Source organism: Mobula birostris, chromosome 7 (assembly GCF_030028105.1).
Source record: "Mobula birostris isolate sMobBir1 chromosome 7, sMobBir1.hap1, whole genome shotgun sequence".
NCBI lineage: Eukaryota > Metazoa > Chordata > Chondrichthyes > Myliobatiformes > Myliobatidae > Mobula > Mobula birostris.
Window position 1 is genome coordinate 111715910 of NC_092376.1, and position 236953 is coordinate 111952862.

A 236953-nucleotide genomic window follows, 5' to 3' on the forward strand; every position below is an offset into this window, starting at 1 on the left:
AGTATTTGGAGTAGGGAGGGTGAGATGTCAGGGGTAAATTTTTTTACACAGAGAATGGTGGATGTATGAAATGCCCTGTCAGGGGTGGTGATAGAGGCAGATATATTAAGGACATTTAAGAAACTTTTAGATAGGCACATGGATGATACAAAAATGGAGGGCTATGTAGGAGGGAAGAACTTGACTGACTTTAGGGTAGGTCATACCCTATGATGATTAGGGTAGGTCAGCACAGCATTGTGGGCCAAAGGGCCTGTACTGAGCTGTATGTTCGATGTTCTATGTGTGGTTCCAGTTTTAGTGTAGTGTTTCTCCACACATCAAATTGCAAGTTCTCCCAGCTGCTGCCATTTAGCCTAACAGACATTAGGGACAATAAGAGCAACATTCTTCCAATTTCTGTGGAGTGTTGCCACTTAATCAATAGATGTTGCTGCTGGATGTAAGAAATTGAGGAGTGACCAGAGGGAGGTATACATATCATGAGGGGCATAGACTGGTTGAAAGCACATGGTCTTTTTTCCCCAAGGAGGGTGTGCTGAAACAGGAGGGCATATGTTTAAGATTGTTGTTGCGTGAATGAAATCACCAGAGAGTTACTGGTAGATACAAAGCAGCTTCTTTATTCGACAAAACAAGGTACAGCAGGCATCATACGGAGTCGCTTTCGGTGGAAAGGTCGGCTGGCCCAACGTGGGACTCGATATTTATTTGCTAAACACAGAGGACAATTCCATATTTACAAAGTATAGACAATGCTTTCTTTTGAAGCTACAAGCAAACTTCATACCTTCTGGTTCACGTCCATCCCATCGACGTCGGCATCATCTGTGGACTGGGATTCACAGCTTTTAGGAAATGCATTGTTCCAAATTAAATCCACAATATATTATCAAGGAACAGAAGACTAGTAGCCAAAGCCATTTGCTAACTGAAAATGACCTAAACTCAAAAATCACTCTAACAAAGATCAGAGGTGCGGGATTTATATGTGACATCAAGATTCAAGTACATGTATTATGAAAGAATGTATAAATTATACAACCCTGAGATTTGCTTGCTCACAGGTAGCTACAAAACAAGGAACATGAAAGAACCCAATTAAAGACAAAAAAAAATAAAAATAAAGGTAAAAATGAAAGACCAATGCCTTATATGCAAGAGAATACAAATCAGGCAGTCAATTGAAGCGAACATCAGGAGCAGCTTCTTCTCACAAAGGATGGTGTGTGTTTGGAATGAGCTGCCAGAAATAATGGTTGAGGTGGGCGCATCTAGATAAGAACATGGATAGGGGACGGCTGTGGGCCAAGTATGAGCAGATAGGACAAGCTCACTAGCCAACACAGTTAGCATGGCTGAGTTGGGCCAAAGGGTCAGTTTCTATGCTGTATGGTTCTACGTAAGTAAAGGGGAGAGTCCTCTGACACCTGGACCGGCTGATGAGGGACGTACCTTACAGGAAGCCTGTTCTTGAGCGCCACAGGCAGAGTAGTTCAGGCACACATGTGAGGCTGTATTTGAGGTCACAGAGATTAAAGGATGCAGTTTGAGTATTGGTCTTTTAAATGGTTTGGTTGTTTCAGAGGGAAAATGGCACTTCAGTGCGTAAATAATAGCTACCATTTTTCAGACCAGTTGAGTTTCAAGATCATGCTAGAGATGCATTTTTGGTGTTGATCTGCTGTCAAAGTCATTCAAAGGAGTTAGCATCAGAACAAAAGAGCAATAACAAAAGAAATTCTTAACAAAATGTCAGGAGTCGAAGATTACGAAAACATCCAGAGCTAAGTACAATATTGCCCTGCCTAGGGTTAAGTCAATTAGCAACTGCACAGCCTTTTTATTTTCAGAGATGTTTAAAGGAATCTGAAGACCTCCACGTTTTACCGAAACAAATGGCTCATCAGGAATTATCAGCCACTGCCACTATATCCTGCAGCAACTATCACTGTAACTAACGATCGAAGTGGGAATGACCATCACTGTGCATTTCCATGATTAGGACTGGATGAAGCATTTCATTGGAATGGTGTCAAACATTCTTTTACACCAGTAGTTTCATTGTTAACCTGGAAGTGACTTACTCCTTATGATGTCATTTCCTTGCACTACTAACCTCTTCAAGGTTCTTCTTTTTCTTCTTGTAAAGTTTAATGGCGGTTGGCAGACCAACATAAGCTGCATTACCGCCACCTACTAAGATGATGTGGAGCAAAGAGAGAATAAGTATACCTACTAAATTCACCCCCCACCAAAAATTCAAATAATATCAAAAAGTCTAATGCTTTTCAGAAAATCAAATATGTACATTATGATGGCAATGGTATCTGTTGTTTCATAACTTCAAAACATTGAACTAATTCAAAGGAGGACACAAGAGCCTAAAATGTGTCTAACTTCATGTTTACTTTAAGCAAGGCACACATGTATCACATGGAACTGTGATAATGTATGCAATTTATGTATTTTTACATATAACCCATAATGAATTATACACCACGGTATATGATGCAAGTGACATCTAGTTTGCTAGGAAAGACTGGATGGCAACCAAGAATGGTCGGTGATGCTGGAAAGACAGCTGACCTCCACAAAAGAGTGACATGGGCACACAAGGCTAGCAATCTTGTGTGCAGCATGCACAAGAGGACACCATACAAGCTACAGATGTACTAAATATGCAATACCTCCAGAGTTTCCCGAGAGGGGGGAGGATGAAAGACGGACATAACATCAATGACCAGGACTGGAGATACGATAACGAGAAGGCACAAGCAAACAACACTGACTGGCAAACACGCGGAAGTCTGCGGATGCTGGAAATTCAAGCAACACACACAAAAAATGCTGGTGAACACAGCAGGCCAGGCAGTATCTATAGGAAGAGGTACAGTCGACGTTTCGGGCCAAGACCCTTCGTCAGGACAACATTGACTGGGGAGGCATTCATTGCAAAGTGCCATTGCGGCAAAATCTGCAAAATATCAGAGGCCTCAAGAGTCACCAAAGCAGATCCAGCTGAGGAACGAGGGCGACTCAAATGCAAGGGACAGACTCCACATCCAGTGAGACGATGGAGAACTCCAGCCAGGAAACACCCCACAGACCTGAAGATCTCTCCGACCTGAGCCACCCTGGTGCCAAAGAAGAGACCAAGTGAGTGCCCCCTCGGACACCATAATCCATTCATCAAGAAAAGAGAGGGGAGAATCAGATGGCCTAGATCATCAGACAATGTATCTTGGAAGCAATTCAATGACGACCTGGATTGCATCTTGGAAGCTGCATTGACAGGAACGACTCCCTCACAACCATTGTGTTCAACTTTGCTAAAGAGCGATTTGGCCCAATGGAGAAGAAAGGGGATTTTAAACCATCACGGCAACCAAACGGGAGGGAAAGAGAGATTCGCCATCTGAGAAGTGAGATACAGACCCTGAGCAAACAGTTCAAAAACAGTTCACCTGGTGAAAAAGAAGGAGTCAAAGATCTAACCAGCAAACTGTGGGAACAGCTGCACAAGCTCAGGAGGGTAGAGCACCTGCGAAAGCAAAGAATGGAAGAAGAGAGAGGGAGAGTGCAGTTTGTTAAAAACCCATTCAGGTTCATGAGGGCTCTTCCCAGCCAGCAAAAATCAAAACAGGAAGTGGGAGAATTTCTGTGGCAATCACACTGCGATCCCTGTAGGAATCAGGGACTAGGATTCAATTCCAAACTTGCCCAATCAAGAATCCCAGCAACTGAGCTGAATATGGCAGGAAGTCCAGAATATCATCAAGAGAGCAAAGTCATCTGCCATCCAGGACCAAGTAGTACAGTATACCCTACAAGGTTTATAAGAAATGTCCAAAGCTCCTCCAGAGGTTGTGGAAGATAATGAGAAAGATTTGGACCAAAGGCTCTATCCCACCAAGCTGGAAAATGGCTGAAGGATACTTTGTTCCCAAGGAAGAGACTCCTCTACAACCACCCAGTTTAGGACAATCTCCCTCCTTAGTGGGAGTACAAGATATTCTTCTCAGTGCTTGCAAGAAGGCTGACCGCTTACTTAATGGAGAACCACTATATCAGCACATCCACCCAGAAAGGTGGCACCCCGGGTTTCCCTGGGTGCCTTGAACACACCTCAATAATCAGCCAGTTGATCCACGAGGCCGGGCAGAAGAAAGGTGACCAAACAGTGGTCTGGTTAGGCCTAGCCCAACCCTACGGATCAACTCCACATCTCCTCATCTAGGCTGGCCATATCATACCATATCCCGTCAGTAACATGAGACATGATCACCAGCTGTCTAGGGGGAATTCAAGCTACGCTTCACTTCAGCCCACTTTACAACCGGGTGGCAAGACCTCCAAAAAGGGATTCCAACCATCTCCCCCATCTTGTTTGTCATGGGTATGAACGCCTCATATCAGCAGCAGCAGACATAACCCGAGGCCCCATGTTGGTGTCTGGCATCTGACAACCTGCAGTACGCGGGTTCATGGATGACATCACAGTAACCACTGTAACCCATGCCCAAGCAAGATGGGTATTGCAAACTGGACAATGTTGCTACCTGGGCTAGGATGACCTTCAAGGCCAGGAAGTCCAGATGCATGGAGATCAAAAAGGACAAGGTTACTAGCAAGTTCAGTCTTCAAGTATGTGGTTCTGTCAGAGTTAGTCTTTGGTTTGTCCTGTTTTTCTGTGTTATCACTCTGGAGGAACATTGTATCATTTCTTAATGCATGCGAGGACTGAGAAAACGGGACTCCCTGGTAAATTTAAGACATGGCACACAAGTTCCCCATAACCACTGTAGAAGACATTGTGAGGAAAATCAACAAGCACCTGTGGAGGTGCCTGGGAAACCCCCAAGCTTTTCTTCACTGGGACTCTACATAAGATCAGACCAACTACAACACCCATTGTCATCGGTAGTGGAGTTCAAGGTGGCAAAGTGTAGATTTGTGTTAACACTGAGAGGCTCAGAATCAAAATCAGGTTTATTTTCACCGGCATGTGATGTGAAATTACGTATATTGAATAGATTTTTAAAGTGCAAAAACAGAAATACTGTATATTAAAAAAAAGTGAGGTAGTTCCCAAAGATTCAATGTCCATTTAGGAATCGGATGGCAGAGGGGAAGAAGCTGTTCCTGAATCGCTGAGTGTGCGCCTTCAGGCTTCTGTATCTCCTACCTAATGGTAACAGTGAGAAAAGGGGCATCTCCTGGGTGCTGGAGGTCCTTAACAATGGCCGCTGCCTTTCTGAGACACTGCTCCCTAAAGATGTCCTGGGTACTTTGTAGGCTAGTGCCCAAGATGGAGCTGACTAGATTTACAACCTTCTGCAGTTTCCTGTGCAGTAGCCCCTCCATACCAGACAGTGATGCAGCCTGTCAGAATGCTCTCCACGGTACAACTATAGAAGTTTTTGAGTGTATTTGTTGACATGCCAAATCTCTTCAATCTCCTAATAAAGTATAGCCACTGTCTTGCCTTCTTTATAACTATATCATTATGTTGGGACCAGGTTAGGTCCTCAGAGATCTTGACACCCAGGAACTTGAAGCTGCTCACTCTCTCCACTTCTGATCCCTCTATGAGGATTGGTATGTGTTCCTTCATCTTACCCTTCCTGAAGCCCACAATCAGCTCTTTTGTCTTACTGACATTGAGTGCCAGGTTGTTGCTGCAGCACCACTCCACTAGTCGGCATATCTCACTACTGTACACCCTCTCGTCACCACCTGAGATTCTACCAACAATGGTTCTATTGTCAGCAAATTTATAGATGGTATTTGATGTCATGTGTATATAGAGAGTAGAGCAGTGGGTTCAGCACACACCCCTGGGGTGCGCTAGTGTTAATTGTCAGCGAAGAGGATATGTTCTCACCAATCCGCACAGACTGTGATCTTCTGGTTAGGAAGTCAAGGATCCAATTGCAGAGGGAGGTACAGAGGCCCAGGGTCTGCAACTTCTGAATCAGAATTGTGGGAATAATGGTATTAAATGCTGAGCTATAGTCGATGAACAGCATCCTGATGTAGGTGTTTGTGTCATCCAGGTGGTCTAAAGCCATGTGGAGAGCCATTCAGATTGGATCTACCGTTGACCTACTATGGTGATGGGCAAATTGCAATGGGTCCAGGTCCTTGCTGAGGCAGAAGTTCAGTCTAGTCATGACCAACCTCTCAAAGCATTTCATCACTGTTGATGTGAGTGCTACTGGGTGATAGTCATTAAGGCAGACCACATTATTCTTCTTAGGCACTGGTATAACTATTGCCTTTTTGAAGGAAGTAGGATCTTCTGCCCATTGTGGTGAGAGGTTGAAAATGTCCTTGAATACTCCCACTGGTTGGTTGGCACAGGTTTTCAGAGCCTTACCGGGTATTCTATTGGGACCTTCCATCCTGTGAGGATTCACTGTCCTTAAAGACAGCCTAACATCGGCCTCTGAGACAGAGATCACAGGGTCATCCGGTGCAGCAGGGATCTTCACAGCTGTAGTTGTCTTCTCCCTTTCAAAGCGGGGATAGAAGGTGTTGAGTTCATGTGGTAGCTAATAAACCAAGCAGGAGCCACAACAAGATTGGACTGAAAGTGAGCTGCCAACTCGGACAGAGACCAGGCAGTGAGCTCCCTGCAATTGAGAAACGTGCCTGGGACCGCAAGGCCTCAGCTTTGCACACTTCCAGCAATGGGGGAGCGCAAATGCAAGAGATAGGCATAACATGGTCCAGGCAGAGGTACAGAACCGTGAGGATGAAAGGTGGTTATCAAAGGCAGTGGAGTTGGGGTCACAGGATGCCTCAACAAAATGGGATCTTCCCAAGTGCAAGATCACTTGGACAGAGCTTTGGAGATGGGAACCCTTCCACATTTCCTTCCTTCTGCAGTCTGTGCATGACACTCTCCCTACACCATCACAGCTGCACGCATGGGGGATGAAAGAGCATCCTAACTGCAAGCTTTGTGGCCAGCAGGGCTCACTGGCACACATACTGTCTGGATGCAAAACAGCTTTAACGCAAGGACAGTATATGTGACACCACAACAAGGTCCTGCTGTCCCTTGCTGACACACTGGAGTGGGGGAGGTGTAAAAAAGGACCAGCTGGCAGAAAGGCAAACAGGGCAGTCATTTTTATCAAGGAGAGGGCCACACCAGTCAGATCAAAGAGGCCTAAATCCAATCTGCTGCAAACTGCCAAATCATGGGAGATGAGGGTCGATGTGGGGAGGAAGCTGCAGTTCCCAGAGGTGGTGCAAACCACACTTCAACCAGATATTGTACTGTGCTCCACCAATAACCACAAATTCATCCTGGTGGAGCTCACAGTACCACAGGAGGAAGGATGTGAGGAGGCTCCCGAGAGGACGGCCCTGAAGTACCAGTCCTTAGTCCAGGAGTGCAGGGACAAAGGATGGCAGACATGGCTATTCCCTGTAGAGATTGGCTGCAGAGGGTTCCTGGCAAGGTCAGCATAGAGGTTGCTGTCTGTGTTGGGCCTCGATGAAAAGAGCAAGAACCAAGCAGCTCGCAGGGTGGGGAGAAAGCAGAAAGAGCCTCTTGCTGGATAAGGAGCAGGTGAGGGGAGATGAGCTGGAAGACAGGAGCAGATGGACAGTGACTTGGCCACGACTGCTGACCCGCCAACTGGAGAGTGTAGTGGTTAAGGGTTGAAACAGTCTATGAAGGTTGAGTATGACCTGATGACACCTGCTCCTGGACAAAGGCTACGGTTCCATCATCAGGTAACTGAAGGAGCACCCCAGTGTATGATGCAAGTTAAGCAAGACACACGTGTATCACGTGGAAGCACCTTTCTTCTCCCTTACTCAGCTTTTCTCTCTGGATCTACTTTGATTGTTGCTTCTCTCCTGATCCTAGTTTCTCTCACTGTTGTTCTCACTCCTTTTCCTCTTTCTAGTTTGTGCATCTTGATCTTGGGAAGTTGTACAGTAGTTCATTCACTGAAATATTCTCTTATTAACCCTTCTATTGCTCCCTTTATGATCTGATCTCCCCTCTTGGTTTCTGCATCCACATTTTCTGATGAATCCTCTGTTTTCGTATCTCCATTGACTTCATTCTTTTTGGCCTTCCAGCTGGGCTTTAGTCTTTGCATCTACTTTTACAAGCAGCTTTTTGTCTTCCCCTTGAAGTTCATGCAATAACTTTAATGCACGCAGAGTAGATTCTGGTTCTTTATACTCACAAAAACTAAATGCTTGCAATTTTCCAGAAGCTCCTTGAACTCTCTTCCAGCTTAAATCATGGCCACATTTTGCAAGTAACAGCCTGATTAACATATCAGAAGCCTTCTCAGATATGTTGTCGACTAAAACTGTTGTAGTTGGACCACTGCTTTCGTCATATTCACACTTCCTCTGAGTAGCGTGGTCCTTCCTTGGTCCAATATGATTTCCAAACCAGAGGCACAGAGGTTGGCACAAACACCTGTTTGCCTTCTATTGGGCCACATTCATGGTGTACAGCATGAAGATAGTTTTGGCATCATCCAGTATCTTTTTAAAATCACTTTCAGTTGGTTTCATTGCAGGGGATGTGGCATGCAAATTGTGGACGGATCTACAATCAAGTTGTAGTTTTCTCAGCCAATCACACCCCCACAATGCTGGTCCACCCGTGTTTACCACATACAAGCTCAATGTGGCTTGTTGGGTGTTGTATTTCACTGTTACCAATGTCATTTCCACAGGGGTTATCTTTTCTCCAGCAGAAGTTCTTAGTTTGATACCTACAAGCTTCAAGTCACTATCCTTGAAATGCTGTTTAAACTCATTTTCTGGAATAACTGTGTCACAAGGGGGTGCTGGGAACAGACCCAAATGCAAGACACAGACACTGAAGTACAAGGAACAGGACTTGACTAGAGTAGGGATGTGACAGGATACAGGCAAGGAGCAGGGACAAGAGCTCAGAGATGGGCTAGGGAAAGCGGGACCAGGACTAGGAACCATGGACTAGGAGACAAGGCTTGAACTCTGAGCCCAAGACTGGACAAGGACCCAGAACCTGGGTCTTGCCTCGGGCTTGGACCCCCGAACCAGGCAAGGACATGACATGGCTTCAAGACAGGATGTGGCTGGGGTCCAGAGGCCTGAGCTTGGAGACAAGACAAGGCTCAGACTCTGAGCCCGAGACTGGTCAAGGACCTAGAACCTGGGTCTTGCCTCGGGTTCGGACCCCCGAACCAGGCAAGGAGATCACATGGCTTGAGGCTCGAGTCTTGGGTCTTGAGCCTGGCTTGGAATCCTCGAGGCTTGGGTTCTTGGGTCTTGAGCTTGGCTGCGGGATCGTCGAGGCTTGGGTTCTTGGACCTTAGCTGCGGGATGTCGAGGCTTGGGATCTTGGCTGCAGGATTGTCGAGGCTTGGGCTCTTGGAACTTGGCTATGGGATCGTCGAGGCTTGGGTTCTTGGAGCTTGAGCTTGGCTGCGAGATCGTCGAGGCTTGGGGTCTTGGGTGTTGAGCTTGGCTGTGGGATCCTCGAGGCTTGGGTTTTTGGGTCTTGGCTGCGGGATCGTCGAGGCTAGGGTTCTTGGAGCTCAGAGACAGACTGGGAACTAAACATCAACATAGAGCCGGGACTCATCTTTAACATGACACTAACATGAGACAGGACAGAACATAGACATAGAGCCGGAACTTATCCAAAGACAAGCCAGGACTCAACTTCTCCACACCAAGGTGGGACAGGTCCATCTGTTGGGTAATGGCAGGACGGCCAGACTTACCCAACAGAGGCAAAGACAAGACAAGACATGTCCTCCCACAGGGCAACAGCAAGACAGCCTGACTTATCCCATGGAGGCGAGGACAAGACAAGACAAGACATGACCCCCCCCGCAGGGCAACGGCAAAACGGCCTGACTTACCCCACGGAGGCAAGGACAAGACAAGACATGCTCCCCCACGGGGAAACAGCAAAATGGCCTGACTTACCCCACGGAGGCAAGAACAAGAAGAGACAAACACCAAAGAACAACAGACAGTTCCATCTCTGCTCCAGGGTAGCTCCAAGTCTCAGTTCAGCCAGCAACCTCAGCTGGCTACAGAAACAGCCGGATCCCTACCTAGCTCAGAGTGGCTGGCAGCCACTCAGCTGGCCCGGGAAACAGCTGAATCCATACCGCAAAGACCACTCCAACAAGTGGCAACAAGGCTCCATGAAGCAGTCATCCTCCAACTAGGCCTAGAAATCAGAAATGGTTTCACTAGCCTTCCATCAGCAGGTTGCTCCAAGGGGGACTGACGAGACAAACCAGCAGCCCATACTCAGTCCCAAGGCTACTTATATTGCAAGCCCAAAGATGGGAATCAGGTGCCTTTGATTTAGTCAAACAAGGGACAGCTGGAGGACCCGGAGTCCTGGGTCCATGGACCGGACCGTGAACCGGAATGCGGACTTCACGGACTGGACCATGACAGACTGAAATAGCTGAGCCAGTGTCCAATACCATTTTAATTAATTTGTAATTCACTTCCGGCGTAAGTCATATTGCTTGTCTATTGTTAATTTTCACACTGTAAATCTCAAGGCTACACAATCCCATTTTACTCTTATCAGATTTTTCACCAACAGAATGCAGATTAGTGCTCATTTTGAAACTGCAACTTGACCTTCTATCTTTTTCTCCTCCCTGTACTGTATTTTTCTTCTTTTCTGCCTGACATGCTCTTTGTATGTGTCCCACTTAGTTGCATTTTCTGCAAGTTTCACCTTTAAACCTGATTAGTCTGGTATATTTGAGCCCTGCTACAACGGTAACACAATTTGTCCAGACAAACAGGTTTCTGTTTAGATTTTGCAGTTTTGATTACACTCACTTTCATTCGTGACTGAAACTTACTTATGTCTCTGTTTGCTGTTTCCAATAAAACAACAATTTCAACTACTCTTTTAAATAAAAGATGTGCTTTAGTTAGGGGTAGCTTTGGTGCATCATTAATTCCTTTACTGAACTGACAATGCTCAGACAATCCCTTCAATTCAGCCACATACGCTGAAGTGGACTCCTCTTCCTTTTGATTCCATTCATGAAACCTAAAGTAATCTGCAATTAACAATGGCTTTTGTTCTAAATGTTTCTGCATTAATTTGACAATATTAACAAAGCTTTTTTTCTGCTGGTTTAGTTGGAGCAGTCAAACTTTGAAGCAATCTGTATGCCTTTAAACCCAATGCACTCAGCAAAATTGGTACTTGTTTCTCATTAGCTATTTCACTTGCTCAAAATACTGTTTAATTTGCTCAGTATATAAAATCCAGTTATCTGTAGTGTAATCAAACATGTCTATTTTTTCCGACGTAGCCTGCCATTTCTGCCTTTTTTATGATTATTATCACCTGGTACTCGCTCTTTATGAACCTGTGAATTCTTCCATTTATTGCCCTTTTTAAAACTCAAATGTCTGCACATGCTGTGCTGTTTTTTTTTACTCACTATTCCCCACTGCACTGTTTTCTTAGTTGGTAGCTGGCTGTCTCAGGTTCATTTTTAAAATATCTCATCGTCAATGTTATGTTTTGTAACTTCAAAACATTAAATTAATTCAAAGGAAGTCATAGTAGTGTACGAATGTGGATCTAACTTTGTGTTTGCTTTAAATGAGGTGCACACGTATCATGTGGTAGGGCGATGATGTATGCAAATCATGTATTTATAACCCGTAATGAAATATTTAAATGATGAAGAATGTTTAATCAATCAATATTTATACAAGTTTACTCAAATATTACTGAAATATTAAATACACAATAATATCCTAACTAACATTAAACTGTCTGTCCTAAAGATCTTAATTTAGTAATTAGCTGTTTTTTTTGTACCTCATAGCAACAATATGTGCTGCACAGTTTATTGACAAGTGCTCTACCTGCAAATGCCCGTATCATGCATATTAATTCTGAACAAGGAATTATGCAACCTAATATGACCAATATGTAAATTTTTAATTTGGACTTTTCCATTTTATACCCAACTCCCAGCTGAGATCCCCCATCGGCTGAATTTTATATAAATGCCATCTCTTCTTTTCCTTATCCCAACTTTGTTGCCATAGTGATCAAATAGTCTTTTAATTATGGCTTTCACCTCCCCTCTATGCAAAGGCACCACTACATTTATATCTTTAATTGTAAGTGACAGTTCGGCCAGAATGTCTGCCGCCTCATTTCCTTCAACCCAACATGGGCAGGGACTCGGACGAATTGGACACACAAGTCTAGATCCTGCAGCCTCAACAGATGTTATCCAGTCTCAGGAAGAGTGTTTAGCACACAATTTGAAATACCTGTTTTAATAGATGTGAAAACCGAGAATGAATCAGAGCACAGAAGTACATAATCAGAATCAGAATCAGGTTTATTATCACCAGCACGTGACGTGAAATTTGTTAACTTAGCAGCAGTAGTTCAATGCAGTACATAATCCAGCAGAGAGAAATAATAATGATAAATAAAATAAAACATAATAATAAACAAATAAATCAATTTCATATATTAAATAGATTTTTTTAAAGTGCAAAGACAGAAATACTGTATATTAAAAAGAAAAGTGAGGTAGTGTCCAACGCTTCAATGTCCATTTAGGAATTGGATGGCAGAGGGGAAGAAGCTGTTCCTGAATCACTGAGTGTGTGGCTTCAGGCTTCTATGTCTCCTACCTGATGGTAACAGTGGGAAAAGGACATGCCCTGGGTGCTGGAGGTCCTTAATAATGGACGCTGCCTTTCTGAAACACTGCTCCCTAAAGATGTCCTGGGTACTTTGTAGCCTAGTGCCCACGATGGAGCTGACTAGGTTTAGAACCTTCTGCAGTTTCTTTCGGTCCTGTGCAGTAGCCCCTCCATTCCAGACAGTGATGCAGCCTGTCAGAATGCTCTCCATGGTACAACTGTAGAAGTTTTTGAGTTTATTTGTGTACACTTCTTCAATCCACTCCAGGGCTAAAATTATAGCAACCATCTAAGATGTGAATACGGATACTTTGTCTGATAATATTTTCTTAATAGTCACCTGAAACTTTGGAACATAAAAGAAACAGTATCACTGGATCTTTTGAGTGATCTGTGTAGATATGTAAGAAGCCAGGTATTGCTGAACTACCTGGGCCTCCGATGTACAATCATTCATCTTGATCTTTTCTTGAAGTTTAAATCAACCACAGGCAAAGGGAAAAACCAGCAATGAGCAACAGAAAGGGGAACACTGGGCCCATATTCAACATTAAATAACACAAGATGTTATGCCAATTCATTTCCCATCCATCCAAGTCTGAAGAGCTCATGAGTGCAGTGTTCCCAACACTCTTCTACTGTTGCCAGTATTGGATGACCTATATTCTTTTTTTCTCAGCAATCTGAGGATTGATTGCCAAAATAGTTACTCTGTAAAACCTCTTTTTTTTTGCTCAAATTGGCTGAACTATATACACTGACATATGTTTTTTGCTAATAATTCTGCTTTTTCAGAGTCAATAAAGCAACCTTCTCTCCACCATACAAGACCGGTAATGCATCAAGTTTTCCAACTCCCCCATTTTCTGTATCATTCCCCAAACTTCCCCCACCTGGATCTCTTTCCCAGTGCCATCACAATACATTCTCCAATACATTTTCTTTGCTCTTCTCATGATATTTCTAACTATAGCTTGAGCTCTCTTATATTGTATGAGAGATGAATAGGAGTAACACTGCCTAACTTTCCTAAAAGCTTTATTCCACTGCTTCACAGCTCTTTTACATTCATCTTTCTAACCTCTCAGTGAATAACCACAGGTGGCTTATGTTGGTGGAGATTCTGGTGGCATGAGAAGGTCAAGGAATGACTTGTAAAAAACTTTATCTTTAATCCATTAATGCGAGAACATTAGGTCAGGGTAGGAGATTCTTGGTGATTATGCTATACTGTTTGACATGGACTGTCATTCTGACAGATCCACACTTGAATGAAATGTCGTATGTCAATGTAATAACCATACAACTTCAGAATAAGGGGAAGTTGAGCAGAATACCTTGGCTATAAATTTGATTATTCTTTGTTCTCTGTAAAATAGTTTATTTTGTCAATTGTTATTTTTGCTCCTTTTCCAGGAAAGAATTGATTGGTAGAAACATTAGTCCTTCTTTCCACTGCAAAAAATCTTACGCTGTTTTTCTTAAAAATGCTGATAGATTAATTAATTACTCAAATTAAAAATAAACTGGAAGAGAATGAAATATATAATATTGCCACCAGCCCCAGAAAGGATAAATTAATGTTTCATTTGTGAGAATAGGAAGCTGGAAATAAATAAACCCTATTAATTGAACCCAGCAGAGTTAGGTACATAGCTAGAAAGGAGTATTGTCCATTTTCATTCTTATAAATATTTTATATCTAATATATTTACCAGATATTTTTCCACTAAATATATAGACAGACTTGCTCTGTACTTCATTTTTCTCTTGATGTCTTTTGGATTTCTAGCCCTTGCAAATTTTCTTCCTCCAGACTATTTTTGTTAATTGGGGATTTGCTTTGTAATGATTGTAATATCTTGAATCAGTTTAAAATTAGACCAAACAAGATGTATTTCTTTTAAATTGTGCTAGCCACTAGCCACTAGCTACGGAGAAATGGAGTCAGCTTTTTCATCAGCCTCAGTAAATCTGTAGTAAGGCCTCTGCCGGGTGCAGAACATGAAGTGATTAAGTTCCCATAAATCTGTGGCTTTTCAACCAGTTTTTAAAAATTAAATATTAAAGCCGCATTGCTTTGCTTTACTGGGCACTGTTAATGTTTAAGACCAGGATTTATCTGCAGATTGTGAATGGAGCTGACATCAAAGTTGGCACTCTTAAAAGTATTAAAACTTCTTGGAGCTGAAGCTATTAAAGTAAAGCCTGGCATCAATATGCAAACTGAAATGTATAAGCTACTATACAATAGTTTTAAAGTAACCAGATTTTCCTTTAACGTCTTTACAATATAATTCAGATCATGAAATGCAATAAAAGATTAACAACTCAGTCCTCAGTCTACCGAATCTGTGCATTGGACAAAATATTCGAAGCTCAGTTGAAGAAATTTGTCAGCAAAGTTACTATGATAGAAGACAAACTTATTTTTAAAATGACAAAAATTCCCACAAGTATAAAATGAAAGTCTAGAAATGCATTTGTTTCTTCTTCTTCTGACTTTTAATGGCGGTTGACAGTTCAACTTAAAGATGCTTCACCGCCACCAACTGGACTGGAGTGTGGTGTAAAGAGTTGGGAAATAAAACCTCTATATCAAACGAAAACTAAATTACCACAAGAAGCCCCATAGATTGTAAGTAATTAAAGACAACATTGTGAATTAAATTAAAGTCACTTCCATAACTTAGTAAAGTTTTTAAATGAAAACTGTCAACCCTCAAAGCTAGTACTGCAGCCTACATTTACTTCCTTTCAGCCTTGTACGCTTCGCATCGTAAAATAATGTGTTCAACTGTTTCATAATGATGACAAAACCTACACACCCCAAAGTGATGTCTCCAATAGGATACAAGGAGTAATTAAGCATAGAATGCCCAGTTCAAAGCCAAGTCAATATAATTTCTTCCCTTCTTATTACCCCCTTCTCCCATCAACCCAACAGTTTTATGTATTCTGTAAAGATGTTTCCCTTTATGCCTTTTATCCCAAAAGTTTGCCGATTTCTTTTGTGGGATCTGATTAATAACCTTTATTAAACCTGATTGAATTGTGATCATGATAATTTTGGCATTGTTTCACAAAACTTGGAAAGGTTGACCAGGCACATCAGGATGTAATTTATACTTCAGCTGCAAGGAAATTTCAGTTTGAGGTTCCTGTGATGATATAATTGTCCAGGCAGTACATTTTGCAGTTTATTGTAGGAGAATTACACATCATTATTCCAGTTCCCAGCAGAAACCTGGATAGGACACTTAATAGATAAATTCAAAATTTATGAACTTGCAAATTAGGAGTAATAGGCAATATGTTCCTTCAAGCCAACTTCATCATTTAATGAGATCATGCCTGATCTAACAGTAACCTTATTTACGTATTTCAGTCTTCCAGTGGTAACCTTGCACTTTTTTTAATGAAGAACCACTGCCTTCCAAATGCTTTTCCCTGTTTTAAGAAAGAGCAATTAACCTGTTGCATAATTAACATGTCTCAGATCGCTTAACAGAGATAAAAATAAGTTGAAACAGAGAGCAGAGGGTGAAGCTTTATTGAAGGTGAGAGGACGTGAGTCTCTTGGGGCAGCCTTAAAGGAGGGGTAAAGGCAGCTAAGTCTAAGGTGTTGTCATAGGCATTTCAGAAAACTATTGAACGTTCTTGCTGCCAAAAGCAAAACAGAGAGAAGACGAATTCAGTTTCACTTGAGTCAATAGAGTAATGTGCATAATAATAATAATAATAAAAAATATTGCTTTATTGATCCCCAGTGGGAAATTCTTTTGTTACAGCAGTAACATTTAAAAACACATTTAGCAGCGTGCAGACTTAACTAATAATAAAGTAAAGAATAATAATATATACAATAATAATGTACCTATGTGCAATAATAATAATAATGTACAAAATAATAAAACAGAGACCATTGTACTACGATGTGTCTTCTCCTGTTGCACAGAGATGAACAGTTGTATATGCCTATTGCATTTGGAAGGAAGGATTTTCTGTAACGATCCTTGTGACAGTGAAGCTGAATGAGTCTGTTCATGAGGCTGCTCCGCTGCTTATTCAGTAGGTCATGGAGAGGATGTGCCAGATTGTCCATAATATAATAGTTTGTTTAGTGACCTCTTCACCACCACTAACTCTAAAGAGTCCGAATTGTGGCCAAGGACAGATCCAGCCTGTTTGATGAGTTTATTTAGTCTTTTTGCATCACTGGCACCGATGCTGCTCCCCCCGCCCAACAACATAAAGCAGCAAAGAAGACGGCACTCACTACAACAGACTGGTTAAAGATCTCCAGCATCCTGCTGCGCACATTGAAGGACTTCCTCAGCTTCCTGAGAAAATAGAGTCTGCTCATCCCCTTCTTGTAAACAGCCTTGGTGTTAATTTTCCAGTCAAGTCTGTTGTCAAGGTGATCACCCAAGTATCTGTACTCCTCCACCACTGCAACCTCTTCTTCCAGAATGTATACAGGACTCATCTCAGTCCTCTTCCTCCTAAAATGAATCACCATCTCCCTGACTTTGGCCACATTCAGGAGCAGGTGATTCCTTCCACACCACTCCACAAACTTGTTCACCAGTCGTCTGTACTCCGACCCCTGCCGATCTCTGATACACCCAGCCACCGCAGAGTCATCAGAGAACTTCTGCAAGTGACAAGGCTCAGAGTTGTACTGAAAGTCTGAGGTGTGCAGTGTGAACAGAAACGGAGGCAGGACAGTCCCTTGTGGCATTCCAGTGTCACTCACCACCATCTCAGACTGAGAACTACCCACCCGTACAAACTGGGGTCTATCTGTCAGGTAGTCAGTAATCCGGGAGATGGTGGATTTGTCTAAGCCCATCCTTTGTAGCTTCTCACTCAGAAGAAGTTGCTGGATTGTATTGAAGACACTAGAGAAATCAAAAAATGCCACCAGCATCATCAAGGTGGGAGTGAGGACTCTGCAACAGGTAGATGATGGCATCATTCACTCCCACATGAGGTTGGTCAGCAAACTGCAGAGGGTCCAATGAAGATCTCACCCGCAGTCCAAGGTAAGTCAGGACCAGCCTCTCCTGCACCTTCATCACATGAGATGTGAGGGCAATTGGTCTGTCGTCATGAAGCCCGGATGGAGTGCACGAGCTGCCACAGAGAGTTGATAGATGAGTTCTAATGGCTTTGAAACTGTTCTATAGGCAGATAGGAAGCCATTATACATTTTCACAATGATTATCTGGATATGCATTTGGAATGAAGATGGAGCTGCACTTTGTTAGAGCAGTACTCCTAAAATTAACTTCTATCAGTGAAATAAGAAAAATACTACAATCGACCTCAACGTTGCCATGTCAGTGGGAAAAGTTTGACCGGAGTTTTGAATCTGGATCTTTTTTTTCAGCAAGTCATAAGACCATAAGATATAGGAGCATAATTAGGACATTTGGCCCATGACATCTGCTCTGCCACTTCATCATGGTTGATCCATTTTCCTCTTGGCCCCATTCACCTGTCTTCTCCCCATAACTCTTCACGCCCTGACTAACCAACCTCTGCCTTAAATATATCCAATGACTTGGCCTCCACAGCTGCCTGTGGCAAAGAATTCCACAGATTCACCACTCTCTGGCTAAAGAAATTTCACCTCATCTCCTTTCTAAATGGACATCCCTCTATTCCAAGGCTGTGTCCTCTGGTCGGAGATTCTCCCACCATAAGAAACATCCCCTCCGCATCCAGTTTATCAAGGCTTTTGAACATTCAATAGGTTTGAATGAAGTACCCCCTCATTCTTCTGAATTCCAGTGAGTTCAGACCCAGAGCCATCAAATGCTCCTCATATGATAAGCCTTTCAATCCCAGAATCATTTTGTGAACCTTCCCTGAACCCTCTCCAACATCATCTCTTCCTTTCTGAGATAAGGGGCCCAAAACTGCTCACAATACTCCAAGTGAGGCCTCACTAGTGCCTTATAAAGCCTCAACATCCTTGCTTTTACTGTATATTCTAGTCCTCTCAAAACGAATGCTAATGTCACATTTGCCTTTCTCACCACTGACTCAACCTGCAAATTAACCTTTAGTGAATCCTATACGAGGACTCCTAAGTCTCTTTTGCACCTCAGATTTTTGAACTATCTCTGCATCTAGAAAATAGTCAACCCTTTCATTTCTTTTTCCAAAATACATGACCATACACTTCCTGACACTCTATTCCATCTGCACCTTTGCAGATTCTCCTAATCTGTCTAAGGCCTTTTGCAGCATCTCTGTTTCCTTAACACTACCTGCCCCTCCACCTACCTTTATGTCATACACAAAACTTGGCCACAAAGCCATCAATTCCATCATCCAGATCATGACGTATAACGTAAAAAGAATGGGTCCCAATATAGACATCACCAGACACCGGCAACCAACTAAAAAAGTCTTTCTTTATTCCCACACTTTGCCTCCTCCAATCAGCCAATGTTCTATCCATGCTGGTATATCTCCTGTAATACCATGGGCTCTTACCTTGTTAAGCAGCCTCATGAGTGGCATTTTGTCAAAGGCCTTCTGAAAATCCAAGTACACAACATCCACCGATTCTCCTTTGTCTATCCTGCTTATTATTTCTTCAAAGAATTCCAACAGATTTGTCAGGCAAGGATTTCCCTTAAGGAAACCTTGCTGACTATGGCCTATTTTATCATGTGCTTCCCAAAACCACATCCTTAACACTCAACTCCAAAATCTTTCCAACCACTGAGGTCAGACTAACTGGCCTATAATTTCCTTTCTTCTGCCTCTCTCTTCTCGGAGGTGGAGTGACATTTGCGATTTTCTAGTCCTCTAGAAAGGAATCCTGCCAGAATCTTGAATGATCATTAGTAATGCCTCTGTCATAAGGGGGCGTAGGGAGCGGACCCAAATGTAAGACACAGACACTGAAGTACTAGGAACAGGACAAGGTTTATCAAGAAAGCAAGGGGAGTCAGGAAGAAACGACGCTGGACATGGACACAGGCCCTGGACGAGACAAGGACACTGGGCCTGGGCTAGGACTAAGACTAGGAAAGTGGGACCAGGACAAGGAACTTGGAACTAGGAGCCAGGGCTAGGACTCCAAGCCAGAGACTGGACAAGGACCCGGAACCTGGGTCTAGACTCGGGCTTGGACCTCGGATCTAGGCGAAGACAAGACGTGGCTACAGGACTGGATGTGGCTAGGCTACAGGACTGGATGTGGCTAGGCTACAGGACTGGATGTGGAACTCCTGCACAGGTCGAGACACATGGACAAGATGAGAACACAAATCCTTGACTTGGACAGGACGAGGTTCTTAAACAAGGCTTAAATAAGATGAGGTTCTAGGACTTGGCCTGGACTAGACGAGGTTCTTGGACGTGGCTTGGACTAGACAAGTTTCTTGGACGTGGCATGGACTAGGGACTCCTGGACTGGACAACAGATCTCCAGCACAGGACAAGGGAGCTCAAGCACTGGGCTGGGCGAGGTATTCCAGGGCTGGGCGAGGGAACTCCAGCACAGGACGAGGGAACTCCAGGGCAGGACGTAGCTCTTGGACTAGGTTTGGCTCAGCTCTTGGACTTGGCTTAGTTAGGCTCTTGGGTATGGAGTTGGGACTCCTTCTTGAGCTCGGAGCCGCTGGGACCCTTCTAGGACGCAGGGCCGGAACCCTTCTAGGAAGCAGGGCCGGGACCCTTTCTAGGATGCAGGGGCCGGGACCCTTCTAGGAAGCAGGGCTGGGACCCTCTCTAGGATGTAGAGCCCGGACCCTTCTAGAACATAGGGCCGGGACCCTTTCTAGGACGCAGGGCTGGGATGACTGCTGAGGATACTTGCCGAGGAAATTGTCGGAGATTCACATGGGGAGGGGAAGGGAACAGTCCACCAGAGAATCCTTGGTTTGCAGAGGTATTTATGTGCCAGCCCAAAACAAGAAACTGGTGCCTCAATTAAGGCACCCAATGGAACAAGGGAAACAGGAAAACCCGAAATAAGGATTGATGAACCGGACCATGAACCGGAATGTGGGTTTCATGGACCGGACCATGACAGCCTCCACAATCTCTTCAGCCACCTTTTTCAGAACCCTGGGGTGTAGATCATCTGGTCTAGGTGATTTATCTACCTTCAGACCTTTCAGTTTCCCAAGCATCTTCTCCCTAGTAATCTCAACTTCACTCATTTCTGCCCCCTAATATTTTTGAATTTCCGGCATACTGCTACTGTCTTCCACAGACTAATGTACAGTACTTGTTCAGTTTGTCTGCCATTTCATTGTCCTCCATTATTACCTCTCCAGCATCATTTTCCAGTGGTCCAATATCTACTGTCTCCTCTCTTTTACTGTTTGTGTATCTGAAGAAACTTTTGATATCCTCTTTAATAATATTGGCTAGCTTACCTTCATATTCCATCTTTTCCTTCTTTAGGACTTTTCAGTTGTTGTTTGTTGGTTTTTAAAAGCTCTAACTTCCCACTAACTTTTGCTCTATTATATGCCCGTTGTTTGGCTTTCATGTTGGCTTTGACTTCTGTTGTCATCCATGGTTGTGTCAACCTGCTGCCTTCTTTGGGATGTATCTATCCTGTGGCTTCTGAATTTCTTCCAGAAACTCCAGCCATTGCTGCTCTGCCGTAATCCCTTCTAGTGCCCCCTTCCAATCAATTTTGGTCAGCTCCTCTATCATGTCTCTGTAATTCCCTTTATTCCACTGTAATACTGATATATTTGACTTTAGCTTCACTTTCTCAAATTACAGAGTGAAGTCTATCATATTATGATCACTGGTCCCTAGGGGTTCCTTTACCTTAAGCTCTCTAATCAATTCCAGTTACTGTACAACACTTAATCCAGAATAGCTGGTCCCCTAGTGGGCTCCACCATGAGCTGTTCTGAAGAGCCATCTCAAAAGCATTCTACAAATTTCCCCTCTTGAGATCCTGCACCAACCTGATTTTTGCAATCTACCTGCATATTGAATCCCCATGACTATATCACCTCTTTGTAAGGATTTGATTTCATTTTTTTGGTTGGTGAGAAATAAGCATAAGATAATTCAGAACTGTTTTGCTCACTGCAGTTTTAAGCATTCAGGTTTGGAGATGCCAGAAGTGGCCAGGAGTGAAAGTGAAATGATTTCGCTCCAAGTTAGGAACTACAGAGAATTTGAAGGTATCGGCAATCATCTTGAATGTTATAAGGAAAATGAAGATTTGAAGGATGCATTTATTGATAGCGTTGTATGGAGGCAATCTGCACTAGGTGTCTGAGCTGATTTTGTTCATTTACAATCAAAAGTGAGTGGCAGTGTACAAGTACACTGGATGAATTCCTCCATCGATAACAATTAGGAACTAATGCACAGTTTTATAGTACCTTAATAGTATTGATGTTATAATTTGTTTGGTATTTCATTTAAGTACATAATTTGTTACTCAGTTAGACTGTAGTTTGTTTTTCTTAAACCCTTTTAACTATTTCCATGAAGCACTGGCTAATTGGGGCAGCTGTTTAATTGGGCCAAAATGTACCAGTACAGATGTGTCCCAATTAACCAACATTGACTGCAATAAAATCTACAAATAGGGATTAATAGTGAAAACTTGCAAAGGTTGTGAAAATCAACATGAAATATTTATTATTGTGAATTAGGGATGGTTAGCAATGTAGCCTTTTAAAAATTGATGATATTTTAATTGGAACTAAAAATGGTAGACATGTTGATTTATTACATTGCTTCAATATTACAGCAAAGGAAGAGGGGAATATGTTGAACTCTCAGAGGAAACAGCTGTTGAATCAAAGATAGAGGCACAGCAAAACAATAGCAATGAAGAAAATAACACTAATAGTGACTAATCCACTTCTCCCAATGACCTCCATCGAAGTGTTTTAACGAGAACATTGCAGTTGCCCAAACTACAATCTTTTGAAATTCTCTAGATTGAGGCATCATTTCCCTGGAATGGAAAGCATATTTTCCCACTCAAAATGAGATATAAACCACAAAACTATAGATCAGTGAGACTGGCTTCTGCTGATGTGACGTACTAGACCCTATAAGAACAGGGTGAGTGAAATATTGAGCAGTTTCAGCTGACCAAAGGGAGCCAGCACACATTTATAAAGAGTTGGTCATGCTTCATATGGTTTTTTTTTGCAGAAGTGACTGATGTAGAGAACTGGAACATACCAATGCTGTGATATCCAAGAATTGATTTCACTTAGTTTACTTTCCTCTTAGCTCACAAAATGCTTGCAAAATAATTTGTGCAACAGAAAATGTTTATTCCACAACTTTCTAACTTGCTCACAGATTGCAGATTGAACCCTTAGAACAACTGAACTAATCACTGTATAGATTGTGCAGTCTGCATTTTAATTATACTGTATGACGTAGTTTCCCAGCAATTAGGTTTGCTGGTGTTCCAGTTGTTTGATTCACACTGATCCCATTGTTGGGTGTCTGTATCTTTTGCTGTTTTTTACACAGCTGTTGCTGTTTCCGACGCACTCTCTAATGAACAGATGGATATGAATGACCTCAGCCCAGATGCATATGCATGTAAAACTGTATTTTATTTTTTATGCATCTCCATGTATAATAGCAGAGTTGAGGTGCAGGGGTCCAGGCCCGAGTGCATGGAACAAGCAGGCCAAATTGAAAAGGTTGGGTATGGGTCGAATCGAAGAGGTGGGGCCCGGACTAGAGTGCGTATCAAAGCTGCAGGGTCTGGGTCCAAGAGGGACAAACGCGCCAATGTTTGGTCAATTTAAGCACTGGGTCAGATTGAAAAGGCCAGGGTGTCAGGGCTGGAGATAAGCCACAGCCCTGTGTTCGAATAGCCTCATCTTGGCGCTGAACTGACTCTGTGGCCTGCACCTGACGGGCTCCTGCACTGGCTGCAGTGGTGACCGGCTTTGTGGCTGGGAACTCACTTTCATGAATTTTAGTCCTCAATGTTACTTGCTTTTTTAATGTTCGCATGATTTGTTCTTTTTTTTCTGCACATTTGGTGTTTGACGGTCTTTTTAAATCAATTTTATTGGGTTTCTTCGTCTTGTGGCCATCTGTATGGAGACAAATCTCAAGGTTATACAGCATATAGTTTTTTATAGGCATCCGTTAGTCTCGTGAGACCATGGATTTGCACCTTGGAAGGTTTCCAGGGCGCAGGCCTGGGCAAGGTTGTATGGAAGACTGGCAGTTGCCCGTGCTGCAAATCTCCCCTCTCCATGCCACCAATGTTGTCCAAGGGAAGGGTATTAGGACCCATACAGCTTGGCACCTGTGTCGTCACAGAGCAATGTGTGGTTAAGTGCCTTGCTCAAGGACAGAACATGCTGCCTTGAACTAGCAACCTTCAGATCATTAGACGAACGTCTTAACCACTTGGCCATGTGCCAACACAGTATATAGTTTACATTGAAAATAAATGTACTTTGAATTTTGTAACTGTGCAGGGCATGTCACAGAAGTAGCTAGTGAAAGATATGGGACCCCAGGATTCATAAATAAGGAATGAGAAAAAAAAATCCTGTAGATGCAGTAAATCAGAAATAAAAACAGACACTACACCTGTTATCTCTTCCTCTTCCCTTTCAGCATTTCAAAGAAATTGTGTCCTTTCAACCTGAAACATTAACCCTGCTCCTCTTTCTACAGATGCTGCCTGGTCTGCAGAGTATTTGCAGAATGTTCTGTTTTCATTTCATATAAATGTTACAAGGTACAAAACAGGGAAGTTATGTTGAGCCTGTAGTAATCACTAGCTAAGCTGCAATTGGTTACCGCACTTTAGGAAGGAAGTAACAATCGATCTTCCATCCATGCCCGACACCATGAGCCTTTACGCTCAGTGGCTGCTTCATTGGTGACAGTACCTCCTGTACCTAATAAAGTGGCCACTGAGGGCATGCTTGCGATCTTCTGCTGCTGTAGAAGATCCACCTCAAGGTTTCACGTGTTGTACATTCAGAGATGCTCTTCTGCACACCACTGTTATAATATCTAGTTATTTGAGTTACTGTCTCCATCCTGTCAGCTTGAACCAGTCTGGCCATTCTCCGCTGACTTCTCTCATTAACAAGCCACCTTTGTCCACAGGACTGCTGCTCACTGGATTTTTATTTTGCTTTTCACACCATTCTCTGTGAACTCTGTGAGTGAAAATCCCGGGAGATCAGTAGTTTCTGAGGTACCCAAACCACTCCATATGGCACCAACAATTTTTCCACGGTCAAAGTCACTTAGGTCTCAATTTGTCCCCTTTCTGATGTTTGGTTTCAACAACAACTGAACCTCTTGACCACGTTTGAATGCTTTTATGCATTGTGTTGCTGCTGCATGATCGGCTGATGTACAGATGTACCTAATAAAGTGGCCACTAAGTGTATCTTCACAATACATTTAGGTGGACCACCTTGTCAAATGGATTCTAGAAATCTAAGGATGGTATATTCCATGGTTCCTGTTGAATGGTTGCCTCTGATAACAATAGGAAATTAAATCTGTACATTAACCAGTTGTAAACAATACCTTATAGCATAGTCATCTCTGAGGAGCATTTGAACAAAGAGAGTCAAAGGTTTATACATTGCACATATCTGAACGTCCTTTACAGTCCAAGATACCATGTCAAAGGGACAGTAACACGATCCCGTGTCTTACATCAACATGTATCTTTACATGCATAAATCCAATGTAGCCTCGAAGAGGACCACAATGTTGTCATGGAGTTTGGAGGCTTGCGTCCCTCAACGACCCGGAGAGCTATGCTGGCTGGAGTCAGGGCCTTGTTCTCTGGCTCTTGCTAGGGTCACCCATACCAAACAGGTCAAAGGGAAGAGGCCAGACTAAGAATGAACATAAGAACATAAGAAATAGGAGCAGGAGTAGGCATCCAGCCCATCGAGCCTGCCCTCCATTCAATAAGATCATGGCTGATCTGTCCGTAAACTCAGCTCCATCTACCTGCCTTTTCCCCATAACCCTTAATTCCTATCTAACTGTATCTTAAATATATTTAATGAAGAAGCTTCAACTGCTTCCCTGGGCAGAGAATTCCACAGATTCACCAGTCTCTGGGAAAAACAGTTTCTCCTCATCTCCATCCTAAATCTTCTGCCCTGAATCTTGAGGCAATGTCCCCTAGTTCTAGTCTCACCTACCAATGGAAACAACTTTCCTACTTCTTTCTTATCTATCCCTTTCAAAATTTTGTATGTTTCTATAAGATCCCCTCTCATTCTTCTGAACTTCAGAGAGTATAGTCCCAGGCAACTCAATCTCTCCTCATAGGTTAACCCCTTCATCTCTGGAATCAACCTGGTGAACTTCCTCTGCACTGCCTCCAAAGCCAGTATATCCTATCTCAAGTATGGAGACCAGAACAACACACAGTACTCCAGGTGCGGTCTCACCAGTACCCTGTATAGTTGCAGCACGACCTCCCTGCTCTTGAATTCAATCCCTCTAGCAATGAAGGCCAACATTCTATTTGCCTTCTTAATAATCTGTTGTACCTGCAAGCCAACTTCTTGTGATTCATGAACAAGTACTCCCAAGTCCCTCTTCTGCATGCTGCAATCTTTCACCATTTCAATAATAATCTTCTCTTCTATTATTCCTTCCAAAGTGGATGATCTCGCATTTACTAACATTGTATTCCATCTGCCAGACCTTGGCCCACTCACTTAACCTATCTATATCCCTCTGCAGACTCTCTACATCCTCTGTACATTTTGCTTTTCCACAAAGTTTAGTGTTATCGGCAAATTTTGCTACACTACACTCAGTCCCCTCTTCCAAATCATCAATGTAAATGGTAAACAGCTGCGGGCCCAGCACCGACCCCTGCTGCACCCCACTCACCACTGACTGCCAACTGGAGAAACACCCATTTATACCAACTCTCTGCCTTCTATTGGTTAACCAATCCACTATCCATGCCAGTACACTTTGTCCAACTCCATGCATCCGTATCTTATTTATAAGTCTCTTGTGCGGCACCTTATCAAATGCCTTCTGGAAATCCAAGTATACGACATTCACCTGTTCCCCTCTATCCACTGCACTCATTATGTCCTCAAAGAACTCCAGTAAGTTTGTCAAACAGGACCTGCCCTTTCTGAATCCATGCTGTGTCTGTCTAATGGAACCACTCCTTTCTAAACGTTTTGCTATTTCTTCCTTAATGACAGCTTCAAGCATTTTCCCGATTACAGATGTTAAGCTAGCTGGCCTATAGTTGCCCGTCTTTTGCCTACATCCTTTTTTAAAGAATGGTGTGACATTTGCTGTCTACCAATCTGCTGGGACCTGCCCAGAGTCTAGAGAATTTTGATAAATGATTACTAATGCATCTACTATAACCTCCGTCAATTCCCTCAGGACCCTGGGATGGATCCCATCAGGACCAGGGGACTTATCTACCTTCAGGCCCCCTAGTTTGCTCATCACTATCTCTTCAGCGACAGTGATTTTATTGAGGTCCTCACCTCCCATTTCATCCATAACATCCTTCTTTGGCATATTAGATGAGTCCTCCACCATGAAGTCCAACACAAAATAGTCGTTCAATGCCTCAGCCATTTCCTATCACCCAATATCAATTTCCCCTTCTCATCTTCCAAGGGACCTATGTTGACTTTAGCCACCCTCTTCTGCTTTATATATCTATAAAAACTTTTGCTATCTGTTTTTATATTTTGTGCTAATTTACTTTCATACTCTATCTTCCCTTTCCTTATTTCTTGTTTTGTTGTTCACTGTTGCTTTTTAAAGTTTTCCCAATCCTCCAGTCTCACACTACTCTTTGTGACTTTGTACACATGAGCTTTTAATTTGATACTATCTTTTATTTCCTTAGTTATCCAAGGCTGGCTCTCCCCACACTTACTTTTGACTGGAATATACTTCTGTTGAGCTCTGTGAAAAATCTCTTTGAAAGTATTCCACTGTTCCTCAACTGTCCTACCAAATAGCCTGTGCTCCCAATCCACATTAGCCAACTCCTCCCTCACCCCGTTGTAGTCTCCCTTGTTCAACCACAATACACTAGTTTTAGATCTATTTCATCCTCCATCTGAATGCAAAATTCAGTCATACTATGATCACTCTTTCCAAGAGGATCCCTGATTACAAGATTGTTAATCTTACCTGTCTCATTGCACAGGACTAGATCTAAGATAGCATTTTCCCTTGTAGGTTCACTAACATGCTGCTCAAGAAAGCCATCACGGATGCATTCTATGAAGTTCTCCTCAAGACTTCCTTGACCAACCTGATTCACCCAATCTATGTGGAAGGTAAAATCCCCCATGACAACTGCCGTTCCGTTCTTACAAGCCTCAGTTATTTCTTGGTTAATCACCTCTGCCTCTGCAATATTTTTATTAGGTGGTCTATAGACAACACCCACCAGTGAATTTTTCCCTTTACTATTCTTTATCTCTACCAGATGGACTCAACATTTTGCTCTGTAGATCTTGTATCGTCTCTCACAATCGCCCTGATCTTATCCCTAATCAAGAGCGCCACCCCACCTCCTTTGCCTTTCTGCCTAACTTTCTGTATTACCTGATACCCTTGGATATTTAATTCCCAGTCATCTCCATCTTGCAACCAGGTTTCTGTAATGGCCACTAAATCATATGCCTTGGTACTGATCTGTGCCACAAGTTCACTAACCTTGTTTCTAATACTACGGGCATTTAGATAAAGTTTAGATACTCATTGTCCTTCTAGAATCTAGTGACCTATGCGATTTTTGCTTTTTACTTTTATGCACTCTACTCTTACTTTTTTCTTCACTAACTCTAGCTTTGGTCTTTGCATCACTTCCCTCTTCTTTTCTGTATGGGTTCTCTTCCCCCTGCTATATTAGTTTAAAATCTCCCCAAAAGCACTAGCAAACAATCTCCCTAGGACATTAATCCCAGCCCAGCCCAGATGTAAACCATCCGGTACTGGTCCCACTTCCCCCAGAAGTGTTCCAATGCCCCAGGAACCTGAAGCCCTCCCTCCTGCACCACCGCTCAAGCCATATATTCATTCTAGCTATCCTGCTATTCCAACTTTGGATAGCACATGGCACCAGTAATAATCCTGAGATGATTACCTTTGAGGTCCTACTCTTTAATTTATCTCCTAGCTCCCTAAATTCAGCTTGTAGGACCTCATCCTGCTCTCTTCGTATATCGTTAGTCCCTACATGCACCACAACATCTGGCTGCTCACCCTCCCCTTTCAGAATGCCCTGCAGCCTCTCTGAGACATCTCTGACCCTTGCACCCGGGAGGCAACACACCACACGGGAGTCCCGTTTGCAGCCACAGAAGCTCCTCTCTATTCCCCTTACCATGGAATCCCCTACCACAACAGCTCCACCACTCTTTTCCTTGCCCTCATGCGCAGCAGAGCCACCCACGGTGCCATGATCCTGGCTACTGCTGCCTTCACCTGATGAGCCATCTCCCCCAACAATCTCCAGAGCGGTATATCTGTTTTGGAGGGGGATGACCGCAGGAGACTCCTGTACTACCTTCCTGCTACTACTCTTCCTGTTGGTCACCCATTCCCTATCTTTCCTTAGATCCTTTAACTGTGGTGTGACCAACTCACTGAACGTGCTATCCACAACACTCTCAGCATCTCGGATGCTCCAAAGAGAGTCCATGTGCAGTTCCAGTGCTGCCATGCGGTCTATCAGGAACTGCAGCAGGACACACTTCCTGCACACATAGTCTTCAGGGACACTGTCAGCCTTCCTGAGTTCCCACGTGTCACAGGAGGAGCACGGCACGGGTCTGAGCTCACCTGCTGTGACAAAGCAACCGATGTTAGTGGGAGAGGACCACGGGAGAAAGAGAAGAGCCGGCTGGGGAAGTCGAAGAGTGGTCCACCGGTCCTCCAGTTTTGGGGGTTCAGCTCAGGCTAACACCCTGACTGGTCAAAAAACAATTGTTATGGAAACAGCAATGAAGAATCCTTCTCTACAGAGATGGAGGACCCTCATTGCTGCTCTAAACACCAGCAATATATTGGACAGAAAGTGAACAAGTCATCCGATGTAAGGTGGTTTTAATTTTGTGGGCATTATTAGCCAGGTCAGCATTTATCGTCCAGCCCTAACTGATGTTGAGAAGGAGGTGATGCTTCACTTTCTTGATCTATTGCAGTCCTCTCACAACACTGCTACATAATTTAGACCCAACAACAATGAACAATCAGCAACATATTTTCAAGTGAATTTGAAGGCAAGGTTCAGATATTCGTGATCCTACACACTTGAAGCCCTCAATCTCCTTGGCAGTAGATGTTGAGGGTTGGAGAGCTGCTGTCTGGAGTAGCCTGGGTTAGTAACAGTTGTACACCTGTAGATTGTAAACACTGTAGTCATAATGGACCTAATTAATAATTAGGATTGTGGGTGGGGGTATCAAGGAAACTTGTTGATTGTTAGCTGGAGTTGCACTCATCCAGATAAGCCTGAATTTTGCCTTGTAGATGCCGGAAGACTTTGTCAGATGATGAGCTGCTCTCCTCAGGATACCTGAATGCTGATCTGCACTCATAGCCATTTATGTGGTGGGTGAAATGAAACTTCTGGTCAGTATGTTCTTCAGAATATTGATAATAAGATGCCTGGTGATAGTAACATCAGTGAGTGAGGTGAACAGATTCTGTCTGCTGGAGGTGGTCATTTCCACACATTTGTCTAACATGAATGTTATTTGCCATTTATCAGCCCGCAGCTGAATATTGTCAGATTCTTACTACATGCAGGCGTAGGCTTCTTCGTTTGCTGAGGAGGCGTAATTGGAATTGAACTTTGTGCAATTACCAACAAATATCTCCACTTCTGAAGGCTGCAGTCTGCAATAAATTTCAATGCGTAGACATGGACATTTTTGGCATATTTAGAGAGTGACGCATATGCTGTTAATACCAAATTGGAAGTCATTGAGCAAAGTGCAAAATGTCAGGGTCATACTTAATATGACATGCTGTAACCTTCCACTTTCATGCACGTCCACAGGTGGGTCTATCATACCTTTGTAGCCTTTAGAACTGCATTGATTAACTTTATTCTTTCTGCCACTGGCTCCATGAGCTGGCAAGGATTGTGGAGGAGTCTATGCTCACATTGGCTAGTGAATTAGTGTAAAGGCAGGAAAACCTAATTTCCTCAGATGTCAGCAAAACACAAACTGCTGGAGGAACTTAGCAGGTTATGAGGCATCTGTGGAGGCAAACGAATAGTCAGTACTTTGGATTGACGCTGTGGAGAGTAAGTCCTATTGTGTTCATCCTTTCCCTGTAACTCAGGTCCTTAATTCCTGGCAACATCCTTGTAAATTTTGTCTGCACTCTTTCAATCTTATTGACATCTTTCCTGTAGGCTGATCCGCCTGAACATGTCCATATCCCGTATTCCCAGCCCATTCACACGTCTGTCTAAGTGCTTCGGATTTTACCACCATACCTATTCCATCACTTGCTCTGACAGCATGTCCCAGATTCCTACCACTCTCTGCATAAAACAAAAACCTACTTCTCACCTGTCTTAAATATTCCCTTTCTCAGCTAAATCCTCTGCCCACTGTATCTCAGGGTGACACTTCTCAGTCAGTCAGTGGGTGCCGTCCCGAATTCGGGGTTGGGGGCTATGCACCTCCATCTTCTTCAATCTTGTGACAGCACCGAAGTTGGTTCTCGCTGGCTGCCTTGGCACTGCCTGCTGCCGCCCCCGCCAAACTCGAGCCCAAGGCCGTGTCAGCCTCCAGCCGCGGCCGCTTCTTCAAGCTCAGCCCTTCCTTAGGCGGAGGCCTTGGGCAGGTCCAGGCACAGGGTGCAGCGCCCAGGTTCATCATGTCTCTTCTAACTAGGTGCATAGCATACGATTCGTAGATACGCGGTGAGGCTTTAATCTCTTCCACGGAAGATGGCCATTGGTTCACAACGCCTTTTGTCAGGTCTTGTTTTTTAGTCCTGCTGGGTGTCCTCACACCTTCCTCACCAGACTAAGTCTGGTGGGGAAGCCGGCCCAAGTCGCCGACCATGGCCCCTGGCCTCCTGCCTCCTGCTGAATCTCTCCGAGCTTCTGGCACCTGACCGAAAACCATGGTCGAGCGGCCAGCGACCAAACCTATAAAACATTTCTACCATAGGATAAAAGGCTGTCTATCTACCCTATCTTTCCCTCTTATAATTTCATATACTAAAATTAGGGGACCCCTTGACCTCCAATGCTCAAGAAAAAACAAGCCTGGTTTGTCCAACCTGACCTCTCTCCAATCCAGGCAAAATCCTGGTGACACTCACAAAATGATAGAACTCAGCAGGTCAGGCAGCATCCATGGAAAAGAGTAAACAGTCGACCTTTCAGGCTGAGGCCCTTTTTCAGGATTGAGAATGAGGGGGGAAGATGCCAGAATGAAACGGTGGGGGAAGGGAAAGAGGCTAGCTGGAAGGTGATGGATGAAGCTGGATGTGTGGGAAAGGTCAAGGGCTGGAGAAGAAAGAATCTGATAGGAGAGGAGAGCGGACAATTGGAGAAAGGGAAGGAGGAGGTGACCCAGGGGAAGTGATAGGCCGGTGAGAAGAAGTGAAAGGTCAGAGTGAGGAATAGACCCGGGAGGAAGAGGGGGGAATTTGTTCACCGGAAGGAGAAATCAATATTCATGCCATCAGATTGGAGATTACCCAGAAGGAATATAAGATGTTGCTGTTCCACCCTGGGAGTGGTCTCATCTGCTCATCTTGGCACAAGAGGAGGCCATGGACTAGCATGTCGGAATGGGAATAGGAATCAGGATTGAAGAGTATGGCCACTGGGAAGTCCTGTTTGAGGTGGATGACGCAGATGTGCTCGACAAAGCAGTCCCCCAATCCTGATGATTCTCTTCTGCAACTTCTTCAAAGCCTCCATATCCTCCCTGTAGTGTTACGATCAGAATTGCACAATTCTCCAACTCAAGTTTTGCTGACTTGTATGATTAGTGAACAAAGACTAATTTCTGTGCGATTGAAAATCTTGGTGTAGATGAATGTAGCCATCACACTACAGTTGGCATCATTTGGTGGAATTTCACACCAGGGGGACAAAGGTGCTAATCCCAGGGAAATCTCACCAAATGCTGAGGTGACAAAGTTATCGATGGGCGTGAAGTCACCCAGAAACCTATGCATTAATTTAATTAAAGGAGACCAGGCGCAGCAATCCAGATAGTCTACTTCAAACGCTATTTTTTTTACAAATTTTACAATTATTACATTGTCACAATTTTACATTATTACAATTTTCAACAGAGCACTTTCTTTTGGAATGTGTGAATGCATTTCTAGTGCATACATCATGTCTAAAAAGCAGAGCCAAACTGTATAGCACTGAAACACAGCCAAACAGAAAGGTTGATAGATTCTTGGAGCTACTTCCACAAATTAATGCTAACTTCATTGTTAACTCTAAATATGATATTGCTAGACTTTAACTCAGATGTTGTGTTTCTGACATTTGGTCAGAGCTCATCTGTATTCTCACTGAATGGCAGAATAGATTTGAAGAGCTAAATGGTACTTCCCTGCTCCTAAATTGCTAATCTGGTGCAGTGAGAGTTAAACAAGACTGTAGTGTGATGCGAAAATTGCTTTCCACCCACAATGTTTAGATCAGAAACAACGTTATCCACTGATCAACCCTTTCTTCTGCTGTGTTGAATTGACTGAAAATAAAATTTCCTGATCTATTGTATCCTACTGTTTGCTAAACACGCCACAGAGCACAACTCTGAATAGAGTTGCATTTGCACTCATACAGCCCTCCTGGGTAAAAAGAAAGTTCTTTTTCTCTCTCTGGTTTGCATGTGAATATTGGAGTTCAGTAATATAACTCACTGCCATACAGTTTAAAAATGTGTGTGGGTCACATTCAGGGCAGAGCTCTAAGCAGAAGTTTTCTTAGTGCATTTGATAGCCTTTGTTAGTGACTTGACACTTGCCACATGGTTGCCTTAGGATATCTTCATCCTGAAATTTGCATAATTTCATGCTGAAACCCTCTCAGGTTTGTACTGATCTCTAAAAATTCATCCTGTCTTATTCATTTTGTAGGGAATTATAATATTCTCATCCGAGACTGGAGGGAAGGGATTGTCATTAATTCACAGAGACAGGATTAGAACTCAGAAACTCTGTAGCCCTGATTCAATTTACTACCTCTCCATACTGCAGCTCTGTTTTGCTCATGTCAATGGCTTGTGCTGAAATGTGGTTCCAGTGAAGGGCACTTATTCCAGGTCAGTTTTAATCTCTAAATTATCCTGACGCAGGCTTGTTTTACTCATGGATTTTAAAGGGGTTGAGGGCAGGGTGGGGGGAGAGGTGAGTGGTTTTGATGAAAGGGTTTGGTGCAATGGAATATAATAATTGGAGGAGAAGATGGCAGAGCGATGGCAGCGCGCGCGGCCACTTCGGTGGTGATGTCAGTAATCTGTCAAGTAGGGGACCGTGCACAATCCTGATTTGATGGAGACAGATGTGAGAGTACAGAGGAACATCTGGAAAACTTCTGAAATGCCCGCTTCGCTGCCACTGCTACTGTGTGGTAACCAGAATCTCCAGAGCAGAAGGCCCCGAAATCCTCAGCTTTGCGTGTTTCAGTGGCCGGAGCGAGGTCGAAGGCACTCGGCAGAGGATGGCGCTCGGGGGACTGGTTGGAAGCTCGAAGTTTTCGGATGGATGGACTCAGTGTCGGCTGTGGTCGGCTGCTTCCAAGGCATCGGCAAGTTGACGGTGCCTGGAGGTTTATGGCAGGGAGTTTCTCCCTTTTGCCGCCTGCTATCGGGGACTCGGGAGTCGATCGACTCGGGGACTTTTGAGACTTTATTTACCGTGCCCATGGTTTGTTCTTCATCAAATTATGGTATTGATTTGCACTGTTGTAACTATATGTTATAATTATGTGGTTCTGTCAGTGTTAATCTTTGCTTTGTCCTGTTTTCTGTGATATCACTCAGGAGAAACATTGTATCATTTCTTAATGTATGTATGCATTTTTAAATGACAATAAAAGAGGACTGAGTGTTCTCATAATCTAATTCAATCTAATCCTGAGTCAATCAAAGGTAAATACCTTGGAACATATTGTCTGAGCAACCGGGAGAAATGTGTATTCCAGGACTGTGATGTCTAACATAGCAAACAATATATAGGGTCATAAATCATTACCAATAATGATTTACAAAGATGTTGCCTGGATTGGGGAGCATGCCTTATGAGTAAACTCAGCCTTTTCTCCTTGGAGCGACAGAGGATGAGAGGTGACCTGATAGAGGTGTATAAGATAACGAGAGACTTTTCCGCAGGGCTGAAATGGCTAGTACGAGAGGACATAGTTTTAAGGTGCTTGGAAGTAGGTATAGAGGAGATGTCAGGGGTAAGTTTTTTATGCAGAGAGTGGCGAGTGTGTGAAATGGGCTGCCAGCGGCAGTGGTGGAGGCGGATACAACAGGGTCCTTTAAGAGACTCCTGGATAGGTACATGGAGCTTAAAAAATAGAGAGCTATGGGTAAAGTCTAGGTAGTTCTAAGGTAAGGACATGTGGGCTGAAGGGCCTGTATTGTGCTGTAGGTTTTCTATGTTTCTAATAAATTTCATACGTTTGGGCATTCAGATTACGTATGTATGGAATGAACATGTCTGGCACTATGCATATAATTGAAGAGTTTACAGGACAGAATTATTCCAACAGCATTGAAGAATTTTTCTGTGCAATGGCGGAGTGCTGAGAAGCCCCTAACCTTGGCTGGCTTTCCAATTGCCTTTGTCACCTTGTGCTACCTATCTCAGCACTTACGTTTATGTTTCAGTGACCTGCGTTCCTGGTTGTGCCCAGCCTGACTGTGCTATACAGCACTAGTTCTTGTAGCATCTCCTCCTTGTCATTTCATCATCTGCTGCAACAGTTTTGCACAGGGGCCATAACTTCTAGCAACTACATTGTATATAGTTTAAACATGGAAGTATTCAGCCCTGTGATCAAAGTTATGCTGGCCATCTAACAGGAAAAAAATGTAATTGTGTTGGCGAAGAGTGTGTGATGTCCTTCTTTGAGGTCCTTATTTCATCACTGTACACATGCAGAAGGCAAACTGTCTTGTGAAAGCCAAACCTTTGAACTTGTAAACTGCCGAATAACTATAGATAGGTTGTTAAAATCATAATGCTGGGATGCAAAACAAGAACATCAATGCAATTTTCAACTTTTTTCTTCTCATGGGATGAGAAATACGCTGGTAATTGTGGCCTATCAGCCATATTCCATCCAAAGAAGACATTTACCTTCATGGTGCGGTAGAGCTGGAGAAACCAGTTATGTGATCTCGTCTGTTTCATTTCCACCCTAGAGGTACTGAGGCTAATTGCTACATCTCAATTGTTACTCCCACTCAGATCACTGTTCAAATAAACATGATCCAACTGAGACCTCGCTGATCTCTATGGCTGCGTTTTCTCTTATAAGGGACTTTCCTGTTTTTGAAGCTTTACAAAAGCTTTTTTTCAAATGAATATCCTGTTATCATTCGAGTGAGTAATTAAGTTCTTTATCAAGAGCAATGAGCACTGATAATTATGGAGAACGTGATGACAACCAAGGGAAGAGACTGGGCTTGGTTCCTTTCCTTGATTATGTTTCCTTCAACAGTTCTTTAACATTTAAATTCTATTCATTTAACTCAATTTTCCTTTTCACTTTCAAGTCTCTGTGACTCATACCTGACTGTATATTCATATTTTACTGAAGGAGGAAAGTTAGCTCTTTTCAATATCCTTCCTATATAAAAGTTCCTTGGGTAGCTCAGGACATAATTATGTGAATTGCCATACCTAGTGTTAGCCCAATTCCTACTGCTTCTTGACATATGTAACCTGTGCTATGTTAAATACAGGTCAATTGGTTGGTGAGGAGCCTAAAAAAAGGGCACTGTCTGATCCAAGTTGCCACATTTATCCACTGGCAACTGAAGCAGACAAAGCTTTAAGTTATTATTTGGACATAGTCTGGGTCTTATTTTGTTTCAGAAATGATAAACTGATCTATCCTTATTGATAGAATATGTCAAAGCACTTTAACAATCAAAGAGCTACTCTTCATGTCTAAAAACAATCAAGAAAAAATCTGCAGATGCAGGAAATCCAAGTAACAAACACAAACTGTAGATGAATATAAGGTGTTTTAGTGTTGTTCCTCCAACCTGAGTGAGGCATCATCACGACAGTAGAGGAGGCTTCTACTTCCACTCATGCCCCCCTTCACCATTCCCCATCCCCTTTTCCCTCTCTCACCTCATGTCCTTGCCTGCCATCACCTCCCTTTTCTTTCTTCCATGCCCTTCTGTCCCCTCTTACGAGACACCCCCTTCTCCAGCCCTGTACCTCTTTCATCAATCAACTTCCCAGCTCTTTACTTCATCCCTGCCCCTCCCAGTTTCACCTATCACCTTGTGTGTCTCTCTCCCCTCCCCCCACCTCTTAAATCTACTGAAAGAAGACATGAAAGAAAAGAAGGTGGGGTGGCATTGCTGGTTAGAGAGGAGATTAACGCAATAGAAAGGAAGGACATTAGCCAGGAGGATGTGGAATCGATATGGGTAGAGCTGCATAACACTAAAGATCAGAAAACGCTGGTGGGAGTTGTGTACAGGCCACCTAACAGTAGTAGTGAGGTTGGAGATGGCATTAAATGGGAAATTAGAAATGTGTGCAATAAAGGAACAGCAGTTATAATGGGCGACTTCAATCTACATATAGATTGGGTGAACCAAATTGGTAAGGGTGCTGAGGAAGAGGATTTCTTGGAATATATGAGGGATAGTTTTCTGAACCAACATGTCGAGGAACCAACTAGAGAGCAGGCCATTCTGGACTGGGTATTGAGCAATGAGGAAGGGTTAGTTAGCAATCTTGTCGTGCGAGGCCCTTTGGGTAAGAGTGACCATAATATGGTGGAATTCTTCATTAAGATGGAGAGTAACATAGTTAATTCAGTAACAAAGGTTCTGAACTTAAAGAAGGGTAACTTTGAAGGTATGAGACGTGAATTAGCTAAGATAGACTGCAAATGATACTTAAAGGGTTGACGGTGGATATGCAATGGCAAGCATTTAAAGATCGCATGGATGAACTACAACAATTGTTCATCCCAGTTTGGCAAAAGAATAAACCAGGGAAGGTAGTGCACCCGTGGCTGACAAGGGAAATTAGGGATAGTATCAATTCCAAAGAAGAAACATACAAATTAGCCAGAAAAAGCGGCACACCTGAGGACTGGGAGAAATTCAGAGTCCAGCGGAGGAGGACAAAGGGCTTAATTAGGAAAGGGAAAAAAGATTATGAGAGAAAGCTGGCAGGGAACATAAAAACTGACTGTAAAAGCTTTTATAGATATGTGAAAATAAAAAGATTGGTTAAGACAAATGTGGGTCCCTTACAGTCAGAAACAGGTGAATTGATCATGGGGAACAAGGACATGGCAGACCAATTGAATATCTGCTTTGGTTTTGTCTTCACTAAGGAGAACATAAATAATCTTCCGGAAATAGTAGGGGACCGAGGGTATAGTGAGATGGAGGAACTGAGGGAAATACATGTTAGTAGGGAGGTGATGGTAGGTAAATTGAAGGGATTGAAGGCAGATAAATCCCCAGGGCCAGATGGTCTGCATCCCAGAGTGCTTAAGGAAGTAGCACAAGAAATAGTGGATGCATTAGTGATAATTTTTCAAAACTCTTTAGATTCTGGATTAGTTCCTGAGGATTGGAGGGTGGCTAATGTAACCCCGCTTTTTAAAAAAGGAGGGAGAGAGAAACGGGGGAACTGCAGACCGGTAAGCCTGACATTGGTGGTGGGGAAAATGCTAGAGTCAGTTATCAAAGATGTGATAACAGCACATTTGGAAAGCAGTGAAATCATCGGACAAAGTCAGCATGGATTTGTGAAAGGAAAATCATGTCTGACGAATCTCAGAGAATTTTTTGAGGATATAACTAGTAGTGTGGATAGGGGAGAACCAGTGGATGTGGTATATTTGGATTTTCAAAAGGCTTTTGACAAGGTCCTACACAGGAGATTAGTGTGCAAACTTAAAGCACACGGTATTGGGGGTAAGGTATTGATGTGGATAGAGAATTGGTTGGCAGACAGGAAGCAAAGAGTGGGAATAAACAGGACCTTTTCAGAATGGCAGGCAGTGACTAGTGGGGTACCACAAGGCTCAGTGCTGGGACCCCAGTTGTTTACAATGACTTAGACGAGGGAATTAAATGCAGCATCTCCAAGTTTGCGGATGACACAAAGCTGGGCGGCAGTGTTAGCTGTGAGGAGGATGCTAAGAGGATGCAGGCTGACTTGGATAGGTTAGGTGAGTGGGCAAATTCATGGCAGATGCAATTTAATGTGGATGTGAGGTTATCCACTTTGGTGGCAAGAACAGGAAAACAGATTATTATCTGAATGGTGGCCGATTAGGAAAAGGGGAGGTGCAACGAGATCTGGGTGTCATTGTACACCAGTCATTGAAAGTGGGCGTGCAGGTACAGCAGGCGATGAAAAAGGCGAATGGCATGCTGGCATTCATAGCAAGAGGATTCGAGTACAGGAACAGGGAGGTACTACTGCAGTTGCACAAGGCCTTGGTGAAACCACACCTGGAGTATTGTGTGCAGTTTTGATCCCCTAATCTGAGGAAAGACATTCTTGCCATAGAGGGAGTACAAAGAAGGTTCACCAGATTGATTCCTGGGATGGCAGGACTTTCATATGACAAAAGACTGGATCGTCTAGGCTTATACTGTCTGGAATTTAGAAGATTGAGGGGAGATCTTATTGAAACGTATAAAATTCTAAAGGGATTGGACAGGCTAGAGGCAGGAAGATTGTTCCCGATGTTGGGGAAGTCCAGAACGAGGGGTCACAGTTTGAGGATAAAGGGGAAGCCTTTTAGGACCGAGATGAGGAAAAACTACTTCACACAGAGAGTGGTGAATCTGTGGAATTCTCTGCCACAGGAAACAGTTGAGGCCAGTTCATTGGCTATATTTAAGAGGGAGTTAGATATGGCCCTTGTGGCAAAAGGGATCGGTGGGTATGGAGAGAAGGTAGGTACAGGGTTCTGAGTTGGATGGTCAGCCATGATCGTACTGAATGGCGGTGCAGGCTCGAAGAGCCGAATGGCCTACTCCTGCACCTATTTTCTATGTTTCTATGTTTCTACTCCTCATCTTTTTTTTCTCCAGTCCTGACGAAGGGTCTCAGGCCGAAGCGTCGACTGTACCTCTTCCTATAGATGCTGCCCGGCCTGCTGCGTTCCACCAGCATTTTGCGTGTGTTGCTTGAATTTCCAGCATCTGCAGATTTCCTCACGTCTGCAACTCAGAGATTAGGCTGTACTATGCTGATATGGGTCCTATAGGTATTGCCCTGGTGTACCCTACCGAAAACCATGACTGAATTATACTACGGCCACTGAAAGTGAGGCTAAGGAACCCAGGGAGAACACACCATAGATGTTTCCTTCAGATGTAAGAAAGCACAGAATAAGTAAAGGCCATTCAGCTCAACAACCACATTCCTTCCAAATCCCTGAAGAATCTTCCCTGCTTCCACCAGTACTCAATACCTGACAGTTCTGAGACAGTGAACAAGTTCAGACAGGCAGTGCTGATGTACTGTTGGGTGTCACCAGCAGATATGTGGAAACTGATTCTGCTTTTGGATTCAAAGCTCAAAGTACATTTATCATTAAAGTGTGTATACATTATACAACCTTGAGATCTGACACCTTACAGGCAGCCACGAAACAAGTAACCCAAAAGAACCCAAAGGCCACCGTGTAGGTGAGAAAGAAGGAAAGGCCATTGCTGGTGATTCTCTGGTTAGGATCAGGTTATTTTAATGTCATATACAGCCGGGTGCAATGGAATTCCTTGCTCACGTGAAACTCACCGAGTAAACAGTATACATCATAATGAGAAATGAAACAACCAAAGAAAAGATAAATGCAGAACATCAGAGTGGTGCAAACATCACAGTGTAACAAGGAAAGCCAAAGTGACATTAATGGAATGGTTGAGAGAGGGAGAAATAAGGATTTGAGAATGCGGCAGCACCACTGGGAAGGGTACTCAAAAGAGTTGAGTGGTTCAGAGGTCTGAAAGCAGTGGGGAAGAAGCTGTTCTTCAGTCTGGATGTCCAGGCTTTCTAGCTCCTGTATCTTCTACCAGATGGTAGAAGAAAGAAAAGATACTGGTGTAGCGATGTGCCACACACAGAGCTAGAAATAACGACACGTAGTCTGTAAGTTGCACTCAAGACTAGTTTATTCAGACTTCACGGCACTGGCTTTTACGTAGTTCTGTTTCCGCCCTCTCCGGGTGGAAATGACATCAGAGGTGCATTACAAATGTCTCTTCCCGCGTGCGGGCTTTCTCCCCTTGCTGGTGAAGAAGAAGGGCCCAGCGCCATTTTCGGGCTGGGCTCTCCGACGACACATGCACCATTTTGTGAGCCAGTTCACCTGCGTAGAAAGTGGGTCACCACATAACCCCCCCCCACCCCCAGAACCGGCGATACACCCCCCAATGTCCACAGTCTGGATCAGTCTCTGTTTGGGTGGTCTGCCTCTGCGCCGTGGTGCCTGAACCTCGACCGGCTGCGCCAAGTCCACATGGGCCGGTTTGAGTCGGTCCACCATGAAAACCTCCTCTTTCCCTCCAATATCCAGGACGTACATGGACCCATTGATCCCGATCACCTTGAACGGCCCCTCGTATGGCCACTGTAGCGGTGCCCGGTGTGCGCCCCTTCGTACCAATACAAACTTACAGTTCTTCAGGTCTTTGGGTACACAGGTCGGGATCTGTCCGTGCTGTGAAGTCGGTACGGGGGCCAGGTTGCCGAGCCTTTCGCATAGTCTGTCCAGGACTGCTGCGGGTTCTTCCTCTTGCCCCTTTGGGGCTGGTATGAACTCTCCTGGGATGACCAGGGGTGTGCCGTACACCAGCTCAGCGGACGAGGTGTGCAGATCCTCTTTGGGTGCTGTGCGGATTCCAAGCAGGACCCAGGGAAGCTCGTCCACCCAGTTAGGCCCTTCCAGGTGGGCCATGAGAGCCGACTTTAAGTGACGGTGGAAGTGTTCCACTAGTCCATTCGACTGTGGGTGGTAGGCAGTTGTGTGGTGTAGCTGTGTTCCCAACAGGCTGGCCACAGCCGACCACAGGCTGGAGGTGAACTGGGTGCCTCTGTTGGGGGTAATGTGGGCCGGTACCCCGAAGTGTGCTACCCAGTTTGCAATCAGCGCTTGGGCGCAGGAATCGGTGGTGGTGTCGTTGAGCAGGACCACCTCTGGCCATCTTGTGAACCTATTTACCATAATTAGGAGGTACCCCACTCCTCGTGACACTGGCAGGGGCCCCACGATATCCACATGAATGTGGTCGAACCTCCGGCGGGTGGGTTCGAACTGCTGAGGCGGAGCCTTGGTGTGCCGCTGCACCTTGCCTGTTTGGCACTGCGTGCACGTTTTGACCCATTCGCTGACCTGTTCGCGAAGGCCGTGCCACACGAACTTGCTGGTGACCATCCGGACGGTTGTCCTGATAGATGGGTGCACCAAGCCGTGTATGGAGTTGAAAACTCGCTGCCGCCAGGCTGCCGGGATGATGGGGCAAGGTTGGCCGGTAGCCACGTCACACAGGAGGGTCCTCTCACCTGGGCCTACGAGGAAGTCTTGCAGGTGCAAACCCGAGACTGCGGTCCTGTAGCTGGGCATCTCATCGTCTGCCTGCTGTGCTTCTGCCAGAGCTGCATAGTCCACCCCCTGGGACAGGGCCTGGATAGCTGGTCTGTACAGTGCTCCTGCCACAACGTTGTCCTTTCCCGAGACATGCTGGATGTCCGTTGTGTACTCGGAGATGTAGGACAGATGTCGCTGCTGGCGGGCTGACCAGAGATTGGGCACCTTCGTGAACGCGAAGGTCAACAGTTTGTGGTCCATGAACACGGTGAACGGCCTGCCTTCTAAGAAGTACCTGAAATGCCGGATTGCCAGATATAGTGCCAACAGCTCCCGGTCGAAGGCACTGTACTTGAGTTCGGGTGGCCGTAGGTGCCTGCTGAAGAACGCCAGGGGTTGCCAGCGCCACTCAATGAGTTGCTCCAGCACCCCACCGACTGCTGTGTTGGATGCGTCCACTGTGAGGGTGGTTGGAACGTCCGTTCTGGGGTGCACTAGCATCGCGGCGTCTGCCAAGGCTTTCTTGGCTTTAATGAAAGCGGCCACGGCTTCTTCGTCCCAAGTAATGTCCTTGCCTTTACCTGACATCAGGGTGAACAAAGGGTGCATGATATGGTCTGCTGAGGGGAGGAAGCGGTGGTAGAAGTTCACCATACCAACGAACTCCTGCAGCCCTTTGACTGTGTTGGGTCGGGCAAAGTGGCGGATCGTGTCTACCTTGGTGGGCAGAGGGGTTGCCCCATCTTTGGTAATCCTGTGGCCCAGGAAGTCGATGGTGTCAAGTCCGAATTGGCATTTGGCCAGGTTGATTGTGAGGCCGAAATCACTCAGGCGGGAGTAGAGCTGGCGGAGGTGGGACAGATGCTCCTGACGACTACTACTGGCTATGAGGATGTTGTCCAAATAGATGAACGCAAAGTCCAGGTCGCGTCCCACCGCATCCATTAGCTGCTGGAACATCTGTGTGGCATTCTTCAGGCCAACGGCATTCGGAGGAATTCGAACAGGCTGAACGGGGTGATGAGTGCTGTATTGGGGATGTCTTCAGGGTGTACTGGGATTTGATTTTATCCCCGGACAAAATCTACTTTGGAAAAGATGCTTGCCCCATGCAGGTTTGCTGCAAAGTCCTGTATGTGCGGCACGGGGTAGTGGTCTGGTGTTGTAGCCTTGTTCAGTCTGCGGTAGTCGTCGCATGGTCTCCAGCCCCTGGCTGCTTTGGGCACCATGTGCAAGGGGGAGGCCCACGGGCTGTCAAACTGCCGTACGATCCCCAATTCCTCCATCTTCTTGAACTCCTCCTTCACTAGGTGGAGCTTGTCTGAGGGAAACCTTCGTGCACGGGCGTGGAGGGGTGGTCCCTGGGTCGGGATGTGGTGTTGTACTCCGTGTCTGGGCATGGCTGCCGTGAACTGCGGTGCCAGAACCGATGGAAATTCCACCAGGATTCTGGTGAATTCGTTGTCAGACAGCGTGATGGAGTCCAGGTGTGGGGCCGGCAGCTTGGCTTCACCCAGGGAGAATGTCTGGAAAGTCTTGGCATGGACCAGTCTTTTCCTTTGCAAGTCGACCAGCAGGCTGTGAGCTCGCAAGAAGTCTGCCCCCAGGAGTGGTTGGGCCACGGCGGCCAGTGTGAAGTCCCACGTGAACCGGCTGGCGCTGAACTGTAGCTGCACTGTGCGGGTGCTGTAGGTCAGTATCGTGCTGCCGTTTGCGGCCCTCAGGGTGGTTCCTGGCTCCCTGTTGTAGGTGTCGTAGCCGGTCGGGGGTAAGACGTTGATCCCCGCTCTGGTGTTGACCAAGAAGCGGCGTCCCCACTGTTTGTCCCAGACGTACAAGTTGTCCTGGTGGCCAGCCGCCATAACCATTGGCGGCGGCTGGCCCTGGTGTTTTCGGGGAACTTGCAGGCTTCTGTGTCCCACCGCTGGTGGTAGAAACACCACTGTTCATTGGCCTCCTCACTCCTGCCACTGGGTTGTGTGCGCTCCGTTGCCGGGCTTGGTCTGGCCTGCTGTTGGGTACGTGGCTTGGTAATCTGTCCAATGGATGCCCGGTTCTCTCTCTTGGCTTTCCACAGCATGTCTGCCTGGGCCGCTACCTTCCGGGGGTCACTGAAATCTGCGTCGGCCAGCAGCAGATGTATGTCCTCAGGCAGTTGTTGTAGGAACGCCTGCTCAAGCATGAGGCAGGGCTTGTGTCCTTCAGCCAGGGCCAGAATCTCGTTCATTAATGCTGACAGCGGCCTGTCTCCCAAACCGTCCAGGTGCAGCAAGCGGGTACCTCGCTCACGCCGTGAGAGGCCAAAGGTCCCTATGAGCAGCGCTTTGAATGCTGCATATTTGCCTTCTTCAGGGGGTGACTGTATGAAATCCCCAACCCATGCAGCTGTCTCCTGGTCAAGGGAGCTCACCACGTAATAGTAACGTGTGGAATCCGAAGATATCTGCCGAATCTGGAACTGGGCTTCTGCTTGGTCAAACCACACGCGTGGTCGCAGCCTCCAGAAAGTTGGCAGTTTTAGCAAAACTGTGCGAACAGATGAAGAGTTGGTCATCTTTGGTCCAAATCCCGTTTGGACCATCGGGGTCACTAATGTAGCGATGTGCCACACACAGAGCTAGAAATAACGACACGCAGTCTGTAAGTTGCACTCAAGACTAGTTTATTCAAACTTTGCGGCACTGGCTTTTACACAGTTCTGTTCCCACCCTCTCCGGGTGGAAACGACGTCAGAGGTGCATTACAAAAGTCTCTTCCCACGCGTGGGCTTCCTCTCCTTCCTGGTGAGGAAGAAGGCTCAGCGTCATTTTGGGGCTGGCCTCTCCGCCGACGTGCACGCCATTTTGTGAGCCGGTTCGCCTGCGTAGAAAGTGGGTCGCCACACTGGATAGGGTGGCAGGCATCCTTGATGCTTATAATAGCCTTCCAAAGATAACACACTGTGAAGGTGTATAAGATCATAAAAAAGGGCTTTGGACAAGGATGGTGTGTGTGATCTATCTTGTCCAAAACTGGACAGACTGATTCAACGATTGTTTATCAGTCCTATTTTTTAGAATTAATGATATTTTGAAGGCCAATGCCAAGAGTGAAAATGTACTCTTTTCATGCTAAGTACTAATAAATGTACAAGTCCTGAAACTGGTGATTATGACTTTCTAGATGTGACCTTCAATGAATGTTTCAGTTTCTTAGGTCCATGATATTGCTTTAATCCACAAAAAGTGGGTCTCAGATATTTGGTAGAGACGGTTCAGATTTGGTTAACCCTTGAAAGGGGACCATTTATCTAAGTAGCTGTTAGCCAGGGAGAAAGAAACCTCTACCAACCTCTGATCCTTGTTGATATTCAGTAACTGTGCATCTATGTCAGGTTAAAATATGCTGAGTACAAGTCTGGCTTCGTTAAGAACGTTCGCATAGTCAAACGTTTCAATGACACACACCATCTAGTTTCAAATCTGAAGAACTGCTTTTGGACTAAAGCTGCACAGGCATCTATGAAATCAATAGTGTCTCCCAGACATTGGTGCTGGGACCTTTACTGCTTGTGATAGATTAACATGATGATGAAGGTGATGACGGCTGGACCTTCACTTGCGAAGATCAGGAGGGGAGAAGAGTCCTTGGAGCGATGGCACATTCACTGGTGACTAAAGAGGCCAATCCTGGATCTACAGGCTCTGGAGCAGTGGGGACACGGGAACGGCTGGGGTGTCGGTGCTTGGGTGGTAGGATCCTTCCTGCATCTCCTCTCCTCCTCAGCAGTTGTTCTTCTGGATTCCTCAGAATTCTTGTCTGCGACTTGGCTCAGTGTCACAAGCCAGCTGCTGCCACTCGTTGACCTCGATATTTGCCTGAGGAAGCCATTGCATAAGTTGGTCTTTGTACCTCACGTGCGGAGCACCACCATCTCCCTTGCCCTGAGAGAGTTCGCCGCAGAGTACTGCTTCCGGTAACCTAAGTTGTCCAGGCGAGACGCATGGTCTGACCAGTGGAGCTGCCTGAGCAGCAAGGTGGCTTCATGCTTGGAAGTTGAGCCTTCTCCAGGACCTTGTTGTTGGAGACTCAATCCAACTTAAACGTGAATAACATACGGTAGAACATAGAACATCGAACAGGGACAGGCCCGTCGGCCCACAACGTTGTGCCAAGCCAACTAAAAAGTAAATCAAAAAAACCCTGAAAACTAATCACTCCAACCTACACAATGTCCATATCCTGCCATCTTCCTCATCTTCATGAGCCTATCTAAATATCCCTGAAAAGCCTCTAACGTATTTGACTCTACCACCATACCAGGCAGCACGTTCCAGGCATCCGCCATGCTTGCAGTTAGAAAGCTTATCCATCACATCCCCATCTCACCTTCAATGCATGCCAACTGGTATTAGACATTTCTACCCTGGGAAAAAGATACTTTCCGTCTACTCTATCTATGACTCTCATAATCTTATAAACCTCTCCCCTCAGCCTCCACCAATCTAAAGAAAACAACCCAAGCTTGTCCAGCCTCTCAAGATAACACAAGCCCTCTAAACCAGTCAACATCCTGGTAAACCTCTTCTGCACCCTCTCCAAAGTCTCAACATTCTTCCTATAGTGGGGCGACCAGAACTGTATACTATACTCCAGTTGTGGCCTAACCAGTTTTATAAAGTTGCCACATAACCTCTTGACTTTTGAACTCAATGACTTGATTAATAAAAGCAAGCATTCCATAAGCTTTCTTAACCCCCATCAACTGTGTAGCCACTTTCAAGGAGCTATGAAGTTGGACCCCAAGATCTCTCTGTACAGCAACATTGTTAAGGGTCTTGCCCTTACAGTGTACTGTCTCCTTGCATTTTCCCTACCAAGGTGCAATACCTCCATTTATCTGGGTTATACTCCAGCTGCCATTTCTCTGCCCATATATGTAATTGATCATGCTCTATTCTTTGCCAGTTTTCTACACCAACAACAACTCCACCAGTCTTGGTATCATCTGCAAACCTACAAACCCACCCATCTACATTTTCATCCAGGTCATTACAAACAGCAGAGGTCCCAGCACAGATGCCTGTGGAACACCACTAACTACAGACCTCCAGCTCCAGTAAGTCTCTTCCACTACCACCCGCTGTCTTCTTTATGCAAGCCAATTCTGAATCCAAAAATGGGATCCAATTTGCCGTGGATCCCATACATCTTAATCTTCTGAATTATCCTCCCATGAGAGACTTTGTCAAATCCATCCATTCACAGCTCTACCTTCATCAATCTCTCTCATCACCTTGTCAAAACACTCAATCAAGTTGGTAAGACATGACCTGCCCTGCACAAAGCCATGCTGCCTCTCCCTAATTAGGCCATGGGATTCCAAATGCTCATATGTCCTATTCCTAAGAATTTTCTCCAGCAATTTCCCTACAACTGACGTGAGACTTGCCGGTCTATAGTTTCCAGGATTTTCCCTTGTTCCCTTCTTACACTAGCCACTTGCCAGTACTTGGAGAGCTTGCCTATGCCTAGAGAGCACACGCACGCAGTCAAGGCCCCAGCAATCTCGTCTCTTGCTTCCCTCCAAAACCCTGTGGTAAATCCCATCAGGCCGTGCAGACTTATCCACCTTGACACTCAATAGGAGGCCCAGTACTTCCTCCTCCTTGGCCTCTAAATGCCCTAACATATTTATACGCTCAGCACTGATCTCCTGGTCTTCCATATCCTTTTCATTGGTAATTACTGAAACAAAGTACTCATTAAGTACCTCACTCACATTCTCCACATCGAAGTGAATCTTCACCTCTTTATCCTAGAGTGGGCTTCCATCTCCCTAGTTATTCTCTTGCTCCTGATGTCTGTATGGAATGCCTTGGGATTCACCTTAGTCCTACTTGGCAAGGACTTTTCATGCCCCTCCTGGCTTTCCTAATTCCCTTCTACAGTTCTTTACAGGCTTCTTTATACTCCTCACGTGCTTTCTTTGATCCTAACTTCTGAAGCTTTACATACTTTTCCTTTTTCTTCTTGACTAAATTCAACACCTCTATGGACATCCGATGTTGTCTTAGCTTTTCATCCCTGCCCTTCCTTCTAATAGGAACATATCTTTCCTGTACAGTGTACAATTGGTCTTTAAACACACTCCACATGTCTGATATGTATTTGCCAGAAAAAGGGTGTTCCCAATTAACATTCATCAATTTCCTGCCTAATGTCCTCATAACTTATTCTACTCTAATTTAAAATCCTCCTGCAAGGATTATACCTATCCTTATTTATAGCTATCCTGAAAGTTAAGGTGGTGTGGCCATTGTTCCCTAACTTCATCCACTGAAAGGTCAGTCACCTGGTCAGGCTCATTACCCAACACCAGGTCCAGTACAGCCCCTTGTCTCATTGGATCCTCTACATATTGATTTAAGAAACCCTCTGGATACATTTAACAAACTCTGCCCCATCTAATCCCCTTGTACTAAGAAAGGTTAGTTTATATTAGGGATGTTGAAATCCCCCATGTCAACAACCCTATTATTTTTACGCACATGATGTAGGAGAAATGATCATAAAGTTTGTGGATGACACCAGAATTGGCTTTGTGGTGAATAGCAAGGCAAGTTGTCAAAGGCTTTGTACAGCAAGATCTATACTCGTCATCTTCATCATCATCATCAGTGCCATGCCCAGTTTGAGCTTTGACTGCCATGGCCCACACATTCGTGTTTCAGGTCAAGTGGATCAACTCATTGGTATTCATTTCCAGTTCTCTGGCTGCTGTCTCCATTATCATTTGTCTTTGTCTTCCTCTTGCTTTCTTCCCTTCAATCTTTCCCATAATAACCGTGCATTCTAACTCCTCTTTCCTAATCACATGTCCAATGAAGTTACGTTGTCTTTTCATGATCTCATACATTATTTCTCTTTTTCTGTTTGCTCTGTTCATGACATCCTCGTTAGATATTCGTTTCATCCATGATATTCTTTGCATCCTCCTCAAAAACCACATTTCTGCTGCTACAATTCGTTTCCTCATGTTACTAGACATTGTCCAACATTCTGAGCCATATAACATAACTGTATAAACATAACATTTCAGTGCTCTGAGGCGGGTTGTCATGCCTAGTTTAGTATCAGTCAGTATACTCTTCATTCTCGTAAAGGTGTCTTTTGCCATCCCTATTCTTTTGATGTCCAAGTAGCACCTGCCATCTGATGTCACCCAGCTTCCTAAGTAGCAAAAGTTCTGTACTTGTTTTTATGTCTTCCCCTGTGAGAGTCCGTAGGCACATAGTAGACATCAGTAGATAAGCTGTATCCAGAGATAGAGAAAGAAAGATCAAGAAAGGGGAGGGAGGTGTCGGAAATGGACCAGGTAAACTTTCATTAACTTTGCCTCAAACTTTCACCCTGCCCTCAAGTACCTGGGTGGCGCAGGCTCTTTGGACCGGAACAGCCAGTGCTATATCTCTAAATAAATAAATAAAACCTACATAACATCATTATCAGATCATTGGCTCAGTCTATAGAAGGATCTGCTGCTCCAATATTTAGCCAACTGGAGTAGAAGCAAGTCTTCTCTCTCCAGAGGGGCTGTCTAAGAAGAGAGAAGATCTGAAGACTGCTGAATGAATCTCAGCATCCCATCATCTTCATCATCAGCATCATCAGCAGCAGTATCATCATCATCATCATCATCAGATGCCGTGCCCAGTTTGAGCTTTGAGCCACACACTCCTGTTTCAGGTCAAGTGGATAAATTCATTGGTATTCATTTCCAGTTCTCTGGCTGCTATCTCCATCATCATGTCTTTGTCTTCCTCTTGCTTTCTTCCCTTCAATCTTTCCCATAATTACCGTGCATTCTAACTCCTCTTTCCTAATCATGAGTAACATTAGTAATTCCTAATCATTAGTAACATGAGGAAACAAATTGTAGCAGCAGAGATATGGTTTTTGAGGAGGATGCAAAGAATATCATGGATGAAGCGAATATCTAACGAGGATGTCATGAACGGAGCAAACACAAAAAGAGAAATAATGTATGAGATCTACACTCACTGGACACATTATTAGGCACACTTGCTCATTAATGCAAATATCTAATCAGCCAATCACATGGCAGCAACTTAATACATAAAATCATGCAGACATGGTCAAGAGGTTCAGTTGCTGTTCAGAGAAAATATTAGAATGGGGAAAAACTGTGATCTAAGTATCAGAGGATCTGGAGGATCAGAGGGATCTTGGGGTCCGAGTCCATAGGACACTAAAAGCTGCTACGCAGGTTGACTCTGTGGTTAAGAAGGCATACAGTGCATTGGCCTTCATCAATTGTGGGATTGAGTTTAAGAGCCGAGAGGTAATGCTACAGCTATATAGGACCTTGGTCAGATCCCACTAGGAGTACTTTGCTCAGTTCTGGCTGCCTCACTACAGGAAGGACATGGAAACCACAGGAAGGGTGCAGAGGAGATTAACAAGGGTGTTGCCTGGATTAGAGGGCATGCCTTATGAGAATAGGTTGAGTGAACTTGGCCTTTTCTCCTTGGAGCGACGGAGGATGAGAGATGACCTGATAGATGTGTACAACAGAATGAGAGGCATTGATTGTATGGATAGTCAGAAGCTTTTTCCCAGGGCTGAAATGGCTAGCACAAGAGGGATAGTTTTAAGGTGCTTGGAGATAGGTACAGAGGAGATGTCAGGGGTAAGATTTTTACCCAGAGAGTGGTGAGTGCGTGGAATGGGCTGCCAGCGGCAGTGGTGGAGGTGGAAATGATAGGGTCTTTTAAGAGACTCCTGGATGGGTACATGGAGCTTAGAAAAATAGAGGGCTATGAGTAAGACTTGGTAGTTCTAAGGTAAGGACATGTTCGGCACAGCTTTGTGGGCCAAAGGGCCTGTACTGTGCTGTAGGTTTTCTACGTTTCTATGTTTCGAAGTAACTTTGACCATGGAAAGCTTGTTGGAGCCAGACAGGGTGGTTTGGTTATCTCAGAAAATGCTGAAGTCCTGGGATTTTCACGCACAGCATTCTCTAGAGTTTACAGAGAATGGTGTGAAAACAAAAAGAAACATCCAGTGAGTGGCAGTTCAGTGGGTGAAAATGCCTCGTTAATGAGAGAGGTCAGAGGAGAATTGCCAGACTGGTTCAAACTGACAGGGAGATGATAATGACTCAACTAACCACACATTACAATAGTGGTGTGCAGAAGACTATCTCTGAACAGAAGATAGTTTAGTAGTTCAAATTAATATCAGAGAATGTATACAGTGTACAACCTGAGATTCTTTCTCTCCACAGACATCCTTGAAACAGGGAAAAAACTGCAAAGAATGGATAACAGAAAAAGATGAAGAACCCCAAAGCCCCTGACCCCTCCCATGCACAAGCTGCAGCGAGCAGCGTCAACCCTCCCTCCCCTCCCGCCATTTATTCTAGCAGAAAATGTCAGCATTCCCACCACCCACCATGCAAGCAACAGCAAAGCCCCCTGAGAGAGACCATGGTCTACAGTCCATCATAAGCTAACTGTTCATTCCAACATTTCGACATCCCACAAGCTCTCTCTCTCTCTCTCACTAACAAGGGAGAGACAGAAGAGACAACAGTTGTTATTTTGATGTTACAGTCAATCTGAAGCATCGCTTTTTTTATTTCAAGTTCTCCGACTTGAAAGTCAGCAAGTCGATTACCGAGTGCAGAGTTCTCCCACAGCCACTCTCACTGTCTTCGATGTTCCAGCTGCCGCTATGCTTCAGTATGTGACACCGGCAAGAATTCAGGCACTGAAGTCCTGCACATACCAAAATGCATCAATCCGTTGGCTACATCAGCAGAAGATAATAACCTTACACTCAGTGGCCACTTCAGTAAGTACAAAAGGTAAAAGGTGGCTACTGAGTGTGGATCAGATGGAAAGTGGAATGGAGCGTTGGCACCTGGAATTTAATGCAGACAAGTGTGATTTTGTACATTTTGAGAAATAAAGCAGGAATAGGACATATTCAGTAAACAATCGAGTGCTAAGGAATGTTGTTGAACATAGGGACCTCGGGGTCCAAACTCATAGTTCCCTAAACCTGAAAGGATGATGAAGAAGGCACATGGCATGCTTGCCTCATAGCTAAGGGCACAGAATAAAGAAGATAGAACATTATGATATAAGCTTGAGTGAGACCACACTTGGAGTATTGTGTGCAATTCTGGTCGCCACACTGTAGAAAGGATATAATGATATTGGAGAGACTTTAGAGAGGTTCACCAGGATGTTGCCTGGATGGGAGGACTTTAGCTGTGGGGAAAAGCTGCACAGGTTGGGCTTGCTTTTCCTGGAGCAATGGGGCTAAGAGATGACCATGAGAGAAGTAAATAAAATTTTTAGGAGGCATAAATAGTGTAGATAATCAGAATCTTTTTTTTGTCTCCATCAAAAACAATTGCCACAGGTTTAAGATCAATAAAAGATGCTTTAAAGAAGATGTGAGGGCTAAGTGTTTTACACTGAGAGTGGTTGATATCTGGAACTTGCAGCCAGAGGATGTGGTGGAATCAGATGCAATTTTAAGAAACATTTAGACAGGCTCTTGAATAGGCAAAGAATAGAAAGGTGCAGACCTAAAGCAGGCAAATGTCATTTGTAGAGGTGGGCAAAAGAGTTGTCATTAGGGTTGCCAACTTTCTCACTCCCAAATAAGGGACAAGAGTAGCAGTCAACTACGGGACACTTGTGTTTACCCCGAGAAAGACTACCATGACCATGAAGCCTTGTGCGGACGTGCGTGACGTGCGCATACATGACGTGCGTATGCGTGTATATGTGCCGATTTTTTTTTCTACAAATTGGTTTTGGCTTAATCTTCCTGATTCTGTTCTTGGTTCTTGATCCTCCAAACTATTCCGCATAGAATTTAAACTGGAGTTAAGTGAAACTACACTCTACATAACGTTATTTCTACTTTATTGTCTTTATCATATCATTCCAGCTTTTACTATATGTTAGTGTTATTTTAGGTTTTGTGTGTTATTTGGTATGATTTGGTAGGTTATTTTTTGGGTCTGGGAACACTCAAAAATTTTTCCCATATAAATTAATGGTAATTGCTTCTTCGCTTTACACCATTTCGGCACGAAAGGTTTCATAGGAACGCTCTACCTTAGCGGGGAAAATATGGGCCAAGGGCGGTCCTGTATGGGACAAACCAATTTAGCCCAATATACGGGATGTCCCGGCTAATACAGGACAGTTGGCAACCATAGTTGTCATGGTTGTAGTAGGCCTAGGGGCCTGTTTCTGGGCTGACTACTCCATGATCATTCTGTAGAAGGAGTGCTCTCTTTAGCAGAGAAGGGGAAAATCTGTCAAGATATAGTCCAAATTCTATGCTTACATAAATCATGCTGAAATGACAGGCACCAATAGCATTGGCCTGACCCACATCTACTTTCAGGAGTTCAGGCCTCTATAACAGTCACTTCCAGGATCTCCAGCTCCGGTCTTGGTGTTCCGGGAGAAATTAGCCATTCTCAGCCCTTATCACTGCCCAACCAATACCAGACCTCAGATGGATCTGTTTCACCCTGCGAACTACCCAATCACAAACCTGGGCTGAAGTAAACACCTGCAGGACACTGCAGTACTGAAAGAAAATTGCTGAAGTAGACCACTTCACAGACATGAGTTAATGGCATGACTTAAATATTTATGTATTTGAAGCTGCCTTTCCTTACTGAAACAAATATGCCAATGGAATTTTGTAAATTTTACAATTTATGGAAGTATATATTATCTACTTGCAATTTTTCTGCCTTACCCGCTGCTCAGCTTTATAGTTCACAGGGCCTTATGAATTGCCTAGTGAAGAATGCTGCAGATGTTAAAGTGTTCATATCTGCTGCAGTGAAACTAATTTATCTCATACCGAATGGTTGACCATTTAGAGACTGTGAAGATGTTGAGAAAGCTGGCGTTGAGGTATATAAAAATGGAAAATGATGGAGATATTCCACAGGTCAGGCAGCATCTGTGGAAAGAGAAGCAGCTCACATTTCAGGCATTTAAATAAACATTTACAATACAGGTTTCCCCCGCCATCCGAAGGTACAGCGTTCCTGTGAAACGGTTTGTAAGCTGGAATGTCATAAAGTGAAGAAGCAATTACCATTTATTTATATGGGAAAAATTTGTGAATGTTCGCGGACCCAAAAAATAACCTACCAAATCATGCCAAATAATACATAAAACCTTAAAATAACAGTAACATATAGTAAAAGCAGGAACGATATGATAAATACACAGCCTATATAAAGTAGAAATACTTTTCTACAATCATTGCCGCACTATTCTCCGTAGCGAAAATCTCACGCAAGCGCTCTCAGCAGAAACACTCTCTCCAGTAACCTTTAAGCTATGAAGCTGCCAAATCATACCAAATAACACATAAAAATACACAGCCTACATAAAGTAGAAATAATATGTATAGTGTAGTATCACTTACTGGAATCGGGAAGACAGCGCCGAGCACACTGATGATGGTGTATTAGGCTGAGTTGTCAAAAGTTGGGGTGGTGCAGTGGTCCCCACCCTCCGGGCAGCGAACCGATACCGATCCGCAAAGCATGCAGCGGTGCAGCGGTAGCCAGGATGCACCCAGCACATCTTTAAGAAAAAAGCCGAATAAATAAGCTAATTAATTAGGTGCCGCCTGGCACGTAAATGTCAGCCCAGATCAGAGGCGACGCAATCGGCAATCGCCTCTGACCTGGGCTGACATTTACATGCCGGGCGGCACCTAATTAATTCGCTTGTTTATTTTGGCTTTTTTCTTAAAGATGTGTTGGGTGCATCCCAGTTACCACTGTATTCTCTGCGACAATGTATCAGTCCGCAGCCCAGAGGTTGGGGTGGTGGGACACTGGGGTGTCATCTCATTGTCGTCTGTTTCCATCAGGGCAAGCAGGTCATCTTCTTCTATGTCTGCCTGCCCCAATGTCGAAGGTCAAGGTTTGTCATCTGCTGTGGCTGGTGTGGAAGGCTTGAAAAACAACAGTATGCTTGACTGCTTAGCCTCATGCATTTTTCTATCATACAGTTCTTTGTAAGCACTCAAACCATCCTGCAAATATGCCTTAAACCTACGTACCCTTTCAAGATTAAAGTTGTACTTTTCTGCAATAATTGCAGCCAAAATCTCATGCAGTTGCTTTGCGTTCAGTTCCTGGATGACTTCACTTTCGGTTCGTTCGCTATTGCATTTGGTTTCGATTGTTATCCTTTCCTCTTCCAATTGCATCAGCTCTTCATCTATCAGTTCTTGGTCATGGGATGCCAAAACCTCTTCAACATCATCTTCGTCAACTTCCACAAGCCAAACTCATTTTGTCCTTGCTTCGTTCACCACGATAGAAACGCTTAATTATGTCTAGTTTTACACTAAGCGTAACACCCTTATGAGCTCTTTTAGGCTTTTCCAATACCTTAGGACTCACCTTGCTAACAGCTGCTCACAGGCACATGTTTAAGCAATGCCGGCTAGAACGCAGTTCCGGGGGAGGAGCTTGGCTATTCGGGGCGCGTGCTGCCTTTTTTTGCGCGCTGTTTTTTATCGCGCACTGCCTTTTTTCGTGACAGTGAAAACACCTTCCGTTAGCGAAAACAGGTAACTGATGTAGATCTTTCATAACAGCGAGGTTTCGTAAAGCGAACGTTCGATAAGCGGGGGACACCTGTATAATGCTGTGTGATTAAAGATACATCATTGTACCAGCCACTGCAAGTTAAGTGTTAATTTGATTCACACCCTGCCATACAGAACAACAACACAAAAGAGCTCACGGACACTCCACTAGTGATGATGTTATGAGGGTTACTGTTTCAAGGTGTGACAATACTGTGATCAACATAAATAGAGGAAGAGGGTTTGCTAGGCAGGGCAGTGATAACAGCAGTCAGTAGTTTGCATATGGTGGATATGTTGGCAAGCTCAAAAGGTATGAACAAATTAATCCATCTTCCCCGTAAATGAAATGAGTGTGTGTGGAGGATCCATGGAATATGACTTTTGATACAATATTTTACCAAAAGCTGTTGCTGGTTGAATGCTGACAGCATTCAGTAATGGATGTTGATAGTTTTATCCTTGTTACTTCAAGTTAAAAGTCCAAGTTCAAGTTTATTATCATTCAACCATCCACATGTGTACAGCTAAATGAAACATCGTCCCTCTGGCGCCCGGGTGAAGAACATAGTCACACACAACACATAGAGTTACCACACACAGAATACTGGAGGAATTCAGCAGGACAGGTAGCATCTATGGAAATGAACAAATGGTTGATGCTTCGGACCGAAGCACTGCTTCAGGTCTGAGAAGGAAGTTGGAAAACGCCAGAATAAAAAGTTGGGGATCGGGGAAAGAGGCAAGCTGAAGGCAATAGGTGAAGCCAAGTAGGGGTGGGGGGAGGAGGTCAAGGGCTGGAGAAGAAAGAGTGGACCGTCGGAGAAAGAGGAGGAGGAGGGGACCCAGGCGCAAGTGAGAAGATCAGAGTGGGGTATAGAGGAAAGTGGGGTGGGGTGGGGGAATTTGTTTACCAGAAGGAGAAATTGATATGCATGCTATCGGGCTGGAGGCTACCCAGATGGAATATAAGGTGATGCTCCTCCACTGTGAGGAGGTCATATTGGCACAAAAGGAGGCCACGGACCTACACATCGGAACAGAAAGGGAGCATAGTTACTATGCAGCACATACAGCCACAAAATAATATCAACACACGTCCCTGAGTAGCACAGCATGAAGATTGACAAGTTGACGTGAAGTGCGAGGTGCATGTTTATGTAAAACTATTATACCGAAACAAGCTGCCTGGCCTGCTGCGTTCACCAGCAACTTTGATGTGTGTTGCTTGAAATTCCAGCATCTGCAGATTTCCTCGTGTTTGTGTTTTTAAATTCACTACTGCAAAGCCTTTTCTGGTGATGCCTACACTGAAGAAGTTTAGATCCTCTCTTCGACGGGAGTTCAGTGAAACCATCTCTCACTGCTCCCCATCTATAATTTCTTCAGCTCTTCAACTTTTCGACCACACTTTAACTCAGACCTGCTATTACAGCCATATATATATACATTCTTTTTCTCTCTCTCCTTTTTCTCCCTCTGTCCCTCTCACTACACCCCTTGCCCATCCTCTGGGCTCCCCGCCTCACCCTTTCTTTCTCCCTGGGCCTCTTGTCTCATGATCCTCTCATATCCCTTTTGCCTATCACCTGTCCAGCGCTTGGCTCCATCCCTCCCCCTCCTGTCTTCTCCTATCATTTTGGATCTCGCCCTCCCCCTCCTACTTTCAAATCTCTTACTAACTCTTCCTTCAGTTAGTCCTGACGAAGGGTCTCGGCCTGGAACATCGACTGTACCTCTTCCTAGAGATGCTGCCTGGCCTGCTCCGTTCACCAGCAACTTTTATGTGTGATACTGAAACAAGCGGTGGTATAAAGATGTGAAACAGCAGAAATAAAAGAAGAGAAGTGACCAGTACAGGATGAGAGTGTGCCTGTGAGTTGGGGGCGGGGCCAAAACATTCAGAAAGGGTGTGCATGTGCGCTGAGTGGCAACAGAAGTGTAACAGCCTGGGGTAAGAAGCTGTTCCCCAGCCTGACCATTCTGGTTCTCAGGCTGGGGTACAGCAGACGGTCAAGGAGATTGTGGGAAGGAGGAGAGGGGTCCTTAAGAATGCTGGAGGCACTGTGCATGCAGTACTTCTTACGTTCACTATCTATTGCTGGGTCTTGCAATTGCAATTTCCATACCAGAGAGTGATGTATTTGCCTGTGGAAAAAGTAACACAATAGAATCTATGGACACTACATTAATCAAACACAAAACATACACTATACTTCATATACCTTATACTTTATTATCGCCAAGCAACTGGCACTAGAATGTACAATCATCACAGTGATATTTGATTCTGTGCTTCACACTCCCTGGATTACAAATATTAAATATTAAAAATGTTAAAAATAGTTAAAATATTAAAAATTAAATTATAAATCATAAATAGAGAATAGAAAAATGGGAAGTAAGGTAGTGCAAAAAAACTGAGAGACAGGTCTGGATATTTGTAGGGTACGGCCCAGATCCGGGTCAGGATCCGTTCAGCAGTCATATCACAGTTGGAAAGAAGCTGTTCCCAAATCTGGCCGTACGAGTCTTCTAGCTCCTGAGCCTTCTCCCAGAGGGAAGAGGGATGAAAAGTGTGTTGGCTGGGTGGGTCGTGTCCTTGATTATCCTGGCAGCACTGCTCCGACAGCGTGCGGTGTAAAGTGAGTCCACGGACAGAAGATTGGTTTGTGTGATGTGCTGCGCTGTGTTCACGATCTTCTTCAGCTTCTTTCGGTCTTGGACAGGCCAACTTCCATACCAGGTTGTGATGCACCCTAGAAGAATGCTTTCTACAATGCATCTATAAAAATTAGTGAGGTTTTAGGGGACAGGCCAAATTTCTTTATTTTTCTCAGGAAGTAAAGGCGCTGGTGGGCCTTGTTGGCAGTGAACTCTGCTTGGTTGGACCAAGTCAGGTCATTTGTGATATTGACCCCGAGGAACTTAAAGCTTTTGACCTGTTCCACATGTGCACCACCGATGTAAATTGGGTCGTGCAGTCCATTACTTCTTCTGAAGTCAACAACCAATTCCTTCATCTTGCTGACGTTGAGGGATAGGTTATTGTCTTCGCACCATGCGACCAGGCTCTTAATTTCCTCTCTGTACGCAAACTCATCATTACCCGAGATATGGCCTACAATTGTTGTGTCATCAGCAAACTTATATATTGAGCTTGATGGAAACTTGGCTACACAATCGTGGGTGTACAGTGAGTATTAATTAAGGTACAAATTTTTGCCTCATCACCATCCACTTAGGATTAGTAGGAATAGGCAATAACTACATGTGTTTTGGCATAATTCACATCCCAAAGATGTTTTAAATAAAACTTACTTACACATCAGAGCTAAGTGTATACGTCAAAAGACAGTTAACTTTTTAACATTCATCATCATCATCAAGTGCTGTGCCCAGTTTGAGCTTTGACTGCCATGGCCCACACACTCCTGTTTTGGGTCAAGTGGATCAGTTCATTGGTATTCATTTCCAATTCTCTGGCTACTGTCTCCATCATCATTTGTCTTTGTCTTCCTCTTGCTTTCTTCCCTTCAATCTTTCCCATAATTCCCGTGCATTCTAACTCCTCTTTCCTAATCACATGTCCAATGAAGTTACATTGCCTTTTCATGATCTCATACATTATTTCTCTTTTTCTGTTTGCTCTGTTCATGTCATCCTCGTTAGATTTTCGTTTCGTCCATGATATTCTTTGCATCCTCCTCAAAAACTACATTTCTGCTGCTACAATTCATTTCCTCATGTTACTAGATATTGTCTAACGTTCTGAGCCATATAACATAACTGGATAAACATAACATTTCAGTACTCTGAGGTGGGTTGTCATGCCTAGTTTAGTGTTGGTCAGTATACTCTTCATTCTCGTAAAGGTGTCTTTTGCCATCCCTATTCTTCTTTTGATGTCCAAGTCGCACCTGCCATCTGATGTCACCCAGCTTCCTAAGTAGCAAAAGTTCTGTACTTGTTTTATGTCTTCCCCATTTATTCTCAGCCTGCAGATAGGATTCTCCTTCTTTTTGGATATCACCATACATTCTGTCTTTTTGCAATTGATAGATAGACCCATTTTTGCACTTCCTTCAACAATTATATCAATTAAGTTTTGTAGTTCTTCCTCCGTATTTGCAATTAACAGTGTCATCTGCATATCTGAAATTATTGATGTTTTCACTAACAACTTTGATTCCCAAGATGTCTCTTATTTCTTTGTAATATTGTTTCACTGTACACATTAAATAAATCAGGGGAGAAAACACACCCTTGTCTAACGCCTCTTCTGATTTTCGTAAACTGATTCATTTCTCCATCTATTCTTATAGCGGCAGTTTGTTCCTAGTACAGATTTCTGATTAGGCAGAGGTCTTTCGAATCTAGATCTAGAGTTTTCTGTAATATTTCAAATAACTTATTGTGCTTCACTTTATCAAATGCTTTTGTGTAGTCAATAAAACAAAAAAACAAATCTTTTTGCACTTGAATAGCTTGTTCTGATAGTATCCTTAACATCAATATTGTGTTTCTTGTACCTTTGTCTTTTACAAAACCCCATTGTTCTTTACCTGTTTCAGCTCGTACCTTACTTCTAAGAATCTTAATGACAAGAGCTAAAAGTATCTTGGTGATGTGACTCATTAACCTTATGGTTGAACTTACTAAACTTATATTTTGAAGCAAATGAAATAGCCATTGAAAAGCGAGGGCCAGTTTTGCTGAGTGCATTGGGTGGAAAAGCATATGGTTTGCATAGAAGTTCAACTGCTCCAAACTAAACCAGCCAAAGTTAGTTTTGCTGATTTAGTAAAAGTAAAGCAGGAACATTTGGAACCAAAACCATTGTTGATTGCAGGCAACTTTGGGTTTCATAAGTGGAATCAAAAGGAATATGTGGCTGAACTGAAGAGTTTGCCTGAGTTGTCAGTTCACTGATGGGTTTAATGATGCTCTGAGAGATTGTTTGGCTTGTGGAATCTTACAAGAAAGCATTCAAAAATGGCTCCTAACTGAAGCACAGTTCACATTAAAAAGAGCAGATGAAATCGCTATTGTTATGTTACTTCTGTTTAAATGTACCATGGATTAACAGTAAAGAATCATATTCTGGAAGAATTAGAGAACTTTTACTTACAGCAATAAACAAACACGTCTTAACCCAGCCACGTGCTGGAACATTCTGGCAATCCTGCGCGTACTCAGTGCTCTGTCCAATCATGTACTGGCACATCATTGCACGTGATATCACCACAGCTATATCAATGGAAACAGCAGTTAGAGACAGAAGTGAGTTGCAGTCAGGAATGAAAGTGAGCGTGAACAAAATTGCAACGTCTAAACAGACACCAGCCTGGCCAAATATATTGTGTTACTGTTATAGCAGGGGTTCACCTACACCAGACCAATGCAGGATTAAAGGTGAAACTTGCGGAAAATGGAACAAAAATAAGACACATACAAAGAGCATGTCTGGCAGACAAAAATAAATGGACTGCACAGAGAAGAGAAAAATACAGTGATGCTCGAAAGTTTGTGAACCCTGTAGAATTTTCTCTATTTCTGCATGAATATGACCTAAAATATGATCAGATCTTCACATAAGTTCTAAAACAAAAAATAAGTAACACAAAAAAAATACTTGTTCATTTATTTATTGAGAAAAATAATCCAATATTACATGTATTTGTTGGAAAATGTATGTAAACCTCTGGTGTAATGCCATCTACAAATGCTTTTTGTGGTTAGGTGATCCAATCAATAAGATGAGATTGCAGGTGTGGGTTGTAGAGATGCCCTGCCTTATATAAAAAAGACACACAGAGTCAGGTTACTGACAGAGCCTGGTCTTCTCGAGAAAGATCTGTTTATGTGCACCATGCCTCAATCAAAGCAACTTTCAGAGGACCTTACAAGAAGAATTGTAGAGAAGCATAAAGGTGGAAAAGGTGACAAAAGCATTTCTAAAAACCTGAGTGTTTATCAGGTAAGAGAAATAGTCTCCAAATGGAGGAAACTCAGTACTGTTGCTACTCTCCCTAGCAGTGGGCGTCCTGCAAAGATCACACCAAAAGCACAATGTGCAATGCTGAAGGAGATGAAAAAGAACCCAAGGGGAACAGCAAAAGACCTGAAATTGTCTAGAAATTGCTATAGTCTCTGTTCGTGTATCCACTATAAGGAAAGTACTGAACAAAAATGGTGTTCATGGAAGGAAACCACAGGCGAAACCATTGTACTCCAAAAATACATTGCTGCACGTCTCAAGTTTGCAAAAGACCACTTGGATGTTCTACAACACCTTATACTTTATTGTTGCCAAACAATTGATACTGGAGTGTACAATCATCACAGCAATATTTGATTCTGCGCTTCCCACTCCCTGGATTACAAATCGATAATAAATATTAAAAACTTAAATTATAAATCATAAATAGAAACTAGAAAAATGGAAAGTAAGGTAGTGCAAAAAAACCGAGAGGCAGGTCTAGATATTTGGAGGGTATGGCCCAGATTCGGGTCAGTATCCATTCAGCAGTCATATCACAGTTGGAAAGAAACTGTCCCAAATCTGGCTGTACGAGTCTTCAAGCTCCTGAGCCTTCTCCCGGAGGAAAGAGGGATGAAAAGTGTGTTGGCTGTGTGGGTCGTGTCCTTGATTATCCTGGCAGCACTGCTCCGACAGTGTGCGGTGTAAAGTGAGTCCAAGGATGGAATATTGGTTTGTGTGATGTGCTGGGCTGTGTTCACAATCTTCTGCAGCTTCTTTCGGTCTTGGACAGGACAACTTCCATACCAGGTTGTGATGCACCCTAGAACACTTTCTATGGTGCATCTATAAAAATTAGTGAGGGTTTTAGGGGACAGGCCAAATTTCCTTAGTTTTCTCAGGAAGTAAAGGTGCTGGTGGGCCTTCTTGGCAGTGAACTCTGCTTGGTTGGACCAAGTCAGGTCCTTTGTGATATTGACCCCGAGGAACTTAAAGCTTTTGACCTGTTCCACTTGCGCACCACCGATGTAAATTGGGTCGTGGGGTCCGCTACTCCTTCTGAAGTCAACAACCAATTCCTTCATCTTGCTGACGTTGAGGGATAGGTTATTGTCTTCACACCATGCCACCAGGTTCTTAATTTCTATGGACAGATGAGACAAAAGTTGAACACCTTGGCAGAAGTGCACATTACTATGTTCGGAGGGAAAAGGGCACTGCACACCAACACCAAAACCTCATGCCAACTGTGAAGCATGGTGGAAGGAGCATCATGGTTTGGGGCTGCTTCACTGCCTCAAGGCTTGGACAGCTTGTAATCATTGGCAGAACAATGAATTCAAAATTGCACCAAGACATTTTACAGGAGAATATCAGGGTACCAGTCCATCACCTGAAGCTTATTAGAAGTTGGATAGTGCAAGAAGACAATGATCCAAAAGACAAGAGTAAATCAACAACAGAATGGTTTAAAAAGAGGAAAATTCATGTTTTGGAATCCGAGTCAAAGTCCTGACCTTAATCCTATAGAAATGTTGTCAAAGGACCTGAAGCAAGCAAGTCCACCAACATCCCAGAGTTGAAGCAAGTTTGTAAGGAGGAATGGCCTGAAATTTCTCCAAGCCGATGTGCAGGACTGATCAACAATTACTGGAAATGTTTGGTTGAAGTTACAACTGTACAAGGGGTCATACCAATTACTGAAAGTAAATGTTCATGTACTTTTTCCAAGAGATACATATAATATTGGGTCATTTTCCTCAAAAAATAAATGAACAAGTACAGTGTTTTTTGTGTTATTTGTTTAATTGGGTTCTTCTGTCAGGTTCACTTGCCCTATCATTGAACTGTTCCCACAACATATGGACTCACTTTCGAGGATGATTCATCTCATATTCTTGATATTTATTGCTTATTTATTTATTACCATTGCTTCTTTCTCTTTGTATTTACACAGTTTATTGTCTTTTACACAGTGGTTGAACGCCCAAGTTGTTGTGGTCTTTCATTGATTCTGTTATGGTTGTTATTTGATTATGGATTTATTGTGTATGCCTGCGACAAAATGAATCACAGCATTCTGTATGGTGACATATATGTACTTTGATAATAAATTTACTTTGAACTTTAAAAACTAACAATAAACAAGCAATATGACTTACACCAGAAGTGAATGGCAAATTAATTAAAATGTGATTGGACACTGGCTCGCTGTTTCACCCATTCCACAAAATGAGTTTGAATGATTCTAAGCTAAAGCCTGAAGATATCCAGTGAAGAACATATACTGGAGAAAATATAACTCCTGTGGGAATGGCATTTGTAACAGCAAAATTTAAAAACCAACAAGTCACATTGTATGTGGTAAAAACAGGAGGGCCAGCACTGAGGGATCATGATTGGCTGAGACAACTACAACTTGATTGAAGATCCATCCAGCATTTGCATGCTACATCCCTGGCAATAAAGGCAACTGAAAGCAAATGAAGAAAGGTACTGGATGATGCCACAGCAGTGTTCAGGGATGACACTGGAAAATTCAAACGTATCAAGGATAAAATAGCGCTAAATGAAAATGCCACACTCAAATTTTACAAATCCTGTCCAGTTCCTTATACCATTCATGATAAATTAGCCAGTGACCTAGATTGTATGGAGGCTGAAGGAATTCTTTCCAATGTTGAATGGAGCCCATGGACAATGCCAATGTTCCCAGTAGACAAGAAGAATGAGTCTGTCAGGATCTATGGAGATTTTAAGGTCATCATCAACCCAGCATTGAAAGTAGATCAACAGCCTCTGCCCAGGATAGAAGATACCTTAGCAAACCTTTCTGAGAGAAAATACTTCAGCAAAGTGGACTTAGCTGTACATATAATGTGTGTGTGTGTGTGTGTGTGTGTGTGTGTGTGTATATGTATGTATATATAAATATATAGTACATAAGTTGATATACAATCTATATTGAGTTAGAGTATATAGCTAAGCAGGGAGGAGTATTGTGTAATTAATATTTCATTAATATTTGATAATATAGTAAATATATTGTTTGAAAAAGCATTATTTGTTTAAATAATTCATATGGGTTATATGTAAAAGTACATAAATGGCATATGTTATCACAACACCTCATGATATGTGTGTGCCTTGTTTAAAATAAAAAAAGCACAGAACCTATCTCTTGGCTCCCTTGTTTTCTTTTTGATTAGTTTCTATGTTTTGGAGTTACAAAACATAACACTATCAACCTCTGTTTTAAATATACTCAATGACTCAGCCTTCAACCCTATGTATTCAGCAAAACTGGCACTTGCATCTTATCAGATATTCCATTTGCTTTAAAGTACTGCTCAATTTGCTCAGTATACAATATCCAGTCATCTGTTATGTAATCAAATGCCTCAATTTTCCAGATGTAACTAGCCACTTCTACATTTTTTAAATGATTATCACCCTGTACTCACTATTTATAGATAGATAGATAGATAGATATACTTTATTAATCCCGAGGGAAATTTGGTTTTGTTACAGCCGCACCAACCAAGAATAGAGCGTAAATATAGCAATACAAAAAACCACAACAATCAAACAACAAAATACAAGTTATGCCAGATGGAAAATAAGTCCAGGACCAGTCTGTTGGCTCAGGGTGTCTGACCCTCCAAGGGAGGAGCTGCACGTTTGATGGCCACAGGCAGGAACGACCTCCCGTGCCGCCAAGTGTTGTATCACGGTGGAATGTGGCCGAAGTCCAACAGTAAAAGGTTCAATATCCAGTCTGCAAACACGTTCCTCGATCGTAATATACCCCGGATTGTACCATCTGTTGTTAGTCAGACCAGTAAGCACCTAACTCCTTTACGCTTACCAATCTCAGTTCACTTCCGGTCAGCCAGAACGGTATTACCCACCGAACTTCACTTCTCCAAAAGTCTCTGCTGTCTCCACCTGGTCCTCTTTCCTCGGCTTTGTGATCCCCCTCTGTGTGTTTTCCTCCGGATTTCAGCAGGGGTGTCCACCACTCTGTTCGCTAAGCCGGCTGGTCTTTGCTGGTCCGTGGAATACACAATGCGACCTTGCTTCTGTCCCACATGTCGGGATGTAACCATTTCCAGCACTAAAGAAAACCCAAATAAAACTTTCTCTACCAGCATGTTAGAGATGGTGCAGCTTCGACGTGTTACTGTGAGAAAAAAATACAAAAAGTAACGTAAGTTAAAAATGAACCTGTGAATTCTTCTGCTTTCTGCCTTTTTTTAAGTTCAAACATCTTCCCCTTTGTGAAGAAAACATGTTGCTCTGAAGGAAAGAAAATGTGCTGCACTTTTTTTTTAAAACTCAATCTTTTCTTACTACACTTTTTTTGAACTGCAACATCTTGCTTTACTTCAACGGGTAGGTAGTCGTCTCAGGTTTGTTTTAAACTTCCTCATCAACACTGTTCTGTTTTGTAACTCCAAAACATAAAAACCAGTTGAAAAGAAAACAAGGGAGCCAGGAGATAAGCCGTGTACTTAATCTTTAGTTTAAACGAGTCACATACATAAGACGTGGTGGCATGATGACGAATGCCATTTATGTAGTCTTACATAAAATCTGTAATTAACTATTTAAAGAATTAAAAGATGCTTGCTCAAACACTATATTTACAATATTACTGAAATATTAAATACACAACAGATAGGTTCTTGATTAATCAGGCGTCAAAGGTTATGGGGAGAAAGCAGGAGAATGGGGTTGAAAGAGATAAAAAAAAATCAGTCATAATGGAATGGTGGAGCAGACTCGATGGGCTGAATGGCCTAATTCTGCTCCTATGGCTTATGGTCTTATGAGCAATGATTATACTAGTAGTTCAACTAAGACATCGTTGTGAATGGTCACGTATTAAGGACGCAATTTGAAATTTTGTGTGCTGAATGCACAGGCTCCTTCACAACTAAAGTTCAGGTACATCTAATTGATGTCACTTTCAAATTTCAGGTGGCAAATCATAAAAGCTCAGCATGAAATGCCGGAGATTCCTTTTTTCGGATTGCTTTACATCTGTAATAAAGGATGGCATTGAAGTACCATGTCTGGAATGTGATGGGTGTGAATTAGATGCAAGACTTTTGTATATTTAACAATAGTCAAATACAAATGCACTATATCTACTACTTAACAACTACTAGAATGAATGGGAAAAAAAATTTAAAGCAAACTTCTAACCGGCTATTACTGCAGCATCGTAATCACCATACACGATATGAGGTAGCCTAAAGTTTTGTGATTTTTCAGTCAGTTTGTTCAATGGAAGTCAAATATTTCCTTTTAAAGTTGTCAAAACTAGGTGCTTACAACTGTCCTGATCAAACTTCTTGTATCTCCTATTGCTGGAGATGATTTATTGCTAGTTGGCATTAGAAAATAGCAAGCACATTCCTGGGAGCTGGCAATGGTTCGGCTTCAAAGAATTCTAATCTCATGCAAAGCAATGATTTCTGAGCAGTGCGTGCTTCAGATACCTAAGGGCACCAATGACCAATACTACAGTGTTCAAAAGCCTTGCTGTGACAGACTGGGCGAATCTGTTCAAGTGCTGTTCCACCGTTCTGAACATACTGAAAGCCACCAGCATAAACTGAAAGCATTGGGTGGATCAAAGACAGAACAATCCATTCCAGCCACTCAGCAATGAGATACATTACAATACTTACAACCAAGCACAAGGAACAAATGTGTCTCGAATACCAGAATATTAGCACATAAAATATATGGTTGATATAAACACGCCGGATTAAGTGGTAGCATGTCCGGCAAACTCAGGTCTGAGAGCCACAGACAGCTTGGCTGGGGTTGGCTGCCGATCTGTTCGTGCCTGTGTGTGTCTCCTGGCTCGTGTTACCACAGAACTTCCTGATGGGTTAAAGATCAGTCACAGTTCAGGATTTTGAAGCCAGTTCCCTTTTAGTTATTCTGCTAAATTGTTCACAGGCAGGGAACAGTTTTCTGTGGTCACAAGTTTAATGTTGCGCAGTCTACAGTTTATAGTGACCTTTCTTTACACTGGAATTTACATGCAATTCCCAGATATCCTATCAGTTCAAACATCGAAATACCATTAACAAGCCCAGGCTGATGTTTCTCAGAACATTTTCTTTCTTTAACTGTTTTCTTTGAATTTTATTCTTTTCATTTTTTCTTCCTTTCTATTTATCCTATTTACCTGTTTTCTACCCATAAACACTTTTTTTGTAGGTATGGTCTGTTCTCAGCTGCCGGTGGGCAGATGCAACTTTCAGGCTTTACTTTCCTGAAATCCCCAGCAGAGGCGGCTGGATAATGGTGAACAGCACTGATACTCCGCTGGAAAAGCTGAGACAAATGGACAACAGTATCATCCAGCACAGAAAGTGGACCATGCACATTTTGCCTTTGCTGATCTTTTGACAAACCTTCCCAACCAATCTCACCCCTTGCCTTTTTTTTCCCCATAGCCCACAACATACTTTTTATCTTATCAAATCCTTTTTAATCATCTTTTGAGAGCCTTTGTCAATCTAGATTCAGTGGCCACTTTATTAGGTAGAGGACATCTGCTCATTGATGCAAATAGCTAATCAGCCAATTACATGGCAGCAACTCATCAATGTATAAAAGCATGCAGACATGGTCAAGAGATCAGTTGTTGTTCAGACCAAACATCAGAATGAGGAAGAAATATGATCTAAGTGAATTTGACCATTGAATGATTGTTGGTGCCAGATGGGGTGGTTTGAGTATCTCAGAAACTGCTGATCTCCTGCGATTTTCACGCACGACAGTCTCTAGGCTAGAACTTACAGAGAATGGTGCGAAAAACAAAAATAAAATCAAAAGAGTAGCGGTTCTGTGAGTGAAAATGTCTTGTTAATGAGGGGTCAGGGGAAAATGGCCAGACTGGTTCGAGCTGATGGGAAGGTGTCAGTAACTCAAATAACCACGCTTTACAACAGTCGTGCAGGAGAGCATCTCTGAATGCACAACATGTCGAACCTTGAAGTGGATGGGCTACAGCAACAGAAGACCACATACATGCACTGTGGCCACTTTATTAGGTACAGGAGGTAACTAATAAAGTGGCCACTGACTGTATACTCATCAGAGTTGTGTGCCGCAGTCACAAGGAGGAAGCACCTGCATACTCCCCACCTTCAATTTTATCTACTTTGGCTTCCTCAAAGGAGATGAGGAAACATGAAAATTGTTTGGGAAATGCCTGGTGTGTGTCTCCTTTTCACAGTGAGGCTGGGGAAAGGGGTCTGGCCCCCAACACAAATGGACACCAACTTAAAAACAAGGAGACAATGCTGAAGCTTTATAAGACACTAGTCAGGCTGCACTTGGAGTAACATCAACAGTTTTGGGCCCCTAATCTCAGAAAGTATGTGTTGTCATTGGAGAGAGTTCGGAGGAGGATCACGGGGCTGAATCTGGGAATGAAGGGATTAACATATGAGGAGTGTTTGGCTGCTTTGGGCCTATACTCACTGGAATTTAGAAGAATGCGGAGGGCATCTCATTGAAGCCTACCAAATGTTGAAAGGACTAGATAAGGTGGATGTGGGGAGGATGCTTCCTTGGGTGGGGGTATCCAGAACTAGAGGGCACAGCCTCAAAATTGAGGGACAACCTTTTAGAACAGAAGTAAGGAGGATCTTTTTTAGCCAAAGAGTGGATTTTTTCAGCCAAAGAAGGAGGAGGAGAAGATGGCAGCGCGACACAGCGCGCGCAGCCACTTCGGTGGTGACGTCTGTTATTTGTCAAGTAGGGGACCGTGCACAATTCTGATTTGATGGAGACGGACGTGAGAGTATGGAGGAACATCTGCAGAAACTTCTGAAATGCCCGCTTCGCTGTTGCTGTTACTGTGTGGTAACCGGAATCTCCGGAGCAGAAGGCCCCGAATCCTTGGCTTTGCTTGTTTCAGCGGACGGGACGAGGTTGAAGGCGCTCGGCAGGCTGTATCAGAGGGGATGGTCGGAGGCTCGAAGTTTTCAGATGGACGGACTCAGTGTTGGCTGTGGTCAGGTGCTTCCAATGCCTCGGCAGTTGTCAGTGCCTGGAGGTTTATGGCAGGGAGTTTCTCCCTTTTGCCGCCTGCTATCGGGGACTCAGGAGTCGATCGACTCGGGATTTTGAGACTTTTTTTACTGTGCCCATGATCTGTTCTTTATCAAATTATGGTATTGCTTTGCACTGCTGTAACTATATGTTATAATAACGTGGTTCTGTCAGTGTTAGTCTTTGGTTTGTCCTGTTTTTCTGTGATATCACTCTGGAGGAACATTATATCATTTCTTAATGCATTTCTAAATGACAATAAACGAGGACTGAGTGTTCTCATAATCTAAATCTGTGGAATGCTCTGCCACAGACTGTGGTGGAGGCCGAGTCCATGGGTATATTTAAAGGGAAGTTGATAGATTCCTGATTGGTCTGGGCATCAAAGGATACAGTGAGAGGGCAGGTGTATGGGGTTGAATGGGTTCCGGGATCAGCCATGATGGAATGGCGGAGTGGACTCGATGGGCTGAATGGCCTAATTCTGTTCCTATGTCTTATGGTCTAACACAAGAAATAGCTTTAGAAAGATAGTTCACATTTTCTCCTCTCTGTAAATTCTTCCCCGACCAGTGATGTACTAAAAAACAAGGCCAACACTTGTTGAAATTTGTTCAAAGAGAAAACAAATTCAAGAAATTAAATCTGGAAATAAATTCAGTGCATTGCATGGGCTTGATAGGAAATTACATCAATTGCTAGGATACTCTAGCATCAATGTCTCTGTGCACAATCAATGAGGAACCTCATCACTGCCCATTCATTAGACTACACTCCACTGTTAATTATTGTGAAGTTCTAGGACAGCTTACCTTGGGGATAAAAGCAGCCGTTTTACCTTGCAGCATTCTGACAATCAGTTTCAAAGTGGATATCTGTTATAAGGAATTTCTGGATTTGATCATCTGCATCCCAGGTTTTGAAAATAGTTCATTACCAAGACAGTGGATGCATTATTTGTGAATGTGCAAAGTTCTCCAACAGCTCCAGTGGACCGGAGGGTGGCAGATGTAACCTACAGAAGTACAGATCTCTTTGCCTGATATCCGTGGATGGCAAAATTCGGGAATCCACTGTTAAGGATTTACTAACAGGACATTTAGGAAAACACAACCTGCCTAGGTTAAATCAATGTAGTTGCATGGGAGAAAAACTGGTCTTTTCAAACTTATTAGAGTTTCTTGCAGAATGTAAGATAAGAGGAACCAATGGATAGCACACATTTAGATTTTCAAAGGGCATTTGATTAGGTGCTGCATAAAAATATTATTCAAAATAGGGTTCATGGGATTGGGTATTAAAATGATGAAAAAACTGTCAATGGACAAGAAGTATACATATAATGGAAATAATGTGATCATTTCCTCTATTCCCCACTCTGGTCTTTTACCTCTTCTCACTCGCCTATTACTTTCTCCTGGGTCTCCTGCTCCTTCTATTTCTACTGTGGTCTCCTCTCCTATCAGATTCCTTCTTCTCCAGCCCTTTACCTCTCCAGCACACCTGGCTTCACCTCTCACCTTCCCACCAGCCTCCTTACCGTGCCCCCGCCACCTTTTTATTCTGGTGTTTTCCCCCTTCCTTTTCAGTCCCGAAGAAGGGTCTTGGCCTGAAACACCGACTGTTTATTCATTGCCTGATCTGCTGAGTTTCTCCAGCTCTTGTGTTGCTTTGGATTTCCAGCATCTGAAGACTTGGTCATTTTCAGTTTGGCAGACTAGTATGATGTATCAAGGATTAGTGTCTGGATATAGCTGCATTAATGGGACCCGAAGGAACTATTGCAACTGCTGAAACAACAGTGGAAAAATAAACTGCACAAAGGATGCAATGTGGTTGCAAAGGCAGGGAGTGAGCAAGCAGATGGCAAACGAAAGGAAGCTTTCCTTATTGGGGGCAATGATTATATGTTGGTGTTCAAAGGGATTTGGTTTTGTTATACATTAATCCTAGAAAGGTACAATAAAAATACATGAACCAATCAGGAAGGCAAATACATTTTGGCATTTTTTTGCAAAGGCAGTTGAGTGCATGAGTAGGATTTGCATTCAATGTTCTTCCACTGATATAAGGTATTTCACATCCTAGGTAGGCACTGGAAATATTGCAGACATTTTGAGTAAGGTTCTCAGTAACTGCAATGCAATAATAACTAGATAATCTGTCATAGTGATATAGACGAAGCAATAAATATTAGTCAAATCACCTGTCATCTCCCCTTCCCTTCTTCAAATAGGGCTGTGGGTCTTTATGTTTACCTTTAGATGGCTGACCCTGGGTTTACAGTTGTACCCAAAACCTGCCACCCCCGAAGTGCAGCAACGTGCTGTGTATCTCCTCAGCACCACAATAGGCTATCAACAAGGTTTTTGCGATGGTCTCTGTTGTGGGCCCTGAACCCACGCACTTCTAGCTAAATGCAACAGTGATGCCCAGTGAGCTGAGCTGACATACAGGTAGCGGCATATTAGCCAGAACGTTACTGTTCTTAGGTATGCCAAGAGTATTTTTAACAATCATATAGTAGATTGATTTAAACTTTATAATGGAATTCCTCGGTACAGAAGTTAGCTTTGATAGTGTCAATGAGATGGAGTGCAACCTAGGACTTCTTGAGTACAATCAATTGAACCACAGCCAATATGACATTGCTCTTCAATGAGTCACTGGTGAACTTAGTGAGATAGAGTTATTATCAAGAGTGAGAAAGTAAACAATGAACTCATTCAAAGGTAGATAAAGAAAACTGAACACTCCAAACACTAAACCTTTGTTCTAGGGAAGTCATTACTGTAAAAAAATGGAAAGGGAAGGGCAAAAAAGATATAAATATCTCTTTCCTGTGGTGTTGTTCCAGAGTATTACATAAGCATGTGACAGTCAAAGGAGAATGCTACTCCATAGCCAGCTGTAATAATATTAGTTATAATTCTAGCTTCAGTGCAATGGGAACAAGTAGCTAGAATATTAGCAATGCAAGGGGGCTGGACAGAAGCAGCTGAGAAACTCCTAGTTTCAGGAAGAGTTCATCGCATTGTGGAAGTCAATGTATCGTAGGACAAACAGACAATGTATACTCAATCATAACATGGAAATATCTTCTAAAAAATTCCTCGCAGCTGAAATACAGATAATACCGAAGAAGAGGCTGTCGGAAATGTTAATCCTTTATTATTGAATCACTTGCTGGAAATGAACAATGAGATTAATGCTCTCATCTGAGCACATTGTCTGGGGCCACAATAAAATGGATGATTTACCATTTTGAGAACATCAGCTGTATCATGAATTCCAGTGTTATATGCTCTCGACAGTGGGGCATGGGTTGGAGGAGGAATTCTGCTGCAGTCCAATTTCCTGGCACAGCAGTGGGATGTATTTTGGGGAGCAATCAAGAATTTCTGATTCTACACCTTGCGTAAGCAGGCCAATCGCATTGTGCTGCCTTTGGAGATGGTATTACATTGCACATGTTAAGAGCTTATCAGTACTCAAACACACCAAGACCTACATGAACACTGCAGCAGTGTTGATGTAAGTTAATTCGAAAACAGCTACAAATGAAAAGTAGAAGTAATCCATGCAAGGACAAATTGACTCCATTTCTATTTTTTTTTTAAACTTAAGAGATCCAGCCCAATGATCCATGCCACCCATTAACGCCCATATTTAACCATAGCTTAGTCACAAGACAATCTACAATGACCAAGTAACTTACCAACCGGTACATCTTTGGACTGTGGGAGGAAACCAGAGCACCTGGAGGAAACCCACATGGTCACAGGGAGAATGTACAAACTCCTTACAGACAGATGGTGCTGGAATTGATTTCCAAACTCTGATGCCCCAAGCTGTAGTAGTGTCATGCTAACCGCTACGGTACTGTGGCATCGCATTCTTCAGACCAGTCTCAACTTCTGGCTCCATCTCAACTCAACACAACTAAGGAACCAGGCGGAAGCTCCAGTTAGCTCAACAGTCAAGAGCTGGGGAGAGAGACAAACTGGTGCCCGTGCATCTAATCATTATTCAGCACCGACTGGTGTGCACGATGTGCCAGTATCTGTGTTGATGTGTTTAAGGAGCAGAAACTATCGGAAACGATTGCTGAACAAATACCCTGGACTAACTTACAGGGTGAAATTTACTTAGGATGTTCACTAATGCATGGAATTGCAAATGTTTGATAAATTTACAAAATGGAATCTAATCTCAGGGATTCTACATTGTGAAGGTGACTACAGTTCTAAAAGTGGAGGCACCCTTCTACAGTACAACCCCTGAGATTAGATTCCATTTTATGAGATTTCCTATCAAAAACTAAAACATTTTGCTCAATCCTAGTACTTACAATGCTTCTAGTAAAAGATAATCCTGCAGATGTCGGGAGTGAGTTCCAAAACTTAGATCCAGCAATGATGAATGAAAAGCATCCTCTTTCTAAGTCACTTGGAAAGAATCTGCCCCATAGTAAGGTTGCAAATTCACCTGATCTTGTTAAAGAAATGTTAACAAGTAACTAATTTGTTGATGGTGCTTACTCCAGTGAAGATAAGCCAGAGTGAGGATGGACTCGTCATTAGCTAATAGGGTAGGGGGGAATGTGATGCAAGGAGGCCTCAACATAATGTAAGTTCTATAAATGGGCAAACGCATGGTAGATGTAGTTTAAATGTGAATCTATCCACCTCAGCTCTAAAAACTGGAAGACAATCGTCTAAATTGTGGTAGTCTGGGAAAAGGGAAGGAGCAATTAGAATGTGGAATCCACTAATATGAGGGCAACACATATATTTTCCACTCATGTCCACTGTAACTTCCTTCAGTCCTCTAAGCTCAGGCTCCTGCATCCCTCCTGTTCTGGATTTTTGTGCATTCACATTTTTCTGTGCCTTGCTATTGGTCTGACCACTGTCTATGAGTCAGGTTACCTTAATTCATGAGATTATGGAATTTGGATGAAACACTCCAAGGAGCGAAGGGCCTGTAGGAAGGAGTGAGTAACCAGGTGAGTGAGATCACAACTACTCTGTGTTTGACATTTGTTTGCTCAATGTAGATGACTACACCTGAACGATATGAACTGGGCTGTTCCAGAAAGAGAGGGAGGGCAATAGAAATTTCCATCATTCAGTTGCCGTGACCTTCTGTCTCTCTCCCTCCCCACCGATTGCATATCAATATGTTAGAGAAAAGCATCACATATGCAGTCGATGCAGCTTGAAGAGCAGCTGGGCTTTCAGGGAGGATTTGTGCTGTCTGAAGTCTGACATGGTGGTCATTGTGTTGGTTTTGGTTTGAACTGGCTCGGTAATCTGCACTTTGAAATCATGATGGACTAGTGGAGGGATTAGAGGACCAAGACAAACAGCTACCTCTGGTCCCGTGTGCGTGACAGGCATGTTCACTCACACAACAGTTTTTGACCAAAGCGAACTCTGTCCTTTTGCTCCTACTGTGCACAAGTAACATGCTAAACAAAAATGGACTAATTTTCAATTGTAGGAAATGCAGCCACTATTTAAGGAGGCAAAAGAAAATTGAAATACAGACTACTCAGGTCTGACGACGATTGTCAGGAAAATGTATGAATCAGCAGCATTGTGGGTGGGAGTCTCCATCTGAGCAGCTCCTCTACAGCAGCTTGTCTCCACCTTCCAATGGGTATAACTTGTTGTCCTTGCCAATAACCATTTCATGAATAAAGTCAGCTTTGTGTTAGCACTTCATAATCACAAGCACATAAAAACACCCCAATCACTTTTAGATACATTAACATGTACACATGCTCAAATATTCCATTGCCCTCTACCCATCAGGACAACCAGGGATATAATCTTATACATAAATGGCTAACCTCAGCTCTCAGAAAGAGTGGCCATTTTATTAGATATATCTGCACTCATTAATGCAAATACCTAATTAGCCAATTATGTTGTAGCAACTCAATGCACAAAGCATGCAGACATGGTCAAGAGATTCAGTTATTATTAAGACTAAACGTCAGAATGGGCAAAGAAATGTGATCTAAGTGACTTTGATTGTGGAATGATCATTGGTGCTAGATGTGGGGGGTGGGGTGGGGTTGAGTATCTCAGAAACTGCTGATCTCCGGGAATTTTCATGCACAACCATCTTTAGATTTTACGGAGAATGATGTAAGAAACAAAAGCTATGGCATGAGCGGCAGTTTTGTGAGTGAAGATGCCTTGTTAATGAGAGAAGTCAGAGAATGGCCAGATCGGTTCAACGACAGGAAGGTAGCAGTAACTCAAATAACCATGTTACAACAGTGGTGTGCAGAAGAAAATCTCTGAATGCAGAACACGTCAAACCTTGAAAGCAGAAGACCACAAATGTACACTCGGTGGCTACCTTATTAGGTAAAGGAAGTAGATGTCCCTGCACTGGAACAATTATAACTAATCCTAGAAGCATACTCCACTGCAAAAGAATGCACTCTCATAAACATTAATATGTAACTAGTTAAAATTAATAAAACTTTGTAGTTAACATGCACAAAATGCTGGAAGAACTCAATAAGTCTACAGAGGGGAATAAATTAGTCGATTTTTCAGGTTGACCCTTCAACTCTGTCCAAAATGTTGACTGTTTATTCCCCTCCAAAGATGTTGCCTAACTTGCAGATTTCCTCCGGCATTTTAGACCATAAGACATAATCCATCAAGTCTACACTGCCATTTCATCATGCTGATTTATTATCCCCCTCAACCTCTTTCTCCTGCCTTTTCCCCTCAACCTTTGACCCTTACTGATGACAAACCGATCCACCTTCGCTTTAAATATACCCTATGCCTTGTCCTCCACACAGTCTGTGGCAAAGAATTTCACACATTCACCACCCTCTGCCTAAAGAAATTCTTCATCTCTGTTCTAAAGGGACATTCTCCTATCCTGAGGCTGTGCCCTCTGGTCCTAGACTCCCACACTATAGGAAAGATCCTATCCACGTCCTTCAATATTTGGTAGGTTTCAATGTGATTCCCCCCCTCATTCTTCTAAACTCCAGTGAATACATTCCAGAGCCATCAAATGGTCCTCAAATATTAACCCTTTCATTCCCAAGATTATTCTTGTGAACCTTCTCTGGACCCTTTCTTGGATAAGGGGCCCAAAACTGCTCACAGCACTTGAAAGTGCAGTGTAAAGCATTACCTCGTACCTTTCTGTTCCAGTCCTCTCAAAATGAATGCTAACATTGCATTTCCCTTCCTTACCACTGACAGAACCTGCAAGTTAACCTTTAGGGGATCTTACACGAGGACTCCCATTTTCATCTTTAGTGCGTGTTGCTCAAGATTTCCAGCATATGCAGAATCCCTTGTGTTTAGTGTTAACACTGGTATTTTTAAAAAAAATATTTCATCATGGGAAAGTCAGGACAGCATAGCAAAACATTTTTTTTTGAATGAGACTAAAGATTTTGAACAGAAAGTTAGTCATTGTGATTGATGTTCAGCTGCTGATAAAGAATAGAAGGCAGAATGCATCTTTTGGCAGAAGTTTTCATTAACAAAACAAGGTCCTGAACTGGTTTCTATGTTGGAGAAACAAAAGTGGAAGACAGATTGGGTAACAAGCACATTAGCCTGTGGCAAGTCATATAGCTCAGGAAAGGGAGAGAAAAGAGAGGAATAACCCTACTGCCTCAAAAGTATACATTCAGGGAGGTTCATACTACTGTGCAGCAACTCTTAAAATAACAACTATCTCTTGAAATAGGTAAGCAATGTTTACTCAAGGTTGGCTTAGGTGTCCACAGGAGTCAAACTGTCCAGCCACACTTGGGTCACAGCATGTTGAACAAGATTCCTCAATACCTCAGCAAGGCAAATGCAGACATATTATTGGGAGAGGGAAGGTGCTGTGAGGATCTCGTACATTACCTAGCTGTGTAGCTTACATCAAATACAAGTGGAACTATGGTATCCAAAGTCAATTTTTAGGCTGTTCTAGGTTTTAGTAAATAAACCAATTATTGAAAAGAGATTTCACCTGGGAAGCTATTTTCAAATTAAAAGGCTTTTTTTTGGTGTTTTCTCTTTGATACAAGGTTACATTCAACCTGGTGACCTTTTTATTACATTCTCATAAAATAGTTTGTTGAGATCTTTAAGTGGAATGATTATAGGTAGCCAATGTAAATTGGGTAAATATCAGACAAATCCTCAAGTTTTAATGTTTAGATCCTGTAGTTTAGTGTCCTCATTAATACCTGTCAATTACTGTACCTGGGGAGTACTTAAGGAATGCTAAAATGTGGTCTAACGCTGCAAAATTTATCTCCCCAGTAGGCTGGAAGTGAATGGCAAGTGGTTTGGTGCTTGCTTTTCTTCCTCTCTGCTGACAGCCTTGCTGGGGGGTATTCTGAAGTTATGTCACTATAGCAGTTATTAATTTAAGCAAGGACCAGTCTTCAATTCTTATTGTAAATGTAAATACATTCGGGACACTTGCAATTAGCCTTCAGTTCTTATTGTAAATTTCAAGCAGCAAATTGAAGTTAAACTGGCCCACAGATCAAGAGATTGCAAATGCAACAGGCTAAGTTACTCGCACCATTGTGTAAGTGCAGGGAACTGCCCCAGCCAGGGTATTTGAACATTCAGGTTTCTCCCAATGTAGATATGCAATTCAAAGGAAGCATTCTCAACCCAAAATATTGAAGTGAACTATGACCTTGTAACTATTGAAACTGTATTGAACCTCCCACTGTTACCATTGATCTTAAGGTTATAAAATCTGTGAGCCTCTACTGAGAGCACCTGCTTGTTGGAACAAATAAAGATTTCTACATCACCAGTCTCAGTGTCTCTCCGATGAATTCCATCACAGTCACAACATCTCTTTTCTTCTTAAAGGATAGGTAGAGGTGTGGCCCTCTCTAATATGTATGTGCAAGTCTCAGAAAGGAATGTCTGCAAGTTACAATCTCTAAGGCTGAAGATATCCTTACCCAAATCATTCAATCAGGTCAGTGAAGTTCCACCCTCTCCTTACGTGCGTGATGACTGCCACTGACGCAATTTGTATTTGTATCATTTCCACCACTGCCTGGCTGACTAACATTCAGAAACGAAGACGGCCCGGTTTCTTTACTGGTTTACCACAAGGCTGCTTAAAAGATTCAAATTTAAAACACACACTCAAACTATTCAAAAAAAGTTTCTTTTTTATTTAAGGTCATGAATAAAGAGCAGTGGTCGTTATATTATCACAATTTTTGATTAAATTTATTAGAAATGCTAGGCGTTTTCCCCATAAAGGACACAGAAAATCGGCAGGAAATTGTGAATCTTTGATTGTATTTCATAAATTTGGTGCAAGGGCTAAAGTACAACAAAATATATAGAGTCTCTTCAAATACAGTCTACACAAAGTAACAAAAACAGACATGTTACAGTCACTACCCACCTTGCAAACCACCAGTAAACTAAATTGGCCTCACTTCTCTCATCACCACCAGCCAGCACAATCCTTTGGCTAGTTGTTAAAATCTAGGCTGTATTACACAGCAACTTCAAGCCTGAATTTTACCTCAGCCAAGAAGAATGAAGAAAATTACATATCTCACCAGTGTAGCTTCCCTCAGAAACAGGGTACACTTAGCCTCAAGTCCAGAAATACCTAACCTTTTTAAATACAGTGCACAGGTTTACATTTTGCTTTATCTCCAAGCCTGTGGGGTAGGGGTAGAATAGAGACAATGGGAAAAAAGATAGAATCTAAGCCATTAATCATAGCTTTATTGAAATAGTGTGAAGCTGAAAACAGGAGTCAATTTCAGGGCCCTTTAAAACTGCAATATTGTTTATAAACTTCAAGGGCCCTTTGCTTCTGATCAATTCCTATTCCGACTCATTTGCTTCTGAAGGCACCATTTGGTTATCGGCCCAACTGTCCCACAGGTTTATTGCAGATGCACTGGAGGCATGCAGGCTTTAGCATGTGGAGTGGAGTGAAGCCTACACAGTTCATCATCTGAACAGGCTCAGGAAGTGGCAGGTGAGGAAGAGGAATGGCACAACTTCTCCAGCAAGACCTAAACCTTGCTGATCTGGGAAAGGGAATTTACAGGTCCCAGCTCACATGTCACCTCCCCTCCCCACAAAAGAACTGTCCAATCAAGTAGTGTAATGATAAAATCCGCAGGGGAGAGCAATCTATGTCAATTTTGTATTTTGTACTCATGGATTTGCATTTTAAGGCATAATTCGTGTGGTTCAAAGGTCCTGATATTACTTTAACTAATTTGTTCAGTTTTCCTCAATCATGTCTAAATCTAAATCCTCACATGTGCGATGGAATGGGAAGGCCTCTGTGCTACCACAATTCTTAGCATCCTCCTCTTCCTCACTTTCACTGAGTGTTTCAATCCGGCAGCTTCTCGTTGGACAACTATGCGACAAGTCCGGCCTGAAGCCTGCAGTGTCCAAGGTAGAGTCAGGTGACTGGCCCTCTGGGGATTTCTTTTTCTCCATTTCTAGGCAAGCAGGACTGCTCAGGTTTCTCCTCTGCAACAACAAGAACAAAAAAAAAGGGTATGTTTACAGGGCAATGTACCATCAACCTCCGCAAATTATGCACCAATGCAGTAGACCGTATAAACAGCAGTTGAAATTTTATCTGCTTTACAAGACTGGGAAAGAGTCCACAATGATAATTAATACCATGGTAGAAACAGAGTATATACCAGTGTTCACTTGGGACTTCTCTCTGTGACCACTTCTACCTTCTGCTTCATGATCTATACTGGCCACTGCCAAAGATGGAGAAATTTCTACTGGACATTTCACAGATACAATAGTCAGCTCAGATAAGCCAACTGCACTTTGATTCAATATAAACACATGCAGTTTGAAGATGATTTAATTATCAGAAGGAATGCTGACTGATTCTCATTCCTGAGTGAGTACTTGAAATGAGGAAACTCACCATTGACTGAAGACTGAATTTATGACCTTTCTGGCCTGTGTGTCTAATGACACCTCTACAAACTGTTAGAGATCGACTTATCAATAAACTGATTTGTAGTTATACAAAGAATAAAGAACCCTGGTTATACATCAGCTCTGCTGGGATTCTGTACAATGCCATTCTAACAGAATAATAATCAGCACTGCAAGAGGGGTTTATTTTTATAGCAGGTGCAGTGCTATACAGGGGTAAGTGGGGAAATGGAACACATGTACATTAAGCCAAGTGAGCCACTTCTGTGCTACGTTAAAGAGATCCTCCCCTCTGTTCCATCTCCCCTACATCACTCACAAAACCAGCTTTCCTATTTAAAAATAAAGACAAGCTGAAATTATTGTTATTTAAACCTTTAAAAGATGGTATCATGCTGGTTCTTTTCTTATCTGATTAGAACAGAGCTGTCTTCCGAGGTGGAAATCTTTGGTGACTGGCAAGAGTATACTTAGTGTAATGTTCAATCGCTACCAATTGGTGGCAGTAGAGAACAACCAGTGCACACAGCGTTAGGCTCTGCAGTGAGGAAGGCTGACAATCATTAACCACCTCAACAACCAGTGTTGTCAAGCTCCTTGACCAGGGTAGAAAACACAGCAGACTAATATCTTCCATTTATACAGTTCCTTATTGAATGTCTCAGTAGCTCAGACTATATGAAATGCAGCGATTCACACGGACGATGGTCCAGTTGTTGGCCTTCACCCATCCTACAACCATCTTGGGAATGATGGTAGAACAGCAAATATTTAAAAACTTAATAGCTAGTTTTATAAACAAAGAATTGGACCAGTAACCATATTTTCAAATTATTTAATTAGTTGTAGAGTGCTTTGAGCCAAAGTTCAGAGAAAGGGAGCACGAGTGCAAACTATTCCTTCAGTGACTTTCCCAGTCTGTGTGGTACAGCTTCTCACTGATGGAATCTGGACAGCATTTGGAGTGGGCAAGGATTTCCTCTCCAGAGAAAACAGCAATGGACCAGGCATTCCAATCTCCTGGCAAGTGATCGAACAGAAGTGGAACGACCTTCAGTCTTCCTGACTGAGTAACCACACATGGACAAACCACCTACAGGAAAATACAGCTTCTGTGCATTTCATGAATGTTCATAATTTTATGTTGGCCTCATCCAACATACAGTGGTGCTAGAAAGTTTGTGAATCCTGTGGAATTTTCTCTATTTCTGCATAAATATGACCTAAAAGTGATCAGATCTTCATGTGAGTCCTAAAACGAGATAAAGAGAACCCAACTTGTTCATTTATTTACTGAGGAAAATGGTCCAATTTTACATGTATTGCTTGGAAAAAGCATGTGAACTTTTGCTTTCAGCAACTGGTGTGACCCCCTTGTACATCAATAACTTCCAACCTAACGTTTCCAGTAACTGTTGATCAGTCTTGCACATCGGCTTGGAGAAATTTTAGGCCGCTCCCCCTCACAAAACTGCTACAACTCTGGGATGTTGGTGGGCTTCCCTGCATGAACTGCTTGCTTTAGGTCCTTCCATAACATTTCTATAGGATTAAGGTCAGGACTCTGACTTTGCCATTTCAAAACACAAGTTCTCTTCTTTTTTAAGCATTCTGTTATTGATCTACTCTCATCTTTCAGATCATTGTCTTGTTGTTTTATCCAATTTCTATTAAGTTTCATGGAGTAGACTGCTACTTTAACATTCTCCTGTAAAATGTCTTGGTACAATTGCAAGCTGTCCAGGCCCTGAGGCAGCAAAGCAGCCCCAAACCATGATGCTCCTTCCACCATGCTTCACAGTTGGCATGAGGTTTTGGTGTTGGTGTGCAGTGCCCTTTTCCCTCCGAACATAGTAATGTGCACTTCTGCCAAAAAGTTCAATTTTTGTCTCATCTGTCCACAGAACATTGTCCCAGAAGCATTGTGGAACATCCATGTAGTCTTTTGCAAACTTGAGATGTGCAGCAATGTTTTTTTTTAGAGCAGTGGTTTCCTTCCATAAATATCATTTTTGTTCAGTGTTTTTCTTATAGTGGACACATGAACAGTGACTTTAGCAAGTTCTAGAGATTTCTGCAGGTCTTTTGCTGTTACCCTTGGACTCTTTTTCCACCTCCTTCAGCATTGCACATTGTGCTCTTGGTGTGATCTTTGCAGGATGCCCAGGGAGAGTAGCAACAGTACTGAGTTTCCTCTATTTGTAGAGAATGTCTCTTATTATGGACAGATGAACACTCTGGTCTTTAAAAATGCTTTTGTAGCCTTTTCCAGCTTTATGCATCTCTACAATTCTTCTTCTAAGGTCCTCTAAAAGTTGTTTTGATCAAAGCATGGTGCACATAAACAGATCTTTCTTGAGAAGAGCAGGCTCTGTCAGTAACCTGACTGTCTCTTTTAAGAAAAAAATAGGGCAGGGCACCTCTACAACCCACACTTTCAACCTCATCTCATTGACTGGAACACCTGACTCCAAATAGCTTTTTTTTTTAAAAGAAGGCATTACCCCAGAAGTTCACATACTTTTTCCAACAAATACATGTAATATTGGATCATTTTCCTCAATAAGTAAATGAACAAGTATGTTTTTTGTGTTTTTTATTTAATTGGGGTTTCTTCATCTAGTTTTAGGAATTATGTGAAGATCTGATCACATTTTAGGTCATATTTATGCAGAAATAGAGAAAATTTTACAGGGTTCACAAAATTTCAAGCACCACTGTACAATGAGGATGACTGACAGCTCCAAACTTGCATTTTACGAGAGGGAAGAGGATGCCACATGTTACCATAATTAGTGAGGAAATTTAGGAAGTGATGAGAAAGCAGAGTTTTTCAGAATCCACAGATGATTGCCAAAGACAACAAACACTGTGGCACCATTTATCTCCAGGTCTCTAACCCTTTGTTAGGCCAAAATGTATTAATGATCACAGACCCACTCAAGGCTATCAGTGGAAATACACAATGATACTTTGCCTTAACTTTCCTCTCCAGGGTGATTCGTTGAGTTCTTTAAACCAGGAATCATCAAAATGGGAGTAACTGAACTTTACTACAAATGAAACAAACACATCTGGGACTGGATACAGAGATGAGTGGGGTAAACTCATCAACTTTCCAGGAAGATAAAAAGCAAGGAAATGACATATCTGCATTCATTAGTAACAACACTGTCACAGTGCCAGTGGCATTTTCAATAAATTATACAACCAGCTTCTTCACATCCCTCAATAAAAAGCAGCCCCTGTATCCTTTTCTTTAAAAGAACACCAATCATTCAATTGTTTGGGGCTGCCCTTTCCCTGCTGCTAAGAAACCATTTATCAGCTCACTCCAATTAACTACCAACAGGGAGAGCGGTGAACAGCTTTGAAACCTGGAGTCATTGCAGGACTAAGTGTGGGAACATCTCAGAGTTTCAGTGCTGATGGACAAAAGGATTCAAAGAATTTCCAACATTTTTGCAGTGGGAGGCTGATCCTGGTCCACTAGCTTAGGGAAACAAAGCCAGCTGTTTAAAGGCTGCTGTACACTTTAGTTCTTGGGCTTGTACCTTTGGTTTAAAATGTGCTGGACATGAGGATCTGGCAGAACAAGCAGCTCTATTTAAATATCATTACACGGGTGAGCAAAATTCAGTTGCCCTCACTTCACTCCCAGTAACTCAAGCTGTTTCTTTTTTGCAACTTTAGTTCAAGGAAGTTTAAATTTTAGCTCAATTTTTTTTTTTCCAAACTGCAGACAGTACAACAGGTTACAAAAATTGCAAATACTCCAGTGTTTCATGAATTGAAACTAAAACTTTACCATGGGATTGCAACTAAAATACATTTTGAGTAACACCAATCTTGAAGTGCTATTATAAGATGACTGCCTGCAAATTTTAAAAGTCTTCACAACTCCTTTTGATAAATAAGTAGCCTTTTTCATACAGGCTGTATATATCGGCTGAGCCATACTGGTTCAGCTGAGCTTTCTACCCTTATCAAACGTTTTCCAACATCCCTCTCTACAGGTTTCCCTCGCTATCCGAAAGTACAGTATTCCTACGAAACCTTTCATAAGCCGAAATGGCGCAAGGCGAAGAAGTAATTACCACTTTATATGGGATAATTTTTTGAGCGTTCCCAGACCCAAAAAAAACCTACCAAATCATAACAAATAGCACAAAAAACCTAAAAAAAAGGGCACATACACACATGTGGACACATCTGCCTGCACAAGGCTTCACGGTCATGGTAGCCTTTCCGGGGAAAACACAAGTTTAAAGCGGGCGCCTTTTTTCTATATAAAGTAGAAATAATGTACATACAGTGTAGTTTCACTTATCAGAATCGGGAAGATTTAGCCAAAAAATGATTTGCGGAAAAAAAAGTATCGGCATGTACACGCATGCGCTCACACCTGCCCGCGCAAGACTTCACAGTCATGGTAGTTTTTCTCGGGGAAAACACAAGTTTAAAGCGGGCGTCTTTTTTCATAAAAGTGAAAATCCTCTTTCGGTTAGCAAAAACAGGTACTAATGTAGGTCTTTCGTAAAAGTTAAGTGGCGTAAAGCGAACTTTCATAAAGCGGGGGACACCTGTATTTACATTAGCTTTTTAAACACAGAGAAACATTTCAGATTTACCCAGTTCACCTAAAACATGAAAGCACCCCAGGAAGGTGGTGTAAGTACAAGAAACTTAGAATACCATAAAACATGTTTCGGTAAAGAAGGGAAAATACCTGAGTAGCATGGTTGTAATGTTGCTAAAAGTAGTTCCCAGATGGCTGGCATACAGATCTTAAAACAGGGCAGTACTAGAATTCTGTAAGGAAGGGGATATCAAGGCCCCATTTTTGAATGTCACTGTGCTATTTGAGAGCAGGAAGCAGCAAATGCATGCACCCAATTCTAGGACAGACCAGGGACCACAGCTGGGGGCTGACACATTATAGACCATGGCACATTCTCGATTGTCAATTCCTGACAACATGACCCAGTGTCAAGTACTACATTTCACGGATAGGGCCTTGTAAAGGTGGAATTGTTTTAACCTGACTGAGGTATTATGGCTCAACACAACATGTTTCTTAAGGTATGTACAAGACAACATTTTAACTGTTTGAGAGAATCTGAAGTCCTTGACAAGGAAATAAATGTTCAAAGAGCCTGCTTTTAAATTTGGTCTCATAACCAACCATTATATACATATTTTAATTTGACCCAACTTTAGACCACAGAAATTATGTTAATCTACTGTGTACATAGATCTATTGATGCTTCTGGACACATCTTCAGTGATATTCCCGGAATCATCGGGTGTTTCGGGTCTTTCAACATCATACAACCTCCTCCAGGTGACCCAGCCGGGGCTGATCAGACCCCAGCTTGTGTCCAGATGGCTAGCTACTTATGACTCCATGGCTCCCCTCTTTTGAGCCACAGCCATCTTGAGGCCCTCTCTGCCGCATCGGTGGTATTGCGGATGGCTCTCCTCTTCTTCTCTCCCTCGATGCCCAAAATGCTGAAGGCTCTAACTAAAGAATGGGCTACAAATCCCCTACAACCAACCTCCACTGGGAGACACCTCGCTCTCCATCCAGCCTGCTGACAGTTGCTGACCAGTCCTGCATACTTGGAGAGCTTCCTTTCAAAGGCCTTTCCAAGCAATGTTCCTATGGGACTGTCAGCTCCAGCAGCACCACTTGCTTCGTAGACTCAGACACTAGGACAATGTCTGGTCGCAGGGTGGTGGCTGCAATATGGTTGGGGAACTTCAGCTGCCCTTCGAGGTCCACCAACAGCTGCCAGTCCCTTGCAGAGGTCAGAATGCCTGCAGATGTTCTTTTGGCAGGTATTGGCTGCTCCCCAGCTCTGACAAAGGCAATGGTCTGCTTGGAGGGTCGGGACTGCTTCGCCCACTCAACTCCTGCGCTGACGGCTTCAGCGATGGTCTTCAGGACCTGATCATGCCTCCACCTGTACCGTCCCTCACCAAGTGCCCTTGCACAGCCACTGAGGATGTGCTCCAGGGTTCCTCTCTTGGAGCACAGTGGGCACGCAGATGACTCTGCCTTGCCCCATGTGTGCAGGTTTGATGGGCTTGGAAGCACATCGTACACTGCCTGGATGAGAAATTGGATGTGGTGTGGTTCGGCTTTCCAAAGATCAGCCCAGGTCACTTTCCTCTCAACCGCATTCTCCCATCTTGTCCAAGCTCCCTGTTGCTTCATTCCCACCGCCTTGCAGGCTCTCATCTCCTCCACTACTGCTCTCACCTCCTCCTGAACTAGACAACACCTTTCCTTCCCTCTGGTGTCCATTCGGGGAGTTGGAAAGGATCCTAGCCCAGCGTGTGACCGCTCCTACTAGCCTCCTGTGACGCAGCCTCACCTCTGCCTCCTGAACAGCTTCCTCTGCCCTCCACTTCCTGCCAGTATTTACTTGGATCCCTGCTCTAGCCACCTTTGGGTCACTTGAGTCCCTATACTGTAGTACTTCTCTGGCTCTTGTTACCTTGAATTCTTCCTCCAAGGATTTGAAGGGCAGTTGCAGTTTGTTGTGGTGTCCATACAGTGCGATGCTGCTCAGGCTCTTTGGCAGCCCCAGCCATCTCCTGGGGTGGTTGCTAGTATGCCATCCTTGATCCTGCACTCCACTATTCCTACTGGATTACTGGGGAACACAACAAATAAATCTCAACCTTCACTACCTCTGCTGACAAACATAAAATCATAAAGACCTTTTGGCCTGTATTAGTGGATCAATACATGCTGTTTGGGTTCTCTAATGAATTCTGTTATGGGACGGATGGACTCATACATAGTCACAGAGTGATAGAGCATGGTCACAGAGTGATAGAGCATGGACACAGGTGCTTTAACCTAACAAGTCCATGCCAACCGCACTGCTCACCCAGCTAGTTCCTGCATAAAGCCCATAGCTCTGTAAGCCCCGCTTCTGTAAGTACCTAAGAAATTCCTCAACCGCTTCCTCCAGCAGCTCATTCCATATAATCACCACCCACTGGGGAAAACGTTGCCCCAAGTCCCTTTTAAATCATTCATCTCTCAACCGATATCTCGTTTTGGATTCCCCTACAATGGGGGAAAATCTGTTACCATCCACCTAACATACACCACCCTTCAGTTTAAACACTTCCATAACGTTGCCCACATTCTCCTTACACTCCCAAGAACTTAGAATGGACAACTTCTCCCTCGTTTGCAACATGCCTGCAAACATTTCCATAATGTTGCCCACATTCTCCTCACTCCCGAGAACCTAGAATGGACAACCTCTCCCTTGAACTCTGGCCCTCTAACTTTGGCAACTTGCCTGCAAATATTTTCTGCACCTTTTTCAGTTTTACCATACCTTTCCTATAAGAGTGACCAAAACTGTACTCAGTAGTCCTAGTGTGGCCTCACTAATGATTTATACAAATGCAACATGGTGTCCCAAGCCAGTGTCCGGACTGATGGTCAGCTTGTTAAATGGCTTTTTCACCACCCTGCCTATCGTCAATGCTTCTTTCAATGAACTATGCACATACTCCAAGTTCTCTCTGTTCCATTGCAATCCCTAATGCCCTACCATTCATGGAACAAGTTCCATGCCAGTTTGTCTTTCCAAAATGCATCACCTCACACTTAACGGCATTGAGATCCATTTGCCACTTCCCAGCCAACTTCCTTAACTGATCAAGATTCTCCTGTAATCTACAATTACCTTCTTCACTATGAACATCTCTTAATTTTGTCTCATCTGCAAACTTACTGATCAAGCCTTGTGCATCAGCATCATTTATATAAATAACAAACAGCAAGAGGCTCAACAATATAGCACTGATACAGGTTCTTTGTACCAACCTCTCCACGATGTCATCCAGCTATTCCCACTTCCTGGAAATGCCCATTTACCTCAAAGCCCCGACTCCTCAATGTACCTATTCAAATCTTCTGCTTGGCCTGAAACATTAAATCTGTTTCTCTCCCCACACGTAGGCCTGGCCTACAGAGAATTTCCAGTATTTTCTGGTTTTATGCAAGGTACCTGATAGAACCACCCTCAGACTAGTCTGCTATTATTAGCTCCCCCTGCTAATCAGCAGGCTTGACTTCTTATTCTCATTCAAGTTTGTCTTCCCTTTGCAACTACCTGACATTCTGCACTAGTTACTCATAAAAAGTGGTCTGATCTTCATTTAAGTCACAATAGTATTCAAATAAAATCTGCCAAAACTAATAACAATAACACACAAATAATAAGACAATAGACAAAACGTGTAGTAGGCCATTCGGCCCTTCGAGCCAGCACTGCCATTCACTGTGATCATGGCTGATCATCCACCAGTATCCAGTTCCTGCCTTATCCCCATAACCTTTGATTCCGTTATCTTTAAGAGCTCTATCCGTCTCTTTCTTGAAAGCATCCAGAGACTTGGCTTCCACTGCCTTCTGGGGCAGAGCATTCCACATATCCACCAGTCTCTGGGTGAAAAAGTTCTTTCTCAACTCTGTTCTAAATAGCCTACCCCTTATTCTTAAACTGTGGCCTCTGGTTCTGGACTCACCCACCAGCGGGAACATGCTTCCTGCCTCCAGCGTGTCCAATCCCTTAATAATCTTATATGTTTCAATCAGATCCCTTCTCATCCTTCTAAATTCCAGTGTATACAAGCCCAGTCGCTCCAATCTTTCAACATGTGACAGTCCCGTCATCCCGGGAATTAATCTTGTGAACCTATGCTGCACTCCCTCGATAGCAAGAATGTCCTTCCTCAAATTTGGAGACCAAAACTGCACACAATACTCCAGGTAAGGTCTCACCAAGGCCCTGTACAGCTGCAGAAGGACCTCTTTGCTCCTATACTCAATTCCCCTTGTTATGAAGGCCAGCATGCCATTAGCTTTCTTCACAGCCTGCTGTATCTGCATGCTTGCTTTCAGTGACTGATGTACAAGAACACCTAGATCTCATTGTACTTCCCCTTTTCCTAACTTGACTCAATTTAGATAGTAATCTGCCTTCCTGTTCTTACCACCAAAGTGGATAACCTCACATTTATCCACATTAAACTGCATTTGCCATGCATCCGCCCACTCACCCAACCTGTCCAAGTCACCCTGTATTCTCATAACATCCTCCTCACATTTCACACTGCTACCGAGCTTTGTGTCATCTGCAAATTTGCTAATGTTACTTTTAACCCTTCATCTAAATCATTAATGTATATTGTAAACAGCTGCGGTCCCAACACTGAACCCTGCGGTACCCCACTGGTCACCGCCTGCCATTCCGAAAGGAACACCTTAATTGCTACTCTTCGCTTCCTGTCAGCCAGCCAATTTTCAATCCATGTCAGTACTCTGCCCCCAATACCATGTGCCCTAATTTTGCCCACTAGCCTCCTATGTGGAACTTTATCAAAGGCTTTCTGAAAGTCCAGGTACACTATATCCACTGGTTCTCCCTTGTCCATTTTCATAGTTACATCCTCAAAAAATACCAGAAGATTAGTCAAGTACAATTTCCCCTTCATAAATCCATGCTGACTCGAACTTATCCTGTTACTGCTATCCAAATGTGTCATAATTTCATCTTTTATAATTGACTCCAGCATCTTTCCAACCACTGATGTCAGGTTAACCGGTCTATAATTCCCTGTTTTCCCTCTCCCTCCTTTCTTGAAAAGTGGGACAACATTAACCACCCTCCAATCCACAGAAACTGATCCTGAATCTATAGAACATTGGAAAATGATTAACCATGCGGCCACGATTTCTAAAGCCACCTCCTTAAGTACTCTGGGATGCAGACCATCAGGTCCCGGGGACTTATCAGACTTCAGACCCAACAGTCTATCCAACACCATTTCCTGTCTAATATGAATTTCCTTCAGTTCATCCATTACCCTAGGTCCTTTGGCCACTATTATATCTGGAAGATTGTTTGTGTCTTCCCTAGTGAAGACAGATCCAAAGTACCTGTTCAACTTGTCTGCCATTTCCTTCTTCCCCATAATAAATTCACCCTTTTCTGTCTTCAAGGGCCCAATTTTGGTCTTAACTATTTTTTTCCTTTTCACATACCTAAAGCAGCTTTTACTATCCTCCTTTATATTCTTGGCTAATTTACCTTCATACCTCATTTTTTCTCTGCGTATTGCCTTTTTAGTTATCTTCTGTTGCTCTTTTTTTTTATTTGGATAAGGAATTCACAAGTATCATGAACTTTTTTCACATGTATAACCTTTTCCATTTTTTTTATATACGTATAAAACTATAAATATTTATACATTCCTAAGTACACATTAAGATGATATAAAAAGAAATTAGACACTTAAATAGATAATTATGTGCAGTTGAAATTCTACTCTATTAGGCTAAGAAATGATATTAGTTAAGAAAAATAGTAATAATAGTGGATTAATAATAATTTCCATATATCTCTTCTGGACTATTTCCTTCTGGTCCAAAATGTTGTATGTAAGCCTATGTAACAACCATTTTAAGTGTTTATATCCTAACTTGTTCTTCTGTTGCTCTTTAAGTTTCCCAATCTTCTGTACTTTTCATGTCTTTATTGTACACATTATTTAATATCTTGCCACTGGATCCAGATGGGAATTGGGAAGAGAGAGTGAGGCTGACGCTGCGCAACTCTCCCTCACTTAAATCCAAATCACACACTAGTCTTGACACCATCATAATGGTGTCGAGGTCCTCATCGATGTCAACGATGGACGAACAACCAACCATTTAATCTCTCACGGTCCAGGCTAGAAAAAGTATGTGAACCCTTATATTTAATAACTGGTAGACCCTCATTTAGTAGCAATAACCCCCACCAAACGTTTCCTGTAGCTGCTGATCAGACTTGCTCAATCGCAAGGAGGAATTTTAGACCATTCCTCCACACAAAACTGTTTTAGTTTGTCAATACCGATCGACAGATGACGCAATAGCCACAGCTCTACACACCATCCTTACACATCTGGAGAAGAGGGATGCTTATGTGAGAATGCTGTTCTTGGACTACAGTTCAGCATTCAACACCATAATTCCCTACAGGCTCGACAAGAAGCTCAGAGATCTCTGCCTTCACCCTGACTTGTGCAGCTGGATCCTGGACTTCTTGTCAGATCACCAGCAGGTGGTAAGAGTGGGCTCCCTCACCTCTGCCCCTTAACATAGGTGCCCTTCAGAGCTGTGTACTAAGCCTTCTCCTTCACTCTCTGTATACCCATGACTGTGTCACCACCCACAGCTCCAATCTGCCAGTTAAATTTGCTGATGACACTATGCCCATTAGCCCAATCTCAAATAATGAGGCAGCCTACAGAGAAGAAGTCATCATCCTGACGGTGGTGTTAAGAAAACAACCTCTCCCTCAATGTCGCAAAAACAAAGGAGCTGACTGTGGATTACAGGAGGAATGGAGATGGGCTAACCCCTATTGATATCAATGGATCTGGGGTTGAGAGGGTGAACGGCTTCAAGTTTCTTGGCATAAACATCACCGAGGATCTCATGTGGTCTACACGTATCAGCTGTGTGGTGAAAATAGAAGGCATGAGGAGAGAGAGCAGCGCGCTGTGTGTGCGCAGCCCTCTGGTGAATAATGATATCGTATCCGTTAAATAGGGGCCGTGGACAATTCTGATTTGATGGAGACAGACGTGAAAGCACAGAGGAACATCTGGAAAAATTTCTGAAATGCCAGTACGCTGCTGTTGTTACTGCGTGATCAGGAATCTTTCGGAGGGAAGGCCTCAAAATCCCCGGCTTTGCCTGCTGTTGGCGACCGAGATGGAGGTCGAATCATTCGGATAGAGATGGCACTCAGTACTCGGTGTCGGAGAGCTGATCAGAGCTCGAAGTTTTCTGATGACTCAGAGTCGGACCGTTGTCGGGTATGGCAGGGAGAGTTTTTCTTCCTTCTCCCGTCTGCGTGAGATGTGGGACATTTGAGAGACTTTGAACTTTTTACTGTGCTCATGGACTTCATCAAGTTATGGTATTGTTGCACTGTTGTAACTACATGTTATAATTATGTGGTTTCGTTAGTTTTTTCAGTCTTGGTCTGTCCTGTGTTTTGTGATAGCACACCAGAGGAAATATTGTATCATTTCTTAATGCATTCCTAAATGACAATAAAAGAGGACTGCGTGTCTAAAAAAAAAAAAGGCACAACAGCACCTCTTTCACCTCAGACAGTTGAAGAAGTTTGGCGTGGACCCCCAAATCCGAAGAACTTTCTACAGGGGCACAATTGAGAGCATCTTGACCGGCTGCATCACTGTCTGGTATGGGAACTGTACTTCTCTCAATTGCAGGATTCTGCAGAGAGTGGTGCAGACAGCCCAGCACATCTGTAGATGTGAACTTCCCACTACTCAGGACATTTACAAAGACAGGGCCTGAAGGATCATTGGGGACCAGAGTCACCCCAACCACAAATTGTTCCAGCTGCTACCATCCAGGAAACGTTACCGTTACCGCAGCATAAAAGCCAGGACCGACAGGCTCTGGGACAGCTTCTTCCACCAGGCCATCAGACTGCTTAATTCATGCTGACACAACTGTATTTCTATGTTATATTGAGGGTCCTGTTGTACATACTATTTATTATAAATTACTATAAATTGTACATTGCACATTTAGACAGAGACGTAACATAAAGATGTTTACTCATCATATATATGAAGGATGCAAGTTATAAAGTCAATTCAATATTTCTGAGATACCTTGCACGAATAGCCCTCTTCAGGTCATGCCATGGCATCTCAATTGGGTTAAGGTCTGGACTCTGACTTGGCCATTCCAAAACACAAACTTTTCTTTCTTTTTAAATCATTTAAAAAAAATTTATTCTTGTATTTCAGATTGTTGTCTTGTTGCATCATCCAACTTCTACTAAGCTTCAGATGACGGACCACTACCTTGACATACCTGATACAATTTTGAAATCATTGTTTCCTCATGATTGCAAGCTATCCAGGCCTTGAGGCAGCAAAGAAGCCCCAAACCATGATACTCCTTCTGCCATGCTTCACAGCTGGCATGAGGTTTTTGTGTTGGTGCGCAGTGCCCTTTTCCCTCCAAACAGCAATGTGCACATTTCTGCCAGAAAATTCAACTTTTGTCTCACCTGTCCACAGAACATTGCCCCAGAAGCATTGTGGAACATCCAGGTGGTCTTTTGCAAACTTGAGACATGCAGCAATTTTATTTTGGAGAATAGTGGTTTTCTCCATTCTTGTTCAGTGTTTTTCTTATAGTGGACACATGAACAAAGACTACAGCAAGTTCTAGAGATTTCTGCAGGTCTTTTGCTGCTCCCTTGGGTACTTTTCAGCTCTTTCAGCATTGCACGTTGTGCTCTTAGTGTGATCTTTGCAGGATGCCCACTCCTAGGGAGGGTAGCAACAGTTCTGAGTTTCCTCCATTTGTAGACAATTTCATTCACTGTGGACTGATGAACACCCAGGTCTTTAGAAATGCTTTTGAAGCCTTTTCCAGCTTCATGTATCTCTACAATTCTTCTTCTAAGGTCCTCTGAAAGTTGTTTTGATCAAGGCATGGTGCACAAAACAGATCCTTCTTAAGAGCAGGCTCCGTCAGTAACTTGACTGTGTGTGTCTTTTTTTTAATATATATATAGGTACCTCTACAACCCACACCTCTAATCTCACCTCACTGATTGGAACACCTGACTGCAAATAGCTTTTGTAGAAGGCATTACCCCAGAGGTTCACATACCTTTTTGAACCTAGAATGTGATTGTTTAAATGGTGTACTGAGTGTTGACAAGTAGTACAATTGTTAGTGTCATTAGTTTAGGCAGATTATGTTTGTCTATTATTGTGACTTAGATGAAGATCTGACCATAATTTATGAGTAATTAATGGAGAAAACCATGCAGTTGCAAAGGGTTCACAAACTTTTTCTTGTAAATGTACTTTCACCACCACCCACCCCCACAAATCTCCAAAACTTGTACAAAACATTGTTAAGGCCCAGAGAATAAAAATGGCAGATTGTAATGGTGACAGCCTTTAAACAAAGGTTTCCGTACATGACCAACAATATATACCTCAAATACTTCGCGGTATAGTATTTCATTTTCATTAGTTTAAGAGAAGTGCTAAATAATAATTGAAATATGTCCATGCAGTAACAGACTGGGAATTATGAAAATCAACACTAGTACTTTAAATCATCAAATCCTGAAGAGCCACCAAGTTAATTCAGTGCCTCAGCAAATTTATTAAATGAGGTAGAGGGCTGAGCTCCATTCTGTCTCATTCCTCTCTGCCTAATGGGTAGAAGGATGCAACCATTTACTCTTGGCTGGTGATGGGACTGCTTCAGCAGACACAGAGACATCCCAGCAGTGAGGAAGGATCACTGCTCCCGAATGTCACCCGGTGGTCATTGGTGGTAATGGATGTGCCAAATGCAGACATAGGGCTCAGATATGGTCCAATAAATTTATGCTCACTATCCAAAGCATGGAACATGAGCACAGAGTTAGGACTGGAGATAAGGAGCTCCACTGACTCTGCACCAGCAGGCACTAGCCTCTGTAGTACCCAGGACAGCTTCAAGGAGCGGCACCTCAGAAAGGCAGCGTCCATCATTAAGGATCCTCACCACCCAGGACATGTCCTCTTCTCACTGTTACCGTCAGGAAGTACAGAGCCTGAAGGCATACACTCAACGCCCTCCGCCATCTGATTTCTAAATGGACATTGAAACCACAAACACTACCTCACTACTTTTTTGTTATTTTTTGTACTACTTAACTATATATATTACACACACACACACCCCATAATAGTTTTTTGTCTCTAGATTATCATGTATCGCATTGTACTGTTGCTGCAGTTAACAAATTTCATGACATATGCAGGTGATATTAAACCTGATTCTGATTTCGAATTCCAAAGGACAAAAGAGGGCAGGACAGAGAGACAGAGAAAAACAAGACAGCAAGTGTGAGCAAGATAGTGTTAGGAAATTGTGCATATGTTGACCAGCTGATGGCAGCACCAGCCTCAAGTTCTGAAGCACCACAAGATTTAGGTGTTTAGACAACTCTCAGCACATAAACTAACCCAGCAAAAAGTGGGTAACATTGAAAAAAAAATTAGTCCACAATTAAAGATCCGTACTTCAACATGAGTATGTACCTTTTCCAGAGGAAACAGTAAAAAAAATTAGTAGTGTCCCTGAAACCTTGATTAGAATTGTTCTGGGTGTAGGCTACAGCTACAGCAACACCAGAGGTTTCCATAATGAATAACCAAGAGACAGCAACAAGATACTATGCTCTAGAGCTGTGCTGCAGTACAAAACCTGAGCAAGACAATAAGAGTGAAACCTAGCAGCACCAAACAACCTGCTGTTGAGGAGCTAACCAGAACTGTGTAAAACCCTGCACTTTTGCTGAGCACTCACCGTCTGTCTGGAGAGCAAGGCTGGGAAGAGGAAGTGGTTGGTAGTAGAGGATAACGTTAATGCTTGTAACAAGAGGCCTTACTAACCACAGTGAGCTCAGATGTCAAATTCACTAATGTGCAACAGTGAAACATGGCAATCCCATACACCACCTGTCTCTCTTTTACACCACAGTAAAACTGTGTAAATGAAAGACAAAGAGGGTGGATTCCAATTCTACAGCAGTAATATTCTGTTTCAGCCCTCTATTTTCTGTTGGTACTGACAAGGTCAATGACTTTTTAAGTCAATCTGCCTGTATCATCACCCCACATAGCCCTGAACTCCAGCTTACTTCAATCAACCTGACAATGTTGTTGACATCCTTTATCTGTTTTAAAACAGTCACTGTCTCAAGATTTTCAACAAAAGGAAACAGAATACAGGTCACACTTGTCCAAAATTCTCTTCTGATACCTGTCAAGGCCAGTGAGTACTACCATTACATAAAATCTTTTTTACAAATTGAACAGCAAGCAATAGCAGGAAAATTTCGGTACCAAAGGAACTGCAATATTTCAATGGAACACATCTCAAGCACAAACACCTTTGTAGATTATTAAGACCTTGACTAATGAGTTTTTTTTTTAAATCCTCTCTTCCTTGACAAGACAAAAATGACATGAAGGTGCACTGTGACTTGCAGTGTGTCTGGCTTATCTCCAGGTTTATTCCCAATTTGGGAAGTCTTGTTTTAATAAGTTAAACATACCTACTACAATCTGGTTTTAAAATGATTACACTATGTTCTGCATTCTGTTTTTCTTCTACTACCTCAATGTACTGATGTATGGCAAGATCTGTACACACAAAAAAGCTTTTCAATGCACCTCGGTACAAATGGCAATAATAAACCAACACATTACGTAGTATGGTGTCATCAAACACAATGACATCTAACAACCAAAACGCACTGGGAATCCCAAAATCAGTTCTGCGTTAGTGCAGATTGAGACAAAAAGGAAAACTACTTTTTGTCAAAATCCATTATTAAGAGTACATGACTTGGCACATGGTTTGTCACCCATCTGTTCACATTAACGATATCCTTCCTCCCTCCATGACCACTCCTATTAAACAACAAAACATTGTGGGGTCCTGACTCAGTTGAGAATTGCCATGCATTATAACCACACACCCAGTAGCATTACCAAAGGACTATCCAACACATACATAAACAGTCTAACTTAGATACTATATAACTTGCCCTGCTAGGCTTGCAGCAATGAACAACACCCATGTGCTAAATGGCACAGATCCCTCTGCCACAGGATGAGGGTCAGGAATGGATTTTACAGTCCACTTTACTACTCAGAATAAATGGCACATTAAATCAACTCAGGACTAGAGAGAATCACTGCACAACAATTCTGGGAGTAGAGGTGCTTTTATTGGTCAGCAAGCCTGCACTGCATCCGATCTGTGACTGTTTAATGGAACAACTAAATCAGCATCATGTATCTGGCCGATGTGATTTGGGATGAACACACTGTGTGTTAAAAGCACAAATAGGTTAACGATAGCTGGCACAAAACAAAAAAAAAAGTCCCTCTTTAAATAAAATGCTGTGGGTTCAGAATTTTAGGAGTTAACCTGAAACAAGACTAAATTATAACTGAAAAACACCCACTCATTCAGAATACATATAGTCAGAATACAGTACTTGGCAGTCTGCCAAACAACTATGTGCAGTGTTTGGAGTTATTGGTCCTATATTTACATCCCTTAACAGGAAGGGTGGGACTTTATAGCCATCATGTACTTGGAAAAGGACAAGAACTGGAAAATAGCATTTCAGTGGGAAACGGCAAATGACATCAATAAGTACTGATTAAAATTAGGGCAACCTCTAAATATACAGGGCAGCACACAGTTGGTTTTCCAGCTTATGGATTAGAATTTAGTATTTCACTACTTAATATTGCTGTTTAATGTGTTCAGGTGACCCAAGATTAAATTGTTGATCTCTATGTACTAACGTTTGTAATATAACACACACAAATTGTTGGAGGAGCTCAGCAAGTCAGGCAGCTTCTATGGAGATGAATAAACAGTTGACGTTTCAGGCCGAGATCCTTCATCAAGACCAGATCAGGACATGAGATCTGATGTAGGATCTCGATTCAAAATGTCAGCTGTTTATTCCTCTCGATAGATTTTGCCTGACCTGCTGAGTTCTGCCAACGTTTTATGTATGCTGCCCCAGATAGCCAGCATCTGCAGGAAGTGAATGTGATGGCTCATATTGAATCCTGGGGTTTGTTCAAGGTTAAACTGAAAGCACAATTAGGCCCAGCACCATGAAACCAAGAGGATAAAACAAAATCTGTGTTTCCCAATTATTGCCCACCACACTGCCCCCCCTTCACCCAACCCCGTGAGCAGGTACCTCATCTGTGGTCTGGAATCAGGCTTAACTGCCAATCTGTACCAGCTAACCAGCATAATTACCAGCTAACACAGATGGCTCAATAGGAAAGAACAAACAGCTTCTTTATCTCATTGTGCCCTTCCTACCAAATAAATATTGAAAAAAAAAGAGAACTTTTTTGGCCAATAAGAAACTTTAATCCCAGCCTACTACAGATTGATAATGAACATGGTACTTTAGTGAAAGGATTTTTACCTGTATTTACTCTACACACCCATATAATAGGAACTAAATAGATAACAGGTATACTGGTAACCAGGAGATCAGTGCACACAGCACTCACATTTATTTTATAAAGGTGAAGAGTATATTGCATTATTAGCAGCTGGATCTAAGCCATTCCAGGTTCTACACTAGGGCTCTGCCAAGTTAATGGATCTCAGTCAAGACAATAGTTTGACTGCTACATTTTACCTTAAATCCCTACGGTCAGAGGAAGAATGAGGTTTCCTAATGTATGAATCTCTGCAGTTCCTACCTGCTGGGAAATGCAAGTGAAGAAGCCAGTCAGGACCTGAATTAGACCCACTGTCCTCTTTCCCCAATTCTCTGATTTTGTAAATTATAAACATACTGCCAGGCTGTTACACCACAATCTATAATTGCCAAATTAGGGCATGTGTCTCTAGGATAAACAGCTGAGCAGTCACATCTTCACCCAGTTGCTTTTAATCCAGTAAAAATATCTGTAACATCAGGCAGCATTGTTAATTTTTATTTGTAAGATGATTCACAGAGAATGTTGGTATGGCAGTGATATAAACAGAGTTACCATTAGTGGAGAGGGTAGATAGCCAATGTCATCATAGATAGGACAGAGTGGTAGACAGACAATATCTGCCTTCCATGGTAAGTGTGTCTAAAACAGGTGGGCACAGGTTTAAGAGGGAGGCAATTTAAAGGAGATCCAAGTGGTAATTTTCCAGAAGATGAGTAGTTGGTATCTGGTATGAGCTGCTAGAGCTAGAGATGGAAGCAGGAACAATTACAGCATTTAAGAGGCATGTTGACAAGTATTTGGATGAACAGGACATAGAGTAATATGGAATTAAACCAAATGGAATTAGTATAGATTGTTACGACGTAGTGGGTCAAAAAGCCCGTTTCCATGACTCTACCTTTGTATTTCAGAGTCAAGATCAGACATAATGTTAAAAAAAATGCACAAAACAGGAGATAATCAATGGCCCTATGAAAAGCTTCATAATGCTGACAGATTATACACTAAGGGACCAGATATATAAGTATCTGGACAACATGAACTGATTAAGGATAGTCAGCATGGCTTCGTGAGTGGTAGGTCATGTCTAACCAATTTTTGAGGAAGTTACCAGGAAAGTAGATGAAGGCAATGCATTGGATACTGCCTACATGGACGTCAGTAAGACATTTGACAGGGTTCCGCATGGGAGACTGGTGAAGAAGGCTCAATCGCTTGGCATTCAGGATGAGGTAGCAAAATGGATTAGACATTGGCTTTGTGGGAGAAGCCAGAGTGGTTGGTAGTAGAGGGTTGCCTACCTGACTGGTGCCCTGTGACTTGTGGTGTGCCACAGGAACCGGTGCTGGGTCCTTTACTGTTTGTCATCTATATCAATGATCTGGATGATAATGCAGTTAACTGGATCAGCAAGTTTGCGGATGACACCAAGATTGGGGGTGTGGTGGACAGTGAGGAAGGCTATCATGGCTTGCAGAGGGATCCGGACCAGCAGGAGAAATGGACTGAAAAATGGCATATGGAACTTAGTACAGAAAAGTGTGGGGTTTTGCACTTACACAGTAAACGGTAGGGCACTGAAGAGTGTGGTAGAACAAAGGGATCTAGGAATACAGGTACATAATTCGTTGAAAGTGGCGTCACATGTATAAAGGGTTGTAAAGAAACCTTTGGCACATTGGTCTTCATAAATCAATGTACTGAGTACAGAAGATGAGATATTGAAGTTGTATAAGATGTTGATGAGGCCTAATTTGGAGTACTGCGTGTGGTTTTGGTCACCAACCTACAGGAAAGATGTAAACAAGTTTGAGAGAGTGCAGAGAAAATTTACAAGGATCTTGCTGGGTCTGGAGGAAGGTTGAATAGGTTAGGACTGTATTCTTTAGAATGTAAAAGATTGAGAGATTTGTTAGAGGTATACAAAATTATGAGGTGTATAGATAGGTAAGTGCAAGCAGGCTTTTTCCACTGAGGTTGAGTGGGACTACAACCAGAGGTCATATGTTAAGGCTGAAAGGTGAGAAGTTTAAGGGAACATGAGGGGCAATGTCCTTACTCAGAGGGTCTTGAGAATGTGGAATGAGCATGCGAGCTCAACTTTAACATTTAAGTTTAGATAGGTACATGGATAGTAGGGATATGGAGGGCTATGGCCTCAGTGCAGATCGATGAGAGCAGGCAGTTTAAATGGTTTTGGCATGTACTAGATGGGCTGAAGGGCCTGTTTCTAAGTTGTACTTCTCTATGACTCTGTGTGGTTGGCTTGGCATCAGCAATCCAAGAGCATCATTAATTGAAAAAAAGTTCCTTTGTGCTAGCTTTCTTTATGCTGTGGAGGCAATCAGATAATCTGCAGAGATCCCTGATGTCCAGAATTAACTTTTCACCGAAGTCCCGAAACTAAAGGAGAAAGGAAGAGGAAACAAAACCTCTCCAGCACCTGTTGAAAAATCTACCTTTATCCCTGGATCCTAAGCTGCAAGGTTCCAGTTACAAAGGCACAACTGTTAGGTTAACTGCCAAATGGAAGTCAGGTACTTCCTTACAGGAAAGGGGGAGAAAAAAAAGTTACAGGGCCAACAATTTTATTTTATAAAGCCTTTCACTGGATGGAAAGAAGCTGGGATTTCTCTGCCTTTAAGAACACTGTCATACCTCACTTTATGGGAGAGGCAACAAAAATACAAGCAGAACTCAAGTAAAAGCTCAGAGACATGCAGTTGGCAAATGGAGATTCAGAACAAAATTGCCAAGAGCTGTAGGTGAAAGCTGGGTGGGCTAAAAGTGCCCCTAAGACACATTAGAGACTCAGGAAAATGGTAACTGCTAATCTAGAGAACACCTTTCTCTATAAAAAGGGCCACTTTTCAACATAATTGTATAAGGGCTAAGAGAGTTGTAAAAGAGCGCCTGAAGGCTTTGTGTGTCAATGCAAGGAGCATTCGTAATAAGGTGGATGAATTGAAAGTACAGATTGTTATTAATGATTATGATATAGTTGGGATCACAGAGACATGGCTCCAGGGTGACCAAGGATGGGAGCTCAACGTTCAGGAATATTCAATATTCAGGAGGGATAGACATGAAGGAAGGGGAGGTGGGGTGGCGTTGCTGGTTAAAGAAGAGATTAACGCAATAGGAAGGAAGGACATAAGCCGGGAAGATGTGGAATCGATATGGGTAGAGCTGCGTAACACTAAGGGGCAGAAGACGCTGGTGGGAGCTGTGTACAGGCCACCTGACAGTAGTAGTGAGGTCGGAGATGGTATTAAACAGGAAATTAGAAATGTGTGCAATAAAGGAACAGCAGTTATAATGGGTGACTTCAATCCACACGTAGATTGGGTGAACCAAATTGGTAAAGGTGCTGAGGAAGAGGATTTCTTGGACTGTATGCGGGATGGTTTTTTGAACCAACATGTTGAGGAACCAACTAGAGAGCAGGCTATTCTGGACTGGGTTTTGAGCAATGAGGAAGGGTTAATTAGCAATCTTGTCGTGAGAGGCCCCTTGGGTAAGAGTGACCATAATATGGTGGAATTCTTCATTAAGATGGAGAGTGACATAGTTAATTCAGAAACAAGGGTTCTGAACTTAAAGAGGGGTAACTTTGAAGGTATGAGACGTGAATTAGCTAAGATAGACTGGCAAATGACACTTAAAGGATTGACGGTGGATATGCAATGGCAAGCATTTAAAGGTTGCATGGATGAACTACAATAATTGTTCATCCCAGTTTGGCAAAAGAATAAATCAAGGAAGGTAGTGCACCCGTGGCTGACAAGAGAAATTAGGGATAGTACCAATTCCAAAGAAGAAGCATACAAATTAGCCAGAGAAAGTGGCTCACCTGAGGACTGGGAGAAATTCAGAGTTCAGCAGAGGAGGCTTAATTAGGAAGGGGAAAAAAGATTATGAGAGAAAACTGGCAGGGAACATAAAAACTGACTGTAAAAGCTTTTATAGATATGTAAAAAGGAAAAGACCGGTAAAGACAAATGTAGGTCCCCTACAGACAGAAACAGGTGAATTGATTATGGGGAGCCAAGAACATGGCAGACCAATTGAATAATTACTTTGGTTCTGTCTTCACTAAGGAGGACATAAATAATCTTCCAGAAATAGTAGGGGACAGAGGGTCCAGTGAGATGGAGGAACTGAGCGAAATACATGTTAGTAGGGAAGTGGTGTTAGGTAAATTGAAGGGATTGAAGGCAGATAAATCCCCAGGGCCAGATGGTCTGCATCCTAGAGTGCTTAAGGAAGTAGCCCAAGAAATAGTGGATGCATTAGTGATAATTTTTCAAAACTCGTTAGATTCTGGACTAGTTCCTGAGGATTGGAGGGTGGCTAATGTAACCCTACTTTTTAAAAAAGGAGGGAGAGAGAAACCGGGGAATTATAGACCGGTTAGCCTAACGTCAGTGGTGGGGAAACTGTTGGAGTCAGTTATCAAAGATGTGATAACAGCACATTTGGAAAGCGGTGAAATCATCGGACAAAGTCAGCATGGATTTGTGAAAGGAAAATCATGTCTGACGAATCTCATAGAATTTTTTGAGGATGTAACTAGTAGAGTGGATAGGGGAGAACCAGTGGATGTGATATATTTGGATTTTCAAAAGGCTTTTGACAAGGTCCCACACAGATTAGTGCGCAAACTTAAAGCACACGGTATTGGGGGTAAGGTATTGATGTGGATGGAGAATTGGTTAGCAGACAGGAAGCAAAGAGTGGGAATAAACGGGACCTTTTCAGAATGGCAGGCGGTGACTAGTGGGGTACCACAAGGCTCAGTGCTGGGACCCCAGTTGTTTACAATATATATTAATGACTTGGATGAGGGAATTAAATGCAGCATCTCCAAGTTTGTGGATGACACGAAGCTGGGTGGCAGTGTTAGCTGTGAGGAGGATGCTAAGAGGATGCAGGGTGACTTGGATAGGTTAGGTGAGTGGGCAAATTCATGGCAGATGCAATTTAATGTGGATAAATGTGAAGTTATCCACTTTGGTGGCAAAAATAGGAAAACAGATTATTATCTGAATGGTGGCCGATTAGGAAAAGGGGAGGTGCAACGAGACCTGGGTGTCATTATACACCAGTCATTGAAAGTGGGCATGCAGGTACCGCAAGCGGTGAAAAAGGCGAATGGTATGCTGGCATTTATAGCGAGAGGATTCGAGTACAGGAGCAGGGAGGTACTACTGCAGTTGTACAAGGCCTTGGTGAGACCACACCTGGAGTACTGTGTGCAGTTTTGGTCCCCTAATCTGAGGAAAGACATCCTTGCCATAGAGGGAGTACAAAGAAGGTTCACCAGATTGATTCCTGGGATGGCAGGACTTTCATATGAAGAAAGACTGGATGAACTGGGCTTGTACTCGTTGGAATTTAGAAGATTGAGGGGGGATCTGATTGAAACGTATAAAATCCTAAAGGGATTGGACAGGCTAGATACAGGAAGATCGTTCCCGATGTTGGGGAAGTCCAGAACAAGGGGTCACAGTTTGAGGATAAAGGGGAAGCTTTTTAGGACCGAGATTTGGAAAAACTTCTTCACACAGAGTGTGGTGAATCTGTGGAATTCTCTGCCACAGGAAACAGTTGAGGCCAGTTCATTGGCTATATTTAAGAGGGAGTTAGATATGGCCCTTGTGGCTACGGGGATCAGTGGGTATGAAGGGAAGGCTGGGGCAGGGTTCTGAGTTGGATGATCAGCCATGATCATAATAAATGGTGGTGCAGGCTCGAAGGGCCAAATGGCCTACTCCTGCACCTATTTTCTATGTTTCTATAATTGTGCTTTGAGCCTAGAGAGATATGCAAGAAGTTTTCCAGCTGGCAGTGAGTAATCAAATTCAATATTAAATTTTGCTGTGTGCCATGCTGTTTAAGGGGGGATGTGGCCCAGAACAATACTTACAAGTGACAAGATTACACAACATCAAAGGACATGATCCCCATAAAAGGACTGATCGGAAGGGATGTTTGATTTCATTATTGATTCCATCATAGAGCACACTTATAAGGAGTGCTGCACAAGAAAGCAGCATCCATCATCAAGGACCCCTATCATCCAAGTCATTCTCTCTTCTCACTATGACCACTGGACAAGAAGTACAGGAGCCTTATGTCTCACACCACCAGTTTCAGGAACACAACCATCTGGCTCCTGAACCAACATGGATAACTTCACTCAACTCAACGATGAACTGATTCCACAACCTATACTTGCTGCAACTTATGTTCTCAGTATTATTTACGTTTTTTATTTGCATGATTTGTCTTCTTTTGCACACTGGCTATTTGTAAGTCTTTGTTATGTATAGTTTTTCATAAGTTACACTGTATTTTATTATCTTCCTGTAAACACAAGAAAATGAATCTCTAGGTAGCATATGGTGACTTACGTATTTTGATAATAAATCTGCTTTGAACTGTAATGTTGTGTCTGCAGAATTATAATACTCATCTTAGATGGAAACCAAAGAGTAGAATAGAAGATTCTAAAATCTGAATTCTCTCACGTCTGAGACATATACAGCCACAATCTCAATGAGTATTAGAAACATAAAAAATGAACTACCAAAATATTTTTAAAAATCTAACTTTTCTCAACACTATTCACCCAAGGACAATGCCCAGACCATCTTAGATCAGGTCTACCAAGAAATGCTCAGCTGCATTGATTTTCTTGGATTTTGTGTTTATGTTCATGGAATACATGACCCCAGCTTGATGTGTCTCCTGTGGGGAGGATGTCTAAGCTGAATGCATCTGTAATACTGTGTACTGAACCTTCGCCAACTCACCTGCTATTGAAACCTTCAATTTATTTTGTCCCTCTCAAGTTCAGCGATTTCCAAAAATAGCCAGAATCTCTTTCAATCCTTTCCTTTCCCACCTTCTGCATTCTATAATTCAGTTCATCCAAACTTCTGCTGTTTATGTATCATATCTTACACCAAGGCCAGCTCACACGGTATAGTATTTAAATTTCATTTTGACCTGCAACTCCTTTCATGCTTAAATCCTCCCCGTACATAAACCCTTTGTTTTTCTCTGTGTGGGTTTTTGAACATTCCCACTTCTTTTGGCTCCTGTGTTTTCAGTATCTAGACCTCATAAGTTAGGCATCTCTCCATGAAGCCGGCTGCTTCCCCTGTAAACTTAACTTTGCCAGACCAATAACCACACCACAAACAGTTCTTTACTTTATCCTTTTCACCAGTTTATTTGTTCAAACTCAGCCAGCGAGAGGCGCAGAGCCAAACATCAGAGGGACAGAGTTCCTCTCCCCCGGGGGCTCATATCAGACCTCTGTCTAACATGCAGACACGTTACAATTTATAGAACTCGAAAGACAAAGAGCACTTAGTTCAACTGTTATTCCCACCAAGTCTGTTGGAGCAAAACTTAATTACTTAGATAAGAGAGTCCACTAAATCAAGGTTTTAATTACAGATGGATGTACTGTCCAGTCCTTATCAGTTATTCCCTTTGCTGGGCCCTGACTTAATTACAGACAGATGTTCATTCCTGTCCCTGTCAGTGAGTCCTCCCTTTCCCTAAACGAACGAGGGTACTTAGCTCAATTCTTGCAAAACCATAAGACAGGATGTGTGCGACTGATAGGAGACATCTGCAAGGTCATTAGCCTGAAACCTGCCTCAGGCAGATTACTCAGAGCAGAATAAGCAGAATTTTGTACGCAATTTTAACCCCATTAATACAAGAGTCCAAGAATTATTTCTTACCTCCCCAATACCCTTAAAACTTCATCAACTCTAAACCTGCTGCCATAACCAGCATTTAGTGATCTCTTCTTTGTCTCAGGTTGTCTTTTAGAGAAAAATATACTTCAAATTCCTTCAACTACTTCACATAGAGAGCTGTAACTTGTTCTTAACTTGCTAACACAAATTGTTATAGGATTACTTACAATGATTAAAAGTTTGTTGAGTTTATTTAGACCTCCTCTTGATATTTCACTCTGTTTTGACAAAGGGTCCCCTCTAAGCACAGGTTAGAAGCATTGTCTCAACAAGATCAATATTTATGGGGGTGGGGGTGCAGTTAAAAATAGGTTGGAAAGAATTTCTGAAAACCTAACATATTGGTTTTGAACATGTATTCTGTAGCGTTTTTTTTTGCAGAATAGCAGATGCCACTGGTAAAAATCATTTACTGTATGTGTTCTAAATCACAGGTATCACAGTGTAAAACACTTTGGATTTATAATGTTACCTTCACAAACCATACTTGTACAAAGCTTTCTATCCATTAAATCATCATTGTCATAATAAAGCTGTGTTCTTAATACTACGATGTTCATTGAATGTACTCAGCAAGTCCTGACATGCATTATACTCTACAATGAGAAATATTGTTTCACTAAAATAATTCTTACCTTGATTTCGCAAATTCATTTTCCCACGATAGTTTGCTACTAGGCACCAAGTCCTGTAAGTCAGGAGAAATCTTTCTCTTTCCACCAAAATCACTTATGTCTGTTAAACAACTGGCACAATTTACAACAAATTCCAGTGCAATTCTTCTTGGAGTTAAGACTATTATTGAACAATCAACTTTCTATTTAGATCAGTGGTTCCCAAAGTAGGTGATATTGCTCCCCCCTCCCCTGGCCCACTCTCCCAGGCAGTGGCAGTTTCTAAGAGGCCAATAAAGATAAAGGAGGCCATTGGAGGGAGGGGGGGGTGCTTGGTAGCAAAGGGGCAGCTGAGGGATTACAGACTTAATTTAAGAACTGATTATAAGCATTTGATCCTCAGTACCTCATCATTGATTACAGTGATCACGTAATCACCTTATCTCTTGCTAACCCACCATTCTCTTAGACTTGGCTCAAAGCATGTTAAAGTTGTTGAAAAGCAATGTGACACTTCTGTATTTGGCAAATCATGAGAAATCTGGACTGAATAAATAATCTCAGTTCAGGGTGCAGCCCGAGCGGGCATTTTTGCTGTTCACTGTGTAGTGTTAGCTAGTATGATTCCCATACTCTAATCACACAGTGATGCAATTCCTGTGAATTAGAGTATGGCTTTCAATGGGATAAAGTTCAGAAGTTGCCCTTTTGAATGGCCTTGACCACATTTCTCTAGCCCACGGACGAACTGGGGTACCGGGAGTCGGGTTTTGCCTGAGCTATGATGACATCATAACTTTCCCCTTAATTGACCACAAATCTTGGGGTTGGACTTAAACAATAGGTGATTGACTGGGGTCATTAAGCTATAACAAAAATGGCAGAAGCAGACCAAACAAAAATGGATTTATACCAACACCAAGCAACCAACAAAGCCAATGTATCTGCTGTATAAAAACGTTTTTTTTTCCAATGGGGGGGAGGGGGGAGGGGGGAGGGGGGAGGGGGGAGGGGGGAGGGGGGAGGGGGGAGGGAGAGGTGGGAGGTGGAGGTGGAGGTGGAGGTGGGGTAGAGAGGGGTGTGGAGAGAGACTTTCCTTCCCCAGCAAGAGGGCAAGTAAACACAGGTGTGCTCATCTGTGCATTATCTTAACCTTTAAAAGCAAATACTTCCCATATGTGAATTAGAACATATACTCAACGTGATTAAATCTACTGAACTCTACCAACCAGGAAAATGAGTTGACGTGTTGCAATACTGCCTTGCCCATTCAGCATCTCTTGTACCCTACCTGCAGGTTTTACTGTGCTACAGTTTATTAACCAATTTGCTTCTTTTGAATATATTAAACTTATGCTCAAAAATTTCAAAGCCTTTGGTTAAGAATATAGCAAGTCACAGAAAATGCATGTGAGGAGATGGGGGGGGGGGTGAAAGAGGCAGGATTGCATTGAACTGTGCTCCTTTGAAATATTAATTCAAGAAGCTCCACATGAAGATTTAGAGTAGCATTTTGAGCAGTTTCTCTTTGTTGTCACCCCTCTTTTCATGCCCAGCCAAGTATCCAAATTGCCAGGACAGGGCTGTGCCAGGTACTCAGCTACATTGTAACTGCTGTGGTAGTGGGGTTTTCCTTTTTTAAATGCAGCAGCAAGGCAGGAGAAGGGCAGAGCTGCATCATCAGACATAAAACAGATTGTCTGGAAAATGTTCAGTAAGAAAGTCTATCTCACACATATTCTTTTGAAACAACTTAGCCTTTCTTTTTCCATCCAGCCACATGATTTTAAACTTTATTTGCTGCCCTATGCCTGTCACACAGTGAGAAATTGCAGTGGTCTGCAGTAACATACATATGCTCCATGATGTACAGTAGAAATTGCTATCATGGCATCCTGTTAAGTGTTCCAAGAGCAATGGCGGAGCCCTTCTGTGGTGCCATGAGAATTTGCTTTGGTTGCTGCTTTAAAAAGAAAGCCCTTCTGGTGTTGGAAAGACATCACTGGCCAACTATTGACACTCGTGTGTAATGAACTCATGTCTAGAAGGAACTAAAAAATGTAGAAATTAATCTTTAAGGTTTCCTTGAACTCACTATCATCGTCAAAGTTCCTTTATTATATAGACTACAGTGTTTCATGAAAGCTCTGCCATATTCTTTCAGGACAACATGGGACTGGCGCTCACAAATAGAGAACAAACAACGCAGATAAAGAAAGAGGAAAACTGAGGTGGCTGAGTTGGAAAAGAAAAAAGAGAGCAAGTGTGTTAAACAAAAGGCAAGAGATAATAACAAGACAAAGACATGCCTGAAATCCTGATTAGATTTTGCTGACCCCTTCTTTTTGTCATCTCCCTTCACAAAAAAATAAAAGCTCAAGTCTGGGTACAGCAACAGCTGAACCTTATTCTCATAATGCTGTCTTGTTAAAGCAGTTGTGCCTTTTAAGGATTACCATCAAGTGCAGAATTAAAAAGTGCCAATTACCAGATCTTTGTCTCATTGCCTATACATTCAGCAATTCAACTTGCACTGAAATGTGACACAAATACTGAACGCTTCTGAAAATGTTCAGCTGCCTCCAGGTGAAGTCTGGCAAAAGGCAGGGGCCTTTAATGTGAAGGGTTAATAACCATATAATTGGGATGCTTTTATGCTGAGATTGGGATTTCACATCTAAATTCCATGCTTGATGCAGAAAAATTAGACAGAAGTTAACAAGATGCTGTTCAGCCATTTGAATTCCAGACTCAATCTGTCTAGTCCATTTTGCCTACTTTTTAAATTTGTTTCATGATTCTTCTTCTCCTATTCCCACACTCCCTTCTCTACTATGTTTCAATTTAAAACAAAGTCATAAGTTTACCGACATAGACAGTAAAACTGAACAAAATATCAGGTAATATTGTAACACACATCAACTCATTTCAATTCATGTTGGAGTCTGAGCTGTTGAGGGCAAATTAAATTAAAAAGCATTAAATTCCTATTGACTATCATTTATTGTCCTGCAGCTTTCAGAGCTCTTGCCCCTGCGCACACGCACACACACACACGGCTCATTGTCAATGCCATTTGTGTGAAGGTAGTGTGTCTCACTTTTGGCATGTAATTCCATCTCATTAGCCCTTTTTTACTAATTAAAAACAAATAAGTATGAATTTCTGAAATTTGGCAAGTATATCGGGAGTTTGTGTGAAACCTGGGAATATTAAAATAACTGTCCTGAAATGGATTAAGATCCAAAACACATCCTACTAACACAGCTTGAAAGAAACACCGACTTATTTAGGCTCAGTGGGAGATAGGTCAGTATTACTCAAAATTCCTGACTGATGATTGGGCCACTGATCCAAATATAGTTAAGTCAGGAAACTAGAGATCAGGTTCTACTCAGTTCCAAACACAGAATCACTTCAGTAAGTTTTTCCAAAAGGGGGAGAAAAGTCTGATTTGTTGGGCAATTGGAAACAAATCACATTTCATTGGAGTCAGAAGCAGAATCATACAATCCCTCCCCACCATTAAGCACGTATACATGAAGAAGGAAAGCGGCATCCATCATCAAGGACCCCCACCACCCAACTCTTCTTGCTGCTACCATCAGGAGTCTCAGGACGACGCACACCACCAGGTTCAGGAACAGTTATTACCCCTCAGCCATCAGGCTCTTGATGACTTCGAGTTGCTGGTTGCTGAACTGTTCCCACAACCTATGGACTCACTTTGAAGGGCTCATCTCATGTCCTCAATATTAATTGCTTATTTATTATTCCCCCCCCCCCCCCCACGTTTTTGTAGTTGCACAGTTTGTCTGTTCTGTTGGGTGTGGTCTTTCATTGATTCTATTTGTGTTTCTTGGATTTACTGTGTATGCCCACAAGAAAACAGTTTTCAGGGTTGTATATAGTGACATATGGACTTTGAACATAAACTTATTTTGTACTTAGCTATGACAAGTCAGAATTCCCTCAAGGTGCTTGCACCCCCACCTTCTGATACGCATCCATGACTTTCCCATCATAATACTTGACACAATCACTGTTTGAAGAATGGTTATGATGCAAGACAGACAGTGACCAGGAGTAGCAATGGCTCCACAGATATCGTCTTTAAGATGGGAACAGAGGGAGGATGTGGAAATATTATCCTTCAGTTTCAAAGGGGTCTTTTTACATGGTAAAACAGAATCACCTAAAAATGACTTCACAGCATGGCTGATTTAGCATGTGCTGTGTGTGAATTTTGAGTGTTTCCCTACAGTACTCTAACTAATATCAACAAGAATTCAGGAGTGGACAAAATAGAATTAGCCCATGGTGATAGGCAAGACTTTCAGATGTAAAACATTACCCTCCAATACAAAAGAGGTGAAAGTAAATTACAGTGTGTAAGCAACATTAGTACGGTCTCTAAGGTGGTACCTGATGACCTCATTTAGATGATGAAATAGAAGGTAGGACAAGAGTTGAAGTGCATTATTTTACCACCTGTAAGACACCATACCAATTTCTTTCTTATCTTCAAAATCATTTGGCAAGGACTACATCAAAAAAACTGCCATTTCAAAAAGAATAAACATCAAAAGATTTCAGCAGGGCTCCACATGGCCTACAGGCCTATGGAGAGAATCAAGCCTCAGTAGCTAACGCATTATACAGGTCTGACTGGCTCATAGCTGAAATGGTAAACTGTTGTTTTTCCAAAAAGAACAAAAATGTAGCTAAACTATAATGGTTGTTGTATTTCTAAATGTGGTAAATCTCTCAATAATATGCTCCACCATTTCCATGAGGGCTGTAAATGTTTCAATGATTTAAATCTAAGTATTTTTGCAGAAACTCTGTGGTTTAATTTCTTGAAAATATTAAAATTTAATGTGCACAAGTACATCAGTGTCAGCAGTAAAAAAAAACACAAGACCTATTTTTTTTTCCCTGCAAACCACTTGCAAATATCATGACCTAGGTTTCCAGTTCAGTAGCATTCCCTCAACACCGCACCTGTTAGAGCTGCAGTCTTTCAGATAGTACCCTAAACCAAGATTACATCTGCACACTCAGATGTAAAAATTTGCCAAGATATTCTTGGAAAAACTGACAAGTTCTTATGTGGCTTGATTAAAATTTAGCCATCACCCAACACCAAAATTAGATGGTCCAATCACTTAGTTTATTGCTGCTTTTAGGAGATTGCTGCATACAAAATTTATTGCTTTCTAACTTATCTATTTTTCAAGGTAATTTACATTGCCTTGAAAAAGTATTCAGCCCCTAACACTTCGTTCACATAAATGATCATTACATCCAGGCATTTGGATAAATTTAACCGAGAATTATTTGTGAACCACATGCTACCTTGCTCACAGTACAGCCCAAAAACAGTGAAAATTGTAAAACATGAAAATTTAAAACTCAAAAACTGAAATGTCAGTGGTTCAAAAGTATTCATTCCCCTTTGCTCAGTACTTAGTTGAACTACCTCCCGCAGCTATTACAGCCAGTAGTCTTTTTGGTTAAGTCTCTATTAGCTTTGCACAACGTGATGGAATGAGATTTGCCCACTCCTCCTCGCTAAATTGCAATTTTGTTGGAGAGCAACAGAGGGACACCAACCCTGAGGTTTTGCCAGAGATGTTCGATTGGGTTAAGACCAGGACTCCGATCAGGTCACTTAAGGACATCAATTTTCTTCATTTGAGGCCACTCCATGGTTGCTCTGGGAGGGTACTTTGGGTCATTGTCCTGCTGAAAGACAATCTTCTTCCCCAGTTTAAACTTTCTGGCAGAGGTTTGCAGGATTTTATTCTGGATCTCTCTGTATTTAGCAGCATACATCTTCCCATTAATCCTGACCAAATTTCACTATTATCATTTCCCTGACTTGGCTTGAATGCTCTTTTATCTTCACTTTGGTTTGGTCTGTTGAAATTCTACCATACTGTTGGACCAAACAGAGAGTGGGGTATTTATTCTTGAGTTCATTGAAAACAGGTAATCTTCCAATTTTCTAAATCAACAAATTGAGTGAGTTGGTAAGTTAATATACAGTATCTAATATACCTGAAAGTTATTCTAAGGGGTTGAATACTTTTTCAGCCTCACAATTTTGATTTTTAATTTTTAGTAAACTGTTGACAGGCTTTAGAATTTTTCTTTTGATTTGACATGATCCACAGTGTTTTGTAGATTAGTTCAATTAAATCATACTGTTTGTATTTAAAATTTAGAAAATGAGACAGTAATGTGTGAAAATACTTGGGGGGGCTGAATACCTTTTAAAGGCACTGTACATATTTGGCTGTGAAGGTTAGGAGCAGAACAAAACAGCTTAATTTATGTAGTCTAAAGCCTTCATATGAAAGGGGCTATATAAATTTAAGTTTTCTTTCTTCAAATTGTAATTTAGTTCCTCCGTCACAGTCTCTGTATTAGTGGCGATCAATTCAAAATGTTATAAATTTGCGCCAGCCATTCCAAAGGACAGAAAGAGAGTGGTTAGCATCTGTTCTATTGTTAACAGGGGTGACAGTTAAACCCCAACAGTTCCTACAAACAATGTGCAGTTCCAATTAAAAAGCAAAAGTACAAGAGCAGGAACAAAAGTGAGAATGATAAAAGGAAACACGGGAATGAATGAACAAGTAAAATGAAAACAGTAAGTTAGATATTGCATTCTTCCTGCAGTCGTGCTGCATTGTACTGTCCTCACCAATGGCCTAAGGAAGAAAGCAGCATGTAAATAACTTGACCATGCCACAGACTGAAATAGGACTCTAATGTTTTGGTATTCCTGCCAAATAATTGACAGGCGCAGTTAGCATTCAATCAATGAGACCCAGTTACATCAACATGGCTGTTAGGCTGAATACAGTGTAAAAGGAATTTGCACTTCAAACCAACAGTGTCTGAGCTTTGATGAGCTCTTTGAACCCACTGAATGCAATCTGACAGCAGGCTAGGATTGGGTCATTGCTCCCATGGATCTCACAAGGGGAAGGCTGCTCTTTGCAACTCAAAAGGTCAAGGGTTTCACACACAAACACAGAGCTCAAGGGATGCAGCAAAACTCTTCACACAACACAGCCAAATTGCACTTAACTTCAAATTCTATGGCTTGCAAACTTTCAGGTAGAAGTACTAGGGGTGGGCTAGGTTAGTTGGAGGTAGAGAATGACTCTTTCTGAAATTTGTACAGTTGAGTAATTTGGCATGAATGCCCATTATTGCAAAGTAGAGAACTCTTTCAAATAGATATTTACACAAGTTCATTATCACAGAGAGGAATGATGGATTCAAACTCAATTCAAATGCATCCTGCACTCTGGTACCCCGCACCCACCTCAAGTTCACCCCTCCAGCTAAGAGTCCACACTTGGAAACCAGTTCATTTCCTCAGCATACCAATGGATTCAAAGGAATTCAATCCATGACCCACACTGGTGTAGATCTGAAGCTCCAGGAATGAACACAAAGACAGAAGTGTCAAGGTGGATAGAGTATAATCTGCACCGCACATGTTGTACGACAAAGGAAGTAGCTTCATTTGAAATACAATTTATATAGCTTTTATAACCAGACAACAGTAAAATTATTTAAGATACCAAGGTTTATTATATTCACAAATCAACAGCTGTGTATTTTTAAAATAATTATGTCAGTTGCACATCATACTTTTCATAAAAATCTCTACAATAGGCAAATCAGATTTGCCTCCCCTGTGCTCAGTTTCTGGTGATCTACCATAAGTATGGATATAGAAATACTGTAGCTGGTGCACTTGGCTTAAGCTAACGTGTGGAAATTCCAATGTAAGCAAGCTCAGTCGCATCACCAACTAGCAAAGAACAATGTATGTCCAAAATATCACTGTGCCTGGCATCAAAAGGTAAGGTTATCATCAATACTTACCTAGCCTCTGACTCCAGCTTGCATCAGAGAGCAAATATAGGCATTTCAGAAAAGATCCAAACATATTAATTTAATGAAAATGCAAGAGATAGCAAATTTCTCATTTTTGCAAGACATGTACCAACACAATGAGTATTAACTTCATTTCACTTTTATTAGCAATTTGAGCACTTGTTTTGATCAAATGTTCAAAACAAAGTCTTTAAATAAAAATAAAAGGCACATAGTTGCAGAGTAAAATAACAACATCACATGGTGACATTACACAGCACAATCTCTGCATTGGTCAAGTGGTATAAGCTATAAATGTGATCATAGGGAATGCCAACAATATCATCCACTTAGTCTTAAATCAGGCAAGAAAGGAAGGGAAAAAATGTGGAACTTGGAAATCTTTAAGGCCTCAAAAAGACCGATTTAAATTCACTATTGATATTAGGTTAGACAGTACACTGTACTATATGCACTCAGTGCATGATGCTCAGATGGAAAATATAAAATGTAAAGAACACAACTTTAAACTTAATTGTTTCTAAAAAGTATGAAAGCATCTAAATAAGACTCTGGGACCTGTTCACTGGGAAACATCTTTCATTTAGTAGAAATACCACTTGGTCCCATGCTTCGATGGCAAGTTTTCAAACTCTAATTACACATATTGCAAAACAGGCTTTCTGAATTTATAAGGCTTTTCAACTTGAACATTACAAGCAGATGTCTCCAAGAAACTTCAGATATTCCAGGCTTTACAAAACCAACATTCTTAATAAGAGGGAACAATAATTAGCCTGCTATTTTTCCAGAGAAAGCAGCAAAAAAAAATCTGTAATTAGCGTCCCATTTTACAAAGGAACTGCTCAATGCTGAAATGATAACTATGGAAATAAAGAGTCTTGGAAGCATAAAGGCGAGAGAGAGAGAGAGAGAGAGAGAGACAGACAGACACACACATAGAATATTTCAATGAAACTTTATAACTGGCTAAATACAATAGAACAGCTTGTCAAAGACGTTTGTGCTAAGCAATTCAAAGTAGCTGGGCTGATCAAAGGTTAAAACTTATCTGCTCAAGTTTTTAACAATGTTCTGGCTTTTGAGAGGGAACAAGTAGATGATATTCCATCACCATCAGTGAGAGAGACATGAATGAAAAGAATTTAGGAGACAAACTCGCTGTTGTGAATTTTTTTTTTAAATGGTTTGGAGCAATGAGCATGTTGTCTAATGGAGCAGGACATCAGAGAGCCTTTTGCAAACAGATGTCCTGAGGGGGGATCTTTTGCTTTTAGCGGTATTGCCGGTGTACAGAGATCAAGTGTATGGAGGTTAATTGCCTTCCAGTATACACATACAATAGGTGTCCTGGTGCCTGCTCCAAGGAGTTTATTGCTATCCAGGCCACTATCTGGTGGAGTGAAGAAATTGGAAAATTGAAGCTATCAATACAATGCAGTAATCAGAGGAAATAAAACAGTTTAATTCACAGTGGTAGGACAGTTACCATTGTTAACATTTTATTTTATGTCATAAGTACAGCCTACTATATACTGTTATACTTGAGATACAAAATATAAAAATTGTGACCAAAGATCACCCACGTCAAATTCATCTCTCACTTTGTTCTGTAGCCATACCACAACACATGACACAAGCAAAAGCAGTAAACATGAATCTCATTGGTATTCACACTAATGGTCAGGCCATCATGCTGAGCATCGAAGCCTCAATCACATACATTTCTAAATAATGTTTGCGTGCCTCACACCAAACTACTGAAACACAATTATTTGAAGCACAGTCCCAAGAAGAGACTATCAGACAAAGAAAAAAGATTATGGCCACTATCAAACTCTTCTTTAAAACAATGCAATAGCACCTTGGAATCTGTGGGCTCACAAGCACTCAAAGGTGAAAGAGAAGCATTTGGGATGGCACTGAAAAATGTAGTCTATGCATCAGGATGGCGAGTGTACCATCTCACACCAACATGCCTATGCTATCAGGAAATTCCTATGCTAGTTCTGGAAGAGACTGCAGGTATTATATTGGCCCCATCAGTCAGCTTAGAACAGCTTTGGATTCAAGTCTTCCCTGATCCCCAAAGACTGCCATAGAAGAATAGACAATTGCTTAAAATGCTATTTGCATGCACATTTTCATAAATGAGGATTATTTTCTCTCTGCACACCTGTGAGATATCATGACATTTCGTTATGATGCCAACATCACTTTATACGTGGAGTGTGCAAATATTCTTGAAAAATGTGAATAGTAGGTCTTTGCTAACTCCATGGTTTTTGAAGCATGTTGCCCCTACGGAGCTTACATAACAACTCCTCCAACATGCAGAGTATGTGCTAAAATTGATCTGGGCAACATGAAAGAGCCGCCAAGGACTGAACACAAGATATCTAGAAACCCGTTTCCACCAGTTCAATTAATTGGCACAAAACCAACATCAGTAAAGTTTTCAATAAGTGATGCTGCTCACTCTTCATGTACATTTTTTTTGTTGATAATAGGTCTCTAATGAGATAAACTAGTTTTACAAACTTTATTTTCCCCAAATACGGAATGTTATTATATTTGAGGCAGGTAGTGTAGACTGTGGGTGGGCTAAAGAGGTTATTGTGGGACCACGAACTGTTCCACAGGGCAGCAGAATGGCTAATGAAACAAGTTTGTGCCATTTACACTCACCAACGCTGTGCTCCTGATGCATGGTCCGTAACTTCTCAATACTGTCCCAAGTACTGTCTCCTTCTCTACTTTAAGCTTTCACGGGCTAGAGATTTCTAGGAGACAGTGGGGATGATGATTTCTTCTAGGTAGCTTTCAGCACATATTCTTGAGTTGTCTCTTTTGCGATCCTGCTAATTTCTTCCCACACAATGAGCTGTCAGTACTAAGCAATCCTAGCCAGACAGCATGTCAACTGAGGGTATGATGCTTGTGGCGTTGGTTAAGATTTTAAATAAAAAGCAACCAATGCATGCAAATGTATGGCTCCTAATTGAAGTTATGCCAGTCTGGAAACATCGGGAGAGAGGAAATTCAATGGAGTAAAGTTGCAAAAACAAAATGTTTGCCAACTGAGTGTCAGCAGTACCCACAAGAGACTCAATTAAACTGATGCATTTGATAGCACATAGATGCGATGGAATAGTAGGATCTGCAGATTAATCAAGTGAGTTGTGGATTCACTCAAGCAATAAACCATAATAGACTGATGAACCTTTGATAGCTATATTCGTCCATTGTATTCAGCAAACTTTATCAGCAGCCCTGCGCTGCACACCCATAAACAAATTGATAATCCTATATTTGCCTCACCACAGCAGCTTTAGCCTAGAGGCACATTGTCTGGTAAATAATCCTAATCTTGATACTTTTTTAAAAAAAAGAGCTGTTTTCAAGGAGCAGGGGGTTAATATGATCAAAGGGATATCCTGATAAGCAAAATACACTGTCCCATCTTGCTCTAGGATGCATGCCAACACATCAGCTGCAGTCAGCACCTTTGGCCAGGCTATAGACAAAAGGAATTTTGTCATGTGTCCAAGGAATAAAACAATGTGCTGTGGAAGATAAAGGCTAGGAAAAAAAAGAGGAAATTTATAGCAACTACTCCATGTCAACTCCCTTCCCTAGTTTCAAACATGCTAAGTGCCAGAGAATAGCTCCTGCTTGTGAATCTCTTGAAGTTAAAGGAAATACAAAAGCAATACTCGAGTTACTTTCATCTCTAACTGACCCCCAAATGATCATTTAAATTATTCTATACTGACACTATGTTATATTGTGTTTAGCCATTCAAGGGTGCTACCTTGAAAACATCTCTCAAAAAGATTCTAATTTGGTTCACCTGTTCGTATAACCAGTTTTTAAGTTATTGTGGCATAGAGTTCAGCCACTGATATTTCCCCTTCCAGGGACACTAAAAGTTTTTAATTCTTTTTTCATCAAGAGTTCACTGCTACACTTCTATCATTCAAGCAGAAATCAGAAGTGCAAATTGGAACATTTCTAGTTGCTAATCTGTGCTGTTGAGGAACTAGTTTCCCTGATTTTAATGTTTATTCCTTTGAGTGGATCCTCTAAGCATTTTGAAGCAACTGAGAAGGAATAAAATAAAATCAACATTCTGTAAATTTAAATGGATGAGCTCACAGTAATATTTCATCCGAGGGAGTGGAAATGCTGTATGAAAGAGTAATCAGGCAGCAGAGGATGCTTCAGGAAAGAATGAACTGTGGCAATGACATTTGTTACCTGGCATACTGTCCAAATATTAACTAAAAACATCCCCCTTTCCACATTAACCAAAAGGACAAAGCCAACAAACACAAAAGGTCAAGGGATGCATGGTCGCTTTGCGACCCTTCTTGCTGATAGAAGCATGATCACAAGTATTCAGGAAATCATCACTCAAAAGATTCAGGGCACCAACTTCACCAAAGGACACATGAAATTTCTACAAACTGGAAAATCAGGGAGCTTGTGGTTTAAGGGTAGTTTACTCAGACAGGAAAGATGATGAGAAGTCCGCTTTCTGGACACAGCACAACCTAAATGCAATCCCCACTAAGTCTCGGGCTGCTTTCCAATTTTGTAAATAAACTTTGGATTACTTTGCATACAGTAACACCTTTTGCTCTTATTATATTCATCACTACAAAATCAGAACTTTACGTTCCTTGGGAATAAAATAGAACCACAACATTATGATGAAATCTAGTTTCTTCAAAGCCAAGTAACGTCAGTCCTTATCACAATTTGGTTACTAATCCAAATACTATACAAGTATTTAATTGAAGCAAATTGCCTCCCAGTCATTTCCACAAAAGGAAAACGAATTAGCTATCTTATGGATTCTTCATTCTTTTAATTAGTAAATGCTGTCTACTCCCAACCACCTCCCAAGTCCAACCAGTTTACATTCAGTTTGCTTAGGTGTTTTTTTTAAAAAAAAGTTTACTTAGATCAAGTTTGGACTGGTTTAAGTTTGGTCCAGTTAGGACAAATCTAACCATAATTTGCTGGGTATAGTCATCAGGTCAGGCAGCAGCCATAGAGTAGGAAGCAGGTAAAGTTTCAGTTGAGCAATCAGTTCATTGACCCTAAATGTCAACTCTGTTTCTCCCATTACCAGGTCTACTTTCAGCATTTTATATTTGTATTTGTGATATCCATCAAATGAAACATTTTTGGACAATAATAAATGTTCAGTAGTAATAAATGCTCTGGTTATTCAGTAGGGTGACTACAATTCATGAAGATGGAGAGTGAGGAAGAATGTGTTTTACTGCTACACTATCACCTTTTTTCAAGAGAGAACTTGGCTTGGCAAGCATGCCATATTTGAAACCTCACAGGAGAAATAGAAGCAGGAAAGACCATTTGGTCCATATGAACTGCTTTGCTATTCAGTAAGATCTTTGTCCTCGGTTCCATTTTCCAAGAAAAAAAACAAATACCCCCAATTCCCTTCATATCTAAAAACATATTGATCTTTGTCTTAAATATATTCAAATAAATTCACCTCCACGGTCCTTCTTTACAGAATTCCAAAGATTCAATACATTCTGAATACAAGATTTCTTCTCATCTCAGTTCCAAATGGCCAACTTCTGATTCTGAAACTGACTCCTCTGGTTGTAGACACCTCAGCCAAGGAAAGTAATCACCCTTTTCAATGAACATCTCTCTGTCCTGTATAATCCAATTGTTTCTCTATCTCAATTGTTAACCATCAGCTCCAATCTAAACTCAATATACTTTCCCTACCACTATTCAACAAGGTTACTTGATTTCTTCTTAAATTTTAGGCAATGTTTTTAATAAAAGCAATTCCCTTCAATCTACTGCAATGATAACACACTAAAATCCTGATTTTCTCTTTCAAAGGGAAGGGACACGACAAATTGAATTGTGCTTCTAAAATGTTAAAATATTACATTCATACAATCGCTTTTTAGCTGTATAAAAATCATAACCCATCATGTATGACTGCAAATACAAGTTTCCAAGGCCCTTTCAGCATGACAAAGTTCACAATTTCTTAATAATAAAGTCCAGAATATACCATCAGGGGCCACAGTACTCAAATGGTCTCTGGAATAAAGTGCAGCTCACGAATGGCTTGTGAATGACCCCATAAAGTTGATTTGTTTAACACAAGAATGCAGGAAGACGTTTTTAGCTCAGCTGTCCCCAAGTGCCAGGCCTAGCACAAAACACATGATCGTGGGTAAAAAAAAAGGTTCACTTCTAATTAAGGGAAGTGGGTGCATTAAGCAGAGAGACATTTGGCTTCCTGTTTGTAACTCTTTTTGGTATTATCAAAAGAAGGGTGGGTGAAAATGGCATGCAAGGAACCACGTACAAAATCAGGTTAAAAAGGTACACAAATATTCAAAGACTCAATTGTACAGAATGACAAAACTTCTCAATATTTTTGAAAAAAATAATTTGGAACAACAGATATGTAGATATTTTCTTTAGAAACAGCCAATGCCCCTCGCTTCTACAGTAGTGCTTACTATGTATAGGCAGACAAGCACCAAGCCTCACTCAGACAAGATCACTGCACTATGATCAGGCATTCAAGCACAATCCACCTTGTTAGAATGGTCAACGGAACTAGGATATGCTGTTTTTTCACACCTTCTTCAAGGGTAGCAATACATCCTTACACTAGATTTGGCTGGTAGATCTGCCAAACTAATGAGAAGTTGAAAGGGTATGATTCATACTCCCCAATGTACTGCATTCAAAACTATTAATGAAACAGGCTACTACTTTAATATAAATGTTCATCTGAAAAATTTACATCTGAGCGCTTCCTATTTGATAAGGAGTAAAATGGTTGGCCAATTGTTATAAAGATTATTCATCTTAAGCAGTCTTCATTTTATTCATTTTTTTAAAATAAAGAATGATTCTTCAAGGCCAACATTAAGTGTCCATCACTAATGACCTTCAGGACAGTGGAGGTCGGCAGTCAATGTGATAAAGGAGATTTGGGGTGCTTTAGGGTTTTAGATCAGCAACAACCTGTGTCCAATTCAGTGTGGGGCCAAACCTGGGAGAGAGCTTGGACAGCATTACGGTTCCCAAGGATCTGGTGCTTTTTGCCCTCTCATGTTCAAACTAAAGCTGCAACAGCGCTAGGATTTGTCTATGGAAATGGCTCGTATTCACTCTACAACAGCACAAGCCAAGTTAAGCCAAGAACCAACCGATGACGTGCAACAGCAACATGCTACGCAAATAAGTAGTTATGAATCAATATCCATGGCAACATTTTATCTAAACTATTTGAAAAGTAATAGCCCAAGTCAGGACAGGTTGAGTATTGTGTAAAAGGCTTGAAGCTTTTATTGAGTTTTAAACTATTAAATAGCTGAACTACAATTGGGCTACAGATGATGTTATTGGGGGATGACATGTATGCCTGTTGTTATAAGCAGGGTGTAAAAGAGCATGGTGGTTGCTTCATAAGCAAGTTTTCTGACTAACAGATTATGCCACATAAACATGGATCTGGGCAAAAACAAAGACTCGCCCAAATGGCACAAAACCAAACATCAGGAACAGGACATCTATCACGATACAACAGAATCAAGTTCACTCGGGGAGGGAGGGGGGGTGCGGGGTGTACTTTATTTTAAAGAAAAGTTTAGCAATAATCTTTCTTTACAAAAAAGGAAATTATAATAGTACCAAAAGACAGCGATGAATGCCAAGAATCCTTGCCAAAACTTCCTCCTTTGAAAATGTCATAGGAACCTTAAATATGGTTTTCAAGGATTATCTTTCTAAAGAGAAATTTCAAATGGCAATTATAGATTTACGAATTCAGAGTATTTCAATTTGTTCTACTCCTTAATGATACACTTGCATGCCACATGTTCAGGCACGCTGTTAAAGTTGGCTGAAAGGAATGCAGTGCCTTCAATGCAAACATGAACAAAGGAATTTATTTTCTGCTTAGTACATTTTCTATTGAAATAGTGTAATACTATACAGCAACAAGTTTTCCTGCAAACAAAACCACATTGAGTATCACATTAGTGACAATATGGTTCACCACAGAATTCATGAAAGTAACAGATTACCTATAAAAGACTAATGCTTGAGATTGTATTACATATTATAATTGAAAATTATTGGGCTAATTTCTAAATGCCAGTCAATATCTTAATAAGTTTCCAGTTCTGGGACTTTCAAGACATTAGTTCATTTTCTGAGCAATGGACAGAATGAGATTCCTTGTACTTTGATAATCTTCAACTGCAGGTCCACCAATGATCCTTGAGGAATTAAGACTTAATACATCTTCCAGTGTAAAATTACATGTTTATCCTAAATCCACTGGTTCCTCCCCAAGCTAATTCTACATTTATTTGCCGTGTTACTTAAGATAAAGATCACTTAGGGTTGATTTATACTTCTGTGTCAACTCGACGCTGTAGGTACGGCGTCGCTGCGAACCCTACGCGGATCCCTACGCCATAGCCTGATGTGTACCTCTCCCAAAATGTAACTATGCATCGCGGCAACGCAGACCAAACAACTGTGATTGGTCCGCTTGGTAGCATCACATTTCCTCCTACGCTGTAATAGCTTCCCATTGGGTGACTGAAGGGCAGGGAAGGAACTCTGGCTGCAATGCTTTCCAAAAAGCTTTACAGATCTCCAAAATTATGGAAGACACATTTCGCTTCTACGAGAAAAGACGCTCGCTTTAAACTTGTTTACCCCGAGAAAGACTACCATGAAGCCTTGCACGGGCAGGTGTGTGCGCATGTGCAAAGTGCCCGAATTGCAGAACAACGCAGGCACATCAACGCACAAGTATAAACGCTCACAATGTGCGTAGGCCACTTGCATAGGTTACGGCGTCGAGATGACGCACAAGTATAAATCAGCCTCAAGTCTGTGCAACTTTTGTCAAAAGCTTCCAGATATCTGATGTATATTTTAAATCACAGAATTTTTCAACATCCACTCAGCATTACTTGTGCACAGTGGAAAAGGGCAAAATAGGGAGCAGCAAGTTCGCAAGGAAGAGATGAAGAAGATAAAGAGGCAAGGTTATCAGTGAGAAATACATGGAAGTTAGCATAAAAGTTTTACAAGGATAATCTACAAGTTATTCTAGCATCTTCCGTTCTTAATCAACTCTACATATAGTTTGTCATGAAGTTCTGACAGTTTCAGCTTTCTGCCACCTTACCCAGAAACAGAGCTTAAAATTAACAACATCCATTTTTATAAACAAAATTAATATCAGAAAGGATGAAGGAGCAGGATGGTGAGCATATTTGACATCCTTTACTCTGTTAATTCAGATGCACAGGAAGCATCTTTTGAAGGCAGTTAACAGAAGCTGTCAGCTTTATGGCACGGAACACACTAGCCTACAGTTTTATCTGTGCTATTTTTCTGGCAATGATCCAAACACTGTTTCAAAAATAAAAACTGCACATTCTGCTCATAGCTCTGACCTCAGGAAGTGGCCTATAAAAGGACCACACCACCAAAAAAAACAACTGACAATCCACTATCCAACTATCTAGAAATTCCAGCACTTTGGCATCTCATTCATCAGGTGATTTTGTATCTACTGTATTCCTTACTCATACACCAACACCTAGCTCCCAGGCTCCCTTCCTACTAACTGGGGACAGTGTTCTCGCAGTAATGGAGTAATACAGCACAGAAACAGGCTTTTGGCTAAACTCATCCATGTTGACCAAGTTGCCCATCCACCCTAATCCCACTTGCCCATGTTTGGCCCATATTCCTCTAACCCTATCCTGTATTAGGATTTCGGTTAACTGGGACTCACTGGGACCACTACACTTTGGTCCAATTAAGCGGCTGCCCCAATTACCCAAAGTTTCATGGAAATAGTTAAAAAGGTGTAAGAAAGGCAAACTACCTTTAACTGAGTAACAAATTATGCATTTAAAGGAAATACAGAACAAATTTAACAGTACAATTACTACAGTACCATAAAATTATGTATTAGTTCCTAATAGTTATCAATAGAGGAATTCAACTAGGGTATGCTGCCATGTTTTTTTAATTGTAAATGAACAGAATCAGCACAGACACCTAGTGCAGAAAATGGATTGCATTCATACAGGGCTTTCAAAAATTGCATCCTCCAAATATTCATTTTCATTGAAGCATTCAAGATGATTGTTGATACCTTCAAATTCTCTCTAGTTCCTAACTTGCTAAACTAGTGAAATTGATTTATTCTTGCTCCCGGCCATTTCCGGCATCTCCAAGCCTAAATGCTCAAATACGCAGTGAACTAAAACAGTTCTGAATTGTCTTACTGCTAATTTTTCGCCAGCTATCAGTGACAAAACTCCCAATGAAGCGGAATCCACCGTACTTATCCACGTCTTTTATATGTTGCTATTTTGTGCCTGCCTCAAATATTTCCTCTGGTAAGTAATTACATATATGCACCACCTCTGCATGAAGAAGTGCCCTTTTAGTCACTCTTAAACCTGGGCACATGGCCAAGTGATTAAGGTATTGGACTAGCTACCTGAAGGTCGTGAGTTCGAGCCCCAGCCGAGGGAACGTGTTGTGTCCTTGAGCAAGGCACTTAATCACACATTGCTCTGCGACGACACTGGTGCCAAGCTGTATGGGTCCTAATGCCCTTCCCTTGGACAACATCAGTGTCATGGAGAGGGGAGACTTGCAGCATGGGCAACTGCCGGTCTTTCATACAACCTTGCCCAGGCCTGTGCCCTGGAGAGTGAAGACTTTCCAGGCGCAGCTCCATGGTCTCGCAAGACTAACGGATGCTTTTTACACCTTTACCTTCTCACTGAAAAGTTGATTGTTAAAGTATGTACCACCTGATAACTGAATGAACATTGTTTTGGGATATTAATATAAACAACATGCAATAATATGGAAAATCTGCCAGTCTGGCACCACTAAAGCAACAAGTGTACCAAATTATAGGAGTTTTACTGTACAGTTAGCATTCTCGAGCTACTGGGGAATGCTGGCAAACAAGTACAAAGAATATAATAATAATGAGTGTGGAAGGCAAATACCCTGCAATTTTGAGAGCTCTGTACCATAGCTCAAAGAATGACCCATCCACATCTGAATTCATTGTAGATGTATCACTTTTGCAAATTCTTCACTTCACAGGAATTGAAATATTATTGTCACATGTACTGAGATACTGTGAACTATTCTTGACTTTTGAAGTGCAGCAGCAACTGTCAAAATGTCAAATGCGGCACAGCACAGTGGGGATGGCCTGCAAAGATTGTGAGGCAAAGCTTCTGATGGTGAAGTGGATCTCGATTTTGACAGTTGTGCAGGCTAATGTTGTTTGCTAGATAAATCTCAAGTAGCAAGAATCTCTGCCCTGTTCTCAGGGTCAGTCAGGGTCATCTCTCAAGATCCTTGTTGGCTGTCTCTACTGAAATATGCCACACATTTCCTGCTCATTGCTACATTTCAAAATAATAGCCCTAGGAGCAAAGTGGGGACCTTCCCATTTTGATACATCTGACTTGTATACTCACCGTAGCAAGGGCTATACTACTGAGCTGCGAAAAAGTGCTGGTATTCCTCTCTCCTCATTTAAATCTGAAACACTGGCCTTTTACCCAGATTTCTTCTGTTATTTCTGGCCACTTCACTTTGAGGACAAATCTTAATTATGAAGACAACCTACCTGAAGATGAGGGGGCTGGAATCCCAGTTTGGATCAGACCATCTGACGCTCGTTTGGCAAATGGTTACGTAGTCCTCTGCCTATAACAGCAGGAGTGATGAGCTATGCTCGAGCACTCAGCATTAACTAAAAGTTGTTCTCTGAGTGAGAGCAACACACAGACACACAATGCTGGAGGAAATCAGCAGTTCAGCCAGTTTCTGAAAGTACAGTCGACATTTCAGCCTGAGCCCCTTCATCAGGACTTGGCCCAAAATGTCACCTGCACTTTTTCCCCCATAGATGCTGCCTGACCTGCTGAGTTCCTCCAGCATTGTGTGTGTGTTGCTTGGATTTCCAGCACCTGCAGATTTTCTCTTGTTCGTTCTCTGACAGTAGTGTTTGTTATTCATGATTCATGCCAATATGGTTGATTAACCCACCGAAATACTAATTTTGGCATTACACTGTAACTGGTTCATTTGGATGAACTGGCTGCCAAGAAAAACAAAGTTAATGTTCTCAAAGTTCACTTTTACTTCTCTCAGAAACATGCAAAATTGATTAATGCTACATTAATACAGTTTCCATCTGTGTAAAGCTGTTGACCTGGGTGTTGTGCAAGTGAATTTCTCTCATTATAAGATGATAATTACAGACCAGAAAATGCTGAGTGGGCTGGTGTTACTGGAGTACTAAGTTTGAGCTATGCCACTAAAGAAACATATTACGTCAGCATAAGATGGTGGGTTTAAGCAGAGAGAGTAAAGTGTGGAGAAATTTTAAATCTGGCCCTCATAGATCTGAACACATTTGGCTCATATGGCTTTCATTTTCATTACAGATTGGTTTCCTAGAGCCAGCACATACCTGGTTCATCTTGAAGAAGTCCAAAGCAGGTCTTGTCCATCGGACGTCGTCATCATGCCTTCGTTTTATACCGCACTTCCGTTCATTTAAGTCACAGGGCTGGGAGTGACTCCGCAACAAGCCCTGCTGTCGTCGGTTCATCTCTGGAGTGGAGGAGGGTGTGCTTTTGGCTGAAAGCAGACATCGTGCTGCCTCTTGAATATGTACCGGTGACAGTGAGAAACGCCTCTGAGGAACGAACGTGCACTGCACACCCAAAAAAGTTCTCTCACCAATATCCGTGGAATGATTATTGGGTGACAGCATCCATGGTAATGGAGATTCAGGAGATGCTGTGAGACTGGAAAATGTGAAACTGCTGGTGTTGGAGGGAAGACTGGAGTTGGATAGCTGCTGGAGACCAAGGCTGGTGGGGCGCTGAGTTGAGTTACTCAGCTGCGTGCTTCCATTTCCACCACTATTGCATCGCCGTTTGATAGGAGTCCACACCTTGGAGCCAGCAGGCTTCCAGAGAGACCTGTAGCGTGACAGGTCCTCTGGCACAGAGAGTGACCGACAGTGTCTTTTGGTTGGTGGATCTGGCAGTGAGGCAAAACTCTCAGAGAACTGCAAGTCACTTAGATTCCCCACTGAAGTGCTCGTCACATGTCCCATCCACGTGTTTGTTGCTTGTCTTGTGCACAGTGATTTATTCTGACTGGAGGAATCGATACTGCTTAGGCTGCAGCTTGCGAATGAAGAAAAACCCATATCTGCTGGCAAATCAGTGTTTGAGGACTCTAAAACATTCCAGTTCTTTTCCCCTGTAAAATGAGGAAAACATTTAGTAATGCAATTCTATCATGAAAGCGTCACGTAATTTCAGCATTGTGTCCAACACCAGATATCCATTCAATCCGGTGATGATTCCATGGGTCTATCATCATTTAATAACTTAATCATTTCCTCACCTAACATCTATTCTTCTTGCAGTTGCACCTGCATGAGCCAAATGGATACCAGTTGGGAGCAAAATCCTTCGTGAGACTGCTCTTAACCAAATCAAAGTAATTATGCTACCTCAGGTGCTGTCCGAGCTGAGATCGGCTATGTGGAAAAGGAACTTCAAAGTTCAAAGTACATTTATTATCAGAGTACGTATATAGAATGCAACTCTGGGATCCATCCTCCTGCAGTCAGCCATGAAACAAAGAAACACTATGGAACCCATTCCTAGAAAAACATCAAACACCCAATGTGTGAAAAAAAGAACAAATTGCGCACATGGCAAAACATCAAACCAGGAATTCAAGAATATTCAGTCTAGTTTAGTTCAGTGCCTTGACTTTAAAGCATCTTTGACTGACTTGCCAAGTATAAATGAGGTACAAGTGATTTAGATGACATTTTTCTTTCCCTTCAAGTGCTCCTCCAACACCATCAACAACATAATAATTAGGGAATAAAGCTTACTAATGGCATATTAAAAAGTGGATATTGGTTGAATTACAAAAATATATTTATGGTCTCCTTTACAACTTTAATAATTCAAGTTCAATTGTACATTTATGAAACAAGGACAATAATAATAGAAAATTTCTTGTTACCCTTTTTGATATATATAATTATAAGCTAAGAGCCAGAGGTTGTCTGACAGTATCTCCTTTTCTATATTTTACACTGTGTTACTTGTTCCTGTGAAATATGGAAAAGTTTGCACTCATTGACATTTCTTCAACTTTGCATTAGGTTTGCGCAAGTTCTTTGATGAGAATAAAGAATCAAGTTTCAGTATGGTGCAAAACAATAGAGTATAGAAGAACCAGCACTCAGCACATAGTTTGTGCTCACCACACATATTTTTAGTAGCTGGAGAGGTACTGCAATTAGTGCCAGGTTTCTGACTTGGGTTTCAAAAGCTTGAACTCTTCGCCTGATGGCCATCTAGAGAATCTAATTAGAGATTGGCTGCTTAGAGACATTTGACAAGGATAGAATCGTAGGGGTTAAAACAGCTGTTAATTTCCATGCACATCTCAGAAAGGAAGACTAATTACTTGGGTGAAGAGGAGATTGCAGGCTGCTCATAAAACTACACTACAGTAAATTGGCAGGTAGCTGCAGGGGAGGAAACCTGAAGTGATTTTCTTTTTGTAAACAAGACATGGTTGTCTGCGCATTGCTAATTCTCAAAGCTCCAATTATGACAATTGCCCATTTGGTCAATAAATGCCAACTAATTTTACCACTCCCGAACTTTAAGTGTTCCAATGCCAAATTAGTACATTAAGATTGGAAGTGGTTGTGATGTAAAGAGAAAGCCTTCATTTTATCAGGTTTCAAAGCTTCCAATTACATCTTATGTTTCCATGAATGGTCAAATTCAGTAGCATTTTACTAAGTCAGTGCCACACCCAGGGCTTTTGTGTTTTCTAGCAACCAGGTGATTAAATTCAAATACTATTGCATTACAAATTCAGGTATCTAGATAAATAACATGGATCAAAATTCAAGCAACAACCTGACTCAACTGTTGTTTTAAAAAAAAGGATCTAGTGCTTTCCTGGCATATATAAACTCATCTTGGGCTTCCACTGGGTACATGTATTGATTATAACCGACTTTTCAATGACAAATTCTGTCTTCATGGCAGAGTTCATCATCGAAACATTGGTTTTAATCGATACCTATAACCAGCTGGAAGTCTGAGAAGAATTCATTTGTTAACTGTTGTTTATACATTATCTTTTTAGAACTGGGACACTTAACCCTGGGAGATACTTTACTGCAATAACGATGAACTTATTGTCAGAGACTTTGTATGAATAAAACCTTCATTGAGGCCTATCCATGTGTACTTATTTATTGAGATACAACACAGAACAGACCCTTCCAGCCATGCCACCCAGCAGCTGCTTCCCCCACCCCAATTTAATCCTAGCCTCATAAGAAATAGAAGCAGGAGTAGGCCATCCAGCCCATCGAGCCTGCCCACCATTCAATAAGATCATGGCTGATCTGTCCATAAACTCATCTCCATCTACCCGCCTTTTCCCATAACCCTTAATTCCCTTACTATGTAAAAATCTATCTAACTGTATCTTAAATATATCTAGTGAAGAAGCCTCAACTGCTTCCCTGGGCAGAGAATTCCACAGATTCACCACTCCCTGGGAAAAACAATTTCTCCTTATCTTTGCCCTAAATCTTCTCCCCTGAATCTTGAGGCAATGTCTCCTAGTTCTAGTATCACCTACCAATGGAAACAACTTTTCTACTTCTATCTTATCTAACCTTTTCAAAATTTTGTATATATCTGTAAGACCCCGTCTCATTCTTCTGAATTCCAGAGAGTACAGTCCCAGGCGACTCAATCGCTCCTCTTAGGTTAACCCCTTCATCTCTGAAATCAACCTGGTGAACCTCCTCTGCACTGCCTTCAAAGCCAGTACATCCTTCCTCTAGTATGGAGACCAGAACTGCACACAGTACTCCAGGTGCGGCCTCACCAGTACCCTGTATAGTTGCAGCATGACCTCCCTGCTCTTGAATTCAATCCCTCTAGCAATGAAGGCCAACATTCTGTATGCCTTCTTAATAATCTGTTGTACCTGCAAGCCAACTTTTGCGATTCATGCACAAGCACTCCCAAGTCCCTCTGCACAACAGTATGCTACAATCTTTCACCATTTAAATAATAATCTGCTCTTCTATTATTCTTTCCAAAGCCGATGATCTCACATTTACCAATGTTGTATTCCATCTGCCAGACTTTGGCCTACTCACTTAACCTATCCATATACCTCTGCAGACTCTCCACATCCTCTGTACAATTTGCTTTTCCACTCAGTTGAGTGTCATCAGCATATTTTGCTACACTACCCTCAGTCCCCTCTTCCAAATCATCAATGTAGATGGTAAACAGCTGCGGGCCCAGCACTGACCCCTGCTGCACCCCACTCACCACTGACTGCCAACTGGAGAAACACCCATTTATACCAACTCTCTGCCTTCTATTGGTTAACCGAACCACTATCCATGCCAATACACTTCCTCCAACTCCATGCATCCGTATCTTATTTATAAGTCTCTTGTGAATGCAGCACCTTATCGAACGCCTTCTGGAAATCCAAGAAAACGACATCCACCTATTCTCCTCTATCCACTGCACTCATTATGTCCTCAAAGAACTCCAGTAAGTTTGTCAAACAGGACCTGCCCTTTCTGAATCCGTGCTGCATCTGTCTAATGGAACCACTCCTTTCTAAGTGGTTCTCTATTTCTTCCTTAATGACAGCTTCAAGCATTTTCCTGACTACAGATATTAAGCTAACTGGCCTATAGTTGCCATCTTTTGCCTACATCCTTTTTAAAAAATCACAGGACAATTTACATTGACGAATTAACCTACTAACCAGTACTATGGGAGGAAACCAGATCACCCAGAGGAAACCCACAGCCATGGGGAGAATGTACAATCTCCATTTAAGCAGTGGTGGGAATTGAACCCGGGTCGCCTAACCACTATGCTACTGTGCTTCTGATGATTGAAAATGTTAAGCACACTGTAGCAGAGGTAGCAATAGTGTGGGAACGTATACACATATCCCAGTAAATACTTCAACACCTTTGCCCATTTATTATTGTTTGGAATCTTGCAGAATGTTAGCCTCATACACAAGGTCAACACTTGGTATCCAAGTCTTATTGCTCTTGAGATTTTCTTAGAATGAAAGTGGAATGGTGATCCATTCCACTGAGTGCCCTACCAATGGTGATGAACTCATAGAGCTATGGCCCTCACTCCTCCAGTTGGTACAGGTTTGTAACTTTGGAAATACCATGGACAGATGTTCAGTAAATTGCTGAACTATTGATACCAGATTTAAAATTTAACTGACCCAGCATCAACTGCAGCTTGTGCAATAACGTAAAAGTTTGCATGTGTAGTAATATTTGAAAAGCCTGGCTTGAATTTTAGCCACAGAACTAAACCAGATCATCTCATCATCGCAGTTGCTTGTGGGACCTTGATGCATACAAGTTGGTTGCATATCTGAAACAGTTATTTGCCTGCAAATTGCTTAGAGATACCCTGCAGTCAGGCAGCTGTAAATAATTTCATGTTCGCTTTCTGGTCAATGTGGTGTTCAGTAACAAAAGGTCAAATCGATGGGTTTTGCCACCCTTTTGATACTTTTTTGCAGGGTAGTGGAAATCCATTAAGGGTCATTTTTTCAGATCGTGGAGATAGTAGAGCTGTTGCTTCATAGTTCTAGCAACCCCAGTTCAATCTTTACATCTGGTACTGTCTGTGTGGAGTTTGCATGTGTTCCCTGTGACCATATGGATTTCCTCCAGAAGTTCTGGTTCCCTCCCACAACACAAAGATATGCAGATTGCTTGGTGAACAGTAAACTTCCTCTAATGTGTAGCAAAGTAGCAGAATAGGGGGGAGTTGATAGGGATGGAGGGGGGGGGGGAATCTGTCCAAAAGGGTGCTTGATAGTCAACATGTCCTCGGTGAGATGAAATACCCATTTGTAGGTTCGTGACTCTATTTGGCCCCCAACCCTCCCCACTTGGACACACCCAACTCTCACTGAAATGCTCTTTTGCTTATCAATACAAAACAATATGATTCCATATTCTAGGGAGGGTAGAACTTGTATCAACACCACTGAAAATGCACACACTTGATATTAAAATCTGAAAATCACATCACCATTTACCATCTAATTATTTAAAGAATCAAGAGCTCAAAGAAAGAGAAGTGGTATGATCCAAGTCCACATTTTACAATTTTAACTGTGTCAACAACAATAGTTTCAACATAACTGCTGTCGACCACCAGCACCATTAACCATGACCTTTTGTTGCATGCGCCTGGTATATATGCTTGCAAATACAATTGTTCTCATAAAATAAGGGCTTTCACTTCCTTAACATTACTTGTGTTTCTAGAGATAGAATTTGATCTAATCTTGCTGGTTTTTCACATGATTCAGTTATATATTTAGAGTCAGAGTCATAACGCACAGAAATGGTCCTTCCACCCACGACATCTTTGTCATATTTTTACCCATATACATTACTACTACTCCATTATCCTTCTGAAGTTTTTCCAAATAAAACTCTCAAGAGTTTAGACAGATACTTGGACAATTTTTCATTTGGGAAGATGAAATCTATACACTTTTCTAACCCCTCATGAACATGGAAATATTAACTTTAAACATCAGTCTCCATCATCTGAAGTCAACAGTGCTCCTGGTACAAAGTCACATTAGTGTCACACCTTCTTTACACAGAAGTCAATATAACAGGTTGAACAGACAAGCTCAAAATATAATCTGAATCAAGCAATGAAAATTTGGAACATATAAACAACCTCTATATTGTAAGTGATGAGGAAAGACCAACAGTAAGTGAGCACTTAAGTTCAAAGATGACATCTGGTGATAAACATTTTTTACTTTCAAGTGAAGAAATTCTACAGTTATTAGAACCACAAGTGTTCTCAGCTGGTGATATTGCTGAAGACTGAGACAGAAAAACAAGGAAAGTTCAAGCTTTGCTTTATTTAATTCCTAGAGTTAGCTATTAATCCTAGCCATTCCTTTTTCTTTCTTTTACCCTCTTGGAGAAGTTACAGGAGTTTGAAATTCCAGATGACCAGATTCAAGAACAGCTTTTCCCACTGCTATCAGACTTCTGAATCAATCACCTCTTTCACACCACCTTCCTGGTGATGCTGCCACATTCTTGTGCCCTTAATTGTACCTTCTCCCATATTGTCACTTCAGCATTTTGTTTGCAATACCTCAGTTTGCAGCAATGTATTTTGCGCATTCTGCTTTTGTAGCCACTGCATTTGTTTAATTATTACCATTTATACTGTGAGCTTCATGCATGCAAGGAATTTCACTGCATCCTCCTGTACATGAGAATAAACTAAACTGAATCTTATTGTACCAAGAATAATGATGCGCTTTACAAATGTAATCAGGGCCTCCAGGAAAGAATCAGTAAACTACGACCGTAGGGCTTTGAAGGGTTCGGTGTATCTCCCAGTCATTAGATATGTGTGGAAACCATTCTAAATCAAGCTACTTACTAAACTGCACTTCTTAATTTGGCTAATGAGAAATATACATTCACAAATATGAACATTAAAAAGCAGGTGGAGATTGGCAGGAATCTAGAATGGAGGAAACAAACCACATTCAGAAATATTGTTCAGGTTTGACCAGCTGTCCAAGTGTAACTGAAATCTGACCAGCTAAAACTAGCAGAGTTTTTCTACTACTTAATCAACTAGAATCACTCTGCTATCTGGGACTTTGGTGTGTCAAGTAAGCTATCTCGAGTTAATAACTCCATTCACCTTCCCCTGGCCCCACTGAAAATAACTGAACATGGATCATTAATATAGGTTCGAGTCAAGTTTCTGATAAACATACAGTATAACCACCAACAATCTCTCTGAACAAGCAAAATTCATTGCATTCCCTAGCTGCAAACTATTAATAGTTGCTTGTTCTCACGCAGCTCAAGCACTAAATCTTTCAGTCACATTATTTGAACTGTAGTTAATGCTTTTCAGCACTGTTCACCTGTATTTGAGAGTCTTCTCACCAGCTACTTCTAGTTCAGCTCAAGCAAGGAGAAGCTCAGACCCAAACTCAAACACCCCCTCCTGGTGCACTAAGTTACTTCCCATCTTGCTCCAAAAATTATCCTTTCGGTCTGATGAGAAACAGTTTTAAAAATTCCCTCGGAGTCAATGGTTACTAAAGCTGGACTGATCCATTGGGCAAATCAAAGACTTTCATTCCATCTTCAATCAAGCAACAACTGAAGTTGCACAGCAAATACGTCATTTAAAATTCTGTTTACTATAACTACATCTGATCAGAAGGAATAAGCAAATGAACCCAAATAGAGAAGTACAGAGCAATGACAGTCTCATATCAATTTACCTCTCCTACTTGTTGGGCTCAAATGACTAATAGCATCTATATTTCTTTACATATGGGAAAAGCAAGGAGAAACAAGCAGCAAATGAACAGCTACATCAAACTAGAAACATTACCCTATAAAATTTCAAAATGATGGTCAAATTTGATTTGAAAGTAGTCTCAGAAGAGATCACACTGCAGCTACAAAAAAAGGTATCAAATAATTCTCTATCAATCCTGCTTCGTCTGCAAGGAAACTACATGTACAGTGGCATGCAAAATCTGGGCACCCTGGTCAAAATTTCTGTTACTGTGAATAGCTAAGCGAGTAAAAAATGACCTGATTTTCAAAAGGCATAAAGTTAAAGATGACATACTTCTTTAATATTTCAAGATTACTTTTTTATTTCCATCATTTACAGTTTCAAAATAACAAAAAACGAAACGGGCCGAAGCGAAAGTTTGGGCACCCTGCACTGTCAGTACTCAGTAACACCCCCTTTGGCAAGTATCACAGCTCGTAAATGCTTTCTGTAGCCTGCTAAGAGCCTTTCAATTCTTGTTTGGGGGATTTTCGCCCATTCTTCCTTGCAAAAGGCTTCTAGTTCTGAGAGACTTGGGCCGTCTTGCATGCACTGCTCTTTTGAGGTCTATCCACAGATTTTCGATGATGTTTAGGTCGGGAGACTGTGAGGGCCATGGCAAAACCTTCAGCTTGCGCCTCTTGAGGTAATCCATTGTGGATTTTGAGATGTGTTTAGGATCATTATCCTGTTGTAGAAGCCATCCTCTTTTCATCTTCAGCATTTTTTTTTAAACAGACGGTGTGATGTTCGCTGCAAGAACTTGCTGGTATTTAATTGAATTCATTCTTCCCTCTACCAGTGAAATGTTCCCTGTGCCACTGGCTGCAACACAAGCCCAAAGCATGATCGATCCACCCCCATGCTTAACAATTGGAGAGGTGTTCTTTTCATGAAATTCTGCATCCTTTTTTCTCCAAACATACCTTTGCTCATTGCGGCCAAAAAGTTCTATTTTAACTTCATCAGTCCACAGGACTTGTTTCCAAAATGCATCAGGCTTGTTTAGATGTTCCTTTGCAAACTTCTGACATTGAATTTTGTGGTGAGGACGCAGGAAAGGTTTTCTTCTGATGACTCTTCCATGAAGGTCCTATTTGTGCAGGTGTCGCTGCACAGTAGAACAATGCACCACCACTCCAGAGTCTGCTAAATCTTCCTGAAGGTCTTTTGCAGTCAAATAGGGGTTTTGATTTGCCTTTCTAGCAATCCTACAAGCCGTTCTCTCAGAAAGTTTTCTTGGTCTTCCAGACCTCAACTTGACCTCCACCATTCCTGTAATTTCTTAATTACATTATGACTGAGGAAACGGCTATCTGAAAATGCTTTGCTCTCTTCTTATAACCTTCTCCTGCTTTGTCGGCATCATTTATTTTAATTCTCAGTGTTAGGCAGCTGCTTAGAGGAGCCCATGGCTGCTGATTGTTGGGACAAGGTTTGAGGAGTCAGGGTATTTATAAAGCTTTGAAATTTGCATCACCTGGCCTTTCCTAATTATGACCCTGAACAAGCCATAGCCCTAACAAGCTAATTAAGGTCTGAGACCTTGGTACTGTAAAAGTTATCTGAGAGCTCAAATCTCTTGGGGTGAAACTTTTGCATGGTGCTCCTTTCCTTTTTTCCCCACTCTAAAATTGTACAAAACAAAAATAATACACTAATCTTGCTTAAAATGTTGAAAAGAATGTTTCATTTTTAAATTTATGACTCTTGAAGATCAGTTCCATCATCTACTCAATTAACTATTCACAGTAACAGAAATTTTGACCAGAGGTGCCCAAACTTTTGCATGCCACTGTACATCAGTAACATGTTTCAAGAGGAGCAAATTTTTTTATTAAAAGATAAAGCACAAAACAGGCCATTTGAACTGCACTGACCAGTAACCCCCGACAACCTTTGATTTAACCCTAATCTTTGAACTGGTATGTTTAAAATAAAACTTTTTAGGTTTTTGAAGATGAACTTCATTTAAATGAGGACATTTATTTTTCCATATATAGGAGGATAAAATAGATTCAAGAGGATAAGAAAGGATTGAGGAATAAAAACGGGTAAAGCCTGAAAAAGATATATAAATTTAGGTAGAATATTCATTTTAATAGAATTAATTCATCCAATCAACTATATTGAAAGAGGTGACCAATTTAATAATATCTTTTTCACATGGTTCGATAAAGTAAGAAAGTTTTCTTTAAACAGGTGTTTGTAATTCTGAGTGATTGTTACACCCAAATAAGTAAATTGATTCCTTACAATTTTAGAAGGGAGATTAGTATTAATTGATACCAAATTATTTAAAGGAAATAATTCACTCTTATGCAGGTTCCATTTATATCCTGAAAACTGGCTAAAACGGGGGAGTAAAAAAAGTACGCAAGGTAACGAGGTCTCAACATTAGAGATAAAAAGCAATATATCATCAGCGTAAAATGAGATTTTGTGGGTGATACCTCTCCTTAAAATACCATAGATATCATTAGATTCTCAAAAAGCAATGGCAAGGGGTTCTAAAGCTAGATCAAAAAGCAAAGGACTCAATGGACAGCCTTCTTAGTTCCGCGGTGAAGTTTAAATGGTTCAAAAGCCTAAAACCTGAAGTTTAGATTCAAAAACCTAAAAAGTCTGGAGGTTTAGCCTTACCTAATTTTAGGGTTTATTACTGGGCAGTTAATATATGCTATCTTATTTTTTGGCTATATTATATTAATTGTGTAGACTGTCCGGTATGGGTTTCTTTAGAAGCCAGCCCTGTTAATAAATTTTCTATTATTTCTCTTCTTGGATCCTCACTTCCTTTATTTGTAAGTAAACTAACTGATAATTTAATAGTTAAACATACTCTAAGGATCTGGACACAATGTAGAAAACATTTTGGTTTATTGAGATTTTCCTTTTCTAGTCCCATTTATTCTAATTTTTTCTTAAACCCTCCATGACTGATTTAGTTTGTAAAGAATGGGACAAGTTGGGTATTAAATGTTTTTGGGATCTGTTTGTTGGAGGAAATCTTTTTTTCATTTGAGCAATTATCAGCTAAATATAGCTTACCCAAAACTCACCTTTTTTTTTTAAGATATCTACAAATCAGAGACTTTCTAAGATCTCAATTATACACATTTCCTATAAGCTTAGATAAGAACTTACTGGACATAATTTTTAATTTGACACCTTTTCATAATGGTTCAATATCTAATATTTATGGTATGTTACTGGAGACGAGGAATGTTCCTTTAGACAAAATTAAGAATCTCTGGGAACAAGATTTACAGACATCAATATCTGAGGAAACTTGGAACGTAATTTTTAAACTGGTTAATACTTCATCGCTATGTGCTCGCCATTCCCTCATACAATTTAAGGTGGTGCATAGAGTCCATATGACTAAAGATAAGCTATCTCGTTTTTATTCAGATATATCTCCCTACTGTGACAGATGTAATAATGAAGAAGTTTCATTAATTCATGTGTTTTGGACTTATCCATATCTTGAAAAATATTGGAAGGAAGTTTTTCAAACTTTTTCTTTACTTTTCAAAGTCAATTTTAAGCCTAATCCTCTGACGGCCCTATTCATAATTGTTGCAGGACGAGATATCAAGCTGAAGACATCTGATTTACATATTTTGGCCTTTAGCTCTCTTATAGCTAGGAGGGCGCTTTTGTTTAAATGGAAAGATGTTTCTCCTCCTACTCATGCTCAACAGTTATGCGATGTTATATCATGCTTAGATTTAAAGAAGATTGGTTGTTCAATTTCTGAATCTCGTCAAGACTTTCAAACATTGTGGGGACGCTTTCTGAATTATTTTCAAAACTTTCAAAATCCTCAATTCATTGTTTAAATTTAGATGTTGGCTACTATTAATTTTTATTATATGAGAAGGTATTTTTACCTTTTTTTCTCCTTAATAAACAGCTTCAGTCTTGGTAGGGGTTAGACTCTTTCTTTGTAATAAGTTAGCATATTTCAATATAACTGAGTAGCCTACATGAATATGGGGTAATAAGACTGTTGTTATGAATAGATATAATGTAATTGTTTTTTTTAATTTTATATATACTTTCTTGTACTCTGTATTCTTCTACGTAGAAACTAATAAAAATACTGAAAAAAAACAAAACTGCAGATGCTGGGAATCCAAAACAAATACAGGGTATGCTGGAAATACTATACTGGGAAGAGAAATGAAGAGTCTTTAACCAGAACATTTCTCTTTCCACAGATGTTGTCTGACATTCTGAATACTCCAACATTTTCTATTTTTGAACTAGTGTCTCTGTTGTGTCATTCTCTTATCATATTTTTTGTATTATAAATTGGCAACATAACTCAACACTTAGATAAAAGAAATTCAGCACCCTCCCACTAATCCCCTGCCAATTATTATGCATCTGCAGAAAGAATTTTGTGTAAGAAGCTTTTATTAGAGCGTTAAAGCAGAAAGAGCACACATTGCAGGAGCATGGATGTATGCCATTTTGTTGTTAGCTAAAGAAAGGCAATGATGTACATCTGTGAAGAAAAAGCTCATTCTCTGCATTCATGGCCTAGCTTGTGTTACTATAATTCTTTCTACAGTTCTGAATTAATGAGAGCTCCATGCCTCTCCGTCTTTCTTTTCCTTACACTTCCTAAGCTTTTAAGATTGAGATGTGGTATTGTCTAATCTGTTTCCCTATTCAATTTCTCCAGCACTTTCAACAAAGATGTTGCTGTAGAACTCTTCACCTAGATTTCCAAAATTAAATACTGCAGTGAGACAGAGCTAAGACATTTTAGAAAATGTAAATGAATTACACATGATTGCAATCACTGTTACATCTGCAACACAGTGAGCTGCTGTTATCTCTTGGTTTAAACATCATCAGTCTAGAGCTGAAGGGAATTACTGAAAAGAGTAAACAGTTGACATTTGAGTCTCGGTGAAGGGTCTCGGTCCAAAACATTGACTGTTTACTCTTTTCCACAGATGCTATCTGGCCTGTTGAGTTCCTCCAATATTCTGTGTGTTGCTTTGGATTTCCAGCATCTGCAAATTTTCTCACGTGTATCGAATTGTTGAACAACCTTCTCATACAACTCCACACAGGATAATGTGCAAGAAATCAAATTTGACTACTTTTGCAAGAGCACCTTAAACACCTCTTATAAATATACCTACAAACCCCAACTCCTTAATGTCTATATGGATGGCTCATGTCCATATTGCTCCCAAGTCCAACCTTTGATTCTACAAATACAAGTTAGGTACTTCTGCAGAAGATCACTTACCTGGTATGAATCGGTACGGATTCCAGCAGCCACCTTTACTTGTATTCTCCGGCAGGGGCTGAAAGAGCCAACATGAAAAATACGGGTCTCAATATCTGATCCAGGGATTCCGTAAGTAACCAAAAAAAACAGAAGGCAACTGCTCATCTACCACCTAACCTTCAATTAACTGACAATGCTCCTCTTAAGGATAACTAGAAGAATCAAAGTGCTGAGGAATCACAAAAGAAATTCCATGACATATATTATCACCTATTCCCAATGTATGCAAAGATAAGAAAAGTATCAGAGTTTAAGACCAAGATAATCAAGTTCCAAAAAATATCATGTGTTTGTGAATTTATTGTTGAATTATTATGAAACAAGAGTACAGTACGTTATGTGAATGAAAGCAACTTAAACAGATATTGCACATAATGGGAAAGAAGAGAAAAACGCATGTGAAGAATGAAAAGCAAAAACTTTTGATCAACGGCTCATTAATACCACTACTCCTCAATCAGACCTCAAGACACAGGTGCAGAATTAGGCTATCTGACTCAAGTCTGCTCTGTCACCTCATGGTGCATTTCTATCCACCCCCCCCCCCCCCCAATACATCATAGGATCACCTAATCACTGATCCTACAAAATCCCAGTGGTACCAATAATGTTTTATTATGTTAGTCCCTAGGTTTTACTTACATTTATAAACTATAAAAACAATTGGTCACTGAATTAGCATAGAAATTCCAGCATCTAAAAGGAAGTTCAATTATTGAGAAAACTAATTAAATGATATCATCTGCACAAAACTTTTTGAAATCAGTTAGGAAGTTGTGTAGATTTCCATTTCTACAATGAAAACATCTGTACTGTCTATATATACAGTGGATTCCAGTTAATTGGGCCATTGGTAATTGGGACAAGTTGCTTATTTGGCTCAACTCTTAAAGAACAAAAACTAATTGAGAAAATAACTGGAAAAATGGAGATACCTCTTTCTCCCTTATTAGGGTGAGAGAGAACCAGCGGTATGTCCAATACTGGGTGAAACTTGAAGTCTTTGGGGTAACTGCAAGTCTGTGTTTTTGCTATTGCTTTGCTCATGCTTGAGTGCTCGGTAACAGTGCCGATGCTTTTTATTGCCGCTGGTGGCGGGGGGCCGGGGGGGAATTGTTGGTCACTGCCACTTACGTGCAGGAGTGGGGAGGGACTTTGGGGTTCTAACGTTTAACTGTCGTTCATTCTTTGGGGCACTCCTCTGTTTTCTAGGATGGTTGTGAAGAAAAAGCATTTTGGGATGTATACTGTATATATTAAATTGTACCTTTGAACCTTTGATTCTATTTGTTTGTATGGGATATCGTGCTGCTTAATTGGGGCAGGAGAATGCTGTTGAAAAGTTTCTCACTGGCGTCAGACACATGCGTTTCTGTAGCCGTTAGACACTACATTACTTCCCTAGAAGTCTGCAGAGATTTGGCATGTCACCGAAAACTTTGGCAAACTTCTATAAATGTGTAGTGGAGACTATTACCGGCTGCATCACAGCCTGGTATGGAAACACCAATGCCTTTGAATGGAAAATCCTACAAAAGGTAGTGGATTCGGCCCAGTACATCAAGGGTAAAGCCCTCTTAACCACTGAGCATATCTACATGAAACGCTGTTGTAGGAAAGTAGCACCCATGATCAGAGATCCTCACTACCCAGACTATGCTCTTTTCTCACTGCTACCACAGGTGGAAGGTACAAGGGCCTCAGGACTAGCACCACCAGGTTCAGGAACTGTTACTACCCCTCAACCATCAGGCTCTTGAACAAAAGGGAATAACTACACTCACTTGGCCATCCTTTGAGATGTTCCCACAACCAATGATCTCACTTTAAGGACTCCTTATCGTGTTATTTCATATTCTTGTTATTTATTGCTATTTATTTATATTTGCATTTGCACAGTTTATCTTCTGGTTGATCTTTCATCGATCCTGTTATAGTTACTGTTCTATAAATTCGCTGAATATGCCCACAGGAAAATGAATCTCAGGGTTGTATGAGATGACATACGTGTACTCTTGTGATAAAATTTACTTTGAACTTGGAACTACACCACACTTAGAGCAAGAAGTTTTAAAATAGTGTCAGTTGCATATGCTTGCGCTCAAAATGCAGCAATTTGTCACTGATAGTTGGCAAGAAATAAGCAGTAATTCAGAATTGTTTTGCTCACAGCAGTTTCAAGCATTCAGGCTTGGACATGCCAGAAACAGCTGGGAGTGACAATGAAACGATTTCACTACTTCAAGTTAGGAACCATGAAGAATTTGAAGGTATTGACAATCATTTTGAATGTTACAATAAAAATGAAAATTTGGAGGATGCATTTGTCGATAGATGTGTCTGAAGGCAGTCCATTATCTACACACTTAGTCTGTGCTGTTCATTTACAGTCAAAGAAACACGGCAGCGTACACTGGATGAATTCCTCTGTAGATAACTGTAACTATTATAAATCACGAGTTTGATAGTCCTGTAGTAGTACTGGTAGTGTTTAATTTGTTCTATATTTCATTTAAATACATTGTTTGTTACTCAGTTAAATGGTAGTTTGCCTCTTTTTATACTTTTTCAACTATTTCTGTGAATCTTTGGCTAATTGGGACAGCCACTTAATTGGTCCAAAATATACTGGTTCCAATTAACCCAAATCCATTGTATTTCTATTGCATGTTATGTATATTCTATGTATTGCAAAACAACAAATTTCACAACATACTTCAGTGATAATACACCTGATTTTAATTTTGAAGAGCTAGAATGCTAACTAATCTCTCTCAAATCACGTTTGACCAAAACAGGGAAAAGGATGAAATCAAAGATGGCGCTTAGAATCTGAAAACTTTAGGTGCACAAGTAAAGCAATGAGGGCAAGAGGAAGCATGCAATACAGTGCATTCCAGTTAACTGGGACACAATGGGACTAGTACATTTTGGTCCAATTATGTGGCTCGCCTAATTAGCTGAAGTTTCATGGAAATAGTTATAAGGCATAAGAAAGACAAACTACCATTTAACTGAATCACAAATTATGCATTTAAAAATACAGAAATTGGAATACTACCAATAATACTACAGTACTATAAAACTGTCTATTAGTGCCTAAGAGTTATCAGAGGAATTCATTTACTGTACAGTGCAGTGTATGCTGCTGCTTTGAATAACTGTAAACAAACATAATCAGTACAGATACCCAGTCCAGATGATGGACTGCCTTCATTATTTTCCTGCATAAAGTCAAAATAACAAATAGAATCAAAAACTACTGCTTTTTGAATTGGCGCTTGTCGGCCCAAATGGATAAAACATAAGCAGATACAAATGATGTCGTTTAAAAACTGTTTGCTCTGTAACGTCTAACAGCCGTTTCTGACATCTCTATGTCTGAATGCTTAAAACCACAGTGAGCAAAACATATCTTAATTGTCTTACAGCTTATTTCTTGCCAACTGCCAATGACAAAAGTCATTGCTTTTTCAACGCTATTGATGCATTTAAAAGCTTCTCTCTAAGCACCGTGTAGAATTTAATGGCCATACAAGTGCAGGCGACTGATGCCACTAGGAACTGTTCAGCAAGTCTCCAGTCCAAATTAAGCGGCTTAGTGTCCCAAATAAACAAAGAGAATACCGGCAATTTTCTCAATTAGTTTTTGTTCTTTAAGAGTTGTCCCAAATATGTGGCTGCCCCAATCAACCAATGGAACAATTAAGCAGAATCCACTTCATTTTAAAAGTGCTCAAGTGGATAGGACAAATGAGCTAAAACCAACTAAATGGAGTAGTCTTTTCATTTGAAGTACTAAAAATAATCATAAGCAGTGTGATACAGCTGGTAGAACCACCTTCTCTCACAGGGCCAGAGACCAGGTTCAATCCAACCATGGGTACTGTCTGTGGAAATTGCTCATAACCCCTGTAACCACATGAATCTCTGCCAGGTACTCCAGTCCATCTGCAAACCAAAATGTGCAAATTGGTAGCTTAAAAGATCACTGCAAATTGCCTCAAGTATGTTGGTGGGTGGCAGAGTCTGAGCAAGCTGTCTCGAATGTAGTGACCATAAAAATAAAATGGGATTAATGTAGAACTAGTTTAAATGGTTGTATGATAATAGATGTAGTGCTGGGTCAAAGGACTGCTTCTGTACATTTTATCTATATAAATTTAATTGCTCATCTACAGTTTCTGCCAAATAACTAATCTCAAACCTATTTCCCAAATATGGATTAAATTTAATTGAAATCCTAAGCACAAATATTTTGCTCATACTGAAAAAACTGTCACAATATTTTTTCTCCTCATTACTCCCTTCATGCATGTTCCAAGCACATTGCTTCCCATTGACTTTGTTCCTTCAGCCCTTGCTGTTTTAGCTGTGCGTGAGTTTTTAGAATCTAAACATCAGCATGCAATACACATATCTGCAAAAGATAAAAACACCATGATTTTGTTTTCATTTGGGAAAATGCACTTGGGGGGGGCGGGTTTCGGAATAACGAGGCCAATGTATGTTTCTAAGAACTAATACAAGTCTCTCATCAAAAGTCCCATGGGGAATTCAGAAGAAAATTCTTCACCCAAAGAGTGGTGAAAATGTGGGATTCACTATCATAAGGAGTGGTCAGAACAATCTGTATAATTTAAGATGCTGGACAAGTATATGAGAAAGGAACGTTTCAATAGGCTCAATAGGTGCATTTAACGTCAGAGAAATGTACACAATATACATCCTGAAATACTGTTTCTTCCTATAGAAAGGAATACAGTTATTCCTCTCCTCACTGCTAGATTGATAGATGCAAGGGCCATTTCTCTGCTGTGCATCCTATTTAATCATGTCGACTGCTCTCCGGTGAAGACATTACTAGCACATTTATTATTTTATTACAGTCTTCACTTTTGGCCAGCGAATCAGGTACATAATTGAATAACAGCACTACAGCCTGAACAATTTTTTGATTTTCAAAAGTAGTGTTTGCAGGATGGGGTTGTAAGGTAACCCAGACAGGCCAGGGATAGGATACAAGTCTCCTTTACTAAATGTTTAATAAACCACAATCTTCCATTTTTAGATAGAAAGTCTGGCAATTGCAATATCAGTATCAATTATCTTCCATAAACACTTCACTCACCACAAACAACATTTATCATGGTGATTTTTGCTCCGCCTTACATTTGTTTCCCAGTAATGAACAAAATCGGTTCACGTGAATTGCAAATTGAGCAGCAAAACTGATTTAGCACCATCATGCAAAGAAAATTTGATTTAGCAATTGAGAGTGAAACATGGTTTTGCTCACAATTTAATGACTAGGCTGGTATTAATACAATTTAGATAACTCTCCATAACTGAGTATTATTTGGGAAAGATCACAATATAACAGTTCAGGGGGAACTACAAATCTTTACATGATCCATATTAGGATTTACATTTACAAAGTGCCGAATACATGATAAAAATACTAAAACTCTTAACATATCCTCTACCTGAAAGAACCAAACAGCGAAGGCGTGCAAAACTTCAAGCAAGCACACATTTACCACATGAATAAAAATCATCATTGCAGAACGCGTTTTGCACACCAGGTCAAGTCTATTGCTTGGTAAAAGTGTTTTACCAACAGGTCATGCACTGTAGCCAAGTCTAGCCTCGGTGAGAAGCTGAGTAGTTCCACCACTAAAAGCTTATTAATGCAGGGAAGGAAGGAAGGAAGGAAGGAAAGATCAAACAAGGCAACCTTTAAAGAGAGACTGTTAATGATCCAAGGGAACTAGATTTATGCAGTTCTTTAATTATTGACTTCCTAGAACAACCTGCATTACCATAGGGAACATAAACCACAACCACGGCACTCAATTCTTTTTAATAACTGACACTACCTTACAGAAGCTAGGGCGAAAGTCCACAGGAGTGAATCATTATTCTTGGACATGGATATTTACCGTGGGCATGCAAATAAAATTGCACAGAGGAAACCGTAAAACCACTGCTAGACACACCTGACTGCATGCCAGCTTTACAGAGCAGTGAATAACTTATCAAAATAACTACTTGATATTAAAACATTTCAGCTTCACTGCTTTAAAAATGTGAATAGTAGAGGAGTGGACATGATGAAGGGGATATTAGAAAATAATATAAAGGATATGCCATAGGAGATATTACACTCTGGCATCCTCCGTAGAGATCGTTAAGAGCACCAAATTTCTTGGTGTTCACCTGGCAGAGATTCTCACCTGGCCCCTCAGCACAGCCACAGCCAAGAAAGCCTAGCAGCGTCTCTATTTTCTGCAAAGGCTGAGAAAAGTCCATCCCCCACCCCCTATCCTCACCACATTCTACAGAGGTTGTATCGAGAGCATCCTGAGCAGCTGCATCACTGCCTGGTTCAGGAATTGCACTGTCTCAGATCGCAAGACCTTGCAGCTGATAGTGAGGTCAGCTGAGAAGATCATCGGGGTCTCTCTTCCCGCTATTACAGACATTTACACCACAAGCTGCACCCGCAAAGCTAACAGTATTGTGAAGGACCCCATGCACCCCTCATACAAACTCTTCTCCCTCCTGCCATCTGGCAGAAGGTACCGAAGCATTCGGGCTCTCACGACCAGACTGTGCAACAGTTTCTTCCCCCAGGCCATCAGACTCCTCAATATTCACGAGTCTAGACTGACATCTACATCATTTATTATTATATTGTAATTTGTCCTCTACTGTGCCTATTGTCTGGTTTATTAATTATTGTACTGCCCTGCACTGTTTTGTGCACTTTATGTAGTCCTGTGCAGGTGTGTAGTCTAGTGCGGTTTTTATGTTGTTTTACGTAGTCTGGTGTAGCCTTGTGCTGTCTCACATAGTCTAGTGCAGTTTTGTGTTGTTTCATGTAGCACCGGGGTCCTGGAGGAACGTTGTTTCGTTTTTACTGTGTATTGCACCAGCAGCTTATGGTCGAAATGACAATAAACTTGACTTGACTTCCAACCTGATCTAGCTTCATTTGCTCTGTGAAACATAGTATAGATAACATGAAAGTTACAAAATACGTGGAATGGTGCGGAATGGGCCTTTCTGGAGTGAAAGCTCTGTCTCTTTTTATTTTAAAGGCTGTGTGCTTAGCCCCCCACTCTACTTGCTTTACACTTATGACTGTGTGGCTAAGTACAACTCCAATGCCAGATTCAAGTTTGCTGTTGACACCATTGTCATTTTTTTTATTTCAAAATATACTTTATTCAAAAATAAATATATACAATAAACCATTCAATAACTTTTCATCCTTTACATACGTTTCCATTATAGTCAGTACATATCCGTATTTATAGCCACCCACGTGGCACTCCAGTAATTCAGCTTACCATATCATTGTTGAGGGGTATACTCCCTGCCCACCGACCCCTCTCACTCCCACGGGTGGAGAAACCTAAACTGTGGTCCTTCCCCACCGGGACCTTGCGGTGGCTGCACCGAGTTTCAGTGCGTCCCTCAGCACGTACTCCTGCAGCCGAGAATGTGCCAGTCGGCAGCATTCTCCCACGGACATCTCCATGTGCTGGGTGGTGACGAACCAGCATACAGGAGAGGGACTGAAAATCTGTCTGAGTGGTGCCACAATAACAACCTCTTACTTAATGTCAGTAAGACCAAGAGCTGATTATTGACTTCAGGAGGAGGAAACTGCAGGTCCATGAGCCAGTCCTCACTGGAGGATCAGAGGTGGAAAGGGTCAGCAACTTTGAATTCCTCAGTGTTATCACTTCAAAGGACCTGTCCTGAGCCCATCACGCAAGTACAATTACAAAGAAAGCACCGCAGTGCCTCTACTTCCTTGGGAGTTTACTAAGATTTGGCATGATATCTAAAACTTTGCCAAAGTTCTATAGATATGTGGTGGAGAGTATATTGACTGACTGCATCACAGCCTGGTATGGAAACGCCAATGCCCTTGAATGGAAACTCCAACAAAATATTGTGGATATGGCCCAATCCATCGTGAGTAAAGCCCTCCCCACCATTACAAAACACATTGTCGCAGGAACACAGCACCCACCACCCAGCCATTCTCTTTCTCACTACTGCCATCGGGAAGGTGGTACAGAAGTCTCAGGACTCCTACCACCAAGTTCAAGAACAGTTATTACGCCTCAACCATCAGGCTCTTCAACCAAAGAGGATAATTTCACTTGCTCCATCATTGAAATATTCCCACAACCTATGGACTCACTTTCAAGAACTCTTCACCTCATGTCCTCGATATTTATTGCATAGTTATTATTATTTCTTTTTGTATTTGCACTATTTGTCGTCTTCTGCACAATGATTGAACAGCAAAGTTGGTGCAGTTTTTCATTGTTTCTATTACAGATTTATTGAGTATGCCCACATGAAAATGGATCTCAAGGTTTTATATGGTGACATACATGTACTCTGATAATGAATTTACTTTGAACTCGAAGTTGGGTCGGCTATTAGCTCGATAAAAGCCATTAGCACCAACCGGCCTGGGTCACTGCTTTCCTACCAGACAGGAGCAGTGTTTACAAACTTCTCTCTCTATTGCATGTCTGCTGTCTGCTGCCAAGGTAAAGAAGCAGTAGAGGAAAAATACTCACTCACAGACAGACAGACTATAGAGTATTCTAGGCATGGCATGGCACGGCACGACACAAGACTGCAAATGTGACAACTGTCCTCTTACCAGGTTAATACTGAAGACCTTACAAGCCAGGTCATCTAAACTCTGTTTCTGTAGCTGTTCCGTGATGACAGTTACCATGGTAACCTTCCTGCTTTTCCTCACTTGCCGTGAAAGCGACCAAGCTTTTCCTTCTGCGTGCCTTGCTTTCACTCTACCATGTTTCTCATTCCGGGGATGCAGAGTTTACAGGGAGGTGGTCATCTTAGATGTAAGGCAAAGTACCAGTGTATTCTTAGTCCATTCATTTAATCGTCTACAAAGGGAGGGAAGAAATATTCACATCAGTTTCTAAACTGCAACTGTATCAACTCCTAGAGATCAGTGACAAACAAATGCAACAAGCTCTTTTGAAACCACTTGGTGTCAAGAATATTGAAAGATGCTTTTGCTTAAAAAAAACTCTAGATATTTTAAATTAATTTTTCAACAATCCTGGTTTAGAAGGGCATATTTATCTTCAAAAACTGTTTATTCATTGAGAAGTTAGGGCCATTCAAAAGACATTGCTTAAAGGAAGAAAAAAATACACTGGATATCACAGCTGTTTCTGATATAACACAAGAAAATATGAATAACCATGAAATATTATAACATGCATTCTAATGGAAACAGCAGAGAAAATGTGAATAGATTATACCAAATAATAAATCTCCAAGGCAGAGATGTGACAAGACATATAGAAATGGCATGTGACCAGATCCAAAAGCTAAACACTGGAGACATGACAATCTTAAATAAGAATAACAACTGATAAAATACTATTGGTCTGAAACATTAACTCTCTCAGTTGATAGTATCTCCACAGATAATGCTTCAGTAGTATGTGGTGAGGCAAACGCTGGCCAAGACTTCAGGAAAGTGTCAGCTATTTTTACAGAAGTGTCATGGAATCTGTTATGCCCTTTGGAGAGGTCCAGTGTCTTCAGTCCCATTTAACTGAAGTGTTAGCCTGCAGTACCACTGCCGGTCTATCTGAAGTATCTATTGGACTAAATCCTTTCCACTTAGGTGAGGCTGTTACCATGGAACAAATAATATCATGAAGGAGATGCGAGGATCTTGGCATTGTTCCATTATTTTAAACTGAGAAGAGGTCTTCAAAGCAGCCTAGAAACGTACCTAATAAATCACACTGCTAAAGTAGTTCAATGAATAAATAGTGTTGAGTTTACATTACCACAGCTGAAATCACACAATGGCAAGTTATGAAATCTGGCCATTTGTTAACACCAGGGAATCATGGAAAATATGCAATGAGGTGGCTATTCAAAGCCTTGCTAAAATTCATGTTGACTAAACCAAACCCCTGCCATCATTGACCCTTCTTGGTGCCTTTTCAATTAAGTATCAAGTTAGTCTGTCATGATCTTTCCATTATAAAACCAGAAAGAAGACAATGTTAGATGCAGGAAACCACTGTTAGATTCCTGCAAAACTCAACTAGTTCTTAGATGTCCTGCAGGGAACAAAATCTTAGCACGGCCTGTTTATAACTGCTTTGAAAATGAGATAATAGTGCAGGAAGCACAATCATCGCATGGTGTGCCTGGGCTGCACAAGATCCCCTGGACTTTCCAAACTGGGTTTGTTTCTGCTTTTGTCGATAGTTGTTATTGAGCCTGAATCAAAACATGAGGCTAAGGCTCACTTTATCAAATAATATACATCTACAGCAGCATTTTTGTGTTTTCCAAAAGCAGGTTCCAGCTCAAATTTAGTCCCAGAACATTCAAAGGCTACAACATAGGTTGGCTTGAAAGCCAAAATTGTTTACAAATATTGGATGCTTTACAATTTTTTAAAAAAATGTTGGACATTGGTGATGCAGTAAGCTGCCAGTCCACTTCAGTGGTTTATTGGTCAGACTAATCGCGGGAGAGAGGTGTGGCCTGAGTTGTAGGGAAGACTAGGCTTCATGCTATGGTTTCGCCTGTAGCAGCTGCCCAGGAGAGGTGATAATGGAGGCGGGTGTGGCGTGGTGTCCATGCTAGCATCGGTGCTGCTCTCCAGTGTTCGCTCAATGGAAGACAAGCTGGATAGTGTTTGTCTGCAGACTGCTGTCCACTCGTCCTTGCCAACAACATCCATGAATTCAGGGACTTGTGTTATTTTTTAAAATTTTTTTTTGAGTGACTGCTATCTTATGAGCTATACGGTATGTACCTTGTGCTGTGCATGCCTGTCGTTGTTGTGTTTTGTACCTTGGCCCCAGAGGCACGCTGTTTCATTTGGCTGTATTCATGGGTATTCATGCATGGCTGAATTACAATTAAACTTGAACAAAACCCACAAAGAACTCAAGCTAATTCAAATCACAGAAAGTGGCAGCTGGTGGACATTCACTATTATGCAAGCTAGTCATAGCATGCATTAATTCCAGTCTTCTAGACAAACTTGACCCCCTGGAATTGCCTACCACCAAAACAAGTCTATGGTGGATGCTATCTCCCTGGCACTACACGCATCTCTGGAGCATTTGAACAGTAAAGATGTGCATGTTAGACTATTATCTATTTAGTACAGCTCAGCCTTTTAGCAAACTCATCAACTCCTAGACCTGGGACTCAAGAACTCCCTTTGTAATTGGAACCTTGATCAACAGACTGCAATCAGTAATACCTCTGCCACAATTACTTTCAATGCTGGCGTCGCAAGACTCAGCTCCCTACTCTATTCCCCACACATTTATGACTGTGTGGCCAGATTCTCCTCTCACTCCACCTACAAATTTATGGTAATACAAATTTATGGTAATACCTTAGGTGTTATGGTCTAAGTTTGTAGATGATAGCACCAGCATGGCCGTAATGCTAACAAATGAGTCGGAGTACAGGAAGGAGATAAGAGCCTAGGAGCTGGAGAATGACTTCAGGCAGTGAACGTATAGCTGTTTACATCAACAGTGCTGAGGTCGAGAGGCTTGAGAGCTTCAGGTTCCTTGGAGTGGACATCACCAATAGCATGTCCTTTTTGACACCATGGTTAAAAAGATTCACCAGTACCTCCACTTCCTCAGGAGGGTAAAGAAATATGACATGTGCCCCTTGAACCTCACCCATTTTTTATTGATGCCCTTTAAGAAAGCATTTTATCTGGATTCATCACGGTTTGGTATGAAAACTACTCTGCTCCTGACCACAAGGAATTGTAGAGTTATGGACACAGTTCAGCACATCAAGGAAACCAATCTCTTCTCTGTGGACTGTCTACACTTCTCCCTGCCTCAGTAAAGCTTTATCATAGACCCCACCCACCAAAGACATTGTCTCTTCTCCTCCTCTTCCCCCCCTCTGGGTGGAAGGTACAAAAGTTTGAAGAAACATACCACCAGACTCAAGGACAGCTTCTATCTTGCTGTTACAAGTCTATTTAAAAGTTCCATTGTACAATGTAATTGGCTCTTGACCTCACAATCTACCTCATTATGACCCTGCACCTTATTGTCCCCCTGCACTGCACTTACTCTGTAATATTTTACTCTGCACTGTTTTTATCTTACCTTGCACTACCTCAGTGCATTGTTGTAATGAATTAATTTGTATGACTGGAAGGCAAGACAAGTTTTTCCACTGTATTTCAGTACGTGATAATAATAAACCAATTTATAAATTATTTACCAATTTATTTTCAAAGTAAACTTCCCAATTTGGTTACTCTACTGGACAATTAATTAATAATTCTGGATTAAAGATCTATGAACCCAAGTTCATATGCTTGGTGATAGCTGGAAAATTTGAATCTAGTTAATTAATTAAACCCAGTCTTTTTAAAAAAAAATAAGCATGAAATGAGTCTCCCAAACTATCATTAAAAGCCCACTCAGATCACTAAAATACTTAAGGAAAAGGAATCAACCATCCGTAAATAGACTGGCCTATGTTGCCTGCTCCAGAACAACGTAAATTTTACTGCACTTTAAAATAGCCTACATTGTTGTATCAAAACCACCTCTGCAAAAAAAAGACAATTTGAAAATTAATACATCATTAACTTGGGCACTGGACATGACAAATAGGCATTTGGCCCTGCAAAGTCACTCTCCAATAATTTTTGGGAAACTTTTCCACAAATTTAGTTATACCTTACAGAGTTAATACTCACAGTTACACACACAAAATGCTGGTGAACGCAGCAGGCCAGGCAGCATCTATAGGAAGAGGTACAGTTGACGTTTCGGGCCGAGACCCTTTGTCAGGACTGCTGTGTTCCACCAGCATTTCGTGTGTGTTGCTTGGATTTCCAGCATCTGCAGATTTCCTCATGTTTAAGTTCACAGTTAAATTCTTTCACTTACAGAACAGATTAATCACTGTTTGACAGACATAAACAGTCAGGAGGGAGCAGTCCACAATATGAGATTTGGATATCTTGAAACTACTGGTCATCATTTGCAAGAGATCCTCAAACTCATTACAACACTCTCACAGCTGATAAGACAGTGCTCTTCCATGTTGAAGATAGCCAAAAAACAATATTTATTTTTTATTAATTTATTGAGATACAGCACTAATTAGGCCCTTCAATCTCCTGATTTAACCCTAGCCTAATCACAGGACAACTTACAATGACCAATTAATCTACCAACTGGTACATCTTTGAACTGTGGGAGGAAACCGGAGCACCTGGAGGTCACGGGGAGAACGTACAAACTCCTTACAGGCAGCAGGGGGAATTGAACCCGGGTCGCCAGGTTGTGTGTTGTGCTAACCATTACGCCTCTGTACCAATTGACATTCCAATAGCTGTGCCAATAGCAAAGGCAGCACTTTGCGGAGGATTTCAATATCCATCACCAAAGGATTGAGCTGGAACCCCAATGACATGACTGGCAGTGTGGGTCTTTATGACAAATGTCATACGCACTCATTTTCTAACCTTAACAACTAAGAGGTTGAAGCTGCATTTATAACCATCTGCAGATGGCATTGCACCAGAACAAGGCATTATTCAGTCTTGTCAAAACACAGATAAAATAAATGATATCACACAAATTTCTGAATTCCAAGATGGAATTTGATCTAATGTGACACTGAAGAAAGTTCTGTAAAATTGAAGTTGAGCAGAAGAAAATATTACCAATTGGATTTTTACCTTGCAGAAAGGAAGACCGGACTGGTTAATAGAAAATTATTTTTTCAAAGATTTGAAGTTACAAAGGTTATTAAGGTAGTGACCCTCAGGCTATATTTTATTGAAGAGACTTCCATCTCATAGTATGAACCAAGTCCTATTCCATTTGCACTGCTTCAGGCAATGCGACAAGAGAAGAATAGAAACACATGCTATTTTACATTGAGTGTATGCCTAAAAAAAACCACTAAAGATGGCACCTTTGAAAGCAAATCCATTCATTTCTGTCTCTACAAATGCACCGAAGATGCAGCATGTACTATTTACAACCTGCATCATAGCAACTCACCACAGCTTCTTTGAAAGCATGCCTACTAGTGAACGTTAGGAAGTACAGCAAAGCCATACCTTAAAATTCCTCTTCATAGTTATGCAACATTCCAACTTGAAGATACATCAGACGTGTTAAGTCAAAATGCTGGAACTTGCAATAGCATTCGGAGCGATCCTTCACTACATGACTCTGGCACCTGCACATCACCACATTCAAGAGGAATTAGGAAGGAGCAATTTCAGAATACCCATACACCATCATTGAATAAAAGCTCTCACCCAGCTCAGGATTATCCTCTAAGGTGCCCACACTCTTCCCAGACAGGTTGAGCCCATAATGTGGACACCTGGATGGAATCCAGAAAATTAGAACTGTATGTACCAGTCTTAGAAACAAAGCATAATCTTCCCATTCGATAAATGAAGAAAAAGCACTTGGGCATGAAATTGCAAAAATTTGCTCATATTAATGTTACAATGAAAACTAAAAATATTATACACCAAAGGTTACCAAACATTGCAGCAAATCTCTGCCAGAAATCTAGAAATCTCATCATACACTATAAAAGGAGAAAGCATAAACATTAAGAATGATGATTAAGCCTAATAAACTGAATGATAAATAGAAGAGGATACATTCAAAGAGAAGGAAAGTGTACAGTTGGCACAAAGGGGAATTGACACAGCAACATGCAGAACGAGGCAATCTGAACCGTCAAATCAATCCAGTTCTTGTAGCGCAATCCAATCAGCCCCGTTTATCCATTTCTTACCCAAATAACGATTTGATCTGCATTCACCAAATTCTGCCAGTTTACTCTGGATCATGACCATTCATCAAAAAAAATCCTTACAGTACTACTGAATCTTTTAATCAAACACTAATTTTATGTCCTTAAAAGGGATGTTTCTCTCTACTTATCCTCTTGTAAATTTGTAAAGATCTTATCCAACACCATCAAATTTCCATTCAAAGAACAAGACCATATTCTCTAATCATGAATGCAACAGAAATGTCTCCCTCTTCAAACCATCCTAATAAACCTTACCTGTACTCTGTGGAGCTTTCACACCAATGCAAAGTGTGATATCCAGATCTAGATATAACATTCAAGTTGAGGCCCAACCAGCATTTTATGAACATTCAATATCAATTATTTAATCTCATGATTCCAATTAAACCCCTGCTATACTGAAATGGAACTATTTCAAGGGGTGTTGCTTATGAGCTATCCATTTTAGCATAATTTTTTTGAAAGGAGTCAAATAGTTTTGCATAAAGGAAAATGCAAGATAATGGTGAGTTTTCAATTATCACTTTACCAGTTAATTTGAGCAAAACATGATAGAGAAATAATGAGCAGGTAATTCAGCTCCTTGTGTCTTCTCTGTATCGTGAAGTTCAGAATTAGGCTTTCCATTTATCTTCTATTTCTTGTGCCTATCATATTGCACTTAAAGATTATTGACTGCTCTCCAATATACTCAGCAACTGAATTTCCATAGTCCTTGTTGGTGGAAAAATTCCAAAGGCTCTGTGTCCTGTGTGAAGAATCTCCTCTCCCATCTGCACCTCACTTTCAAGACTAGGACACTGGATTCTAAATACTCAAGCCAGATGAAACATCCTCTCTACATCTACCCTGCTAAACCCTCTAAAAATGTCTACATTTCATTGATGTGAAGTAGTCTTTTAAACTCAAAACAGTATAGACTAAGTCTGATTAGTTTCCCTACCACAAACCTGCCAGTCCAGTAGACCTTTCTACTTGTGCACTCAAATTCTTTTGCAATAAAAGCCAAAAGGTTTGCCTTCCTCATTGCTTGCTGTGTCTGCATCTTAACTCTAGTGATTCATGCACAAGGACACCCACACCCTTCTGTGCAACATTTAAAAATATCCCTCTCTATTTTACTTTCAGATTGAATGGCTTCACTTTTTCCCCACATTATACTCCATCTGTGGTCTTTAGCATCAACATATTCCATCTGCCATGCCTTTCCCCATTCACTTGGCCTGTCTACGTTCCTTTGAAATCTCTCTGCATTCTCTTCCCTGCCCACATTGTCAGCCTGCATCTGAAAATTTGAACATAATTGTACCTGATCCACTCATCCAAAATATTGATCTAGATTACAAATAACAGGGCATCAAAAACAGATCCTTGTAGAACCCCTCTAGTCAAAGACACCATATCAAAAATGATCCTTTTAATCCGGCTGTCTTATCAATGTTAAACAATCCTCGTCACATTTGTATATAACATGCAAAAAAATCATTCAGTGGATAGTTATAGAGCAAAACACAAATGCCAGCCCTTCAGCCCATCAAGTTCATGCTGAACATGGTGCCCACTCAGCTAGCCCCAATTTCCTGCATTCAGCTCATATCCCTCCAACTCCACCCCTCCATACACATATATTAGCACTTTTTAAAATGTTACTATCATACCTGTCTCAAACTTTTCTTCTGGCAGCTTGTTCCATATACTCACCAGCCGTGAAAAACAATTGCTCCTCAGGTCTATTTTAAATCTTTCCTCACTCACCCTAAACCAATGTGCCTAGACTTGGACTCCCCTGCCCTGGGAAAATGACTTACCACCCATCTTATATATGACTCAATGGTTATATAGATCCCAATGGTTTGCTTCATCACCATGTCAGTGCTTAAAAAAATGTCCTCCGCACTGGAAGCACTTTATATTGAGGAGGCAATTCAGCCCATTTGCCTCATTTACCTAAGAGTATAATGCCACAGCAGATGGGGCTCGCCAGCCATAGTTGGCAGATTATCAAGAAGGAAAACTCTGATCTCATACCTCTGCTGCCTTGCAGCTCTACCCACTCATGGGGAAGGCTTCTGGAATAAACCCACAGGAAAAATCCAGAGCTGTAATCCCTAAAGCAGTCCTACATTGAGTTCAACGCTGACTGGCAACTCGTGATGTCTCTGCCATTCCTCTGAATTCATCAACTGCATGGAGAGGGGGAGCCTGCTGTATGGGCAACAGCTTGCTCTCCATATCATATTGTCCTGGCTTGCATACACAGAGATGGCTAGGATGCAACATCCATGGTCGACCCCAACCAATGGACTCCTCAATAATGCCACACAAAATAAAGAAAATCATATTTTAATTGCTAATGTAGCCAAATATCTTATTTGAGCAGACCTTATCTGAAATTCCAAAATCCGAATACCTTCAAATTCCAATTTTTTTTTTTGACTGCTGACATGTCTAAATGGAAAATTCCACAGGACAGTAGGAAGATTCCCAGGTGATGCGCAGGTCACTACATACCACAAGTAACTCTGAGAAGTGACCTCACATATGTAATGAACAGAAGTTAATGAAAAATAGAAAAACTCTGCATAAAGCGAAAAATGAAGATCTCGATCGTGTATTGAAAGAATGGATTTGTCAGTATCAGAGTGAACATATGCCACGATCATGAAACAAGCAAAGATCACAACCAACTGAAAATTAAAGGCAATTGTTGTCCATGTTCTTTACACTTACTGTGTACGTTGCATGGTAAAACTGTCAGTAACTACTGAAACTATTTCTGGGTCCATTACTACTACTATTTACTACTGCAAAATTGAAATTTTAAAAGTACCCAAGTGTTGAGGATTCTTGTAGTCAAAATTCTTAGACAACGATATTTTTCTGACTAATCATTATTAACTTACACAAACTTTTACTGGTATTGCAATTCAAGGGATAGCACACATTTCTATACACATGGAAACAATCACAAGAGTCAGATATGATTGCTAGCTTATTGTTCCTCAAGTCATGATTACTGTGAGAACCATTAAAACAAATTGTTACAGTGAAACATGAAGAATTTTTTAAAATGAAAGCATACACTGGGTTATATCACCCAATTTCAATCAATGCTGCTTTCCAGTCAGCTTCAAAATGAATACAACCTTAGGCAATCTTCAGGAATTGACAACCACTTGACTCCATCCAGTTTTATGAGTTCTCAAGCGCCTAATGAAAGCAATGAAAGACCAGGTACATTCCATGGAACACCTCTGGTGGCTTGTGATATTGTCCACCCTTCCTGCAACTTACACAGGAGCTTCAGTGTGTTCCCAGAGGCAGAGTGTCAAGATGCCAATACCAACCCAAATGCTCCTTCACTTCTGAATAGTCATAGACAGTTATTTTGAGCAGCTGGTGGGAATGTTACATTTTATAAAACATGCTCTGAGAACATACTGAAATCTTTTCCACTGTTGATCTAGTAACCCGTTCCTTTGACAAGGCTTGGAATAGAGTGGCTATTTTGAGAGTTTGGTGTTGGGCATGTGAATGACTTGGCCTGTCCAATGTACAGTAGTTAAGTGAATGCAATTACATCCTTAATACTGAAGAAACTTTGCTTGTCCATCCAATGAATTTAAAGCATTTCCCAGTGCTCTGTGATGTCTGCTATAGACAGTCCAGATCATGAGAGTATTTTGGAAAGCAGAAATCATAGGTAGACAATGTTTTGTGCTATATCTGAAGTCTTGATATTCACATACACTTTACCTCTAAAGATCAAACCCTTTGCTGGTCTTTTGATGGCAATAATGAATTTCTTCATCAAGACATCATTTTGCCAAAAGGTGGCTCATGAGGTATGGAAAGTGGCCCACATTTTCCAGGGTCTTACCATGAATTTTTACTGTAAGTGGGCAGTGTGGTGCAATCGGTCAGTTGAGGATTCTGTCTTGCAGATATTGTTTATTTTGTATTTTTTTAGTAGAACTTTAACGATGGTTTAGAACTCAGCCTCTTAACATGTTGTAACAGAAATATCATCTGCATACTGAGGCCCAATTACGCAGTTTGGATAACCTTGATTTAAAGTGCAGTTACCTTTGGTCGGACAGCTTCCCTTTGGTTCTGACGATTAACTCCAACCCTGCACTGCAACAAGGATACAGAAATGTACTGGGTAATAACTTAGCTTGTATGACACCAGTCTTCACCGAGAATGGGTCTGTTGTGAACCCACTGGCGAGCCTCACCACTTACATGACAATGCAAGCATAAATTTCTATGACAGCCAAGTATTGAGGAAGGTGATCCACAAACCTGTTCAACTGATGGAGGTACGGGTTTTTGAGAGATCAAAACCATCACAATAGAGACAATTTACGCATGCTATTTGATTTGAGCATCAGAATTTTGTACGCGACTAAATAACTATACACAGCATTTTAATAATTTAAGCTTCATGTTATGTTATTCCTTACATGAGTCATACTCTTAGCCTTTGAGTGGTGGGGTGGAGCTAAGTCTCTACCCGGGGGGGGAGAGGGGCTTCTTCCCTCGGCTAGCCTGCAGGTCACCCTTGGGCAAGGTTTAGCAACTGCCTAGTTTCTCTCCCACCGGCGCCTCCCCAATCAGGGTCACGAAGCATGGGAGCAGGTGGTGGAAGGCTGTATGAGAAGCTGATGTTCATCACAAGTCCTGGTTAGGCAACCACTGAAGCCAGGCAGACAATCTTTGAAGAGTATTGATAATAGCTGGGATCACCTGTCTTGTAAAGACACTGCTCAAAAGGCAATGGCAAACTACTTCTGCTGAAAAATTTGCCAGGAACTATCACGGTCAAAGACTATGATCACCTAAGCCATATGACATAGCACATAATGAAGATGATAACTCTCATCTTGAATGATCAGTTTTAAATCAGAATGTTACCCCAGCCTCTTGTATTCATACTCACATTGAAACAGATGAAATAATATTCAAAACATCCATGTTATTGGAGATGCATGGGTCAGATATTAGCTCAACAAAACGACTGATTTTAGAACAGTACAGCATAGGAACAAGCTCACGGCTTTAAAGCATCTGGTTACAACATATGCAATTGTCAGAATCACAATTATCATCACTGACGTCATGAAATTTGTTGCTCTGTGGCAGCAGTACAGTTCAATATACAAGAAAGGTTATTAAAAATAAATAATGTAAAGCGAGAGCAAAATAATGAGGTAGTGTTCACAGACTGTTGAGAAATCTGATGGTAGACAGGAAGAAGCTGTTCCTAAAACGTTGAATGGGCATCTTCAGGCTGCTGTACCTCCTCCCTGATGGTAGTAATGAGAAGAGGGCATGTCCTGGATGGCGAGGGTCCTTAAAGATGAATTTCACCTTGAGACACTGCCTTCTGAATATGTCCGCGATGCCCATGGTGGAGCTGGCTGTGTCGACAAACTTTGGCAGCTTTTTTTTGACCTGTGCATTAGAGCCTCCATACCAGTTGGTGATGCAATCGATCTCCACCATACATCTGTAGCAATTTTCTGGAGTCTTTGGTGATGTACCAAATCTCCTCTGCAGTTGCTATGCCTTCTTTGTGATTCATAAACATATTGGGCTCAGGATAGATCATCTGAAAGGGAGACACCTAGGAACAATGTGTTTTCCCAAACTCACCTCCCTGAAGTCCACAATCAATTACTCAATCTTACTGGCGTTGAGTGCAAGGTTGTCATTGCAACACTACTCAACTATCTCACTCCTGTATGCCTCATCACCATCTGTTCTGTTAAAGGTGAATTTACAGACGGTGTTTGAGCCGTACCTAGACATGCAGTCACAAGTGTAGTGAATACATTCTATGAGAATAGAACACATCATTGAGGTGTGCCTGTGCACACTGTCAGCAAAAAGGGTATGTTATTTCCAATCTGCAATGTATGTGGTCCAATGAGGAAGTCAAGGATTCACTTGCAAAGGGAGGTACAACGATCCTGGCTTTGGAGCTTGTTGATTAGTACTAAGGGGATGATGCTGAAGAACTAAGCAGTAATCAATAAACAGCATGATGTAGATTGTCCAGGTCACACTACATGATACAATTTAATTCAAAAGGTAGTTTTAAGATTCAAGTTTGGTAATCATATACAGTGAAAAGTGTTATTTGCATTAACAACCAACACACCCAAGGGTGACCTGGGGACAGCCTGCAAGAGTCGTCACACATTCCAGTGCCAAAATAGCATGCCCACAACACTTGGCAAATCAGAACACAACAAGCAACAAAACAATAACAAAGCAAGCCCTGTTCCTCCCTGCCACCCACACCACAGTCCTCTAACTGCAACAGTCCGTATTCATGGGGCTCCAGCCTCCAGTGGACTCCCTGACAACGGGCCTTTGATAACCCCTGCAAGCTCAGATGCACAAACCCGGGGCTCCGGGCAACGAGCTTCGACTTCCAGACTTCCAATTCAACCCTCGGACCTTGATCAGCATTGCCCACAGAATCTACCAATCACAGAAAATCCGGCCTCAAACTCTAGACTCGCGATGACAGGACCCTGAACACTAGGCCTTGAACTCTGGTCTCACCAATTTGCAAACTCGGTGTCAATGGACCACATTCCTCCTGCCTGCAACTCATTGACCATAGCAGAGCCACCAGCCTTCATCCACACTGGTCCGTCAGCCGGACATCCTGGCCCAATCAGTGAATGCCCCGTGTCCGCATCACTGTCCTTGTCATCTTAAAACCCTAGCCTGACCCCTAACTCCCATCTCTGTCCCCGGCATATTATGGGTAAAATGAATTTGTAAGAAGGGTTACAAAACTTTCTTCTTCAAAAAGATAGTTAGTCTCCTTTCACTTAGTCATTCACCTGGGTATGAACAAATTAACTCAATGACAGGAAAGGAATGGAGGGTTATAGGCTGAGTGCAAATTGGTGGGACTAGGTGAGAGTAAGAGTTCGGCACGAACTAGGAGGGCCGAGATGGCCTGTTTCCATGCTGTAATTGTTATATGGTTATATAGTTATTGTCCTGCAGCAAGAAATTGACCTGCAAGGTTCAGGAGCTGAGAGAAAATAGAGTGCTGTTTACCTTATGGATCTAATACCCATAACAGATAGCTTCTATTAATGGGAATGACCGGGCAGCCTAGGCTTGTACCTGCTGAAATTTAGACACACACAAGGTACACTGATTGAACCACACAAATAGACTTGGCAGGATGAATATGGAAAGAATGTTTAGTCTTGTAGTAGAATCTAAAATTAAGGGACTTTTAGTATGGATGGAGAAATTAAATTCAGACAAGTTTAAGATGTTGCACTTTGGGAAGTTAAATGTAAGAGGAAAGTACAAAGTAAACGGCAAGACCCTTTACTTTGGTTCATCATGGAGGGATCATGGTGTGCATGCCCATTGCTCTCCAAAACTGGAAACAAGTAGACAGTCTGGTAAAGAAGGTGTATGACATGCTTGCTTTCATCCGTTGGGCTAATAAATCTTCAAGTTGGCAAGTCAGACTACAGCAATACAAACCTTTGGTCAGGTTACATTTGGAGTATTGTGTGCAGTTCTGGATGCCATATTACAGTAAAGATGCAGAGGCTTTGGGGAGAGGTGCCTGGATTACAGACTAGTATCTATCAGAAGGGAGAAAAAAAAGTTGGTATGTTTTCTCTGAAGTGCTGGAGGCTAAGGGGTAGCCTGATAAAAAGTATATAAAATTACGAGAACCACTGATGTAGAGTAGGTAGTCAGAATCCTTTTGCCAGGCTGAAGCTGCCAAACATTGGCAGCCAGAGCTTTAATGGCACAAGGGGGAAAAGTTTCAAGACAATTTACAAGGCAAGTTTTTCTTTACATTCAGAGTGGTGGATGAGGGGAACATGCTGCAAGAGGAGGTGAAAGTAGTAGATAAGATAGCAACATTTAAAAGGCACATAAACAGGAAGAACAGAGGGATATATGCAAGGTGCAGACAGATTGGATTAGTATAAATTGCAATCATGGTTGGCTCAGACATCACAGGGTGATGGGTCTGTTCCACTGCTTTATATTTTCTGATTAAAAATACATTTAAGATTAAGATGAAGTGAAATTTTCTCTCTTAGAGAGATGCAAGTCTTTGAAATGGTCTTTTTTTTGGAAGAGTTGCAGAAGCAAAGTCGCTGATTTTTTTGAAAAGCAGAGGTGGACAAATACATGATAAACAAGGAGGTGAAGGGCTACCAGGGTAGAAGGGATTATAGATTTGAGATTTAAGTTAGATCAGGCATGATATCATTAAATAGATGAGGTTAAAGGGTCAAAATGTCCTACTCCCACTCTTAAAATGTAACTTCATATGACTTTTTGAATAAAGTACACAGATATAAACAAAAGCTACTCTAAAGCATGAGCTCAGCATAAATCACTTGAAATATTTAATAGGCACACACTCCATAATCTTCCAGGTCATTGTCACACAAAGCTACTTGAGCAGTTGTCATCTGCTAAACTGCCAAGCTGTAAAAGTGGTCTGGGCGATGACCTCTCAAACAGTTACTGCTCAAAGAAATATGTGTATTTATTTATTTTTTTTTAAATCAGCCACCCCAGGTCAGTGAGGAAGGTTCCTTCAGTCAGTTAATTAATAATTTGAGGGAGATCGATAGCTATACCATATGCTGCCAAGACCTTACTATAGATCAAAATATCTACCCTGGTCAGGAAGACTACTTCCTTGGAAATTTTCAATAAAGAATTGGTGAATAGATCAAAATAAATTAGTAATGAGGCTAAAATATATAGATCAAGCTTCAAAAAAAAAAAAAAATTGAGGTATTTAAACATATAATACAAGATTGTTAATGAAATGAATTTACATTTAAATCAATACAACTTCACAAATGAAACAAGCTTTCGAGTTAGTGGCAAAACAGATGACAATTTGCTTCAGAAAAGGTTTGCAAGGTGATCAAAAAGCCACTCGAACAAAGGGTAAATCCCTGAATCTCCCAGACTACCCATTTCTGATTTTTAAAAACTGCTTGTTTTTTTGTAATTCCTTCACAAAAGAAGTTCAAAGCTTGGTATATTACACAAAAGTACATTTCACCATCACTACAACTGTAGCAAGCTATATAAAAGTGTTGAAACCCAGAGCTGACTCCAGTGACAGCACCCTTCCCCTTCCTCTCCTCTGAAAAAGGAAGACAAAGACACAATATGTTACTCTGCCAAAACATAGATGAACTACCATTTCAAACTTGGACAGATGTGTATAATCTACAATACCATGCTGATCCCCGAGTTACACCCAACTACATGGCTGAAGGTGACGATATAACCTTTGCACTTTTATCTTGCAAAGATTAAAGGAAAATAGGGACAGAAAAAATAAAGTCATACTTTGAAGATAAAATGGAAGCATCTGATCTTATGCTAATGTCTGAAGGCGCCTCTGAACTGTAATGGAAATCCAAGAGCATTAAACAGGTGGAACACAGCATAGGGTAACGCATTGTCACGCACTTCGGTCCATAGATTAAAAGCATAGACTGGTTTTGAAATGGGCAGAGAATTCAGAAATCAAAGGTGCAATGGGACTTGTGAGTCCTAGTGCAGCATTAGCTAAAGGTTAACTTGCAGGTTGAGCTAGTAGCAAGGAAGGCAAAGGCAATGATAGCCTTCATTTCAAGAGGATGAGAATATAACAAGTACGTAATGCTGAGGCTGAAGGCACTGATCAGACCACATATGGAGTATTGTGAACAGTTTTGGGCCGCAGATGTAAAGAGCCCAGAGAGGGTTTACAAAAATTATCCTGGGGATGGAAGGGTTAAAATAGGAGCATTTGACAGCTCTGAATCTGTTTATAATCACTGGAGTTTAAAGGGAGGAGGGAAAGATCTCATTGAAATGTACTGAATATTGAAAGGCCTGGAAAGAGTGGACGTAGAGAGGATGAATCCTATATTGGCAGAGACCAGGAACAGAGGGCACAGCCTCTGAATAAAAAGGAGGTCCATTTAGAACTGGGATAAGGAGGAACTTCTTGAGCCATAGGGTTATAAATATGCGCAATTCGTTGCCACAAATGGCTGTGGAGGCCAAGTCATCAGGTACATTTAAAACGGAGAGTAATAGGTTAGTAAAGGTGTCAAAGGCTACAGGGAGAAGGCAGATGAAAAGGGTTGAGAGAAAATAATACTGTAAATCGTCTATGGTCAAAGAGCAGAACAGATTTGATGGGCCAAATGGCCTAATTCTATCCCTATGATTTATTACAATATATTTACAGTATTAAATTTTGATTGAAATTTCTACATAATCCAGAAATAGTGGCGAGATAGTACAAATATGAAAAAGCCTCCAGAGGTAGCTACTATTTGCTTTCACAGACATGTTTCTCAGGCAAAACAAAGTCACAATGTAAGACTTTATAGGAAACCAGCCAATACAAAAATGTTAAACAGATTAACATGATTCACAACAGTCAAATAATAGGCATTCACATTCAGCTGCATGGGGCTTCTTAATTAAATTGTGAACTGTTTGTCAAAAGATACAAGGACTGTTAATTCTACTTCTGATCTAACCTTGTTCATGAAGGTGCTCGTGGTGTGGAATTTATGGTGCAGTAGACACCTTAATGCACAGTATTGGTTGTATAGCCATAGTCATGACCATACTTGAATATTATAAACATTGCTGCTGCTGACAGAGCCAAACGAGAACTCTTACAGCCCAGGATACCCAAGAGGCCACCTGGAGATCTGCACCACATGCTTCTTAAACTAGTCATTAAAATAACAAAATGACAACCATAATTTTGAATCTTTTCATTCACCAGACCATCTAGTTGGGGAAAACGCTGAATGATTTGGTGGGGGTATACTCATCCATAAGCATCTTTATAAAGTCTGTGAAACCATGGCATATTTATTCAGCCCTCTTATGAGTCCTCAGACCTGGCCCAGTCCACCAATACGAAGCAGTCCTGTAGCCGTTCCTCTCCCTGCTGTGACTACCTCTTTGTTGTCCTTGCCTTTGGTGCCTTGCTCCTCAGTCTCTTTCTGTACTCAGGTAGGACATTCAGATGGTCAGATTTCCCAAAATGTGATCAAGCAATAGAATGGTAGGCATTCTTGAAGGTAGCATAGCGGTGGTCAAGTGTGTTGGATTCTCTGGTGCTGCAGGTGATGTGCTGATGGTCGCTGGCCAGAGATTTTTTTTCAAGCTAGCCTGGCTGAAGTCCATAGCAAAAATGAGAAAAGCATCAGGGTAGGCTGTTTTTGTTTGTTAATCATGGCACTCAATCTGCTAAATGCTAGTCTGGTATGTAAACTGCAGTCATGGTAAAGAACTCTCTCGGTAAGTAGAATAGTTGGCATGTAATCATTAAATGATTCCCTAGTACATAAACCTTTGCTACAATTTCATTTACCTGGGTAGCAACAGGAGTATTGCAAAGTTATATTTACGTACACTTTACCTACAAAATACAGTATTTTTATGTTGACTTTTGCCACACTCACGCCATTGTCTTCATGATAAATTCTTATATCCACTTTATAAACTAATTACACAACTACATTCTCCATTAAGTAATGTCAATGTTTTCAATAGGTTAATTAGGGTTCAATAAGTACATTTAATATCAGAGAAATGTATAGAATGTACATCTAGAAATTATTTTTGTTTTCAGCATGAATTTCGCAAAGCAAATGCATTGCCTAACTCTGCTGCTTTCTAAATCTCTGTATCCTTCATATAATTATAATAAATTTGTATACAAGCCAGCTGAGACATGAATTGTGACTACTCATTAACTATTTGCTACCTTCAAAACTCTGCCTTAACCTCAACTTTACATAATACTAAAACTCTCACATGCAGAGCCTTAGAAAATTAATTTCAAGTAAAACCAAAGGGTGCACAGAACTATTATATGCAGACAGAGCAAAAACCCAGTTTCCATTTTGTGGTACCTTGTATTCGTACTTATAAGATATTGTTAGGAAAAAAAAAGGACAAAACTGAAACTAACTTTACAACTACAATTCAAACACTGCACATCAGAATATATTGCAAAATATTCTATTACATTATTGCACTATAATCAATGTGAACGTCATGAGCATTCTACAGTACAGTGAAAATCAATAAAGTTCCCACCACATGACTGATAATGGTTATCAAGGAGGTAATTTGCAGATGATAGCAGTAAGAAAATAGAACCGGTCAAAGATAATCTTTTGGGGCAAATGGAAAGTACCTACTACTCAGCGGGTATTTTATTTGCAGTACCAGACAAGTTACGAGAGACAAATCAGAGGACAATATTGGATTATTACTGTTCTTCAGAGTACAAAGATGATTGAAAAGAAAAGAACATTAACTTCTTACCTACCAAGCAATTTTAAACTTTATGTGGCAGAGGAGATGATCCAATAAGCTGAGAACTCAAACCATTAATAGAATATATGTAGACATATATATTAAGAAAGTTCTAGGAAAGAAGGATGAAAGAGAATTGTTCCAGTACTCAAGATTACCAATCTTAATTTGAGGTAAGCAAAAAATATTTTACCAATTTGATCACTGAAAGGAAAAGGGACCAGGATAATACAGAGAAGTTGTCAATTTGCAAAGCACTGTGGTATTGTTCAGAATATTTTCTATCACATTTTTTCCAAGTCACAATAGGCAAATACACTCCCTGTATCATCATCATAGGATTCTTCAGGCTCAAGACACTATTATATAGACATGTGCCTAAGATAGGGCTCTCATATCTGCTGAAGAGCAGTGCCAATGTTTGCACAGTCTCACCTGCAAAACGGCAAACTTTGCAGTATTAACAGTGTCTAGATTCAAGATTATTTATCACTTGCACATCAAAACATAGTGAAATGCCAATAACAGAACCTCAAACTCCAGTGTCACCGATTTGTGAACCAGGAGGGTCATTGGACCTCATTCCTCCTGCCCGCACAGAACTCTGACTCCAGAACCAGCTAACAACTCACTGACCACAGGGGAGCCACCAGCCTTCACTCACGCTAGCCTGTCAGCCATACCTTCCAACCCGGTCCGTGAATGTCTCACATCCACATCGCTGGTCTTCAAGTGTGGAGCAAAGACCTAAAACTCCAGCCTATCCTCCAACTCCCTCAAATCCCTGTCACTAAAATCCTAACCTAACTCCCTAATTCCCCTCTCTGTCCCAAAAACCATCTTCCCAAAACCCAAAATGAAACATTAAAAAATAGCTAAAACCGATCACAGCTCAGTGCCATCTTGTGAGTCTATGCATCTATTTGTGCCTCTAACTGACTTTTATCACCCCCATATCTGGTGTTTGCTTTGTTTCTATTTTTGGAGGTCTTTGCTGAGTTAATAGTTCAACTGACATCAGTCCTCCTGAGTAGTTGCCTCCTGGTTCTTGCATTTGATATCAGTACAGGTGAGGACATCCAATTAATCCTTTACTGTGGCTAATTTTCTGCAGAGGAAGAAAAGTCTTTGGGAACTCAGCCATTGCTCAGTGATTATGACTGAACTATTATGTAGTCATTTGCCTGAACAGCCTGCAAATTCTTGGGATCTGTGCAGGATCCAGGACATCAGAATGTAATTTGATTCTTCCAAAATATGGTCAGAGTATGCTACAGTGCATTTGGAAGTTATTTCTAATCTATTCAAGAGACTAGAGAACATGGTTTAGAATCATAGAGCACTGATGTCACATGCTTTGAATACACTGGATTTTGTGTGCTCAGTCTGTTATTTAATCACAACTCATTTGTGAGCCGTGGCAGTTTTCCTAATGTGTAAGTTGACATCTGCTTCAATAAAATGTTATTGATGATAGTGAACCAAAAAGTCTTTAAATTTGGTATCTACCACCAAAAACATAGCCAATATTATCAATGAAAGCAGGGGTTCACTCACATCTGGTGCCTTCACACTGCTTTTTGCCAGGAAAAAGCGAGGCAAAAACCCAGCACACGTGGAAAATGCGTCACTGTTCTATGAAGGGAAAGGAATAAATCTCTGATGAAGACTGAATGCATTTTGTTTTGGCTCTAAGTCCTGAGACTGAATATTTTCCGTTTGACCCCATGTGAGGGTAGGTTTGTTCTGTAACTGTCCCAAAAGACGCATTCAATGAAGAGGACAACTAAGATCCTAAAAAAGGTTGGAGGATCAATGTTGTTTAACTCTGCTATATACACTCAAATGGGTCCAAGGCTGAGCCATCACATTGAATGATATTTTTCACACCTACATGGAAAGACTTGATCCTATTGAGAAGCTTTGGAGGATAGCTGATCTCTTCCAACAGTTGGAACAATTCCTTTTTATGTGCAAGTTCAAAGGTCTTAACAAGATCTATGAAGGCAATGCATAGCCACTTTCTTCATTACTTGCTTTTCCTCCTGGAGAACAGTGGTTTACCATTCTGTTCAGAAGTTACACAACTCACTGCAAATGCCCTCTCCAGAGGGGCAGTTTACAAAGGGAACACATACAAAAGGCTTTCCAGTGATGCTTAGAAGGGAAATGCTGCAGTAATTATTGCAGTAACTCCTGTCACCTTTGCTCTTTTAAAAATGTGACCATAATTGTAACCCTGTATCTTCACAGCACAAGGAATTGCATGTTCCATCCAGCACATATAAACAGGCCTGTCAAGATGTTCCAGTAGAGATGTTTGATGGCATCACATTGGATTCCATCCTCTCCAGGAAACGGCCTACTTGCTGGGTCATCGTAAACACAAAATAATCTGCAGATGCTGTTGTCAAAGGAACACTCTCAATGCGCTGGAGGAACTCAGCAGGTCAGTCAGCATCAGTTGAAAAGATTAGTCGACATTTCGGGCCGAAACCCTTCGTCAGGACTGAAGGAAGAACTTTGGGGAGAGTTTGAAGAATGTTGGTAGTTGAAAAAACAATAATTTGAAAGACAAAGGGGTGGGGGAGGGGAAGCAGGGAGGTGATTGGCAGGAGAACAATGCGCAGTAGTAGAAGGAGGCGGAACTATGAGGGAGGTGGTGTGAAATAGGGATAGAGGAAGAGAGGGGGAGGGAATTACCAGAAGCTGGAGAATTCTACGTTCATACCAAGGGGCTGGAGACTACCTAGATGGTATACGAGGTGTTGCTTCTCCAACCTGAGTTCAGCCTCATCATGGTAGTAGAGGAGGCCATGTATGGACATATCTGAATGGGAATGGGAAGCAGAGTTGAAGTGGGTGGCTAGACCAGGTGAGGCAACACTTCACTTGCAAATCTGTTGGGGTCATCTATTGCATCTGGTGCTCCCGGTGCAGCCTCCTCTACATCGGTGAAACCCAATGCAGATTGGGGAACCGCTTCGTCGAGCACCTCCACTCCATCCGCCACAACAGACAGGATCTCCCGGTAGCCACTCACTTCAACTCTGCTTCCCATTCCCATTCAGATATGTCCATACATGGCCTCCTCTACTGCCATGATGAGTCTAAACTCAGGTTGGAGGAGCAACACCTCATATACCGTCTAGGTAGTCTCCAGCCCCTTGGTATGAACACAGAATTCTCCAATTTCCGGTAATTCCCTCCCCCTCCCTTCCTCTATCCCCATTTCACACCACCTCCCTCATAGTTCCGCTCCCTTCTACTACTGTGCATTGTTCTCCTGCCAATCACCTCCCTGCTTCCCCTCCCCCACCCCTTTGTCTTTCAAATTACTGTTTTTTTCAACTACCAGCATTCTTCAAACCCTCCCCAAAGTTCTTCCTTCAGTCCTGATGAAGGGTTTCGGCCCGAAACGTCGACTAATCTTTTCAACTGATGCTGACTGACCTGCTGAGTTCCTCCAGCGCATTGTGAGTGTTGCTGGGTCATCCATGGCTTTACTGAGCTCCAACTGCTGGTGCATTGTGGGGTTTCAATGTGGCTGGCTTGAGGAGCTGAAAACTCTTCTTCAGAGATGGGCCAAATGCCCCATTCTAGGCGTGGGTAAGTTCATAAAGCTGCAGTCAATAATCATTTTGCTATTTGTTCAGTGTTTCCAACTATTGTCTGGGGTAGCAACATTGTGTTGATTGAAATATCTTGTTGTTCTATTTTCTTTTATTGAGATACAGCACAGAATAGGCCCTTCCAGGCCTTCACGCCACGCTGCCCAAGAACCCCCAATTTAATCCCGACCTAATCACAGGACAATTTACAATGACCAACTAACCTACCAACTGGTATATCTTTGGACTGTGGGAGGAAACCAGAGCACCCTGAGGAAACCCACATGATTACAGGAAGAACGCATGAACTCCTTACAGACAGCGGCAGAAGGAGATGTATTTTACATAGACAACAGGAATTAGTGTGAAACTTAGGGGGAACGTCGACTCAGACCATGACCATAAAATTACAGTTAATAATAATGAAAGAAAAAATTAGAAATGATAGTCACAAAAACTAACCAATAGGTAAGCAGCTAGATATTGACAACAAATATCCTTGGACAGGGATTGGGGAATTGTGCCACAGGACAACTTACACATGGAGATTTGGCCTAAATGTGTAATATAAACAGGTAGAAAAATTGGGAAGTGGCTAGTACAACAACGTGCACAAAATTACATTCTATAGCATTTAGAAACTTTGATATGAAAAAAATCCTACTTTTTCCACTCTTGATTACCAAGGAATTGAATGACTTTAGTTGAAAACTACTGATCGTTTAACAGAATGGACTGCAGCCAAATCTGCACTGAGTAAACTTTCTCAGACTACTTAGAAGCATAAAAAGTACTTGGGTAGCACCAAGTGTTTTTAGGAATTTTTAAAAACTACAGCATTTTCCATAGTGGAATACTTAATAGTTTTACATTCTTGCCAACAGATTCTGTGGCATTGCTCAAAAGCAATGTGGATCAGAATTGTAATGTTTAGCTGCTAATCCAACCTATCCTTTTCAGGTCACTGTAAAGACCACCCCCCCCCCCCCCCCCCCCCCACACACACACACACAAAAGTGATCAAAATAAGTACCAAGCGCAAAGAATGAGCGTAGAAATATCTGAAAAAGATGCATCAGAATGTTAGAATTGTGTTCTGCACAGCCTGTGAGCAATACAAAACTTGTTTTCTCTGGGCCTTCAACTGCTCCACAAATATTCTTGATATCTCAGAACTTCTTGAAAATGAAGAGCAGGGAAACTAATAAATGTTCCTTTTTTATATATATTTTGCTAAGACTAAATAACTGGACTAGTGTGATGGACACCAAAACTTAAATATATAAATTGGAATCTGGCAGTCTAAACATTTACTTTGGCCACGTAAGTAACCAGGTAAAGTCAATAAAAAAATCTCAATGGTCTAATCTGGGCAAAGTTGCATTTAAATTCTTCAGGAAATTATTGTGCTTTGTAGATTGGAACTCACGGCTAAACTATAAAATAAGCAAAAAATGTTTTAACACTTTTTACTAATAATGAATTTATGAATCTTTTTGGAAAACAAAATTTCCACCAACCCATACAAGTGTATAACAATTGGTTACTGTGCATTTATTCCCAATCAAAACTCGCCTCCCTTGAGGTGCAACCCAGCTAAGGCACTGTCTTTATGAATCTACAATGGTTGCTAAAATGGTTTGGCCTACTAATCAATTACTTCTGGCCAAATTGAAAGTCTTGCAACATGAAGAATCAAATTGCTGACAACAGCGCACCTCTTCCTGGTGAACTTATTCCATTCTATGCCCATTCTGAGCAGAAGGGAATTGGAATAATACCACCCAAACCTATAGCAGTGATGCACTGGACCCACAGTCACCATTGCAGATGTAAGGTCAGTCTTCTGGAGTGTGAACCCACTGAAAAAACTCGGACTGGATAATGTCCTTGGCCATATGCTTAGATCCCATGCAGAAGAGCTGGAGGTGATGAGTGCAGATATACTAACATTCCCTACTTCAATGTGAGGTTCTGACCGGCATTAAAATGACCACTATTATCTTGACTGTTTTTAAAAAAACAGTAACACGCCATAAGGACCATCAGCCAGTAGCTCTGACACTCACTATCTTGAAGTGCTTTGTGAGGCTGATCATGGCAAGCATTAACTCTAGCTTCCCAGACAAGTTTGACCTATTGTAATCCAGCTACCACAGAAACAATTCTATGGCCCTATACTCATCTCTGGAGCATCTGAACTGTGAAGACACCCATGTCAAACTATTGTTTACTGAATACAGCATTGTCTTCAATACTATAGTTTCAAGCAAATTTGTCTCCAAACCCCTACGCCTGGGAATCAACCTCCCTTTGCAATTGGATCCTTGACTTCCCGATCAACAGACTATAATCATTAAGGGTAGGTACAACATTTCCACCATGATTATCCTCAACATTGGCGCCCCATGAAGCTGCATTCATCCCATACACTCGTGACTACGTGGCTAGATTCTGCCGTAATTCCATCTACAAATTTATAGACGATACACCGTTATGGGCCATATCTGAAATAACAATGAGTTGGAGTACATGAAGGAGATAGAGAGCCTAAAGAGATGGTGTCATGACAACAATCTATCCCTCAATGTCAGCAAACCAAAAGAGCTGGTCTTCAGGAAGGGGTGGGGAGAGTCAGCGCATATGCACATCCTGTTTACATGAATGGTGCAGAGTTTGAGAGGGCTGAGAGATTCAAATTCCAAGATCCTAAGTGCCTTGGTCCAACAATATGGGCACCATGGCCAAGAAAGCTCACTAGCCCCTCTACTTTCTCAAGAGGCTAAAGAAATTTGGCATGTTCCTTTTGACCTTCAACAATTTTTGTCAATGCACCATACATAGAACACGTCTTATTCAGATATATCATGGCTTGGAATGGCAACTGTTCTGCTTGTGACCACAAGAAACTGCAGAGCTGTGGACACAGCTCAACACATCACAGCAACTAACCTCCCCTGCATGGATTCTATGTATGTTTCTCGCTAGCTTGGTAAAGCAGCCAACATAATCAAAGCAGAAATGTCCTGAGGATAAGGGACTTCCATTACATGGATAAATTGAAAGCAAAATTTTTCACAAAAATCAAAAACAGAACATAGATGCTGGAAATCTAAAACAAAAATAGAAAATCTTGGAAATACTCAGATTTAGGTTCTCTGACCTGAAACGTTGACTTGGTTTCTCTTCCCAGAGATGCATCTATCTGCTGAGTACATCTAGTATATTGTTTTTGTTATAGCATTGTTCTTCAAGGGTTGAGAAGTAATTTTGTACAAGCATTCAGATAAGTAAGGCCCAGACAGAGCGAAAGAAGAGAAACTATACCTAGGCAAAACAACCCAAGGACCAGAAGACAGATTTTAAGCAACTGGCAGAAGAAACAGGGGTGATTCCAGGAAAATGTGTTTTTTTTTAACATGCAGAGTTGCCATGATCAGGAATGCATTGCCTTAAAGGGTGATGGAAACAGATTCAGTCTGAGCTTTCCAAAGCAAACAACAACTGCAGGGCATGTCGGAAAAACGCTGATGACCATACTGACCTGCTTGTCTCTAGGCACCTACGTTATTCCAGTGAAGCATAATGTAAGCTCAGTACCTCATCTTCCGAACTTAACCAGTTCTGGTGGAAGATAACCCAAAACAAAATTATTCACTTCTTCCTCATTCCAAAATGCTTCACAATTTCCATTTTCTTATTTCAGATTTCCAGCTTCTTCAGTCTTTTTAAGAGACAGACTAGATTAGTCTTGCTGCCAGACATTGCAAGACAATGAAATGAATGCTGGACCAATTCTCTGAGTGAGATGATTTTTGACACACTTGCTGAATTCCTATTCAATGCATCATATACACCATATGCCAGCTAATATGTAAACAACTATGAGTTAATAGGCAGGAAAGGTGAAAATATACAAAGCATTCTTTTGTTTCTGCAGCTGAAGTGCACCAATAGTATAATCAGAGTGATGTAAAATTCTAGCCACAATGTTTCCAATATTATTTTAAAATCTATTTACTGTGACACTTTTCTTCCCATCATCCCTCTACATTGAAAGTCAAATGTACACAGCTTGTTATTATTATTTTACAAGTGAAAAGAAAATTTAAAAACTCTATTCTCCCATCTACCAAGCTTCTGGACATAGACAAATGTCCAGAAAATCCTGGAGTCAGAAACAAAGCAATTATCTCACCATCAGCAAATCAATTTAGGTCAATTGCCACAGCATATCACTGAGAGTTGCCAGAACTAACCAAGAGATTCATTTAAACATATACCATTCAGGCTGCTTCCAAAGGCCACAGAAAAGGTAGAGTACATGTTGGTTCCTATATGGATCACAATGCCATGCATTTTGCCCCATCTCCATGGGTGCAGCTACAATTATGGGGTTGAGGGTGGAGGGGAAGGATAGCGTATAAGAAAGAAATGAGGCTAAAAGAAAAAGTACAAATGTTAATCTGATTTGGATGATTAAGCTATTCACCTTATGGACTCCTAACACCAATGGCAACTTTTAACAGAGCAATGCTTTAATCTTTATCCTTAAAAAATTACAAATATACACACTATTTAGGGTTAAGTTTTAGATTGGGGGAATGGTTATCTGGGCAGTAGATATGGGGAGAATGTTGAAAAGAGAAACATCACAAATAACAAGATTTTAAAACTATTGCAAGGGGTTTGCTCCAAATTGCACACTTTGATTACAGTATGCACTCTGTACAATAACCAATTTATCAAATACAGTAAAGGATCATAAAACAATCTTTAAAAAATCTGTCAATAATCTCCTGCATACACAGCCCAGTTCAGCACAAAGCAAGGTCCAACAGTCAACAGTATGTCAGTAATTACGTCTAATCTATCACACTGGATAGTCTATGCTTGCATCATTCCTGCCCTGAAATCCAAGCTTTGTGCTTCAGTCATCTAGATTGATTGCCAAAGTGCAAAGGCTGTGTGAACAAGTCCTAACGCTCAAGTTGTGCACTCACAAGCTTGTCTTGTAGTCATTAGGACAGCGCTGGAAGAAATACAATTCCCATGGAAATCAGTTGGCTCAATTGCAACTGAAGTTACTCCAGGAAAAAAAGATTAAGAATCTGGAAAACATCACAGCTCTATTTCACAATGACAGAGTTGGTTGGTTATGCCAGTGCTTGCACTTCAGAATCTATCATCAATGCATCTGTGGAATCTTGTAGTAGTCTTAGATTTAGAGACCATGTTGAAGTTTACAACAATATATCATCCAATATAAATTCTGGTCATACCACAACCAAGGCTTCTTCTATAAGGCACTGGGGTTCTAGCAGCGTGTGTTTATGAAAGCTTTAGATCTTTAAAACCCAATTAACATAAAGTAATTTTTCAAGATACAACAGAGGAATTGTTTATATAGGCAATGAAAAGATAGAAAATGCCAGTTCCAACTTGAGTACCACTCAAAATATTGGCCAGTCTTTGCCTTTCTCTTTCCAAAATTTGTAATTTAAATATGAGGTCTGATGAGTAATGTTGGTGAATTTAATTACTATGGTAGCAGCAGGTTATATTTCAATGCAATAGTGTTTTGCTTATACCAGAATTTTCTACACTCCCTTCTCCCAACCCCACCAACGCAAAACATATTTTCCAAACAAAATCTAATGAACTAAAGATTACTACTCACTTAATACTTTTCTAGTGACAATTTCCTCAATGAAATGGTCAATGTGTCACATGACTAGGATACATTGAGCCTAAACAAGATAACTATTATGACCTCATCAACCTTCAAATGAAGCAATTGGCTTAAAGTCATTTGTTGACAATATAACCATTGTTGGCAGAATCTTAGACTAGAGATGTACAGGAGTGAGATATACCAGCTAACTGAGTGGTGTCACAGCAACCACCTTGAACTCAACATCAGTAGGACCAAACAACTGATTGTGGACTTCTCGAAAGGGTAAGACGAGGGAACACACACAAGTCCTCATAGAGGGATCAGAAGTGGAAAGAGTGAGTAATTTCAAGTTCCTGGGTGTCAAAATCTCTGATGATCTAACCTAGACCCAACATATCAATGCAGCTACAAAGAAGGCACGACAGCAGCTATGTTTCATTAGGAATTTGAGGAGATTTGGTATGTCACCAAAAACACTCGCAAGTTTCTTCAGATGTACCGTGAAGGGCATTCTAACTGGCTGCATCACCATTGGTATGGTTGGGGGAGAAGGGAACCTGCACAGGATCCAAGTAAGCTGCAGAGTTGTAAAATCAGTCAGCTCCATCATGGGCATTATCCTCCGTAGTATCCAGAACGTCTTCAAGGAGTGATGCCTTAAAAAGGCGGTGACCAGCAGTAAGGACCCCCATCACTCACCACATGCCCTTCTCATTGCTACCATTAGGAAGGAGGTACAGAAGCCTGAAGGCATACACTCAACGATTCAGGAACAGGTTACTTTCCTCTGTCAAAGGATTTCTGGATAGACATTGAACCTATGAACACTTTCACTATTTTTTTAAATTTCTTTTTTGCACTACTTATTTAGTTTAATATATTTACTGCAATTCAGTTTTTTTTCCTCTGTTATCATTGTATTGCTGCTGCAAAGACAACAAACTTCACAATATATGCCACTGATCCTGATAAGAGTCTTGCATTATAGCCAGCTTCTGAGCACAATGAGGAATTCCCCAGGGGTGAGCTGAGAGATTAAACTTCCCTAGCTTACAGCCTTTGGTAAATCCCTCATTTGGGTCCAGTCTTGAAGAACAAAATACATAAAATTCAAGGATCTGGGGTGGGGGAAACCTAAAGGAAATGTTGCTTTAAATAAAATCAGATAACCATTATTTACAATATACATGCGTATTGACTCAAGTTATAATTCTTCAAAAAAGTAGCTTCTACTCCTGTTAAAAATAAATTTCAGCCTAAAAATCAACATTAAAGAAACTTTTATTTAATCATGATACATCACTTACAATGTACTTCTTAAGAAAAGAAAGTATTACCCCCCACCCAGCCAGCAAATTGAAGATGCCATTGGCAAGCTGCCATATTGAACCATTACAGCCCTTTGGTTAAGCATCTAACTTCAGTGTCAAAAATATACAAAGAACAGATATTGGAAATCTGAGATAAAAACGAAAACTTTGCTCTGTATACTCAGGAAGTCGAGCAGCGTTCATGAACAGAGAAAAATTAATGGTTCAGGATGATAACTAGGCCAAGTGAGAGGGATAGAGGGAAAGAGAAAGTCTGTAGAAGAACGCATCAGAATGGCCAGGTTGTTACGTAAGAAGAGTTTGGACAATTGCGATGTTCCTTCCGCTGCAGCTAAGTCTCCAGTAGAAACTTTACCTGAACAATAGCAAGCAGGTTTTTGGAAGCATGTATCACAAAATATCTCTGTAAATGACACCTCCCTTCATTGTGATGACCGATGAAGTAAGAAATAGCCAGACTGGTTTTGTCCTGATTTTTATGGCTTTAACCCAGCTAAGCAATTGTCCACATTGTCAGATTGATTCCAGTATTTTAAATAAATTGGAAAAGCATGGTCAAAGATGTAGCTAATTATGAGTTCAAGTCTCCAGTTCAGATGCTGTCCAATTTATCAACCATTGCTATATCCAGTGTTTTCAGCTGTGTCTTGGTTTTACATGAAGTGACCCAAACTGGCTGATGCCTGAGTTTTATAAATAGCAAAGACCTCAAGGAACTCAGGGCATCCGTATCATGACACTGTGATTTAACAGTTAGGACTGTTTTTTGGAATCCCAAGAATGTGGGCTCAATTCTGACATTGGGTGTTATGTACGCGGAGCTTGAATGATCTATCTATCGTCATGTGGGTTTCCTCTGAGCTCTCTTCTCGTACCCAAAAATGTGCTCGTCCATGAATTGGCCACAGTAAACTCAGAGTGTGATAAACGGCAGAAGAATCAGTGAGAACTAGTTGGGCGTGTGAGGAAGAATACTGAAGGACTACAGGGAAATAGGAAGCAGACAGATGGGATTGTTCCACTGTAAACTGTCATGAACCAATGGGCCAAATGGCCTTCTTTACAATAATAAGCAATCAACCACTTGGCCATTTGCGCTCAAGACCATTTCAGATGCTTCAGCCACATCTTTAGCACTCAGATGCTGAGCATGCAATTATTGAGAATGGGAATGTTCTTGGATCTTATTGGACAGTTAATTATAGCCCACTATTCACCAATTGATGAGACAGGGATGAAAAGCTTTGATCAGCATGAACAGGAAATGCTGGAAATGTGGCATTTGTGGAATGAGAAACAGTGCAGACCCTTTATCACTATTCCCATTTTCTGTTTCTGGTTTCTCCTTTAAAGTGTTCTTTCATCATAGACGCTACCTGACCTGCTGTGCTTCCAGCATTTTCTATTTCAGATTTATAGTACCTACAGTTTTTTTTTAAATGTCTTTGTTCTAATCCATTTATGTGGTATTGCTGAGCTCAGTTTTTCTTTCTGTATTCCAACATCAATTTTAGTGTGTCTGCTGCTTGCTCCTACCATCTTTTTCTGGACTTTTCACTGAACAACAATTGGTTTCTTTTGACTTCTTCGATAGAATGTGACACATGTCACATTATTAAATTAACAGTTCTGCTGTTGCTATGGGACGTTGCATCTCATGGTTACCCGGTTCTGAATCTATCCCATTTAGGACAATGGTACTGCCAAAAACAAGGAGTACTGTCCTTAGTGTAACAATTGGGCTGTCTCTACAACTCAACTGCATGGTGTATACTCCTCCCATTACTATCGTGGATAATGCTTCTGAAAAATGTAGATTGATAACAAGGTGGTAGATTTGTAATTTCTCTTCTCACCAGCTGCAACATACAGAGATTGGCAGTTTCTTGATTCAGGTAATCACAGATTTCTAGCATCCACAGTATTTTGCTTTTGAATTTATTTCATTCATGAGTTGCCCAGCATCACCAAACCACTCTGTAAAGTCTCTTAATCTCTGCCAATGCTACGTGTAGTGGTTCTTCCAAGTTATCCTAGTACAGTAAAACAGTAATTCATCTTCTCATACAGAGGGCAAGCAGCAGCTTTCCTTGCCTATGGTTGACCCGATGCCAAAGAAAACATTCAGGAATCCCACAGCAATTCGAGGCTGTGTTGCAATATCTTAAGGATCCTGACAGAAATATCTTAGTTAAACGTTCTGACTGTGCAAAACAGACCGCATCAGGAAAATACTCAATAAGCCTGCAGTTTGCAAACCAGTTCCCATGCATTCTCAAGGAGGGCTGCATGTAGCACTAAGCCAAGGACACAAATTAAGAGAACTCATTTCTGAAGGGAAAAAGCAGGCGGTAAAGGGCAACATAGCCAGGTCAAAATACCAATGGGTTGATTACAAGAGACCTTACATTTAGTAAGATCTCTCTGCACCGGAGATAGTTGTTCATGACATGCCTCACTGAAGCTTCTGTTAGCAAATTTCCAGGGGCCTTCCACCAACATTCATTTCTGCCGACTATCAGAAATATGAAGGTAGTTGATGAACTGTTGCACGTCAACATTTAGTAGAAAAAAATGATCACAGAACATTAATATATTACAACACATCATAAAAAGTCACCTTTGGATCTTTACTTTCACTAGTGTACATGAACAAACTAGAAAGTAGCAAGTGCTCATTAAGAAAGATTACTTCCTCTTCCAAATATGAAAAGCGCTTCAGTTTTCTTTCAGACTTGTTCCTTTTCTCATTTTTATTTAATCTTCAATGAAGAAAAGTTGTTGAGATCTTGATCAATGGATGCCTGGACTCTACAGGTAAACAGGCATCCAGTGGAGACATAATTTAAATATAAATCCCAGTATGTCAGAAATTACCCGATTGCAGGTACATTAAAATTGTTTCAGACTATTCTTAGTAAGAGTTATCAGTCACAAATTTCTGCCTGTATGTCCCAAGCCATGAACCACTATGACCTGGAAAAACAATGGCACCACCCCTTAAGTGTTCTCTCTGAAAGCAGACAGATCCAGATTTGGAAGCATAGCTCATTCCTTCAGTGCTGTCTTCAAACTCCCTACTCCACCGCAGCATAGAAGCACCTTAATTAAATTAAACAGCAGCAGCTGGCTTACTATCATCTTCTCAAGTCAAGCCTCATCTTTAAAAATGAATTAAAAATAAACATCTAACCAACAAATGAAGATGTCTCCTTCTCATACATCTTCCTTACAGGAGTATCTGCAAGAAAAGCTCCCACATTGTTTATTCCTTCTACTCCCTAGGTCGTTTGGGCAAGGAGACTAGAAATACAACATGCATACTATTTCCTGCCAAATGAAAGCACGTTAAATTTTAAACTCCAAATCATGCCACCATTTTATCTGACAAATTGTTTCTATCAGTCACCTCAAACAATATGAACCTGAACAATATAACTCCTTAAAGGAAGTGCATCAGTAAATTTCACGACATATGCCGGTGATATTAAACGTGATTCTGAAGTTTCCAGACACAGTATCAGCTAAGCGGGCAATACCTGTGGCACATAAGAAATAGAGAAATACCCTTTAATAAATAAATATTAGAATGAAGAGCAAAAGGATACAGTACTTAAAACTCAAGGCCCAGATGTGAAGTGGTGATAAATAAGAACTCAATTTCTAATGGTGCAACAAAGGGCAGAGGGGCCGGTAGCGATGGGACCGAGTGCTGGGGGTGCCAGGGAAGGACTGGGAGACAGAGGGAGTGGTCAAGAAAGAGGGAGAGGATGTGGGGTGGGGCAACAGAGGGTCAGAGGAGGAGGGAGCAACGAATCGGAAGGGGTCAATGAGGGTGACTGGAAAGGGACCAGAGAGCAGTGGGCTGTAACAGTAGGGGAGGGGCTGGTGGGAGTGACAGACACAGATGAGAAGGACAGAGGGGCCACAAAAGGTGGCCGTCGCAGAGAGCAGAGGGGCCGAGGAGGGGGCTGGGGGCCACAGAGGGCAGAGGGGCCGAGGAGGGGGCTGGGGGGGGAGTCGCAGAGGGCCGAGGAGGGGGCTGGGGGGGTCGCAGAGGGGCTGAGGAGGGGGCTGGGGGCCACAGAGGGCAGAGGGGCCGAGGAGGGGGCTGGGGGGGGTCGCAGAGGGGCCGAGGAGGGGGGCCGAGGAGGGGGCTGGGGGGGGGGCCGAGGAGGGGGCTGGGGGGGGGTGCCGAGGAGGGGGCTGGGGGGGGGGTGCCGAGGAGGGGGCTGGGGGGGGGTGCCGAGGAGGGGGCTGGGGGGTCACAGAGGGCAGGGGGGCCGAGGAGGGGGCTGGGGGGTCACAGAGGGCAGGGGGGCCGAGGAGGGGGCTGGGGGGTCACAGAGGGCAGGGGGGCCGAGGAGGGGGCTGGGGGGTCACAGAGGGCAGGGGGGCCGAGGAGGGGGCTGGGGGGTCACAGAGGGCAGGGGGGCCGAGGAGGGGGCTGGGGGGTCACAGAGGGCAGGGGGGCCGAGGAGGGGGCTGGGGGGTCACAGAGGGCAGGGGGGCCGAGGAGGGGGCTGGGGGGGTCACAGAGGGCAGGGGGGCCGAGGGGGCTGGGGGGTCACAGAGGGCAGGGGGGCCGAGGAGGGGGCTGGGGGGGGTCACAGAGGGCAGGGGGGGCCCGAGGAGGGGGCTGGGGGGGGTCACAGAGGGCAGGGGGGCGGAGGAGGGGCCGAGGAGGGGGCTGGGGGGGGGTCACAGAGGGCAGGGGGGCCGAGGAGGGGGCTGGGGGATCCCAGAGGGCAGAGGGGCCGAGGAGGGGGCTGGGGGGAGTCACAGAGGGCAGGGGGGCCGAGGAGGGGGCTGGGGGGGGTCACAGAGGGCAGGGGGGCCGAGGGGGTTGCGGTGGTGGGGGTCACAGAAGGCTGAGGGGCCGGGGAGGTGGGGACCACAGAGAGCAGAGGAGGAAGTGATGACAACGGATGGGAGGAGCCTGGAAAGTGGAGCTCAACAGGTGGGGGTAAGGTCCGACAGATGGAAGAGGGGTCTAAATGGAGGGCAACAGATGGGGGGGGGGGAGAGAGAGAGAGGGAGGATCGGGAACCGGGGGGAGGGGGCCCTGGGGAAGTAGATAGGGAAGGAATAGGAGCGGGTCTGGGGAAATGGCTAGTGAGAGGGGTAGGGAACCAGAAAATTGGGATAATAAGGGGAGGGGCTGGGAAACTGGGGTACGACTAATTAGGGAAGGGAATGATGGAGTGGGGGCAACAGGCCGGGGAGGGGCCGGCGGAGTGGGGGCAACAGGCCGGGGAGGGGCCGGCGGAGTGGGGGCAACAGGCCGGGGAGGGGCCGGCGGAGTGGGGGCAACAGGCCGGGGAGGGGCCGGCGGAGTGGGGGCAACAGGCTGGGGAGGAGCTGGCGGAGTGGGGTGCAACTGATTAGGGAAGGGAATGGGAGTGGGGGTGACAGACTGAGGAGGGGCCGGCGGAGTGGGGGCGACAGACTGGGGGATGTTAAGTGAAGAGTGGGCAACAGAGCAAGAGTGGTCAGGGGATGGGGGCCAGGGGAAGTGGGAGTGACAGAGGGGGAAGAAGCAACTGTCTGGTAACATAATAAAGTGAGTGAGAGTGAGGCTCTGAGGGGAGGGATCAAGAAGAAATGAAAGGGGTGATCCAGACACATCTTGTGCACCTCCTAGTGGTTTTTGATCGGGTGACTGAAAGAGGCCTGCATAATATTCCTGTCCTGCAACTATATTTGGACGTTAAAAGGACACCTTGGGAGGCCACCCTCCCCTATTTGCAATTCTGCTGAAAAGAAAATCAATCACTCCTGTATTTGTGCAGCACGATATCAGATTATCAACCAGTGAATTTTGGCAGGGGCAAATAAAAATGCAGCTAAAAGAACAAACACATTTTCCCTACGACTGTGGCTGGCAAAGGTGGGTCTGCGGGGATACTGGTCACACAAGTCAGTGCGAGCCATCAGGAGTTCCGGCCGGGCAGTTGAGGTGAAGGAGGGGACACTGGCAACAAGTGGCCCTCAACTATCCCCCCCTTACTCACAGGCCGCACCATGCAGCCTCCCCCGCTCCAGTGTGCCTTGGGAGCCGGGAGAGGACTTGCGAGGTCCCGCTGAGGAGGCAGCGCTTTCGCTGAGCAACTCATCGCCTTCACGCTCCGACAGACACCACGCTGAAAAGTTAACCGGCAAAGAACTACTGTGGCCGGCCTCCCCCACCCCACCGGCCCCAGCCCGGGAACTTGTATCGCAGCTGCTAAGGGGCTCCCGCAGCTGACAAACGGATGCACCCACCGCCACCATCAGTGTGCTCCTCTTGTCACCGTCTCCTTAGTAACGCACTCCAGGCAACTGAGCAACGAGGACCACTCCGAGCCTTATATAACCACTGGGCACGGCCACCGACCAGCAGCTTGCGGGGGAAATTGATGTCTTCCCTCATCACTTCTTCCAAGCCCACCTTTCACTTTATGCTTCCACCTCTCCAATGTTTTTTTACTATTTCAAAAAATTACCGTTGTAGAAACTGGATCAGATCTAAATGAATTATTTCGCTGTTGGACCCGGGGGGGGGGGAAAGAACAGTATATCCCCCCCATTTATTCTGCGTGTTTCCAGAAACCCGAATGGCCACGAGCTTGGGAAATCAACGGGGAGAAGAGTGGTAGGAAAGGGGGAGGGGTTGATATTAACTGAGACGACCGCCGTTAGCAGAACAGTTCTTATTCGCTTTCTACAAATTAAGTTTTGAAACCAGCATTTTCAAGCTATATTTAAGATTATACCACCTTTTACTGGCGATTCATGTGGAATTGTTCTTTGACCAAATTTAGACTCCACCAGATGAGTGAATGGCTCAGCCCTAGAGACGAGCCTGGCGGATGGAACCAATGCAACGCAGAATATGGGGGGAGCATTGTAAAATATAAACAGCTTTATAACTCCAAAAAAACATAGTATTACAAAAATAATGATTATTTCCTCTAAATTTATTGACTAATGCTTTAAAACACTGTGTGAAGGCGTTAGTGGCGGGAAAGGAATGAGGATCAAATAGAACCCCCTCGCCAGTTATCAATTGCTTGGGCTAGTCAGCGCGGCGGCTGCTGGGATTTGTAGTTCTGACAGGCTGCTCCCACACCACCCCTTCCACCCTGCGGGAGTTATGATCTAGTACCTTCATTGCCCTGATTCAAGCGGGCTCTCTTTTTATCCCCTTGTCGCAATGCCAACGAGGCACTTCTAATATATCTAGTGGGGCAAATTGAATGATTTATTTTTAAAAGGGTAGATTTCCACTCAGCAAAAGTTTTATTTAAACTTTGACCGTGTTCTGTCTGGTTGAATATTAATTTCATGTGAACCCAGCAATTCACAGACTTGCACAAATGCACTGCATACAAGGAAAATAAATAACCCAGCTTCTAAATGATTGTAATTTAATTTGGGGGAAAAAAGTCACAAAGCTGGTAATATGGGCTTGAATTTCAACAATTTGGAAATTAATCACCTCGTGTTCCTGATAGTTATTTTATTTGCTGTGATGAACAGAATATAATAAGTAGCATGTGACTATTTTCTTTCAAGAAAATTTAAACAAAATCTTTGAAAGGACAGGAAAAAGTACTACAAGCATTTCCTTTGAAAATGGCTAGTTTCTGTTCCATTTGCACAGAAAAGGAGCTTAAATCACAGAGCAAAACAGCTGGCTAGTCACATGGTACCAGGCCATTGCCACTTTAAACATTCAGTACCATTGTTCTGTGTTGGCCAAAATTTATATTAAGATGCAGTTCCAACTGTTCAGTTTCAATGAAGGAAGCATCACAAGAATTGATTAATGTCTGGTTCAAAATGTTTCTGCTCAAGTGTCAGCCAGAGTAAGGTTGCAGAGCTTGAAAAACAAAACTCGGTTTCAATGACATGCCCAACGTGACATGGAATTTCTTAGCACTTGGTTTTAAAACAGGGTGGGGGAGGGAAATGGGAGAAAGGAAGATAGCAAGACATGGTTACTGCTCTACAAAAGAGCACAGGATTCAAGTATAAATGCCCCTTTAATCATAACACTACAAAGGATGATAACTTCTCAAGCATCCTTAAAGAAATCACTTACACTCATGAAATCTTTACTTGTTGTCATCTGTAGTTGTAGCTACCATTTGTGTGTGTACATTAGATTGTTAGGCATCTTCTCCAAGTAAGACAATTATTGCAGGGCCTGGTCCAGCAAGGATCACCAGGAAAATCACTGTGTGCTTGTACCTACACACATACATTCAGACACCAGCCTCAATGTAAGTAAAATGAACAGTCTGAAAAAAATGGTTCTGTTCCCTGGGAGTTAAGCATGAAGTTTTGAATAGATTTTATATTTCCAAGGATGATGATTTAATGTTCAGATGTAATCTTCACCATGGCTTATAAGTAGAATGGTACAAGCCATAGGAGCTGAATAAGGCTATTTGGCCCATCAAGTCTGTTCTGCCATTTGATCATTGCTGATTCCTGGGTGTCAAGATCTCTGAGGATCTAACCTGGTCCCAACATATCGATGTAGTTATACAGAAGGAAAGACAGCGGCTATACTTCATTAGGAGTTTGAAGCGATTTGGCATGTCAACAAATACACTCAAAATCTTCTATAGTTGTACCGTTGAGAGCATTCTGACAGGCTGCATCACTGTCTGGTATGGAGGGATGGGGCTACCGCGCAGGACCGAACGAAGCTGCAGAGGGTTGTAAATCTGGTCAGTTCCATCTTGGGTACTAGCCTACAAAGTACCCAGGACATCCTTAGGGAGCGGTGTCTCAGAAAGGCAGCGTCCATTGTTAAGGACCTCCAGCAATGGGCAAGACCTTTTCTCACTGTTACCATCAGGTAGGACATACAGAAGCCTGAAGACACACGCTCAGTGATTCAGGAACAGCTTCTTCCCCTCTTCCATCCAATTCCTAAATGGACTTTGAACCCTTGGACACTACCTCACTTTTTTTTTAAACATACAGTATTTCTAATTTTTGCACATTTTTAATCTATTCAACTGTAATTGATTTACTTATTTATTTGTTATTATTATTTTTTTCTCTTCTGGGTTATGTATTACATTGAACTGCTGCTGCTAAATTAACAAATTCCACATCATGTGCCAGTGATAATAAGGCTGATTCTGATTTATTTTCCCCCCAACCTCATTCTCCTGCTTTCTCCCCTCGACCTTTGACACCTTTACTAATTAAGAAATTATCAACCTCTGCTTTAAACATACCCAATGTCTCGGCCTCTGCAGCCATCTGTGTCAATGAATTTCACAAATTCACCAGCCTCTGGATAAGGAAATTACTTACCTCTGTTCGAAAGGGACGTCCTTCTATTCTGATGTTGTGCCCTCTGGCCGTAGACTCCCCCATTATTGGAAGCATTCGTACTATCTAGGTCTTTCAATATTTGGTAGGTTTCAATGAGTTCACCCCTCCCCTGTTCTTCTAAACTCTAGTGAGTATAGAGCCATCATACATTAACACTTTCATTCCCAGGATATTTCTTGTTAATCCCAATGAGACATTCTTGAATGCCAACACATCCTTGCTTAGATATGGGGTGCAAACCTGCTCACAAAACTCCATTATATTCTTCCTAAGTATGTCCTTCATGGAACAAGATTTCCTATATTAGCCATCAAGGCTGTAAGCTTATTTTCAAAAGTTTCTTACTAATAGCCACTTCCAAATTGTTTCAGGGACACAAAGGCAGAACAATACCCGTAATGACATTTGTCATTGGGATTAAATCAAGAATGCAATTTAGAAGAAAAACACCTCGTTCTTTAGACAGCTAATGTTTCAATTGGTACTTGACTCATGCAATGTGAGCATGAATTCGATTACTGATTTAGGACTTAATGACATCTGTACAAATTTCTTTCCTGAGCGGCATGTGGTTAAGGAAGTATGGATTCAGCAACCAGGTAGTATCTCACACAAGTTATCACACTCTACAGCTGAACCCAAGGCAAGTGATTCCAAGTGTTCAAACTTAGTCCTGAGCCCAAATTGTACAGTAGCAGGAAAAATGCTGTTGCCTCGGGTATTTCACAAACTATTCTGAGGTGCTTCGAGAGGCTGGTCACGGCACACGTCAACTCACTGCAGTTCACCTAACCAGTGAAACAGGTCCACAGTGGACACCATCTCCCTGCACCACCATTCATCTCTGAAAAACCTAGGTTTTGTTTACTACTACATCTCGGCCTTCATAATCCAGTCAATCTCATCTCCAAGTTTCTAGACCTAGTCACTGACTTCAGGAAGCAGTGTTGCATATACGTCACTCTCTGTATCAATGGTGCTGAGGAGAAGATGGCTGGGAGTTTCAAATCCCTAGTTGTAAATATTTTCAACAATTTATCTTGGTCTAGCCATGTAGAGACAACAGTCAAGGAAGCGCACCAAAGTTACTACTTGCTCAGATGGCTAGGGAAATTTGGCACGTCTCCTATGGCTCTTTTCAATGTTTATATCTGCACCATTGAAATCAGCCTATTCAGAATCAGCACAGTTTGGCATGGCAACTGTTCTGCCTAAAACCACAAGAGAGTGCAGTGTCGTGAATGCAGTCCTGTCTATCATACAAGCCAGCCTCTACTCCATTGACGCTATTTGCACTATCTGCTGTCACAGGAAAGCAGCTAACATCATCCCCACCCCAACCTTATCACTCTCTCTTCTCCCATTGGGCAATAGATACAAATGTTTGAAAGCACGTAACACTAAGCTCTACTCTGTTATCAGACTCTTGAGAAGACAGTAAAGATCAAAGTTCAAAGTAAATTTTATTACCGAAGTACATATACAGTGGCATGCAAAAGTTTGGGCACCCCGGTCAAAATTTCTGTGACTGTGACTAGTTAAGTGAGTAGAAGATGAACTGATCTCCAAAAGTCATAAAATTAAAGATAAAACATTCTTTTCAACATTTTAAGCAAGATTAGTGTATTATAAGAGCATAAGACAAAGGAGCAGAAGTCAGCTATTCGGCCCATCGAGTCTACTCCGCCATTTTATCATGAGCTGATCCATTCTCCCATTTAGTCCCACTCCCTCGCCTTCTCACCATAACCTTTGATGCCCTGGCTACTCAGATACCTATCAATCTCTGCCTTAAATATACCCAATACACGGCCTCCACTGCTGACCGTGGCAACAAATTCCATAGATTCACCACCCTCTGACTTCGCATTTCTGTTCTGAATGGGCGCCCTTCAATCCTCAAGTCATGCCCTCTCGTACTAGACTCCCCCATCATGGGAAACAACTTTGCCACATCCACTCTGTCCATGCCTTTCAACATTCGAAATGTTTCTATGAGGTCTCCCCTCATTCTTCCAAACTCCAAGGAATACAGTCCAAGAGCAGACAAACGTTCCTCATATGTTAACCCTCTCATTCCAAAAATCATTCTAGTGAATCTTCTCTGTACCCTCTCCAACGTCAGAGCATCCTTTCTTAAATAAGGAGACCAAAACTGCCCACAGTACTCCAAGTGAGGTCTCACCGGCGCCTTATAGAGCCTCAACATCACATCCCTGCTCCTATACTCTATTCCTCTAGAAATGAATGCCAACATTGCATTCGCCTTCTTCACTACCGACTCAACCTGGAGGTTAACCTTAAGGGTATCCTGTAGGAGGACACCCAAGTCCCGTTGCATCTCAGAACTTTGAATTCTCTCCCCATTTAAATAGTAGTCTGCCCGTTTATTTCTTCTGCCAAAGTGCATAACCATACACATTCCAACACTGTATTTCATTTGCCACTTCTTTGCCCATTTTTCCAATCTATCCAAGTCTCTCTGCAGACTCTCCGTTTCCTTAGCACTAACGGCCCCTCCACCTATCTTTGTATCGTCAGCAAACTTAGCCAGAAAGCCATCTATTCCATAATCCAAATCATTGATGTACACTGTAAAAAGAAATGGCCCCAACACGGACCCCTGTGGAACACCACTGGTAACCGGCAGCCAAACAGAATAGGATTATTCCCACTCTCTGTTTCCTGCCAATCAGCCAATGCTCTATCCGCGTATGTAACTTTCCCGTAATTCCATGGGCTCTTATCTTGTTAAGTAGCCTTATGTGTGGCACCTTATCAAAGGCCTTCTGAAAATCCAAATATACAATACCCACCGCATCTCTCTTGTCTAGCCTACTTGTAATTTCCTCAAAAAATTGTAATAGGTTTGTCAGGCAGGATTTTCCTTTAAGGAATCCATGCTGACTTCTGCCTATCTTGTCATATGCCTCCAAGTACTCCGTAACCGCATCCTTGACAATCGACTCTAACAACTTCCCAACCACCGTTGTCAAGCTAACAGGTCTATAATTTCCATTTTGCTTCCTTGCCCCCTTCTTAAATAGCGGAGTGACATTTGCAATCTTCCAGTCCTCTGGAACCATGCCAGAATCTATTGACTTTTGAAAGATCATCACTAATGCCTCTGCAATCTCCACAGCTACTTCCTTCAGAACACGAGGGTGCATTCCGTCTTGTCCAGGAGATTTATCTACCTTTAGACTATTCAGCTTCCTGAGTACTTTCTCTGTCGTAATTGTGACTGCGCACACTTCTCTTCCCTGCCACCCTTGAGTGTCTGGTATACTGCTGATGTCTTCCTCAGTGAAGACTGATGCAAAATACTCAATCAGTTCCTCCGCCATCTCCTTATCTCCCATTACAATTTCTCCAGCATCACTTTCTATCAGTCCTATATCTACTCTCACCTGCCTTTTACTCTTTATATACTTGAAAAAGCTTTTAGTATCCTCTTTAATATTATTTGCTAGTTTCCTTTCATAGTTAATTTTTTCCCTCTTAATGACTGTCTTAGTTTCCTTTTGTAAGCTTTTAAAAACTTCCCAATCCTCTGTCTTCCCACTAATTTTTGCTTCCTTGTATGCCCTCTCCTTTGCTTTAACTTTGGCTTTGACTTCTCTTGTCAACCACGGTTGCATCCTTTTTCCATTCGAAAATTTCTTCTTTTTTGGAATATACCTGTCTTGCACCTTCCTCACTTCTCGCATAAACTCCAGCCACTGCTGCTCTGCCGTCTTTCTCGCCAGTGTCCCTTTCCAGTCAACTTTGGCCAGTTCCTCTCTCATGCCACTGTAATTTCCTTTACTCCACTGAAATACCGACACATCAGATTTCAGCTTCTCTTTTTCAAATTTCACAGTGAACTCAATCATGTTATGATCACTGCCTCCTAAGGGTTCCTTCACCTCAATCTCTCTATTCACCTCTGGTTCATTACACAATACCCAATCCAGTACAGCCAATCCCCTAGTGGGCTCGACAACAAGCTGTTCTAAAAAGCCATCTTGCAGACATTCTACAAATTCTCTCTCTTGAGATCCAGTGCCGACCTGATTTTCCCAATCCACTCGCATGTTAAAATCCCCCACAATTATCATAACACTGCCCTTCTGACAAGCCTTTTCTATTTCCTGTTGTAATTTGTAGTCCACATCACTGCAGCTGTTTGGACGCCTATAAATAACTGCCATCAGGGTCCTTTTACCCCTGCGATTTCTTAGCTCAACCCATAAAGATTCTGTGCCTTCCGATCCTATATCACCTCTTTCTAATGATTTAATATCATTTCTTACCAATAAAGCCACACCTCCCCCTCTGCCTATCTGCCTATCCTTCCAAGACACCGTGTATCCTTGGACGTTCAGCTCCCAGTGACATGCATCCTTTAGCCACGTCTCAGTGATGGCCACAATATCATACCTGCCAATCTGTAGCTGTACGACAAGATCATCCACCTTATTCCTTATGCTGCATGCATTTAAGTATAACACCTTAAGACCAGTATTTGGTACTTTTCGCTTTGATTTCACTGTAACTTTATTGCACTGCAACCCATCCCAATGGCTACAAATTTGCCCCATCACCTGCCTGTCTTTCCTGACATCTTCACTGCTCACTATCTGAGATTTATTTCTATTTTCTCCCTCCTCCGCTCTATCATTCCGGTTCCCATCCCCCTGCCAAATTAGCTTAAACCCTCCCTAACAGCTCTATTAAACTTTCCCGCCAGGATATTGGTCCCCTTCGGGTTCAGGTGTAACCTGTCCATTTTGAACAGGTCATACTTCCCCCAGAGGAGATCGCAATGATCTAAGAATCTGAAGCCCTGCCCCCTGCACCAGTCTCTCAGCCAGGCATTCATCTGCCTGATCCTACTATTCTTGCCCTCGCTAGCATGTGGCACAGGTAACAATCCCGAGATTACTACCCTGGCGGTCCTGCTTCTCAGCTTCCTTCCTAGCTCCCAGAAATCTCTGTTCAGGACCTCCTCCTTTGTCCTATCTATGTCATTGATACCAACATGTACCAAGCCAACTGGCTGCTCACCCTCCCCCTTTAGAATATTCAGGACCCGATCCGAGACATCCCGTACCCTGGCACCTGGGAGGCAACACACCATGCAGGTATCTCTGTCAGGCTCACAGAATCTCCTGTCCATTCCCCTGACTATGGAATCCCCCATGACTACTGCATTTCTCTTCTCCCTCCTTCTCTCCTGCACAACAGCGCCAGGCTCAGTGCCAGAGACCCGGTCACCATGGGCGTCCCCTGTCAGGTCATCCCCCTCAACAGCATCTAGAACAAGATATTTGTTGCTGAGGGGGACAGCCACAGGTGTGCTCTCCACTATCCGGGCACTTCCCTTCCCTCTCTTGACAGCGACCCAGTTTTCTGACCCCTGTAGCCTAGGGATGACTACCTCCCTGTAGCTCCTGTCTATCACCTCTTCACTTTCCCTGATAAGCAGTAGGTCGTCAAGCTGCAGCTCCAGATCCCTAACACGGTCTCTGAGGAGCTGCATCTCGGTGCACCTGGTGCAGATGTGGTCATCAGGGAAGCTGGAGGTCTCCCAGGATTCCCACATCTGACACCCTAAACAAAGCACTAACCCTGCAGGCATGCTATCTAATTCTACAGGAATGAAACAGGAAAAATAAGTCTACTCACCCACTTACCTCGCCAAACAGAGGAATTTTTTAAACCGTTAGCTCGTTCCGTTAGCTGTGAGAGCCCTGCTGTTCCTGTCTGTCCAGGTCAATTCGCGAGGGGGGGGGGAGAGAAAAAAAGAGTTGGCGCTTCGCTCTCGCCTCTTCCCGTTTACCGCTGAAGCCCATTGAAGCCAAAGCCCTACACTCTGCTACCGCTCACTCCACTGCCCACTCCGACAGCTGCCCGCTGTATAGGGTGGTCTCCTTTTTAAACTCTCCCCGCTGTCCTGTTACTGCCTGTGCAGTCTCGTCCTTCTTGCACTCGAAGAAGTTTTTTAAAAAACTGCCTTCCTTCAGAATTCAGCTCCCACGCCGCTCTGTAGTCCCGATTTTTGTTTTGTACAATTTTAGAGTGAAAAAAAGGAAAGGAGCACCATGCAAAAATTTGGGCACCCCAAGAGATTTGAGCTCTCAGATAACTCTTACCAAGGTCTCAGACCTTAATTAGCTTGTTAGGGCTATGGCTTGTTTACAGTCATCATTAGGAAAGGCCAGGTGATGCAAATTTCAAAGCTTTCTAAATACCCTGACTCCTCAAACCTTGTCCCAACAATCAGCAACCATGGGCTCCTCTAAGCAGCTGCCTACCGCTCTGAAAATTAAAATAAATAATGCCCACAAAGCAGGAGAAGGCTATAGGAAGATAGCAAAGTGTTTTCAGGTAGCTGTTTCCTCAGTTCGTAATGTAATTAAGAAATGGCAGTTAACAGGAATGGTGGAGGTCAAGTTGAGGTCTGGAAGACCAAGAAAACTTTCCGAGAGAACTACTCGTAGGATTGCTAGAAAGGCAAATCAAAACCCCCGTTTGACTGCAAAAGACCTTCAGGAAGATTTAGCAGACTCTGGAGTGGTGGTGCACTGTTCTACTGTGCAGTGACACCTGCACAAATATGACCTTCATGGAAGAGTCAAGAGAAGAAAAGCTTTTCTGCATCCTCACCACAAAATACAGCATCAGAAGTTTGCAAAGGAACATCTAAACAAGCCTAATGCATTTTGGAAACAAGTCCTGTGGACAGATGAAGTTAAAATAGACCTTTTTGGCTGCAATGAGCAAAGGTATGTTTGGAGAAAAAAGGGTGCAGAATTTCATGAAAAGAACACCTCTCCAACAGTTAAGCACAGGGGTGGATCGATCATGCTTTGGGCTTGTGTTGCAGCCAGTGACATGGGGAACATTTCACTGGTAGAGGGAAGAATAAATTCAATTAAATACCAGCAAATTCTGGAAGCAAACATCACATCGTCTGTAAAAATGCTGAAGATGAAAAGAGGATGGCTTCTAGAACAGGATAATGATCCTAAACACACCTCAAAATCCACAATGGACCACCTCAAGAGGTGCAAGCTGAAGGTTTTGCCATGGCCCTCACAGTCCCCCGACCTAAACATCATCGAAAATCTGTGGATAGACCTCAAAGGAGCAGTGCATGCAAGACAGCCCAAGAATCTCTCAGAACTAGAAGCCTTTTGCAAGGAAGAATGGGCGAAAATCCCCCAAACAAGAATTGAAAGACTCTTAGCTGGCTACAGAAAGCGTTTACGAGCTGTGATACTTGCCAAAGGGGGTGTTACTGAGTACTGACCATGCAGGGTGCCCAAACTTTTGCTTCGGACCCTTTTCATTTTTTGTTATTTGGAAACTGTAAAAGATGGAAATAAAAGTAATCTTGCTTAAAATATTAAAGAAACGCGTCATCTTTAACTTTATGCCTTTTGGAAATCAGGTCAGCTTTTACTCGCTCAGCTACTCACAGTAACAGAAATTTTGACCGGGGTGCCCATACTTTTGCATGTTAACATATACAACTCTGGGATTCGTTTTCTTGTGGGCATATTCAGCAAATCTATAGAATAGTAACTATAACAGGATCAATAAACCAGAGTGCAGAAGGCCACAAACTATGCAAATGCAAATATAAATAAATAGCAATAAATAACGAGAACATGAAATAACATGATAAAGATTCCTTAAAGTGAAATCATTGGTTGTGGGAACACCTCAATTGATGGGCAGTGTTGTTCAAGTGCCTGGTTGTTGTGAGGTAGTAACTACTCTTGAACCTGGTGATGCGAGTCCTGAGACTCTCGTAGCTTTGATCTGATGGTAGCAGTGAGAAAAGTGCGTGTCCTGGGTGGTGAGGATCTCTGATGGATGCTGCTTTCCTACAGCAGCGTTTCACGTAGATGTGCTCAGTGGTTGGGAGGGCTCTACCCTTGATGTACTGGGCCGAATCTGCTACCTTTTGTAGGACTTTCCATTCAAAGTCATTGGTGTTTCCATACCAGGACATGATGCAGCCAGTCAATACACTCTCCACTACACATCTGTAGAAGTTTGTTAATGTTTTAAGATGTCATGCCAAATCTCCATACACTCCTAAGGAAGTAAAGACACTGCCATGATTTCTTTGCAATTGCACTTACCTGCTGGGTCCAAGACATTAAAAGATGAATTCTCAATCTCCTAATTTAGCTTGTTGTGACTTTGTCTACCTGCATTGCACTTTCTCTGTAGCTATATTCTGCATTCAGTTTTTTTTAAATCTCAAAGCACTTAAATATGCTATGATCTGCTTGGATAGCACAAAAACAATACTTTTCACTGCATCTCAGTATAGATGGTATCAATAAAAATAGAAGTTGGAATTATAGAAAGCTTCTTCCTCCTCCAAGATGTCAAGACCAGTATGGTCCCCCAAATGGGTTTTTATTGGGCTAAAGTAAAAATCCAAATCAATGACTTCAACTTTCAAATAAACAGGAAGTAGACAAGATGTTCATTTTCAATTGCCATCGTATACACATGAATATCTAAATTGTAATTCAGTGCTACCTTGCCCTACAGTAGCATAGTGGTTAGCATGGCGATATTACAGCTTGGGGCATCGGAGTTCAAAGTTCAATCTGTAAAGATTTTGTATTCATCCTCCCCATGGAAGGCGTGAGTTTTCCCCAGGTACTCTGCTTTCTTTCCACAGTCCAAAGGCGTACCAGGTAAGTTAATTGGTCATTGTAAATTGCCCCATGATTAGGTTATGGTTAATCGCCGTTGCCAGGAGTTGCTGGGCTGATGTGTCTCAAAGGGCTGGGAGGGCCTACTCTGGACTGTATCACTAAACAAATCAGTAAAACGTCAAATAGATCCATTTAATATGAATAAGTTTGAAACGACTTCAAAGTTTCAGTGTGACAGCTTGCCAAAAAGTTAACATCAATGATGTCCTTTCAAAGAGGAAAAATCTTAAGTTATCTTTTCCTGACGGGGTAAAACACGGTCGCATAACGGTTAGCGCAATGCTTTTCAGTACACGCTCAATTCCCACCGCTGCCTGTAAGGAGTTTGTACGTTCTCTCCATGACCACGTGGGTTTCCTCCAGATACTCCAGTTGCCTCCCACAGTCCAAAGACATACTGGTTGGTGGGTTAAGTGGCCATTGTAAATTGTCCTGTGATTAGGCAAGGATTAAATCGGGGGATTGCTAGGCAGTGTGATTTGGTATGCCAATTCCGTGCAGTATCTCAATAAAATTAAAAGAACATTTTTTAAAAATGGACAACACATGGGTGGATAACTGTGGCAAGATCAGCAGAAACCTCGCAATGCAAAAGTCTAATATTGCTAAAAGGCATGTATAGATGCAAGGTGTTGGATGGGGTGAAGGAAGGATACCCGTCAGATGCATCCTGCAAAATACCTACATCTTTTGATGCTAATAGCTAGAGTTAAGTTGTGAATTTGTATGTCATATGCAAATAATCTTACTTATCAAACCCAAATGATGAACTCTTGGCAACCCCTATACAACAATATTTAATGCTTATGAAAATCATTCTCTTTTGGAAAAGTCATGTAGTGATAGAATAATTTATAGTGCGTTACCCGTATTCTTAGGTCAAAGTTCAATGTACATTCAAAAATAGTTCAAAAAGTACGTGCAGCAAGAAACACCAAACACCTGCGAATGAAGAATATTCTATTCGCCACCATCCTTCTACCAGGGAGAGTAAAATTTAAGCATTGTAGATTTTATAGGCTAATGGTTTTAGATCTAGAATGCATGGTTCACCTGGCAGAGTTGGTGAATGCATTTCAGTCCTGTAGGGTGTATAGGGTCCAAGTATTAACCGGCAATTCTTTAATAGCATCAAATCCAAGCCAAAATGTCAGGAAGAATCTCAGTTACCTTTACATTGAAAAGCAGGACAGCTGCAAAAGGATGGATCAGTAACAAGATCAAGATGATGAAAAAATTCTTTGCACTTTTCTATGACTAGAAAAGCATAGAAATCTTAACATTGGCTGTGATGGTCTCAAAGTTAATTCTTTTAACATAATGCTTTGTCTAAAAAGGCTCTCTTGAAAACAAAATGTTCCTTTGGCATATAGATCAAAAACAGAATGGCAATAAGTTATTTCCTTCAGTGTAGATGGATAAATGTTTGCATAAAATGCAAGTTATTTCTCAAGTCCTGGCAGTCATAGGAATTAGCAGGAGGCTGAAATCCATACTTATGGCATTGAACTGCCTATTGCATCAATCAGAACTTTGAAAATGAAACAAGCACCCTACGAACCCAGTTCAATCCAAAGGAGTTCACCCCAGACCAGTTACAATTTAAAAGCCTTTCATGAATCATGTAGAGCCTTGTTGTCACTAGTAGCTGCTCCCAAAAGAACAAAATATCAGTACATTCAGTGCAGTAACACTGTACGAGCAAAACTTCTAGACCAGGGGTTCCCAACCTGGTGTCCACAGATCCCTTGCTTTAATGGTATTAGTCCACGGCATAAAAAAGTTTGGGAACCCCTGAAAGATAGCTGAAAGTAAAGCTTGGGCAACTTCTCTTGGCACACTGACACAGTTTACGTTTTACTCCCTTTCAGTCATGTTCAGAATCTGGCCTTTCAGTGAAACAATCAACTTTAATTTTATTCTCCACTGCAGATATTGTGCATCTTCTCTGACATTTATAAATACAATCAGTTTAGAACAGCACCGTGCAGGTCCTTCAGCCCACAATATTGTGCCAATATTTTACCCCTTCCCTTCCCTCCCCTCCATTTTTCTTTCATCCCAGTGTGTATCCAATGATCTCTTAAATGTCCCTAATGTATGACACACTTTCTATGCACCAACCACTCTGTAAAGGCTTGCCTCTGACAAACCCTTATACTTTCCTCCAACCACCTTAAAATTATACTTCCTCATAGTAGCTATTTCCAACCTGGGAAAAAGTCTCTGGCTGTCCACTTTCTATGCCTCTCATTATCTTGTACACCTCTATCAAGTCATCTCTCATCCTCCTTTGATCCAAAGAGAAAAGCCCTAGCTCACTTAAATTTGTCTCATCAGACATGCACTCTAATCCAGGCAGCATCCTGGTAAACCTCCACTATACCCTCTAAAGCTTCCATATCCTGCTTATAAGTGGGTGTGCTCTAACCAGAGCTTTACAGAGCTACAACGGCTCTTGAACTCAATCCCCAACGAATGAAGGCCAACACTCCACATGCCTTTTAAACCACCTTATCAACCTGTACTGCAATTTTGAGAGATCTATTGATGTGGACCCCAAGATCCTTCTGTTCTTATGCACTTGATGTGAATATTATTCCACAATCATGGAGAGAAAACAAAAAGAATTTCAACTCAGATAGTTCTTTTGTCGAGGAACTCTTCAGGGGTGGGAAATACTCAATTTACATAATTCCAACCAAAGTCCATACATTGTTAGGAGGCAAGAAATAACCCTGCAAATCAAATATTTAAAAGCTAATGGGTGCTTAAGTCAATTAATTGGTAATCATTACCAGCCATTTCAGTATCCCTCCCAAAATAGTGCCATCAGAAAGTTTTAATTAATAATTGTGATCCTTATACATAATGCATCATAGTTCCTGAATCCTAGGCTTCCTGTTACATAATTATTTGTGCTGTCTTGGTTTCTTAAGACAGATTCTCCAGAAGTCCTGAATAATAGGTGAAGATCAGAAGTAAAAAAATGGATTTTGAACCCATGATTGAGAAGAAAAAGCATTTCAGGATCTACATTGTAGACATTTCTCTGACATTAAATGTACCTTTGAAACTTTAAGGTAAAGCTATTAGTAGGTCGATTGTTGAAAGAATTCAAGTGAACACTGCAACAATATTCGATAATGAGGCAACAGCTGACAGATTTAAGGGACAATGTGAATCCAGTGTCAGGATAATAGGATACAGCTGGTGTTTTAACAGTAAGGTGGTCAGTTAGATTTTGGTCTGTATTAAGTACCTATCAAATATTCAAGAGATGAATATGCTAACTGGCAAGCTAGATAAATAAACAGCATGAATGAAATCCTGAATTTTGCACACTAAGCTCCTCTGTGGGATTTCAGCTTTGTAAAAGTTTAAGTACATCATATTCATTGGTTCCCTTATCTACTGCAGATATCCTCAAGGGATTTGACTAAGACATAGGAGCAGAATTAAACGTTTTGGCCCATTGAATTAGCTCTGCCATTAATAATGGCTGATCCATTATTCCCCTCCTCAGCCCCATTCTCCAGCCTTCTCCCCGAAAGCTTTGATGCTGTGTCCAGTCAAGAACCTAACAAGCCTTGCTAAAAAGTATACCCAACAACCTGGCCTCCACAACTGCCTATGGTAATAAATTCACCACCCTGTGGCTGAAATAATTTCTCCACATCTGTTTTAAATAGATACCCCTCTATCCTGAGGCTATGCCTTCTTGTCCTAGACTCCCCCACCCTTTCCACATCTACTCTGTCTAGGCCTTTCAACTTTCGAAAGGTTTCAATGAGATCTCCGCCTCTGCCCCCCCCCCACCCTTCTAAATTCCAGTGAGTACAGACCCAGAGCTACCAAACATCCTCATGTGATAATCCAGGATCATCCTTCTGAACCTCCTCTAAACCCTCTCCAATGCCAGCACATTTTTTCTTAGGTAAGGCACCCAAAGTTGTTCATAATACTCAAGGTGTTACCACTAATTTTTGCCTTGTTATATGTCCTCTCTGCTTTTACATTAGCTTTGAGTTCCCTTGTCGTCCATGCCAGCAGCTCCTTCCAATTTACTTTGGCCATCTCTCTCATACCACTAATTTCCTTTACTCCACTGAAATATTGCTACATCAGACTTTGCTTTCTCCCTACCAAATTTCAAGTTGAACTGAATCTTATTGTGATTACTGCCTCCCAAGGGTTCTTTTACCTCAAGCTCCCTAATCACCTCTGGTTTATTATATAAACATCCGATTCAGTATAGCTGATCCCATAGTAGGCTCAACAACAAATTGCTAAATAAAACCATCTTGTAGGCATTCAACAAACTCGCCCTCGAGATCCATTTCCAACTTAATTTTCGCCAATTGACCTGCATGTTAAAATCTCCCATGACTATCATACCATTGCCCTTTTGACACACACCTTTTCTATTTTCCATTATAATCTGTGGTCTACATCCCAGCTACAGTTGACAAAGGGTCTCTGTCTGAAGCGTTGACTGTACCTCTTCCTAGAGATGCTGCCTGGCCTGCTGCATTCACCAGCAACGTTGATGTGTGTTGACTGTTGGGAGGCCTGTATACAACTGCCATCAGGGTCCTTTTACCCTTGCAGTTATTTTTTTTAATAAAAAACTCAGCTCACAAGTATTCAACATCTTCTGATCCCATGTCACATCTTTCTAATGATTTGATGCCATTCTTTACCAGTGGAGCCACACCGCCCCCTCTACCCACCTTCCTATCCGTCCAATTTAGCATGTCACCTTGGACATTCAGCTCCCAACTACAGTCATCTTTCAGCCACAATTCAGTGGTAGCCACATCATACCTGACAATCTGTAATAGTGCAACAAGATCATCCACCTTACTTCTTTTACTCTGCATTGAAAAAACACCAAGTACTGTATTTTCTACCCTTTTTGGTTCTGCATCCCCAATGTACTGATACTCACCCTGCTGGCTGTAATTTTGTCCTGTCATCTGCCCTTCCTGACAGTCTGACTGCACACTCTTTGCCTTTTTACAATCTGTCCTATCCTGAGTCCCTTCACTCCAGTTCCCACTCCCCTACCAAATTAGTTTAAACCCTCCCTAACAGCTCTAACAAACCTGCCTGTGGTTCAGGTACAACCTATCCCTTTTGAACAGGTCATACCTCCTCTAGAAGAGATTCCAATAATGCAAGCAGCTGAAGCCCTGCCCATTACACCAGCTTCTCAGCCACACATTTATCTGCCAGATCATCCTGTTTCTACCCTCACTGGTGTGTGGCACAGGCAGCAATCTAGAAATTACCACACTGGAGGTAGTTTCTCAGCTTTCTGCCTAGCTCTCTAAATGTTCTTTCAGGCCCTCTTTGCTTTTCCATCCCATCTCATTGGTACCACTATGTGCCAAGACATCTGGCTGCCTCCCTTCCCCTTCAGAATGCTGTGGACATAATCCAAGATGTCCCTGACCCTGGGAGACAACATGCTACTTAGGTGTCCTGTACACACGTGCAGAATCTCCCATTTTAAATTCATGCCAACTTCTAATCCCTTTTGAAGTTCTGACAAATTAAGCATTGCACCTTATGATTTAGCATTTTTCATGTAAAGGGCATTAGGCTTACAGGTCTGCACTTCCTCATTTTGCAACTACCCATAAAAATAGGAGAGGCTGGCAAATGCAGCTCTACTTATGGGAACTGCTCCAGAGTCTCAAGATTAAGAGTGAGAAATACTTTAACTATTGCCAGGACAAAATTCTCTGGGAGACAGATCACACTCTGGTGAATTTGTCAGCCTTCAGCCCTTCAAGATTTCTAACCTGGGTTTTGAAAACAAATAGTGATTGCCTTCTTGTCCTGCCACTAGCAGCCCTGTATCCCTTTCAAGAAATGGAAGTGGACCTTTCCTAAGGCAACAGCACACATTCAATTGTTCTGCCATTTCATTGCTTACTGACACCCCCCTCTTTGCCAATTTCTAATCAAATGGTTCAATTTAATATCAGAGAACGTATACACTATACAACCTGAAATTCTTACTCTTCACAGAGACCTCCACAAACCCAAAAGAATGAATGATAGTAATATCAGAGCCCCAAAGACCCCTCCCAAGTACAGGCATCATCAACACTCCACCCCCCCCCCCAGCACCAGCAGAAACCATTCCTCCATCCCCCCCCCCCCAGCAGAACCACCAACCCTCCCCCCCCCCAACACTAAGCAATAGCAAAAGCCCCCAAAGAGACCTTGATCTAGGTTTACCTTCACTACTTTGTCTCTTCACACTAAGTTTGCAGAGAACAAATTGTGAAAGCTTTCTTTTTCTATCCTTCCCTGTCCTAAACTCTTCTTCCCTTTTGCTTCATTCCAAACCACTTCCAATCTTTGGTTTAGCTACCTTTTCCTGCCAAATTAACTGTGTTAACCCCTAGTCCCTCAGTAAATTTGTTATTAAACTTATCCAAGAATTCACTGTCCTAAATCCTGTGCAATCCAGTTTCTAGCCCAATAGTTTATCTTCAGTTTTACTGAACTTGTATCAACCTCACCCACAGATTACTGGTGTATGCAGCTATAAGATACAAATTTGGCCATCACATTTCCCTGTATTTATGTGCAGGAAACGTATCAAGCACTATTGAAGTCTTGATAAGCAAAACATGACATGTCCATTCTAGCTTAATGCTTTTGAACTTATTGCCCTTTGCGATGCTCATTTAAAAACGATGCCTCAAGTTTTGCATAAAGGTAATTGTCTTTACATTCTGTATTCTCAGCACCAGTCTGCTATCAATAACCAGAGCAATTGACTTTACTAGGCATTGCACTGATTGTCTCCTTCAACCTCACTTTTCCCCACTCTTACATCAAGTCTAGATGGTTGTAGCTAGTCTCAAGCTGGATTCAGAAACTTACTAGTCATTCTAATTTATACATTGATCAGTCCACTGATCAATAACCCATGAGTGAAGTCATTCTGCAACCATATTGTGCTGTTGAAACTAGTCTGAATTGAACTCAACTTCTCACTTAGAACATTGTATGAAGTCAATCCAAGGACACTTAAATCTTCTAATTATTTTTATTGTTCAAACTTGCAGAAACTTGCCCTCACAGCAGAGAGAATCAAAAATCATTTAAAACAGAACATTTACAGACTCCAAAAGTGATATGCTCATCCTGATCCAAGGTAGTGGAAGGACAACTATAGGATACAGTCTACACTTGCTTAACTAGGTCAATGAGGAATTAAGGGGCAATAAATATACAAAACTTCATCACACAAAGCTAAAAAGCATTTTGTTCACCCAGATTCAACTCCATGCCCAATTCAGGATTTAATTTTTTTTAATTATAGTGACTCTAAAAAGTGGTAGGTGAGAGAAACCACAACAAAATTTAATTAGGAAATAAGACTGGCATTTGAAGGAAATGGGTGTTCAGAGATTGGTTGACAGTGAAGACATTGCCACATTTGGGTGGGGGGGGGAGAAGGGAAGTAGAAATTTGTATAGACATGCACAATACTGTGTTACTGTTTCATTAGGCTTAATACAAGTGATCAAAAATTATTGGACAGTGATCACACATGCAGTGACAAGCACAGGGATCAAGTACAGGCCCAAAAAGTCAGGGGTGACATGGTCACTTTCCAGCATACTCTCAAACTTGATTAGTTATGGATGATACTAAAAAGTTTTTGAAAATTTGAAGTACAGGGGTGGACTTAAGTTAATAACATGAGATTCAAAGTGTTCTCTAGAAAGTAGTTCAGCCCCAAAAATTTCCCAAGTTAATTTGATTCTCACTGACTTGACTAAATGGAAAAACCCATTAGTTGAAAGGTGGTCAGACACCAGATTCTCCTCAAGTGGATGGAGGAGACAGAAGGAGATGGGAAGTGGGGTCAATGGAAGGATTCAGGACAGAATGGAGCTTCCTGTTCTGCTAATACCTTCTGTATTTTCCATACATGAAGGCTACAAGTACAAAGTGCTATCTATTAACTGCTCAGGGGCAGTTTCTCCTCTTCCATACACCATTAAGTGACTAGCTTTCAGCAGTAGGAAAGCTAGTTAGGAGTTTGGCTTTGACCTCAGTGGCTTTACTTTAAGCAAAGTACCTAAGAAAGTGTTTCATTTCTATTGTGCGTGAGGATCAGAGATAGTAAGCTTTGATATCACAGTGACATCTGGGAAAAATGAATCTTGCAGAAGTCAATTGAAAAAAGTTCAGCAATTTCATTGTTTAAAAGCCTTATTGAATATGCTGTTAGGTACATAACCAAGAGGCTATACCTATAGATGATTTTGGGCAGGGTTTGGGGGAGGGGAAGCTCATCTGAATTAAGGTGCATTATAACAAACTTGGTGTGTTATTCCTGTGTAAAACCTCAAACATTGAGGTCATCCTCCTTCCTTATCCTCCTTTACCCACCCACAAAAAGTATTTCAGCTGTAGATCTCAGCAGCCAAGAGAAAATGCAGAACTTTAAAAATTCATGAAGCTAATCAGATGCAAAATTCATAAACCAAATCTCATCCTTCCACTTTACATATAGCAAATTCTTCCTCTGTATTCCGGACTGAAGTCCGTTCTCTCAGGAAAGTGGTGAATGATCTTTACCACGGTGTCCAGTCATTACCACGGCCTTTCCTTAAACACCTCAGCAGTTCAAAGGGATCTTCTCCTCCCTTTTGGGAGAAGTCATTTTGGGGGTAGCCAAAAGGATAAGATTGAAAGGAACCTTGATCATCTGGCATCTGTAAAATGCAATGTATTGTGACTGGCATGGAAGGTTTTCAAACATCACACAATTCCTTAAATACCAAGTTGGCCATTTAGCTGCACATGTTAAAAGAATGTGTGGTTAAACTTAGTTTAGTAATGAGTGCTGTATAGTAGCCATTTCCTCCAAGAGAGGACCAAAGCCAAGATAACAGACATAGCAACTTCATTAAATTTCTTCCTATACAGTACAGGTTTCAACTAGTCCTCAAATGTAATAATTTCTTCACATACAAACATCCAGCCATTCCAAGCTGATAGAGCAGGACTGGACCCCATTCCTTCCTTTACCTTTATGTTTCTATTATGCACCTTCTAGACCTCACTCATCCCAGCCATTCTTTACTAAAAGGGAAGTAATTTGAGGAAAACATTGACAGAAGCAGGCAAGCTAAATTTTCCCCAACCCTGAAAATTAGCTTAGTAAGAGGGAGATGAAGCTAAACAAACAGAAGATGCAAAGCAAAACATTGTTCTAGCATCAGAAGGTATGGTCTCTATACTCCTGTTCTTTTGACCCAACATTGACACAATGTTGTGGCACACCCCAAAGTAATCTTGTTTGCTGGTTCTAAGGTCTTTCATTAAGCCACCAGCTTTGTATACTTATCCAAATATTTCCCCACCTTGATCAGCATTTCTAAGAGTGCTTAGAATGATTTGTGAACAGGCACTGCACAAATGGGACTGTTGAGATTAGGCATACAAATCCCTGGATTACGTAGTTCTGCCAAGTGATTAGAGAAGCTTACCGATGGCAAGGAGTTTCTTGTACTCATGCTTGCATAGCCTAGAGGACCAAACCATTCTTCTAATGGGCTCGTAACCATGTTTGTGCTATGAAGAGGAGTCCATATACTCATGCCAGGTCTGAAATAAAGAATTGGGGCAAGAGAGCTTCATCTACTTGATAAAGACACTGGAATAAGCAATGATGTCAAGTCACAATTTCAAGACCTAATCTCCAGAACTGGCTGAGCCTCCAGCCAAGCTGTTCCAGAAAAATTGCAACAATCTCCTCTACTCAAAATGGAAAGTTAATGAATTTCATATTTCAGTAACATTGGAAATATATTGTTCACACATTGAGGTTTCCAATTCATTGAGTTAATTAATACATGAATGGCACAATTCATTACCATGTCATATGTGTGCACCTCAAAAGGAAAAAAAAAACTAGTCCTGTTTCCTGTGTTTTTCCCTTTCGAAAAGATTCTGAAGTTACAAAACATACAGTGGCAATGAGGAGGTTTAAAAAGTTAAAGATAAAAGGGCAGAAAATTCACCAGCTCATAAACCGAGTACTGGGTGATAAACTTAAGCACAACTGGCTGGCTAAATAGCAAAGATAGATGTGCTCAATTGTACAACAGATAACCAAATGAATTGAGCAGTATTTTGAAGCAAATGAAAAGTGCCAGTGTTACTGGGTGCAAGTGGAAAGACATACAATTTGCTAGAATTTTAACTGCTCCAACCAAAGGGAGGTTTGCCAATACCATAAACTTAATGCAGGAGCATTTAGAACCAAAACCATTGTGAATTGCAGAACACTAGGTTTCATAAGCAGGATAAAATTCAAATTACATGGCTGAATTGAAGAAATAGTCCAAACATTTGTCAGTTCAGTGATGGGCTTAATGATGCTCTGAGAGATTGTTCGGTTTGTGGAAGCTTGCAAAGCATTCAACAGCAGCTCATAACTGAAGCACAACTTACACTTAAGATCAGTTGAAATAACTGTATCAATGGAAACAGCAGCCAGAGACACAATTGAGTTGCAGTCAGCAATGAAAGTGACTGAACAAAACTGCAACATCCAAACAGAAGCCTGACTGGCTAAACAAATTGTGTTACCATTGTGGCAGGGCCTCACACACCAGACCAATGCAGATTTGAAGGCTGAACTTGCAGAAAATGAAACAAAGTAGAACACATACAAAGAGCATGTCAGGCAGACAAAAATAAAAGGACTCCATAGGGAAGGAAAAGGGTAAAGTCAAGTTGCAGTTTCAAAAAGAACACTAATCTGCCCTTTTGGCATAATGAGAATATCTGATAATGAGTGACCAGGACTGAGTGGCCTTGAGATTTACAGTGAAAACTAACAAGCAAAATGGCTTACACCAGAAGTGAACAGCAATTTGATTCATATGGAATTGGACACTGGCTTGGCTGTTTTGGTCATTCCACAAAACAAGTTTGACCAGCATTTCAAAAATATTGAACTGAAGTCTGCAGATATTCAACTAAGAACTTATACTGGAGAAAAGACAACCCCTGTGGGAGTGACATTTGTAACAGTGAAATACAACAAACAGGCCACATTGACCTTGTATGTGGTAAAAGTGGGAGGGCCAGCAATGGGATTGTGATTGGCTGAGACAACTTCAATTTAATTGGAGATCAATCCAGTATTTGCATGCTACATCCCCCACCATAGAGTCGACTGAAACTGAATTAAGAAAATGTATCAGATGATACCACAGCAGTGTTCAAGGATGGCATTGGAAAACTCAAACATTAAGGGCAAAATAGTGTTAAATGAAAATGCAGCACCCAAGTTTTTCCAGAGCCCATCCGGTTCCTTGCGCCATCTGTGATAAAGTAACCAGTGAGCTAGATCACACGGAGGCTGAAGGGATTCCTTCCAAGGTTGAGTGGAGCCCATGGGCAATGCTAGTGGTCCCAGTAGTCAAGGGTCTGTCAGGATCTGTGGTGATTTTAAGACTGTCATCAACTCAGTACTGATAGTAGATCAGCACCCTCTGCCCAAGGTAGAGGATAGCTTTGCAAACCTTTCTGGATGGAAACACTTCAGCAAAGTGTACTTTACTGGGCCTTCCTAGAGATGGAGATTGAAGGGTCTAGACTGTTTCTCACCACAAACACTCAAACTTTATTGCTACAATAGGCTTATTGTTAGAGTAGCATCTGTACTTTGACAGAAAGTGATAGACTAGGTCCTTCAAGGCTACCCAGAAACTCAGTTACCTGGATGACTTCATTGTTGTCAGCAAGGAACATCTCAAATCCAGATAGTGTTATAATGATTAGAAGATTATGGGCTCAGAGCACAATGCAACAAGTCTGAATTACTTAAACCAATCACCTACTGTGGTTACACCATTGACACAGAAGAATTACACCAGTGTACTGAGAAAACTCTCGGTAGTGGATCCCCCAAAGCCAAAGGACATGTCACAGATGCAGAGAAAAAATATGCACAGATTGAAAGAGGCCTGGAGTATGGTTTGGGGTGTAAAACATTTCAGCCCATACTTGTATGGGAGAGTTTGCCCTCATTACTGATCAACCACTTTTGTCCAGTTTCAATCCACTGAAGGGCATTTCACCATCAGCAACACAAATGCAGAGATGGGCTCTGTTTCTAACGGGACAATTACAAGATTGAATTCAAGAGGACAACTAATCATGGAAATGTTGATGGGTTGTTCATTTACTCTTGGAAAATGAAATACCAGAAAAAGAAGAGGCCACTGCTCATGACGTATTCTCCCTAATGCAAATTGAAAGTCTCCCTATCATGACAATGAGGAGTCAAAGGGAAACCAGAAAGCCCACACTGTCTCAGGTCTACATGGTCACCACGAGTGTCTGGAATGTGCAGCAGAAATCTCAGTTCCCCAATTTTTATCAGCCCCAGGATGAACTTGACAGAGGTTGCCTTATGTGGGGATTGAAATGTTTTCTACCATCCAGCCTGAGAGCTAATGTGCTGGAGGAGCAACTGCCCAGTTTTCTAGGAGTGGTTATATTGAAGGCATTGGCTTGAAGATTTGTCTGGTGACCTGGGATAGATTGGCAGATTGAGCAGCTTGCCATGCACTGTTAAGAATGCCAACATGTCCAGAAGATGCCAAGGGCACTGCCTCCATCCCTGGAACCAGACATGCATTTCCCAGGAAAAGGATTAATGTGGATTTTGACAGACCATTCATGGGCATATTTCTTGTTAGTAGTGGTTACAGCTGGAAAGTGACTAGGTGTTCCTAAGATCCTCCACTACAGCCTTGCACACCAGTGTGTTGCGAAGCTTCAAGGTCCAATGTTCCAGGACACTTGGGGACAGTGGACCATAGTAGTGGAACAGTTCCAGTCATTCCTGAACATGATTGGAATAAGACATTACATCTGCACTACACCACCCACCCACAAATTGCTTGGTGGAAAGGTTTCTCCAGAGTCTAAAGAATGCACAGCAAGCAGTGCCAGCAGAACACTACCTTGACACTGAATCAGAAGCTTGCCAATTTTCCTCCTTGCATATGGTAATGTAGCACACTCCATAACCAACAACTTGCCAGCTATGCTGTTCCCAGGTGATCCCTTGGATCTGCACAAACCCAGCCTCAGGACAACAGAAACAAATGGCTCCTCAAACAAGTATGATGTTTCACTCCCAGCAAGGGGCTAGAGGTGATCACAAGTGGGTACTTGAAAAAAAGATTAAGGACAGAATTGGGCCACTCCTACTCAGGATTGTTTGGTGTTATCTGGAGACAATGCAATCAGCTGAGAACAGGCAATTGTTGTTGAATGTGCCAAACTGTCAGAACCACCTGTTGCAGTCAGTCCCTGAATCAGCTGCTACAACCAGAGGACCTAGAACCAGAGATTGTTTTCACATCCACTAGTCTCTTCTGCCAAGCAGAGCGACTTCTTGTCAGGAAAGATGTTGCTCCACATGAGTAGGAAATCCTCTATCGTGATTAAATCTGTATTCCTGAATGGAACAATTTAAAATTTACTATGCTGTGGATATCTATATAAGTGTATTATATATAGATATTTATATGCAAAATATACACACAACTACTAGATAAAGACATTACACATTTGAGCTGAGATGCATTCTACATTGAATTGATTATAGCTAAACATGGATGTGTATTTAATATTTCTGTACTTTTGTGAATATTGTTCAAGTATTGCTTACACAATTTGTTATGGGTTATATGTAAAAGAACATGAATGGCATACGTCAATATGCCACCACATCATAACTGCACACCTTGCCAAAGTTAAATTTTAAAAAAATGGAGTAGACATATTTATCCTGGGTTCCTCTGTTTTTCTTATGGTTACAGCACAGCAGTGCCAAAAGGCACTTCCTGACATCCAAACCTATCGATTAAGCTATTCAGGAGAATTGAATATTCTCTACTAGGCTGGCTGAATGCAACTCGATATCCAAGACAAAGCTTTGATTGGCATCTGCTCACAACCAAACATTACTCATCACTGGCACACATTATGTGCTGCAGACAATGTACGAAATGCACTGTTTTTACTTGTCTAGACAATACCATTAGCATCTACCAAACCTGCATCTTCTTGTGCACCAAGAGCAAAAGGTGCACGGTTCAGAAGAGAAGAAAGAAAACCCCCAATCACATGCTAATTGCCCTTTAGATCAGGCACCATCCCAATTTGAAAATTTAGGTGTGTGATGTGTTCTAGTCTGGATTATTCTTACTAGTTTTGGTGATTTTAAAGAACTGGGGCAGCCTGCAGATAATGAACACCGAGCTAAATCTATTCTGTGTTTTCACTTTTTTTTAAATATATATTGCCATTTGTGCAATTCTTTTTTCATGTGGGGGGGGGAATGTTCGATGTTTTTCTTTGAATGGGTTGGTTCCATGAGTTCTCTTGTTTCATGACTGTGGTGAAGACGAATTTCAGTGTTGTATACTCTGAATCTTTGAAATAAATCTCAGGCTCATAAATTGGTTTTGAAATACCAGAATTCACACCCCAATTCAGGGACCTTCATCCAAAGGATTGCAACAGTTCAAGGAAGCCTCAACACCACTTCAGAGAAGTTAAGAACAAGTAAATATTGGAATTTCTAGTGACACCCAGGGGAAATAAACGCTTTTGATTAGTGGGAAGGGCCAAGGAACAAAGGTTACAGAACCACATAGCAGAGTCAGAAATGCACTTCAGAGGAATTGTCTGATTACATATACAATCCAACTTTTGACAAGTCTGACACCTCTCCAGTTATCCCCACCCAATAGATTTACCAGAATACAATTCAATGGAGGAGTCACCCAAGGAACAATTTACACCTTGATTTGTTCTAAGAAAAGGTTGCTCAAAGTGAAGGGAGTGCAGAACAAAAGAACCATTTTAAACTTGAGCCAGGCATTGAAGAGGTGCTTGATGTATTGTGTTACAGAAAATTAGAATAATATTCCACCCTGCATCTACTTTTAGGTTTGCCAAGTGGTAGATGATCATGAAATGAAGCCTCAAGCAACAGAAAATCTGCAGATGCTGGAAGTCCAAGCAACACACACATGTTGAAGGAACTCAGCAGGCCAGGCAGCATCGATGGGGAGAAAAGTACAGTTGACCTTTTGGGCTGAGACCCTTCAACAGGCAATAAAGCTTGTTAAATGTGATTAAGATACTGATCAAAGACTATCATTCCAAGTCTTACTCCCTTCAGATTACCTCCACAGATTAACATACCCATTTCATACAACTACAGTATTTCACTTACACTGACTTCAGGCTGTCCCCCTGCTCGGTTGGTGGGTCCCAAGCATGAAGAGCCTTCCTCCATAGCCTGATCTGCTTGTCCCAGGAGCGCCGGCTGTATTTCTTATACTTATTAGGAGTCTGTGGGTGTATTCCTGGCACTCTGTGTCTCCTTTAAAAACAAAGGGAAAAATGGTTTATAACACCACTTGCTTTCAAAATTAAGTGCCGGATTTGAACATTTGCATCATTCCATCTTTATTGTAGCGGAGGACCACAACATGCACTCAAGCAGATTTGAGTCCATCAGACCCAGATGGACTTGATATTCAAGCTTTGTGAGCAACTCTGACAATGTGCAAGAAGCATTATAATGGTAGAGGAGTCCTGCTTTTGATTTGTGGGAGGGGAAGATAAAAGGTGGGTATGGTAATTTAGGTAAACTCAATTTTCCCCATTATTCACTACACACATTGAATGCAAATATTTACTCCTCGGGCATGTGGGTGAGGTTGGCCTTTTCAGTTGCAGACAACCATTGTTACAAGATTTCAAAAATCACAGTTCAAGATTAAAGGTGACATGCAAGGAGTCTTAGTTTAATTTTTTTTCCCTGTTGCAAAAGCAGCAGTGTACTCTGACTACTGAAATGGAGATGGTAATACAGCATGGAAATGAACTTTGGCCCAACTCATCCATGCTAGCCCAAATGCCCATCCTATTTGATACTAGTTCAAGATACCATTGAATTTCCTCTTGTGAACTAATATTCTATTAATGGTAGCACATGTTCATTACCATTCTGATAGGAACTTTCCATATCAGTTTCAGTAATTAATTTCCAGGAAATGCAATGTAACAGAATTGGTTATCATATAACAGGATTTCCCTTGACCAATAAATTTATGAAACAATACTTGCTTTGGAACTTCCTGCAGATATCTTGGATAAGCAGGAGTGTTTTTTCCATAATCTATCTGCTTTTGTCTCCGCTTCAGCACTGTTTCATCAGTTTCAATTTCTGATGGCTTACATCCTTCAGTTGAAGAGCCACAAGGTGGAGAGGAAAAACTCCAATGCCTGCAAGTTTAGGGTGGAAGAGGAAACCACTTCAAATGAGCTCGGTCTTCAAGTAATGTTTGTCAGTTTTGTACAGCTCGATACCATCTCTTCAGTTGACACTAATTGAACAAGGTTTGGTGTGCAAGCTAAATGCACAAATGTAGAGCAGGAAGTTATTTGGGCCAAATGATGGTATTACACTATCAAAGACACGCTATTGTTACTGTGCCGCAGTTATTCTGTGATAAATGATTTTGTAAAGCTGATGATATACTGCTCCTGGTTTTTAAAACCAACATGAAACTCGTATATTTGCAACTTAAAACCATTTATAAGGAAACAGTGGACAATTCAAGCACCAGCACCCTATTTGGTGTGAACATGTGTTCATATTTCAGCCATGCTAGCTGGAGACTTTACACTCCATAATGGAGGGGATACCATAATTCTCAATTTGGTAATCAAAGTCAATACATCTTCCATCAAATAACCCAAGAAACTCCTCAGGATTACTGTACAAGAATTTTACTCTAGGTTTAGCCTCTGGTGCCAGGGTGTCACCCCAGATTCTGAGTCTGTAAAGCAGCATGAAAACAGGCCACTCAGCCCAATTGGTCCATGCTGACCACTATCCTCCCATCTGGTCCCAGCTGCCTGCATTCAGCCAAACTCCAAGCCCTTCCATTCCATGTACCTGTCCAAATGCTTCTTAGTTGTAGTTGTACCCATCCATCCCAAGCATTTCCTCTGGCAGCTCATTCCAGGTAATCACTACCCTCTGTCTAAGGGTCTCCCAAGTCTTTCTGCTCTCATCTTGTATCTGTACTCTTTAATTTTGGTCTCCTCAATCCTGGGGAAAAGACTATGATCATCTACCTTGACCCTTATGATTTTAAGCTTCTGAGGTTTTCCCTGCATTCATCTGCCCTGCAAGGAATAAAATTTCAGTATGAACAGCATCTTCCTTTAATACAGGCCATCTAGACCAGGCCACATTTTTTATAAATCTCTTCTGCATTGCCTCCAACTTCATGAAGTCTTTCTATAACAGGGATGACCAAAACTACTTAATACTCCAAGTTATTCTGACAAAAAGTGTCCTGTTAGCAATGGGAAAGCACCAGGCAGAAAAAGGATATTAAAAAAATTATTGGCATAACTTTTTAAAAAAATGGTTCTAACCAAGTTCAATTGCTAGGTGAAGAGCATCAATGGGATAGAATTGGTCTTCAATATCAAACACCGTAAAGTGTGATCCAGCTTCCCTTACTCCATGGTTATGACTAATACCCTCTACCTGAAGTTCAGAAAAGCTTTAGAATATTTATAAATACAACAGATTTTGTTTGAGGAATACTGACTTATTCTCCCAGCTCCATTCTCTGTTGGGTTCTGTTTCTGTACCCACTCCAATGCTGGCAGTTCGTGGTGTGTAAACACTTGGCCTAATGAACAGAAGTCACAAGTTAGTTCTCTAGAAGGCAAACAGCAGCTTAATTTCAGTAAATACATTGGGAATATTTACAATGGAACATTTCACTAATTACAGATTCCAATTTTATCTTCCCAACTAAAAGCTTTTCAGTAGAATATTGATATTAAGTCAAGTCTCCAGATAACTTTTTGATATTACATGAAGGGTAATGAAACAAACTGTGCCATTGAATTCTCATGCTTTTACAGATTCTTCCGCTAGCTAAATGATTGAAAAAAACTGTTTCTTTATTTTGAACAAATAAGCTTCTAAGAGCTCAAGAAAACTTCATTCATGAGATTGATCTGCTTAAAAGAAATTATCTGCTCCAACTATCTCAAAAAGTTTATATTGGATTTGCCTTGATCATACTTTTAGTCAGAGAGCAAACATTCATGCACAAGCAGTGCGAGTCCACAAGTGAACTTTTAAGCCAAGCTATCAATCCAGAAAAAAATATAGCTTACTGTGTTTGATTAGACTGGAATTAGAATGAAAGATACTGAAGTTGCTACTGAACAACCCCTGGAAAGGACTTCATGTGGGAAACACTAAAGGTCACATTCCCAAATTGTACATTCATCTCATTGAGAGATATCAGATATACCACTCCCTGCACAATTGGCATTTCCATTGACAGAAGGTGGGCAGGGTGGGGGGGGGGGGGGGGGGAGAAATTATTTTAGTTTAAAAAAACCCCAAATATATCAGCTGCTGGACTATACATTTTACTGAAGTGAAAAATTCATTTACAACCAGTGAGCATATCTTTGAATTTTAAAAGCGTCCACTGGAATGTTTGCCTACATGAGCATAGGCCAAATGAAGGCCGGGTGACAGCACTTGTCATTCTCCAATCAGATAACCCAATGAAATCACAAAACAAACTTTCAGTATTAAGAAAGCACTCCCTAGCAGGAGTGGAGATGTTTCCGTTGAAAGGAAATTAGGGAATTTATAAAATCTTAAATTCAGGATGTCTGCCAGCTAATGTCACTGGTACACGGAGTCATAGGCACTCAGTGTGGAAATTGAGCACAGGTGAAATGAAACAAAGTCTGAGGTCTGTCAGTGTTGATCTTGTTAGCTTTCAAGCTAAAAAAAAAGTCCCTTGCATTCATAGATAATGCCAGTATTACCAGCATGATTGCAGCAATTCAGGAAACAGACACTACTCTATTGTGTTGGTTTAATACCTTTTCACTGCCCAACTGGCAGTGTCAACTTCTGGCATCGCTGTGGCACCAATGCTTCCAAAGTCCATCCACGGAACATGGGCATTTCCAATAGGGAGGCTGTAAAGATAACCAGTGCAGATTGAGTGCAATTGCAAAGGATGGGTAAGTGTGAACTTTAGTACTGAAGGATCAGATGTTCTGGGACAGTTCTATATTAGTCACTGAAGATTCTTGGCAAGGAACAATGAGAAATGTTCATAATGTAAACTATTCATAACTAACACTATTGAACACATTCCCTAATTTATCCAGTATTTCACCTTGAGTCAGTCAGGTTGTATGATAAATTCATATACCCTGAATGGCTCAATTTAAATAAAAAAATCATATCATCTGGAAATTTAGCAACCAAAGGAAACAGTAATTTTAATCCAATTATTGAGTCTATACGTGTGTGTGTGTATAAGAAGAGAAAGAGGAGGGGGAGGGTGGAAGAACAGAAAGAACACTACCATTCCACTTAATGCATTTGAGCCAGAGTTCACATGATACAAGCAAACACAAGAGCTAATTTGCTTGTATCATCAGTCTCCCTCCTACTACATAAATGTAGCATTTGTCCTCAGTAATAAATAGCAAATAAAGGGTTTACAAATTAGATTTACAAAGTTGTAATTAATGCAAATAAAAAAATCCAGCTCATCTTAATCTTTCCTAATCCAGAAGATATTTTAAAAGCAAAGCAACAGTTAAAGCAATTCACTAGGTGGCAGCATTACTAGCATTATGAGGTTATGACAGATCCACAGTGACCAAAAAACAAGAACCGTATGTGTGGGGAGGGAAAGGTTCAGTCAATCCATAACTCAACTCTAGAACTGTCAGTAACAAAGATGATATACAGGACAAGATGTAGGACCAGGATAATATAGCAAAGAGAGTGATGAGCTCAAGTTTAACAGAATACACATAATATGCACCATCTTAATTTTGAGGACACATTTGAACATAGATGAAATTCTATTAATTATCTTCTGAACCCTGTAGTTAGTCATTAATAATGACTTATCAATCTGATTCATTTTCAAAATAGAACATGCACAATGAAACAGCTCATTCTGATCACTTTCTATACAGAAAATTCACATTAAAACAGCCTAAGAGCTATCTTGTTCCACATTTGTCTTCAATCTTCAAATACAAACTTAATAACTAAGATTTCCAAGTGAGTTATCAGCAAATAAGAAAGCTAATTAAACTAGATTAAAATATCAACAATACACCTAACAGCTAAGCTCTAAGTCATCATAACCTGTTTGCTTGGGGATCAAGACCATAAAAGTTAGACTGCATTATTATTTCTCTCCCCCTATTTCCTTTACCATGTCATTCAATGACAGCTGAAGCCTTTAAATACTACTCCATCTTCAAGGGGTGGGCTTTGTCTCACAATTCAACCTATTGGCCTGCTTCACAATAAAAGTTAAGGGTCATGAATTTTTATTTCTCTTCACTGAAATTTATCATTAAGATCTGATGAAATATTACAATGTTAAGTGTATCCTGCACACTAAAATAATATGAATCCAGTGACTGATCTTTTAAAGAGAACTTATAATATCTACAATATTAAGATTCAATTATATCTCGTTAGATGTTTAACCCTTCCCGAACACTTAATAAATTTAGATGCTTTACATAGATTTTAAAACTAAAGAGTGATTTATACTTTAACATTTTACTGTTTATAAAGAAAGTTTGTGAATTACCTATAAATGTTAAATGAAAAACTTTGCAGGTTACATTTGAGCTGCACTAATGCATGATGGGATATCCTAAATCTGCAACCTTAGCTTCCGAAGTACATCCACACTGAACGTGTAAAAGTGAGTTAGTTATGTTTGTCTTCTACTTGAAATTCTTTGTTAAAGAACAAAGAGATTTATGCATTAAATATTAATTGGGATCTTGTAACTCCATCTCAACACGAAGCATTATCTTAAAATCTGAAATCAGCTGATTCATTTTCTTTTCCTTCTAAGTCTTTATGATCTGTCTTTTTCTCCTTTGATTTATGTCAACCCTCTAATCTGATTGTGTCCTTATGAAGCAACTTGTTATGTTTTAGTAAGTTAGAAATAATACATAGCAGAAGTTATTTTTAAGATTGTGTAATGGTTTCGATGTGAATCTTTTGCGAGATTTTAACTCAAAACACTGGATTATGGGAAACTAAGGTATTACAGCTAGTTGTTGTATACTTATAAGATAGCAGGCCACTAACCTTCGCTCTTATTGGTTTGCTTTCCTGTAATCTTTGTGGGGATTTAGTTGAAATATACCATGAATGAAAAAAAAATTGATGAACTCTCTTCTTCAGAGCTTGGCCAGTGAGCTAGACATTTTGTATCTGACCTAAGTAACTAGACGAAGGGCATTGGCTCTTGCTGTGATAGCAGGTCAGCACAATCCAAGTTTCGTCAAACAAACTTTTGAAAGTGAAAAGGCAGGTCTGTGCAGTTAGATCATATTGACAGAGAAAATAACCTCCTATTCTGAATTTCAAACAGGTGAAATGTAGTTGGCAATCCCGCTCCGCGGTGAGAAAGACGGCATTCATCATTGAGGACCCCCATTACCCAGGACATGCTCTCTTCTCATTGTTATCGTCAGGGAGGAGGTAAAGGTACACACTTGATGATTCAGAAAAAGCTTCTTCCCCTCTGTCATCTGATTTCTGAATGGACATTGAACCCGTGAACACTACCTCATTATGCTTTTCCCTCTTTTTGCACTAATTTAATTTAACTTATATATATATTTACTATAATTCACAATTTTTATTATTCTGTATTGCAATGTACTGCTGCCACTAAACAACTAATTTCACAACATATGCCAATGATATTAAACCTGATTCTAATTGTGGTATTACACTGCCAAATTCAGAGTAATGCTCTCTTTATTATGTCCAAATGATGCTCCATGATCTCTTTCCCAAAACAGCATCCAGATATTTTATTGCTTCTACAGATTAGACTCTCTGTAGCTTTGTATAGGATGGCAAAGCAAAGTTTCATACAACTATCCATGGCCACCACTCAAACTCGTTTCATGTGGAACCTGTCGTGACAGCAGACAAACCTCGCATGGGTGACATTCAGTCGGGACTGAAGTTTAGAAGTTTGTTACGATTCGATTCATCAAGCCAAGTTGCTGCTAACTTTGAACTGGTGGTTGCTAAGATTATGAATGAAAGTAGAAAACCCAGTTATATGGTTCAAGCTGGGGCAATCTTTCTGCTTTTCTTCTGCACATCAATGATGTTTTCTTGTGATTAATTTGTATATTTGTGTTTATAAATTATCATGTAATGATTTCAAGGATATCTGAGTAATAAGAATTTTCAAATGTGAAAACATTTAACCTTTCAAATGTTAATTATAAAAATCTTTGAATCTTATCCTAACAGTTATCTAACTATTTTGGATTCCAGTCATTCATGTCCTTCCCCCCCCTTCTTCAAATTTGCTATTCTGTCTCTAAAGCTCCATGTCAGAATGGATAATTCTTTGGACATTAGAAGCCCTCTGTGTCTTCAGCCAAGCATCAAATATGTTAGTCAGCCTCTTCTCCATTTTGTTCAATGCTTTCTTGGCTTTCGAAAGAAAGGTGCTGGAAACTGATGTGATATTTTAACTGGGGGCCAAACCTTATGTCTGTATTTGTGAAGCTCAGATGTCTACAAACTCTATTAAGTGTTTTATTGGCATATTCTTAGATATTACAGTCAAGATTGTGCTGAGCTGTGCCTCCGCCAAGGTTGTGTCTCAGGCAGTTTGTTTTAAGTTCTCTTTTTGGTTGGTGGGAATGGTTTTGAGCACAGAACAGGGAGTTAGGGTGAAGTTAGGGTTTAAGGACAGGAATCTGCAGGAATTAGAGGAGAGGCTGGAGTCTAAGTCTCTGCTCTTCATTTGAAGGCCAGCAACGTGGACGTGGTTGGATGACGGGCCAGCAGACCAATGAGGATGAGGGCTGGTGCCCCCACACACCTACACCCCCACCCACCCACCTCCGGTAGGTCAGTGAGTTATCGGAGTGTGCTGGGATCAAGGTTTTGTGCGGGCAGGAGGAATTTGAGGCCTAGTGTTTGGGGTCCTGTCACTGGCAAGTCTGGGGCTTGAGGCCTGGAGTTGGGGGTCCTCATCCATCATCGTCATGAGTCCTGGCTTGATACTGAAGATCGAAACCCAAAGGTCAATTGGAAATCCAGATTGAAGTCTGAAGGTTGATTGAAGTTGAGAAGGGGAGGCCTGACAGCCTGAGCCCTGAATCTGCAATCTCTGTGAGCCTGCTGGGGGAGTCGAAGGCCCAGTATCTGAGAATCTGCGAGCCCAACTGGAGGCCATACCAACCTAGCCTTGGGTTAGAAGTGTGTGTGTGTGTGTGTGTGTGTATGTGTGTGTGTGTGAGAGTGTGCGCGCGCGTGTGTGAATGAGTGTGTGTGTGCCTGTGTATGTGTGTGTGTGTGTGCGTGTGTGAGCGTGCGTGTGTGTGTGTGTGAGTGTGTGCCTGTGTGTGTGAGTGCATGCATGCATATGTGAGCGTGTGTGTGCACGTGCGTGTGTGTGTGTGTGCGTGTGTGAGCGTGCATGTGTGTGTGTGTGAGTGTGTGCCTGTGTGTGTGAGTGCATGCATGCATATGTGAGCGTGTGTGTGCACGTGCGTGTGTGTGTGTGCGTGTGTGAGTGCGTGAGTGTGTGTGTGAGTGAGTGTGAGTGTGTGTGTGTGAGTGTGTGCATGAGAGTGTGTGTGTGTGAGAGTGTGTGTGTGTGAGTGTGAGTGAGTGTGTGTGCCTGTGTCTGAGTGTGGTTGGAAGGGAGGAACAGAACAGAGCCTGCTTTTCTATTGTTGCTTTGTCACTGTAATGTTCTGCCAAGCACGGTGGGCATGCTGTGATGGCATCAGAATGTGTGGTGACACTTCTGGGCTGCCCTCGGCACCTCTTCTGCATTTCACTGTACCTTTCATGTGATAAATAAACCTGAATCCAAATCCAGGTATCAGTTCTTGCCATCTCCCACCATTTAAAAATTATATTATCTTGCAATTTTTTTCCTTCATTTTATCAGCCAGTTCAAATATCTTCACTGTTGGGATGGATACACTAAACATAAAGGGTAAGTTTTGTGTGGGGACTTATTACTGCAGAATTTTAGGTATTGTGTGCAATAGAACCAGCCTTATACACCCAAGGCTGTCCATCTCCTTTCTCTGTCACTGTGGGGAGAACAAGTCCTAATCATGCGATTTGTCGTTGGGCATGGGTTTGGCATAAGTGATGGAAGTGTAAAAAACTCTAGAGTTGTATGGGAACATTTAGAGAGTGTAGTTCATAATTGGCTGGCGGGGTGAGGTGACGGATGCAAGTGAGAGATTGGTGTCAACTTTAAAATATGCTGTTGGCATTCAGGGTTGCAATCAGGTGGCAAGGGAGTTGGGGGCCTGAGGGACAACCAAAGTGAGATTAAAATTTTAAACTGGCGGTATTTACACAGTGCTGATGTCTTTGTCAGTATCTGTAGTTTGGAATTACTGGCCAGTATATGTGAATGAAATTCACAAACAAGGTCCCTAGTCATGTGTTTCCTCAACGTTGGGTGCCATTGTGCAGCTCTGGTCATCAGTGAGACATATGTGGTTTATGACAGCGCTGGTGAAACTATCGATTGGTGGCAAACGTCACAAAGAATACAACAAAATACCTCATTAATGATACTTTCTCTGGTAAAAGATTCTGTAAACAAACACCACAAACAATGGAGAGGAGGGCAGAGGTGAGGAAGAGTCGAGGGTCAAAACGAATGGATGTAAAGCGAAGTCGGGACGAGGTTGAGGCAAGTAGACTCGAGGCAAAGTTGGGGTAAGTGAAGGAGAGGAAAAGTCAAGGCCCATCCACCTAAACTGAGAGCCAGGAAAGACCCGAGGTTTGATCGATCTGAGCACCAGGTTGACTTGGAAAGGTCGGGTACAAGCCTAAAGGTGGCGGCAGGGTGCAGGCCCAGCATATCGAATTGGCTGGGCCCAGGTCCTAGACTGAGGACCGAGATGTTTTGACAATTTAAACACCGGGCCAGAGTGAAAAGGCAGGGAGTTGGGGCTAGAGGCCAGGGTTGGGTCACTTCTCCACGACGTTTACTTGGCTCTGCACTGAACTGAGGCTGCGGCCTGCTTCGGCTGCACCAGGCCTCATGTCTATGGACTCACTTTTGTTCTGAACACTATTCGCTTACTTCTATTGATCGCACTATGTTTTTTTTTTCATCAGCACATTCGGTGTTCGATGGCCTTTTTATTGGGTTCTTTTGAGTTTCTTTGTTTTGCGGCTGCCGGTTGGGAGACGAATCTCAAGGTTGTATAACGTATACATATTCTGATAATAAATATACTTTGAACTTGGCAGGAAATAACTAGAAGCAAAATCGCAAAACAGATCCTGGATTACATTCAGCAAGTGGTTTTCAAATTAAATTTCATTGAGAAGCACAGATAATAGAGTCAGATGCAAAAGGAATTCTTGGTCATGACTTCACAATTTTTTCATTGGATTTTATCTGCCAAGTGTCTCTCCATTCCACCATTCTATGTCTTCTTGAAATCTTTACCTATCTTCCTCACTACTTATAGAAGCTTGAAGAGGACAGCACAGGAACAGGCCATTCAGCCCACAATGCTGTGCTGAACCAGCTAAAAGGCAAATCAAAAACATCCAAACACTAATCCGCCCTGCCTACATAATCCCTCCATCTTCCTCATATTCATGTGCTTATCTAAATGCCTCTAATGTATTTGCCTCTACCACCATACCAGGCATCCAGCACTCTCCGAGTAAAAAACTTGGCCCTCATATCCCCTTTGAACCCATCCCCTCTCGCCTTCATTGCATGCCCTTTAGTATTAGATATTTCCATCCTGGGAAACAAATACTCCCTGTCTACTCTATCTATGACTCTCATAATCTTATAAGCCTCTCTCCACTCAGCCTCTGGCACTCCAAAGAAAACAACCCAAGTTTATCCAGCCCCTCCAGATAGCACATGCCCTCTACTCTCCAGGTAGTGTGTCGTTTTCAGATTTTGAAATTGTGCCAAGTGGCCCTGTTCCAATTTCAAGGCCTAATTTGCTCATGGAAGACGACCCACTACGAGGTTCAGCAGATGATTCCTGCTGTGACGGAACACAGGGTCTGCTAGGCCAGTATTTAGCAGAGCACAGAGGAACCGAGTCAGAATCAGGTTTAATATCACTGACTTACATTGTGCATTTTTTTTTGTTTTGCAGCAGCTGTACAGTGCAATACGTTAAAAACTGTAAATTATAGTAAGAAATATATTAAATAAGTAATGCAAAAAGAGAGCAAAAATAGTGAAATCGTGTTCATGGGTTGGTTCATTGACTGTTCACAAGTCTGATGATGGAGGGGAAATTAGATTATGAGAACACTCAATCCTCTTTTATTGTCATTTAGAAATACATACATGCATTAAGAAATGATACAATGTTTCTCCGGAGTGATATCACAGAAAACAGGACAGACCAAAGACTAACACTGACAGAACCACATAATTATAATATATAGTTACAGCAGTGCAAAGCAATACCATAATTTGATGAAGAACAAACCATGGGCACAGTAAAAAAAGTCTCAAAGTCCCCGAGTCGATCGACTCCCGAGTCCCCTATAGCAGGCGGCAAAAGGGAGAAACTCCCTGCCATAAACCTCCAGGCACCGTTAACTTGCCGATGCCTTGGAAGCAGCCGACCACAGCCAACACTGAGTCCATCCATCCAAAAACTTTGAGCTTCTGACCAGCCTCTCTGATACAGCCTCCCGAGCGCCATCCTCTGCCAAGTGCCTTCAACCTCGCCCCAACCACTGAAGGCCAGGATTTCGGGGCCTTCTGCTCTGGAGATTCCGGTTATTACACAGTAGCAGCGGCAGCGAAGCGGGCATTTCAGAAGTTTTCCAGATGTTCCTCTGTACTCTCACGTCTGTCTCCATCAAATCAGAATAGTGCATAGTCCCCTACTTGACAGATAACAGACATCATTCACTGGAGAGGCCACGCGTGCTGCCGTTGCGCCGCCATCTTCTCCTCCTCCTTTAGGAAGAAGCTGTTCCTAAAATATTGAACATGTCTTCATGCTCCTGTACCTCCTCTCTGGTGGTAGTAATACGAAAAGAGCACATCCTGGGTGTTGAGGGTCCTTAATGATGGATGACGCCTTCTTGAAGCATCGCCTTTTGAAGATGTCCTCAATGCTGATCCCTCAATGAGGACTGGTGTGTGTGTGTGTGTGATCCCTCGACCTCCCTCCCTGAACATCCTCAATCAGTTCCTTGGTTTTACTGACATTGAGTGCAAGGTTGTCATTGTGGCACCACTCAGCCAGCTGATCTATCCCACTCCTGTACACCTCCTTGTCAGCATCTCAGATTCTGCCCACAACAGTTGTGTCATTATTATGGATGGCATTTGAGCTGTGCCTAGCCACACTCGTGGATGTAGAGTAGTGGTCCCCAACCTCTGGGCTGCGGACCAATACCGAGCCGCGAGGCATGCAGGGGTGCAGCGGTAGCCGGAGTGCACCCAGCACATCTTTAAGAGAAAAGCCAAAATAAAGGAGCTAATTAATTAGGTGTCGCCTGGCATATAAATGTCGGCTCAGATCAGAGGCGATTGCTGATTTCACTTGCTTTACGCGATGTTCACTCCTCTTTCCAGGGCACTGGAGGCTTTAGCTGTTCCATTGTTCGGTCAAGTTAAACGCCAGCCCAGACAGGCTGAAAAGACTGGGCTGTCAGGATCAAGGTGACATGTTGAATCTACACAAACTTCTAGTAAAGTATAGATGCTGCCATGCTTTCTTTGTAATGACAGTTACGTGCTGGTCCCAGGACAGATCCTCTGACACTTATCAGAGAGAGAAACGTCGATCCTTACTGCTGAAGAATTTAAAGTTATTGACCCTCTCTGCCTCAGTTCCTCTAATGAAGACTGGCTTCTGGGCTACACCTAATTAATTAGCTTGCTTATTTCAGCTTTTCTCTTAAAGATGTGCTGGGTGTGTTCCGGCTACCGCTGCACCGCTGCATGCTTCGCAGATCGGTATCGGTCCGCGGCCTGGAGGTTGGGGACCACCGGTGTAGAGAGAGTAGAGCAGTGGGCGAAGTGCACAGCCAGCCTTGATGTGAGCCTGTGGTGAAATGAAAATGTTAAGATGAGTAAGAAGAACTTATACAAAACTCTGAGAAGGCTGGATATAGGGAAGGTGCATCCTGACTAGGGGTTCTAGAATGCAGGACGGAGACATAAGAGACTGCAGATGTTGGAATCTGATTCATAACAAAAAGTGAACTCCCTGAAGAAATCAATGGCTCAGGCAGCATCACTGAAGGCAAAGAACTGGTCAGTGTTTCAGATCAGGAACTTGGGCATGACCCATTCATGTCTGAGATAAAGAAAAAGTTTCTTCACTCAGAGGGTGGTAAGGCTATGAAGTTTTCTGCTACAGAAGGCTGTGGGGCCAAGTCGCTGAATGTGTCTGAGAAAGAGATAAAAGAGAATTCTGAACAGAAAGAGTATGAGGCCAGACAGCAATATGGTACTGAAATACAGGACCAACACAATCACTGTGTAGTCTATTCTTAAATCCAATTTTCTAAAATAGAAAAATCAAGCCATCTTAGGAAAGCTAGGATAGAAAGCCCCTTAAAAAGTACCAAAATTCTGCATAGACCTCACGGAGTATTGTGTTCATTTCTGGTCCCCTATTATAGGAAGGGTGTGGAAGTTTTAGAGAGGGTGCAGGTGAGATAAGAGAAGAGATGTTGAGTGAGCTAGATTTTTTCTCTTTGGAACAGAAGGTGTATAAGATGATAAGAGGCACAGACAGGGGGACAGTCAGCATGGAACTGCCTAATTGGAGAGGGCATAATTTTAAGGTGACTGGGGGAAGTATAGGGGTGTGTCAGAGGCAGTTTTTTTTTGCACAGTGAGTAGTGGATGTGTGGAGTGCACTGCCAGTGGTAGTCGGAGAGGCAGATACATTAGAAAGATTTAACAGACTCTCTTAAATGGAGGACAACATCCATCCATCCATCACCTTTTGAAGACATCAACCATCAAGGACATCTTTGAAAGATAATGCTTCAAGTAGGCAGCATCTATTAAGGGCCCCCACCCCCACAATAACCAGGACATGCCCTCTTCTCATTACAACCATTAGCAAAGAGGTACAGCAGCCTGAAGGTGCACGCTCAGTGTTTCAGAAACAGCTTCTTCCCTTCCACCAGCAGATTTCTGAACGTTCGCAAACCCAAGAACACAACCTCACCATTTTCCTCTCTTACTTTGCGAATTATTCATTTTTTTATATTCTTATTGTAACTTTTTTTTAACGCGCTATACTGCAGCTGCAAAACTACCAATTTCATGACATCTGTCAGTTATGAAAAAACCTGATTCTGATTCTTGATGAAAGAAGACTGAAGGGCTGTGTGGGAGGGAATTGTTAGACTGATCTTGGAGCGGGTTAAAAGGTTGGCACAGCATTGTGAGCTGAATGGCCTGTTCTGTGCTGTAGTGTTCTATGTGCTGTGATTTAGAACATTTTCACTTGATCCATTCAGGTTGGATTTAAATATAGGTTCCAGAATTAAATGGCTGATGGTAAACTGCTTTCCCCCCAGATATTGCTCTTTAACCAAAATCTAGAATTAGATCTTTGAAAATCATGGCAAACTAAGGAAGGAGATCAAGGCTTTAAAAAACAGAGCAATACCAAGATTGAAAAGAGCAAATTAAAGAACAGTCATAGAGTAAATGAGGAAATGGTCAAAAAAAGTGCAGACAATAGAGGCAAGTATAACTTAAACTATTCTGAGCTTCTCGAAAACAATTAACATGGACAGTAATGATATAGCCACAAAAGCTAGGGCCTATTCCACACTGTATCTCAATAATAATATGTTATCTGATCTTCTGAGTGTTTCCAGTATTTGCTGTTTATGCTTCAGATCTCCAGCGTGCCCTTTGCCTAATGTTTGGCCTTTGCAATTGGACCAGTTAAACGTCAGACAAAGGGAGGGAGAGAAGCATTGGGAACTCGAGGAGAATGTTAAGTGTGAGGACTGGGGGAAAAAGGAGGCCAAAGAGATGAGGAAGGACAATGATGATGAATTGTGAATAAGTCTTCATATGAACACAAAGGTTGCTGAGACTAAAGGCTGATTTATACTTGTGCGTATGGGCTACGCCGTAGGCCTAATTTATACTTTTGCATAGTCCTATGCCGTAGTGAGCATGCATAGTTGTGTCTGCGTTGCCCTGCAATTCACCGCCAAAACGCTAGTTGGTGGTGGGGTTTCTATGCCTCTGTGTTGAGTTTCTTCGTGAGAGACATGGACGAGGAAATGCATTTCAAATATTTTTGAATGTCGGCAGGTAGATTTGACGATTTGGTTCATCGTCTCCAACCACTTATTTCGCATCAGTGTACAGACATGGCAGAGAACAGCAACCGGAAACGCGTAGGAGGAAATGCGATGTTACCAAGTGGACCAATCACAGTTGTTGTGGTCTGCGTTGCCACGACGCATGAGTTACATTTTTGGGGAGGTACACGTCATCCTGCGGTGTAGGGTATGTGGTACCTACGGTGTACATTTGACGCACAAGTATAAATCAGCCTTTAGAATGTGGAAGTCAGTCTGTAATTTATAAAATCAGGGGATTAATAACCATCGATTGATGAAAAAGTCAAGAAAGATTGACAAAAGCTGTGGGCAGGCTCTAAAATAGGAATTGGCAGATTAAGATTATGATTAGCAATCGTTTTAGTAACTTTGCCTTATTCCTGGTAAAGACATTGATTTGTACCAGTTCCACAGATATAGATCCTAATCTCCAATGCTGAATAGCAAGGTTTCATGAAAAGAGTAAGTCACTGTTGGACAGAATCTGATACAATCATTGCAAGTTTAGCAAATGACAACTGATTACTAGCGTAGAATTAATATGATATAATTTTTTTAATTATGCTACGTTTTCCCTTGCTTAGTGAGCTTTAGCCAAGCATTTTTATCTTATTCTGAACAAATAGTTCTCAAAATTAACTATTTTAACTGCAAATTTGATCACTAAACCATGCCACAAGGTAGGCTGATCTAATCCAGTTATGCTTATCTACTGTGGTACTCAACTTGGAAGTGTGACATGGAGTTTGTTCCTATCATTTGTTCAGATATTTATTCATTGGCAAGTTGTAAACTTGGTCACCTCCTTCATGGGCACTAGCCTCCATAGTGTCCAGGACATCTTCAAGGAGCAATGCCTCAAAAAGGCACCATCCTTCATTAAGGACCCCCATCACCCAGGACACGCCCTGTTTTCATTGCTATCATCAAGGAGGAGGTACAGGAGCATGAAGGCATACACTCAGTGATTCAGGAACAGCTTCTTCCTCTCTGCAATCTGATTTCTGAATGGACATTGAACCCATGAACACTACCTCACTACTTTTTTAATTTTATATTTACACTACTTATTTAATTTAACTATTTAATAAATATATACTTACTGTAATTCACAGTTTTTTCCTAGTATCATCTATTGCATTGTACTGCTGCTGCAAAGACAACAAATTTCACACATGTGCCGATGATATTAAACCTGATTCTGATTCTGATTATATATTGTGTATGTTCTTGTCTTTTCTCAAAAGGCATTGACTTTTTTTTGCATGGGTAACTTCTTGGGCAGCAGTAGGCTTACTGTTTCTTCATTCAATTAGTTTATTCTTCATTGGCAAGTATTCTGAACAAATGATAGGAGCAATCTCCTTGCCACACTTTAAAGTTGAGTATTGCATTAAACAAGCTAACTGAATTAGATCAACTACCTGATGGCATGGTCTACCAATCAACTTTGTAATTAATCCCTGCAGAATGATGGCAAGTTTTGGGGCCGGTTGATTTTTGTTGTAGTTCAAACACCTACTGACAATAACACCGTCATGATGACAGCTCCAGGCTTTGTGCAGTTGTATGAATGTGAGACTTTTCACTGCTGGAGGTAGATCTGAAAAATAGGCTGTAGAAAATCAAACAGGAATTAGACATAGTCATATAACAATCCCGAACATTATTATAGTGACTGAATGTTAGGTTCCCATTCTCCCTTCAGAGATTGTACTTTCAGCCACTGCCTCCTTGGGCTCTTTCATTTCCTCACTTTCCATTGTATTTTTGTGATGTCTCTTTTCCTTGTGTCTTCCATCACTTTTGCTCCTCTTTAATTAGAAATGGGAAGAATGAGGTCATGGTATGAGTGCTCTGATATTTTCCTTGAAGAGGTTATAATCAACATCTCTCAATTGCTCCTCAGTCTCCTAACTTCTTCAGATCACAAAATGCTTCTCTAGTTGGTCTCAAATAGCTGTTCCACCTTATGCAAGCTCACCTCAATCATTAGAACCAATACCTGCTCCTCTATTCAATTATTATTTCACTCCCCTTTCTGCCCTGATTCTTCTCTTCTTTCATTTACTTTTCCTTTAAAGGTTAAGCTTACTTGTGACCTTCTCAAGTAACTCACAAGTCCATTTGCTTTGGTACTGCTCAATCCCTATGCTCCCCTTCCCCTCTAAGGTTGTCAAATGCTGCGCTACAGGTTAGTGTCTTACTTCTCTGAAATTCCTGTTTGATTTTCTACAGCCTATTTTTCAGATCTACCTCCAGCAGTGAAAAGTCTCACATTCTCTCCTCTATGATGGCGGTACTTTACTCATTCTGGTCCAGCTGGACCTTTTTGAATCAATTTGATCCTTCTTCCCAATTCCTTTGTCATTCAGCTTTGTGGTCTAGTACCTCCATGGTTCCCTCTGACCTAAATAATCACTACATGCAAATCCCCATTTCCTCCCAGGCTCTAATGTAAGGGCATTTGGCTAAAATATTATCAGAGGGTAGTGATTCTCTAGTACTGTCTACCCTAAAGGATATTTGATGTATTTAAAGAGAAAGTAAACAATTTTTGTAAAGATCAAGGAATTGACAGCTGTGGCGAAGTGTAGAGGAATGTTGGGACAGATTAGCCAGGACCACATTGGAATGGCCTGGCAGGTTTGAGAAGCTCTCTCCTGCTTTTATGCCCACATTGCATGTTGAGCATTTTTTGTTCTTTTTTGTGGAGCTCCAGTATTAGCTTTATTTATTTAATGAGATACAGTGCGGAATAAGTCCCTCTGGCCCTTTGAGCCGCACCTCCCAGTCGTCCCACGATTCAATCCTAGCCTAATCACAGGACAATTTACAACGACCGATTAAACTACATCTTTGGACTGTGGGAGGAAACCCGAGCACCCGGAGGAAACCCACGCGTCACAGGGAGAATGTACAACTTCCTTATGGGCAGAGGCGGGAATTGAACCCATGCTCCCTATACTGTAAAGAATTGTGCTGTCGTGCCACCCAAAGTTGTTTCTTTTCCATCTCCTGCATAGGCTATGTTAAGAGCGTGTTACCAAAATATTACCTGCATGTCTCCTGTCCCACCAGGGGCCCAAGTACCATGACCTTTGCTACACAACTATTAAAGATGCCTGCTTAGCCACCCCTGTCCAAACTTTGGTACCAGGCTGTGCAAACAGAGCATTGTACAATGCTGGTCGGAGTAAATCGATGAGTGACTGCTTTGAGTTGACAGACTGGTCCACATTCAAAGACTGAGCAGCCCCCTTAGACTGACCAGATTTTATCAGCAACTGTGTTGAGAACTGTGTAACAAAGAGAACAATGTGGATCTTCCCAGACTGGAAACCATGGATGAATTGGGAGATCCACTGACTATTGAAGTCTAGGACTGCGGCATTTAAATCAGGTGACCCTGACGCTTACAAGGAATCAAGATGCAACCTCCTTAAAGCAATCAGAGATGCGAAGAGATAATATCAGTCCAGGATCGAGCCCAAGACCAGCCATCATTTGCGTGCTATAATAGGCACGCAAAGTCAGGCAGAACTGCCATCAATAGCCTATCTCTTCTCAATGAGCTTGGTGCATCCTGTGCACATTGTGAACAGAAGGGGGTTGGTATGTCACCACCCACGGCGACAGCCTCCAATGAGCCTGAACCCACAGTAACCATTGTGGACAAAGGGTCACTTTTCCAGAGAGTGAACCCACAGAAAGCATTTGACCTGGATGTTGTCGCTGGCCGTGTCATTAGATCCCATGTAGGTCAGTAACTGGTGGTATTTGTAGATATTTTTAACCTTTCCCTGTTTCAACTTCAGATCCCCAACTGCTTCAAGAAGACCACTGTAACGGTGGTAGCTAAGAAAAACAAGGCAACATGCCTTAATGACTACCGCCCAGTGGCTCTGACATCCACCATGATGAAGTCCTTCCAGGAGCTGGTCAGTAAGTCCAGCCTCCTTTACAACCTCAACTCACTGCAATTTGCCTCCCACAGAAACACGTCAGATGCTATCTTCCTGGCTCTACTCTCACCCTGGAACGTCTGAACGGTAAAGACACCGAAACACAAGAAATCCTGCAGATGCTGGAAATTCAAAGCAGCACACACAAAACGCTGGAGGAACTCAGCAGGTCTGGCAGCATCTGTAGAAATGAATAAAGAGTCAACGTTTCAGGCTCAGACCTGTCTTCAACACTGGAAAGGAAGGGGGTAGACAACAGAATAAAAAGGTGGGGGAGGGGAAGGAGGATTTCTAGAAGGTGATAGGTGAAGCCAGGTGGGTGGGAAAGGTAAAGGGCTGGAGAGGAAGGCATCTGATAGGAGAGGAGAGTGGACCATAGGAGAAAGAGAAGGAGGAGGGGACCCGGGGAGATGATAGGCAGGTGAGGAGGTAAGAGGCTAGAGAGAGAAATAGAAGAGGGAAGAGGGAAGGGGGAGAGAATTATTTTTTTACCTGAAGGAAAAATCAATGTTCATGCCATCAGGTTGGAGGTTTCCCAGATGGAATATGAGGTGTTGCTCCTCCACCCTGAGGGTAGCCTCATCGTGGCACAAGAGGAGACCACGGACTCAGGTGTCAGAATGGAAATGGGAATCGGGATTAAAATAGTTGGCCACCGGGAAGTTCCGCTTTTGGCATAGGGAGCAGATGTGTTCAGTGAAGCGGTCCCCAATTTACGACGGGCCTCAGCAATGTAGAGGAGGCACTGGAGCACTGGACACAATAGATGGCCCTGGCAAACTTGCAGATAAGTGTTGCTTCATCTGCAAGGACTGACTGGGGCCCGGAACGGAGGTGGGGGGGAAGGCGAATGGGCAGGTGCAGCACTTTGGCCGACTGCAGGGGTAAGTGCTGGGAGGGAGATTAGTGGGGAGGGGCGAATGAACAAGGGAGTGGTCCCTGTGGAAAGCGGGGCTGGGGGGGGGGTGCAGGTACAGATATGTTTGGTGGTAAGATCCCTTTGGAGGTGGTGGAGGATGATATCTTAGTTGCAGAGCCTCATGGGTGGTAGGTAAAGGCAAGAGGGACTCTATCACTGTTATGATGCAGGAAGATGGGGTGAGCGCAGATGCTTGGGAAATGGAGGAGATGGAGCTGAAGGCAGCATCAATGGTGGAGGAAGAGAAACCCTGTTCTTTGAGGAAAGAGGGCATCCCTGAGGTCCTGGAAAGGAAAACCTTGGGAAGAGAGGCAGTGGAGGTGAAGGAACTGAGAAAAGGGAGCAGTGTTTCCACGGGAGGCAGGGTGGGAAGAGGTATGGTCGAGATAGCCATGGGAATCAGTAGGTTTATAAAAGACGTCAGTCAACGATTGACGTACTGAGCTGTATCCACAACTCTCAGTAGTTTCTTGTGGTCACTGGGAGACTGCTACCAAACCAAGCCACGATGCTTCTAGATAAGATGTTTTCCATGGTGTATCAATCAAGAAATTGCAGACATACCAAATTTCTTTTGCTCCTAAGGAAGTAAAGACCCCTACATCGGACTATTGTTTACTGGTTTACAGCTCCACTTTCAATACTGTATTTCCAAGCAAACTCATCTGTAAACTGTGAGACCTGGAGAGTCAACACCTTCCCTGTCCAACTGGCTCTTCGACTTCCTGACCGACACATTGTGATCAGTAAGGACAAGCAGCAACACTTCTGCAATGGTTATTGTCAACACAGGTGGCCCACAAGGTTGAGTCCTCAGCCCCCTTCTCAATTCCCTGAACAGGTATGACCACATGGCCAGAACCTGCTCTGACTTTCTCTACGAGTTTGCAGTGGCCTGTATCTCAAACAGCGATAGGTAGGAGTGCAGGAAGGAGACAGAGAGCTTAGGACTTACGACAAGGACTATTTCCTCTTTGCTGGAAAGCAATTGACTTTCGGAAGGGGGCGAGGGAAGATGTTTATGCACGTGCTTCAATCTTTATCAAACATGCTGGGTTGAGAGATTCTAGGATGTTCCTAGGAGTAAACATCACCACCAAGAAAGCTCACCAGCGCCTCTACGTCCTTAGGGAGCAAAAGAAATTTGGTATGTCTGCAATTTTTTTATCGATACACTATGGAAAGCATCTGATCAAGACGCATCATAGTTTGGTATAGCAGCGGCTCTGCCAGTGACCGCAGGAAACTGCTGGGAGTTGTGGACACAGCTCAGTACATCAAGGACACCAACCTCCCCTCCACAGACTCTCTCTATTCTTCTCACTGTCTCAGCAAAGCAGGCAGTATAATCAAAGGCTACATCCACCTTGGGCATTCTCTCCTCTCCCCAGGAAACATGAAAGCCTGAAAACACATTCCACCGGGCTCAAAGACTGCTTCTACCCCTCTGTCACAAGACGACGGATTGATTCCCTAGTACAATAAAATGTACTCTTGACTCTACAACCTACCTCATTATGATCTTGCATCTTATTGTCTACCTGCACTGCACTTTCTCTGTAGCCGTTGCACTTTAATCTGCACTCTGTTTTGGAAGATGGCACTGGAGTACCTCAGTGACTCTGTGCGGGCTGCGGGAACTTGAACCCGTTTTTCACTTGCACAGTTTGTTTACGGTTTACAGTTGCTGATTTTTACAGTTTACAGTCACTGTTCTATAGATTTGCCAAGTATGCCCGCTGAAAAGGAATCTCAGGGTTGTATGTGGTGACATGTTTGTACTGATGATAAACTTCATTTTGAACTTTGTTTTGTTGATATACCATCTTCTCCCTCAATGCACTGTGTAACGATCTTATCTGTATGAACAGTACGCAGGAAAAACTTTTCACTGTATCTCAGTACATGTGACAAGAACAAACCAGATCAATTCAATTGTCACCCCTTGCCCCTTACTATTTTGCTACTTATATACTGCCCAGTAGTGACAACATCACTGAAAGACCCAGCATCACCTTTCCCGTTTGTGCTAATATATCCAGTTTTGTCTTTCCTCCACTCTTCAGCAGTTCCCTCCTTCCTAACATTGCCCATGGCCTCCCGATAATCAAGAATGCCTGTTTTGCACCAAGTTCTAGATAATATTAGCCACAACATACTCCAGTGGAGTTTTGGGATATATAAGTATTTCAAGGCGAACATCATGACCTGTGAAGACAATCTCATCACTCTGCTTTGTAACAAGGTGTAACAGAAAGTCAAAGTAAAAAGATCCTATGGTGGAGGTGGGGATCAGAGCGATTCTGGAAGGGAATCATGTGGCCACCAGAGAAAATTGAGAAATAAAAATTATTCATGAAGCCTCAGTGACATTAGTATCACCATTTCCACTAACTGCCTTGATTTTACCACCACCACTGGTTTGATTTTCCTCCTGACGATGTCCCAAAGATGACCTCTTACCCATCTCTGCCTAAAAGTTACCCCGCTGAACTTCTGCTTCTGACCTTTGCCTGTGAGTGTTTTATTACTTCCTTTAATATTCCTTAAACAAAAGATGTCCAAAATTCTTCCATGTGTATCTTGTCACTTTAAATTCCTCATTGGCTATCAGCCTCAATATTTTTGGCATTTCCTGATATATCAAATTAAATATTCTGGTAGTCACCTGCAAAATTCTTTGCTTTTATTACCCCCATGACTGCTGAAGCTCTTTCCAACCTGCTGTACATCCCTCTTTTGGGTCAATGCTTCTGACAGCTTTTAACTGAAAATTTCTACTTGAAACTCAACATGACAAAGTTAAATTGGACAGCTATATGGACAGGAAAGGAATGGAGGGTTATGGACTGAGTGCAGGTCGGTGGGACTAGGTGAGAGTAAGAGTTCGGCATGGACTAGAAGGGCTGAGATGGTCTGTTTCCATGCTGTAATTGTTATATGTTATATGTTTATATGACTGTACTCAGGAATAAGATCAATTTCAAGTTGCCCTGTCAAACTCCTTCAGCCCTTGTTTAACAATTTCTATAAATCAATTTATTAACTATTTTATTATGTTAGATTTCACATTGTAGGCGCTATTCAGAAGGGTTGTTGATTTTCTTTTAGATTTTGTAAACAACAGGAATTCTGCAGATGCTGGAAATTCAAGAAACACATCAAAGTTGCTGGTGAACGCAGCAGGCCAGGCAGCATCTCTAGGAAGAGGTACAGTCGACGTTTCAGGCCAAGACCCTTCGTCAGGACTAATTGAAGGAAGAGTTAGTAAGAGATATGAAAGTGGGAGGGGGAGGGGGAGATCCAAAATGTTAGGAGAAGACAGGAGGGGGAGGGATGGAGCCAAGAGCTGGACAGGTGATTGGCAAAGGGGATATGAGAGGATCATGGGACAGGAAGTCCGGGGAGAAAGACGGGGGGGGGGCGCGCGGGGAACCAGAGGATGGGCAAGGGGTATAGTCAGAGGGACAGAGGGAGAAAAAGGAGAGAGAGAGAAAGAATGTGTGTATAAAAATAAAAAACGAATGGCGTACGGGGGGAGGCGGGGCATTAGCAGCAGTTAGAGAAGTCAATGTTCATGTCATCAGGTTGGAGGCTACCCAGACGGAATATAAGGTGTTGTTCCTCCAACCTGAGTGTGGCTTCATCTTTACAGTAGCGGAGGCCGTGGATAGACATGTCAGAATGGGAATGGGATGTGGAATTAAAATGTGTGGCCACTGGGAGATCCTGCTTTCTCTGGTGGACAGAGCGTAAGTGTTCAGCAAAGCGGTCTCCCAGTCTGCGTCGGGTCTTGCCAATATATAGAAGGCCACATCAGGAGCACCGGATGCAGTATATAACCCCAGCCGACTCACAGGTGAAGTGTCGCCTCACCTGGAAGGACTGTTTGGGGCCCTGAATGGTGGTAAGGGAGGAAGTGTAAGGGCATGTGTAGCACTTGTTCCGCTTACAAGGATAAGTGCCAGGAGGGAGATCAGTGGGGAGGGATGGGGG

The 236953-nt window shown here is 41.8% G+C and overlaps 1 protein-coding gene across 3 annotated transcripts; it reads right to left on the bottom strand.

The window, feature by feature from the left end:
* Nucleotides 1-79430: 79430 nt before the first annotated feature.
* fam53c (family with sequence similarity 53 member C) lies at nt 79431-185794 on the bottom strand. Of its 3 annotated transcripts, XM_072263597.1 has the most exons (6): nt 185726-185791; nt 155749-155870; nt 150271-150523; nt 141534-141591; nt 128236-129038; nt 79431-80770 (listed from the first exon to the last, which is right to left on the bottom strand). In XM_072263597.1, the coding sequence occupies exons 3-6, from the start codon at nt 150346-150348 to the stop codon at nt 80513-80515; spliced, it is 1197 nt and encodes a 398-aa protein (XP_072119698.1). In that variant the 5' UTR covers nt 150349-150523; nt 155749-155870; nt 185726-185791; the 3' UTR covers nt 79431-80512. The 3 variants fall into 3 exon arrangements, with proteins under 3 accessions (XP_072119698.1, XP_072119697.1, XP_072119699.1); XM_072263596.1 differs by lacking the exon at nt 155749-155870 and having other exon boundaries at nt 185726-185794; XM_072263598.1 differs by lacking the exons at nt 141534-141591; nt 155749-155870; nt 185726-185791 and having other exon boundaries at nt 150271-150359.
* Between the last annotated feature and the right edge of the window lie 51159 nt (nt 185795-236953).

Excerpts from the sequence above, each read along its gene's own strand:
- fam53c (XM_072263596.1), bottom strand. The coding sequence starts at position 150,348 with ATGGTAACTGTCATCACGGAACAGCTACAGAAACAGAGTTTAGATGAC. Across the intron at positions 141,592-150,270 it reads AGGTCTTCAGTATTAACCTG|CCCCTGCCGGAGAATACAAG; the intron begins GTAAGAGGACAG and ends TGGCTCTTTCAG. Across the intron at positions 129,039-141,533 it reads TCCGTACCGATTCATACCAG|GGGAAAAGAACTGGAATGTT; the intron begins GTAAGTGATCTT and ends CTCATTTTACAG.